The sequence below is a fragment of the Saimiri boliviensis genome, chromosome 18 (assembly GCF_048565385.1).
Source record: "Saimiri boliviensis isolate mSaiBol1 chromosome 18, mSaiBol1.pri, whole genome shotgun sequence".
NCBI lineage: Eukaryota > Metazoa > Chordata > Mammalia > Primates > Cebidae > Saimiri > Saimiri boliviensis.
The window spans coordinates 29,716,590-30,004,947 of NC_133466.1; the positions used below are offsets into that span (position 1 = coordinate 29,716,590).

The window sequence follows — 288,358 nt, forward strand, 5'->3', positions numbered from 1 at the left end:
CTACTACAACCAACATATGAGAAAGCCATTATACAAAGACTCTTTGTAACCAAGGAAATCTTACAATCTTCACTCTTGATACCACAAAAGAACCAAATTAGGCTACAATTAACTATAAACATTGAAGTCTTATCCTTAAGGGGAAAAGTAAATTAAAAACAAGAACAGACAAATCAAAAATAAATTCAAGAATAAATTAGAAGAAATAGTCTCCACAAATGAGAAAGAACCAGAAATTAACTGTGGTAATATGACAAAACAGGGCTCTATAACAAACCCAAAAGATCACACTACCTCTCCAACAATAGATGTAAACCAAGAAGAAATCTGTGAAATAGCAGATAAAGAAATTCAGAAGATTGATTATTAAGTTACTCAAGGAGATATCAGAGAAAGGTGAAGACCATCATAAAGACATTTAAAAAGCATTTCAGGATATGACTAAAAAATTTTTTGAAGATATAGATATCATCAAGAAAAACCAATCATAACTTCTGGAAATAAAAGACATACTTAGAGAATTACAAAATGCAATGGAATGTTTTAACGAGACTAGAACAAAGAGAAGGAATAACTTTAGAGCTCAAAGACAAGGCTTTTGAATTAACCCATCAGAAAAAAATAAAGAAAAAAGAATCAAAAGAAATGTCTCCAATAAATATGAGATTTTTTTAATGGCCAAACCTAAGAATAATTGGTGTCTTTGAGAGAGAAGAAGAAATAGTCTGGAAAACTTACTAAAATAATTGAGGTAAAGTTCCCTGGTGTGGCTAGAGATCTAGATATCCAAATCCAAGAAGCTCAAAGAATGCCTGGGAAATTCATTGCCAAAAAAGATCCTCACCAAGGCATATAGTCATCAGGCTATCTAAAGTCAACAGGAAGGAAAGAGTTCTAAAAGCAGTAAGACAAAAACATCAAGTATTCTACAAAGGAAAACTCAGACTAACAGCAGAATTCTCACCAGAAACCTTACAAGTTAGAAGGGATTGGGTTCCTGTATTCAGCTTCCAAAACAACTGTTACCCAGAAATTTTGCATCCTATAAAACTAAGCTGCATAAATGAAGAATTAAAATCATATGAGACAAACAAATGCTGAGGGAATTTGTTACTACCACTAGCACTACAAGAAATGCTAATAGGAGTTCTAAATCTCGAAACAAAAGCCTGATATGCACCAAAATGGAACCTCTTGAAAGCATACAACTTACAGGGCCTATAAAACAATAACACAACAACAACAACATCTAGGTGACAATGAATACAATGAAAAGAACAGTACCTCACATCTTAATATTCACAGTGAATATATATGGCCTAAACGCTTCACTTAAAAGATAAAGAATGGCAGAACGAATTTAAAAAATCACAACCCAATTACCAGCTGTCTTCGAGAGACTCATTTAACATGGAAGGATTCCTATAAACTCAAGGTTAAAGGATAAAAAAATAGTTCATGCAAATAAAAACCAAAATCGAGCAGGAGTAGCTATTCTTATGTCAGACAAAACAGACCTCAAAGCAACAACAGCAAAAAAAGACAAAGATAATCACTATATAATTATAAAGGCATCAATTCAACAAAGAAATATGATAATGCTAAATTTATATGCATCAAAGACTGGAGCTCCCAGATTCATAGAATTATTACTCCTAGATCTGGGCAGCAACACAGTAACAGTGGGGGATTTCAATACACCATTGAACCACATTAGACAGATCTTCAAGACAGAAAGTCAACAGAGAAACAAACGGACTTAAGTGACATCCAAGAATAAATGAACTTCACAAGGCATTCTACCCAAGAACTGCAGAATACACATTCTTCTTATCAGCACATGGAACATTTTCAAATATCAATCATATGATAGGCCCCAAGACAAGTCTCAATAAATTTTAAAAACTCAAAATTATATCAAGTTTCTTCTCAGAACACAGTGAAATAAAACTAGAAATCAACTCCAAAAGAACCCCTCAAAATTATTCAAATATGTGGAAACTTAATAATTTACTCCTGAGAGATATATGGGTAAAGATGAAATCAAGATGTAAATTTAAAAATTCCTTGAACTGAATGATAATAGTGATACAACCCTTCACTCTGAGATACAGCAAAATTGGTGCTAAGAGGATGTTTATAGCATTACATGCTTACAACAAAAAGTTTAAAAGAGCACAAATAGACGCCCTAAGGTGACATCTCAAGGAATTAGAGAAACAAAAACAAATCAAACCCAAACCCAGAAGAAGAAAAGAAATAACAAAAAATCAGAGAAGAACTAAATAAAATTGAAACAAAAAAATACAAAAGATAAATGAAATTTTAAAAAAAACTGGTTCTTTGAAAAAATAAATAAAATTGATAGACCATTAGAAAGATTAACCAAGAAAAGAAGAGAGAAGATTTCAAATATGCTCGATTAGAAGCAAAACAGGTGCTATTAACAACCAATACCATAGAAATACGAAAGATCATTCAAGGCTACTATGAACACCTTTAGAGGCACAAACTAGAAAATCTAGAAGAAATGGATAAATTCCTGGAAATATACACTACTCCAGTGACAGTTGAAATAAAATATCAGAATTTACTTCTATATAATTCCTCCATTTAACCAAAAACCACTTGTACTTCAAAAGCTATTGAAATAAAAATGTATATATATATGCATGCTCATGATTGATTTTCAGATCTTCCAACAATTAGTTGCCTGTCCTGAGACAAGTCACTTTGAGTCTTTGTTTCTCATTTATAAATACATGTATGATTTTATATTTGTGATGTAAATAAAAGTATAATTATTTAATTAACTATGTGAACTTAGTCAAATAATGTAACCTCACTGAGCCTCAGTTCCCTTCTATGATATGAGCAGAAAGAACCTACAGGATCAGAAGTCACTTCCTTTTTCAAAATTCTGAGTCTATGTTTGAAATATATCATATATTCATAATTACATGGAATGATGTCTTAGTTAGATAGATTACCCTCTAAAGTGTTAAGAACTAAAATTTCTAATGTTAAAAATAAACATTTAATATTGGCATCTAATTAATGTACTGTCTATATATACAAGTGTCTTCAAATACTTTACAGAATACAATATACATGCATCGTCATCTACTTCATAGAAATAACTGGAATTGAAGTGAAAATAATCCATAGATGTTTTATCACATTTCTTGAGCAAAACATATATTCAATATTAGTTACATAGCAATAATATGATTTCAAGATTTCCTTACCTTCTTCAAGTCTACAATAATACAAAATCAAAATATATTTAATAAATTCTGCAAAAGAAGTAAGTGAAAAGAAATCATCCCTTTTTCATTTTACATCAGGCTAAAAGAATCCAGCCCTTCTATTTAAAAACAAAAATTATTACATTGGCCTAAATTATCCAAATTGGCTATTTTTTCTTTAACATTTACCTTCATTGCTTTCTCTATCAAATCCAGTCTTGATTAGCTCTATTATGATTATAGAGTTAATGTGCCTTTTACCAAAATTAACCTTATTGTAAAATAGACAATCATCTTAACAATATTTGCATATCTGTTTAGTATGAGAAGTTGTGAGTTGAAATGTTCATGACTTTTCAAAAAGCAACAAATTCATTATCCAAGCATTATAATTCAGTGTAATATACAAACATTAGCAACTGCCTAAGCTATTAAGCAAATACTCTGATTTGAATTTAATTTCTCTTTGTTTCTTTCATCACAGTGGTTCTCTTCCCATAGTGGTTCTTGCGCATGTAGATTTTTTTCCAAAGTAATTAAATTGTAGTTAATTTTAAGGATGTGATTATAAAATTTCCACAGTGGAATTCCATATATGGTTTTCCTCAACAACTCCATATACTATTTTTTGTTTTGCATTTTCAGGATGTAAAACAAGATAGAATCTATAAATCATCCTGTTTTCTTCTTTTCTCTTTCCCACCCCAATAGCAATTTACTATACTTGTTTGCTTAAATGCTAAAGATTAATAAAAAGAAAAGATGGAAATAACTTCTTCCCATATAGTGTTATGGCTGCCATGAAAACCTGAGAGGTAGAGTTAAGTGACTGAAAAATCCACGTGTGGTGGGCTTCTTCTTGCAACAATTGGACTGTTCCATGAAGCGTTACAGTGAAAGAGTTATTGAGTTTTCATTATTTTTATCCAAATGTATCAGGATAAAAAGCATTTATGTCATACTTTCTTGCAATTGTAATCAGTATGATTTAAAAAAGAGAACGTGGCATCAAAAAGCATGAGGCAAACAAAAAATTTCGAATGATCTGTTTAGTATGGTTTGACATTCTAATGGAATGCCCATTCTTGGCTGTATCTCCAGCTTAGAAGTCAGGATGTTAGCACAAAATGTATAAAACCTGAAAAAAAAATGTAAATACAGCAGTTATTTATTATATTTCCCTTTTGTAAACAATTTTGAAATCTTCCCTGTCCCTGAGAACTCTTCTTTCGAGAATCATAAACTCGTGGGTATATAAGTTAGAGGAGCACATTCATGGGAAGATGTGTTTGAATGCTAGAATTTAATTCTTCAGCGGGCTGCTAGTTCAGGTGTTTTTACAGTTTAGTACCGATTTTCAACTTTCATTTGCCTCACCGCCTTAACTTTAAATCATGTGATTCTTTTTCTTCACCGCTCAGGTGTTAGAGCTACCAATCAGCAACTGAATTTTCCTCTGGAGTTTTTTATTAGCGTTCTCCCAAAAGGATGGAGCAGCTCATGACTTTTCTGCATGCTGACCTTTCCAACCCAGTGTTATCAGTTTCTCAACGTTTCCAGCTCCTGGAGCTTCAACTCCATTTGGTTTTGGCTATCCACCATCAAAGCCACTATCTGATTCTGGTATCATTCTGTACTTCTCCTCCTCCAAAATCTTCAGCCTAAAATTATCCTCAAACCTCTCATATTTTCAGTACCACATCTTACTCTTAGTGAAATTATGTTTTATTAAAAACAAGACATAATTTTGTCAAGATTATACTGAATTTTTTTGAAGGTCAAATAGTTATATACGTTTTATGAATTCAGCCTCTCTAGTTTTCTATTCTCATAACCATTAACACGTTTTAAAATACTTTTTTTTTACCTCTTTTTCTCTAAAAAAATTTGAGTGCATTAGTACCTCTTAATTTTCCACTAGATATTACCTATTGATTTGTTTTGTTTTGTTTTGTTTTGTTTTGTTTTGTTTTGTTTTGTTTTGTTTTGTTTTGAAACGGAGTTTCGCTCTTGTTGTCCAGGCTGGAGTGCAATGGCACCATCTCGGCTCACTGCAACCTTCACCTCCCAGGTTTGTTATTCTCCTGCCTCAGCCTTCCGAGAGGCTGGGACTACAGGCATGTGCCACCACACCTGCATGATTTTTTGTATTTTCAATAGAGACAGGGTGTCTTCATATCGTTCAGGCTGGTCTCAAACTACCGACATCAGGTGATCTTTTCACCTCCATCTCCCAACGTGCTGGGATTACAGGCATAAGCCACCACGCCCGGCATGATTTTATATATAAACATAAATATAAAACCATATATATATGGTGCTCTTAGGATTTAACATTTTCACCATCCCCCTCTTAGGCACAAAATCCTCACCAAATAGTTCTGATTTAATTTTTATTAGATTCCTATTCATTGTTTGGAACCAGTTATTCCATTTAAGACTATTTATAGTTGGATGTGAAGGCGCTCTGGCTGCCACATCTGTCACCCCAGTGATCACCTGGATAGATTTACACTGACCTGGCTGCTAGGCTGGTCTCCTTTTCCCGTTAACCACACTCCACGTTTCCCTCCAGAAGCTCTTTCAAAGTGGAAGCCCTTCCTCCTGAGAGATGAGTCTCTTTCTTCTGTTAAGTCAGGAGTTTGTGAGTAGCTGCGTTCTGCTGCTTGAACCCCCAAGCTCTCTCAGTCTGTCTGTAGGAGAACACAGAGTATTTCAGCTTCCAAGACTCGAGACACAGCAATGAGGTGCTGCACATGATGGTCTGCTTTTCTTGGAAGAAAAAATGTATTTATAGCTGATCCAGGCAAAATATTATACTTTTCTTCTTTTGCTCAACTTTTTGTTTTCTCTTAATTAAATTTATTGTTTTATGCATTTACATTGTTTTCAATTTAACTTCAAATGCTCACCAATTTGAGTACATTCCTTTTTAATATCTTCAAATATATTACTTGCTCTATCATTTTTTTACGAATCTCTCTCATGTTAATCCTCTTTTACAGATGTTCCATCATTTTTAATCCTTCTTACAAATCTCTCACCATTGCTCCCTCTGCCTAAGGTGTGACTATCGTCTTGGGATTTCTCTTCGCCATCATGTTGATATTTCCTAGACTTTTCCTTTGTACAATATCCTTTTTCCTGTCCTTTCAAGTTTACTCTTTGGTATCAGAGGAAGAAACCTTCACTAGCTTTCTAGAAAAGGGCTCATTTAAATCATGTTCTTTGATAGCCTTTATGTCTGAAGTATCCTTTACTACCCTTACTTTTAGTTGATTTCTGAACTAGGTATATAATCTAGTTTTCTGTCCAAATTTTGGAGCAATGTCCCATCGTCTTCTAGCTTCTAGTGTTGGCTACTATTGCAGTTTGATGCTATTCTGTTTCTTGATCCTTTGTATAAAAACTATTTCTTTTTCCAGTTTGGAAATACATAGACTTAAATATTTGTCCACAGGCTTCTGATATTTTACAATGATGTGCCCTATCATGTGTCTAGTTTTAAACATTTTACTGGGTAATCAATGGGCCACCTAATTGGAAAACTCGTATCAGACTTGTGAGAACTTCTTGAATTAGTAATTTGATAATATCCTCCACTTCTTGGTCCTCCCTTTATTTTACTCAAATTATTCAGATATAAGGCCTCTTAGGCTCTAATGTTTTGTTTTTGTTTTGTTTTGTTTTTTGAGACGGAGTTTCGCTCTTGTTACCCAGGTTGGAGTGCAATGGCGCGATCTCGGCTCATCGCAACCTCCGCCTCCTGGGTTCAGGCAATTCTCCTGCCTCAGCCTCCTGAGTAGCTGGGATTACAGGCACGCGCCACCATGCCCAGCTAATTTTTTGTGTTTTTAGTAGAGATGGGGTTTCGCCATGTTGACCAGGATGGTCTCGATCTCCCGACTTCATGATCCACCCGCCTCGACCTCCCAAAGTGCTGGGATTACAGGCGTGAGCCACCGTGTCCGGCCCGACTCTAATTCTTTAATTTTCTTTTTATTTTAGTTTCTCAATCTCTTTTTTAAAAATTTTACTGCTGGTAGATTTCTTCAACTTTATATTCCATTGCTTCTGTAAAGTTATTTTATCTTTGCTCTTATATTTTTATTTGTCAAAAGCTATTTTTTCTGATATTTCATTCATACAGTTTTTCTTTAAATTTTCGAATGCAATATTTTTGTCTCTCAATTGAAAAACAAAAATTTCTTTTATCCTAGTTTCTGATTGCACAGCCACTCTTTCTTGATAATTTTTTTGTTTTGTTTTGTTTTGTTTTGTTTTTGTTGTTTTTGTTTTTTGTTTTTTGTTTGTTTGTTTGTTTTTGTTTGTTTGTTTTCTGCTTGATCACCTTAAAGCTAACTTTCAGGTCAGATTTTCTTCTTAATTTTCTGATGTTTCTTGACAGACTGCTTATATTTATAAATGTAGCACTAAAACAATGTATGGAAACTTCCTTTGTTTTGTGGGGTAGGGGTGCTGACTGATTATGCTTTTTTACTGTATACTGACTTTTCTAATCCGTTTCTATACAGAACCTCTGATTTTAGTTTTAGGGTTTTCACTTGGACAGGTCAGTCCCTAGAAAAGGCTCAATAATATCCTACCTGTGGGGCTTAGACTGGTATTTGCGTGGGTTTTGAAGACTAAGAGCCCAACATTTAGTTTATAGACCTTCACTAAAATCCATCATTTTCAGTATAGTTTCTCTGTGCTCAACTGTGCTTAGTGTCAGTTTAACTCACTCCAGAGAAAGATGAACCCCTGGTGTTCTGCCTCTAACAGAAGGATTTGCTAGACCAGGGAGAGTTGGGGGTGGAGGCAGGGATTCCTAAAAGCTTCTTGGTCTGTTAATACTGCTGAGATTAGACCAATAATTGTGCTTTGGAGGAATCTGTGATATAAATTATAGAATATGTGACATAAATAAAAATTGCTTCTAAACTTTCTTAACCATTGATTCGAGTTCTGCTTTCTCCAGACTGCTTTGCTTATATGAGCATAAGAGAATCAAAGAGAAACAGTTTAAAAATCTGTAGCAAACTAATGTTTTCATATCAAAACTGGCTGCTGATGTTTAGAAAACTGAAATGACAAATTGAAATGTTAATAGAGATTCATGGAAGTAGCAGTTAACCATGAATCAGCTAGTTAAATAACTTTCTTCTTTCTTTAATTGCTTTAATAGAAGCTATTAATTGCAATTTTTTGAATTGCTTTAATACAAGTTACACAGTAATATCTAAATAAAAAGTTTTTTTAAAAACCTGGGGAAACTTTTTGAAAAAAATGTGACTAACAAAGGATTAATAACCTACACACACACACACACACACACACACACACACAGACACACATATACACATACACACACACACACACACACACAGACTTATTTTCATTAAATAAGCAGGAAAAGATTGCTACAATGTTTAATGAAATTGATGGAGATATTTCTGAACTTTATACATGATTAACTATTCACCAAAGACTTATAACTGAAATTCAAATTATAAATGTACATATATTCATAAAAATATTATTTATTATACTTTTGCCTACTAAATAATTGAAACATATAGTTTCATGTATAACATTTAGTTATTGTAACTTGTTTTAAAACTAATAATAAACATTAATTAATTACATTATATAATTACCTTTTGTAATATACTTTATTGGATGTTTTCAATCCTTAATTTAATTTTTTAATAATTTTCCTTTAAAATTTCAATAATGTAATTAAGAAATTATGTGTTTGTTTGCTTGTATACGTTTGTTTTGTCCTGACAGAAAATAAGTCTGATCTGGTTAATTAGTCTGACAATGAAAACCAGCTCTACAAGTATGTTATATTGTAGACATTTTTCCAAAATTGTATTAGGTAAATCTGAAGTTTCAAGACTTTAAAAATACTTTAAAGACATGCAGTAAAAGTAAAAGTATTTTACTTTGAAAATACTTTAAAGACATGCAGTAAAAGTATTTTATTAAAAACAAATATTGCTGGTGCTTTGAAATTAATAACATTTTAATTCTCCCCAAAATGTTCTGATTATGTTAATTTAAACATTGTCTCTAATTTTTTAAAAAATGTAATTATCAGTAATTTCATATATTTCAATATAATATATTTTATATCTCTTCCAGAAAATGAGAATGTGAATGACCCAAATACAATGTCTTCAGTTATTTTTTTAAGGAACACTAAATAAATTTGTCAGCTATTAATTTATAAAATACACTTTTTTATTTTGGACAAACAAATAAAAAGTTTATAGAATTCTCATTGATTTAAAAAATTATTTTCCTATCCTTTAATTTGCTTAAATATGAAATTTCACTTCTTACATTTAAAAACCACAACAAAATCAAAACAAAACAAAAAGAGAAAAATTGACGTTGGACCTACATAGTTTTAAACACTAGCCACTGAAAAGCACATACATTGTAAAATAGTTTCCTTATATTGCATTTCAAATAATTTTAATCTTTTAAAATATTTATTAAAAATTTTAATATCTTTATAGTTTATAATCAATTGCATACAAACATTAATCAAAACTAAAATGATTCAAAATTTATTTTTTAACTTTTTATTCTAAGATCAGTTTAGACATTACAAGTATTGCAAAAATAGTAAAGATAAATGTTGTTTATCCTCTCAGCCTTCTTAATGTTAACCTCATATATAACCACAAATGCAATAATAAAAATCTAGCAATAAGCATTGATTTAACACCAAGCCACAGATATTATTCAAGTAGCTCCCTCTATCCGACTCATTCTTTTTCTGGTCTAGAATCTGAAGTCCTGTTCACACTTCGCATTCAGTACACACATTGCATTCAGTTAGCACATGTTCCTAGTTACCTCTAATTGGTGAAAGGTCCTCATTCTTTCTTTGTCTCCCATTATCTTGACACTGTTAAAGAACATAGATCAGTTATTTTCTAAAGTGTTTTCTAATTGGGGTTTTTACAATATTTCTTGAGGATTAAATTCAGTTTATGCATTTGGGGTAGGAAAATAATAGAACTGATGCTGCATCCTTCTCAAAGTATTGTATCAAGAGGCACATGATGTCAATATGTCTAATTATTGGTGTTTTATTTTAAAACGTTAATATGCAAATATTATGTTATTTGCAAAGTACTTCTTACAATGAAAAAATTAAAGATCAATTGAAACACAAGGGACGGATATATAGTTTTTCAAAATTCTTTTTAAAAATGTTTAAAACATTTTTAATGTTTTAAACATCTTAAAGATCTTAAAGATCTTAAAGATCTTAAAGATCACTGTGTAGACAAATATTTTTAGATATTAATTTATAATGTGAAACAGAGATGTTGGATACAGAAAAGGGTGTAGTCAAGATAGTTTTTAAAAATATTTTAAAGCATGTTTACATATTGTAATTTATATTTATCATTTATTTTTATTATTTTATGTATATTTACATATCTTTATAAATAACTTAAAATATTAACTTCATTAACATGTTTTAAAAACTATTTTTAAAGAGTTACTTTTTACATGAATAAAACCTTTTTGCTATTGGTAACATATTTGTTTGCTAGTGAGAATAATGCAATAAAAGGCAGAAATGCATTATTATTCTAAATCATTACATATAAGAAACAAAATTGTATATTAGTATGGTATATCCACAAAATAGAATGTTATACAACTTTTTAAAAAATGACTATAATTGTTAACATAAGTTGTTTACTATTTACACTTAGTGAAAATGTAAAATTTCAAAATAACACTCAGAATATGAGTATACTTTCTTAGTGTACATGTGTGTTTGCTTAGAATAACTTTTAGAATAATGTTACTCTAAAGTTTAACAATGAATCTCTCTGCACGGTTAACATACATTATTATTATAGTATTTTCAATTCTCAGGTTAAGAATTCAAACTAAGAAGCAAAGTCCTAATACTGGTTAAAAATTAAATATTTAGGCTATACTTTGATACCTATGTATATGTATTAAATGTTCCCAATGAAAATACAAATATTTTTCAAATGGTAAGCTTTCCCTTTCATCTAAAGAACATTAAATATTCAGATACATTATCCAGTTTTATATAGAAACGACAATCAATAGACTAACTTTATATCCACCAGGCATTTTATGTACATTTATTAGACAGCAGTTATGTTTTTAGGTGCTAAGAATACAAAGAAGACTGTTACATAGTTAACAGTAAAAGAAGACCCAAACTTACATTACACAATATGCCTCAATGTGACTGGATACTGTAATAGATTTAACTAGGATTCAAATATTCTGATATGGGCTTCACACGCATTAGCTTACTTATTTTTCTCATGGTGACACTGACAAGTAGATACATAAATAATAAAACCAGAGTTCAGAGAGGTTTAGTGATTTTCTTCACTATGTAGTCTACAAGTGAAAGGCTATAATTTTAACCTAGATCTTCAAATTAAAACATACACACTTATATTTAAATAGCATTTTATCTGTATTCCGGAAAGATGGCTACTGTTCATTTTATGAATGATGACTTTTGGAAGATAAACTATATATGCAATACTCATATTGATGTTGGTAGTCCTTTGTTTCTTCATAAAAGTTTTAAATGAAAACATAAAATAATTGTTTATTGCTTTTAAACATCTTAAATAAATGAAGTCCATTTTTGGACTTTCCACTTGTAATATTTTTTTCTTTGTTTACTTCATTGTGCTATGAATGTACTCCCAGCATGAAACCCATAATATTTTGTTTAATTGATTTTTTTGGTGCATCTATCAGCTCTTTGAGGGTGGGGGCTACTTCATAGCAATCTCTCTTTCTTTTCCTTTAGATTACTCTACTGCATTTATTATATGCTCAAAAGTCATGAAATATTTGAATGGATCCCTAGAACCTAACTACATATCTACATTAGATTAGATTACATTATTACCTACAAAACATTAAAAGCATAGTAAAGTTCACTATGTCTAGTTAAATTTCAAATTACATGCTTTATTAAAAGAAAGCCTAGAATGTGTGTTTCTTGAAAGATTTTCCTTGATTTACTATTGAAATTACTATTTATTATTGTATTTTATAATTATATCCTTTTTTTGTTTCCTTAATTTGAACTTCTTGGGTAGAATCTTAACTGTTACAAGTATTTTAAACATTGGAATTACATGAGAATATAATTCATCATAATGTAGATGTTAGAATATATCAGAAGTCAAATAATGACTCTAATAGGCCAACTACAATTGAAAGTGAATTTACCCTACAAAGCACCCTTCAACACCAAATTTACAAAGGGATTACCTTGTAGATCTGAGCACATTTAAGTGGATTCACATGATATACTCTTCATCTAATTGGCAATTGAAAAATGCAGTTACAAATATAGGTCCTTGGAGATTGCAGTTTTGGAAACTCATTGCAAAATATAAGCCTTAATTACCTTCATTGTTAAAAAAGCAATCCAGTGTAAACTAACACGGTTTTTTTCTCCCCAGGAAAGAAAGCCTAGAAAAAGTAATTTTATTGACCTAAAAGTAGTGTGTGTCCATGAGGCTGGAAAATAATTATTTTTTTCAAGGGTGTATTCAAGGGAACAGAGAAGAGATTAAATTTAAAACTCTTCTTAAATGGTTCATGGGATGGCATTAATAGCAAATCCAAAGAGACTTATGCTAATCTACTTTCTTGGCTAAAACTGAGGATGTAAGAAAAGTGATTTCTATAATGGGTGGGTGAAATAGATTTTATTCTCTCGATGTTGTTTTGTTTTGTTATACAGAGAATATCGCTATTGGTGATATTGCTTAAGATTTTATCCAGCCCTCTAACATTGTATTATCAGGTAGGCATTAAGAAACACATGTACTTGTTTACAGAGTCATAAGGAACTCAGTTTTGGACTCTGCTCCAGAAAAATACTCGGCTAGTTTTGATGCTTCCCTTATTCTCTATTGACACATGATAATTGCAGGTTCCAGGACATTCTCCTCAGGCCTTCGTGAAGCACTTTTCCCTAGATCTAGTAACAAAAGTAGAGTAAAAAATAACTGAAATGAAGGTACCTGTTCATATCTGCTTCAATTTCAAAACCTCTCTTATTTTCCTGATATCAGTTTCAGCTTAGGTGAGATTCTTTTTATTCGTACATCATGCTGTACCCTGCTTTACCTCAGAATTTCAGCACAAGCTGTTCCTTTGGCCTGGAATGTCTTCACCACTTTGCATATTTGATTCCCTTCTCCTTGCATATTTTATTATTCAGGTCTCAGATGAAACATCAGCTCCTCATGTATTTAGTTCACTGTATGTTACTTGTTCTCACATTTTCATTAACTTTATCAAAAATTTTTAAGCATTTTCTTGATTACACTACACTTGCCACTGATTTAATTATTTGTGTTACTGTTTTTTACTCTAATACATCTCCTTTCTGACCACCCAGGGACTGGCACTGTATTTGGCACACAGTTGGGATTGACAAATATTTTTATGGTTAAAACAGATTTCTTAAGTATTATTTCTTTTTCTGTTTTTTCTTCCTCTTTCTCTTCTTTCTTTTCCTCTGCCGACTCCTCCTACTCTTTCTTTTGCAGCAATGTAATTCCAAGGGTAGAATCAAATTATTATTTTTAAAAGTTTGTAGACCAAAATGTTACATATTGGCTTTGCCCAAGAAACCCTGAGGTTTAGCTCATATTCCTACACTGAAGACACATTATGTTTAATATAATAAGAACTAACTCTGATTGGTATAGACTTGATATATCAAAGAACTTTAGATTAAAAAGATGAATTATAATCAGTATACCGTTGTACCTTCTACCTCCCATTTCATAATATGCTTCACATGAACATATTACATTACAATTAACATTAATCTTCTTTGTTGTGAGGCACTTGATACATAATAAATGTTCATTAAATACTTCCTGAATGCATGTGTTGATATATGAGTTGTGGAATTTAAGGCTGGAAAGCAGGCAAATAAGTTTTCAGAAAAAATGTCTAACCACAAGGATTGAAGCAAAAATCATTTCTGATTAACTTAGTTATTTGGAAAACGCATTTCTTCACTTCAGTCTCAAAACATGTTTTAGATAGACCTTGTAATACGATTTTCAGCAATGTCTGACTTATGTTGGCTGTAAATAAAGTGCATTTGTAGCAGAAAATGTAGTGTGATGTCACCAGAAGCAAGTTTCCTCTATGGTTCAGGGGAAGATGTGTTAAGTCCCATTGAGTTGAGTTTGAAACACAGTTATGACCATATTGACACTGTTCCTGGGCAGGTTACTTAGGCTCTAAGCAAGAGTTTACTTGTTTTCAAAATGGAGATAACACCACATCTAGTATTATCTGATTATCTGGAAATAATGTCAAAATCCCAATACTTTCTGGATGGTCTCCTGGAATATTAAAGCATCATGGAGACCTACATGCTAAAGGAAATGCAGTTTAATGAGGTAATTCATAGCAACTGATGAAAAATCATTTATTTTTAAATTAATTTTTCCAAAAATGATATTGAAATAACATTGTATCAAGTATTATTTCGTTTAAAATTTAAGTCTCCAAGTGAACAATAAATAATTATGTATTCCAATTATTTTTTAAAAAATATTTGGGGACCACATATATGACATTTCAAGGAAAAGATAGAGGTCCCTTTGTGTGTAATAAAAAATAACTTTCCTGATGGGAGTTTGAAGCTCCCAATAAAATGTCTCCATTCCCGGCTGGGCGCGGTGGCTCAAGCCTGTAATCCCAGCACTTTGGGAGGCCTAGGCGGGTGGATCACGAGGTCGAGAGATCGAGACCAGCCTGGTCAACATGGTGAAACCCCGTCTCTACTAAAAATACAAAAAATTAGCTGGGCATGGTGGCGCGTGCCTGTAATCCCAGCTGCTTAGGAGGCTGAGGCAGGAGAATTGCTTGAGCCCAGGAGGCGGAGGTTGCGGTGAGCCAAGATCGCGCCATTGCACTCCAGCCTGGGTAACAAGAGCGAAACTCCGTCTAAAAAAAAAAAAAAAAAAGTCTCCATTCCCTAAAATATCTTTGACACTGGCTATCATGGCTAATTCCCCAACACAGTCATGCATTGGAATTCCACTGTATATATGCAAATTTCAAAGTGGTAAGGCTGAACCACATGAAATTGATGTGGTTTGAGCATGAAATTGATGCCCAAATATGGGCAATTTAATATAGCTTAACTTTTATATTTAATCTACAATCAGTCACTAACATCTATGTGAAATTATTTGCAATGGCATCACAAAGCAAACACCAAACAAATAAAAATAAGACAAAGTAACTTGGTTCTGGATGAGTTATACAGAAGTCAGCACCAAAGCTAAGAGATTTTAAGGGAAAAGAGAATCAAGAAAAGAGATTCACAGGTTCCTCATAATTTTTTTTTATTAGACCTTAGCTAGACATGGCATCCATGGTACCATCCATCACATTTTGATAAATTTAGCTTTGAAAAGTTGTGTAAGATAAAAAGCGCTAACAAGAGTTTCATGCCTTCTCCAGCACTGGCATCTAGCACACATACATAAAGCTGGGACCTTAAAAAATAATAATCTACAAACCTGACTCAGAAAGAAAATGTAATCTTTACTTAAAAGAATATATAGTATCTTTAATGATCATTAAAAATATCAAGCTATATATTATCCTAATAATTCACATTTTCATAAAAAAAAGTATGTATGTTGAAGGACTGTTTCTTTCTTGTAATTTCCCAGGGCTTCCCTCTCTGGTATTCAGTACACACACACACACACACACACACACACACACACACACACACAGCCACCTTAACATACATTATTTAAAAAGTGGGTGAAGGTACTGCTGGACCCAATTAACTTAACAAAATCAGAGCAAGTCAAGTTCTGAATAGCCTTCCTCAAAAGTTCCTGAAAGTTTTCCTATTTCAATTCGGCCCATCAAGTCTGAAAAAAAAAAATGCTTGTCATGGTTTCACTTTTCCTGCCTGAGTTATCAGTACCATTCCCTTTCTTCTTTCCATTCAGGTACCAATCCTCTGTCCTTCCATTGCTGGAGGGTATACACACCTGCCCTGGGCAAACACAATCACTGTTTCCTCCACAAAGACAGATTCCCATGACAACCAAACAGAAAAGAGGGGAAAAAATGAGAAGCTGAGGATATTAAATTTCTCTTAGACCCAACACCTGATTCTCATTTGACCCACTCTCTGGGTCTTAGAAGCCCACCTTCATCACTTTTTATTCATGTGGCATTTTTACCAGCTGGGCATATGGAATTTTTCATACTTTTCCAAATTACTGCACAACAACCTTAGCAAGACAAGAGAACATTTAAGAAGTTCTTTCCTTTCCATCTATTTTTTAGGCTGCCGGACTCTTTTGCAGAGGTTATCAACTCCAACTGTGTAAAAACACCTGTCTACCAGAACAGACTTGAGATTATTAATTCATTTCACATGGGTCACCAAACTGATATCAAATAGCAGTAGCTCTTGTTTATTAACAGCTTAGATCAGATTCAAACGGGAGACTCAAAGCTCAAAGGCTTAACCTCCAGCCCCTTAACTCTGGGTCACTCCCAATCTGTCTCTGGGGCACTTTTAATTAATGGCAGAGTGAAAAGGATTATAAATTCCAGAATTCCCATATACAATCCCTTATGAATGTCCAACTCACTAACAACCAAGAAGTCTTCCAATCCACACGTTTGTTCACATGATTATATCTATACAAACCAAATTAAGCGGAGACGTGAGGAGACAATCATCTTGAAATTCAGGCTAAAACATAAATATTTCAACTGAGGTTTGGGGATTTACTTTTTTGAGATTGGAAAATGTGCCAGATGATGTCCCTTCATTAATTTTAACTTTGCATGTGCTAGTGCCAAAGGGCAAAAAAGAAAAAAAGAAAAAAAAAAGGTAGAAAATTCAGGTAATTATCCAGACCATTAAAAAACCTAGCCATCTAATACTGAGAGAAAAATACAGAGAGAGGGGAAAATCTTAAGCAACCCGATTGAGGTAATTCAGCAATTAGCCAAAATGCCGTATTGCCTTATGATATAAATATAGTTAAGACTATTATTGCAGAGTGGACAAACAGGATTGGGAGAAATCAACTTCACCATTTTTCTATATTTTGGTTTTCTAATGGAATACCCCAAGGTAAAAGAAAGCTATAGGACCACCAAATGTTCTTTTGGAGTCATGTGCTTCTCTCGGCCACTTCCATATACTTAGGACGTTGTTTTAAGCTGATTGAGATTTGGTACTTCAGCAGCTGTACAGCTTTTCTGAAGCTCCTCTGGAAATAAGTGTCTGAATTAGTCTACTAACATATACTGTATCTTCATTACACAGTTAAATGTGCCCTATGCTAGCTCTTTCAGAAGATGTTAAATTTCTAACATTTTGAATCTTACGAAGCAAACTTATGAAGGTAGTAGTATTATATCTATTATGTAATGAAGAAACCAAGGCTTATTTGTAAAAGTATCAATTATTTGGTGTATTAAAAAAAAGTAATCATCTGTTATAGGTTGAATTGTGCCCCTCCCAAAAAATATTTTGAAGTTTTCACCCTCCGTCTCTATAAATGGGGCCTTTTTGGAAATAATGCCTGCCTTGTATGTTTAATCAAGTTAAGAGAACATCACTAGGGTGGGTCTTAATCCAATATAATGTATGTCCTTATAAGAAGAGAGAAATTTGGACAGAAATATAGGAAGAACACCATGTGACAATGGAGGCAGAGATTAGAATCATGTGTCTACAGGCCAAGGAATGCCAAGGTTTGCTGGCCATCAACAGGGGCTAAGAGAGAGGCATGGAAGATATTCTCTCACAGAGCACTCAGAAGGAACTAACCTGCCCACACCTTTGCTTGGGACTTTTAGGCACAACAACGGAGACATAATACATTTATATTATTTTGAACTATCCAGTTTGGAGCACTTCTATATGTTGGCCCTAGAACTCAAATACATCATCCAAGGAAGAGATGAAATAACAGAGTGGGGAGTTAATTTTACATATTATGCAAGTTTAGACAATACTAGTATGAATATCTTTTAAATTTCTTTAGGTAAATACAGGTGGAATATTTCCAGCAGGAAAATATAGTCTGGATTACAAAGGGACTCTTACAAAGTTGTATATTGAGTCCCATTTTTAACACTCTATCCATGTAACTACATTACACACACACACACACACACACACACACACACACACACACTCATACATACAGGAATCTCAATAAGGGAGACCTCATTATCTGTGGAATGAATGCCTAGCTTCTCAGTCTAGCAATGTCTTTATGTTTTATTCTCTTAAAAGATGTCTGGGGACTCCATGTTTGGGTCCCCTTCCGCAAACACTCCCTTTGTGGAAGCCATCTTTCTCTCCCTTGGATTTCCCCCTCTGGAGTCCCCTTCCACACTCTCTCGTGGAAGCCTGTCTTCCCTTCTAAATTCCGTCTCTCTCTATTCCCTTCCACTCAGTGTAGAAGCTGCTTTCCTCTCCTGGATTCCATCTTTCTGGATTCTCTCACTCAGTGTGAGAGTTAGCTCTTTCTTTATCTTAAATAAATCACTTTCTACAAACAAACAAACAAAAAAGATGTCTGATAATTAGATCTATGAATTCTCCTTTCCCTGGCTCATCTTGTGCTGCTATGATAAAATACACACTACCCTCCGGCTAAGCTGAATTCCTGGCTATTTGCCCAAACAGGCGTTCTGCTTTTCCACTTTCTTTCTTTCACTCATGCTGTGCCCATTATATTAAAGTACTGCCCTTCTTCCCTCTTCCTCACCTCACTATATTTAAATCCTTCAGACATTAAGACAATTTGATGAGCTATCTCCTGTACTCATCCTTTGCCAATTAGAGAGACTTCGGTTCAGCTTTTATTCTGCCCTGCACCATTTGTGACTCTCCTGTGGCTTCTCCAGTTTTGCGCTTTGCCATATCATCCTGTGTTCATCTTATCGCCATTACTGTATCAGAAATCTCTTGGAGGGGGTCATAACCTTACTTATCTTCTACACTTTGCCACTACCTCCAGCACCTAGTACAATGCCTCCCACGTAGTTGGTCCTCTACAAATATTTGCTGAACTGGTTTTAAGTTTGCACTAAACAGCACAGGATCTCTTGGGCTGAAACATCACATTGCAGATGGCATGCTTGTATTGCTCAGTATTGCTGCACCAATGGAGCAAGGCGTATTGCTGCAAATTCTTCATCTAAACGATGGGAGCTACAGAGGGAAAGGTTTTCTAAAAAAGATCGTCCACAAGCTAAGGTAACAAGAGAAACAGACAAATGCTATAGATTTTTTTTCCCCAGTTTATTCTATCCATCTAGTGGCAATTCATTTGTCTGGCAAGAATACCTCCAAGATTCCAGTGTTAGATTCAAAATGAAGCTAATTTGCATTGGCATCGTGACTTAACTCACTAGTGTATTATTACTATGTAAGCAGGTGTACATGTGACTACAAATAAATGCTTGCTGATGGAATCCCAGCAGGGCGTCTGATGAGTTTTCATTTTGTTGAACCTTACCCAGGAAATTACTGTGTAAAAAGCTTTCTATTAGTTCTTTGCCTGAAATATCATTTAGCTACACCTGGCCAAATTCATGGCAATTATAATAACTATATAAGAGGACATTACAAAAATCTCATCAGTCTCTTATATTCATTTTCTCAAATTTATTACTGAGACTAAAGGAATATACACACATAGATGCATAGTCAAATCCAAAAAGGCATACATTAAGAGAAACTTAGTATTTAAAACATAAAAAGAGGATATCTTTCCTCAATCTGGTATCCACACTAAGAGTTATCAACTCTGAAATTCAAGTTATCGTTACTAGTAGCCATAAAAATATGTACAAAATAAATTTATGCATCTTCATTGTAGCCCTAAACATGCTTACATGGAAACAATATAAACTCTTATACTGTATTATAAGCTACGTGAAAAAGCTGACAATGAAAATTGAGATTCTTAGTGTCATAGCACATAACCATATATATATAAGTTTTTTCCATAACAAGTTCTGTGATTTGATCAAACCCATCTTGTCTCCAGAGCTGAGTAATAATGAATGATGTGACAGCTATTAAAAGACATCAGTAGATCTGGAGTTTAAATTTTAGTCAACAAATATTCATTGAGTGCCTCTTTTAAAAGGGCTTTTCTGTGATAGATTCTGTAACAGAAAATATAAGAAAATCTCTGAGTTTAAAATTTTCACTCCGTTTTGAAATGAGAAATAAGACAAATATTCACATGGAAAAAGCTGTAAGGTGACGTATATAATAGTAAAGGTAAATTAATTATGTCAAATGACAAAATACTTGCTATAGACACTCAGTGCTATAAGAGTCCATGGTGCAGTGAGATTGCCAGTGGTAGAGTCAATGGTGCTGTGGAAGAGATCCGGAAAGTGTCATAGGGAGAGTGACCATGTAAGCTAGTTTGAATAGAAGAGTTCCCATTTATACCCATACTCCTGGTGTAATAATGTGATCTGCTTTCACTCTCAAAGTGTTTTGATCTATGGGATAATTATTTGTGCATTCTACCACAGGAGTAAATGACCAAGCGTGGCCTTGAAAGAAAGGTAGAATTGGAACCAGCAGAAGTGAATTTTTCTGGAAATCTGAGACAGGAAAAATGTTGTATGTAAAGGGACAACAGACTATGAAGCGTAGAAATCAATAGGGTGGATGACAGTAGCTTTTGTGTAATGGGGCCTTGTCTGTATTGTGAACTGCAAATAAAACATGCATTGGAAGCCTAGCCTTCCAGATTCAGTTCTCCTAGCTGTCTCCTGAGAAAACAGGGCTTTTTTTCAGAGCCTGTTTTAAAGACCATTACTATATCCTGAATTTATGACAGAAAGAAGAATTATTTTGGGATGTGCAGTGATTCCACACAATGTTAAGTATCTCCTTCTGCCAAGAGTAACCAGATTTAACCAAAAGCAACAACAACAAAGATCGATCATTCAGTTAAATTTGAACTCCTATAATTGATGAATAATTTTTTAGTATATAAGAATGTCCCAGATATCACGTGAGGCATAATGAAAAAGCATTTTTTTTAGTGTCAGTATGCTCCAATTATATTACACAGGACATAAACTAAAACAAATTCTGCTGCTTGTCTGGAATTCAAATTTGACCGAGTATTCTATATTTTCTCTGGCAACTGTATTTCTGCCTCATCAGCCTTCAGGGATTTTGCTTGGTTACTTTTAGGACTGACAGATCTCTCCAAGCCTTGGCTCAAAACACCATCTTCTTTAGCTTTCAAAGGTAATTGCTGTTTTGAATTTAGGTGTTAAGAGGGACTTTTATAATTATTTATTGATGTTTTTATGAAATCTTTTTAGGTCCATGTTTATTTATTATATGCTAGGGATTCAAACTCAAATCTTTATTTCTAATTTAGATTAACCTCTAAAGTAACTAAAAATAAAGGTATGTAATGATCTAACATGAGTTCAACCGATGCTAATTTTTCATAATTGGGCACTTTAAAATTTGAGGCAAAATCTTCAACCAAATTAAATCATATAATGTTTCCCAAACTCCTGCAGTTCCTCAGTCCTCTTTCCCAATAGTCCTGTGGAGTATTCCACAGAATGTAAGTGATCAAACAGGCTCAGGGGAGCTTGGGATGTACTTTAAAGTCCCCATAACTACCAATAGTATTAACGTTTGTACCTAGGACCCGTGATGGCAAATTTAGTCAATTTATTTACTCTATAACTGTCTCTCAAACAGCAATGAGCATTCCTTGTCATTACTTTCCAATGATCCTCAAAACTTCCTGATATGCAAGTGAAAATGAGTTACTGCTTTCTGATTAACTACATAAATATTTGCTTCATGTCTTTTCTCTTTTGGTTAATAAAATAATAATAAAATGACTGACAATATTATCACTTGTTGCAAGCACTATGCTAAACATATTAACATGTTGTATTTTACTTGATGTTATTAAAATGTCATTGAATGATTGTATTCAATAATCAGGAATTCTTTAAGTCATTGGAAGTCTGAAAAATGACAGCAGTTTACAATCTTCTGACACATGGATATAACCTTTTGACAGGTACTACAGGAGATAAATTTTTACATCTTAATATTCTCTATTTGATGGATAGATAGTACTAGATCAAGAAACAGACTTTGAAGCCTGAAAAAGAACCATTCTCAACAATAGGAAAATCAAAATTTAAAAATATTAAAATGCTCAAGTATCAAGAATTTATGTTGGTGGTTACAGATATTTATAAAATTAAAGAAATTGTTTTAATGCTGGAGTTAATAGAAAGGAATCCTGTAAATTCAATGAACAAATAGCAAATCGCAGCTGATTCCAGAAACTGCTAAAAACTCACAATGATTCCAGAAATTGCTAAAAACTCACAACTTTGTTTTCAAAGCTCTGATCCAACATCAGTTACCCTCTAGCCCTGAAAGTCTGTTACAACATCACAGACACCTTTCTTAGCTTTCTTCCCTTCTGGCGGCCTGCCTACCTGTGGGGAGTGAGAGGTATTTTCTCACCATTCCAAGTTATTCTTTGGTTTCCCTGTATCCTTTGTGACCCACCACCCAATCCAAAAGACCCCTTTCAAGCTCCTGTTGGTTCCAGTCTTTAATCTGAATGGCTGGCCTTAATCAAATGCAAAGGATTGTACAGGCAGTATGATGACCAATAAATTATCTCACTTGTCAGGCAGGACTCACTTCCCATATATGTAACAATATAATAATGAAAATCCAGGGGAGTAGCCTCCTTACCTTTAGCCCAACATACTAATGCATCAGTCACACAACTGTCAGAGTATGTAAGCCAGTTATATGTCCATATAGTAACTGGAAAATAATGTTCTTTCACTGGAGAATAAAAATAAGAAAAAAATATGTTAAGATATTTTCTATTGTAGGTAGCAAAGTCTGAGATTACCTAGAAGTGATATAAAAGGTAATGGCCTTATTTTGATATATTTTTGAATCACTTAATAGGATGGCCCAAATAAATAAAGAGGAAAGCATGGAACAAATAGATAAAGCCAAACATAAATGATTCATCACTGAATTATTTTTGTTTGGAATTTCTAATTTTAAAATTTATGAAATAAAACAGCACTTTATAGAAAGTAAAATTTTAAATGAAAAATTTTTAAGCTGGAACACATTGTTTTACAATATAGCAAAATTTCGTCAAGCAATGTAAAGACCCAAACGAAACAGATCATACAGAGGTAGAGGATTGCCGGAATGGAAAATATGTCTATGATTTGACAGTTGGAAGTGATGCCATTCAATTTCTCCTTGCCTGCTAGTCTCTCTTTGTATGAAATAGTTGCAATGCTGAGATCTTCTATCCACTCCCAATGACTTGCTAGTCTTACTTCCAAGTTCCATGTCGTTGATAGGGATATGTTCAAAGTTATGCTATTCATTTGGAATATTGTTCAAAGAGATGCTTTCTATCAGGAATGTTGTTAAGAGGATTTCTGCACTGGTTTTGAGTTGGATTAGGTATCTTTTAAGTTTCTTTTAAATTTTAGTGGCTTATATCTGTATTACGATTTTCTTCTAAATAATAGATATTTTTGTCAAAATACATTAAGACTGTGGCTATATAATGCAGATTAGTAAACAAATTGTTCTCTCTGCATAATAGTATTATCAAACTTTTTATGAATAATTAATTATGATCTTGATTTCAATTGTTCATGAAACATAAATTTTATATTTCCAAAAGAGAGCATTTAGCCTCTATTTTGAACACCAACATTGTCAGGCAGTTCCATGAGCATGTTAATTTCCTTTCAGGACATATCTTCTTCATGAAACTCTTCTAGACACTCATCAACTCCAGACTAACTGGATTTTTGATCAGTATCAGGCATGATAGCAGATGTGAATCTTGGTTTATAAACTCAAGCTTTTAATTTACATTTATTATATTCTTTATATGTATTTAAAATAAAGGCTAGCATAAAATTCCATCTTAGGCATTACTAAAGTTTCTTCCCCAAATACAAAGCTTATTGAGTCTCATATAGCAAAAAACACTGTCAGCCATCCTACCCTTTCAGTGGGGACTCACCTGTCTACACTGTTATCAGTGCAAGGTTCTTCACCTCCTTTGAACTCTTCTGCTGATTCTGCTGCTTCTATGCCTAATGCAGGAATTTTGGTTATAATGTTGGCAATTCCTATGCCTGGAGTTCTGCCTTCAAATGCACCATATGCCCAACAACACCAGCTATCTGAGGACTTGCCATCTCACCTGGAGACTGTCAAGAGTTGAACATGAATCTCTGCTACATGCAGGGAAAAGATTACCATCAGCTTCTTTACAGTTTCCCAGAATTCTCTCTTCTTACTGTCTACAATTGTATTTTCCTCTGTTTGTGGTTGGTGGTGGTAGTGGTGATGTTATTCCATCTCAGGCCTTTTCTGCCCAGTTACTTGCTTAAACAAGAAAAATAGAGATAGACCAAATGTAAACTAATAAATCAAGAAATAATTCTTCACTAATGCCATTGAGCCATTTACCTGTAATGAACACTTGTTATTTCCCTGAGAATATACTGTAGCATTTCACCTAGTCATCTTTTACCTGATGCTTCTCACTGCTGTCTATGTAACTAATATGGGAACTATCTGTGCCAGGGTTTATATAATAATAAAGCAATCTTGGATGTTCAGACTGTGAGGGTTGTGGGTAGCAAAATTTCTTAATTATTCCCTTTACACAGCATCTAGCACTTACGTCTTGTCTTCTCTAAAGCTGCTAAACCAACAATATTTCCTTAATTTGATGAAGAATTTCTATGATGACAATCTTTTCTATTGAAGCAGGATAAGCACAAAATAAAACGTTGGTCACTATCCTTTTGTGTTTCTCATGTAGGACATAGCATTTCACCAGCAATCTTTATAAGCATTCGTTTTGAATCATCTTTATTTCATATAAAGCCGTATACTTGATGTAACAAAAAATTTATCATTTATGAACTTAAATTCAAAGGACTGATTTTGAAGTAAAAGATAAATATTAGTGGTAAGAATAAATATATACCCAGGACTCTACCCAAAATTATCTAAATAATAGAATGATTGTAAAAAATTGTTCAAAAAATAATCATATGTTTTTTAAAGTACACTGGTATAAAAAAATTGAAGAACAATTTGAAATAATGCACAACAATCCACTGGGTTTGTGAGGGATGAGGCTGTGATCTTTTGGAGTCTGAATCTAGTGATAACAACAGGAGATTTTTATCTTAATGAAGGACACTAATGATGGCATAGTATTCTCACTGATGACATAAGTTTGATAGTTCTTGATAATTTATATATTTTGTCAATACATAAAAATATATTTATAGAGTTGAATTTCTCCTGCATAAACTTATTGGATATATATCTCATTTCTTTTCTTTTCTTTTCTTTTCTTTTCTTTCTTTTTCTTTTTCTTTTTCTTTGAGATGGAGTCCCACTCTGTTGACCAAGCTGGAGTTGCAATAGTGTGATCTTAGCTCACTGCAACCTCTGACTCCCAGGTTCAAGTGATTCTTCTGCTTCAGCATCTCAGGTAGCTGGGACTAAAGGCATCTAACACCACCCCCACTGATTTTTGTATTTTTAATAGAGATTGGATTTTACCATGTTGGCCAGGCTGGTCTCAAACTCCTTACCTCAGGTGATCCACCCACCTCAGCCTCCCAAACTGCTGGGAATACAGGTGTGGGTCACTATGCCTGGTCCCCATTTCTTACTGCATAACATAGAAAGAAAAAAAGGAGAAATCATAGGGGAGAAATCCTGGATGAATGTGATCTTCTGTCTCAATCACTGAATCTTTTGGCGTTATTTCAATTTCATCATTCATCTAAGCAATTCATGTCATAAATATGCCAAAAATAAACATCAGCTACTATATAAAAATGTCATAAATATGTCAAAAATAAACAATCAGCTACTATATAAACATCCATTGTATCTTATCTTGAGAAATATATACTATGAAGTGTACAATATATAACATATATGTAACCCAAATATACACAGTTTATAAAATATTCTGGTTTGCAGATATATTTCTAAAATAAATGAGTATAAACAGGATACCACTGTGGTGCCACTGATGGAATATTCACATTGCTATTTTCTACCTAGTTTCAATATTGTACATGCACTGACTTTGCAAACCTTTTCATCTCACATCCATTAGGAAGACATTCAGAAGAAGAGGGTGAGAATAAAAAACAGTTACTATTGGGTGTGAAAGTATCAGAAGGGACTGAATAGATTAGGTATATTTCAAACAGAAGAGTGAATACAGACACAGTGTGGTAGAGTACAGAATCAGGATTCCCTGTGATACCACCATTTACCGTCAGACGTTATCCAACTCGAAAACTGAAAAGAACATCCGAGGTAATTTCGTCCATCCTTTTCTCTAGGTAATTTATTCAAAGCTCACAGTAACTCACGACAGAATGAAGCCCACAACTATTGTTATACAAATTCCAAGGTTCTGTTGGAATGACAGGAGAGCCTTAATAATATATACCACAGCAATGAAGTATCTTGTGCATAATGGACATTTATATGCATTACATATATGCATTAATTAATTTTCTCAGAACTATTCATAAAATAAAAAAAATTGTCATCATTTACTGAAAATGATAGCATTTTATAGACATAATTTCAGATTAGTGAACACCATGTTAAAATTTCTTTTCAGTCTCCTCCCCCTCAATGTTCATAGCCACAGAACTTTATCTTTTCTATAAACTTAAGTACTTACTTTCTCATTCTTGTCTCTCTTCTTTTTCCATTTACTCAATTAGGAAAACAGGCGGTAATTCAGATTCTTAAGGTGAACATTGTTTCATTTTCCTTTGTTCAAAACCACTTATGCTGACACCTTTCAGAATCTATTTCTCTTATTTAAGACTCCCCTGTGCCAGTTCTTTGTTTTTTATGAGGAAATTTCTAGAGATTTACTCTTTGCTGTGGAACAAAGGCTAAGCAGCTGTGTGTGTGCTCCAGCAATACCGAACAGCCAGTGCTGTTGTTTCTCTTCTCAGTGCCAGGCTCTTGTTTGTTTGTTTGTATTGGAATGGTCTGACGGGAACTAACAGGAGTCTACCTGCAAGGCCAAGTCCTCAGTGTTCTCAACAGGAGCGTAAGAAGCCAGGCTCTGTACGCCACAATGCCAGCAGCCTGCACAAGTCACCCCAGTTCCCGTGGTACAGCTCTGCACAATTTAAAATATTCCTGTTGGGTTGTATTTTACACAACACTACCATGATACGTGGAATAGATTTGGACATTTCTGAGGTGAGGGAAATGAATGAGATGATGAGGAATTAGGAACAGTCAGGCTCACTAGCTGCCTGGAAGAACAACCCTTAGAGAGATCTGAAATCTAAACACACATATATATACACACAGACCCATACACACACACAAACACACACATACACACACACAATTAATAAACCAGTCAGTCGTCCATGCAGATACTTAAGAAAATGAGGCTATTTTGTCAAAATCATAATCATGATTTCCGAGGGCTGTCCTGCTAAAAATATAGCTTCTCCAGAGAAACAGCTACATGTTCTCCCTAAATAGCTCCATTTGGCTTGCATCACTGCTTGTCCTTATCTTAACTGAATAGGAACTGTCTAATATCCTTCTAAATGAAACTAATTTTGGGACTCAGTTGCATTGCACACTTGACAATCCCTTCCAGATGTGATTCTATAGAACTATCTCTCACACTTACAAAATGGTTAAAGGGAATTTGGAGATGTCACATAGAAAATCACCTTTTCTGGCACTTCTAGGATTGAAGAGGAGGGTGGTCCATGTGATATGGAATATAGGTGAGTCACATGCTGGGCTTTGAAAAGAAAAGCATTCTCTTGGGCCGTGAATAGGAGCTCTGTATTCCCCTTTGAGGCTAACTGATACCCTGTGATGAAAAACACTGTATAAACGCAATAAGCTTTTGTTCACAGCACCAGCAGGTGTTGTTAAAGCCTTCTGTCCCAGCTCTGACAATGTTCCAGAAACCTGACCTGCCACAATAGGAAGGCCCTGAACAGAATAGTTAATTGTGCCAGATTGTGCAATTCCATTGTGATACCTAATAGACAAAAAAAAAAAAAGAAAAGATTTTTATGGTTTGATTTTTATATTGACAATCATAGTAGAAAAATGGATGTATTTGGAGACACACACACACACACACACACCCATATATATTTACATACACGTATACACTCTTATACCCATAATAGTACCAGACTCAGACCTATCTCAGAATGCAGTGGCTCTCAAGAAGTTGTCATGCAACTGCAATACAACTGATGAGAATGTTATGAATTAGCTCTGATTGTGATGTGTCCAACTTATTTAAGATCCAGTACTCCTCAGTTTTAATCTTTAGCAATACTTAGAGACATTTTTGTATTATCTGATTAAGCATAATCAACAATGGTATATCCAACTGTTTTGCTCTCATTGTTACCTTCTTGGAACAACGATGTCAAGCTGCTTATCAAGATGGTAGAAAATACCTGTGGTGAAAAAAATAGGTTTTATTAAACAGGCACTGTATAGAGAAATGGAGAATTGGGATAATTACTTGGAAAAATGAAGGGAAATTAAAGACTTACAAAGCAAATATGGAAATAAAATACACAAAAATAACAACTTCATTCATTGTTATCTTCTAAAAAATTCCCTTAGCTATCACCCAGCCTAAAATGTCTTTCTTGAGCTTCACAGTTTAAATATCTGTAGCAAAGAAAGTTTGGCAAAGTTTGAACCTCACTGACCATCTACTTTATGGTTTTATAGCCGAAAACATCTGGGTTCAAATAATTATTCGACTTTTTAATTATGTGTAGATCCAGTAAGTTACTTATCTGGTATAAGCCTTAATTTATGCATCAGATTCTTATAAATTTGTTTGGAAATATATAATTTCACTTAAGTGCTTAACCCAGTGCCTATAGCATAGTTAATGATAAATTGTGACTATTAAACTATTTTCATAGAATTCTGCTATACTAGGGGCTGTAGAGTAGTATAAAATACTTAAAAGACATATCTTAATACATTTTATCACTTTCAGTCATATGATTTTTTATTCTAAGATTAATAAAGTTTGAGCGTTTATCAATAAAAATCTATTTTGCTTTAACAAAGAAAAATATAGCCATAGGTATGGGATGCATAAAAACTAAGGAAGATTTTCTCTTGCCTAAAAGTCTGAGTTGGTTCATGAAGTGAGAGTGGATCTGCTCTATGAGTCCCTCAGGAATCCAGACTCCTTTCTTATTGTGCCTAGAGTCTTACCTTCATTCATACTATGAAAAAAAATGATCTTCTAGGCTGTGCCTGGTGGCTCACACCTATAATCCCAGCATTTTGGGAGGCCAAGGCAGGCAGATCACTTGAGTCAGGAGTTCGAGACCAGCCTGGCCAAGATGGTGAAACCCCGTCTCTACTAAAAATACAAAAATTAGCTGGGCGTGATGACATGTGCCTGTAGTTTCAGGTACTTGAGAGGCTGGGGCAGGAGAATCACTTGAACCCAGAAGGCGGAGATTGCAGTGAGCCAAAATCAGACCTCTGCATTCCAGCCTGGGTGACAGAGTGAGACTCCATCTAAAAAAGAAAAGAAAAAGATCTTCTCCATGTCTGTGCCGTAGCCATTAGTCAGGTAGGGAGAGGAAATGGAAGACAAGCACCTGGAAATTTTTCACTTTAGTTCTTACAATCCATTGGCCAGGTTACATAAGTACAAATAGCAATAAGAGCAGCTGAGAAGCATATTGGCACTACCATGTACCTCATCAAAACTCAGCAAATCAGATTGCTAAAACAAAGGAAAGGGTAGATGTGGAGAGACAATTGTGAATTTATTTCAGAAAATGTATCTATCAGTTATCCATTGCTTCATAACAAACCATCCCACAACTTAGAAGCCTAAAACAACAATCATTTGTTTAGTTCATGACTTTAAATTGGTGATTTAGATTGGGCTCTGCTGAGTGGTTTTAGCTGGCTTTTGTGGGACTCACCCATGTGTCTGTGGTTAGCTGAAGTTTTGCAGGGGGGCAGGTTGGCTGTCAGCTGGAGTGCTTTGAATCTTCCTCCTGTCCTCTAGTAGGCTATTCTTGGCCTGTTCCCCTGGTGGCTGTGCAAAGTCTTTCACTTGTACAGTGTCATTTCTGCTACATTCTGAAGGCCAATGCAATTCACAAGGCCAGCAATGATTTAAAAGGTGGGCAATACGTTATACCCCTTGATGGGAAAAGCCAAAGGTTGCATTGTCAGAGAATGCAGAGCAGAAGAACTTGTCCCAATTTGTGTAATCTATCACAGAGGATAAGCAAATCGGGGTTGCTGTTCATAAATTTGCTGCAGCAGAAATATGAGAGAGCACTCTGTGAAATGTGATGTTAATTAGAGACATACTAAGTTACTCACGAATGGAGATGGATACAAATGTAAGGTCCCTAGGTCATACATAGTTATGAACATGTGCAGATACTCTTGTATAACATTTAAATCTGATCTAGACCTTCACAGTATACACATAAGCCATGTGATAGGGAACAGCCGATCTCTGTTTTGGTGGTTATGAACTCTCCAGTGATCTGGAAGAAAGAAAAGAAAACACTTATATCATCTAATGACCACAGAAGTCCAGAAAATATTGCAAAGTAGTGGCAAAAAGATTGTCCTGGATATCAGAATAGCTGAATTTTAATTCAAGCTAGGCCTCACAATTTAGATGATATTTACGTTTCCTTTGAGCTCACTTTTTATTGTTCATTTTGTAAAGGTTTTACTAAACTAAATGTAATATTCCTTCCTGTTTTGATTAGTGTTTCTGAATCACTAAAAACAGCAAAAAAAAAAAAAAAAAAAAAGAATGACTTGTCTTTTCAGGTGACTACAAAACTATTAATATATGAATGAAAAGAGAAATACAAATGATGAGGGTACCTAGTGTGAAATACTAAGATATATGGAAATGTCTATATGCCTATCTAAATTGTGTATTTAGGAACTAAAGTCCTAAAATATAACTGTCTGTAAGCCAACTACAGAGACAACTTTTCTTCAGAAGAGACCAATGTTATTATTTAAAGTAACAATAAATCATTGATCTATGTATGGTAAATATCCCACAAAAAGTATAATTAGCATTCAAATACATTTATACAATATATTTTATAAAAATGTTTCTAGTGAATTTGTTTTTTAATAAATACATAATAATTGAGTTCCATATATGACCCTCCTATACTTTCATAATTGCAGGATATGTACACCTAGATAAGAACTTATTTATTTCCTCATACCATATGACCTTAAAAATTCAACACTAAGTCATTTTTCTTTTGCAAAACAGACACTAGAATGACAACCAATCTTTCATTCAACAAGAAGTGTTATATAATCCACAAGGATGTGAGCAACACAACATATGGCCGCCTAAAACGTATTCATACCTCCATAGCTAGCTACAGTTTAGGAAATGCCTCAAACTTTAAAAAACTCTATAGATCAAACAGCCTAGTGGTTATCGAACAGTGGTGGCAGAACAATAACCAGTGGCCCAAGTATTTCCTAGGAACTTAATTGAAATGCTAATTATCCCACCATATCCAAACAAAATGAATTGGAAACCATTTGAAAGAATAAAGGTGGCCGGGTGCGGTGGCTCAAGCCTGTAATACCAGCACTTTGGAAGGCCAAGGTGGATGGATCACGAGGTCAAGAGATCAAGACCATCCTGGTCAACATGGTGAAAACCCATCTCTATTAAAAATACAAAAAATTAGCTGGGCATGGTGGCGCGTGCCTGTAATCCCAGCTACTCAGGAGGCTGAGGCAGGAGAATTGCCTGAACCCAGGAGGCGGAGGTTGCGGTGAGCCGAGATCGCGCCATTGCACTGCAGCCTGGGTAAGGAGCAAAAACTCCGACTCAAAAAAAAAAAAAAAAAAAAAAAAAAAAAAAAAAAAAAAGAATAAAGGTACTTTAACAAGTCCTACATGTAATACTGATGCATGCTAAGGTTTGAGAACATTAAACTAGCGAATACTACTTAACAAATCACCTAGGAAGTACATTTGGAAACATCTGAATGGAATGAGCTCATTATGCTGCCACCGAATTATTATTATCTTCTGCTTTAAATAAATCAACAAAAGTTACCCCTGTTCTCCACATGAATAATGTTTCTGTGTATTGTGATTCTCTGAAAAAATTAATGCAGCTTTACCAAGAAGAATGTGGGCCATATGCCTAGTATATAAAATAAAACACATAAATATTCATTGACTTCATTTATTACAATTTCACACAAGACTCAAAGAAAAAATTTTTTAACTGCTGTAGGAAGATAACTTCAATATCTCAATAAAAAAGGGATTCCAAACAGTTACATAGTTTTAAAATCAGAAAGAACCATATGGTTTCACAACTTCTTGTTAAAAAGAAAAAAGTCGCAGCTCACAGTGGGTTAGGTGATTTTTTCAAGGTCAAATCAATTTGTAGTGACAAAGTCTGGACAGGAATTTAGGTTTCCAACACATAGTCTAGTATTCCCTTCTTTAAAATCCAGCTTTCCTGCCGGGCGCGGTGGCTCAAGCCTGTAATCCCAGCACTTTGGGAGGCCGAGGCGGGTAGATCACGAGGTCGAGAGATCGAGACCATCCTGGTCAACATGGTGAAACCCCGTCTCTGCTAAAAATACAAAAAAACTAGCTGGGCATGGTGGCGCGTGCCTGTAATCCCAGCTACTCAGGAGGCTGAGGCAGGAGAATTGCCTGAGCCTGGAGGCGGAGGTTGCGGTGAGCCGAGATCGTGCCATTGCACTCCAGCCTGGGTAACAAGAGCGGAACTCCGTCTCATTAAAATAAATAAATAAATTAAAAAAAATAAAATAAAATCCAGCTTTCCTGATGAATTAGAGCTCCAAAGAAGTACTTCACTGTTTAAAATAATACCACAAAAATCAAATGGAAAAAATAAAGCTTTATGTGAGTAGAGCTTTATTTGCAGAGAATGCAATTAACATTCATTCTCTTTATTTACAGAGAATGCAACTAACATTCATTCTCTTTATTTGCAGAGAATGCAACTAACAATTGCAGAGAATGCAATTAGTCCATACAATATGGGAGAAATAAAATTTTAGATTTTTCCAAAGACTGTTTTTTTCATTATTTTTATTTATTTTTACAAGAGAACCACTTTTTCATTTTAAATTTTAAATAAGACATGACACCCTGGAATGTGGAGGCTTTAACTAAAAGCTCTTTTTTTTTTTTTTTTTTTTTTTATTTCTTAAAAATCCTTTAAGCATAAAGAAATCAAACTCCTTACCTAGAAAAACTCTTTTTATAACATCAAAAGGAGATAAATCTACAAAAGAGAAAAAAAAATAACTGTCAAAGGGGATTGTCATAGCAACCAGATAAGAACAAACTTGGCATAGAAAGCAACCTGATTATTTCTTCTTTTTAATCAAAATTACATATCATTAGGATCTGAAGCAAAACAATTGGAAAACCAGCAAAAGAATTTCAAAGTATATCACATGCACATTAATGATTATTAACTCTCTCAGCACCTGAGATAGTTGTCATTATTAGTTAATATATAAATCATTCATTTTCCTAAGATTTCTAGCTTCATTCATTCCCTCTACTTCATATATTTAAAAATTACCGGTGTTTTTTTCAAAAACATTTAAATTTGTTTATTTTCTATGTTCCTATGAAAAGTCAGTTCATACTGACTCTCAGTGTTTTAAACCTGGTTTTATATAATATTCATATTTGACAATTCATACCTTATGAACAATTAATACTGACTTACATACCTTTCAAAAATGTTCAGGTTTACTTGGTTTCATGAAAACAGTATGTTGTTTATGAGTCTGAGTTTAGGCTCCTACTTGTAGTGACCTCTTTGTAACAAGACATAGAACAGAAATCTGTGAGATAGGCACTTATTCTCCCTTTTCTGCAGTGTTGTATGTCTAGAGGAGTAAGCTGATGAAATGTAAGCTGCAAAGTACAATGACCCTAACAAAATAGGCTCAGCCAATTTCCATGAGGCCAAGACGTGTCAACCGTATTTCTTGGGTTGGTAGATTATTGCTGCCCTCTTCAACTATGGTAAATTGTGAAAGATGTAGGTTATCCTAATGGCCTCTGGATAGATGCTTATAAATCTTTAAAACAAAATGCTACTGTTGCAAAAAAGAACACCAATTCTTCTAAGAAAAAAAATTATAAATTTTCAATGCACAAAAATACTTGTGAATGTGCAAAATAAATTGCCATAAAAACATGCCTTTAACCTCTCCATTTATTCCCATATCCACAACCAGTTGTTCAAGAAAAATAAAAATTCTCAGTTTACCTCAATATCCAATTGAAAGCTGCTGCTACCAATGGGACATAGCTGTCAGAACGAACAGGGAATGCTGTTGCAATTCAGAATAAACATTATCCTATTTCTTAGTGGACACTTGACAGTGCCTTGGAATGAGCATGGAAAGTTTCTTCTTTGAAAATAAAATAGCAGCTACATGATGCTGATCAATCAGATGGTTGCATTAGTGTATCTTACCTCTTGAGTTCTAACTAAATGTCTGAGAACCTGTGTTCCTATTAGAAAGATGAAATAAGAAAGTAAACCTAAATGAGCATTGATTGTATAAAAAATGAGAAGACTTTACAGATATGTTTTAAAAAATTGTGTCTTAGGTCAAATTTTATAGAAGCAGAGTCTGAGTGAAATTCCTTTGGAAGGAATTTATTGCAAAAGACTTTAGTATGCATCTTTCAATAGGTACTGGAACAAATATCAAAAATGATATCAAGAAGGACATGTATCTGAATTTTAAAATTAGTTATGATTAGGATACATGAAAAAAATAAGACCAAAAGAATAAGAAGGGTCAATGAAGTTAAAATGCTCTAAGTCATATGCATTGCCCACTGCCTTGTAAAATAATTAACTTATTAAATCAAATTATTTTTAAATATGTTGAAAATATCTAAAATTATTAATTTATCTAATAGTTGAGAAGGAATATTGTAAACTCCTGGATAACTATTGAGAAGAAAGTAAAAGTTTCAATAATATGTAGCCTCAGAGATTGTCTTAAGTTGGCATCTCTAGAAGTAGCACCTGAGTTGGGAATTCAGTGTAAGTGACTGTTGAGGAAATAAATGCAAGTAAACCTGTGAGGAATGTGGAATGTGGGAAAGTACAGGAGAGAAAACAAAGCAAAGGTGTGTAGTTTCAGGAGTACCTTAGCTTCAAGGTGATCCCACTCAGTATTCCTGAGCATAATAATGACAGTGTTATCCCAACTTTAAGGTAAGGGACTAGGTTTTTGTATGCTGCCATTTCAGCCAGTGATTGGATGCTGTTGACCTAGGGTTAGCTAATATCCCAGGAATTTGGAGTCATGTAGATCCCAACTGGCAGAGAGCACTTCTGAGAAGTATGTAGCTTTAAGACACGAGAAACTATGTTCATAGCAGATAAGAGTTTGGCACACCTGCCCAGAAAAGAATAACTAAGAAGAGAAGTTATTTCCCTTCTGCATCAAATGCAGAAGGGAATAATGAAATAATTGAAATATTTAATTAATGCAAAAAAGCAAAAAATACAGTGAAAAAGTATATAGGTGGGACAAATAAGACATAAAAAATAAGATTAAAACTCAAATTGTTAGTAATTACAATAAATATAAACATTATTTTTTTTCAATTGTAATACATAGATTATCAAACCAGATTAAAATATATATGAACTGCTTATGAGACCCACCTTAATTATAAAGATTAAAGAAAAGTTAAAAGAATACATAGTAAAATCCTGAGAAAATACTCACCAACAAAAACATATATACTCCATTAATATGAGGAAAAGTCAATTTTAAGGAAAGAGAATTATGAGAGAAAAAATTTCTATATTATGATAAGGAATAATTCAAACAACCAGAAGTATATAAAAAGCTAATGACATAAGCTTGAAATTTATAAAGAAAACATTGACAGAACCAAAAACAGGACCAGGCAAATCCATAATACTTCTGTAATTGTAATGAAAAAAATTTAACACGCATTGCTCAATAACTGTTAAAACATGCAGACACAAATATCAATAAGGATATAGATCTGACAATCAACTAACTTGTCTTTATTGACATGTATATAATACTATATTCAACTCACAGAAGAATTCAACTCCCTTACAAACTCACAAACAACATTTACCAAAATTGACCATACGTTGAATCCATAAGCAGAAGATAACCAGGAAATCTACAAATTCTAGACATGAAGTAATAAACTTCTAAATAATCTTGCTCCAGAGAAGAAACTAAAATAAAAGAAGGTATTCTAAACTGAATCATAATAAAAATCAGACATATCAAATACTTATGGGATATACCTAAAACTGTGATTAAAAGAAAATATATACACTTAAATGCATAGGAAATAAGATATGGAAGAGAAAAGGTTTCTAGTATCTATTCCATTAATTTAGAAAAAGAAAACCTGCAAATTAAACTCAAAGACAGAAAGAAAGTACATAATAAACAAGCATAAAGCAGATCGTAATTAAATATAGAAACACAAGAATATAAAGAGTAGTTATTTGTAAAAATATATTACATTTATTATTAAGATCAATCACGGGAATAAATACAGAGGGAGAGAAGAAATCAAACAACCAAAATCAGAAATGAAAAGAAAGACACAACAAATGTAATTACACATCTTAAAATCAGATATTTGAAACATTTTAATATCAATTAATTGACAAACTTTCAATAAACTCTACAAAAAATGTACTATACTAAATAAATAGATAATTTGAATAATATATCTATTTTAAAAATTGATTCTGGTTAGAAGCCTTTCCACAAAGAGATCCTCAGAGTAAGATGAATTTACTTGTGAATTCTACCAAACATTTAAGGAAAAAAAAAATCATATGTAATTCTTAAGCACTATTTTTATGACACCAGCAAGATCTTTATACTAATTCCTGAAAATAACATAGTAAAAAGTAAAATTACATAACAACGTTTATCATAAAAACAGATGTGAAAATTCTCGATAAAATTGGTAAGTCATAGAAGTGAGGTTGTTGTGTTTGTTGCTTGTTATTTTCTTCCTTAAATGTTGCTGGAAACAAAAAAGAATTGTGTACAACCCAGCTATATTTATCTGTAGTAGCAAATTAAATTTTAAACAAAATATAAAAATTACACTATTTAAAAGGCAGCAGCATTCACCAAATGTTTAGAAATAAGTCTAACAAAAGTGCATGAGACTTCTTCCCAGAAAACACTCATTTACACTTCCTCTGAGAAAAATTACAGAAGATTCCATTAAATGCTTTTAAGGTTAACTTAATAAAATGGCAAATTAAATACAATCTGCCCTCTAGGTCCATGAGTTCTGCATTCACAGATTCAGACAATCATGGCTCAAAAGTATTCAACAAACAAAACAACAACAACAACAAAATACAACCCATAAAAATAATACAAATAGAAAACAATACAGTATAACAACTATTAACACATTATTCACACTGTATTAGGTAAACAATACAGAGTAATCTAGAGATGATTTAAGGTATACAGAAGGATTGCAGAAGTTATATGCAAGTTCTGTGCTGTTTCGTACAAGGAACTTGAGCACCTGTGGGGGGGTCGTAGAACCAATCCCCCTCAAACACTGAGGCATAACTAAAATGTTCTTCCTTTGAAACGTGTATTGAATAAAGGTCAATTTCCCCAAAATATATCAATGCAAAATTGCAGCAAGCTTTTTTAAGAAATAAAACTAGAACATTAAGAGCCAAGTTATGTGCTATTTATATGTTGACTGTATCTTGATTTATATATTGATTAGATTTGTGATACTGTCCGTACTTTCTATGTGTTCCTTTACTATTGTTTAATGTGCAATTTATCAAACTTATAAGCCCATAATACAGTTATTATGCCTTCTTTCAACGTCAACCAGTATTTCTCTGGTTGTTTTTTTTTTGTTTTGTTTTGTTTTTTCAGACACGGTCTCACTTTGTCACCCAGGCTGCAGTTGTGCGAACATGGCTCCCTGTAGCCTTAACCTCCCAGGCTCAAGTGATCCTCCCACCTCAGCCTGGAATTTCAGGCATATGCCATCACACCTGGCTAACTTTTGTATTTTTTTTGTAAAGCCGAGATTTCACCATGTTGTTCGGGCAGAATTAATATTTCTCTAAATATGTATACACATCATATTTAACTACTAAAAACAGAATCTAAATGTTCTAAGATATTTAAATATTCATAGCTTTTCCTTAAAACCCCTCTTAAAATCACAAATTTAATACACCAATTTGTCTTAAATGCTTTAGTTATCTTAAGAGAAAAAATTATGTAAAATATTACATACATTACAAACTCATTACTATACACTTGCACATAAACACTGCACTACACATAGAGCATTTAAATGTGTTTCTTTATTGTCACTATATTTATACTTTTACTTTCTTGAGATTGCTTTTCTAGGATTATTACTGACACTTTTCTAGTATAATATAATATATTCATATCTGTCTAGGATTACTACAATCATAAGAATCAAAAATATAAAATCTCAGAACAAGTACTATTCAGATTTTAATTAACAACTGATTTTATTTCCAAGTTTTGGTTCTAGAAATTTTCAAATCTAAAAAATAATTTAAATATTAGTGTGAATGAACCCCTTTATACACTCTCCCTAAATTATTCAATATTTAGCATTTTGCTGCACTTATCTGTGTCTCTTTGTGTGTATTAAAGCAATGTGAAACTATTAAAAATAAATTACAGACATTTTGAAACTTCATTCTTAAATAGTTCAGTGTACATTTCTTATGGACTTTTTAAAAGTAACCATAAAAGAATTATCATAACTAAGAAAATAAAAACAATAAAATTATTTAATATAAGGTTTATAGTTAAATTTTATAATTGTTCTTAAATGTCATATATATCTGTTGAGTTTTAAATCTTGTATTGTTTCTTGTTGTTGGTGGTGGTTTTCTATAATCTGGTATTGAATATGGCTCACCCAATACATTTAATTATTCATGTTTAGTCTATTTCAAGCTAGAAGAGGTATCTTTCCCTTTTGGCTTATTTTTCATAACAGTAATTTATAGATTCCAACCAGTAGTTTTATAGAATGTCACATATTCTAGATATTTTCTTATTGTCTCTTTATGATTATGCTCAAGCAAAATGTTTTCTTTCTTTCCCACAAAAATTCTACATTTAATGTTGTGTACATCTTATTGTATGTGCTAAGATGCAAGTAATCTTTGGAGATACTTTGAGATGAATGATCTGTTCTCCCACATTCACCTAATAGTTTTAGAATTCATTGATGATTATTGTCTCAACACTGGTTTATGAAAGTCTTTTAGTAATTAAAAGATGAACTCATTAAAAATAAAAACTATAGCCAGACATTTTAAAAAGTTTATCTACTGGAAGAAGTAGATAATATATAATTCTGGGCATTTATTTATTTTTTTATTGCTGCTAAAAATTTACATATTGGCTTTTAATGTAAACCAATTTCTAAGTCATTCAAGATTTTAAAATAAAGATTTAAATGATCAAAATGCATAATATCTAAGAATCACTTTCATTTCACTCAAAGCATATTAGTAGATAACTGTTACAAATATATATGAATTCCACATTCTTCTGTGTAATTTGACTAAACTTAATGTTAGTTTCTAAGATTTAAAAAGTATCATATATAAATTCAACCAATTTTTAAAATTTATTTCTTGTGTCTTACTTTAAACTTAAAAAGTACTTTCTACACGTTATCTCAAATATCTTTAATTATGGTTGAAATAAACAAGAACATTTACCTATGTACTTCAAAATAGAGGAAAGTGAGCATGAGAATGACATTTGTCACAAGCAAATAATTACTTTGTGTATTTCAAAACACACTCAATGGACCCAAAATTATTCAAAAACAGGAAAATATTTAAATGTCTGTTTTGGAAAACCTGATCCTGAGAAATAATCTGTCCTGCTCAATAAAAATAGCTATATTTTAATTTCTATAATATTATCAGTTAATAGTTAATCTCAGAATTAGTAACAGTAGATAAGTAAGTGTAAACGAAAGGTAGAAACCTTCTTCCTCTTTCCCTCATCTTCCCTGACCATCTTTTTCTTCCTTACAGATTATCAGTTGAGTACATAATGGAAAATAAAATACCTGTCTTTCAATGAATGGTAACCAACACTTATAAGTAGGTATTACACATCAATTATGGGGATAAGCCCTTTTATTAATTGCATAATCCAATTCAACACTCAAGACAACCTTATGTGGTGAACGCTATATCTCTGCCCATTTTATAAGTAGAGAAACTAAGAACTATAGGATGTAGTGGATTTGATTATTGCAACTACCTACTCATTTCTTCCTAAAGGAGTCACAATTTTCGTCACTTATCCAATCATCCTATGTGAGTTCCTATTCTTAGGATCACATCCACTACCAATTTATTTCAATAGAATTGATACTAATAATTGTACAAGATCCAATTCCCTAATTCTTCAATCATGAAGAGAAATTGTCTAATAAGCTTCTGGGGAAAAAAAATGTACTCATTAATATCAACAGACACTGAAAAAAAAGTTTTAGCTTCTTCCCCTGAATATGATTGCTTTTGGGTAATAACAGGATTACTTGCAGTATGAGCTAGTTTGAAGATGAAACTGACTATGAGTGGTAGATTTGAAAGATGAAATAAATTCTGCTTTCTTGATAACATTTGTTAGCCAGTGAATGAACCAGTCCTGAAAGTTGTGTGGTCTGTCCTTGTTGTGTAATGAAGTTTAAGTCCATCTGACTGAGGGTTGCTTTTGTATGTAGTCCAAAGTGTTCCAACTAAAACAGAGGTTGTATTAGTCAGAGTTCCTTGGAAGAAAATAACCAAATATATATATATATTTGTCTATACAAATATACATTTATATAAATAAATTTGTCTATATTATATGTAATATAATTACATAATTCCACATAATATATAATTATATATAATGAAATATAATATGTAATAAAATATATGTAATAAAAATGTAATAATATGTAATATATGTATATATAATATGTAAAAATATAAACTATATAATTACATATAATTATATGTAATCTAGACAAAAATACATTTTTTATAAGGAATTGGCTCATGTGATTATGGAGGATGGTGCACTCCATTATCTGTAGTGTGATTCCACAACCTGGAGACATAGGAAATCTTATGGTTTAATTCTAGACTGAATCCAAAGGCCTGAGAACTATAGGAGCATAGTAATGAGTATATGTGAGGTGATGAAAATATGAATGGCTTGACTGGTAATCATTTCACAATATATATGTATATCAAGACATTGCATTGTACTCCTTGAATATATACAATTTTTATTTGCCAATTATATCTCAATAAAGGTAGGGGCAGGGAGAAAGACTTAAGGACCATGAGCCACTACCTAGCAAAGCCAATGTTTCCATTTGAGTCTGAAGACAAGAAAAAATCTGTTGTATCAGTCCAAAGTCAGACACACAAAGTAATTTCTCACTTTGGTCAGTTTTTCTCTGTTTGTTTTATTCAATTCTTCGGCTGATTGGTTGAGGCCCACCAAATCCTGGAGAACAATCTCTTTGATGCAGTCTACTCATTTAAATGCTAATGTCCTCCAGAAACACCCTCACTGAAACAGAATAAAGTTTAACTAAATATCTTGGCACTCTGTGGCCCAGTCAAGTTAACACACATAATCATAACCAAGGTTAAGAGTGTGAATAGTAGAGGCAGGATTTGAAATTGGATGCTCTGATTCAAGAACTTTGCCTTACAAACACTAGTAAATATTGATATATCTGCTTCAGAGAAAAAGGAAAGTTATATATTAGGTTAAATATAAATAACCCTGAAAGGAGACTCTGATACAAATTACCATCACCATGGATTTTCCATTTTGCTTAAATTTCCCAACACTGCCATAAGCACCAAAGAAATTTTGTATGACTTGTTTTCTTTTTTGGTAACCAGCTTTTTCTATTTGTAAGTTTGGTGGATGAAGTCAAAGTTTCTTCAAAAACCTTCAAGTCTTCAGGGATTAGAATGTCGAGAATATCAGTTTAAGAATAAGAATTTTGATGGAAGAATTTAAGTGAGATATACATATGGAAATAAACAACAGTGGCCAATCCAGAATTCGATTAAAAGATTAGAACAAGGTATATAAACCTATAATTGTGGGGTCTCCTTTTTCTTTATTATTTTTTAAAATATATATAGGCTATCTTGAGATATATTTCAGATACCATACAAACCATTCTTCTGAAGTGTACAAGTTAATGGTTTTCAGTGTATTCACAGAGTTATGCCATAATCTCCGCAGCTGACTTTAGAATATTTTCATTATCTGAAAAAGAAACCCGGGTCCAACAGCAGTCATTTCCCCTCTTCACCCAACCCATCAGGCATGGGGGACCACCAATCTACTCTGTCTTCAAAGATTTGGTCTACTATGAAGAGAAGATACCATGAAGATAATATCCATAGTGAAAGAAGAGCTGTGAGGAGGGCGTCCAGGAAATAGGGGAGCTTCATATGTCTTTTATGAAAAATCTAAAGAACAAGAAATGCACTCGCTAACTGTATGGAGACGTGCCATTAAATTTGGATCATCCTTTTTGCCAAAAGATGTTAGAACAAGATATGCATAAGTGTTTCTCATGCACCAAATGTGTCCCATGAATAAGACAGTTTGACTGAGGACATCAAGTCTGCTCTAATAGGTCACTTAGGGAGCAGGTGGACCTACAACTACAAAGCCTAGAAGAGACCCCTGTTACTATGGAAGCAGTTGCAAGTAACCAGTAGATATACATCCATTTTTCACTTGAGGTCAGGAGTTCGAGACCAGCCTGGCCAACATGGTGAAACCCCGTCTCTACCAAAAACAGAAAAATTAGCCGGTGTGATGGTGCACGCCTGTAATCCCAGCTACTCATGGGGCCGAAGCAGGAGAATCGCTTGAACCTGGGAGGCGGAGGTTGTAGTGAGCCGATATCGCACCACTATACTTCAGCCTGGGTGACAAAACAGACTTCATCTCCAAACAAAGATATACATCCATTCTTGTTAAAGAAACTACAGAAGACAGAGTCCAGCAAGAGACCTTTAAGGAATCCACAGAAGTTCCTTGCCAAGAAAGTAGTCAAACAGAGCCTCATGACCCATCTGTCTTTTTTTTCTAACAGAGAGAACAATCAGAGCTTTCCAACTTGGTGAAACCCAGAAAGGCCTGCTAGGTGGTACAGAAAATAGGAGTAGCTAAACAATCTCAACATATTCCCAGGGGGAATAAAACCTTCCTAGTACAATACAAGTGGGCATACGACATTTTTACACAAAAGCAGCATAGTTCTCCGACTTTTCTTCCAAGCTGAGCACATCCTAAAGGAAGTTTTGCTCGCTGAAAGAGCAGTTTGGGCATATTCAGGCATCTCCAAAATAATTTTCAAGGATACAATGTCATTCTCTCTAAATTTGCCCTTAGAAGATGTACACTTCACATCATCTCTTTGATGATTTCCTTTTATTTCCCTGTAAGATGGTGATAAAACACATTCCTTAGATAATGATGGGAAGACAAAAATCCATGCGAGTAAAAGCTTTTGCTCTTTATAAGTAAAAATTATGTGTTTGTTTTATTATTTTTGCCATTATTATCTTCTCTATACTACTATAAGAAAAACATAGTGGTGTTAAAAATAGTCTCTTTAATCAGACTGCAGATAGAATCCTGGCTCTATCTTTTAGGAACCATTGCTTGGGGCAATTTTACCTCTCTTAGCCGCTTTTCTTTCATTCATAGAGTAAGAATGATAATACAATATTTCTCAAAGAGTTTTGGTAAAAATTTAGTGAGCTACTATAAAAATGACATTCAGAAAATGTTAACCAGTTATTGAAAAGTTAGTATTCATAGAGGCTGCTGGTACTGCAGCTGTGATTTTCCATTCTGGGTCCATGAAGCCTGGCTGGAGGGGCAAACAGAAAAAGCCGCCAGCCAAGATAATGTGTAACTAGTGCCCTCTTGGGATCAAAGGAAAGAATCAGAATTACTGAGGAATCTAGAAAAGGAAGAGGCATGAAGTGAGAACACTAATCCCACAACAGTTGTTTATCATGGACCCCACCGGGGGACCAGGATGCTATGGCAGCCGGTGAGCTGTTGGATGAAGCTGAAAGTTATTTTTTGGTCTAAGAAAATAAATCATCTGAATGGGGTCTCAATGTGGTTTTCACAGGGGTGGGGAAAGTTGATTTGGGTAAAAGAAAACAAAATTTACAACCACAAAAGAGAGTACAAAGATTCCGAAACTGGTAAGAAAAAAAACAAGAATTTTGTAAATAGTTCATAATTCAGTTTCATTCATATCACTTAATCTAGCAGGATCTACTGTGACTGAGATAAAGTTCCTCACTCTCTCTGTGCTTTTAAATTTACTACTGGTTTTCCCTTTAGATTCATTCATCTTTTAATCTAAATAGAATATCCATGATTGATTAGATTACTACTGGGCACTTCCTGTTTAAGAGCTGATGGGAATTTTCAATGTACTAATAATCTGATATGACGCTAAAGTTATTTTATTCTTACTGCATTTTTTTAAACCAAAGTTTAGTAAACTCTTGTAAATTTGTTTTAAAAAAGAAAGGAAAATAAAAAATAAAAATATTTTATAATACTTTGCTTGTTCAGTGTCCACTATATTAAACTTTCTTCTAAATTGTTTTGCATTTTCCCTATAGGAATTGATTGCTGTCTAATGGATTTATGCAGTGTTTATATAAGGTAAAGAACACTTCAGTAAAAAATTGATCCAATGTATGTACACTGTAATTGTAGTAATGTAACATGACAGGTTGAGTTTTTATTTTTTTAAATGGAGACTTGCTCTGTCACCCAGGCTAGAGTGCAGTGGTGTGATCTCCACTCACTTCAGCCGCTGCCTCCGAGGTTGCAACAATTCTCCCACCTCAGTCTCCTGGGTAGCTAAGATTACAGGCATGTGCCACCACACCCAGCTAATTTTTGTATTTTTAGTAGAAATGGGGTTTCACCATGTTGGCCAAGCTGGAGATCTGCCTGCCTCAGATCTGAGGTCAGTAGTTCAAGACCAGCCTGGCCAACATGGTGAAACCCCGTCTCTAGTAAAAATACAAAAATTAGCTGGGCATGGCGGTGCATACCTGTAATTCCAGCTGCTCAGGAGGCTGAGGCAGGAGAATTGCTCAAACTTAGGAGGTGGAGTTTGCAGTGAGCGAGATCACACCACTGTACTCCAGCCAGGGTGGCAGAGTAAAACTCTGTCTCAAAAAAAAAAAAAAAAAAAAAAAAGAGAGATGGAGCCTTTAGGAGATGATTAAGTCAGGGAGCTTCCACCCTCATAAATAACAGCCACCTGAAAAAAGGGCTGGAAGGAGCTAGCTGGGCCTCCTACGTCCTTGTGCTTCCCATCATACAACATTTGCCCTTTCTGCCACATGAGGATGTATCGTGAAGACCTTCACCAGATGCCAAATGCTAACAGTTTGATCTTAAACTTCCCAGCCTCCAGAACTAAGAAATAAATTTCTGTTGTTTACAAACTTCCCAATTTCAGGTATTTTGTTAAAGCAGCACAAACAGACTAAGACACCACTCCTTCCTATAAACCACTTTTCCTATATGCCTATTATGTGTCAGCCACCTTCATCCAAATTTCAGACTGTTCACTTGGTTTATATCCTGTGGTCTGTGGGGTTTTTTTTTTCCTAATAATTTTACTACTTTTCGCTTTTGAAAAAAATCGTACATACCTATGAGTATACATGTTACCTCAATTTCCAAGAAAAACATCTCAATAGTAAATACACTGAGGAAAGTTCCTCCAAAACTTGGTACACATTTGTCAGGTTTAGATAATCAGGTAAAGAAGTGGGATTAAAAAAAGGATAAATAGCCTTTTTGGATAAAGGAGGTAAAACTAGGAGCAGGTGATACAGTCGGAGACACAAAGCAGGAGTGCTAAGCCAAACTCCTATTCAGAACAAGGAGGAACTATTCAGAACTCTAGACCAGGCCTATAAACTGTATCATAGCAGGGCCTGTGGTGCAAGTAAATTTACAGAATGAATAGCTTTAGAATCTAATAAGCACTGGTGTATATATGGAACTATAACCACCTGACAATGTGGAGACCAAATTACCTTGGGAATCTAGTAACTTTGGGTGTACCCACATGACAATATCCACCTGTCTGCATGCTTCATAGGACTGTTTCCCCATGAATTTCTGACCCTCTCCAAATGGCATTTAATACATAGTCATGTTTTCTGCAATTATCAGAAACTGATGATATTTATTACCTGGAGAGACAGCAGATAACCTTGAAGGTGAAGAAGACTGTGATTCATTTTCTTTAAGAGGCAGTAGAGCAGGATGGTTAACAGCAAGCGTTCAAGTACTGGTGTGCTGAAGTCATTCTCTCTGGTCCCAAGACTAACTACATTGATAAATATTTAAAAATTGTATGACTCACTTATTAATCCCAGTTGATTGCTTGAAATCTGCTATGGTGGGAGTATCTAAACCACGAAAATCAGCAAACACTACAAACAAATACTTATCTTAGAGAGCCCATTTACCAGCACAGGACTAGCCCAGGTATTGGATAATTTGGGACCCATATAAACCACGTGTTATGGGGAAATTATGTAATTAATTGTGAAGAAATTATTTAAGCCATCTGGACCTCAGTTTCCTCAGCTGAAAAATAATGGTAAAACCTGTTTCAGAGTGTTATTGGGGAAATACCCAAATTGAGTGTTTCATCTGTTTCCTGCCAAGAGCTTTTACTAACACACATATTTCTTCAAGTTTCTGCTATTTCTTCAAAATACTTTTATTTTCATTTGGAGGTAATATCCTTTACCTATTGGATTACATTGATAATGACAGTATTTCAAATATGAACAGAACTTTGAGGGGGTAATTATAGCTTCCTAACAACTTTCAGATCACAGTCCATACTGTCTATTTTTACAGGACAAACTTAAATTTGGGTATCATAAAATTGAAAAGGCTAATACATAATTTAATTAAACAGCAATGCCTACAAAAAACAATTTCAGTGGCACTGAACATACTAAACACCAGATTTGAACTGAATATATGGTTATATTTGAAATGAGATAAATATAAGTGGAAATCTGAGTGCTGTCTTCATGACGCCTTGGAAAGTGGAAGGCTTGTGAGATTTGAATCAGAAGATTTCAGGTTTGGCTTTAGCTTACTACTATATATTGTGACTTGTGGATAAATCATTCAGTCTTAATTTTTAAGCGCATATCTGAGGACCAGAAATCCAAATATTTGTTATATGTACATGTAAATTTACCTTGAAGACTGAATTAGATAATATCTCTATAATCATTTTATAAGATGCAAATTAATGTTAAAAAAAAAGGTATGTTATACCTTAGCAATTAGACTACTACTACTAATACGGAGTCTTTCTATTTTTAAAAATGTCAGATCATCCTAAGCTATTTGATATAGTTTGGATGTTTATCCCATCTATATCTCATACTGAAATATGGTTCCCAGTGTTGAAGGTGTGGGAGGTTTTGGATCATGGGGGCAGATCTCTTTAGGTGGCTTAGCACCATCCCCTTGGTGAAAAGTGAGTTCTTGCTCTATCAGTTCACATGAGGGTTGGCTGTTTAAAAGAAGCCTGGCACCCTCTCCCTTCTCTCTCTCGCTCACCCTATCACCATGTGACATGATGTCTCCCCTCTGCTTTCCGCCATAATTTTAAGTTTCCTGAGGTGCCCACCAGAAACATTACACTTCCTGTACAGCCTCCAAAACTGTGAGCCAAATATACCTCTTTAGAAATTACCCACTCTCAGGTATTCCTTCATAGCAGCACAGAACAAACTAACACACCATCTGTAATGTATTGGTTTAGACAGATATCTAACTAAAAGGATGGGAAAAGCAAAATGACCTTTAAGATTCTTCTGATTTAAAACTGTGAAGTCTTAAAATGCCTATCTGAATTACAAAGTGGCAGAGTATCAGAGGAAAGAGTATTAATTTATGAAAAATTGGGATGATATAAATAATTTGAGATTTCCACATAAATCACATAGTGTGTCAAAGAATTAAGAGCGATTAATTTCTTAGGTTTTGCAGGAACCAATCAAAGACCTCAAAATCCCAATGGAAAAAATGTTTATATCCTAAGGGAACATCTTAAGCAGTGATAGTTTGTAGCTCTAATTAATTTTGAAATTCATCTTAATCTACTGACCAAGACACCCACAAGTGTTCAAGAAAGAAGCTATTATTGGTAAATTAATTGTCCTACACTAGTAACAAAGCCACAGTTAGCATATTTAGATAAATATTCTCAAGAAGGAAAACACATTTCTTAACCATTTATGTAGTTATCGTTAATTAAATGATAATACTGCATAGTGGTTCAAAGCACATTATCACAGATTCTGGAGCCAGACTTTTCAGGTTCAAATCATAGATCAGCCTCTTGCCAGATGTATAATTTTGGGTAATGTGTCTAATCTTTCTGTGCGTCAGTTTCCTTACCTATAAAATCAGGAGAGCAATAACAGTACCTTTGTTATGGCTTTAGTACTATAAAGATCAAATGAGCTCAATCATACAAATCACTTTGAATCATGTATGGCATATATTTTATCATTGCTGTTGTAATGAGAGGCTGATGCTGCCCCCTCCTCTAGCATGCTCCCTATTCCTATTCTTCAAAAAAGCACTCACAGAGTCACACATCTGTCTAACATTTCGTATTTCCTACTTTAATCCCTTTTTTGGAGAGGAATGCTGGACTCTATTAGCCTAAAATTAAGACTTTTCTCACTACCTATGTAATATATTCCATCAAACACTCTATTAATAGTTTACATATTTTATATAATTTAATGTTCACTAATACCTGTAATGGAAGCATATTATTACAAAAAAGCAAAAAAAGGAGGTGCAAACACTTCAAGTAACTTGCTCACAGTTGCCTGTGTGGTATGTGTAAGCTAAAACTTCAACCCAGATTTGATCATTGAACAACTCATATTCCTAAACTAAGCTGTGATGACAACGTCAGAACAGCAGTAGCCCGCAGGAGCTAGAGCAAGGAGCAGGGCTGGTTGAAAGTGGTCAAATGTAACTTACCAGGATGCTAAAACATGGTCTGCGTTGTGATTGAGGCAGTACTCATATGACATATACATTTCTCAAAATTACCAAACTATACACTTAACATTTGTGCACTCCTTTTTCACACTTCTTTGTTCACTATGCACTTTATGTGCATTTTGCTATATATAAAATATATGCCTCCAAACCCTTATGTTCTTTATGCCACTATGCTTCCTTACCCCCAAGAAGCCATAGTAGTGACCCGAAGGAATTGTTTTCTGTTGCGGAAAGCAGCAAAAGAGAAAGGACATACAGAGTGCCTACATAAATTGATTATGAGTAACATATAAACAAGGAACAATGAACTGCAGAGGGCCACAGGAGGCCTCTGAGGAGGAAGGCCTCTCCGTGCCTCATGTTCCAGTACAGGGTGACCTAGGTTCTGTTACCATAAGCATTGTGCTCGAGGACATAAAACCCCTTCGTAGCACTATGACATAGCCAGACTTGTAGGCTCCTTGTAAGGCCCGAGTTCCACCAGCTGCACATACATAATAAACTAAAGATAATCACAGGTTCTTGTTTTGTGAAACTCCCAAACCTCCACTGTTATCAGTCCTTAGAATGACGCACCAGTTCCGGCTCACTGATTCACTCCACCATCACTCCACCCCTACCCTATAGATCAAAGTGATTGTAACCAATAAATAATGTGAATAATCAAAGCTCAGGGCCTTCACTGTCACCTCCAGAGTAATAGTGATTGCCCCCTGGTCCCACTGTCTCTCTTAATCTTTTTCTCATTCCTTTGTTGCCACCAAACTTGGGGTACCCACCGGTGATGTAGGGCTGGCTCCCTACATTCTGGTGCCCAACGTGAGGCTCACAGGTCCCTACGTTCTGGCATCTGATGTATGGGGCTCATGGATTCCCTACAGTTTTCCTACTCCTTTATTATTGTGGTTACACCAACTTTGTGCTACATGATTACTTACGTTTTCAAGTTTTTACAATATTTATTGATCTTGCCCTCAGCATGGCTTTCCCAGTAGCATAGACCATAAGTTTTACTTATTTTCTTCAGCAACTGCATCTAGCTATATATAAACTCATCTAGAAAAATGATATGAGGGCAAGGTGCAGTGACTCATGCCTGTAATTGCAGCAATTTGGAAGGCCGAGGATCACCTAAGTTAAGGAGTTCAAGAACAGCCTGACCAGTATGGTGAAACCCTGCCTCTAGTAAAAATACAAAAAATTGGTTGGGTGTGGGGGTGTAAACCTGTAATCCCAGATATTTGGGAGACCTTGGCATGTGAATCTCTTGAAGCTAGGAGGCAGATATTGCAGTGACCTGAGAGCATACCATTGCATTCCAGCCTGGGTGACAGAACAAGACCCTGTATCAGAAAAAAAGCAAAACAAGAAAGGCATGTGAGTATATTTTGGCATGCATCTTTCTATTCAACTCTCTCTATCCCTAAATGGTGAATAAAGCTATCAGAGAGGCTAAGGCAGGAGAATCACTCAAACCCAGGAGGCAGAGGTTGCAGTGAGTGGAGACTGAACCACTGCACTCCAGCCTGGGGACAGAGTGAGACTGTGTCTCAAAGAAACAAAATAAATTGAAGTGTTAATGGTAAATAATTTTGTGCTTTTATAGGACTAATGCCATTAATTTGGGAATAAAATAATTTGCATTAATTTATGAAGGACATTTTAATTTAATTTCTTTCTCACTGTGATAATAACTGAAAATGCAAAACTCTTCCTATACACCCACATATACACAAACACACACACCCATGCATGCACACAGATACACAAGAGAAGGGGTTGCTTCAGTAGGAGAATAATAATTTTTCATATTGTCTCTCATTTCCTTATAAAATAATAATGTAGAGAAGCCCTAATTTTGAATGTTGCCCTGTGCAAAATATAAAAACATGGTCACTGGACTTGTCAGACAATGATCATCAAGAAGCAGACGATCCTACAGCTTGAAAACAAAATGCAGCACTAAGTCGTACTTTAGTGCACCTACAGCTTTCTATGTATGGTTTAGAAGGGTGAGGGGTGTCTCTATCACTTTCTTTAAACATATGTACCAAGCTTTGTCCTTTATGTGGAAGAACTTACGTTGCATTTAGAGAAAGGATTGTTGAATCTGGACCTTTATTTACTGTCTCTGGAATTTGGTATTTATTGTTGGGAAAGGGGTATGTGTGTGTGTTTGTGTGTGTGTGTGTGTCTCAGATGACTAGAAGTAACAAAGAAGAATATACAAAACTCACATTAAATTAACCAAATCAATACTTAGAAGGCTAAATTTCATACTAGATCGACCTATTAAAAAGTACCACAACCTGTTCCACATACTCTAAAAATAATAATTTAGACTTTGGCATATGTAATGCTGATAGCTATTTTATCCTAGAGATTTTGAAAGTGGAAGAAGAAGAACTAAACCTGGAGTAAAAAAAAAGCCCATGAGTATCCCTCTGAAGACTATAGGCTATTTATACTTATGTAGTAGATGTTTGAAGAAAGATACTGTCTCTGAAATGGGGAGACTTGAGCAAAGCTAGGATCTAGAATGTTTTTTATTGACAAGTATTCGTTCTGTTTTGCAAAAGTGTTACCATTTTGTGGGGGAGCATTTTACAAGGGCAACTTGAGCCAGTCAGTTTAAAAGATTGGCAAAAATATGTCTCTCCTTCTTAGGTACTCAATTGATGTTTTTTCCTCACATGGGAAGAAACAGTTGTCTACTTTGGTTACAGTATGGAGCCCAGACATGCAAAGGAGTTATGAAAGATAAGGCTAAAAATGCAGTTTAAAATAGATTTAAAGAACCTTATACCAGAGTGACAAACTTTCCCCATCACGGTCACCTGCTTGCTTGCTCATCTAGATCCATAAATATTTTCAACTTAGCTGTCACCTCCTCTATGAAATTCTGATTCTTTTAACTATAACTAGTCGGTTCCATTTTACAATGTGGCTGAACTCTACAAAGTCGTTGCATTTTACCTAGTTTACATCGTTATGTCCTCATCCTGGATGGTGAATTCTGTACATAGACTATATCTTATTCCTTGCATTTTAATCTATTATGTCCCTATGAAATCTGTCACATAATAGATTCTCAATAAATCCTCCTAAATGTCAGTTGTGCTATTCAACCTGTTTTTGCGTTGAATCTCCCAATCACTTGTTGCTGAACCATTAAGATAGCTTTTTCACTTCCACAAATCTCAGAATTACAGAGGCAGTTTTGGTTCAACATGTAAACTCAGGACACATACGCTTTTCCTGAGATTTCTATAGGGTTGGCCATGCCTGCAAGATTATGCCAAAAATATGTTTTAATGTTATTAAACTCAGTCAAAGGAAAGATCGGTAGTTAAGGAAGTAGTGGATGATAGATTTCAACAAACTTCTGAAAGATTAAGTACAGTTGGACAAGTGGTGATGATAAAAAAAAAAAAAGACTCAGAAGTCCTTACCTAGAATATAGGTTGAGAGAGCAATAGCAGTGCAGGGAGATCACATACCTGTGGGATAACCCTATAAAGAAATGATTCAACAATATCAGGGTATGCCAGAGTTAGAGGTGGGACTGAAAACTTAATGATTGAAGGTCCCTATAGGAAACAATTTTCTCTCATCTTTACCACCCCCCATCCTTCAGATAATAGACGTTCATCTGCTAGCCAAAAAACTTAGTGTTATTATCTAAATAAATTGAACATACTTTTCTGGACAAAATTAGGACAGTTCAAAGCAAAATCTTTATCTTAGCATTTAGGTGTCACTCAAAATGACGTCTGGAACCTTATCAACTCACCCCAAAGCAATTTGACAAGGCCTGCTCTTATATACAAAAACCCAGTCAACCTTTCCACTAAACTTATTCTTAAATATAAATTTAAAAAAGAAGGATAAAAAGACATTAAAACATGCAACGTAATTCTGGAATAAACAACCATTCTTCACTCAGAAGAAACAATCATGTGAGACTTCAGTCTTTCAGGATGCAATAACTTCAAAGACTATGAAGCAATGTCTTCAAAATTGTAAGAGAAAATGTTTTTCAGTCTAAAGTTTTATATACAGATAAGCTATCAATATCGCATAAGACAGAGTAAAGACATTTTCATACTCTGGTTTCAGAAAATTTATCGCATTGCTTAAGAAATAAATAAAGCTACTTAGGCAGATCAAGATAATAAAAAAGACAGACGAAAAATGAGGAAAAAAAAAACCCAGAAAACAGAAAAGCCAGGAAGGAAACCCTGTTTTTACCATCCACTCCACTCCTCCAAATCCATCTTGTCATGCTGACACTAGGCCCTGACTGATATACCAAGCTGACAGCCACTTTCGTCCCTCCCAAGAGGCAGAGACATAACCTTCCATAAACTTCTTCACCAGCTCACCTCTGCAACACTACCTGGAAGCTGAACTTTCATGTGCTTGGCTTTCTAAAAGGCTCTCCAAGTTCCAACTTATTTACCCTTGCCAGTGCTTCAGGGAGGGTTGCTTTTGTGTGACTTTTCTACTTCCTTTTCCAGACCTTACTTCCCTAGTTCCTCCCAAAATTATGTAAATTATAATTTCTGTAAGGAATGACTTATTTCACATTTAATAATATTCATAATGGATCTGCTTCTCTCATTCAAACTGGATTGAAACAAACCCTTTAGGAAGAATATATAAGCCAAACACATTATTTGCTCTTACATTAAACATTATTTGCAGTCGCATACTAAACTAGACACTGCTTACTGTTTTAGAATAAACCTGTGGAAAAATCTTGAAAGATTGAACTATGGTGTTAGAATAGGCATAGCTGTCAGCGTTTAAAGGTAAAACTGGGTGGAGAATATATAATGAGGATTGGATCTACTGACGCCTTTAATTTCCAGAGTAAAGTATGAACTGAAGCATACTGCAGGACATTGCAGAGTGGATTAATGAAGAAACTTGGAATAGAGGTACTTGGAATTATTTGGTAGGAGGAGGAAGCAGGGCAAGGAAAATAGTGTAATTAAACATACTCTTTATTAATCATAACAAAAAATATATACAATAAACCAAAGACTGAGGAATCAGGAAATGGCAGCACAAGCATATTAGAGATGCAGCTTTGATTATTGAAAGACTAAACATAGAAATGGTTATTTCTAAAAGATCAATAATTAGCAGATAACATTAATTCCTTTGGAACAAAATTAGAACACAGGGATCAGAAGGGATTGAAAAAGCTTTTACATTTCCACATATAACTTGCTGTAGGGATTAAATGGTGTATTGTATGTGTATTCATTTGCTAGGGCCTCCATAACAATATACCACAGACTTGGTGGCTTAAACAACGGGAATTGATTTTCTCACAGTTCTGGAGACTGGAAATCAAGTTTGAGGTGGTGATAGGATTGGTTCCTACTGAAGCCTTTCTCCTTGGCTTACAGATATTTTTCTTCTTGCTGTGTCTTCATATGGTCCTTTTTCTTGTCTGCTCATTGCTAGTAGCTTTTCCTCTTCTTTTGCTTTTTTTAAAAAATTATTATACTTTAAGTTCTGGGGTGCATGTGCAGATTGTGCAGGTTTCTTACATAGGTATACACGTGCCATGGTGGTTTGCTGCAGCCATTCCCCTGTCATCTACATCAGGTATTTTTCCTAATGTCATCCCTTCCTAATCCCCTTACCTCTGCTATCCCTCCTCTAGCCCCCAATTCCCTAGCAGGCCTTAGTGTGTGATATTCCCCTCCCTGTGTCTATGTGTTCTCATTGTCCAACACCCACTTATGAGTGAGAACATGTGGTGTTTGGTTTTCCATTCTTGTGTTAGTTTGCTGAGAATGATGGTTTCCAGCTTCATCCATCTCCCTGCAAAGGACATGAATTCTTCCTTTTTATGGCTGCATAGTATTCCATGGTATATATGTGCCACATTTTCTTTACCCAGTCTATCACTGATGGGCATTTGGGTTGGTTCCAAGTCTTTGCTATTGTAAACAGTGCTTCGATGAACATACATGTACATGTGTCTTTATAATAAAATAATTTATAATCCTTTCAGTATATACCCAGTAGTGGGATTGCTGGGTCAAATGGAATTTCTATTTCTAGGCCCTTGAGAAATCGCCACACTGTCTTCCACAATGGTTGAACTAAATTTACACTCCCACCAACAGTATAAAAGTGTTCCTATTTTTCCACATCCTCTCTAGCATTTGTTGTCTCCAGATTTTTTAATGCTCATCATTCTACCTAGTGTGAGATGGTATCTCAATGTGGCTTTGATTTGCATTTCTCTAATGACATGTGATGATGAGCATTTTTTCATATGTTTGTTGACCTCATATATGTCTTCTTTTGAAAAGTATCTGTTTATATTCTTCGCCAGCTTTTTAATGGGGTTGTTTGTGTTTTGTTTTTTTTTTTTTTTCTTGTAAATTTGTTTAAGTTCTTTGTAGATTCTAGATATTAGCCCTTTGTCAGATTGGTAGATTGCAAAATTTTTTTCCCATTCTGTTGACTGCCGTTTCACTCTAATGACAGTTTCTTTGCTGTGCAGAAGCTCTTAAGCGGTTTTTTGTTTGTTTGTTTGTTTGTTTGTTTTTTCTTTTTTCTTTTGATGTGGAGTCTCACTCTGTTGCCCAGGCTGGAATGCAATGGCATGATCTTGGCTCACTGCTACCTCCGCCTTCTAGTTTCAAGTGATTCTCCTGCCTCAGCCTCCTGAATAGCTGGGATTACAGGTGCCTGCCACCATGCTTATCTATTTTTTGTATTTTTAGTAAAGATGGGGCTTCACCATGTTGGCCAGGCTAGTCTCAAACTCCTAACCTCAGGAGATTTGCCCTCCTTGGCCTCTGAAAGTGCCAGGATAACAGGTGTGAGCCACCACACCTGGACCCATTTTCCTCTTTTTAAGAGGACACCAGTTCTGTTGGATTAGGGCCCCACCCTTATGATCTTATTTGACATTAATTACCTTTTTAAAGGTTCCGTCTCCAAACATGGTCACATTGGAGGTTTGGGCCTCAACATATAAATTTTGGGGGGACACAATTCAGTACCTAATGATTCTGTGAGTAGAATTTAGAGTAACTAAATTATTTTAATTTTAAAAATTTTTAAAGAGGTTGCCTCTGGAGTATAAGACTGAGCGTGTAGGTGAGACAGTGAGCTTTCTCATCTCACTTTAAGCCCTTGTATACTATTTGATTCTTTTAATTGGGTACTAACATTTTTATATATTTAAAAAATAAACCAAAAGGAGAGAAAACTCATTAGCACTGTGATGGCCTCCTCGAGTGTGGAACTTCCGAGGCAGCTCCTACTCTTTTATTACCTCCCAAGTATCACATTTCTAAGCTCTAAAGATAGCTAGCAAAGCCTTTCATCTAAATTATTTATTTTTTATTGCTCTTTTCTTTTTGTCAATTACTTTGACAACCATGTATCTTATTTTCTCCCTTCTCTCTCCCTCGGTATTCTTATACTGTGGATTTTATACGAATATTCTCATCTTTCTCAAAACAGCGTAAATTCCTTTAGTACTGGGATGCTACCAGCCAGGAAGAACTGGCATTCTTCATAGATGGCAGTGGTTTGCACTTAGGGGGACCTTCCAAATAAATAGCAAAATAAGGAAGAAATCAAGAGGGAGAAATGACGAGGCTAATGAAAACATTTGCATAGGATATAATCATACTCTCCCATTTCTTCTCTGTGTGCAAAAGAAAGCATATATTATGTTGTTGTATAAAACATAATATATTACTTCATGGCCAGACAACTGACACTATGGAGTGAGTAGAGGAGAATGTTTTGTAAGGATTATCTAGAGAGACACATAATAATAAAGCTAAAGTGTGGAACCCAGAATCAATCATTCAACATTCAGCTGAGACAAATAAATAAGAAGCAGATGTAGACTTGAATCAGAGAAGCAGGATCAATATCGCTAAAATGCAAAATGAAATCAGCAATAAACTCTAGGGTCTAGTTAGAGCCTAAACCAATCTGCTGTACATTTAGCTCCTGGCCAGATGTTTCTGGAAGTAAAGGGAGGATTCTGTGAGTCCTGAGGAGTGGCAGAGAGAGATCAAAGACCTGAACTTTTCAGGCCTGGGGGAGTTGATGTGTTCCATTTGAGGACCTATTTATAATGCAGAAATGTCAAATCCGTGTTGTTAGGCTAAACTGAATGCGTATTTATTGTATTTGCATTCAAGGAATACTGACACTATGGTCTTGGTTGATGTTGGTATCAATTTCATTTTAATCCTAAATTCATAGAAGGCAAAGATAATGCATACTTTATTAAGGGGAGGCTTTATTTCAAATTTAAATATTTATAGTATTTGTCAGTTCAGTGCACATTGAAGACTGATCTGACTTCAAAAGTCTAGCACAGAAACTGAAGTGACTGCTGAGAACACGTTCATCCTTAACAAAACACAAAGAGTAATATCATGCTGCCATTGTTTGATCGTTCTGTGGCTATAAACTGCATTAATTGTATTTGAGCCCATGTCAAAACAATTATTGCATCTTCAAGCTACCAATCAAATATTCAAGGTCATTTCTCAGAGTTTTGCCATTTAATAGGTATTGATCAAGATCTGTAACAGGAGACGTGAGGAAAGCAGCTGCTGCCCTCAAAAAGCTCATGATCTACAGAGGCAAATTTCCCATATATTTTTAAATTATGTCCCAATACCAAGAACCCTGCAATCTACCTTAGAAAAGAATACGGTAATAACCAACTGGCCATCTTGCCTCCATCACCATGCTGACCTTTACTGTAATTTAAGGTGGATTCAGGATTTATGTATCAGAAATAGAAAGGAAAATCAAGAAATTTTAACTTTTTCCTTCAAATATAAAATTCAAGCTTAAAGATGTTGAAAAATGTTTTTCTTAAATTTCTGAAAGATCATTCTTTGCGGTTTCTGTCTGTCTCTCTCTCTCTCTCTCTGTGTGTGTGTGTGTGTGTGTGTGTTTGTGTGTGTGTGTGTGTGTTGGTTATTAGCTAATCATAAACTGGGTACAAATTTTTCTTTACATTTTTGAAAGAAAATTCTTTGTAGTTTCTTTTTCTTTTTTTCTTTCTCTCTCTCTCTCTTTCTCTCTCTCTCTCTGTATATATGTATGTGTGTTGGTTATTAGCTAACCATAAACTGGGTACAAATTTTTCTTTACATTTCTGAAAGTAAATTCTGTGTAGTTTCTTTCAGTCTCTCTCTCTCTCTCTCTCTCTCTCTCTCTCTGTGTGTGTGTGTGTGTGTGTGCGTGCGTGTGTGTTGGTTATTAGCTATCCAAAAACTGGGTACAAATTAGATAATGTGCTCAATCTAAACTAAACTAAACTTTAAAACAACCAGAACAAAACCTGAGTATCCTGAATGTGACATACTAAAATATTGCTATGCCAAAAAACATTTGTATTCTAAGGCTCCAATTTTCTGTAGCCCTGAGAGTCTAAAAGATATGTAATCATCTGAGTTTCACCCCCAGCAGGCAGGCCCCTGGGCTTCCTAAAAACCCACTACTGAGTTGCTTCTCCAACTACCTTGCAGAAGGTAATGGCTCACCTGGAGTCCCAGTCCACTCCACAGTGAATCCTCACTGTCTGGTTTCCTGCACAGTCAGGACCTTCCCGGGCTACGGGATTTTAAAGGAAGATCTTTCCTTCTCCCTCTGGACCAAGGTTGTTGGATATCAAATTTGTCAATTTATATAACTAGAGTCAACTGAGGTCCTGCACACGCAAAAATAAATAAGCACTGTGCTTGGGCAGCTGTATCTGCAAATGCTTCTCCTTGGTGCTTCCAGTGTCAGCCACACACTGTGCCAGAAACATCCTACTTCACTGGCCTTTCAGCCCTTCCTCTGGAACTCTGGTCATCACTGCAGACTCATCCAGCTTTGAAAATTACTTCGTCCAAGTAATTTTATTTCAAAGCTTTCAATGCCTTTTTCTGAAATCCTAGTCCATCTAAGAGGTTTTTAAAATTTGCATCTTATTATAGAGAAAGGGTTGGGATCTTAAACCGTTTATTCTCAGAAAACTCTTATATTCTTACGCAAATGTAATTCACTTCACCACCACCTATGCACGTGCACACATACACACATACACACACACACACACACACACACACACACACACACACACACAGTTTCCTATACCAGGAGACTTCATCAGTGGTGGACTTAAATCACTAACAATTTTTCTGAAAGATACAATAATTATAATTAGAAAGTTAAAAATATTGACTTGGTTATAAATACTAAATTTTATAAGAATTAACCAGTCATAGGAATCGATTCCCCAAGGACCTGATAAACAAGTAGAATTTTAAATTTGGGGGGAAAAAGAACAAAGTTCATCAACTGTCTTTAGTACTGTAATTCTGTTTACCCTACTTATTCAGGTAGACAAATTTAATTGAAGATACCAAATCAAGCTTTCCAATCACAAATCTAACTGCTCTGAGAATTCCTTATGTGTACTTCAGAAATACTGTAATTTTATTCTGTTTTCTCATATTGCGCCCATCTCTTAAGTATAAGTGTGTCTCACGTTCTTCTCCTCGGTACTTGAGGTAGATCAAAGACTACCAGCAGGCCTGCTCTTGAGAGGTGGTGGCCTTCCATTGAGAGGCCATCCATCAAGAGGTGGCATCGGATTCCACTTCCCTTGAATTCAGGACAAACTTAATTACTTTCTTGAACACTAAAATATGGCAGAAGTGTTTTTCTGAAACTTCCAAGATTTGGTCCTAAGAATCTTCTGCCCATTTCTCTTAGAGCATTCACTCTGGGGGAAGCTAGCCACCCCATAAAGCAAGCTTGTCCAACCCATGGCCCAGGATGGCTTTGAATGTGGCCCAACACAATTTTATAAATTTTCTTAAAATGTTATGAGATTATTTTGAAATTTTTTTTAGTTCTTTGGCTATCATTAGTGTTAGTGTATCTTAAGAGGCCCAATACAATTCCCCTTCTTCCAATGTGGCCCAGGGAGGCCAAAATATTGGACACCCTGCAGCATAGGTTCCAACCTTCATGAGACTGGCATGCCCTTAGGAAGCCTAAGCCTGCGAGGCAGAAAGAAGCATGTGGAATGAAAGATCCCCAGCCAGTCCCAGCTTTCAGCCACTGGAGCCAGGAGTCAGACATGCACATAAGAACCAACTTGACCTCCAGCCCCAGGACATCCAACCTGGAGAAAGCCAAGGAGCCCAACTGACAGCCAGAATCAAAGATTCATAATCTTGCCACAAATATCCAGTCTGAATCCATGATGTCCTTGTTTCCTGTGGCTTCAGTAACAAAGTACTCCAAATGTGGAAGCTTATCACAATCGAAATTTATTCTCTCACAGTTCTGGAAGCCCTAAGTTTGAAAGAAGTATCACTGAGTTGAAATTAAGGTGTCAGCACAGCCTCACTCCCTCCTTCTAGAGGCTAAACAGGAGAATCCATTCCTTGCCTCTTCCAGCTTTGGATGGCTACTTGCATTGCCTGACATATGGTCACATCACTCCAATTTCTGCCTCCATCTACATAGCAAATTCTATTCTGTGTGGATCAGTATGAAATCTCCTACATTTTTTTTAAAGGCACCCTCATAATTACATTTATTGCCCATCCATATAATCCAGAATAATCTCTTCGTCTAAAAATTATTCTCTTAATCACTTTTTTTTGCACTATAAATTAACACAGACTCTGGAGATTAGGGCTTGATATATCTTGGGGACATTTTTCAATCTACCACTAAATACATTATATCCTTTATTTTTATTTACATCATCCATAGAAACATTTCTTAGACTTTCAATTCACTCTTCTTTTCTTGTACTCTAACTCATATAAGATGCTGTATCTTCCCCTCACTTTAGTTTTTTTCTTCTATCCTTCACAGCATCTACAACCCTCTCTACTGGCTTCTGGAATCCACAAATCATTATCATCAGTTTCCACCCTATGTATGATCTTTGTTTTCAACAATCCATTTCCTTTTGCTCTGATGAAAACATGACAGTCTTTTAAGAGCATTGTTTCTCTGCGGTCTTCTTAAGTGGTCACTGATTTTTCTCTCTTTCTCATGCCACTGGGCATGGAAGTGCCATAGATATCTTTCTTCTTCTTCTTTACTACTTTTAAATCATTCTTTCTCCTTCCCTAAAATTATTTTTTTTGAATCATCTTACCAGATCACTCACCACTATTCATATTGCTGATATTATAAACTTCAATTTGTTTTTATTTATTTCTCTAATACTATTCTAGTCATAAGTCTTGGCATTTTCCAAGATCATATGTTGATCATACAGATATAATCTTTTCAACACTTTGGATTCTCAACCCTTGTTAGTAAATGACCTTGTCTTCCACTATATATCAGACATATACTTTAATAGTCATAACCTTAATCTTACTGTTACTACAACCTTTTCATAATCTCAATTGCAGGAATTCTGTTCTTTCACTATTATCCCTTCTCTTTCAAGTCATTAAACCACCTTGCTCTCACAATTCTCTCCTCTCTTTTCTCCACATCAATTTTCTTTCTCTAGTGGATTATCTGCCATTATGCAAACATACAGTCAGTTCCCTCATCTTAAACAAATAAATATTCTTTTTCCTTACCTCTCCAGCAGCTGAAGTTCAATTTTTTAAATCAAACATTTCAGAATAATTCTTCTAAGAATTTGCTTAGTTTTACTGTCCCCAAATTCCCTTCTCCCCTTCTGAATCGATTTAAGCCATGTGCATAACCCTGACACCACTCCAATACTGCTTTCATTAACATCATCAGTGAGCCTCATATTGTTGTTAAATTTTAGAGGAACTTCTCAATCCTCTTGTCCTATGGTAACCTAGTGTCTTGGAGAGTCTTGGTTTATACGTTTATACTTTTTTGGTCTAATCAACCATGTACAATTTTATTCTCAAAGCATCCTGATTCAGATATTAATTCTATAGTTACCCTATCTGTTCTCAGTGTTACACAGATTTAACGAATGTTCATCCTTCAACCACTTTCTTCATTTGACTTCCACTTTTCTGGTTTTCTTATTTTCTCACTAGACACTCCTTTCCAGTCTCATTTACTGGTCCCTCCTCTTTTCCACAGCCTCTTAATCAATAAGGAGAATTGGGCTCATTACTTGAATTGCTTCTCTTCCTGTAGGTAACCACTGCTGCTATATTTATTTTAATTACAATGAAAATGAAATGATAAAGTACTTTAGACAATGATTTATCACGTACAGGTATAATTTCTCTATGATGGTTACAAAGTATTTTCACTTTGTAAACGAGACTAAAGCAAAGACAGATTCTAAAAATGTATCAATGGGATTGCTAAACTATTAAGAATTATTCTGCTTTAATTATTTCTTGTCTTCCTCTTGGATTGGCTTTCTACCACTCATAAAAATAAAATATTTCTGACATTATTGTGGTAAAAAAAGATACTTAGTGTTCAATCAAATAGAAATAAAAGATCTAGCCTTAACTTGACCAATCCTCCAAGAATATAATTATTGATAACACATTCCACTGCAAGTTTCTTCTGTATAATCATGGAAAAGCAAAAGGCTTAAAGAAATAAAAAAAAGAATTTATATGTATATATAAAATGTAGCTTGATACTTAGAATATTACATATAATCTGTTACTTCATTCTTTCTACCCAGAACCTTGCATAAAACAAAAACAAAACAAAACAAAACAAAAACAAAAAACTGGTAGAGCTGATTGTTCCAAATGTAAAGCAAATAATTTTCTTTTGTTGATTTTCTTGATGAAAGGATACAGGGCCGTTAAGAAAGAGGCATATTGAAAAGCAATCTTTAAATACGAATGGAAATTACAACATTCCCATAAATTGTAACATACCATTATCTTGCCCATTCTTTAAAGAAAGAAAAACAAGACTAATCATCCAGTTACATATTAGAATAGTTTGGGGATTTTTCATTAGACTATTATGTTCATTCATTTATAAATCAAGATGTTTAGCATCAAGGTGGCCCTTTCTGACCTTTTGGATGCCCTAATGTGAAAGCTGCTTCTCATTATTGCTCAATTCTATTGTAAGTAGGCTACTTTTGTCTACACCTTTTGTGTTGCTGTCTTTCTGTATTTGAATAATATAAATTTTGCTTCATTTCTTCACTTCCTTGAGTCAGTTGTTTTTAGTCAGATGCCAAATAATTCCTCAATATTTCTAATTGAATAGCAAATGGGAAGATGAAGTCTAATGTTCATTTCTTCCATAAAAGTCTTCATCACAGAACAGAATATCATATGGATTGGATGCTTCTTAATTACAACTCTAGTCCATTAGTGCCAGGACTGAAATCTCTTTATATACATTAAATCTTTCCCCTTCAGTTGTATGTGATGTTTAGCTGATCTGTCAAAGTATTTCTTTTATCACATTTTCACTGTCTATTTTTTGTACAAGTTCTCATTGTTAAGCTGCATTTTATTGATGCGAAGAAATCTTACATGCAATTTCCATTCCATTAACTATTCCAAAGGATAATCCACATTCAAATGCTGCTGAACAGTAAACTACAGCCAGTTCTGAGTTGCTGTCTGATGTTTTGTTCAGCTGTCTTTTGACCCTCTCTGACATTTCAGCCATCTTTTGGAGGCATTTATGGGCTTTTACTATTTACCTAAGAAAATATTAAACTAGTTATAACTTGTTTGAATGAAAAAGTAGCTGCTATGTTTCAAAGTGTTTGTTATAAAAAATAATACTTTCAAATAAAGTTTCAGTGGCTAATTCAAATATTGTGAATGTGAAATATCTGTGCTTATTATTAAACTTGTAGATAAATATTTTGTAGATAAATTACATGTTGTTTAATACTAATGTCTCAGCTTTGAATTCACAGAGTCCTGTTTTTAACTTAACACCTCAAAGTTATGTGAAGCCTGGAACACTGTGGGACCATCCAGTGACATTGTATTTATCATCAGTAACTTAAAAAATCTAGGGCATGGGACCCTAATCCTGTCCTTCAGAAGTGCAGTGTGAGCAGCATTTCAATTGCTCCTAGTATTATTCTTGTTATTGTCCTTCCTATTAGACCACTTTTTATGATGGTATTGATTCATCCTGGGATGATTAGTATTGTTAGCATGAGCTTCTAGGCCACACAGGCTGTGATCATGCAATTGCCTTTGTCCAAAAAGGAATTTATTGGTTTCTACTATAATCCCTTCCATATGTACTTCTGCTCATATTTCTGATGAAGAACTACTTGCATACATATGTGGCCAACATTTTTATTATTTAAGGTACATTTCTAATTGCACCATTTTATAATGTCTTAAATATATGTTTGATCATTCAAGTATTTTTTTCCTTGAAAACAAAACTAAAACCTCAAATTGCATGATATTATAGATTTCATCTAGGCAGTGCCAATATTTTGTTGACTTTGCTGCTGCCATGAAATAACTAAATTTAAATGTATATTACTTTTTTTTAACAAAAGGTAAATTACAGGTTAAATAAACTTATTCCTTAGTAAATAGGTTTTATAGTTTTAGATCTCAAATCACTGACCTAAATTTAGTTTAACAATTGCAAATACATTCAAGGTACATTTGAGAATTAGTTCTTTTTTTTATTACTGCCAAAATTTCAGTGTGTAGTTTCTGACATCACCTAAAACTGCGACACATGGAGTGGGGATGTAGCTAGAAAGAACAGAGGCACATTAAGCCACTTACAAAGCAATGCTGAGGTCCATTTACATTTGAAAAATTAAACCCTTTACTAGCACACTTCCAAAATCACTAAATGGCCTTGCAGAGCTCAACCTTTTGAAAGAGAAAATGAATAAGAAGATGGGCAAAGAGAAAGCATAAGAGAAAAAGATGAATTTCCAGGGAAGCGATAAACACAGTAAGAGCCAAGAATAAAATGTCCCTCAAGAACCATTTTGAGATTAAGATTAAGAAATTGCCTATAAACAAAAATGACTTTTCAAAAATATAGAATTTTTGATTCATTTCTTCACCATTTCTAATGTGTCTGGTGCTATAAAGACAAAGCTTACAATCTAAAACAAATTTCAGATCTGAAAAGGAAGTTAACAAAATAACAAGTTCAGATTCTTGAAAAATGAGGAATGTAAGCATTAAGAATCAAAATCACTTACACAGGCTGTGAAAGCTATTGTTTATCAATTCTGTAACATTCTCCCTCCATGGCTTCCCCCCTCCTAACTGTGAATGTTGTCACCTATTCACAGCATTGGCACTGTGATGGTTACTACTGTCAACTTGATTGGATTGAAGGATACAAAATATTGATCCTGGGTGTGTCTGTAAGGGTGTTACCGAAGGAGATTAATATTTGAGTCAGTGGGCTGGGAAAGGCAAACCACCCTTCATCTGGGTGGGAGAAATCTAATCAGCTACCAACACGACAGAAAATAAGCAGGCAGAAAAATGTGAAAGGAGAGACTGGCTTAGCCTCCCAGCTACATCTTTCTCCATGCTGGATCCTTCTTTGTGCTTTCGAACATTAGACTCCAAGTTCTTCCACTGTGGAATTTGGACTGGCTCTCCTTGCTTCTCATTCTGCAGATGTCCTATTGTGGGACCTTGTGATCATGTAATAAACTCCCCTTTGTGTGTGTGTGTGTGTGTGTGTGTGTGTGTGTGTGTAATTAGTTATATCCCTCTAGAGAACCCTGACTGATACAGGCACATTCCCCTGAACAGAGTAATGATCCAGAAATGACCCACAGGTGACCAATCAGGTTCCTTTTTTTGGACTTTCACTTTGAACATCGAGAAAAGAAAGAGGTTGCAATCTAAAAGAACAGAATATGACTTGGAACTATAAATACCTGTAAATCTCCAGTCACAGGAGAAAACCAACCTGCAGTAAAACGATAAGGGTAGCACAATTTATTATTATTATCTTTAGCCCTTGAGTCCTGCTATGTTGGAAGTCAGATCCTGCCATATTTGAAGTCAGATCCAACTCTGGACTTGGCAAGTGAAAAAGTCCCTTATTTCTTCTTTGATTTGTACAAATTGATTTCCATCACTCGCAATCAAAGGTGATCTGATTAATATGTGTGTCTGTATTATAATGTGTATCCTTCAGAAGAAAAGTGTAGCAGCATTTTTGTAGCTATTGTAGGGATGAAAAAGATCTTTCTTTCCTATCACTATGTTCATGGCTAGGGCCTCAAGAGATTAACAAGAGAAAAGCATGCAAATTTATTTAATATGAGTTTTATATGACACAGGAACCTTCAGAAAGGAAGACCCAAAGAAATAGGTAAATTTGTATATTTTCGTGCTTAGGTTTGACAAAGAATGGAAAGGCATAGAGAAATAGAATTGAAGGAGAAAAGGATAGGACCTAATGTTTATAAATTCAGTAGGGGTGGAATTAGCAAGCCCTGTTTATCCAGATTCTTCTGTTTCCCAGTATCTTCAGAGATAAAGATGCCCCTCTCCTCTAGTTCTGGGGAAGGTACTTCTCAGATGAGGGTCTTATGACCCTGCTTCAAAGGAAGAAGGAAGGTGAGAGCAACCTTCCTGATTCTGCTGTTTTCTTAAATGCCAAGGTCCCATGTTTTGAGTTAGTGTGTCCTGAATCTCATAACAATACATATAATTTTTTATTGTGTTTCTTTTGATTCACTTTATAATAGTATTGATCTACCTGGGATAAACATGTGCCCATCTAAGTCCATCCAGAGGCAGTCTCAGAACCTACATCTCCTGAAGTCATCATGCTTTCTCTGTAAATAGTCCCATTTTTTTATATCTTAGATTTAGGAATGTGTTGAGTATTCTTCCTAATCAATCACAAAGCTAAAACAAAGAATTAAAATCTTTGCTATGTGCTAGGTTTTAAGGATAGACAATTTTGAGTTAACATTCACAACAAAGTTATCATATAACTTTATAATATTTACTTTAGAGGCAGAATAGCAGGATTAAACAAGTGAAAAAGTTGGAATTTAAACCTGAAGATGGGGGAATAGGGTTTTCTGGCACTCATTCTATTATGTAAACATCCATTTGAAAAAACTATTCATGCATGAAAATACCTTCATAAGAGTTAGGGAATCCAGGTGAGAAATTACAGTGCCTGAATATAGAAGAGAAATAACAAAAGGCGCATGGAAGAGGGTGGCAAGGACAGATTCACAACACCCACATTAACCCTTTGCCAAACCTGAACAGCACAGCATGAGAGAAAAATGCCCTACCAAGGGGAAGGAGAGTGAAGCAAAAGCAGTTCTGTGATGAACAGCAGCACCAGGCCCATTCAGTGAAACCCTGTCCCAGGCCAGCTTCCACAGCCTCAAGCTCCAGGCTAACCACCATAGACTAAGGCTCCAGACCTGCCAGAGGCTTTAGGCCCACCCAAGTCTCAGGCCAGTTCCAGCGGACTGCAGCTCCATGGTGTCTTCCAAAGTACTTAGCCAGCACCCGTGGAACCAGGCTTCAGGCCGGCATCCAGGCTCCAACAGACACAGGCTCCAGGACCAACCCAGTAGACTCTGGTCCTGTGCTTCCCCCTATAGATCAGTTTTATGGACTCAAGCTTTATGACTGCCCCAGTAGCAGACCATCCCCAGTAGATTCAAACTCCAGGCCTTTCCCCATGGACTGAGGTACTATGTCCATCTGTATATCAAGACTCCCTCCATAGACCCAGGCTCATAGACAAGCCCAGTGCCAGGCTACTCCCCATGCACATAGGCTCCAGGAATTCCCAAAGGACCCAGGCACCAAGCCATTTACCTGTTGACCCAAGTAGTAGGCCAGCCTGCTTGAGGACTCCACCCACTGACCCTGCCAGGGTGCCCACTCAGAATTTCTGGACAAACTGACTGGTGAGGGGCTTTCTTGGCTAAAGCTAGGCTATAAGACTAGAATAGGTATCTGCCTCTTCAAATGCACAAATGCCAATGCAATACCACAAGGATCATGAATAATTATAGAAATATGCCATCATCAAATGAACAATATAAAACACCAGTAACTGACAATAAAGAAACGGAGATCTCTAAACTTCCTGACAAATAATTCATGATAATCACCTAAAAGAAGCTCAATGAACTACAAGAAAGTACAGATCAACAATTAAACAAAAATCAGAAAAATAATATACAAATGAAATGAGATGTTCAACAATAAGACAGAAACATTAAAACAAAAAAAGAAATAAATATCTGGACAAAACTAATGCAATGACTGAATATAAAAAATTTTCTGGAAAAGTTTAACAGTAGACTCAATCCAACAGAAGAAAAAATGAGTCAGTTTGAAGTCAGGTCATTTGAAATTGCTCAGTCTGAGGAACAAAAGGAAAGAAAAATGAAAAAAATGGTTATATGAATTATGGAAGACTGTAAAATGAGCCAAATATGTATTCTGTGGGCATCACTGAAAGAGCAGAGAAAGAAAAGAAAAATGAGGAGGGAAGTTTAATAAAGAAACAGTGAAAGAAAATGACCCAAATCTGAAGAGACAAATAAACATCCCAATTCATGAGGTACAAAGAACCCCAAATAGAGAAACTATAAAGAGATCTTCATGAGACATATTAAATCAAATTCTCAAAAGTCAAAGTGAGAATTTTGAAAGCAATAAGAGAAAAGCAACTGATCACATACAAAGGAAACTCTCATATCACAATTAGCACATTTCTCAGCAGCAATCGGACAGGCCAGGAGAGAGTGAGATGATATATAGACAGTCCCCAACTTAAGATGGTTTGATTTAATCATTTATTTTTATTTACAGTGGTGTGAAAGTGATATGCATTCAGTAGAAACCATACTTTAAGTATCCATATAACCATTCTGTTTTTTACTTTCAGTATAGTATTCAATAAAGTACATGAGATACTAAATACATTACTATACAACAGGCTTTGTGTTAGATAATTTCCTCCTACTGTAGGCTAAAATAAGTATTCTAAGCATTTGTAAGGTAGGTTAAGCTAAGCTATGACATTCAGTAAGTTATGTTAGGCATATTAAATGATTTTTGACTTACAGTATTCTCAATTTATTATGGGTTTATCAAAATGTAACTACATTGTAAGTTGAGTAACATCCATACTAAAACGTTGAAAGAAAAAACTGCAATCAAGAATACTATACCAGGCAAAAATGCCGTTTAGAAATAAAGGAGAGATAAGAACGTCCCCAAACTAAAACAATAGGAGTACAGCAACTCTAGTCCTGCCATATAATAAACGCTGAGGGAGATCTTCAAGTTGAAATAAATGGATACTAACAGCATGAAAACATATAAAAGTATGAACCTCATTGTGCAAGTAAGCATGTAGTCAGATTCTGATTACACTACATGTATTGCTAGTGCATGAATCACTTTTAATCCCCCCACCCTCTACTATCCCTCCCCTAGCCTCCCCCAACCCCCAATAGTCCCTGGTGTATGAGGTTCCCCTCTCTGTTCGATGTGTTCTCATTGTTCAGCACCCACTTATGAATGAGAAGATGCAGTGTTTGGTTTCCTGTTCTTGTGTCAGTTTGCTGAGAATGATGGTTTCTGCTTCATCCATCTCCCTCCAAAGGACATAAACTCATCCTTTTCTATGACTATATAGACACACATAATGTATATGTGCCACATTTTCTTTATCCAGTGTATCATTGATGGGCATTTGGGTTGGTTCCAAGTCTTTGCTATTGTAAATAGTGCCACAATAAACATACATGTGCATGTGTCCTTAGAATTGAATGTTTTATAATCCTTTGGGCATATACCCAGTAATGGGATTGCTGGATCAAATGGAATTTCTAGTTCTAGATCCTTGAGGAACTGAAACACTGTCTTTCACAATGGTTGAACTAATTTACACTCCCACCAACAGTGTAAAAGTGTTCCTATTTCTCCACATCCTCTCTAGCATCTGTCTTTAGATTTTTTAATGATCGCCATTCTAACTGTCGTGAGGTGGTATCTCAAAGTGGTTTTGATTAGCATTTCTCTAATGACTGGTGATGATGAGCTTTTTTTTTTCATGTTTGTTGACTGCATAAATGTCTTCTTTTGAAAAGTTCATATCCTTCTCCCACTTTTTGATGGGGCTTTTTTTTAAATTTATTTAAGTTCTTTGTAGATTTTGGTTATTAGCCCTTTGTCAGATGGGTAGATTGCAAAAATTTTTTACTCATTCTGTTAACTGCCAATTTACTCTAATGATAAATTCTTTTGTTGTGCAGAACCATACTGCCTGAAGTAATTTATAGATTCAATGCTATCACCTATCAGGCTGCCATTGACTTTCTTCATAGAATTGGAGAAAACCACCTTAAACTTCACATGGAGCCAAAAGAGAGCCCACATAACCAAGACAATTCTAAGCAAAAAAAAAAAAAAAAAAAAAAGAATAGCTGGAGGTGTCACATTACCTGACTTCAAAGTATACTAGAAGTCTACAGTAATCAAAACAGCATGGTACTGGTACCAAAACAGAGATATAGACCAATGGAACAGAATAGAGGCCTCGGAAGTAACGCCACACATCTACAACCATCTGATCTTTGACAAACCTGACAAAAACAAGCAATAAGGAAAGGATTCTCTATTTAATGAATGTTGTTGGGAAAACTGCCTAACCATATGCAGAAAGCTGAAACTGGATCCCTTCCTTACACCTTATACAGAAATTAACTCCAGATGGATTAAAGACTTAAATGTAAGACCTAACACTGTGAAAACCACAGAAGAAAACCTAGGCTATACCATTCAGGACATAGGCATAGGTAAAGAATTCATTACTAAAACACTAAAAGCAATGGCAACAAAAACCAAAATAGACAAATGGGATATACTTCAAGACATTTAGTAAGCAAATTCCAATGGTCAAATATAAAGGATTCTAAAAGTAATAAGAGAAAAGAAACAAATAACCACACAATGGAGAGTCAATACATCTGGCAGTACACTTCACAGTGGAAATCCTACAGGACAGGAGAAAGTGGCATGACATATTTGAAGTGCTGAGAGAGAAAAACTTTAATCCTGGAATAGTATATTAAGGGAAAATATTCTTCAAACATAAAGGAATACTTTCCCACACAAGCAAAAGCTGAGGGATTTTATCAACGTTAAACGTGTCTTATATGAAATGCTAAAAGGAATTCTTCAGTTTGAAAGAAAAGGACATTAATGGGCCCCAGGTGCAGTGACTCATGCCTGTAATCTCAGCTCTTTGAGAGACTAAGGTGGGAAGATTCCTTGAGATCAGGAGTTTGAGACCAGCCTGCATGGTAAACCCCATCTCTACTAAAAAAATGCAAAAATAAAAAATTAGCCAGGTGTGGTCGTGCACACCCATAATCCCAGATACTCAGAAGACTGAGGCACAAGAATCACTTGAACCCAGAAGGTAGAGGTTGCAGTGAGCTGAGATTGTGACACTGCTCTCCAGCCTGGGAGAAAAAACAAGAAGAAAGAAAAGGACATTAATGTGTGATAAGATGACTAACATCTGAAGTCACAAAACTCACTGGTAATAATAAATACATAGAAAATCACAGAATATTAAAACAGTGTAATTGAGTCATGTAAGCTACTCATATCTTGAATAGAAAGACTAAATGATAAAACTATTCAAAATGATAACTAAAACTTTTCAAAATTTATAAAATAAAGTAAGACAATAGAAACAACAAAATGTAAAAAAGCAGGGAAATAAAGTTAAAACATTGAATTTTTATTAGTTTTCTATTTGCTTGTTTGCTTATGCAATTAGTGTTATGTTGTCATCAGTTTAAAATAATGAGTTATAAGATAGTATTTGTATGCTTCATGGTAACCAGAAATCAAAAAACATACAAGAGATATACAAAATTAAAAGGCAAGAAATAAAACATACTATAAAAAATCACCTTTACTAAAAGAAAGACAAGAGGGAAGGAAAGAAGGGAGAAAAGATCACAAAACAATGAGAAAACAAATAACAAAATAGCGGGAGTTAGTCCTTACTTATCAATAATATTGAATGTAAATGAACTAAACTCTCCAATCAAAAGGCACAGAATAACTAAATGGATAAAAACAAGACCCAATGATCTATTGCCTATAAGAAACACACTTCACCTCTAAAGACACATGTAGACTGAAAATAAAGGGATGGAAAAAGATACTCCATGAAAATGGAAACCAAAGATAGACTAAGAGTAGCTATACTTGTATCAAACAAAATAGATTTCAAGACAAAAAACATAGAAGGTCATAATGTAATGATAAAGTGGCAATTCGGCAAGAGGATATAACCAGTATAAATATATATGCACCCAATGCTGGAGCACCCAGATATGTAAACCAAATACTATTAGAGATGAAGAGAAGGCTAGACCCCAATACAATAATAGCTGGAGACTTAAACACCTCACTTTCAGCACTGGGCAGATCTTCTAGACAGAAAATCAACAATGACAACAACAACAACAAAACCAGACTTAATCTGTACTATAGACCAAATGTATCTAATAGATATTTACAGAATAATTCATTCTTTTCCTCAGCACGTGAATCATTGCCAAGGATAGATCTAATGTTAGACCATAAAGCAAGTCTTAAAACATTCCCAAAATTGAAATTATATCAAGTATCTTCTTAGGGTACAATAGAATAAAACTAGAAATCAATAACAAGAAAAATTTTGAAAACCATACAAATACATGGAAGTAAAGCAGTATGTTCCTGAATGACCAGTAGTTTAAAGAAGAAATTAAAAAGCAAATTGAAAAATTTCTTGACATTATGTGAATGAAAATGGAAATAGAAAATACCAAAATCTATGGGATTCAGCAAAGCACTATAGCATAGTGCAGGATAGTATTATGCAGTATTGTATAGTATTATATAGTATAGTATAACATAGTATAATGTAGTATAGTACAGTGTAATATAGTATAGTGTAATGCAGTATCGTATAGTGTGATGTAGCATAGTATAGCATAATATTATACAGTATAGTGTAGTGTTGAGAAACAGTAAGTTTACCCTGCCCCCATGGCTCCTTGCTGGAGGATATCTTTTAGTTTGTAATTAGTGGTAGGCAGGTAACAGCTGCCTACTTGGTATATGCTTGAGTTATAAGTAAATGTAGAGCACCTGTGTATTAATAAGAATCACTTGTCTAAGAGCAAATAAATACATGGATTAGAATCTGCTTGGGGCCTTCAGCCTGGAATGCTGCCAGCCCCTAAGGCTCTCAGGCTGTGCTTTCCCTGGATAGATCCACTTCCCCCGGATAGATCCACTCTTTTGTGATAGATCCACTCTTTTGTTCTATCTGGGTGTCTGCCTTTCAATACCTTCAGCGCCGCCTGGGTGGGGGTCTCCCAACCGAGCTGGAACTCACTAGTATAGTGTATTATAGTATAGCACAGTCTATAGCTATAAGTGCCTACATCAAAATAAGAGAAAAACTTCAAATAAACATCTTAAAGAACTAGGAAAGCCAGAGAAAACCAAACCTAAAATTGGTAGAAGAAAAGCAATAGTTAATCTCAGAGCAGAAATAAATAAAAATTGGGGGGAAAAAAAGCAAAAACAAAAAAAAAATCCAGTAATTTGAAACATGAATGAACTGGAGGTCATTACATTACATGAAATAAGTCAGGCACCAAAATACAAACTTTTCAGGTTCTCATTTTGATACAAGTGGAAGTTATTCCAGTTATCATTGGCAAATTCATATAGGTCTGCAGCAACCTCTTGCCAGAAGAATTCAACTGAGGGTCATAAGGCAGAAGAGACCAAAATAAGTTTTAGAGCAAGAGTGAAAGTTTATTTAAAAGCTTTAGAGAAGAAATAAAAAAAAGTAAAGTATACTTTGGAAGAGGGTCATGTGGATATCTTGACATTGGACTTAGGGTTTTACATGTGGACCTACTTCTGGTGTCTTGCATTTCTTTTCCAGTGGAATGCCCATGGAAAGTTATATACCAGTTAAATTCTGCCATTTTGTTTCTTAATGCACATGCTCAAGCCCACACATCCAGTTTCTGAGATCTTACTGGGAAGCTGCCTATCAGCAGTTACAGGTGTTTTTACCTTTAGGGACACTCCCCTTCCCTTGGATCTGGCTGTGACTAATTATTGTTTTAGAGACACAGTTAACAACTGTCTGGCCATCACCTGATGGTCGCCTGATATTATTCCTGGTTGTTGGGAGGAGGCCCTCTCCTGCCCCACTCATGTCTGCCAGGCTACCTATTGTAACAATTTATTTGGGGAGCTAAAAAAATTCAAACAATTGAACTCAAGAAGATAGAGACTACATTGCTGATTACTAAAGGCTGGGAAGGGTAGTTGGCAAGGGAGCACTGGAGATAGTTAATGGGTACAGAAATATAGTTAGATAGTAGAAATATGATTTAGTATTTGATAGCACAGCTGGTGACTATAGTCAACGATAATTTAAAGATTATACTTAGATTTTTTGGTAGGACAAAGTAAGGATAAATGCTTGAAGTGTAAACCGGATACCTCATTTACCCTGCTGTGATTATTGTGCATTGTATGCCTGTATCAAAATATCTCATGCACCATATAAATATGTACACATGCTGTGTAGCTATACAAATTTTTTTAAAAAAAAAGGAAGGAAGGAAGGAGGGAAGGAAGAAAGGAAGGAGAGAGAAAACAGAGAAAAGGAGAAAAAAAGTGTGACAAGAAAGTTTGTCAGTCTTGGCTTAGGCTTATAACAGAAAAGAAAGACTTCTCAACTGGAATTTCACAACCATAAAGCTGTTCATATTAAGCAGTAGAGTTAGAATTTGTGTTCTCTACACAATCCAGGGAGTCCCCTCAAAACATAACATTAAAAATGGTTACAATTTGGTTCTACTTCAAGGATACTTAGCAAAAACAAAAACAAAACTCTTTGAAGGAACATGCCCTTAAACAAAACTTTCATGAATTCCGACAAATAAAATCTTACCTTAGAAGCATGCACATGTATTCATTCCCAGACATTGTACTTGGTATTAGGGATGTAGTGAAGTTGAAATTTTCTTCTGAAGGTTTGAGTCTAATTCTGCTGAAATGAATTGACAATCAACAGATTAACAAGAGAAAAGACATACAAATGTATTCATGTGCACATGGACACAAACGTCCAACAAATATGAAACTCAAAGAAAGGCCAGGTGGTCGATGCTTAAATACCTTCTTCTAGTAATACAGAACAGCTGGGCTCTTTGCTAAGCCCCACCCTCACACCTGGAACCTTGACCCTAAGTGAAAACAGCTGATCCCATTTTTTACCCAAATGATTTCCTTTTGGCCTGCCACGCCCCATCCTGTTCCAGTAAAAAGACTTCAGCTGGCAGAGCCCCACAAGCCGTTGAGCGTCTGAGATACAAGCTGCTGGGCATTGCGGTGTACAAGCGGCTGAGCATCAGAAACTATGGATAAACGTGAGTAACTTCATACAATGAAGCTTCAGGAAAAGATCACCTTCCTCCCACACACACCATCCATCCTCTTTCCAACTTCCATCCCACTGAGAGCCGTCACGCAGTAAAATCTTCTGCATACACTAACCTTCAGTTCGTCCTTGTGACCTGATTCTCCCTGGACACGGAACAAGAACCCAGGCACACAGAGGGCAGGGGCATGGATGTGCTGCAGGGCTCTGTGTGGACAGAGCCTGCCTTTGCACTCACTTGCTCACATGTTCCCACTCTCAAGGAGTGGCCTGTGGTGGGCTAAGTGAAATGAGCCACTCCAGTTCCCACCCATGAAAGGGGTTAAGGTCAAGAGAGCAACCCCATCTCATCGAAAGAGAGGAAAGTTGTAACTGATTTTAGAGGAAAAGTACATGATTTCCAGGGGAATTGAATGAATTTTAAGGCAGACATTATCTGGTAAATGATTGTCTTTGAAATCTAAATGATCCAGAGAGACAGACAAGATCTTGTGACAAAGTCTATCTAGAAGCAGTTACATTCCTTAGTAGTCTACCTGTGATAACGAAATTTCAGGGAGAACATCGAAAGCCATTTCATTGCTTTGGTGAGTATGGTCATAAGGCAGATAAGGAAATTTCAGAGAAAAATTCAGCCCTGAGTAGGGGCAGGGGAGAAAAAGGAGGGATCAGGAAGTCATTGATTCTAAGGCAGCCTCTAAGGTGTTCCTATTTTAGTTCAAAGTTCTCAGCAAGCCAAAGTGCCAGACTTTGGGGATATTGTTTTCAGAGCTCCAACAGAGACATACAGTGCACAAAAGCAGGCATAAATCAGTCCTCATAGAGTAAACTGACCTTTTATTTTAAAATAGTTACTGTAGACTTTGTGTCCAAAGTAGATTGAAGAGAAGTAAGACAAGAAAAGAAATGAATTAGGGACTATTGCAATCATCCAAAAGAGAGAAGACAGTTGCTTGGACAAGGATGGTAAGAGTGGAACTTAAAAAAAAACTTGAAAATAGAGACAATAAGATTACTTCCAGATTGCATGTGGGGCCTAAGAAAAAAAAAATTATCAAAGATAAAATTAAGATTTTTAACTTGAACAAAAAGGCACAAAGGATTGAGTAACCGTTAACTTAAGATGTAAAAGACAGAGAAATAAGTAGATTTAAGGGGAATAAAACTGACTTTTAGAAATATTATGTTTGAGATGATAAGCATTATAAATGTTGTATGTTGAAAATCATTTGGAAATGAAAATTTAGACTTAGAGTCGAAGTCTTGGCTAAAGATAAAAATTTAAAATTTATTGGTACATAAGGAATATTTAAAATGTGAATAAAGCTATCTAGAAAAGAAAAAAATTAAGGCAGGGTAAATAAAAGACTAACTTCCAATGAGTAGCCAGTAAGAAAAAGATCAAGAGAAAGTTATCAACTACAGCCAATCTGCTAATAAGCCAACTTATAATGGTGGCAGATCATTGGATTTAGCAACATGAAGATAATTGATGATCTTCATAAGAGCAGTTTCATTAGATTAAAGGGAGAAAAAATCCTTACTAAGATCTGAAATGATTTGGAGGTGAATGAAAATATTAAATGTAGAAAAACCTTTCAAGCTTTTACTAACCTTATACTGAAAGAGAAACAGAAGCTTTTACTAAACTTTTACTAAAAGAGAAACAGAAATGGGGCAATAGCTGGAGAGAATGTGTATCAAAGTGAAATCATCAGGAATAAAGTTTAAAAAAATCAGTTAGGAAAAAAATTAACCAGGTTCGCAGCACAGTCTGCAGCAATCATTAAATCAACTTGTTCTTTGGGTCACATCCTTGTAGCTAATTGCTGCTTACTGCCCCAGGATAACGTAGCCCTTGTCACAAGAGCTATTCTGTTCCTATTGTTTTAGAGATAAACTCTAAGACACTGTGAGATCATATGGTTTGCATTTGAATTTCTACTTTTGGTTCTACATATCAATAAAACTACTGATGAAGGACTGAGCAAGGAGCTAAATTATGGAAGAATGTAATTTCTGTATCCATCTCCCTTATCCTGACCTCTTGACCACTCCAATTTTCCAGACTCTTGCTTATTATCACTCCCCTTGAAATCTCTTACCAAGAACCCCTTGAGGAGATGTATTTGGGGTTTGAGGATTTCTCCCATGTCCTCACTCAGTGGCCTTGCAATTAATAACTCTTTCTTTCTTGCAAACCTCACTGTCTCATTGTGTTGGTCTGTTGTTGCACAGTGGTCATATGAGCCTGGCAGTCCTATTACAAAAAAAAAAAAAAAAAAGCCTTTTTTTTTTTTTTTGAGACAGAGCTTCATTGTTGTTGCCCAGGCTGGATTGCAGTGGTGTAATTTCAGCTCACCAAAACCTCTGCCTTCCAGGTTCAAGCAATTCTCCTGCTCAGCCTCCCAAGGGATTACAGGCATGTACCACCATGCCCAGCTAATTTTGTATTTTTAGTAGAGATGGGATTTCTTGATGTTAGGTAGGCTGGTCTCAAACTCCAAGCCTCAAGTGATCTGCCCACCTTAGCCTCCCAAAGTGCTGAAAATACAGGGATGAGCCACTGTGCCCAGCTGAGACCCCTTCTTATAACAAGATAAATTATACGATGTTTCTATGTTGGTAGAATGCTCTCATAGGTGAAGGAAAACCAGTTAATCACAATCAAAAGGAACAATTACTAGGGCCATATTGTTGAGTAGGTAAAAAAGGAAGGAGATTCCATTGACCAACTGAAAGGGTTGGTCTTAGTGAGGAGCATGAATCATTAAATTATAATGTGAGGAGGAAAGACCATATTATATTGAAATAAACTAAAATACTTCACCCTAAAATATAATTCCTTGACTTATTTTGAGATGACTGTTCAAACATGCCGACAAACAGAATAGCCCTTCAAAGCTGTCTTTTATGGAAGAGATTTGTGTCTGTAGAGAAAATCTGCATTGATGCAGTAAGGCTTTCTCGGAGGCATTGCCTAGATATGGAATAGATCAACTGGTATTTGTTACCTCAAAAGGCCTGAAAGAAATATTTAGCATTTATTCTCTGAGGGCTGCTACTTGTGAGGTTTTATCTGCATAACAAGACCACCTTTGCCAGCCCACCCTCTTCTTCCCTTCCTATAACCTGTTTTACCACCATATAAACTGTTTTGCTATGATTCAATCCCCTATTTTTTATGTAACCTCAAGACATTATAAAAGCCTCAACTATCCACCCATTTTCTGAGCTCTTTATAAGTTCCCCACGTACATTAGTAAACTTGTATGCTTTTTCTCCTATTAATATACTTTTTCTCAGTTGATTTTTCAGAGAACCTTCAGAGAGTAGAGGGGAAGTTTTCCTTTAGCCCCTGTGAGGGTGATGAGGTTGCAGAAACATGTTACAAACATCTATTTATTTAGGTCTTTATGATGTGGAATGATCGTAGAAGTCAGTATAACAAAACAGGAAGTTGAAAATTTACAGAAATCAGTATAACAAGACAGGAAGTTGAAAATTTACAAAGTGATAGTTTTAGAACAGAGTAATTGAAATCAAGTTTATAGAATTCTTGTAACTTCTATTAATAATGAAATCTGATGTATGTTCATGAGACAAAGTTCGATGGAAGATGAAATCAGTGCAAAAGAGGAAGTCAAGAACTTAGGGTACAGAATATTGGCAGAATCATCAACGAAATAGCAAAATCATGAAGAATAGCAACAGAAAAAGTGATAGAGAAACAAAGAGTTAAGTTATTCAATAAACGCTGAATAATAGCTTCACATAGCAGCAAATGAAAGTACTGGGTTATAGAATTGCCAGATAAAGTACAGGACACAAAATTATCTCATTTATTTGAAATTCAAATTTAACTGTGTGTCCTATGATTTGATTCCCTGAACCTTCCAACCTTTACTGAGTGGTACAATCTGATAATATAAGATTCAAGCTTGGAGTATTTAGATGAGAGAAAATATGAATGATATGTAAGCAGTTTAAGACAGAATATCTCACCACAAAATATGCCTTGTTGGCATAAAAATTATTTTGAGTTGATTATTTTGAGAAACTGCAGACATGGAAGTTCTGAAAACAGATGTCACCCTTTATAAGTTGCCCTTTTATAAGGAAAATCTGCGTCTATAAAGGATATCTCTATTTGTAAGGGCGTCTCCCTCTCCATCTCAGGGATAAAAGTATGACTCTAAGACACTAGATAACTCTTATCAATGGAGAAGGCACCAACTTAAATCTGCAAAACAAACCTCACTGTTGTTTCCTGTGCTTTTTCTGGTCACCTCTTTATTACTGCCCTCTTAATATCCTTTTTTCTTTGTTTCAGTTGAAGACGGTATTTAAGGCTACATTCTTAGTCACCTGTGAGATTTACTCATTTTTCTGAATATCTCCTATGTATATATGAAGTATACACGTTTATAAATTTCTGTTATTTTTTCTCTCTTACTGATCTGTGCCTTGTTACAGGGGTCTGTCCCAACTTAAAACTCAGAAAGGATAGAGGGAAAATTATTTTTCCTCTCCTGTAGCAGCCATAAGAATCAAAGAGGAAAATTCCTTTACTTCTGATTCAGTACTTTATTGAGCAAGAAGGTCAAGATCATCTTCAGAGAAAAATTCCATGAAGTAGAAAATCTGGGGAATGATAAACCATGAGTTCTAGACATTAGAGTTGAAGAGTGTACAGGGTTGAAAAGAGATGGAGGATAAAGTTAGTAACAAAGGGGTTATCTTGAGAAAAAGAGATTTGAATCTAGGGAATTACCTTAGCATACTTGTGAGTTTTGTGGTGACAGATACAAATGAGATTATAGGGCACAATGGTACTTTTCAGGTGGGTCTCCAGAAGCTAGTGAGACTATGATATTTGAGGTGGGAAGGGGGGATTTTTCCAATACTATGTACTGTTCTGGGGTATGTCTTCTCTTCTGCCAGGGAGGATGTGAAAATTGGGTAGAAGATAAAACTCCTGAGCTCTGGCTCTTACCAATAAAGATGTGGAAGTGAAGGAGTGGGTGATCCAGATGAAGTCATGAAATAGAAAACAATATAACCAGGCTGTCCCCAGGAATCAGCTTATTCTGGTAGTAAGAAAGAATTGATATATTTGGAATAAATGGATAATTGTATAGTTTGTTAGTGAGAAATAAAAATGAAATTCTATACCCTGCAACTGACTTAATGGATCCCCTCTTGGCCAAGGGGACTCCAGAGTAACCTTGAAAACTAAGTTATTGGCCGTGACAGCAGGGGAGGTCAGACATGCCTGTAACAACACCCGCTCCCTCACTAAGTGCTATTAGAATTTCTTTCTTAAAAGCTAAACAGAACCCTTTCAAAAGATTCCACACCTGATTGCTGCCCTTCTGATTTGTGATTTCAACAAAACAACAAACCAGCGTTTCTTCATGAGAAATGCCCACCAACCATGGAGTGATTCTGGCCAGTCCACAAAGGAAGTACAGTAAGGGCTTTTGTGTTCTCTGCTTTATCTTTTGACATCAGAGAGCTGAAAATTTTAGCCTCAGATTATGTTAATGCTGCCATTTTTTTAAATGGGATACATGAAGGGGCATGAGGCTAAATTGTGCATGCGCTTCTTCTTTCATAAATACTCATCACTGTTCCTATAGCTTACTCAATATGTACATTTTCCCACCCTGCCCAGCCTAAAATTTCTGTCCCCTTTCCCCTATCCAGCATAAAATTCCTATCCCCCTTTCCCTTCCCTTGATGTGTCTGTTGCCATGTATATTGCACATTTCATCGTTTACAGTATCATATTCAGCTAAAACCAAAATAAAGAATCCTGCTTAAGCATATTTGATTCTGTGAGCAAATTTTGTCTAGAATTATATTACTTGTTGAATTATGCCTTCCAAAATAGATTTTTAATTAAATTTTTATTATTATAGATGATTATACCTAAGCCATTGATAATCTTTGTTACTTATGGAAAGATACATAAAATTATCGGCCATATGAATTATTATTAAATAGATTTGCTGTAAAATTGAAGATGTTTATTGACCTAAAGAGTAATAAATTAAGTGAATTAAAGTTTTCTGGCCTCCAGGGCAGGGGCTGGAAGATGTTTTCTGCAAAGGTTTGGATAGTTAACATTTTTGGCTTTGTGGACCATAAGCTTTCTCTGCCAACTACTCAGCTCTGCTGTTACGGCATGAGAGCAGCAAGAGACAACACTTAAAGAAGGAGGGTGGCCAGATTTGGCTCCATTGTGAGCTGTACTTTTCAGATCCTGCACTTAGGTATGATTTTTATTTACTTAGGTTTATTGTAGGTGCTGCTTGCTTTCATTTTAACACTGAAATCTCCATAGCATTAGGGTAAAGCCCAAAATGGCAGTACCTAATATTGAAATGATTAAGGATTGTAAAATGATTTAATAGATGTCAATTAGACTCTGGTTTTGCCTCTAGGCATGGTGGGTTGTATTTTTGAGAACTATACCTCCTGATGGAAAAGTGTTCTTAGTAACTGAGCTCAGGTATTTTGATCATGGTTAATTTGCAACAGTCCTTAAAATAGCCTGGCAGTCAAAAACCAATTGAAAATCCTCCAAAATAGCTTCTAAAGATACCTTTCCGACTTGTTTCTCTGTTCAAATGTCTCCTCAGTAAGGTCTTCTTCTTGATTTCCCAGTACAAAATTGCAATACCCTCAGGAACTCTTTGACACTCCCTCTTCCCTGATTTATGTTTCCAAACGATTTATTAAACTACATATGTTTTGTTTCACCATCTACCTTTTAGTTTCTGTCTTCTCCTACTTGAATGCAAGTTATACAAAGAGAAGAATTTTCATGTTTTTTTTTTTTTTTTTTGCTCACTGTTGTATTCTCAGTATTGAGAAATGCCCATGAAATACAGTAGACATTCAATAAATGTCTGTTACATAAATGAATGTTTATTGATACATATGTTAATATTAGCCAGATGTAATCATCTTGGAAAGTACTCAAAGAGATTGTACTCTTTGATGTAAAAAAGAAAATAAAGTAATAAATGTATTGCTAGTAATAAATTCAATAAGGCTTGAATTACGGTTTTAGTGTGTGTCTTAGAGTAAGTCAGTGAACCTCTTCTTGGCGGCATCTAACCTTCCGCAACTATGAAATGAAAGTGTTAGACCACAGTGTCTAGTGGTGTGTTCTCACTGGTTTCCATTGCTTTTACTCTTATCACCAGATCGATACCATCCAACTGGTCCCCCAACTGGATAAAAGCTAAGCAGAGATCTTAATACTACATTAGTGGAAGGAAAAAAAAAAGTAGCCTCTACCATTCTGACTGTCAATCACCTCCAAGGCTATGGAAATAATCCCGAGTACCAAGTTCAGTAAGAAACAAATCTAGGACAAATTTGAGACAGACAGATGGGAAGGGCTCCCCGGCAAACCTCGAGCTGGCCTGCACACTGGGAAGAATGCACACCAGAGCGGAGCCACGAAAGTTTGTGCATTTGCAGCAGGGAGGAGCCTGGCCTCTCCTTTTCCTGGGTGGAACCTGAGATTCAAACTGCAAGGCAGGAAGCACACCAGCAGGGATTCTGGCTTTGTGGAAAGTCCCTATTTTCCTTCTTTTCCCTTTCTGCCCAATAAAACCCTTCAAATGGTCTGTGAGCCTTCATTTTCACGGCCATGAGAAAAAGTGCTGCAACATTTTTGGCACCCAACGTGGGGCTTGAGAAGTGGTCAGTGAAATGGGGACTCTCGCCGTGGTTTCTAAGCCTTTTCATCCTCAGACTTTTGAGCTTACAGGAAACTGCACCTCCTCCGCCATTGTTCCCAGGTGTTGGGAAGGTCGATCGGCCTTCACCACCATGGCCTTTTCTTTTCTTTTTCAGGACAGGCCAGTGAGCAGTGGCTCCCCTTACTCTCCCCTCCCTTCCAAGACTGTGATGCATAACCCAAGTGCCCCACATTACTGGTCCCCACTGTGGGCCACAGGAGCCTTTCCCTTCTCCAGCCAAGGGGTTTTACTCCATCAGACTGTAATTAAGCTTTTCGCCTGGTGCAGGAACCAGTTGCATAAGAATAAGAGGTTCTTCCTAGTCATTTTTCAACTGTTTCTTTTATTTCCCCTTCTCTATCCCATCAGCAGGTAACTTTTAAAGTTTGTTTGTTTGTTTGTTTTCCTTTTGGAAAGGAAAGACTAGGAATGGTAAGGAATGGTAGACTAGGAATGGTAAGGATCACTGTTTATATTCTCTGTAAAGTTTTGGTTGTGGAAAAAGGATCTTATGGGGACTGGCTTTTCTTCTGTCTATGTAGTTAAATGTGTGTGTATGTGTCTGTAAAAGAGCATTAATTTGACCACAAGAAAGACAAGCACTTGAATCAAATTTTTTTAAAGGAAAGATAAAAGCTGTGATACCTTTCAGTTCATGTGACTTTAATCTTTAAGAAATAAAAACAGCCCAAAATACTATTGGTAAATTGCAAGTGTCATTAAAGTATAATGTATTTTTTTTTTCCGCTTCAAACCCACATCTCTTTAATCATCCTTTTGAGGACACAGCAATGACCAGAGGGGGCTGGGAAGGGCAAGCACTACTCTGTAGGCACGGGATCCTCGGCGACAGGAGGCCACAGTAACTCCTGGAAGTTTTGGGTGTTCCTGGCCCTGAGGGCCCGCAGCCTCCCGGTCATCTCCCGATGCATCTGCTCCACCTGCTCTCGCAGGGCACGCCGCCGCCCGGCCGCATCCTCCTGGTGGTGCAGAGTGCTGAGCGTCCACGGCTCAGTGGGACCGGAGGGCAGCAACTGGCATATCCGCCCCTCCCGGCCCGCCCGAGTCACTGCCAGAGTGCGGTGCGCGCACTTCAAAGGGACCTGAGCGCGCCAAGCTCGACCCCAGCCCCGCTCAGGCTCCTTGTGGCTGCTTTCTGGGGGTCTTGCCTGTGAAGGGAGTTGAGCCGCGCTGGGCGGGAGCCCCAGGGGATGCACCCGGCAGTGGCGGTTCCTGGCAATGTGGAGGCATTCCAGGACCTGCAGAGGCGGCCGTCAGCGTCCGACCGCCCTTGGTGCCCCGCCCGCCCCAGGCAGGCCCAGATCCCCCGCGTATAATGTCATTAAAGTATAATTCAGGTAAACTAAATTATGCAGGTCAGATGCAAAGTTTGCTAAGTGTTTAAGGTTATAAACTGCTTCTCTGGGTTTTGAGAACTTTTCAATTTTCCAGCTTCACAATTGGTAAGACCTGGGGACATTTGGAACTAACCATGCTCTTAATTATGCAGAAAGAAGGCAAATCTTGGTTTCACCTAGCACACAATTAAAACAACTTACCAAGTTTTACATTAAAGTTAAAAATTTCTAGGTATTATCATTGTAACATGTAATTGAGACTACTGGAAATAGATTTACATACAAGTTGTGTAAGAACAATAAAATGTGTGTGTGTGTATATGTTTTGTAAAAGGTTATAAGAAGGCATGAAAATGTAATTTTTTTCTTTTCTTTTTTTTCTTTTTTTTTTTTTTTGCCTAGGGTTAAAGAACTGTTTTAAGTCAAATAAGATAAAGCTGAAGGTTCAAACAAGTTGTGGCAAGACTGTGAAAATTAATCTTGCAGAAGAGATTCTTTGTGTGGCTATATTGACTAAATTCAAAAAAGCTATTATATGGTTTTTCTGTAAATTGAGCATTGAAACAAAAGCACAGCAAGGTTTTCTCAATGCTCTAATCTGCTCTTTGGCAACATTTGTAAAGGTTATAAAAGGTTTTTGCTTCTTTAAATTTCTGAGTCATCACTTTGGAAAAATAAAATAGTCTGGAATTCTATTTCATAATATCAACTGTTTTAAACTTTGAACATATTTAACAGCCTTCCCAAAATCATACTTCAGCTTCAAAATTCTTTTTCCTGATGTCTGATTTTTTGGATACTTCAGAGGGCCCCTGAAACATCCAGAAAAGAGACTAAAAGGATTATTTAACATGTTCAGGTACATGGAAATGCCAAAATGATGTTCAATCTTCTTTAGGTTATATTTTGGTAAATAACACTAACATATATTCCAAAATTTTATGGGATTTCTAAAATTGTAATGTCTAAGTATATGGTATGAATCATAATTAAGAGTTTTATGTTAAGTTATCGTAAATCAGGGGGATAATCAAACTTCTTTGTCAATGGCATATCTAAGTATAACTACCCTGGAAATTTTGTTATTTGCACACCATTGTTGTCTTCTTTGCATATTTTTCAAAAGATGGTTTCTAGTAAGCTATAGAACTATAACAGGTGCTCTCAAATACAGGCTTCCGATGACTATGGAGACTAACACTGGAATTAAAAAAATGTACTGGACTCATGAAGAGCTGAAATGCTCGTGAATATCAAGCAAAACAAGAGTTAACTAAATGAACTGAACTCAGAAAACTGAAGCAAGCTTTTGACTTTTCCTTGGAATATTGCTGATCCTTGTTTTTTGTTTTTGTTTTTGTTCTTTGTAGAGTCAAGGAACTTACTTTGAACTATTTACAGCCTTTAATAATTGAGTAAGATACACTCCTGTGATCAAGATTTGGAGCATGTTAGTTACTCTCTGCCTGGTTCCTCTAGAATTTGGAAACTATCTGTGAGCATTCTTAACTTATAGCAATATCATTGTTTGCATTAGTGCAATAAGAATTCATTTTTTGTTTGCAACAGGATGCAATTGGGAAAACTGGGTATTTTACCCAGGCTTTGACTGGAAGAGTATACTTCCCTTTAAGGAGTCAGTCTCAACTGCAGAGCTGATAAAAGCCCCATAGAAGACTGACATTATACCCTCATCTACACAGTCCCTGTACAGGGTTTCTGACCTGTGGTCAGTAAAGAATGTCACTTTATAACAGCTTTCACCTTACCATTTGGCTTATGATAAGGAAATCAAGTTTATCTTGGGACCTTAAGAGGAGAGGATCCCCCAACTCATAGGTCAGAGAATACAAACCCATGGCTGGTCTCAGCTTTATGAGGTCTTATCTAGACTGTGATGGTAGATCCATGGACTCACATATGTGATAAAATTACTCACAGAATGAAATAGACAAACACAAGTAAAATTGGAGAAATAAAAAAAAATTGGTAGGTGATATAAATGTTGATATTCTGGCTGTGATATTGTACTATAATTTTGCAAGCTGCTATTAGTGAGGGAAACTGAGTAAGAGGTGCATTGAATCTCTCTAACTGTCTATATAATTACAACTGTATGTGAACTCACAATAATATCCAGGTTTTAAAAAGCACATTTAATGCCATAATTATTTGTTTTTTATAACCCAAAATTGCCAACTTTGGGGACATATTATGGCAAGTATTTGAAATGGTTCAAAATGCTTCCATACCTCACTCACATTTATAGGGTCAAATATGATAATGGTGGAATCATTATGAATGCACACAGTCAAAGAGAACCAGAATTTGACTGTGCTGATAAGATTGAAATAAACTTGAGGGAGAATAATATGGTTGAGAAAATAATCTATGCCAATCCCTGCAATAAAGTATTCAGAATCACATGCGTAACCAGCAACTTTTGAGAGTTAAAGAGAGTTGATGAAAGATATTAGAATTGATGAAATTCTATCTGCTTTCCAAAAGTAAAGACTATTTTATTATTTACAAACAAACCACTGATATCTCTCCTTCTCCATTCCCAATCCACAAAGGAATTAAGGTGGTTTCAAAACCAAAGTTGCTTTTGTGATTACTAGCATTCACTTAAAAAATATCTGTCATTTTTCTTTAAAATTAACAGACATCTTCCAGAGGAAGCCAAGAATAACATATTTATTGATTGTGGTCAACTTTTAGAGATCCAAAAACCACTGCTCAAAGAAATTCTCATATAAACTCTGAGACTGATAAGGGCACAGAGTTTGATTTTATCAAGTGGTGATTTTCAGGTACTCCAAGCCAAGATTTCATGTGCAGTCACAGGCAAGTCAAAATGTCTGCTGTATAGTGATGCCTGTCTTCAGTTAAGCTTGTGAGGAGACACTTACATATAATTGTTTATACGATTTCATGTCAGTGTCTTTAGATCATATCCTGTAGATGAGAACTGAAATTTATAGTGAGCTTGAACTTACAACTGTAACTATTTCACAACAGAAAGCTAAAGTTCGTTTGTAAATGTTTTCTCCATTTTAAAATAGACATTCATTTTAGCTTTAATTATTTATATATAAAATGTTTTATATTTCTATTTTTAACCAAGAACATATCATTATGTTTTATTTTCTTATTAAATCCCTAAGTAATTTTCCAACCAATAGGTCAGAGATTCTTTATTTAAAAATCTATTCTTTTCACCTTTCACATGTACATTTCCAAATAATCAATTTTTACCTTGTTTTAATTGGATGAGAACTAAATATGTAAATCTTTTATTTTAAAAATATCTTTGCTATATTCTGGATATATCACAGGAATGCTTTTTTTCTGAAATCTGAAATCATGCAAATATCCTTCTTTAAAATACCAGAGATTTTACTTCCCTGAAAATTTGCATTGTTAGGAATATATAGCATAAAAAGGACCCAAATGCTATTAAGGTTTTTAAGCTGTCAACTGAATTCTGCACACCACATTTATTCTGTTCCCATTTGCTACCAAGGAAAAGTGCAAAGTCAAACATGTTCTTACAAAAAGCACTATAAGCTGCATGTAAATGAGACCACTTTTCCTGAGGGTCTATCATCAATTTGATAGTGCATTTAAGTGCTTGCTCTCACTTAGAATAGACTGAAATATACAAATAGAAATTGAGAGCAGTGAAAATGACATGTATCCAAGATTTTACCCAGGAATAAAAGAATCAAAACAGATTATTCTGTCTCTCTAAAAGGGCTACTTTATTAAACAATTAATTAAAGTAGCTCTTTTACTTTATTACTTTCTATCAAAAATATAAATACTAAATGTAGAAATAAATATTTCAGGCAATAGTGACCAAAAGGAAATACTAATCTGGTCATTTTATTGAATAATATTGCTGTGATTCAGTGTCTTTCTTTTCTTATTTTCTCTTTCTTGGTCTAAATACCATTTTGCAAACTGTGGACGGTTTGGGTTTATCGCTAGAGCTGTTTACTATACATGTGCCGTTTTCCAGCTTGTAGGAGCTTTGCAGATGTGTAAGCCTGTTCATCTAGATCAAAATACTCCAACCATTTTTTCCTTTTCAATGCATGATTTATAGATCTATCTTAAGATTACAATATTAGTTTTTATGGCCTGTTTTATTAAAAATATTTATATTGTAGTTAGTTTTTTCCGTGGTTTTCCAACTGAAACCCATTTTGAGTGGGTGTGATGCTGACAGGCATAGTTGCATGGTGGTGAAAAATATAGTTTCTGTTGTCAGACACACCTCTGTCTAGATTCTGTCTTTTTCTACCTAGCTATACCATGGAGGGTAAGTCATTAAATCACTCAGAGCTTGTTTCTCTGCTTTTTTACAATAGATATAATAATGCCTAACTCATCAGTGAAATAATACCTATAAATTTCAAAAATAATTATAGAATTTAGAAAAGTTAGTAAATGTTATGATTTTAGCTTGTTTCAAAATCAATGTATGTGACATTGATTAATCTCTGGAAAAGCATCTCTGCCCATAATAAAAACAATTTTTATTTTTTAGAGATGATATGAAATGGAGATCAACTTAGTTTCTGTATCAGATTGCCTATGGCATGTAAAAATTCATTTCTACTCTTTCTCTGGGAGAATACCTCCTCAGGCCCTTGAATTTGGATTTACCACTTTATATTCTTAGGCCACTGTATGTGAGCAGAGATGACTTAAGCTGCTTTCCAGCAGAAGCTTAAATATCAAAGTTACTACCAACGCTCTCAATCTTTTCTTCCGAAAAGAGGGCTCGTATGTCCTGCATAGAGGAGTTTCTACTTCCCAGGTCCTAGATCAGAGCTGGGCAGAGATAACAATCAAAGTAAAGCAGTCAGCATAATTAATGTGACTGAAAAAAAAAATGTTTCAGTGATAAGCCAGTTAGATTTGGGGCTTTGTTGTTCTCTCTGGAAAACTGACAAATGCAAAAAGTGATACCTAAAAATAGGGCACTATCATAATAAAAACTCTCTAAAATATGTGGATTGGGCTTTGAGTCCAAGGCATACAGTGGGAAAACTGAGATAACAGTCTGAAAATATGATAACTCATAACAGGCAATGGCAATTCGTCATATGCAATAGAGAAACAACTTGAATGCCAAATGATGTATGTCATAAATGTGTGGCTTTAGGGAAGGGATTCGCAAAATTCGATGTTGCTAATATGCCTTGGTTGCCATTTGCTGCATTCCACAAGGCGTGGCAAGACAGAGGTATTTTCTGAAGGAATCCACCATTTTTTCTGAAGGAATAAAAGGAAGAGAAAAGAATCTAGGTATTTGAAGATTTGCATTGTTGAGAGATGCAAATATTTATCTCCTGAGCAATTAAGGCTGGTTTATGTTCAGTCTTTGAGCAAAGACCAAATCAAGGATGAAATCTGCACAGCCTTTGTTAAAGCCTCTGTTAAAGCCTCTGATTGAATTAAAGTAGTTCCCTAGGAAATCCTTTTAGTTGGAATAATTGAGCACAAAAAGACAAAGAATTTGGTCACCCAGAAGCATGAAATGTTCAAACACATATAATTACCTTTAGAAAGAGGTAGTCCCAAAGAGGCTATAGATTGGCTATTGGGATGCAGAACTGACTGGAATCAAATAGGTAAAATAAAACACAACAATGAAAGACTGTGACTGTTTGAGATATAAAATGACATTTAGTATTCAGATTTCTTGAGACAAGCATTAGACAACTGCTAAATCTGTAAAACCTTATGGTGCAGCCAAGGAAAATAATATTTAAAACTCCTATGGGGTAAAACCAAGAAATGTAGAGATCCACAGTCAGGAAAAACAGGGTCTCTTTGGAAATACTTTACACTTCCAAGGCAAGGGGCTCATACAAGTTTTCACAGAAGGATATTTTGAATGGCTATGGATTGGTGACTGCTATGTACTTTCTACTCTTTCTCTACAAAAGGGAAGATTTTATATAGTTATCCTCTCTCTGTTCCATCATTAAGTGGAATCATTTTGCCTCCTCCCATTTCTCCCCCTTGGGTCATAAAATCCTTTCTTCTGTTGTCTGTTATAGAAGGTAGCTTTCATGAAATCCCAGAAGAAAAGCTTGATGTGACTGAATGTGGCTTTGGAAATTCCTTTTTGGGGAGGGCGCAGGTGTATGTTAAATGCAGAATGGAGGGAAATAAATACTTGTGACTAAACAGGTTGATTACAGTAGACTTCAAATATTCAGTTTCTTCTTCCCTGTGGGAGGATAATATCCTGACCCTACTGACTTGTGTTTGGACATGTCATGAGCTTCAGCCAATGAAATGTGAGCAGATGTAATGTTTGCCTTATAAAAACTTTTCAAAGAACGAGGTGAGGTTTTAGAAGGAGAAAATATATGGACTGGAATTTAGTCCACTTCTAGCCTGGAGGAGAGGCTTAGCCTTTATATAACATGAGTGCACCAAAAAAAATCCTTTGTTTTCCTCTACCTCCCTGAATACACATATACTAACTATGACATGCATATTCCACTTGTAATACCTTATTCCCTAATATATATTATTTTTTAGAGAGCCTTTCTCTGTTTGTTATTTAGGATGACATGGGTCTGGTATTATACAAATACATTTGGTGCTTTGTATACAATTTTTTAAAATCTTTACAACAATAGGATATAAAGATTATTATCTGCATGAAAAAGCAAATACTCAGATTAGTAAGCAATTTCCTACAACCACAAATTCAGTAATAGGGAGAGCCTGAAGTCCATTCTAGTTGTGTCTCATTTCTGTATAGCCAGTGTTCTTTCCATTACTCTAAAATGATTCAATGCCAGGTTTTCATGTGTCAGCATACTTTAACAAAGATTACAGAAACCATCAATATAAAACTCCTATTTTGACTTATTTATTTAAACCTTGCATAACTGGGCAAGGATTAAAGCTGGTTCAGTTGATGTAATCTTTTCTGTTTTCATTATTGGGTGAGCCCAATTAAAGCTATGTAAATTGGAATGGGTTAGTCATAAAATGTCTCTTGATTGTAAAAACCTTAAAAAACAAACTCCTAATAACAATATTTGACTTTGAAAAAATACTCTGAAATATATGGCTAGTACATGACTAATTGATTCATATAAAATTTCCATCCGTGATAAAAATTCCTTCAAAGGCTCTCCAGTATACCTATAATGAAATTGACACTCCTCACATGATCTAGGATCTGGTATTATTACCTTGCCCTTTTCTCTCTCTCCAGCTTCAAATTTTTTCATTTTCTCAGATTCTTTCTAGGCTAGACAAATTCTCTCTCTCTTTCTCCTTTCTTTCTTTTTCCTCCCTTCCTTCCTTCCTTTCTTCCTTCCTTCGTCCCTCCCTCTCTCTCTCTTTCCTTTCTTTCTTTCTCTTTCTTTCTTTTTCTTTTTCTTTCCTTTTCTTTTTTCTTTTCTTTTTTCTCTTCTCTTCTCTTTTCTTTCTTTTCTTTTTTTTCTTTCTTCTTTCTTTTTTTCCTTGACAGAATTTCACTTTGTTGCCCAACCTAGAGTATAATGGTGTAATCACAGCTCACTGCAGCCTCAACCTCCTGGACTCAAGTGACCTTCCCATCTCAGCCTCCAAATCTATTGGAAATAAAGCATGTGTCACTGAAATTGGCCTTCTTTTGTTTTTCCACTGTATGAAATTCATTGTTACCTCAGGAGAGTTGTACTTCTGGGTATACTGCTTTCTCTCCAAAACTTCACATTGCTCATTCTAGGCCAACACTAAGGTCTTAATTCAAATGTCACCTTCTTAGAAAAGGCTTTTCCAACAGCTTCTCCTGTCATGTTTTACAATCTTATTCTTTATTATCTTCTACATGTAGACAGATATGTGTCTACATGTTTATTATTTTTCCTCCTTCAAGTAAATGTAAGCTCTATGGAGACAGGTCATTATTTGATCACTCCTGTATCTGTAATGACAAATAATAGTGCCTAGCATATGACAGACACTCAAATATTTTACAGGTAAAGTTCCTCCATCATATATGCATTCTGTCTTTAATTTACAAGTGCCCTAAGTGAAAGTAACTAGTAAATTACTAGTAAAGTACCGAGTAATTATAGATTTCTTAATATTTCCTTATTTTTACTAACAAATTTAGAGTTTAGGAAATGACATGATATTGACATAAAACTGACATAGTATTGGTAGCACTGGTGGCTATGAATAGAAATAAAATAGTCAAATAAACTGCTGTGTATGTTAATTTATTTGCTAAAGATATACATTTAAAAACTGGCAATTCTATTGTTTCATTAATATTCACAAAGTATTTCAAGATATGAAAATATACTAGCAATTTTTGTTTCATTTAATTCATTAAAATAGAGCATATATTAGCATGCCATCTTAATCTTTTAATGGAAATTAAAGAAGAATATATATCTTGAAGGAAAGCTATTCAGATAACTCATCAAAAGAAAAATTTAGGGGTAGAACAGGTAACTAGAAACTTTGTAATACATAATTTTCCTGAAACTAAAAATTATATATGGTAAAGAAATAACGATGAAAATATTTTTAATATAAGATTTTATATAACTATTTTTAAATACCATGATACTAGAATTCTGTTAGGGTTAATCTATTGATCTCTATGCCTAAGCAAAAATCAATTTCTTTTTTCTTTAGAACATATATCTTTATTCTATTAATAAATAGAGTACAGACCTCAAACACTCGCATACTTAACAAGGGTTATTTGCAGAAGGTGGCACTGGTTGATTCGAATTCATGCACTTGGTTTACAAAGAGTTCTCTTTACTCCATCTTATTTAATGTGACTTCATTTTTTAAATTGTACTTTAAGTTTTGGGGTACATGTGCAGAATGTGCTGGCTTGTTACATAGGTATACATGTGCCATGGTGATTTGCCGCATCCATCACCCTGTCACATACATTAGGTATTACTCCTAATACTATCCCTCCCCTAACCTCCCTCCCCGTGCTGTCCCTCCCCTAGTCCCCACCCCCCACCAGGCCCCAATGTATGATGTTCCTCTTCCTGTGTCCATGTGTTCTCATTGTTCAACCCTCATTTATGGGTGAGAACATGTGGTGTTTGGTTTTCTGTTCTTGTATCAGTTTGCTGAGAATGATAGTTTCCACCTTTATCTATGTCCCTGCAAAGGACATGAACTCATCCTTTTTTACGACTGCATAGTATTCCATGGTGTGTATGTGCCACATTTTCTTTATCCAGTGTATCACTGATGGACATTTGGGTTGGTTCCAAGTCTTTGCTATTGTGAACCGTGCCACAATAAACATACATGTGCATGTGTCTTTACAATGCAATGATTTATAATCCTTTGAGTATATAGCCAGTAGTGGGATTGCTGGGTCAATGGTATAATGGTATTTCTATTTCTAGATCCTTGAGGAATCGCCATATTGTCTTCTATTATGATTGAACTAATTGACACTCCCACCAACAGTTTAAAAGTGTTCCTATTTCTCCGTATCCTCTCCAGTATCTGCTGTCTCCTAATTTTTTAAAGATCACCATTCTAGCTGGCATGAGATGGTATCTCAATGTGGTTTTGATTTGCATTTCTCTAACGACCAGTGATGATGGGCTATTTTTTATATGTTTGTTGGCTGCATGATTTTTTTTTTTTTTGAGAAGTGTCTGTTCATATCCTTTGCCCACTTTTTGATAGGGATGTTTGTTTTTTCCTTGTAAATTTGTTTATTTGTAGATTCTGGATATTAGCCAGAATCTACAAAATACAAAATATCAATAAAAACACAAAATATCAATTTTTTGCATTTATTGATATAAAATATTTCATTTATTTATAAATAACACATGAGTAATTTTAAACACATAGAATGTATAGTGATCAAGTCAGGGTCATTGTTTAGTAGTTATAATTTCTCTATGTTCCTAACATTACAAATTATCTCTCCTAGCTACTTCAAAACATACAATACATTGTTGCTAACTGTAGCTACCCTTCTCTGCTATGGGATATTGGGGTTTTTTTTTCCTATCTAACTGTAAGTTTGTACCCAATAACCAACCTCACTTTATCTGCTCCCCTCCTCCTACTTAGCACCCTTCTCAGCCTCTGGTTTCTATCATACTATTCTCCATCTGCAGGAGACCAACTTTTTTAGCTCCTGCATATGACCGAGAAAATGTGTTTGTCATTCTGTACCTGGATGATTTCACTAACCATAATGACTTCCAGTTCCATCTATGTTGGTTAAAATGATAATATTTTCTTATTTTGATGGCCAAATAGTATTCTATTGTGTGTATATCACATTTTTTTTTTAATCCACTCACCTATCAATGGACACTTAGGTTGATTCCAAATCTTGGCTATTGTGAATAGTGCTGTGTTGAACATGTGAATTCAGGTATCTCATTGATGTACACCTGTACACATGTTTTTTTCTTTGGATAAATACCCAGCAGTGAGGTTGCTGGTTTGTATTGTAGTTCCATTTTAGTTTTCTGATAAATCACCATACTATTTTCCATAGTGGCTGTACTAATATATATTCCAACCAACAGTGTATAGGAGTTTCCTTTTCTCCAAATCTTCACAAGCATCTGTTTTTTTGTTTTGTTTTGTTTTGTCTTTTTGACTATAGCCATTCTAGCAGGCTAGTCAGAATATCTCATTGTGGTTTTGATTTGCGTTTCCACGATGATTACTGATGCTGAGCATTTTTTCATATAAAGGTTGGCTATTTGTATGTCTTCTTTTCAGCAACATCTATTCATATTCATAGCCCAGTTCTAGCAGGATTATTTGGTTTTTTATTGTTGAGAAGTTTGAGTTCCTTGTATATTTTGGTTATTAGTCCCATGTTGGATGAAGACGTAGCAAATATTTTCTCCCATTCCATAGGTTGACTCTTCATCTGCAGATTGTTTCCTTTGCTGTGTAGAAACTTTTTAGTTTAATAGTCTTACTTGCCTATTTTTCTTATAGTTGTTTGTACTTTTGAGGTCTTAGTACTTCAGTAAAGTTGCGGGATATAAAATCTTTGGTAAATTTCTCATTTATACTTTGAATTGTTTTTCTGTTTTCTCTGTGTTGGTTTTTAGAAATCTCTTGTATCTTGTTTACCTTTTTAAAAATCAATATTTTGAGTTCTGTGAATTTTGTGAAGTTCTTTTTGATTGAGGATATGTTGCTACAGAATTATCTGGTGTTCCTTCGGAGGTATCATACTTCTTTGCTCTTTGTGTATTCTGTGTCTCTACATCTGTATCTATGCATTTAGTGTACCAGTCTCTTCTTTCAGTTTTTAAAATTTTCTTTCATTAGAGAGGATTTTTTCCTAAAGATGTACAGATATTGTTGGGTGGGTAGGACGCTTTGGCTTTTATTTTAGGTGCATGCAGCAGTGTAAAATCCGTATAATATATTTGGCTGGAAACAGTATTAGTGGCATCTGTGATTTCCTCAGTAGTTTAGGGTATAGTTATTAGAGAAGGCTGTGGTGAAGTTTTGCTGGGGACAGAGATGCCAGATGGATCCATCTTCAGGCCTCAGTGGTAGCAGCACTGGGCTGAGCATGCCTGTCCTTGAGCCCCAGGGCAGTATGTGCTGGCTTCCATGTTAGCAGGTATAGGTGGGCCAATTCTCGGGCCTCCAGGTGACTTCCTTGGATGATGGTAGTAGCAGCAGTGAGATGAGTATATGGGCAAGTTCTCATGTCTCTTGGTGTTGGGTGTGATGTGGGTGATGGCAGCAGCAGTGGTGAGACATACTAGAACTGAAGTGGTTTATGCTGGTGTTGGTGGTGGCTGCAACAGGGTTGGACAGGCCAGTCCCCTGACCCACAGGGACGCATGTGAGCGAGTGCCAGCTATGGTAGTATTAGCAAGTTGGTTCAGACTGATCTCAGACCCTGAGAGGTGCTCAAATGCCAACAGTGTAGACTGGGCTAGGTAACCCCAGGTCCCTGGCTGGCGTGATCAAGTACTTGGAGTATGAGATTGGGCTGGTGGACTTGTCCTCAAGCACTTTGGTAGTACAAGCAGACTCTGGTTGTAATAAGTAGAAGCAGGTGGTCCCCAGGCTACTAGCCTAATGCCCAGGTGAGCGGCACAGCAGCTGTGCTGCAGGCTTGCCATCGTGGAGGGCAGGGCTACTCTCATTAGCAACACCATAGGTAGACTGCTCTAGGTGGCATGGCTTGCTTGTGCCTCAGTCCCACAGCAGCCCACAGAAGTGATGCTGGCATTTGTCCTCAGGATGCATGGATGTGCCCAGCATCCCCTCTCTATTACTGGCCCAGTAGTTGCAGTGGCATCATCAGCCCTAGGGAAGGACACAGTTCTTTGAGGGCTAGGTTCTCACAAGGCCACTATTGGCAGGCCTGTCACCCAGGTGGGTGGGGCCACTCTCAGTGGGAGCAGCAGAGGCAGGCAGCCTCAGAAAGCGTGATTTCCTGGCCCCTCAGTGCCACAGCAGCCTGCAGGAGAGGTGATGAAATTTGTCCTCAGTGTGCGTGAAATTGTCCAGCCTTGTCTCTCCCTCTTTGGTCTGGTGGTGGCAGTGACAGTGGCAGCCCTCAAGTAGGATGCAGACCTTTGGGGGCTGAATTCTTAGAGTAAGTGCCAGCTCCAGTGCCAGGCCTGCAATCTGGGGTTGGGACTACTCTCCATGGGAGTAGCATAGGCAGGCAGCTGTGGGGAGCGCTTGTGCCTTAGTTTCACGGCAGCCCACAGCAGCAGTGGTGAGATTTGTCCTTGGAGCACAGGAAAGAGCCTGGCCTCTGCTCTCCCACCTTGGCCTGGGAGTAGCAGCAGCAGCTTCAGCCCCAGAGCAGGATGCAGTCCTCTGGAGCCTGAGCTCTCAGAATGGCACCATGCAGCAAGTGCTCAGGGCTCTGAATCCTATGGGGTCTGTGGGAGTTCCTTCTCTGGAGCAATGTCTCTGTGCAATCTGAAGGCAGCTACCGTTCTGCTAGTCACAAAACCTGCAAGGGTCAAGAGGCTCCCCCTGAAGCTAGGACTGTAAAAGTCTGTGGCAAGAATGTGGAGCCCCGGGGACTCTCACCCTTTTTCAGGAACTTCTCCTGGCTCTTAGACCAAAAAACTGTATTTCATGTATCTTGCATTTCACATCTGAAAAAGGTCCAAGGTCATTTGGTAATTTAGATGAGAAAAACTATGAATAAAATCAATCCTGACTTTCTCAATGCCAAATTTCAAATTGCATGGCATCAAGGACATACTGTCCTTACACATAGTAGCTGCTTAATGAATATTTGGTTAAATGAATGGTTATTGGATAATCTAAAAACCAGTTTTGTTAATTTATTTTCTTTGTCTGTAAAATCTTTGACCTAGATAGTTAAGAAGCAGCAGAAAGGAATTTTTTTTCCTCTCACAGCAAGAAGTAATTTTTTAAATATAGTAAAATCACTTATAGAATCAGGTTCATATCTCATATGAAGTTAGTCTGACACTAAAAAAAAATCTTTATCTTATTCCATGTTTTTCCCTCATGACTTGTGCATAAAACATTTTTCTTACAATGTTTTCAACACCTAGTATATGACATAATTTTTGAGGTTTAGACTCTCCAGACATATCTTTTCTCACCGCTGATAACCAATAAATTTCTATTATCTTATTTTTATTCATTGAAGACTTTGGGGCCAGCTCACAAGCTAATAGGCCGTTTGTACTCTCTCTCCCACAGATTTATTTTTCCATGTATATATAATTTGATAATCTCACTGCTATAGACTCAATTTTTCTGTCACCCCCAAAATTCATACATTGAAATCCTAATCCTTAATGTGATGATATTTGGAAGTGGGAAGTTTAGGGTGGTTAGGTCACAAGGGTAGATCCCTCATGAATGGGACTAGCGTTCTTATAAAAGTGACACTAGAGAGTTTCCTCACCCCTCCTCTATGTGAGGTTATAGGAGATGACTTCCTTTGAAGTTGGACCCTCACCAGATTTTAAATTTGAAAGCACCTTGATCTTGACTTTTCAGCCTCTGCGACTGTGAGAAATAAATGTCGGTTGTTTGCAAGCCACCCAGTTTATGGTTATAACAGCCAAATGAGCTAAAGCATATAATTTCTGAACACATTTAAATTTAGTGGCCATATCTGCCCTCTGCATCTATCATCCAAACAGTGGTCATCATCTAGGGAGCTGCTCTAACTCAAATTCTGAAAACCCCTGACTACTATTTATTTGTCTTCCCTGCTCTCCCAAATTCCATCTAATTTTCTTTACCAAAACTTTGACCACGTGAAGACTTCGGTGCTCTGACCTCTCCATTTTATCCTCCTCTGTGAGCCCTCTGTAATCCTTATGATCCTTCTATTTGATTTTAGCCTCTATTCTTTCCGTGTTCAGCCTCGGCCTCAAAGTTCATTATATGAACTATAAACCAATCTGTAAGCCTCTAAGCATACCTACATAGCCTCGTTTTATTTATTAGTTTTTATGCCTACTCTATCTCCCTTCTCCTCCCCGTCTTCCTCATCCTCCTCTTCATCCTTCTTCTTCTTATTCATCCTCCTAGCCACACTGCAACCAAGCTGGCTAAGGGCTGCTAGAGAAATCACACAGCTAGACGGGGACTTCGATACATTCCTGGACTTCTGTACATTCATTCTATACATTCATGGCCTCTAACTTGAATAGGGTTCTAACAGGGTTTTCTAATTTCTAATCCTAGAAATACTATATAAATCTTACCTTAATGAATCTTCCTGCTTCTTTTAACTACTGATTACTCTTTTTTCTTCAAATATTGTCTTCTTTTGATATTGTACTCATTGAATTGTCTTTGTGCCTTCCAAATCTTCTTTCTTTCCTTGGTAGAATTCTATTATGCTATTCATATCTCTAATGATAATATTTATTTCTCTCTCAGTCCACTGATCTCATTATATATGGTTTCCTAGAGTATTCTCATTCATTTTTTTATGCATTGGTAAGTCATAGATATATATTTCTAACTCAGCTTTTTCCCCTATGTTTATGACTCATATATTCAAGAACATGCTGAATATTTATTTCTACCAAGTAGGTCTGAAATGTTCTAAATTTATCACTCTTTTCCTGATTCCTCCACCAATATTCACCTAATACTTCTACCTGGTAACACTATTTGGCTAATTTTCTCCCTCATTTCCCATATGTAAGAAATCACTAAGTTCTGTCAAATTGTGCCATTAAATAATTCCCTAGGCCGGGTGCAGTGGCTCACGCCTGTAATCCCAGCACTTTGGGAGGCTGAGGTGGGTAAATCATGAGGTCAAGTGATCGAGATTATCCTGGCCAACATAGTGTAACCCTATCTCTACTAAAAATACAAAAATTAGCTGGGCATGGTGGTCCATGCCTGTAGTCCTGGCTGCTCAGCAGGCTAAGGCAGGAGAATCACTTGAACCCAAGAGGCGAAGGTTGCAGTGAGCTGAGATTGCACTACTGCACTCCAGCCTGGTGACAGAGGAAGACTCCATCTCAAAATAAATAAATAAATAAACAAACAAATAAATATCCAGTCTTTATTCTCTTCATTTCTATTGTCTTTGTATTGACTTGGTCCTTTTTTGCCTATGGCTCGGCATCTGTAACTATCTAAATATTATTTTTCTTGTCTTCTCTTTGTTCCGAATTTTCTTTTCTTTTCTTTTCTTTTTTTTTTATTTCTCAGAGATTTTTTCTTTTTCTTTTCTTTCTTTCTTTATTTTTTTAATTGCATTTTAGGTTTTAGGGTACATGTGAAGAACATGCAAGATTGTTGCACAGGTACACACATGGCAGTGTGGTTTTCTGCCTTCCGTCCCCTCGCCTGTATCTGTCCTTTCTCCCCATGCTATCTCTTCCCACCTCCCATCCCCCTGTCCCTCCCCCATTTCCCCCCAACGGACCCCAGTATGTAGTGCTCCCCTCCCTGTGTCCATGTGTTCTCATTGTTCAACACCCATCTATGAGTGAGAACATTTGGTGTTTGATTTTCTGCTCTTGTGTCAGTTTGCTGAGAATAATGGTTTCCAGGTTCATCCATGTCCCTACGAAGGACGTGAACTTATCGTTTTTGATGGCTGCGTAATATTCCATGGTGTATATGTATCACCTTTTCCCTGTCCAGTCTATCATCATTGGGCATTTGGGTTGGTTCCAGGTCTTTGCTATTGTGAACAGTACTGCAATAAATATTCGTGTGCACGTGTCCTTATAGTACAATGATTTATAATCCTTTGGATATATACCCAGTAATGGGATTGCTGGGTCAAGTGGGATTTCTATTTTTAGGTCATTGAGGAATCGCCACACTGTCTTCCACAATGTTTGAATTAATTTACATTCCCACCAACAGTGTAAAAGTGTTCCTATTTCTCCACATCCTCTCCAGCATCTGTTGTTTCCAGATTTTTTAATGATTGCCATTCTAACCGGTGTGAGATGGTATCTCAATGTGGTTTTGATTTGCATTTCTCTAATGACCAATGATGATGAGCATTTTTTCATATGTTTGTTGGCCTCCTGTATGTCTTCTTTTGTAAAGTATCTGTTCATATCCATCGCCCATGTTTGAATGGGCTTGTTTTTTTCTTGTAGATCTGCTTTAGTTATTTGTAAATTCTCGATATCAGCCCCTTGTCAGATGGGTAGACTGCAAAAATTTTTTCCCATTCTGTTGGTTGCCGATTCACTCTACTGACTGTTTCTTTTGCCGTGCAGAAGCTGTGGAGTTTGATTAGGTCGCATTTGTCTATTTTGGCTTTTGTTGCCGTTGCTTTTGGCGTTTTGGTCATGAAGTCCTTGCCTACGCCTATGTCCTGAATGGTTTTGCCTAGATTTTCTTCCAGGGTTTTTATGGTGTTAGGTCTGATGTTTAAGTCTTTAATCCATCTGGAGTTAATGTTGGTGTAAGGTGTCAGGAAGGGGTCCTGTTTCTGCTTTCTGCACATGGCTAGCCAGTTTTCCCAACACCATTTATTAAACAGGGAGTCCTTTCCCCATTGCTTGTTTTTGTCAGGTTTGTCGAAGATGAGATGGTTGTGGGTATGTTGTATTTCCTCTGAGGCCTCTGTTCTGTTCCATTGGTCTATATCTCTGTTTTGGTACCAGTACCATGATGTTTTGATTACTGTAGCCTTGTAGTATAGTTTGAAGTCCGGTAGTGTGAGGCCTCCTGCTTTGTTCTTTCTGCTTAGAATTGACTTGGCTATGCGGGCTCTCTATTGGTTCCATATGAAGTTTAAGGTGTTATTTTTCCAGTTCTGTGAAGAAGGTCATTGGTAGCTTGATGGGAATAGCGTTGAATCTGTAAATTACTTGGGGTAGTATGGCCATTTTCATGATGTTGATTCTTCCTAACCATCAACATGGAATGTTTCTCCATCTGTTTGTGTCCTCTCTTATTTCATTGAGCAATGGCTTCTAGTTCTCCTTGAAGAGGTCCTTTACGTTCCTTGTTGGTTGTATTCCTAGGTATTTTATTCTCTTTGTAGCAATTGTGAATGGCAGTTCGTTCTTGATTTTGCTCTCTTTAAGTCTATTACTGGTGTATAGGAATGCTTGTGATTTTTGCACGTTGATTTTGTATCCTGAAACTGCTGAAGTTGTTTATCAGTTTCAGTAGACTTTGGGCTGAGATGATGGGGTCTTCCAGATATACAATCATGTCATCTGCAAATAGAGACAATTTGATTTCCTCCTTTCCAATTTGGATACCCTTTATTTCTTTTCTTGCCTGATTGCTCTGGCTAGAACTTCCAGTACTATATTGAATAGGAGTGGTGAGAGAGGGCATCCTTGTCTAGTGCCAGATTTCAAAGGGAATGCTTCCAGTTTTTGCCCATTCAGTATGATATTGGCTGTTGGTTTGTCGTAAATAGCTTTTATTGTTTTGAGATACGTTCCGTCAATACCTAGTTTATTGAGGGTTTTTAGCATAAAGGGTTGTTGAATTTTGTCAAAAGCCTTCTCTGCATCAATTGAGATAATCATGTGGTTTTTGTCTTTGGTTCTGTTTACGTGGTGAATTACGTTTATGGACTTGCGTATGATGAACCAGCCTTGCATCCCCAGGGTGAATCCTACTTGATCATGGTGGATGAGCTTTTTGATACGCTGTTGCAATCGGTTTGCCAGTATTTTACTGAAGATTTTTGCATCTATGTTCATCAAGGATGTTAGCCTGAAATTTTCCTTTCTTGTTGAGTCTCTGCCAGGTTTTGGTATCAGGATGATGTTGGTCTCGTAAAACGATTTGGGAAGGATTCCCTCTTTTTGGATTGTCTGGAATAGTTTCAGAAGGAATGGTATCAGCTCCTCTTTGTATGTCTGGTAGAATTCAGCTGTGAACCCATCTGGACCTGGGCTTTTTTTCGGTGGTAGCCTCTTTATTGCTGCCTCAACTTCAGACCATGTTATTGGTCTATTCAGGGTTTCGGCTTCTTCCAGGTTTAGGCTTGGGAGGATGCAGGTGTCCAGGAATTTATCCATTTCTTCCAGGTTTACTAGTTTATGTGCATAGAGTTGTTTGTAATAATCTCTGATGATGGTTTGGATTTCTGTGGAATCTGTGCTGATATCCCCTTTATTGTTTTTTATTGCATCAATTTGGTTACTCTCTCTTTTCTTTTTTATTAATCTGGCTAGTGGTCTATTTTCTTGATCTTTTCAAAAAACTAGCTCCTGGATTTATTGATTTTTTGAAGAGTTTTTTGTGTCTCTATTTCCTTCAGTTCTGCTCTGATCTTAGTTATTTCCTGCCTTCTGCTAGGTTTTGAGTTTTTTTGATCTTGCTCCTCTAGCTCTTTCAATTTTGATGATAGGGTGTCAATTTTAGATCTCTCCTTTCTTCTCATGTGGGCACTCATTGCTATATATTTTCCTCTAGAGACTGCTTTAAATGTGTCCCAGAGATTCTGGTATGTTGTGTCTTCGTTCTCATTGGTTTCGAAGAACATCTTTATTTCTGCCTTCATTTCATTGTTTATCCAGTCAACATTCAAGAGCAAGTTGTTCAGTTTCCATGAAGCTGTGCGGTTCTGAGTTAGTTTCTGCATTCTGAGTTCTAACTCGATTGCACAGTGGTCTGAGAGACTGTTTGTTATGATTTCTGTTCTTTTGCATTTGCTGAGGAGTGATTTATTGCCAATTATGTGGTCAATTTTAGAGTAGGTGTCAATTTTAGAGAAGAATGTATATTCTGTGGATTTGGGGTGGAGAGTTCCGTAAATGTCTATTAGGTTTGCTTGTTCCAGGTCTGAGTTCAGGTGCTGGATATCCTTGTTGATTTTCTGTCTGGTTGATCTGTCTAATATTGACAATGGGGTGTTAAAGTCTCCCACGATTATTGTGTGGGAGTCTAAGTCTCTTTGTAAGTCATTAAGAACTTGCCTTATGTATCTGGGTGCTCCTGTATTGGGTGCGTATATATTTAGGATCGTTAGCTCTTCTTGTTGCAGTGATTCTTTTACCATTATGTAATGTCCTTCTTTGTCTCTTTTGATCTTTGTTGCTTTAAAGTCTATTTTATCAGAGATGAGAATTGCAACTCCTGCTTTTTTTTGCTCTCCATTTCCTTGGTAGATCTTCCTCCATCCCTTTATTTTGAGCCTTTGTGTATCCTTGCATGTAAGATGGGTTTCCTGGATACAGCACACTGATGGGTTTTGGCTTTTTATCCAATTTGCCAGTCTGTGTCTTTTGACTGGGGCATTTAGTCCATTGACATTTAGGGATAGTATTGTTATGTGTGAATTTGATACTGTCATTTTGATGCTACCTGGCTGTTTTGTTGGTTAGTTGATGCAGCTTCTTGATTGTGTTGATGCTCTTTTGCCATTTGGTGTGTTTTTGGAGTGGCTGGTACTGGTTGTTCCTCTATATGTGTAGAGCCTATTTCAGGAGTTCTCGTAGAGCAGGTTTGGTGGTGATGAAATCTCTGAGTGCTTGCTTGTTCACAAAGGATTGTATTTTTCCTTCACTTATGAAGCTTAGTTTGGCTGGATAGGAGATTCTGGGTTGAAAGTTCTTTTCTTTAAGGATGTTGAATATTGGCCCCCAATCTCTTCTGGCTTGTAGGGTTTCTGCTGAGAGATCTGCTGTGAGTCTATTGGGCTTCCCTTTGTGGGTAACCCGACCTTTCTCTCTGGCTGCCCTTAGCATTTTCTCTTTCACTTCAACCCTGGTGAATCTGACGTTTATGTGCCTTGAGGTTGCTCTTCTTGAGGAATATCTTTGTGGTGTTCTCTGTATTTCCTGTATTTGAATATTGGTCTGCCTTGCTAGGTTGGGGAAGTTTTCCTGGATAATATCCTGAAGAGTATTTTCCAGCTTGGATTCATTCTCTTCATCACATTCAGGTACACCTATCAGATGTAGATTGGCTCTTTTCACATAGTCCCACATTTCTTGAAGATTTTGTTCATTCCTTTTTGCGCTTTTTTCTCTGTTCTTGCCTTCTCTTTTTATTTCATTGAGTTGATCTTCGACCTCTGATATCCTTTCTTCTGCTTGGTCAATTCGGCTGTTGAAGCTTGTGCATGCTTCACGAAGTTCTCGTGTTGTGTTTTTCAGCTCCATCAATTCACTTATATTCCTCTCTATGCTGTCCATTCTCGTTAGCAATTCGTCCAATCTTTTTTCAAGGTTCCTATTTTCTTTGCATTGGGTTAGAACATGTTCTTTTAGCTCACTGTAGTTTTTTACTACCCACCTTCTGAAGTCTGATTCTGTCATTTCATCACCCTCCTTCTCCATCCGGTCTGGTTCCCTTGCTGGTGAGGAGTTGTGATCCCTTTTAGGAGGAGAGGTTTTCTGGTTTTGGGAGTTTTCATCCTTTTTGCGCTGGTTTCTTCCCATTTTTGTGGGTTTATCCACGTGTTGTCTTTGTAATTACTGTCTTTCAGATTGGGTCTCTGAGTGAGCTTCTAGTTCGTGGATGCTGAAGTTACTTCTTTTTTCTTCTTCTTTTTTTTTTTTTCTTATTTTAAGCTTTCCTTCTAACAGTCTGGCCCCTTTGCTGTAGGACTGCTGAGGTCCTCTCCAGGCCCTGCTTGCCTGGGTATCACCTGCAGCAGCTGCAGAACAGTAAGGGTTGCTGCCAGTTTCCTCTTCTGCTATCTTTGTCCCAGAAGGATGCTCGCCTACTCTCAGTCCGTTCTCTCCTTTATGAGGTGAGTCTTTGGATCTATGGGAGTCAGGGAGCTACTTGAGGAGACAGTCTATCTTTTATTGGGGCTTAAGTCCTGAGTTGTGTGCTCCGTTGTTCGTTCAGAGCTGCTGGGCAGGTATGTTTAGGTCTGCTGCAGCTGAACTCATAAAGCACTTTGTGTTCCCAGGTGCTCTGTCCTAGGGCGTTGGAGCTTTATGAGTTTCCATTGCACTACTGCCTTTTTTGATTTTCCTTTCAGGTCTGACCCGCCCAGCTAGCAGCACGCCTAGCCACTGCCTGCCCACAGGGGCTTTGCTGAGCTGCTGTGGGCTCCGCCCAGCTGCCCTGAGCTCTTCCCTGCAGTCCTGTTTATATGGGCGTAGTTAGAACTGTCTCCACAACGGTGGCCCTGTCTCTGTTATGGCGGACTCTCTCTGTTGTGGCAGGTTGCCTCGGCAATGGTGGGTTGCCTCAGCAACGGCGGCCTGCCTCCATAGCGGTGGAGAGTCTCGGTAATGGCAGACGCCCCTCCCCCACCGAGCCGGACCGTCCCGGGTTCAGCTGTGCTTGGTTTGAAGGGCTCAACCCAGAGGGTTTCCAATTACTGTTTTTGTTTTCCTTGTTGTTGGGGGTGGAGGGGTGGGACCAACCGAGCCTGATCACCTTGCTCCCTGACTCAGAGTCTTTTCTTTTAAGTTGAACGACCCCACGTTCCGGGTCGCTTGTTGAAAAGGCACCGGGATCTCCCGTGCTGCGACTCACTGAGTCGTCTCGAACTGCGGCACCGGCTCCTGGCGGATATTTTGCCTAGGAATCTCCTGGCCTGGCTCAGCTCGCTATTTCAGATGAATGGGCAACTCTGCCATCTCAGGGCTCTGATCGCCAGCTGAGAGGGCTCCCAGACCAGTGGCTTTTGTATGGAGAGCCGCAGCAACAGGGCGTGGTCACAGCAGCCACGTGGGCGGAATCAGCCCCATGGGGGCCAAAACAGCCGCACCGACTGGGACTGCGACGCTGGCGACCCCTCTGCCTGGGTATCTCCTGGTCTGTGGGCAATAAGAGTTCGTCTGGAAATGCGGCGTCCACTCACCCTCTGCACTTTCACTGGGAGCTGAAGCCCTGAGCTGTTCTTAGGCGGCCATCTTCCCAGCATTCCCAACATTAAGGTCTTAATTCAAATGTCACCTTCTTAGAAAAGACTTTTCCAACAGCTTCTACTGTCATGTTTTACAATATTATTCTTTATTATCTTCTACATGGTGCACAGATATGTGTCTACATGTTTATTATTTTTCATCCTTTAAGTAAATGTAAGCTTTATGGAGACAGGTCATTATTTGATCACTCCTGTATCTGTAATGACTAATAATAGTGCCTAGCATATGACAGACACTCAAATATTTTACAGGTAAAGTTCCTCCATCATATATGCATTCTGTCTTTAATTTACAAGTGCCCTAAGTGAAAGTAACTAGTAAATTACTAGTAAAGTACCGAGTAATTATAGATTTCTTAATATTTCCTTATTTTTACTAACAAATTTAGAGTTTAGGAAATGACATGATATTGACATTAAAACTGACATAGTATTGGTAGCACTGGTGGCTACGAATAGAAATAAAATAGTCAAATAATAAACTGCTGTGTATGTTAATTTATTTGCTAAAGATATACATTTAAAAACTGGCAATTCTATTGTTTCATTAATATTCACAAAGTATTTCAAGATATGAAAATATACTAGCAATTTTTGTTTCATTTAATTCATTAAAATAGAGCACATATTAGCATGCCATCTTAATCTTTTAATGGAAAATAAAGATGAATATATATCTTGAACGAAAGCTATTCAGATAACTCATCAAAAGAAAAATTTAGGGGTAGAGCAGGTAACTAGAAACTTTGTAATACATAATTTTCCTGAAACTGAAAGTTATATATGGTAAAGAAATAACGATGAAAATATTTTTAATATAAGATTTTATATAACAATATTTTTAAATACCATGATACTAGAATTCTGTTAGGGTTAATCTATTGATCTCTATGCCTAAGGAAAAATCAATTTTTTGTTTTTTTTCTTTAGAACATACATCTTTATTCTATTAATAAATCGAGTACAGACCTCAAACACTTGCATACTTAACAAGGGTTATTTGCAGAAGGTGGCACTGGTTGATTCGAATTCATGCACTTGGTTTACAAAGAGTTCTCTTTACTCCATCTTATTTAATGTGACTTCATTTTTTAAATTGCACTTTAAGTTTTGGGGTACATGTGCAGAATGTGCTGGCTTGTTACATAGGTATACATGTGCCATGGTGATTTGCCGCATCCATCACCCTGTCACCTACATTTGGTATTACTCCTAATACTATCCCTCCCCTAACTTCCCACCCCGTCCTGTCCCTCCCCTAGTCCCCCACCCCCCACCAGGCCCCGATGTGTGATGTTCCTCTTCCTGTGTCCATGTGTCCTCATTGTTCAATACTCATTTATGGGTGAGAACATGTGGTGTTTGGTTTTCTGTTCTTGTATCAGTTTGCTGAGAATGATAGTTTCCAGCTTTATCTAGGTCCCTGCAAAGGACATGAACTCATCCTTTTTTATGACTGCATAGTATTCCATGGTGTGTATGTGCCACATTTTCTTTATCCAGTGTATCACTGATGGACATTTGGGTTGGTTCCAAGTCTTTGCTATTGTGAACCGTGCCACAATAAACATACATGTGCATGTGTCTTTACAATGCAATGATTTATAATCCTTTGAGTATATAGCCAGTAGTGGGATTGCTGGGTCAATGGTATAATGGTATTTCTATTTCTAGATCCTTGAGGAATCGCCATATTGTCTTCTACTATGATTGAACTAATTGACACTCCCACCAACAGTTTAAAAGTGTTCCTATTTCTCCATATCCTCTCCAGTATCTGCTGTCTCCTAATTTTTTAATGATCACCATTCTAGCTGGCATGAGATGGTATCTCAATGTGGTTTTGATTTGCATTTCTCTAACGACCAGTGATGATGGGCTATTTTTTAAATATTTGTTGGCTGCATGATTTTTTTTTTTTTTTTTGAGAAGTGTCTGTTCATATCCTTTGCCCACTTTTTGATGGGGATGTTTGTTTTTTCCTTGTAAATTTGTTTATTTGTAGATTCTGGATATTAGCCAGAATCTACAAAATACAAAATATCAATAAAAAACACAAAATATCAATTTTTTGCATTTATTGATATAAAATATTTCATTTATCGATAACACGAGTATTTTTTACACACATAGAATATATAGTGATCAAGTCAGGGTCATTGTTTAGTAGTTATAATTTCTCTATGTTCCTAACATTACAAATTATCTCTCCTGGCTACTTCAAAACATACAATACATTGTTGCTAACTGTAGCTACCCTTCTCTGCTATGGGATTTTGGGGCTTTTTTTTTCCTATCTAACTGTAAGTTTGTACCCAATAACCAACCTCACTTTATCTGCTCCCCTCCTCCTACTTAGCACCCTTCTCAGCCTCTGGTTTCTATCATACTATTCTCCATCTGCATGAGACCAACTTTTTTAGCTCCTGCATATGACCGAGAAAATGTGTTTGTCATTCTGTACCTGGATTATTTCACTAACCATAATGACTTCCAGTTCCATCTATGTTGTTTAAAATGATAATATTTTCTTATTTTGATGGCCAAATAGTATTCTATTGTGTGTATATCACATTTTTTTTTTTAATCCACTCACCTATCAATGGACACTTAGGTTGATTCCAAATCTTGGCTATTGTGAATAGTGCTGTGTTGAACATGTGAATTCAGGTATCTCATTGATGTACACCTGTACACATGTTTTTTTCTTTGGATAAATACCCAGCAGTGAGGTTGCTGGTTTGTATTGTAGTTCCATTTTAGTTTTCTGATAAATCACCATACTATTTTCCATAGTGGCTGTACTAATATATATTCCAACCAACAGTGTATAGGAGTTTCCTTTTCTCCAAATCTTCACAAGCATCTGTTTTTTTGTTTTGTTTTGTTTTGTCTTTTTGACTATAGCCATTCTAGCAGGCTAGTCAGAATATCTCATTGTGGTTTTGATTTGCGTTTCCACGATGATTACTGATGCTGAGCATTTTTTCATATAAAGGTTGGCTATTTGTATGTCTTCTTTTCAGCAACATCTATTCATATTCATAGCCCAGTTCTAGCAGGATTATTTGGTTTTTTATTGTTGAGAAGTTTGAGTTCCTTGTATATTTTGGTTATTAGTCCCATGTTGGATGAAGACGTAGCAAATATTTTCTCCCATTCCATAGGTTGACTCTTCATCTGCAGATTGTTTCCTTTGCTGTGTAGAAACTTTTTAGTTTAATAGTCTTACTTGCCTATTTTTCTTATAGTTGTTTGTACTTTTGAGGTCTTAGTACTTCAGTAAAGTTGCGGGATATAAAATCTTTGGTAAATTTCTCATTTATACTTTGAATTGTTTTTCTGTTTTCTCTGTGTTGGTTTTTAGAAATCTCTTGTATCTTGTTTACCTTTTTAAAAATCAATATTTTGAGTTCTGTGAATTTTGTGAAGTTCTTTTTGATTGAGGATATGTTGCTACAGAATTATCTGGTGTTCCTTCGGAGGTATCATACTTCTTTGCTCTTTGTGTATTCTGTGTCTCTACATCTGTATCTATGCATTTAGTGTACCAGTCTCTTCTTTCAGTTTTTAAAATTTTCTTTCATTAGAGAGGATTTTTTCCTAAAGATGTACAGATATTGTTGGGTGGGTAGGACGCTTTGGCTTTTATTTTAGGTGCATGCAGCAGTGTAAAATCCGTATAATATATTTGGCTGGAAACAGTATTAGTGGCATCTGTGATTTCCTCAGTAGTTTAGGGTATAGTTATTAGAGAAGGCTGTGGTGAAGTTTTGCTGGGGACAGAGATGCCAGATGGATCCATCTTCAGGCCTCAGTGGTAGCAGCACTGGGCTGAGCATGCCTGTCCTTGAGCCCCAGGGCAGTATGTGCTGGCTTCCATGTTAGCAGGTATAGGTGGGCCAATTCTCGGGCCTCCAGGTGACTTCCTTGGATGATGGTAGTAGCAGCAGTGAGATGAGTATATGGGCAAGTTCTCATGTCTCTTGGTGTTGGGTGTGATGTGGGTGATGGCAGCAGCAGTGGTGAGACATACTAGAACTGAAGTGGTTTATGCTGGTGTTGGTGGTGGCTGCAACAGGGTTGGACAGGCCAGTCCCCTGACCCACAGGGACGCATGTGAGCGAGTGCCAGCTATGGTAGTATTAGCAAGTTGGTTCAGACTGATCTCAGACCCTGAGAGGTGCTCAAATGCCAACAGTGTAGACTGGGCTAGGTAACCCCAGGTCCCTGGCTGGCGTGATCAAGTACTTGGAGTATGAGATTGGGCTGGTGGACTTGTCCTCAAGCACTTTGGTAGTACAAGCAGACTCTGGTTGTAATAAGTAGAAGCAGGTGGTCCCCAGGCTACTAGCCTAATGCCCAGGTGAGCGGCACAGCAGCTGTGCTGCAGGCTTGCCATCGTGGAGGGCAGGGCTACTCTCATTAGCAACACCATAGGTAGACTGCTCTAGGTGGCATGGCTTGCTTGTGCCTCAGTCCCACAGCAGCCCACAGAAGTGATGCTGGCATTTGTCCTCAGGATGCATGGATGTGCCCAGCATCCCCTCTCTATTACTGGCCCAGTAGTTGCAGTGGCATCATCAGCCCTAGGGAAGGACACAGTTCTTTGAGGGCTAGGTTCTCACAAGGCCACTATTGGCAGGCCTGTCACCCAGGTGGGTGGGGCCACTCTCAGTGGGAGCAGCAGAGGCAGGCAGCCTCAGAAAGCGTGATTTCCTGGCCCCTCAGTGCCACAGCAGCCTGCAGGAGAGGTGATGAAATTTGTCCTCAGTGTGCGTGAAATTGTCCAGCCTTGTCTCTCCCTCTTTGGTCTGGTGGTGGCAGTGACAGTGGCAGCCCTCAAGTAGGATGCAGACCTTTGGGGGCTGAATTCTTAGAGTAAGTGCCAGCTCCAGTGCCAGGCCTGCAATCTGGGGTTGGGACTACTCTCCATGGGAGTAGCATAGGCAGGCAGCTGTGGGGAGCGCTTGTGCCTTAGTTTCACGGCAGCCCACAGCAGCAGTGGTGAGATTTGTCCTTGGAGCACAGGAAAGAGCCTGGCCTCTGCTCTCCCACCTTGGCCTGGGAGTAGCAGCAGCAGCTTCAGCCCCAGAGCAGGATGCAGTCCTCTGGAGCCTGAGCTCTCAGAATGGCACCATGCAGCAAGTGCTCAGGGCTCTGAATCCTATGGGGTCTGTGGGAGTTCCTTCTCTGGAGCAATGTCTCTGTGCAATCTGAAGGCAGCTACCGTTCTGCTAGTCACAAAACCTGCAAGGGTCAAGAGGCTCCCCCTGAAGCTAGGACTGTAAAAGTCTGTGGCAAGAATGTGGAGCCCCGGGGACTCTCACCCTTTTTCAGGAACTTCTCCTGGCTCTTAGACCAAAAAACTGTATTTCATGTATCTTGCATTTCACATCTGAAAAAGGTCCAAGGTCATTTGGTAATTTAGATGAGAAAAACTATGAATAAAATCAATCCTGACTTTCTCAATGCCAAATTTCAAATTGCATGGCATCAAGGACATACTGTCCTTACACATAGTAGCTGCTTAATGAATATTTGGTTAAATGAATGGTTATTGGATAATCTAAAAACCAGTTTTGTTAATTTATTTTCTTTGTCTGTAAAATCTTTGACCTAGATAGTTAAGAAGCAGCAGAAAGGAATTTTTTTTCCTCTCACAGCAAGAAGTAATTTTTTAAATATAGTAAAATCACTTATAGAATCAGGTTCATATCTCATATGAAGTTAGTCTGACACTAAAAAAAAATCTTTATCTTATTCCATGTTTTTCCCTCATGACTTGTGCATAAAACATTTTTCTTACAATGTTTTCAACACCTAGTATATGACATAATTTTTGAGGTTTAGACTCTCCAGACATATCTTTTCTCACCGCTGATAACCAATAAATTTCTATTATCTTATTTTTATTCATTGAAGACTTTGGGGCCAGCTCACAAGCTAATAGGCCGTTTGTACTCTCTCTCCCACAGATTTATTTTTCCATGTATATATAATTTGATAATCTCACTGCTATAGACTCAATTTTTCTGTCACCCCCAAAATTCATACATTGAAATCCTAATCCTTAATGTGATGATATTTGGAAGTGGGAAGTTTAGGGTGGTTAGGTCACAAGGGTAGATCCCTCATGAATGGGACTAGCGTTCTTATAAAAGTGACACTAGAGAGTTTCCTCACCCCTCCTCTATGTGAGGTTATAGGAGATGACTTCCTTTGAAGTTGGACCCTCACCAGATTTTAAATTTGAAAGCACCTTGATCTTGACTTTTCAGCCTCTGCGACTGTGAGAAATAAATGTCGGTTGTTTGCAAGCCACCCAGTTTATGGTTATAACAGCCAAATGAGCTAAAGCATATAATTTCTGAACACATTTAAATTTAGTGGCCATATCTGCCCTCTGCATCTATCATCCAAACAGTGGTCATCATCTAGGGAGCTGCTCTAACTCAAATTCTGAAAACCCCTGACTACTATTTATTTGTCTTCCCTGCTCTCCCAAATTCCATCTAATTTTCTTTACCAAAACTTTGACCACGTGAAGACTTCGGTGCTCTGACCTCTCCATTTTATCCTCCTCTGTGAGCCCTCTGTAATCCTTATGATCCTTCTATTTGATTTTAGCCTCTATTCTTTCCGTGTTCAGCCTCGGCCTCAAAGTTCATTATATGAACTATAAACCAATCTGTAAGCCTCTAAGCATACCTACATAGCCTCGTTTTATTTATTAGTTTTTATGCCTACTCTATCTCCCTTCTCCTCCCCGTCTTCCTCATCCTCCTCTTCATCCTTCTTCTTCTTATTCATCCTCCTAGCCACACTGCAACCAAGCTGGCTAAGGGCTGCTAGAGAAATCACACAGCTAGACGGGGACTTCGATACATTCCTGGACTTCTGTACATTCATTCTATACATTCATGGCCTCTAACTTGAATAGGGTTCTAACAGGGTTTTCTAATTTCTAATCCTAGAAATACTATATAAATCTTACCTTAATGAATCTTCCTGCTTCTTTTAACTACTGATTACTCTTTTTTCTTCAAATATTGTCTTCTTTTGATATTGTACTCATTGAATTGTCTTTGTGCCTTCCAAATCTTCTTTCTTTCCTTGGTAGAATTCTATTATGCTATTCATATCTCTAATGATAATATTTATTTCTCTCTCAGTCCACTGATCTCATTATATATGGTTTCCTAGAGTATTCTCATTCATTTTTTTATGCATTGGTAAGTCATAGATATATATTTCTAACTCAGCTTTTTCCCCTATGTTTATGACTCATATATTCAAGAACATGCTGAATATTTATTTCTACCAAGTAGGTCTGAAATGTTCTAAATTTATCACTCTTTTCCTGATTCCTCCACCAATATTCACCTAATACTTCTACCTGGTAACACTATTTGGCTAATTTTCTCCCTCATTTCCCATATGTAAGAAATCACTAAGTTCTGTCAAATTGTGCCATTAAATAATTCCCTAGGCCGGGTGCAGTGGCTCACGCCTGTAATCCCAGCACTTTGGGAGGCTGAGGTGGGTAAATCATGAGGTCAAGTGATCGAGATTATCCTGGCCAACATAGTGTAACCCTATCTCTACTAAAAATACAAAAATTAGCTGGGCATGGTGGTCCATGCCTGTAGTCCTGGCTGCTCAGCAGGCTAAGGCAGGAGAATCACTTGAACCCAAGAGGCGAAGGTTGCAGTGAGCTGAGATTGCACTACTGCACTCCAGCCTGGTGACAGAGGAAGACTCCATCTCAAAATAAATAAATAAATAAACAAACAAATAAATATCCAGTCTTTATTCTCTTCATTTCTATTGTCTTTGTATTGACTTGGTCCTTTTTTGCCTATGGCTCGGCATCTGTAACTATCTAAATATTATTTTTCTTGTCTTCTCTTTGTTCCGAATTTTCTTTTCTTTTCTTTTCTTTTTTTTTTATTTCTCAGAGATTTTTTCTTTTTCTTTTCTTTCTTTCTTTATTTTTTTAATTGCATTTTAGGTTTTAGGGTACATGTGAAGAACATGCAAGATTGTTGCACAGGTACACACATGGCAGTGTGGTTTTCTGCCTTCCGTCCCCTCGCCTGTATCTGTCCTTTCTCCCCATGCTATCTCTTCCCACCTCCCATCCCCCTGTCCCTCCCCCATTTCCCCCCAACGGACCCCAGTATGTAGTGCTCCCCTCCCTGTGTCCATGTGTTCTCATTGTTCAACACCCATCTATGAGTGAGAACATTTGGTGTTTGATTTTCTGCTCTTGTGTCAGTTTGCTGAGAATAATGGTTTCCAGGTTCATCCATGTCCCTACGAAGGACGTGAACTTATCGTTTTTGATGGCTGCGTAATATTCCATGGTGTATATGTATCACCTTTTCCCTGTCCAGTCTATCATCATTGGGCATTTGGGTTGGTTCCAGGTCTTTGCTATTGTGAACAGTACTGCAATAAATATTCGTGTGCACGTGTCCTTATAGTACAATGATTTATAATCCTTTGGATATATACCCAGTAATGGGATTGCTGGGTCAAGTGGGATTTCTATTTTTAGGTCATTGAGGAATCGCCACACTGTCTTCCACAATGTTTGAATTAATTTACATTCCCACCAACAGTGTAAAAGTGTTCCTATTTCTCCACATCCTCTCCAGCATCTGTTGTTTCCAGATTTTTTAATGATTGCCATTCTAACCGGTGTGAGATGGTATCTCAATGTGGTTTTGATTTGCATTTCTCTAATGACCAATGATGATGAGCATTTTTTCATATGTTTGTTGGCCTCCTGTATGTCTTCTTTTGTAAAGTATCTGTTCATATCCATCGCCCATGTTTGAATGGGCTTGTTTTTTTCTTGTAGATCTGCTTTAGTTATTTGTAAATTCTCGATATCAGCCCCTTGTCAGATGGGTAGACTGCAAAAATTTTTTCCCATTCTGTTGGTTGCCGATTCACTCTACTGACTGTTTCTTTTGCCGTGCAGAAGCTGTGGAGTTTGATTAGGTCGCATTTGTCTATTTTGGCTTTTGTTGCCGTTGCTTTTGGCGTTTTGGTCATGAAGTCCTTGCCTACGCCTATGTCCTGAATGGTTTTGCCTAGATTTTCTTCCAGGGTTTTTATGGTGTTAGGTCTGATGTTTAAGTCTTTAATCCATCTGGAGTTAATGTTGGTGTAAGGTGTCAGGAAGGGGTCCTGTTTCTGCTTTCTGCACATGGCTAGCCAGTTTTCCCAACACCATTTATTAAACAGGGAGTCCTTTCCCCATTGCTTGTTTTTGTCAGGTTTGTCGAAGATGAGATGGTTGTGGGTATGTTGTATTTCCTCTGAGGCCTCTGTTCTGTTCCATTGGTCTATATCTCTGTTTTGGTACCAGTACCATGATGTTTTGATTACTGTAGCCTTGTAGTATAGTTTGAAGTCCGGTAGTGTGAGGCCTCCTGCTTTGTTCTTTCTGCTTAGAATTGACTTGGCTATGCGGGCTCTCTATTGGTTCCATATGAAGTTTAAGGTGTTATTTTTCCAGTTCTGTGAAGAAGGTCATTGGTAGCTTGATGGGAATAGCGTTGAATCTGTAAATTACTTGGGGTAGTATGGCCATTTTCATGATGTTGATTCTTCCTAACCATCAACATGGAATGTTTCTCCATCTGTTTGTGTCCTCTCTTATTTCATTGAGCAATGGCTTCTAGTTCTCCTTGAAGAGGTCCTTTACGTTCCTTGTTGGTTGTATTCCTAGGTATTTTATTCTCTTTGTAGCAATTGTGAATGGCAGTTCGTTCTTGATTTTGCTCTCTTTAAGTCTATTACTGGTGTATAGGAATGCTTGTGATTTTTGCACGTTGATTTTGTATCCTGAAACTGCTGAAGTTGTTTATCAGTTTCAGTAGACTTTGGGCTGAGATGATGGGGTCTTCCAGATATACAATCATGTCATCTGCAAATAGAGACAATTTGATTTCCTCCTTTCCAATTTGGATACCCTTTATTTCTTTTCTTGCCTGATTGCTCTGGCTAGAACTTCCAGTACTATATTGAATAGGAGTGGTGAGAGAGGGCATCCTTGTCTAGTGCCAGATTTCAAAGGGAATGCTTCCAGTTTTTGCCCATTCAGTATGATATTGGCTGTTGGTTTGTCGTAAATAGCTTTTATTGTTTTGAGATACGTTCCGTCAATACCTAGTTTATTGAGGGTTTTTAGCATAAAGGGTTGTTGAATTTTGTCAAAAGCCTTCTCTGCATCAATTGAGATAATCATGTGGTTTTTGTCTTTGGTTCTGTTTACGTGGTGAATTACGTTTATGGACTTGCGTATGATGAACCAGCCTTGCATCCCCAGGGTGAATCCTACTTGATCATGGTGGATGAGCTTTTTGATACGCTGTTGCAATCGGTTTGCCAGTATTTTACTGAAGATTTTTGCATCTATGTTCATCAAGGATGTTAGCCTGAAATTTTCCTTTCTTGTTGAGTCTCTGCCAGGTTTTGGTATCAGGATGATGTTGGTCTCGTAAAACGATTTGGGAAGGATTCCCTCTTTTTGGATTGTCTGGAATAGTTTCAGAAGGAATGGTATCAGCTCCTCTTTGTATGTCTGGTAGAATTCAGCTGTGAACCCATCTGGACCTGGGCTTTTTTTCGGTGGTAGCCTCTTTATTGCTGCCTCAACTTCAGACCATGTTATTGGTCTATTCAGGGTTTCGGCTTCTTCCAGGTTTAGGCTTGGGAGGATGCAGGTGTCCAGGAATTTATCCATTTCTTCCAGGTTTACTAGTTTATGTGCATAGAGTTGTTTGTAATAATCTCTGATGATGGTTTGGATTTCTGTGGAATCTGTGCTGATATCCCCTTTATTGTTTTTTATTGCATCAATTTGGTTACTCTCTCTTTTCTTTTTTATTAATCTGGCTAGTGGTCTATTTTCTTGATCTTTTCAAAAAACTAGCTCCTGGATTTATTGATTTTTTGAAGAGTTTTTTGTGTCTCTATTTCCTTCAGTTCTGCTCTGATCTTAGTTATTTCCTGCCTTCTGCTAGGTTTTGAGTTTTTTTGATCTTGCTCCTCTAGCTCTTTCAATTTTGATGATAGGGTGTCAATTTTAGATCTCTCCTTTCTTCTCATGTGGGCACTCATTGCTATATATTTTCCTCTAGAGACTGCTTTAAATGTGTCCCAGAGATTCTGGTATGTTGTGTCTTCGTTCTCATTGGTTTCGAAGAACATCTTTATTTCTGCCTTCATTTCATTGTTTATCCAGTCAACATTCAAGAGCAAGTTGTTCAGTTTCCATGAAGCTGTGCGGTTCTGAGTTAGTTTCTGCATTCTGAGTTCTAACTCGATTGCACAGTGGTCTGAGAGACTGTTTGTTATGATTTCTGTTCTTTTGCATTTGCTGAGGAGTGATTTATTGCCAATTATGTGGTCAATTTTAGAGTAGGTGTCAATTTTAGAGAAGAATGTATATTCTGTGGATTTGGGGTGGAGAGTTCCGTAAATGTCTATTAGGTTTGCTTGTTCCAGGTCTGAGTTCAGGTGCTGGATATCCTTGTTGATTTTCTGTCTGGTTGATCTGTCTAATATTGACAATGGGGTGTTAAAGTCTCCCACGATTATTGTGTGGGAGTCTAAGTCTCTTTGTAAGTCATTAAGAACTTGCCTTATGTATCTGGGTGCTCCTGTATTGGGTGCGTATATATTTAGGATCGTTAGCTCTTCTTGTTGCAGTGATTCTTTTACCATTATGTAATGTCCTTCTTTGTCTCTTTTGATCTTTGTTGCTTTAAAGTCTATTTTATCAGAGATGAGAATTGCAACTCCTGCTTTTTTTTGCTCTCCATTTCCTTGGTAGATCTTCCTCCATCCCTTTATTTTGAGCCTTTGTGTATCCTTGCATGTAAGATGGGTTTCCTGGATACAGCACACTGATGGGTTTTGGCTTTTTATCCAATTTGCCAGTCTGTGTCTTTTGACTGGGGCATTTAGTCCATTGACATTTAGGGATAGTATTGTTATGTGTGAATTTGATACTGTCATTTTGATGCTACCTGGCTGTTTTGTTGGTTAGTTGATGCAGCTTCTTGATTGTGTTGATGCTCTTTTGCCATTTGGTGTGTTTTTGGAGTGGCTGGTACTGGTTGTTCCTCTATATGTGTAGAGCCTATTTCAGGAGTTCTCGTAGAGCAGGTTTGGTGGTGATGAAATCTCTGAGTGCTTGCTTGTTCACAAAGGATTGTATTTTTCCTTCACTTATGAAGCTTAGTTTGGCTGGATAGGAGATTCTGGGTTGAAAGTTCTTTTCTTTAAGGATGTTGAATATTGGCCCCCAATCTCTTCTGGCTTGTAGGGTTTCTGCTGAGAGATCTGCTGTGAGTCTATTGGGCTTCCCTTTGTGGGTAACCCGACCTTTCTCTCTGGCTGCCCTTAGCATTTTCTCTTTCACTTCAACCCTGGTGAATCTGACGTTTATGTGCCTTGAGGTTGCTCTTCTTGAGGAATATCTTTGTGGTGTTCTCTGTATTTCCTGTATTTGAATATTGGTCTGCCTTGCTAGGTTGGGGAAGTTTTCCTGGATAATATCCTGAAGAGTATTTTCCAGCTTGGATTCATTCTCTTCATCACATTCAGGTACACCTATCAGATGTAGATTGGCTCTTTTCACATAGTCCCACATTTCTTGAAGATTTTGTTCATTCCTTTTTGCGCTTTTTTCTCTGTTCTTGCCTTCTCTTTTTATTTCATTGAGTTGATCTTCGACCTCTGATATCCTTTCTTCTGCTTGGTCAATTCGGCTGTTGAAGCTTGTGCATGCTTCACGAAGTTCTCGTGTTGTGTTTTTCAGCTCCATCAATTCACTTATATTCCTCTCTATGCTGTCCATTCTCGTTAGCAATTCGTCCAATCTTTTTTCAAGGTTCCTATTTTCTTTGCATTGGGTTAGAACATGTTCTTTTAGCTCACTGTAGTTTTTTACTACCCACCTTCTGAAGTCTGATTCTGTCATTTCATCACCCTCCTTCTCCATCCGGTCTGGTTCCCTTGCTGGTGAGGAGTTGTGATCCCTTTTAGGAGGAGAGGTTTTCTGGTTTTGGGAGTTTTCATCCTTTTTGCGCTGGTTTCTTCCCATTTTTGTGGGTTTATCCACGTGTTGTCTTTGTAATTACTGTCTTTCAGATTGGGTCTCTGAGTGAGCTTCTAGTTCGTGGATGCTGAAGTTACTTCTTTTTTCTTCTTCTTTTTTTTTTTTTCTTATTTTAAGCTTTCCTTCTAACAGTCTGGCCCCTTTGCTGTAGGACTGCTGAGGTCCTCTCCAGGCCCTGCTTGCCTGGGTATCACCTGCAGCAGCTGCAGAACAGTAAGGGTTGCTGCCAGTTTCCTCTTCTGCTATCTTTGTCCCAGAAGGATGCTCGCCTACTCTCAGTCCGTTCTCTCCTTTATGAGGTGAGTCTTTGGATCTATGGGAGTCAGGGAGCTACTTGAGGAGACAGTCTATCTTTTATTGGGGCTTAAGTCCTGAGTTGTGTGCTCCGTTGTTCGTTCAGAGCTGCTGGGCAGGTATGTTTAGGTCTGCTGCAGCTGAACTCATAAAGCACTTTGTGTTCCCAGGTGCTCTGTCCTAGGGCGTTGGAGCTTTATGAGTTTCCATTGCACTACTGCCTTTTTTGATTTTCCTTTCAGGTCTGACCCGCCCAGCTAGCAGCACGCCTAGCCACTGCCTGCCCACAGGGGCTTTGCTGAGCTGCTGTGGGCTCCGCCCAGCTGCCCTGAGCTCTTCCCTGCAGTCCTGTTTATATGGGCGTAGTTAGAACTGTCTCCACAACGGTGGCCCTGTCTCTGTTATGGCGGACTCTCTCTGTTGTGGCAGGTTGCCTCGGCAATGGTGGGTTGCCTCAGCAACGGCGGCCTGCCTCCATAGCGGTGGAGAGTCTCGGTAATGGCAGACGCCCCTCCCCCACCGAGCCGGACCGTCCCGGGTTCAGCTGTGCTTGGTTTGAAGGGCTCAACCCAGAGGGTTTCCAATTACTGTTTTTGTTTTCCTTGTTGTTGGGGGTGGAGGGGTGGGACCAACCGAGCCTGATCACCTTGCTCCCTGACTCAGAGTCTTTTCTTTTAAGTTGAACGACCCCACGTTCCGGGTCGCTTGTTGAAAAGGCACCGGGATCTCCCGTGCTGCGACTCACTGAGTCGTCTCGAACTGCGGCACCGGCTCCTGGCGGATATTTTGCCTAGGAATCTCCTGGCCTGGCTCAGCTCGCTATTTCAGATGAATGGGCAACTCTGCCATCTCAGGGCTCTGATCGCCAGCTGAGAGGGCTCCCAGACCAGTGGCTTTTGTATGGAGAGCCGCAGCAACAGGGCGTGGTCACAGCAGCCACGTGGGCGGAATCAGCCCCATGGGGGCCAAAACAGCCGCACCGACTGGGACTGCGACGCTGGCGACCCCTCTGCCTGGGTATCTCCTGGTCTGTGGGCAATAAGAGTTCGTCTGGAAATGCGGCGTCCACTCACCCTCTGCACTTTCACTGGGAGCTGAAGCCCTGAGCTGTTCTTAGGCGGCCATCTTCCCAGCATTCCCAACATTAAGGTCTTAATTCAAATGTCACCTTCTTAGAAAAGACTTTTCCAACAGCTTCTACTGTCATGTTTTACAATATTATTCTTTATTATCTTCTACATGGTGCACAGATATGTGTCTACATGTTTATTATTTTTCATCCTTTAAGTAAATGTAAGCTTTATGGAGACAGGTCATTATTTGATCACTCCTGTATCTGTAATGACTAATAATAGTGCCTAGCATATGACAGACACTCAAATATTTTACAGGTAAAGTTCCTCCATCATATATGCATTCTGTCTTTAATTTACAAGTGCCCTAAGTGAAAGTAACTAGTAAATTACTAGTAAAGTACCGAGTAATTATAGATTTCTTAATATTTCCTTATTTTTACTAACAAATTTAGAGTTTAGGAAATGACATGATATTGACATTAAAACTGACATAGTATTGGTAGCACTGGTGGCTACGAATAGAAATAAAATAGTCAAATAATAAACTGCTGTGTATGTTAATTTATTTGCTAAAGATATACATTTAAAAACTGGCAATTCTATTGTTTCATTAATATTCACAAAGTATTTCAAGATATGAAAATATACTAGCAATTTTTGTTTCATTTAATTCATTAAAATAGAGCACATATTAGCATGCCATCTTAATCTTTTAATGGAAAATAAAGATGAATATATATCTTGAACGAAAGCTATTCAGATAACTCATCAAAAGAAAAATTTAGGGGTAGAGCAGGTAACTAGAAACTTTGTAATACATAATTTTCCTGAAACTGAAAGTTATATATGGTAAAGAAATAACGATGAAAATATTTTTAATATAAGATTTTATATAACAATATTTTTAAATACCATGATACTAGAATTCTGTTAGGGTTAATCTATTGATCTCTATGCCTAAGGAAAAATCAATTTTTTGTTTTTTTTCTTTAGAACATACATCTTTATTCTATTAATAAATCGAGTACAGACCTCAAACACTTGCATACTTAACAAGGGTTATTTGCAGAAGGTGGCACTGGTTGATTCGAATTCATGCACTTGGTTTACAAAGAGTTCTCTTTACTCCATCTTATTTAATGTGACTTCATTTTTTAAATTGCACTTTAAGTTTTGGGGTACATGTGCAGAATGTGCTGGCTTGTTACATAGGTATACATGTGCCATGGTGATTTGCCGCATCCATCACCCTGTCACCTACATTTGGTATTACTCCTAATACTATCCCTCCCCTAACTTCCCACCCCGTCCTGTCCCTCCCCTAGTCCCCCACCCCCCACCAGGCCCCGATGTGTGATGTTCCTCTTCCTGTGTCCATGTGTCCTCATTGTTCAATACTCATTTATGGGTGAGAACATGTGGTGTTTGGTTTTCTGTTCTTGTATCAGTTTGCTGAGAATGATAGTTTCCAGCTTTATCTAGGTCCCTGCAAAGGACATGAACTCATCCTTTTTTATGACTGCATAGTATTCCATGGTGTGTATGTGCCACATTTTCTTTATCCAGTGTATCACTGATGGACATTTGGGTTGGTTCCAAGTCTTTGCTATTGTGAACCGTGCCACAATAAACATACATGTGCATGTGTCTTTACAATGCAATGATTTATAATCCTTTGAGTATATAGCCAGTAGTGGGATTGCTGGGTCAATGGTATAATGGTATTTCTATTTCTAGATCCTTGAGGAATCGCCATATTGTCTTCTACTATGATTGAACTAATTGACACTCCCACCAACAGTTTAAAAGTGTTCCTATTTCTCCATATCCTCTCCAGTATCTGCTGTCTCCTAATTTTTTAATGATCACCATTCTAGCTGGCATGAGATGGTATCTCAATGTGGTTTTGATTTGCATTTCTCTAACGACCAGTGATGATGGGCTATTTTTTAAATATTTGTTGGCTGCATGATTTTTTTTTTTTTTTTTGAGAAGTGTCTGTTCATATCCTTTGCCCACTTTTTGATGGGGATGTTTGTTTTTTCCTTGTAAATTTGTTTATTTGTAGATTCTGGATATTAGCCAGAATCTACAAAATACAAAATATCAATAAAAAACACAAAATATCAATTTTTTGCATTTATTGATATAAAATATTTCATTTATCGATAACACGAGTATTTTTTACACACATAGAATATATAGTGATCAAGTCAGGGTCATTGTTTAGTAGTTATAATTTCTCTATGTTCCTAACATTACAAATTATCTCTCCTGGCTACTTCAAAACATACAATACATTGTTGCTAACTGTAGCTACCCTTCTCTGCTATGGGATTTTGGGGCTTTTTTTTTCCTATCTAACTGTAAGTTTGTACCCAATAACCAACCTCACTTTATCTGCTCCCCTCCTCCTACTTAGCACCCTTCTCAGCCTCTGGTTTCTATCATACTATTCTCCATCTGCATGAGACCAACTTTTTTAGCTCCTGCATATGACCGAGAAAATGTGTTTGTCATTCTGTACCTGGATTATTTCACTAACCATAATGACTTCCAGTTCCATCTATGTTGTTTAAAATGATAATATTTTCTTATTTTGATGGCCAAATAGTATTCTATTGTGTGTATATCACATTTTTTTTTTTAATCCACTCACCTATCAATGGACACTTAGGTTGATTCCAAATCTTGGCTATTGTGAATAGTGCTGTGTTGAACATGTGAATTCAGGTATCTCATTGATGTACACCTGTACACATGTTTTTTTCTTTGGATAAATACCCAGCAGTGAGGTTGCTGGTTTGTATTGTAGTTCCATTTTAGTTTTCTGATAAATCACCATACTATTTTCCATAGTGGCTGTACTAATATATATTCCAACCAACAGTGTATAGGAGTTTCCTTTTCTCCAAATCTTCACAAGCATCTGTTTTTTTGTTTTGTTTTGTTTTGTCTTTTTGACTATAGCCATTCTAGCAGGCTAGTCAGAATATCTCATTGTGGTTTTGATTTGCGTTTCCACGATGATTACTGATGCTGAGCATTTTTTCATATAAAGGTTGGCTATTTGTATGTCTTCTTTTCAGCAACATCTATTCATATTCATAGCCCAGTTCTAGCAGGATTATTTGGTTTTTTATTGTTGAGAAGTTTGAGTTCCTTGTATATTTTGGTTATTAGTCCCATGTTGGATGAAGACGTAGCAAATATTTTCTCCCATTCCATAGGTTGACTCTTCATCTGCAGATTGTTTCCTTTGCTGTGTAGAAACTTTTTAGTTTAATAGTCTTACTTGCCTATTTTTCTTATAGTTGTTTGTACTTTTGAGGTCTTAGTACTTCAGTAAAGTTGCGGGATATAAAATCTTTGGTAAATTTCTCATTTATACTTTGAATTGTTTTTCTGTTTTCTCTGTGTTGGTTTTTAGAAATCTCTTGTATCTTGTTTACCTTTTTAAAAATCAATATTTTGAGTTCTGTGAATTTTGTGAAGTTCTTTTTGATTGAGGATATGTTGCTACAGAATTATCTGGTGTTCCTTCGGAGGTATCATACTTCTTTGCTCTTTGTGTATTCTGTGTCTCTACATCTGTATCTATGCATTTAGTGTACCAGTCTCTTCTTTCAGTTTTTAAAATTTTCTTTCATTAGAGAGGATTTTTTCCTAAAGATGTACAGATATTGTTGGGTGGGTAGGACGCTTTGGCTTTTATTTTAGGTGCATGCAGCAGTGTAAAATCCGTATAATATATTTGGCTGGAAACAGTATTAGTGGCATCTGTGATTTCCTCAGTAGTTTAGGGTATAGTTATTAGAGAAGGCTGTGGTGAAGTTTTGCTGGGGACAGAGATGCCAGATGGATCCATCTTCAGGCCTCAGTGGTAGCAGCACTGGGCTGAGCATGCCTGTCCTTGAGCCCCAGGGCAGTATGTGCTGGCTTCCATGTTAGCAGGTATAGGTGGGCCAATTCTCGGGCCTCCAGGTGACTTCCTTGGATGATGGTAGTAGCAGCAGTGAGATGAGTATATGGGCAAGTTCTCATGTCTCTTGGTGTTGGGTGTGATGTGGGTGATGGCAGCAGCAGTGGTGAGACATACTAGAACTGAAGTGGTTTATGCTGGTGTTGGTGGTGGCTGCAACAGGGTTGGACAGGCCAGTCCCCTGACCCACAGGGACGCATGTGAGCGAGTGCCAGCTATGGTAGTATTAGCAAGTTGGTTCAGACTGATCTCAGACCCTGAGAGGTGCTCAAATGCCAACAGTGTAGACTGGGCTAGGTAACTCCAGGTCCCTGGCTGGCGTGATCAAGTACTTGGAGTATGAGATTGGGCTGGTGGACTTGTCCTCAAGCACTTTGGTAGTACAAGCAGACTCTGGTTGTAATAAGTAGAAGCAGGTGGTCCCCAGGCTACTAGCCTAATGCCCAGGTGAGCGGCACAGCAGCTGTGCTGCAGGCTTGCCATCGTGGAGGGCAGGGCTACTCTCATTAGCAACACCATAGGTAGACTGCTCTAGGTGGCATGGCTTGCTTGTGCCTCAGTCCCACAGGAGCCCACAGAAGTGATGCTGGCATTTGTCCTCAGGATGCATGGATGTGCCCAGCATCCCCTCTCTATTACTGGCCCAGTAGTTGCAGTGGCATCATCAGCCCTAGGGAAGGACACAGTTCTTTGAGGGCTAGGTTCTCACAAGGCCACTATTGGCAGGCCTGTCACCCAGGTGGGTGGGGCCACTCTCAGTGGGAGCAGCAGAGGCAGGCAGCCTCAGAAAGCGTGATTTCCTGGCCCCTCAGTGCCACAGCAGCCTGCAGGAGAGGTGATGAAATTTGTCCTCAGTGTGCGTGAAATTGTCCAGCCTTGTCTCTCCCTCTTTGGTCTGGTGGTGGCAGTGACAGTGGCAGCCCTCAAGTAGGATGCAGACCTTTGGGGGCTGAATTCTTAGAGTAAGTGCCAGCTCCAGTGCCAGGCCTGCAATCTGGGGTTGGGACTACTCTCCATGGGAGTAGCATAGGCAGGCAGCTGTGGGGAGCGCTTGTGCCTTAGTTTCACGGCAGCCCACAGCAGCAGTGGTGAGATTTGTCCTTGGAGCACAGGAAAGAGCCTGGCCTCTGCTCTCCCACCTTGGCCTGGGAGTAGCAGCAGCAGCTTCAGCCCCAGAGCAGGATGCAGTCCTCTGGAGCCTGAGCTCTCAGAATGGCACCATGCAGCAAGTGCTCAGGGCTCTGAATCCTATGGGGTCTGTGGGAGTTCCTTCTCTGGAGCAATGTCTCTGTGCAATCTGAAGGCAGCTACCGTTCTGCTAGTCACAAAACCTGCAAGGGTCAAGAGGCTCCCCCTGAAGCTAGGACTGTAAAAGTCTGTGGCAAGAATGTGGAGCCCCGGGGACTCTCACCCTTTTTCAGGAACTTCTCCTGGCTCTTAGACCAAAAAACTGTATTTCATGTATCTTGCATTTCACATCTGAAAAAGGTCCAAGGTCATTTAGTAATTTAGATGAGAAAAACTATGAATAAAATCAATCCTGACTTTCTCAATGCCAAATTTCAAATTGCATGGCATCAAGGACATACTTTCCTTACACATAGTAGCTGCTTAATGAATATTTGGTTAAATGAATGGTTATTGGATAATCTAAAAAACAGTTTTAATTTATTTTCTTTGTCTGTAAAATCTTTGACCTATATAGTTAACAGGTAGCAGAAATGAATTTTTTTTTTTTTACTTTCGCAGCAAGAAGTAATTTTTTAAATATAGTAAAATCACTTGTAGAATCAGGTTCATAATATTTCATATGAAGCTAGTCTGACACTTAAAAAAAACCTTTATCCTATTCCATCTTTTTCCCTAATGACTTGTGCATAAAACATTTTTCTTACAATGTTTTCAACACCTAGTATATGACATATTTTTTTGAGGTTTAGACTCTCCAGACATATCTTTTCTCACCGCTGATAACCAATAAACTTCTATTATCTTATTTTAATTCATTGAAGACTTTGGGGCCAGCTCACAAGCTAATAGGCCATTTATACTCTCTCTCCTACAGATTTATTTTTCCATGTATATATAATTTGATAATCTCACTGCTATAGACTGAATTTTTCTGTCGCCCCCAAAATTCATACATTGAAATCCTAATCCTTAATGTGATGGTATTTGGAAGTTGGAACTTTAGGGTGGTTAGGTCACAAGGGTAGATCCCTCATGAATGGGACTAGTGTTCTTATAAAAGTGACACTAGATAGTTTCCTCACCCCTCCTCTATGTGAGGTTATAGGAGATGACTTCCTTTGAAGTTGGACCCTCACCAGATTTTAAATTTGAAAGCACCTTGATCTTGACTTTTCAGCCTCTGCGACTGTGAGAAATAAATGTCGGTTGTTTATAAGCCACCCAGTTTATGGTTATAACAGCCAAATGAGCTAAAGAATATAATTTCTGAACCCATTTAAATTTAGTGGCCATATCTGCCCTCTGCATCTATCATCCAAACAGTGGTCATCATCTAGGGAGCTGCTCTAACTCAAATTCTGAAAACCCCTGACTACTATTTATTTGTCTTCCCTGCTCTCCCAAATTCCATCTAATTTTCTTTACCAAAACTTTGACCACGTGAAGACTTCGGTGCTCTGACCTCTCCATTTTATCCTCCTCTGTGAGCCCTCTGTAATCCTTATGATCCTTCTATTTGATTTTAGCCTCTATTCTTTCCGTGTTCAGCCTCGGCCTCAAAGTTGATTATATGAACTATAAACCAATCTGTAAGCCTATAAGCATACCTACATAGCCTCGTTTTATTTATTAGTTTTTATGCCTACTCTATCTCCCTTCTCCTCCCCATCTTCCTCATCCTCCTCTTCATCCTTCTTCTTCTTATTCATCCTCCTAGCCACACTGCAACCAAGCTGGCTAAGGGCTGCTAGAGAAATCACACAGCTAGACGGGGACTTCGATATATTCCTGGACTTCTGTACATTCATTCTATACATTCATGGCCTCTAACTTGAATAGGGTTCTAACAGGGTTTTCTAATTTCTAATCCTAGAAATACTATATAAATCTTACCTTAATGAATCTTCCTGCTTCTTTTAACTACTGATTACTGTTTTTCCTTTTTTTTTTTTTTTTTTTTTTTTTTTTTTTTTTTTTTGTGCCATCTCCTCTATTGGAAACCAAACCACTGCCATGCTTAGCCAGTCTTCTGTGTGAGCAAAACCCATGTCAGCCAATCTGTCTGACAAGATGGCCAATCTGCAGCCAACCCAATTGGCAGCTATTTGGTTCCCTGGGATATTTTTTCATGGAAACTGAAGTTTATATTCTCCCCTCTCTGTGTCCATGTGTTCTCATTGTTCAACACCCGCCTATGAGTGATAATATATGGTGTTTGATTTTCTGCTCTTGTGTCAGTTTGCTCAGAATGATGGTTTCCAGGTTCATCCATGTCCCTACAAAGGACGTGAACTCATCGTTTTTGATGGCTGCGTAATATTCCATGTTGTATATGTACCACATTTTCCCTATCGAGTCTATTATCGCTGGGCATTTGAGTTGGTTCCAGGTCTTTGCTATTGTAAACAGTGCTGCAATGACCATTCGTGTGCATGTGTCCTTTTAGTAGAATGATTTATAATCCTTTGGATATATACCCAGTAATGGGATTGCTGGGTCAAATGGGATTTCTATTTTTAGGTCCTTGAGGAATCACCACACTGTCTTCCACAATGGTTGAATTAATTTACATTCCCACCAACAGTGTAAAAGTATTCCTGTTTCTGCACATCCTATCCAGCATCTGTTTTTTCCCGATTTTTTAATGATCGCCATTCTAACTGGTGTGAGATGGTATCTCAGTGTGGTTTTGATTTGCATTTCTCTCATGACCAGTGATGACGAGCATTTTTTCATGTTTGTTGGCCTCCTGTATGTCTTCTTTTATAAAGTATCTGTTCATATCCTTCGCCCATTTTTGAATGGGCTTGTTTGTTTTTTTCTTGTAGATCTGCTTTAGTTCTCTGTAAATTCTGGATATCAGCCCCTTGTCAGATGGGTAGGCTGCAAAATTTTTTTCCCATTCTGTTGGTTGCTGGTTCACTCTACTGTTTGTATCCTGAGACTTTGCTGAAGTTGTTTCTCAGTTTCAGGAGATTTTGGGCTGAGATGATGGGGTCTTCCAGATATACAATCCTGTCATCTGCAAATAGAGACAGTTTGATTTCCTCCTTTCCAATTTGGATACCCTTTATTTCTTTTTCTTGCCTGATTGCTCTGGCTAGAACTTCCAGTACTATATTGAATAAGAGTGGAGAGAGTGGGCATCCTTGTCTAGTGCCAGATTTCAAAGGGAATGCTTCCAGTTTTTGCCCATTCAGTATGATATTGGCTGTTGGTTTGTCATAAATAGCTTTTATTTTTTTGAGATACGTTCCGTCAATACCTAGTTTATTGAGGGTTTTTAGCATAAAGGGTTGTTGAATTTTGTCAAAAGCCCTCTCTGCATCAATTAAGATAATCATGTGGTTTTTGTCTTTGGTTCTGTTTATGTGGTGAATTACGTTTATGGACTTGCGTATGTTGAACCAGCCTTGCATCCCCGGGATGAATCCTACTTGATCATGGTGGATGAGCTTTTTGATACACTGTTGCAATCGGTTTGCCAGTATTTTATTGAAGATTTTTGCATCTATGTTCATCATGGATATTGGCCTGAAATTTTCTTTTCTTGTTGAGTCTCTGCCGGGTTTTGGTATCAGGATGATGTTGGTCTCGTAAAATGATTTGGGAAGGATTCCCTCTTTTTGGATTGTCTGGAATAGTTTCAGAAGGAATGGTATCAGCTCCTCTTTGTATGTCTGGTAGAATTCAGCTGTGAACCCATCTGGACCTGGGCTTTTTTTCGGTGGTAGCCTCTTTATTGCTGCCTCGACTTCAGACCATGTTATTGGTCTATTCAGGGTTTCGGCTTCTTCCAGGTTTAGGCTTGGGAGGATGCAGGTGTCCAGGAATTTATCCATTTCTTCCAGGTTTACTAGTTTATGTGCATAGAGTTGTTTGTAATAATCTCTGATGATGGTTTGGATTTCTGTGGAACCTGTGGTGATATCCCCTTTATCGTTTTTTATTGCATCAATTTGGTTACTCTCTCTTTTCTTTTTTATTAATCTGGCTAGTGGTCTATTTTCTTGATCTTTTCAAAAAACTAGCTCCTGGATTTATTGATTTTTTGAAGAGTTTTTTGTGTCTCTATTTCCTTCAGTTCTGCTCTGATCTTAGTTATTTCCTGTCTTCTGCTAGGTTTTGAGTTTTTTTGATCTTGCTCCTCTAGCTCTTTCAATTTTGATGATAGGGTGTCAATTTTAGATCTCTCCTTTCTTCTCATGTGGGCACTCATTGCTATATATTTTTCTCTAGAGACTGCTTTAAATGTGTCCCAGAGATTCTGGTATGTTGTGTCTTCGTTCTCATTGGTTTCGAAGAACATCTTTATTTCTGCCTTCATTTCATTGTTTATCCAGTCAACATTCAAGAGCAAGTTGTTCAGTTTCCATGAAGCTGTGCGATTCTGAGTTAGTTTCTGCATTCTGAGTTCTAACTCGATTGCACAGTGGTCTGAGAGACTGTTTGTTATGATTTCTGTTCTTTTGCATTTGCTGAGGAGTGATTTATTGCCAATTATGTGGTCAATTTTAGAGTAGGTGTCAATTTTAGAGAAGAATGTATATTCTGTGGATTTGGGGTGGAGAGTTCCGTAAATGTCTATTAGGTTTGCTTGTTCCAGGTCTGAGTTCAGGTGCTGGATATCCTTGTTGATTTTCTGTCTGGTTGATCTGTCTAATATTGACAATGGGGTGTTAAAGTCTCCCACGATTATTGTGTGGGAGTCTAAGTCTCTTTGTAAGTCATTAAGAACTTGCCTTATGTATCTGGGTGCTCCTGTATTGGGTGCGTATATATTTAGGATCGTTAGCTCTTCTTGTTGCAGTGATTCTTTTACCATTATGTAATGTCCTTCTTTGTCTCTTTTGATCTTTGTTGCTTTAAAGTCTATTTTATCAGAGATGAGAATTGCAACTCCTGCTTTTTTTTGCTCTCCATTTCCTTGGTAGATCTTCCTCCATCCCTTTATTTTGAGCCTTTGTGTATCCTTGCATGTAAGATGGGTTTCCTGGATACAGCACACTGATGGGTTTTGGCTTTTTATCCAATTTGCCAGTCTGTGTCTTTTGACTGGGGCATTTAGTCCATTGACATTTAGGGATAGTATTGTTATGTGTGAATTTGATACTGTCATTTTGATGCTACCTGGCTGTTTTGTTGGTTAGTTGATGCAGCTTCTTGATTGTGTTGATGCTCTTTTGCCATTTGGTGTGTTTTTGGAGTGGCTGGTACTGGTTGTTCCTCTATATGTGTAGAGCCTCTTTCAGGAGTTCTCGTAGAGCAGGTTTGGTGGTGATGAAATCTCTGAGTGCTTGCTTGTTCACAAAGGATTGTATTTTTCCTTCACTTATGAAGCTTAGTTTGGCTGGATAGGAGATTCTGGGTTGAAAGTTCTTTTCTTTAAGGATGTTGAATATTGGCCCCCAATCTCTTCTGGCTTGTAGGGTTTCTGCTGAGAGATCTGCTGTGAGTCTAATGGGCTTCCTTTTGTGGGTAACCGACCTTTCTCTCTGGCTGCCCTTAGCATTTTCTCTTTCACTTCAACCCTGGTGAATCTGACGTTTATGTGCCTTGGGGTTGCTCTTCTTGAGGAATATCTTTGTGGTGTTCTCTGTATTTCCTGTATTTGAATATTGGTCTGCCTTGCTAGGTTGGGGAAGTTTTCCTGGATAATATCCTGAAGAGTATTTTCCAGCTTGGATTCATTCTCTTCATCACATTCAGGTACACCTATCAGATATAGATTGGCTCCTTTCACATAGTCCCACATTTCTTGAAGATTTTGTTCATTCCTTTTTGCGCTTTTTTCTCTGTTCTTGCCTTCTCTTTTTATTTCATTGAGTTGATCTTCGACCTCTGATATCCTTTCTTCTGCTTGGTCAATTCGGCTGTTGAAGCTTGTGCATGCTTCACGAAGTTCTCGTGTTGTGTTTTTCAGCTCCATCAATTCACTTATATTCCTCTCTATGCTGTCCATTCTCGTTAGCAATTCGTCCAATCTTTTTTCAAGGTTCCTATTTTCTTTGCATTGGGTTAGAACATGTTCTTTTAGCTCACTGTAGTTTTTTACTACCCACCTTCTGAAGTCTGATTCTGTCATTTCATCACCCTCCTTCTCCATCCGGTGTGGTTCCCTTGCTGGTGAGGAGTTGTGATCCCTTTTAGGAGGAGAGGTTTTCTGGTTTTGGGAGTTTTCATCCTTTTTGCGCTGGTTTCTTCCCATTTTTGTGGGTTTATCCACGTGTTGTCTTTGTAATTACTGTCTTTCAGATTGGGTCTCTGAGTGAGCTTCTAGTTCGTGGATGCTGAAGTTACTTCTTTTTTCTTCTTCTTTTTTTTTTTCTTATTTTAAGCTTTCCTTCTAACAGTCTGGCCCCTTTGCTGTAGGACTGCTGAGGTCCTCTCCAGGCCCTGCTTGCCTGGGTATCACCTGCAGCAGCTGCAGAACAGTAAGGGTTGCTGCCAGTTTCCTCTTCTGCTATCTTTGTCCCAGAAGGATGCTCGCCTACTGTCAGTCTGTTCTCTCCTTTATGAGGTGAGTCTTTGGATCTATGGGGTTCAGGGAGCTACTTGAGGAGACAGTCTATCTTTTATTGGGGCTTAAGTCCTGAGTTGTGAGCTCCGTTGTTCGTTCAGAGCTGCTGGGCAGGTATGTTTAGGTCTGCTGCAGCTGAACTCATAAAGCACTTTCTGTTCCCAGGTGCTCTATCCTAGGGCGTTTGAGCTTTATGAGTTTCAGTTGTACTACTGCCTTTTTTTTATTTTTCTTTCTGGTCTGACCCGCCCAACTAGCAGCACGCCTAGCCACTGCCTGCCCACAGGGGCTTTGCTGAGCTGCTGTGGGCTCCACCCAGCTGCCCTGAGCTCTTCCTTGCAGTCCTGTTTATATGGGCGTAGTTAGAACTGTCTCCGCAAAGGTGGCCCTGTCTCTGTTATGGCGGACTCTCTCTGTTGTGGCAGGTTGCCTCGGCAACGGTGGGTTGCCTCAGCAACGGTGTCCTGCCTCCATAGCGGGGGAAAGTCTCAGTAATGGCAGAAGCCCCTTCCCCACCGAGCCGGACCATCCCGGGTTCAGCTGTGCTTGGTTTGAAGGGCTCAACCCAGAGGGTTTCCAATTACTGTTTTTGTTTTCGTTGTTGTTGGTGGTGGAGGGGTGGGACCAACCGAGCCTGATCACCTTGCTCCCTGACTCAGTCTTTTCTTTTAAGTTGAAGGACCCTGTGTTCCAGTCGCTTGTTGAAAAGGCGCCGGGATCTCCCGTGCACCGACTCACTGAGTTGGCTGGAACTGCGGCACTGGCTCCTGGCAGATTTTTTTGCCTAGGAATCTCCTGGCCTGGCTCAGCTCGCTATTTCAGATGAATGGGCAACTCTGCCATCTCAGGGTTCTGATCGCCAGCTAAGAGGGCTCCCAGACCAGTGGCTTTTGTACGGAGAACCGCAGCAACAAGGCGTGGTCAGAGCAGCCGCGTGGGCGGAATCAGCCCCACAGGGGCCAAAACAGCCGCACCGACTGGGACTGTGACGCTGGCGACCCCTCTGCCTGGGTATCTCCTGGTCTGTGGGCAATAAGAGTTCGTCTGGAAAGGCGGCGTCCACTCACCCTCTGCACTTTCACTGGGAGCTGAAGTCCTGAGCTGTTCTTAGGTGGCCATCTTCGCAGCATTCCCAACATTAAGGTCTTAATTCAAATGTCACCTTCTTAGAAAAGACTTTTCCAACAGCTTCTACTGTCATGTTTTACAATATTATTCTTTATTATCTTCTACATGGTGCACAGATATGTGTCTACATGTTTATTATTTTTCCTCCTTCATGTAAATGTAAGCTTTATGGAGACAGGTCATTATTTGATCACTCCTGTATCTGTAATGACTAATAATAGTGCCTAGCATATGACAGACACTCAAATATTTTACAGGTAAAGTTCCTCCATCATATATGCATTCTGTCTTTAATTTACAAGTGCCCTAAGTGAAAGTAACTAGTAAATTACTAGTAAAGTACCGAGTAATTATAGATTTCTTAATATTTCCTTATTTTTACTAACAAATTTAGAGTTTAGGAAATGACATGATATTGACATTAAAACTGACATAGTATTGGTGGCACTGGTGGCTATGAATAGAAATAAAATAGTCAAATAATAAACTGCTGTGTATGTTAATTTATTTGCTAAAGATATACATTTAAAAACTGGCAATTCTATTGTTTCATTAATATTCACAAAGTATTTCAAGATATGAAAATATACTAGCAATTTTTGTTTCATTTAATTCATTAAAATAGAGCACATATTAGCATGCCATCTTAATCTTTTAATGGAAAATAAAGATGAATATATATCTTGAAGGAAAGCTATTCAGATAACTCATCAAAAGAAAAATTTAGGGGTAGAACAGGTAACTAGAAACATTGTAATACATAATTTTCCTGAAACTAAAAATTATATATGGTAAAGAAATAACGATGAAAATATTTTTAATATGAGATTTTATATAACAATATTTTTAAATACCATGATACTAGAATTCTATTAGGGTTAATCTATTGATCTCTATGCCTAAGCAAAAATCAATTTTTTTGTTTTTTTTCTTTAGAACATATATCTTTATTCTATTAATAAATAGAGTACAGACCTCAAACACTTGCATACTTAACAAGGGTTATTTGCAGAAGGTGGCACTGGTTGATTCGAATTCATGCACTTGGTTTACAAAGAGTTCTCTTTACTCCATCTTATTTAATGTGACTTCATTTCTTATATTTTACTTTAAGTTTTGGGGTACATGTGCACAATGTGCTGGCTTGTTACATAGGTATACATGTGCCATGGTGATTTGCCGCATCCATCACCCTGTCACCTACATTAGGTATTACTCCTAATACTATCCCTCCCCTAACATCCCACCCCGTGCTGTCCCTCCCCTAGTCCCCCACCCCCCACCAGGCCCCGATGTGTGATGTTCCTCTTCCTGTGTCCATGGGTTCTCATTGTTCAATACTCATTTATGGGTGAGAACATGTGGTGTTTGGTATTCTGTTCTTGTATCAGTTTGCTGAGAATGATAGTTTCCAGCTTTATCTAGGTCCCTGCAAAGGACATGAACTCATCCTTTTTTACGACTGCATAGTATTCCATGGTGTGTATGTGCCACATTTTCTTTATCCAGTGTATCACTGATGGACATTTGGGTTGGTTCCAAGTCTTTGCTATTGTGAACCGTGCCAAAATAAACATACATGTTCATGGGTCTTTACAATGCAATGATTTATAATCCTTTGAGTATATAGCCAGTAGTGGGATTGCTGGGTCAATGGTATAATGGTATTTCTATTTCTAGATCCTTGAGGAATCGCCATATTGTCTTCTACTATGATTGAACTAATTGACACTCCCACCAACAGTTTAAAAGTGTTCCTATTTCTCCATATCCTCTCCAGTATCTGCTGTCTCCTAATTTTTTAACGATCACCATTCTAGCTGGCATGAGATGGTATCTCAATGTGGTTTTGATTTGCATTTCTCTAACGACCAGTGATGATGGGCTATTTTTTATATGTTTGTTGGCTGCATGATTTTTTTTTTTTTTGAGAAGTGTCTTTTCATATCCTTTGCCCACTTTTTGATGGGGATGTTTGTTTTTTCCTTGTAAATTTGTTTATTTGTAGATTCTGGATATTAGCCAGAATCTACAAAATACAAAATATCAATAAAAAACACAAAATATCAATCTTTTTGTATTTATGGATATAAAATATTTCATTTATAGATAACACGAGTATTTTTTACACACATAGAATATATAGTGATCAAGTCAGGGTCATTGTTTAGTAGTTATAATTTCTCTATGTTCCTAACATTACAAATTATCTCTCCTAGCTACTTCAAAACATACAATACATTGTTGCTAACTGTAGCTACCCTTCTCTGCTATGGGATTTTGGGGCTTTTTTTTTCCTATCTAACTGTAAGTTTGTACCCAATAACCAACCTCACTTTATCTGCTCCCCTCCTCCTACTTAGCACCCTTCTCAGCCTCTGGTTTCTATCATACTATTCTCCATCTGCATGAGACCAACTTTTTTAGCTCCTGCATATGACCGAGAAAATGTGTTTGTCATTCTGTACCTGGATTATTTCACTAACCATAATGACTTCCAGTTCCATCTGTGTTGTTTAAAATGATAAGATTTTCTTATTTTGATGGCCAAATAGTATTCTATTGTGTGTATATCACATTTTTTTTTTAATCCACTCACCTATCAATGGACACTTAGGTTGATTCCAAATCTTGGCTATTGTGAATAGTGCTGTGTTGAACATGTGAATTCAGGTATCTCATTGATGTACACCTGTACACATGTTTTTTTCTTTGGATAAATACCCAGCAGTGAGGTTGCTGGTTTGTATTGTAGTTCCATTTTTAGTTTTCTGATAAATCACCATACTATTTTCCATAGTGGCTTGTACTAATATATATTCCAACCAACAGTGTATAGGAGTTTCCTTTTCTCCAAATCTTCACGAGCATCTGTTTTTCTTTGTTTTGTTTTGTTTTGTCTTTTTGACTATAGCCATTCTAGCAGGCTAGTCAGAATATCTCATTGTGGTTTTGATTTGCGTTTCCACGATGATTACTGATGCTGAGCATTTTTTCATATAAATGTTGGCTATTTGTATGTCTTCTTTTCAGCAACATCTATTCATATTCATAGCCCAGTTCTAGCAGGATTATTTGGTTTTTTATTGTTGAGAAGTTTGAGTTCCTTGTATATTTTGGTTATTAGTCCCATGTTGGATGAAGACGTAGCAAATATTTTCTCCCATTCCATAGGTTGACTCTTCATCTGCAGATTGTTTCCTTTGCTGTGTAGAAACTTTTTAGTTTAATAGTCTTACTTGTCTATTTTTGTTATAGTTATTTGTACTTTTGAGGTCTTAGTACTTTAGTAAAGTTGCAGTATATAAAATCTTTGGTAAATTTCTCATTTATAATTTGAATTGTTTTTCTGTTTTCTCTGTGTTGGTTTTTAGAAATCTCTTGTATCTTGTTTACCTTTTTAAAAATCAATATTTTGAGTTCTGTGAATTTTGTGAAGTTCTTTTTGATTGAGGATATGTTGCTACAGAATTATCTGGTGTTCCTTCGGAGGTATCATACTTCTTTGCTTTTTGTGTATTATGTGTCTCTACATTTGTATCTATGCATTTAGTGTACCAGTCTCTTCTTTCAGTTTTTAAATTTTCTTGCATTAGAGAGGATTTTTTCCCTAAAGATGTACAGATATTGTTGGGTGGGTAGGACGCTTTGGCTTTTATTTTAGGTGCATGCAGTAGTGTAAAATCCGTATAATATATTTGGCTGGAAACAGTATTAGTGGCATCTGTGATTTCCTCAGTAGTTTAGGGTATAGTTATTAGAGAAGGCTGTGGTGAAGTTTTGCTGGGGACAGAGATGCCAGATGGATCCATCTTCAGGCCTCAGTGGTAGCAGCACTGGGCTGAGCATGCCTGTCCTTGAGCCCCAGGGCAGTATGTGCTGGCTTCCATGTTAGCAGGTATAGGTGGGCCAATTCTCGGGCCTCCAGGTGACTTCCTTGGATGATGGTAGTAGCAGCAGTGAGATGAGTGTATGGGCAAGTTCTCATGTCTCTTGGTGTTGGGTGTGATGTGGGTGATGGCAGTAGCATTGGTGAGACATACTAGAACTGAAGTGGTTTATGCTCGTGTTGGTGGTGGCTGCAACAGGTTTGGACAGGCCAGTCCCCTGACCCACAGGGATGCATGTGAGCGAGTGCCAGCTATGGTAGTATTAGCAAGTTGGTTCAGACTGATCTCAGACCCTGAGAGGTGCTCAAATGCCAACAGGGTAGACTGGGCTAGGTAATCCCAAGTCCCTGGCTGGCATGATCAAGTACTTGGAGTATGAGATTGGGCTGGTGGACTTGTCTTCAAGCACTTTGGTAGTACAAGCAGACTCTGGTTGTAATAAGTAGAAGCAGGTGGTCCCCAGGCTATTAGCCTAATGCCCAGGTGAGCGGCACAGCAGCTGTGCTGCAGGCTTGCCATCGTGGAGGGCAGGGCCACTCTCATTGGCAACACCATAGGTAGACTGCTCTAGGAGGCATGGCTTGCTTGTGCCTCAGTCCCACAGCAGCCCACAGAAGTGATGCTGGCATTTGTCCTCAGGGTTCATGGATGTGCCCAGCATCCCCTCTCTATTACTGGCCCAGTAGTTGCAGTGGCATCATCAGCCCTAGGGAAGGACACAGTTCTTTGAGGGCTAGGTTCTCACAAGGCCACTATTGGCAGGCCTGTCACCCAGGTGGGTGGGGCCACTCTCAGTGGGAGCAGCAGAGGCAGGCAGCCTCAGATAGCGTGATTTCCTGGCCCCTCAGTGCCACAGCAGCCTGCAGGAGAGGTGATGAAATTTGTCCTCAGTGTGCGTGAAATTGTCCAGCCTTGTCTCTCCCTCTTTGGTCTGGTGGTGGCAGTGACAGTGGCAGCCCTCAAGTAGGATGCAGACCTCTGGGGACTGAATTCTTACAGTAAGTGCCAGCTCCAGTGCCAGGCCTGCAATCTTGGCTTGGGACTACTCTCCATGGGAGTAGCATAGGCAGGCAGCTGTGGGGAGCGCTTGTGCCTTAGTTTCACGGCAGCCCACAGCAGCAGTGGTGAGATTTGTCCTTGGAGCACAGGAAAGAGCCTGGCCTCTGCTCTCCCACTTTGGCCTGGGAGTAGCAGCAGCAGCTTCAGCCCCAGAGCAGGATGCAGTCCTCTGGGGCCTGAGCTCTCAGAATGGCGCCATGCAGCAAGGGCTCAGGGCTCTGAATACTATGGGGTCTGTGGGAGTTCCTTCTCTGGAGCAATGTCTCTGTGCAATCTGAAGGCAGCTACCGTTCTGCTAGTCACAAAACCTGCAAGGGTCAAGAGGCTCCCCCTGAAACTAGGACTGTAAAAGTCTGTGGCAAGAATGTGGAGCCCCTGGGACTCTCACCCTTTTTCAGGAACTTCTCCTGGCTCTTAGACCAAAAAACTGCATTTCATGTATCTTGCATTTCACATCTGAAAAAGGTCCAAGGTCATTTGGTAATTTACATGAGAAAAACTATGAATAAAATCAATCCTGACTTTCTCAATGCCAAATTTCAAATTGCATGGCATCAAGGACATACTTTCCTTACACATAGTAGCTGCTTAATGAATATTTGGTTAAATGAATGGTTATTGGATAATCTAAAAAACAGTTTTGTTAATTTATTTTCTTTGTCTGTAAAATCTTTGACCTAGATAGTTAACAGGTAGCGGAAAGGAATTTTTTTTTTTACTTTCACAGCAAGAAGTAATTTTTTAAATATAGTAAAATCACTTGTAGAATCAGGTTCATAATATTTCATATGAAGCTAGTCTGACACTAAAAAAAAATCTTTATCCTATTCCATCTTTTTCCCTAATGACTTGTGCATAAAACATTTTTCTTACAATGTTTTCAACACCTAGTATATGACATATTTTTTTGAGGTTTAGACTCTCCAGACATATCTTTTCTCACCGCTGATAACCAATAAACTTCTATTATCTTATTTTAATTCATTGAAGACTTTGGGGCCAGCTCACAAGCTAATAGGCCATTTATACTCTCTCTCCTACAGATTTATTTTTCCATGTATATATAATTTGATAATCTCACTGCTATAGACTGAATTTTTCTGTCGCCCCCAAAATTCATACATTGAAATCCTAATCCTTAATATGATGGTATTTGGAAGTCGGAACTTTAGGGTGGTTAGGTCACAAGGGTAGATCCCTCATGAATGGGACTAGTGTTCTTATAAAAGTGACACTAGAGAGTTTCCTCACCCCTCCTCTATGTGAGGTTATAGGAGATGACTTCCTTTGAAGTTGGACCCTCACCAGATTTTAAATTTGAAAGCACCTTGATCTTGACTTTTCAGCCTCTGCGACTGTGAGAAATAAATGTCGGTTGTTTACAAGCCACCCGGTTTGTGGTTATAACAGCCAAATGAGCTAAAGCATATAATTTCTGAACACATTTAAATTTGGTGGCCATATCTGCCCTCTGCATCTATCATCCAAACAGTGGTCATCATCTAGGGAGCTGCTCTAACTCAAATTCTGAAAACCCCTGACTACTATTTATTTGTCTTCCCTGCTCTCCCAAATTCCATCTAATTTTCTTTACCAAAACTTTGACCACGTGAAGACTTCGGTGCTCTGACCTCTCCATTTTATCCTCCTCTGTGAGCCCTCTGTAATCCTTATGATCCTTCTATTTGATTTTAGCCTCTATTCTTTCCGTGTTCAGCCTCGGCCTCAAAGTTCATTATATGAACTATAAACCAATCTGTAAGCCTCTAAGCATACCTACATAGCCTCGTTTTATTTATTAGTTTTTTTTTTTTTTTTTTTTTTTTTTTTTTGAGACGGAGTTTCGCCCTTGTTACCCAGGCTGGAGTGCAATGGCGCGATCTCGGCTCACCGCAACCTCCGCCTCCTGGGTTCAGGCAATTCTCCTGCCTCAGCCTCCTGAGTAGCTGGGATTACAGGCACGCGCCACCATGCCCAGCTAATTTTTTGCACTTTTAGTAGAGACGGGGTTTCACCATGTTGACCAGGATGGTCTCGATCTCTCGACCTCGTGATCCACCCGCCTCGGCCTCCCAAAGTGCTGGGATTACAGGCTTGAGCCACCGCGCCCGGCTATTTATTAGTTTTTATGCCTACTCTATCTCCCTTCTCCTCCCCATCTTCCTCATCCTCCTCTTCATCCTTCTTCTTCTTATTCATCCTCCTAGCCACACTGCAACCAAGCTGGCTAAGGGCTGCTAGAGAAATCACACAGCTAGACGGGGACTTCGATACATTCCTGGACTTCCGTACATTCATTCTATACATTCATGGCCTCTGACTTGAATAGCGTTCTAACAGGGTTTTCTAATTTCTAATCCTAGAAATACTATATAAATCTTACCTTAATGAATCTTCCTGCTTCTTTTAACTACTGATTACTCTTTTTTCTTCAAATATTGTCTTCTAAGATCTTTTGATATTGTACTCGTTGAATTGTCTTTGTGCCTTCCAACTCTTCTTTCTTTCCTTGGTAGAATTCTATTATGCTATTCATATCTCTAATGATAATATTTATTTCTCCCTCAGTCCACTGATCTCATTATATATGGTTTCCTAGAGTATTCTCATTCATTTTTTTATGCATTGGTAAGTCATAGATCTATATTTCTAACTCAGCTTTTCCCCTAAGTTTATGACTCATATATTCAAGAACATGCTGAATATTTATTTCTACCCAGTAGGTCTGAAATGTTCTAAATTTATCACTCTTTTCCTGATTCCTTTACCAATATTCACCTAATACTTCTACCTGGTAACACTATTTGGCTAATTTTCTCCCTCATTTCCCATATGTAAGAAATCACTAAGTTCTGTCAAATTGTGCCATTAAATAATTCCCTAGGCCGGGTGCAGTGGCTCACGCCTGTAATCCCAGCACTTTGGGAGGCTGAGGTGGGTAAATCATGATGTCAAGAGATCGAGATTATCCTGGCCAACATGGTGTAGCCCTATCTCTACTAAAAATACAAAAATTAGCTGGGCATGGTGGTCCATGCCTGTAGTCCTGGCTGCTCAGCAGGCTAAGGCAGGAGAATCACTTGAACCCAAGAGGCGAAGGTTGCAGTGAGCTGAGATTGCACTACTGCACTCCAACCTGGTGACAGAGGAAGACTCCATCTCAAAATAAATAAATAAATAAATAAATAAACAAACAAATAAATATCCATTCTTTATTCTCTTCATTTCTATTGTCTTTGTATTGACTTGGTCCTTTTTTGCCTATGGCTCGGCATCTGTAACTATCTAAATATTATTTTTCTTGTCTTCTCTTTGTTCCGAATTTTCTTTTCTTTTCTTTTTTTTTTTATTTCTCAGAGATTTTTTCTTTTTCTTTTCTTTCTTTCTTTTTTTTTTAATTGCATTTTAGGTTTTAGGGTACATGTGAAGAACATGCAAGATTGTTGCACAGGTACACACATGGCAGTGTGGTTTTCTGCCTTCCGTCCCCTCGCCTGTATCTGTCTTTCTCCCCATGCTATCTCTTCCCACCTCCCATCCCCCTGTCCCTCCCCCATTTCCCCCCAACGGACCCCAGTGTGTAGTGCTCCCCTCTCTGTGTCCATGTGTTCTCATTGTTCAACACCCGCCTATGAGTGAGAACATTCGGTGTTTGATTTTCTGCTCTTGTGTCAGTTTGCTGAGAATAATGGTTTCCAGGTTTATCCATGTCCCTACAAAGGACGTGAACTTATCATTTTTGATGGCTGCGTAATATTCCATGGTGTATATGTACCACGTTTTCCCTATCCAGTCTATCATCATTGGGCATTTGGGTTGGTTCCAGGTCTTTGCTATTGTGAACAGTGCTGCAATAAACATTCGTGTGCACGTGTCCTTATAGTAGAATGATTTATAATCCTTTGGATATATACCCAGTAATGGGATTGCTGGGTCAAATGGGATTTCTATTTTTAGGTCATTGAGGAATCGCCACACTGTCTTCCACAATGGTTGAATTAATTTACATTCCCACCAACAGTGTAAAAGTGTTCCTATTTCTCCACATCCTCTCCAGCATCTGTTTTTTCCAGATTTTTTAATGATTGCCATTCTAACTGGTGTGAGATGGTATCTCAATGTGGTTTTGATTTGCATTTCTCTAATGACCAATGATGATGAGCATTTTTTCATATGTTTGTTGGCCTCCTGTATGTCTTCTTTTGTAAAGTATCTGTTCATATCCATTGCCCAGGTTTGAATGGGCTTGTTTGTTTTTTTCTTGTAGATCTGCTTTAGTTATTTGTAAATTCTGGATATCAGCCCCTTGTCAGATGGGTAGACTGCAAAAATTTTTTTCCCATTCTTTTGGTGCCGATTCACTCTACTGACTGTTTCTTTTGCCGTGCAGAAGCTGTGGAGTTTGATTAGGTCGCATTTGTCTATTTTGGCTTTTGTTGCCGTTGCTTTTGGCGTTTTGGTCATGAAGTCCTTGCCTACGCCTATGTCCTGAATGGTTTTGCCTAGATTTTCTTCCAGGGTTTTTATGGTGTTAGGTCTGATGTTTAAGTCTTTAATCCATCTGGAGTTAATTTTGGTGTAAGGTGTCAAGAAGGGGTCCTGTTTCTGCTTTCTGCACATGGCTAGCCAGTTTTCCCAACACCATTTATTAAACAGGGAGTCCTTTCCCCATTGCTTGTTTTTGTCAGGTTTGTCGAAGATGAGATGGTTGTGGGTATGTTGTATTTCCTCTGAGGCCTCTGTTCTGTTCCATTGGTCTATATCTCTGTTTTGGTACCAGTACCATGACGTTTTGATTTCTGTAGCCTTGTAGTATAGTTTGAAGTCCGGTAGTGTGATGCCTCCTGCTTTGTTCTTTTTGCTTAGAATTGACTTGGCTATGCGGGCTCTCTATTGGTTCCATATGAAGTTTAAGGTGTTTTTTTCCAGTTCTGTGAAGAAGGTCATTGGTAGCTTGATGGAAGTAGCGTTGAATCTGTAAATCACTTTGGGTAGTATGGCCATTTTCATGATGTTGATTCTTCCTAACCATGAACATGGAATGTTTCTCCATCTATTTGTGTCCTCTCTTATTTCGTTGAGCAGTGGCTTCTAGTTCTCCTTGAAGAGGTCCTTTACGTTCCTTGTTAGTTGTATTCCTAGGTATTTTATTCTCTTTGTAGCAATTGTGAATGGCAGTTCATTCTTAATTTTGCTCTCTTTAAGTCTATTACTGGTGTATAGGAATGCTTGTGATTTTTGCACGTTGATTTTGTATCCTGAGACTGCTGAAGTTGTTTATCAGTTTCAGTAGACTTTGGGCTGAGATGATGGGGTCTTCCAGATATGCGATCATGTCATCTGCAAATAGAGACAATTTGATTTCCTCCTTTCCAATTTGGATACGCTTTATTTCTTTTTCTTGCCTGATTGCTCTGGCTAGAACTTCCAGTACTATATTGAATAGGAGTGGTGAGAGAGGGCATCCTTGTCTAGTGCCAGATTTCAAAGGGAATTCTTCCAGTTTTTGCCCATTCAGTATGATATTGGCTGTTGGTTTGTCGTAAATAGCTTTTATTGTTTTGAGATACGTTCCGTCAATACCTAGTTTATTGAGGGTTTTTAGCATAAAGCGTTGTTGAATTTTGTCAAAAGCCTTCTCTGCATCAATTGAGATAATCATGTGGTTTTTGTCTTTGGTTCTGTTTACGTGGTGAATTATGTTTATGGACTTGCGTATGATGAACCAGCCTTGCATCCCCGGGATGAATCCTACTTGATCATGGTGGATGAGCTTTTTGATACGCTGTTGCAATCGGTTTGCCAGTATTTTATTGAAGATTTTTGCATCTATGTTCATCAAGGATATTAGCCTGAAATTTTCTTTTCTTGTTGAGTCTCTGCCGGGTTTTGGTATCAGGAGATGTTGGTCTCGTAAAATGATTTGGGAAGGATTCCCTCTTTTTGGATTGTCTGGAATAGTTTCAGAAGGAATGGTATCAGCTCCTCTTTGTATGTCTGGTAGAATTCAGCTGTGAACCCATCTGGACCTGGGCTTTTTTTCGGTGGTAGCCTCTTTATTGCTGCCTCGACTTCAGACCATGTTATTGGTCTATTCAGGGTTTCGGCTTCTTCCAGGTTTAGGCTTGGGAGGATGCAGGTGTCCAGGAATTTATCCATTTCTTCCAGGTTTACTAGTTTATGTGCATAGAGTTGTTTGTAATAATCTCTGATGATGGTTTGGATTTCTGTGGAACCTGTGGTGATATCCCCTTTATCGTTTTTTATTGCATCAATTTGGTTACTCTCTCTTTTCTTTTTTATTAATCTGGCTAGTGGTCTATTTTCTTGATCTTTTCAAAAAACTAGCTCCTGGATTTATTGATTTTTTTGAAGAGTTTTTTGTGTCTCTATTTCCTTCAGTTCTGCTCTGATCTTAGTTATTTCCTGTCTTCTGCTAGGTTTTGAGTTTTTTTGATCTTGCTCCTCTAGCTCTTTCAATTTTGATGATAGGGTGTCAATTTTAGATCTCTCCTTTCTTCTCATGTGGGCACTCATTGCTATATATTTTCCTCTAGAGACTGCTTTAAATGTGTCCCAGAGATTCTGGTATGTTGTGTCTTCGTTCTCATTGGTTTCGAAGAACATCTTTATTTCTGCCTTCATTTCATTGTTTATCCAGTCAACATTCAAGAGCAAGTTGTTCAGTTTCCATGAAGCTGTGCGGTTCTGAGTTAGATTCTGCATTCTGAGTTCTAACTCGATTGCACTGTGGTCTGAGAGACTGTTTGTTATGATTTCTGTTCTTTTGCATTTGCTGAGGAGTGATTTATTGCCAATTATGTGGTCAATTTTAGAACAGGTGTGATGTGGTGCTGAGAAGAATGTATATTCTGTGGATTTGGGGTGGAGAGTTCCGTAAATGTCTATTAGGTTTGCTTGTTCCAGGTCTGAGTTCAGGTGCTGGATATCCTTGTTGATTTTCTGTCTGGTTGATCTGTCTAACATTGACAATGGGGTTAAAGTCTCCCACGATTATTGTGTGGGAGTCTAAGTCTCTTTGTAAGTCATTAAGAACTTGCCTTATGTATCTGGGTGCTCCTGTATTGGGTGCATATATATTTAGGATCGTTAGCTCTTCTTGTTGCAGTGATTCTTTTACCATTATGTAATGTCCTTCTTTGTCTCTTTTGATCTTTGTTGCTTTAAAGTCTATTTTACCAGAGATGAGAATTGCAACTCCTGCTTTTTTTTTTGCTCTCCATTTGCTTGGTAGATCTTCCTCCATCCCTTTGTTTTGAGCCTTTGTGTATCCTTGCATGTAAGATGGGTTTCCTGGATACAGCACACTGATGGGTTTTGGCTTTTTATCCAATTTGCCAGTCTGTGTCTTTTGATTGGGGCATTTAGTCCATTGACATTTAGGGATAGTATTGTTATGTGTGAATTTGATACTGTCATTTTGATGCTACCTGGCTGTTTTGTTGGTTAGTTGATGCAGCTTCTTGATTGTGTTGATGCTCTTTTACTATTTGGTGTGTTTTTGGAGTGGCTGGTACTGGTTGTTCCTTTATGTTTGTAGAGCCTCTTTCAGGAGTTCTTGTAGAGCAGGTTTGGTGGTGATGAAATCTCTGAGTGCTTGCTTGTTCACAAAGGATTGTATTTTTCCTTCACTTATGAAGCTTAGTTTGGCTGGATAGGAGATTCTGGGTTGAAAGTTTTTTTCTTTAAGGATGTTGAATATTGGCCCCCAATCTCTTCTGGCTTGTAGGGTTTCTGCTGAGAGATCTGCTGTGAGTCTAATGGGCTTCCTTTTGTGGGTAACCGACCTTTCTCTCTGGCTGCCCTTAGCATTTTCTCTTTCATTTCAACCCTGGTGAATCTGACGTTTATGTGCCTTGAGGTTGCTCTTCTTGAGGAATATCTTTGTGGTGTTCTCTGTATTTCCTGTATTTGAATATTGGCCTGCCTTGCTAGGTTGGGGAAGTTTTCCTGGATAATATCCTGAAGAGTATTTTCCAGCTCGGATTCATTCTCTTCATCACATTCAGGTACACCTATCAGACGTAGATTGGCTCTTTTCACATAGTCCCACATTTCTTGTAGATTTTGTTCATTCCTTTTTGCGCTTTTTTCTCTGTTCTTGCCTTCTCTTTTTATTTCATTGAGTTGATCTTCGACCTCTGATATCCTTTCTTCTGCTTGGTCAATTCGGCTGTTGAAGCTTGTACATGCTTCACGAAGTTCTCATGTTGTGTTTTTCAGCTCCATCAATTCACTTATATTCCTCTCTATGCTGTCCATTCTCGTTAGCAATTCGTCCAATCTTTTTTCAAGGTTCCTATTTTCTTTGCATTGGGTTAGAACATGTTCTTTTAGCTCACTGTAGTTTCTTACTACCCACCTTCTGAAGTCTGATTCTGTCATTTCATCACCCTCCTTCTCCATCCGGTCTGGTTCCCTTGCTGGTGAGGAGTTGTGATCCCTTTTAGGAGGAGAGGTGTTCTGGTTTCGGGAGTTTTCATCCTTTTTGCACTGGTTTCTTCCCATTTTTGTGGGTTTATCCACCTGTTGTCTTTGTAATTACTGTCTTTCAGATTGGGTCTCTGAGTGAGCTTCTAGTTCGTGGATGCCGAAGTTACTTCTTTTTTTTTTTTTTTTTCTTTTTTTAAGCTTTCCTTCTAACAGTCTGGCCCCTTTGCTGTAGGACTGCTGAGGTCCTCTCCAGGCCCTGCTTGCCTAGGTATCACCTGCAGCAGCTGCAGAACAGTAAGGGTTGCTGCCAGTTTCCTCTTCTGCTATCTTTGTCCCAGAAGGATGCTCGCCTGCTGTCAGTCCGTTCTCTCCTTTATGAGGTGAGTCTTTGGATCTATGGGAGTCAGGGAGCTACTTGAGGAGACAGTCTATCTTTTATTGGGGCTTAAGTCCTGAGTTGTGTGCTCCGTTGTTCATTCAGAGCTGCTGGGCAGGTATGTTTAGGTCTGCTGCAGCTGAACTCATAAAGCACTTTTTGTTCCCAGGTGCTCTGTCCTAGGGAGTTGCAGCTTTATGAGTTTCCATTGCACTACTGCCTTTTTTGATTTTCCTTTCAGGTCTGACCCGCACAGCTAGCAGCACGACTAGCCACTGCCTGCCCGCAGGGGCTTTGCTAAGCTGCTGTGGGCTCCGCCCAGCTGCCCTGAGCTCTTCCCTTCAGTCCTGTTTATATGGGCATAGTTAGAACTGTCTCCTCAAAGGTGGCCCCACCTCTGTTTTGGCGGACTCTCTCTGTTGTGGCAGGTTGCCTTGGCAACGGTGGGTTGCCTCAGCAACGGCGGCCTGCCTCCATAGCGGTGGAGAGTCTCGGTAATGGCAGACGCCCCTCCCCCACGGAGCCGGACCGTCCCGGGTTCAGCTGTGCTTGGTTTGAAGGGCTCAACCCAGAGGGTTTCCAATTACTGTTTTTGTTTTCCTTGTTGTTGGGTGTGGAGGGGTGGGACCAAACGAGCCTGATCACCTTGCTCCCTGACTCAGAGTCTTTTCTTTTAAGTTGAACGACCCCACTTTCCGGGTCGCTTGTTGAAAAGGCACCGGGATCTCCCGTGCTGCGACTCACTGAGTCGGCTCAAACTGTGGCACCGGCTCCTGGCAGATTTTTTGCCTAGGAATCTCCTGGCCTGGCTCAGCTCGCTATTTCAGATGAATGGGCAACTCTGCCATCTCAGGGCTCTGATCGCCAGCTGAGAGGGCTCCCAAACCTGTGGCTTTTGTATGGAGAACCGCAGTAACGGGGCGTGGTCACAGCAGCCGCGTGGGCGGAATCAGCCCCACGGGGGCCAAAACAGCAGCACCGGCTGGGACTGCGACGCTGGAGACCCCTCTGCCTGGGTATCTCCTGGTCTGTGGGCAATAAGAGTTCGTCTGGAAATGCGGCATCCACTCACCCTCTGCACTTTCACTGGGAGCTGTAGTCCTGAGCTGTTTTAGGCGGCCATCTTCCCAGCATTCCCAACATTAAGGTCTTAATTCAAATATCACCTTCTTAGAAAAGGCTTTTCCAACAGCTTCTCTTGTCATGTTTTACAATATTATTCTTTATTGTCTTCTACATGGTGCACAGATATGTGTCTACATGTTTATTATTTTTCCTCCTTCAAGTAAATGTAAGCTTTATGGAGACAGGTCATTATTTGATCACTCCTGTATCTATAATGACTAATAATAGTGCCTAGCATATGACAGACACTCAAATATTTTACAGGTAAAGTTCCTCCATCATATATGCATTCTGTCTTTAATTTACAAGTGCCCTAAGTGAAAGTACTGGTAAATTACTAGTAAAGTACCGAGTAATTATAGATTTCTTAATATTTCTTTATTTTTACTAACAAATTTAGAGTTTAGGAAATGACATGATATTGACATTAAAACTGACATAGTATTGGTAGCACTGGTGGCTATGAATAGAAATAAAATAGTCAAATAATAAACTGCTGTGTATGTTAATTTATTTGCTAAAGATATACATTTAAAAACTGGCAATTCTATTGTTTCATTAATATTCACAAAGTATTTCAAGATATGAAAATATACTAGCAATTTTTGTTTCATTTAATTCATTAAAATAGAGCACATATTAGCATGCCATCTTAATCTTTTAATGGAAAATAAAGATGAATATATATCTTGAACGAAAGCTATTCAAATAACTCATCAAAAGAAAAATTTAGGGGTAGAGCAGGTAACTAAAAACTTTGTAATACATAATTTTCCTGAAACTAAAAATTATATATGGTAAAGAAATAACGATGAAAATATTTTTAATATAAGATTTTATATAACAATATTTTTAAATACCATGATACTAGAATTCTGTTAGGGTTAATCTATTGATCTCTATGCCTAAGCAAAAATCAATTTTTTCTTTCTTTAGAACATATATCTTTATTCTATTAATAAATTGAGTACAGACCTCAAACACTTGCATACTTAACAAGGGTTATTTGCAGAAGGTGGCACTGGTTGATTCGAATTCATGCACTTGGTTTACAAAGAGTTCTCTTTACTCCATCTTATTTAATGTGACTTCATTTTTTAAATTGCACTTTAAGTTTTGGGGTACATGTGCAGAATGTGCTGGCTTGTTACATAGGTATACATGTGCCATGGTGATTTGCCACATCTATCACCCTGTCACCTACATTAGGTATTACTCCTAATACTATCCCTCCCCTAACCTCCCACACCGTCCTGTCCCTCCCCTAGTCCCCCACCCCCCACCAGGCCCCGATGTGTGATGTTCCTCTTCCTGTGTCCATGTGTCCTCATTGTTCAACACTCATTTATGAGTGAGAACATGTGGTGTTTTGTTTTCTGTTCTTGTATCAGTTTGCTGAGAATGATAGTTTCCAGCTTTATCTAGGTCCCTGCAAAGGACATGAACTCATCCTTTTTTACGACTGCATAGTATTCCATGGTGTGTATGTGCCACATTTTCTTTATCCAGTGTATCACTGATGGACATTTGGGTTGGTTCCAAGTCTTTGCTATTGTGAACCGTGCCACAATAAACATACATGTGCATGTGTCTTTACAATGCAATGATTTATAATCCTTTGAGTATATAGCCAGTAGTGGGATTGCTGGGTCAATGGTATAATGGTATTTCTATTTCTAGATCCTTGAGGAATCGCCATATTGTCTTCTATTATGATTGAACTAATTGACACTCCCACCAACAGTTTAAAAGTGTTCCTATTTCTCCGTATCCTCTCCAGTATCTGCTGTCTCCTAATTTTTTAATGATCACCATTCTAGCTGGCATGAGATGGTATCTCAATGTGGTTTTGATTTGCATTTCTCTAACGACCAGTGATGATGGGCTATTTTATATATGTTTGTTGGCTGCATGATTTTTTTTTTTTTTTTTTGAGAAGTGTCTGTTCATATCCTTTGCCCACTTTTTGATGGGGATGTTTGTTTTTTCCTTGTAAATTTGTTTATTTGTAGATTCTGGATATTAGCCAGAATCTACAAAATACAAAATATCAAAAAAAACACAAAATATCAATTTTTTTGTATTTATTAATATAAAATATTTCATTTATAGATAACACGAATATTTTTTACACACATAGAATATATAGTGATCAAGTCAGGGTCGAATATTTTTTACACACATAGAATATATAGTGATCAAGTCAGGGTCATTGTTTAGTAGTTATAATTTCTCTATGTTCCTAACATTACAAATTATCTCTCCTGGCTACTTCAAAACATACAATACATTGTTGCTAACTGTAGCTACCCTTCTCTGCTATGGGATTTTGGGGCTTTTTTTTTCCTATCTAACTGTAAGTTTGTACCCAATAACCAACCTCACTTTATCTGCCCCCCTCCTCCTACTTAGCACACTTCTCAGCCTCTGGTTTCTATCATACTATTCTCCATCTGCACGAGACCAACTTTTTTAGCTCCTGCATATGACCGAGAAAATGTGTTTGTCATTCTGTACCTGGATTATTTCACTAACCATAATGACTTCCAGTTCCATCTATGTTGTTTAAAATGATAAGATTTTCTTATTTTGATGGCCAAATAGTATTCTATTGTGTGTATATCACATTTTTTTTTAATCCACTCACCCATCAATGGAGACTTAGGTTGATTCCAAATCTTGGCTATTGTGAATAGTGCTGTGTTGAACATGTGAATTCAGGTATCTCATTGATGTACACCTGTACACATGTTTTTTTCTTTGGATAAATACCCAGCAGTGAGGTTGCTGGTTTGTATTGTAGTTCCATTTTTAGTTTTCTGATAAATCACCATACTATTTTCCATAGTGGCTGTACTAATATATATTCCAACCAACAGTGTATAGGAGTTTCCTTTTCTCCAAATCTTCACAAGCATCTGTTTTTCTTTGTTTTGTTTTGTTTTGTCTTTTTGACTATAGCCATTCTAGCAGGCTAGTCAGAATATCTCATTGTGGTTTTGATTTGCGTTTCCACGATGATTACTGATGCTGAGCATTTTTTCATATAAATGTTGGCTATTTGTATGTCTTCTTTTCAGCAACATCTATTCATATTCATAGCCCAGTTCTAGCAGGATTATTTGGTTTTTTATTGTTGAGAAGTTTGAGTTCCTTGTATATTTTGGTTATTAGTCCCATGTTGGATGAAGACGTAGCAAATATTTTCTCCCATTCCATAGGTTGACTCTTCATCTGCAGATTGTTTCCTTTGCTGTGTAGAAACTTTTTAGTTTAATAGTCTTACTTGTCTATTTTTGTTATAGTTATTTGTACTGTTGAGGTCTTAGTACTTCAGTAAATTTGCGGGATATAAAATCTTTGGTAAATTTCTCATTTATAATTTGAATTGTTTTTCTGTTTTCTCTGTGTTGGTTTTTAGAAATCTCTTGTATCTTGTTTACCTTTTTAAAAATCAATATTTTGAGTTCTGTGAATTTTGTGAAGTTCTTTTTGATTGAGGATATGTTGCTACAGAATTATCTGGTGTTCCTTCGGAGGTATCATACTTCTTCTTTGCTTTTTGTGTATTCTTTGTCTCTGCATTTGTATCTATGCATTTAGTGTACCAGTCTCTTCTTTCAGTTTTTAAAATTTTCTTGCATTAGAGAGGATTTTTCCCTAAAGATGTACAGATATTGTTGGGTGGGTAGGAAGCTTTGGCTTTTATTTTAGGTGCATGCAGTAGTGTAAAATCCGTATAATATATTTGGCTGGAAACAGTATTAGTGGCATCTGTGATTTCCTCAGTAGTTTAGGGTATAGTTATTAGAGAAGGCTGTGGTGAAGTTTTGCTGGGGACAGAGATGCCAGATGGATCCATCTTCAGGCCTCAGTGGTAGCAGCACTGGGCTGAGCATGCCTGTCCTTGAGCCCCAGGGCAGTAGGTGCTGGCTTCCATGTTAGCAGGTATAGGTGGGCCAATTCTCGGGCCTCCAGGTGACTTCCTTGGATGATGGTAGTAGCAGCAGTGAGATGAGTATATGGGCAAGTTCTCATGTCTCTTGGTGTTGGGTGTGATGTGGGTGATGGCAGCAGCAGTGGTGAGACATACTAGAACTGAAGTGGTTTATGCTGGTGTTGGTGGTGGCTGCAACAGGGTTGGACAGGCCAGTCCCCTGACTCACAGGGACGCATGTGAGCGAGTGCCAGCTATGGTAGTATTAGCAAGTTGGTTCAGACTGATCTCAGACCCTGAGAGGTGCTCAAATGCCACCAGGGTAGACTGGGCTAAGTAATCCCAGGTCCCTGGCTGGCATGATCAAGTACTTGGAGTATGAGATTGGGCTGGTGGACTTGTCCTCAAGCACTTTGGTAGTACAAGCAGACTCTGGTTGTAATAAGTAGAAGCAGGTGGTCCCCAGGCTACTAGCCTAATGCCCAGGTGAGCGGCACAGCAGCTGTGCTGCAGGCTTGCCATCGTGGAGGGCAGGGCCACTCTCATTGGCAACACCATAGGTAGACTGCTCTAGGAGCCATGGCTTGCTTGTGCCTCAGTCCCACAGCAGCCCACAGAAGTGATGCTGGCATTTGTCCTCAGGATGCATGGATGTGCCCAGCATCCCCTCTCTATTACTGGCCCAGTAGTTGCAGTGGCATCATCAGCCCTAGGGAAGGACACAGTTCTTTGAGGGCTAGGTTCTCACAAGGCCACTATTGGCAGGCCTGTCACCCAGGTGGGTGGGGCCACTCTCAGTGGGAGCAGCAGAGGCAGGCAGCCTCAGAAAGCGTGATTTCCTGGCCCCTCAGTGCCACAGCAGCCTGCAGGAGAGGTGATGAAATTTGTCCTCAGTGTGCGTGAAATTGCCCAGCCTTGTCTCTCCCTCTTTGGTCTGGTCGTGGCAGTGACAGTGGCAGCCCTCAAGTAGGACGCAGACCTTTGGGGCCTGAATTCTTAGAGTAAGTGCCAGCTGCAGTGTCAGGCCTGCAATCTGGGTTTGGGACTACTCTCCATGGGAGTAGCATAGGCAGGCAGCTGTGGGGAGCGCTTGTGCCTTAGTTTCACGGCAGCCCACAGCAGCAGTGGTGAGATTTGTCCTTGGAGCACAGGAAAGAGCCTGGCCTCTGCTCTCCCACCTTGGCCTGGGAGTAGCAGCAGCAGCTTCAGCCCCAGAGCAGGATGCAGTCCTCTGGAGCCTGAGCTCTCAGAATGGCGCCATGCAGCAAGTGCTCAGGGCTCTGAATCCTATGGGGTCTGTGGGAGTTCCTTCTCTGGAGCAATGTCTCTGTGCAATCTGAAGGCAGCTACCGTTCTGCTAGTCACAAAACCTGCAAGGGTCAAGAGGCTCCCCTGAAGCTAGGACTGTAAAAGTCTGTGGCAAGAATGTGGAGCCCCGGGGACTCTCACCCTTTTTCAGGAACTTCTCCTGGCTCTTAGACCAAAAAACTGTATTTCATGTATCTTGCATTTCACATCTGAAAAAGGTCCAAGGTCATTTGGTAATTTAGATGAGAAAAACTATGAATAAAATCAATCCTGACTTTCTCAATGCCAAATTTCAATTTGCATGGCATCAAGGACATACTTTCCTTACACATAGTAGCTGCTTAATGAATATTTGGTTAAATGAATGGTTATTGGATAATCTAAAAACCAGTTTTGTTAATTTGTTTCATATTCTTTGTCTGTAAAATCTTTGACCTAGATAGTTAACAAGCAGCAGAAAGGAATTTTTTTTTCTTTTCACAGCAAGAAGTAATTTTTTAAATATAGTAAAATCACTTGTAGAATCAGGTTCATAATATCTCATATGAAGTTAGTCTGACACTAAAAAAAATCTTTATCCTATTCCATCTTTTTCCCTAATGACTTGTGCATAAATCATTTTTCTTACAATGTTTTCAACACCTAGTATATGACATATTTTTTTGAGGTTTAGACTCTCCAGACATATCTTTTCTCACCGCTGATAACCAATAAATTTCTATTATCTTATTTTTATTCATTGAAGACTTTGGGGCCATTTATACTCTCTCTCCTACAGATTTATTTTTCCATGTATATATAATTTGATAATCTCACTGCTATAGACTGAATTTTTCTGTCACCCCCAAAATTCATACATTGAATTCCTAATCCTTAATGTGATGGTATTTGGAAGTGGGAACTTTAGGGTGGTTAGGTCACAAGGGTAGATCCCTCATGAATGGGACTACTGTTCTTATAAAAGTGACACTAGAGAGTTTCCTCACCCCTCCTCTATGTGAGGTTATAGGAGATGACTTCCTTTGAAGTTGGACCCTCACCAGATTTTAAATTTGAAAGCACCTTGATCTTGACTTTTCAGCCTCTGCGACTGTGAGAAATAAATGTCGGTTGTTTATAAGCCACCCAGTTTATGGTTATAACAGCCAAATGAGCTAAAGAATATAATTTCTGAACCCATTTAAATTTAGTGGCCATATCTGCCCTCTGCATCTATCATCCAAACAGTGGTCATCATCTAGGGAGCTGCTCTAACTCAAATTCTGAAAACCCCTGACTACTATTTATTTGTCTTCCCTGCTCTCCCAAATTCCATCTAATTTTCTTTACCAAAACTTTGACCACGTGAAGACTTCGGTGCTCTGACCTCTCCATTTTATCCTCCTCTGTGAGCCCTCTGTAATCCTTATGATCCTTCTATTTGATTTTAGCCTCTATTCTTTCCGTGTTCAGCCTCGGCCTCAAAGTTCATTATATGAACTATAAACCAATCTGTAAGCCTCTAAGCATACCTACATAGCCTCGTTTTATTTATTAGTTTTTATGCCTACTCTATCTCCCTTCTCCTCCCCGTCTTCCTCATCCTCCTCTTCATCCTTCTTCTTCTTATTCATCCTCCTAGCCACACTGCAACCAAGCTGGCTAAGGGCTGCTAGAGAAATCACACAGCTAGACGGGGACTTCGATACATTCCTGGACTTCTGTACATTCATTCTATACATTCATGGCCTCTAACTTGAATAGGGTTCTAACAGGGTTTTCTAATTTCTAATCCTAGAAATACTATATAAATCTTACCTTAATGAATCTTCCTGCTTCTTTTAACTACTGATTACTGTTTTTCCTTTTTTTTTTTTTTTTTTTTTTTTTTTTGGTGCCGTCTCCTCTAGGGGAAACCAAACCACTGCCATGCTTAGCCAGCCTTCTGTGTGAGCAAAACCCATGTCAGCCAATCTGTCTGACAAGATGGTCAATCTGCAGCCAACCCAATTGGCAACTATTTGGTTCCCTGGGATATTTTTTCATGGAAACTGAAGTTTATATTCTATTTTTTTTATTGCATTTCAGGTTTTGGGGTACATGTGATGAACATGCAAGATTGTTGCATAGGACACACATGGCAGTGTGGTTTGCTGCCTTCCGTCCCCTCACCTGTATCTGTCATTTCTCCCCATGCTATCTCTTCCCACCTCCCCACCCCCCCACCCCTCCCCCATTTACCCCCAAGGGACCCCAGTGTTTAGTGCTCCCATCCCTGTGTCCATGTGTTCTCATTGTTCAACACCCGCCTATGAGTGATAATATATGGTGTTTGATTTTCTGCTCTTGTGTCAGTTTGCTCAGAATGATGGTTTCCAGGTTCATCCATGTCCCTACAAAGGACGTGAACTCATCGTTTTTGATGGCTGCGTAATATTCCATGGTGTATATGTACCACATTTTCCCTATCGAGTCTATTATCGTTGGGCATTTGGGTTGGTTCCAGGTCTTTGCTATTGTAAACAGTGCTGCAATGACCATTCGTGTGCATGTGTCCTTGTAGTAGAATGATTTATAATCCTTAGATATATACCCAGTAATGGGATTGCTGGGTCAAATGGGATTTCTATTTTTAGGTCCTTGAGGAATTGCCACACTGTCTTCCACAATGGTTGAATTAATTTACATTCCCACCAACAGTGTAAAAGTGTTCCTGTTTCTCCACATCCTATCCAGCATCTGTTGTTTCCCGATTTTTTAATGATCGCCATTCTAACTGGTGTGAGATGGTATCTCAATGTGGTTTTGATTTGCATTTCTCTCATGACCAGTGATGATGAGCATTTTTTCATGTTTGTTGGCCTCCTGTATGTCTTCTTTTGTAAAGTATCTGTTCATATCCTTCGCCCATTTTTGAATGGGCTTGTTTGTTTTTTTCTTGTAGATCTGCTTTAGTTCTTTGTAAATTCTGGATATCAGCCCCTTGTCAGATGGGTAGGCTGCAAAATTTTTTTCCCATTCTGTTGGTTGCCATTTCACTCTACTGTTTGTATCCTGAGACTTTGCTGAAGTTGTTTCTCAGTTTCAGGAGATTTTGGGCTGAGATAATGGGGTCTTCCAGATATACAATCCTGTCATCTGCAAATAGAGACAGTTTGATTTCCTCCTTTCCAATTTGGATACCCTTTATTTCTTTTTCTTGCCTGATTGCTCTGGCTAGAACTTCCAGTACTATATTGAATACGAGTGGTGAGAGAGGGCATCCTTGTCTAGTGCCAGATTTCAAAGGGAATGCTTCCAGTTTTTGCCCATTCAGTATGATATTGGCTGTTGGTTTGTCGTAAATAGCTTTTATTGTTTTGAGATATGTTCCGTCAATACCTAGTTTATTGAGGGTTTTTAGCATAAAGCGTTGTTGAATTTTGTCAAAAGCCTTCTCTGCATCAATTGAGATAATCATGTGGTTTTTGTCTTTGGTTCTGTTTATGTGGTGAATTACGTTTATGGACTTGCGTATGTTGAACCAGCCTTGCATCCCCGGGATGAATCCTACTTGATCATGGTGGATGAGGTTTTTGATATGCTGTTGCAATCGATTTGCCAGTATTTTATTGAAGATTTTTGCATCTATGTTCATCATGGATATTGGCTTGAAATTTTCTTTTCTTGTTGAGTCTCTGCCGGGTTTTGGTATCAGGATGATGTTGGTCTCGTAAAATGATTTGGGAAGGATTCCCTCTTTTTGGATTGTCTGGAATAGTTTCAGAAGGAATGGTATCAGCTCCTCTTTGTATGTCTGGTAGAATTCAGCTGTGAACCCATCTGGACCTGGGCTTTTTTTCGGTGGTAGCCTCTTTATTGCTGCCTCAACTTCAGACCATGTTATTGGTCTATTCAGGGTTTCGGCTTCTTCCGGGTTTAGGCTTGGGAGGATGCAGGTGTCCAGGAATTTATCCATTTCTTCCAGGTTTACTAGTTTATGTGCATAGAGTTGTTTGTAATAATCTCTGATGATGGTTTGGATTTCTGTGGAATCTGTGCTGATATACCCTTTATCGTTTTTTTATTGCATCAATTTGGTTATTCTCTCTTTTCTTTTTTATTAATCTGGCTAGTGGTCTGTCTATTTTCTTGATCTTTTCAAAAAACCATCTCCTGGATTTATTGATTTTTTTGAAGAGTTTTTTGTGTCTCTATTTCCTTCAGTTCTGATCTGATCTTAGTTATTTCCTGTCTTCTGCTAGCTTTTGAGTTTTTTTGATCTTGCTCCTCTAGCTCTTTCAATTTTGATGATAGGGTGTTAATTTTAGATCTCTCCTTTCTTCTCATGTGGGCACTCATTGCTATATATTTTCCTCTAGAGACTGCTTTAAATGTGTCCCATAGATACTGGTATGTTGTTTCTTCGTTCTCATTGGTTTCGAAGAACATCTTTATTTCTGCCTTCATTTCATTGTTTATGCGGTCAACGTTCAAGAGCAAGTTGTTCAGTTTCCATGAAGCTGTGCGGTTCTGAGTTAGTTTCTGCATTCTGAGTTCTAACTCGATTGCACTGTGGTCTGAGAGACTGTTTGTTATGATTTCTGTTCTTTTGCATTTGCTGAGGAGTGATTTATTGCCAATTATGTGGTCAATTTTAGAGTAGGTGTGATGTGGTGCTGAGAAGAATGTATATTCTGTGGATTTGGGGTGGAGAGTTCTGTAAATGTCTATTAGGTTTGCTTGTTCCAGGTCTGTATTCAGGTTCTGGATATCCTTGTTGATTTTCTGTCTGGTTGATCTGTCTAATATTGACAATGGGGTGTTAAAGTCTCCCACTATTATTGTGTGGGTGTCTAAGTCTCTTTGTAAGTCATTAAGAACTTGCCTTATGTATCTGGGTGCTCCTGTATTGGGTGCATATATATTTAGGATCGTTAGCTCTTCTTGTTGCAGTGATTCTTTTACCATTATGTAATGTCCTTCTTTGTCTCTTTTGATCTTTGTTGCTTTAAAGTCTATTTTATCAGAGATGAGAATTGCAACTCCTGCTTTTTTTTGCTCTCCATTTGCTTGGTAGATCTTCCTCCATCCCTTTATTTTGAGCCTTTGTGTATCCTTGCATGTAAGATGGGTTTCCTGGATACAGCACACTGATGGGTTTTGGCTTTTTATCCAATTTGCCAGTCTGTGTCTTTTGATTGGGACATTTAGTCCATTGACATTTAGGGATAGTATTGTTATGTGTGAATTTGATACTGTCATTTTGATGCTACCTGGCTGTTTTGTTGGTTAGTTGATGCAGCTTCTTGATTGTGTTGATGCTCTTTTACCATTTGGTGTGTTTTTGGAGTGGCTGGTACTGGTTGTTCCTTTATATGTGTAGAGCCTCTTTCAGGAGTTCTTGTAGAGCAGGTTTGGTGGTGATTAAATCTCTGAGTGCATGCTTGTTCACAAAGGATTGTATTTTTCCTTCACTTATGAAGCTTAGTTTGGCTGGATAGGAGATTCTGGGTTGAAAGTTCTTTTCTTTAAGGATGTTGAATGTTGGCCCCAATCTCTTCTGGCTTGTAGGGTTTCTGCTGAGAGATCTGCTGTGAGTATAATGGGTTTCTCTTTGTGGGTAACCCGACCTTTCTCTCTGGCTGCCCTTAGCATTTTCTCTTTCATTTCAACCCTTGTGAATCTGACGATTATGTGCCTTGGGGTTGCTCTTCTTGAGGAATATCTTTGTGGTGTTCTCTGTATTTCCTGTATTTGAATATTGGCCTGCTTTGCTAGGTTGGGGAAGTTTTCTTGGATGATATCCTGAAGAGTATTTTCCAGCTTGGATTTATTCTCTTCATCACATTCAGGTACACCTATCAGACGTAGATTAGGTCTTTTCACATAGTCCCACATTTCTTGAAGGTTTTGTTCATTCCTTTTTGCACTTTTTTCTCTGTTCTTGCCTTCTCTTTTTATTTCATTGAGTTGATCTTCGACCTCTGATATCCTTTCTTCTGCTTGGTCAATGCGGCTGTTGAAGCTTGTGCAGGCTTCACGAAGTTCTCGTGTTGCGTTTTTCAGCTCCATCAATTCACTTATACTCCTCTCTATGCTGTCCATTCTCGTCAGCATTTCGTCCAATCTTTTTTCAAGGTTCCTATGTTCTTTGCATTGGGTTAGAACATGTTCTTTTAGCTCACTGTAGTTTCTTACTACCCACCTTTTGAAGTCTGATTCTGTCATTTCATCACCCTCTTCTCCATCCGGTCTGGTACCCTTGCTGGTGAGGAGTTATGATCCCTTTTAGGAGGAGAGGTGTTCTGGTTTCAGGAGTTTTCCTCCTTTTTGTGCTGTTTTCTTCCCATTTTTGTGGGTTTATCCACCTGTTGTCTGTCTCTGTGCCAGGGAGTTGGAGCTTTATGAGTTTCCGTTGCACTACTGCCTTTTTTGATTTTTATTTCAGGTCTGACCCGCCCAGCTAGCCGATTACTCTTTTTTCTTCAAATATTGTCTTCTAAGATCTTTTGATATTGTACTCGTTGAATTGTCTTTGTGCCTTCCAACTCTTCTTTCTTTCCTTGGTAGAATTCTCTTATGCTATTCATATCTCTAATGATAATATTTATTTCTCCCTCAGTCCACTGATCTCATTATATATGGTTTCCTAGGGTATTCTCATTCATTTTTTTTATGCATTGGTAAGTCATAGATCTATATTTCTGACTCAGCTTTTCCCCTAAGTTTATGACTCATATATTCAAGAACATGCTGAATATATATTTCTACCAAGTAGGTCTGAAATGTTCTAAATTTATCACTCTTTTCCTTATTCCTCCACCAATATTCACCTAATACTTCTACCTGGTGACACTATTTGGCTAATTTTTTCCCTCTTTTCCCATATGCAAGAAATCACTAAGTTCTGTCAAATTGTGCCATTAAATAATTCTCTAGGCCGGGTGCAGTGGCTCACGCCTGTAATCCCAGCACTTTGGGAGGCTGAGGTGGGTAAATCATGAGGTCAAGAGATCGAGATTATCCTGGCCAACATGGTGAAACCCTATCTCTACTAAAAATACAAAAATTAGCTGGGCATGATGGTCCATGCCTGTAGTCCTGGCTGCTCAGCAGGCTAAGGCAGGAGAATCACTTGAACCCAGGAGGCGAAGGTTGCAGTGAGCTGAGATTGCACTACTGCACTCCAGCCTGGTGACAGAGGAAGACTCCATCTCAAAATAAATTAATAAACAAATAAATAAATATCCAGTCTTTATTCTCTTCATTTCTATTGTCTTTGTATTGACTTCGGCCTTTTTTGCCTATGGCTCGGCATCTGTAACTATCTAAATATTATTTTTCTTGTCTTCTCTTTGTTCCGAATTTTCTTTTTCTTTCTTTTTTTTTTTTTTATTATTTCTCAGAGCTTTTTTCTTTTCCTTTTCTTTATTTCTTTTTTTTTTTTAATTGCATTTTAGGTTTTAGGGTACATGTGAAGAACATGCAAGATTGTTGCCCAGGTACACACATGGCAGTGTGGTTTTCTGCCTTCCGTTCCCTCACCTGTATCTGTCCTTTCTCCCCATGCTATCTCTTCCCACCTCCCCACCCTGCTGTCCCTCCGCCATTTCCCCCCAACGGACCGCAGTTTGTAGTGCTCCCCTCCCTGTGTCCATGTGTTCTCATTGTTCAACACCCGCCTATGAGTGAGAACATCCAGTGTTTGATTTTCTGCTCTTGTGTCAGTTTGCTGAGAATAATCGTTTCCAGGTTCATCCATGTCCCTACAAAGGACGTGAACCCATCCTTTTTAATATTCCATGTGTAATATTCCATGGTGTATATGTATCACATTTTCCCTGTCCAGTCTATCATCGTTGGGCATTTGGGTTGGTTCCAGGTCTTTGCTATTGTGAACAGTGCTGCAATAAACATTCGTGTGCATGTGTCCTTATAGTAGAATGATTTATAATCCTTTGGATATATACCCAGTAATGGGATTGCTGGGTCAAATGGGATTTCTATTTTTAGGTCATTGAGGAATCGCCACACTGTCTTCCACAATGGTTGAATTAATTTACATTCCCACCAACAGTGTAAAAGTGTTCCTATTTCTCCACATCCTCTCCAGCATCTGTTGTTTCCAGATTTTTTAATGATCGCCATTCTAACGTGTGAGATGGTTTCTCAATGTAGTTTTGATTTGCATTTCTCTAATGACCAATGATGATGTGCATTTTTTCATATGTTTGTTGGCCTCCTGTATGTCTTCTTTTGTAAAGTATCTGTTCATATCCTTTGCCCATTTTTGAATGGGCTTGTTTGTTTTTTTCTTGTAGATCTGTTTTAGTTCTTTGTAAATTCTGGATATCAGCCCCTTGTCAGATGGGTAGAATGCAAAAACTTTTTCCCATTCTGTTGGTTGCCGATTCACTCTACTGACTATTTCTTTTGCCGTACAGAAGCTGTGGAGTTTGATTAGGTTGCATTTGTCTATTTTGGCTTTTGTTGCCATTGCTTTTGGTGTTTTGGTCATGAAGTCCTTGCTTACGCCTATGTCCTGAATGGTTTTGCCTACATTTTCTTCTAGGGTTTTTATGGTGTTAGGTCTTATGTTTAAGTCTTTAATCTATCTGGAGTTAATTTTGGTGTAATGTGTCAGGAAGGGGTCTGTTCCTGCTTTCTGCACATGGCTAGCCAGTTTTCCCACCACCATTTATTTAACAGGGAATCCTTTCCCCATTGCTTGTTTTTGTCAGGTTTGTCAAAGATCAGATGGTTATGGGTATGTTGTATTTCCTCTGAGGCCTCTGTTCTGTTCCGTTGGTCTATATCTCTGTTTTGGTCCCAGTACCATGCTGTTTTGATTACTGTAGCCTTGTAGTATAGTTTGAAGTCCGGTAGTGCGATGCCTCCTGCTTTGTTCTTTCTACTTAGAATTGACTTGGCTATGCGGGCTCTCTTTTGGTTCCATATGAAGTTTAAGGTGTTTTTTTCCAGTTCTGTGAAGAAGGTCATTGGTAGCTTGATGGGAATAGCGTTGAATATGTAAATTACTTTGGGTAGTATGGCCTTTTTCACGATGTTGATTCTTCCTAACCATGAACATGGAATGTTTCTCCATCTATTTGTGTCCTCTCTTATTTCGTTGAGCAGTGGCTTGTTGTTCTCCTTGAAGAGGTCATTTACGTACCTTGTTAGTTGTATTCCTAGGTATTTTATTCTCTTTTTAGTTATTGTTAATGGCAGTTCATTCTTGATTTGGCTCTCTTTAAGTCTGTTACTGGTGTATAGGAATGCTTGTGATTTTTGCACGTTGATTTTGTATCCTGAGACTTTGCTGAAGTTGTTTCTCAGTTTCAGGAGATTTTGGGCTGAGATGATGGGGTCTTCTAGATATACAATCATGTCATCTGCAAATAGAGACAATTTGATTTCCTCCTTTCCAATTTGGATACCCTTTATTTCTTTTTCTTGCCTGATTGCTCTGGCTAGAACTTCCAGTACTATATTGAATAGGAGTGGTGAGAGAGGGCATCCTTGTCTAGTGCCAGATTTCAAAGGGAATGCTCCCAATTTTTGCCCATTCAGTATGATATTGGCTGTTGATTTGTCATAATAGCTTTTATTGTTTTGAGATATGTTCCATCAATGCCTAGTTTATTGAGGGTTTTTAGCATAAAGTACTGTTGAATTTTGTCAAAGGCCTTCTCTGCATCAATTGAGATAATCATGTGGTTTTTGTCTTTTGTTCTGTTTATGTGGTGAATTACGTTTACGGACTTGTGTATGTTGAACCAGCCTTGCATCCCCAGGATGAATCCTACTTGATCATGGTGGATGAGCTTTTTGATATGCTGTTGCAATCAGTTTGCCAGTATTTTATTGAAGATTTGTGCATCTATATTCATCATGGATATTGGCCTGAAATTTTCTTTTCTTGTTGAGTCTCTGTCGGGTTTTGGTATCAGGATGATGATTGTCTCATAAAATGATTCGGGAAGGATTCCCTCTTTTTGGATTGTCTGGAATAGTTTCAGAAGGAATGGTATCAGCTCCTCTTTGTATGTCTGGTAGATTGTTCCAAATTTTCAAAGGAGATTGTGACCTACTGACTTTTCCTCCTCATACACTCCCTATGGGATATATGATCTGACACCATGATTTCCCTTCTAAGCCTCAAGACTTCTTTCTCTCTTACTCTTGTCTTGTGCACTTAACAGGAATATACCAGAAGCATAATTATGTACAACCACATACACTCTTATCTCCCGTCCTTCTAGCAAATTCTGATTCAGCCTTTCTAATTAATAACAGAAATCACCTTCTTTAGGAAGTCTTACAGGACTTCTCTATATGTCCTTTTCTCAGCCACATGAAATAGGTGCCAAATTTGGTACCTGATACTGTTTCAGTGTTATGTCCTCTCCAAATCTTATGTTGAAATGTGACCTCCAATGTTGGATGTTTACCTGGTGGGAGATGTTTAGCTCATGAAGTTGGATCCCTCATGAATGGCCTGGTGTCTTCCCTGTGGTAATGAGTGAGTAGTCACTCTGTGAATCTACATGAAATCAGGTTGTGTAAAAGACCCTGGCATCTCTCTCTTGCTCCCTCTCTCGCCATGTGACATGCTTCACCTTTCACCATAACTGTAAGCTTCCAAGTCTTCACCAGAAGCAGATGCTGGTGTCATGTTTCCTGTATGGCTTGTAGTACCTTGACCCAAAATAGATCTTTATTTTTCTTTATAAGTTATCTAGTCTCATATAAATTACCTATTCCTTTATAGCAATACACGCAGACTAACACAATCCCCCAAGATCCTGGATCTGGCTGCATTTGTATAAACACTATTTATGTCTATATCACCAAGTAAAAAATTTTTCATTTGAAAGTAAGTTCTGGTTTTTATTCATCTTTGTAGCTTCAGCACTTAGCTAAAATATTATTTATTGAAACAGTACTCTCTACATGCCAGTACTCTATCTGGACAGTTTATTCAACTCTTCTCTCTGTGTGTATATCTTACATATTTTGGTAAGCTGTGTTACTTACTGTTTTGGGCTGCCTGAAACATTTTACTTTCCATCATAAATCTTTTATTCCCAAGATTAGATGTGATTCAGGCCTGGCTAGTCATGATGCTCCATGGTCCTGGACACAGTGGTTGATTCAGAGATGGATGCTTAACTAAAGCAGAGCTCATCTGACTTTTTTTCCTTGACTTGAGAAATCAGTGAGGCATTCTTTTCCAAGTGTATTGCTAAGTTGGGGAAATCTGAATTTGTGGCTGATGATAGCCATCTCCACCAGTCACACAGAGGAAATCTGTTTGCAGGAAAGATGAAACCCAGAAGCAGAGGGAAGTGGGGCTGAGAAATTATGAGAGCAAACCCTGATGATCTTGTATGAGTGTAAAGTCAGCTGTGTCTGAAATCACTCCCCTTCATACTTCTCTGCTATATAAGCCAGCAAAATACCTTATGATACTTGAATTTTATTATTGATACTTTAGTGAGACTGGTTTTTAGAGCATAATTTGAAATGTACCTTGACCTATAGCCCTTCTCTAAACTCACTGGCCCACAATATATATAATCCACTTTGGGCTGCATAGATCTATTTTATCTATTTTCTTTTGGTGTCTTATACATAACCAAGTCTCTCTCTCTCTCTCTCTCTCTCTCTCTCTCTCTCTCCCCCTCCCTCCCTCCCTCCCTCTCTCTCTCTCCCTCTCTCCCTCTCTCCCTCTGTCTTTTTTGTTCCCTTAATATACACTCATATTACCAACTATACATATATCTTTATATACCTCCTTAACTTGATTACGGTCTCTTCTACTCAGTCTATGTTTTATTTTCTTGGCATGTCCCAAAGTCACAGGATATGTGATTTTAAAAAAACTGTTTACCTTTTATTGAAATAGTAACATTTATTGAATGTCTGCTATATTTAAGTCAGTGCTGTAGGTGTTAAAATTGGGGGTGGATTTGATGTATTTATGTCTGTCCAATGTTCCTGTCATTGAGGAACTACATATCTCCTGTTTCACTTTCCAGAGTCCATCCTCTCACAGCACGTGATTCAAGCCTAGCTCAAAAGATAGGCTCTATAGAAAATAAGCCGTTCTTATTGCAGATAGAGACATGAATAGTCATAGCCAATTGTGAAGATTATGTAAGTCTGGCTGTTCTCTTACAATTCAAAACTAAGCTAACCATCTTCCACCTCATATCTCAAATCTTTTTCTGTATTCCCTATCTCAGAAAATAGCATCATGGCATATGAAGCACTAGAGCTGGAATCCTGAAAGCTATGTTCTAGCCTTCCATCTCTTTTTAGCTCCATTTCTGCTTGCTGACTGTGCTTTGCTCATTTCAACACATCATCCTGAAAGCAGCCTCTTTTTCACCATTCACTTCTTTCAACCCATACTTCTACGGTCTAAATTCTGACATTGTCACCTCTCTTCTTTGTCTAACTCTACTTCCAAAGAAAGAGACTTGCAGAAACAAAGATGGTTATTTGTGAGCTAGGCTAGAGAACAACAACAACAACAACAACAAAAATCACAAAAACAAAAATACCTATCCAGAAAGAAAACACCCCTGTCAAATTGAAAAAATAAATAAATAAAAGAAAGATGTGGGGAATGAGGACACTATGCTTTTGGGGGGTAAATATGGAGGAGAATTATAAAGATGTGGGATTGAAAAGTAGGAAGAAGGAAACATACAGTGAGCATCCCATGGAGAAGGCATATGTGAAGTGACATGAGCAGTTCTGAGGCAGCCTGGCAATCCTGTGGTGTTCGTTTTGTGGTTCATGTGTACAACCATGAGTGAGCCACATTTATTATGGTGGCCTGGATAGAGCAGACATTCAGAACTTTTGCAACAATCTCCCTGCCAGCATCAAATTTTCCACACTTACCACATTTTCCCTCAGTTATCTGTTCGTATTTTTCTTTTACTTGAGACCTTTCAGTGAATTTTTAATGGATGTTCCGGGCATGAACGTATAGGAGAAAATATTTTTTTCTTCAACTTACAGGTTCTAGTTGAAATGAAACCCAGTACAAAAGATAAATCAACCAGAGGGAAACAAAAACATTATATATATATATATATATATATATATATATATATATATATATATATATAGAGAGAGAGAGAGAGAGAGAGAGAGAGAGAGAGAGAGAGAGAGAGATGGCCAGGGAATGGATAATTCCCAAAAAGGTAGCTTTGAATTTCAGCTTACATAATATCTTCAACAAAGAACAATAAATGTCTGCAAAACAGACAAGACCAAAAAAGAAGGATTTTCACTCTTCAGGGGTGGTAACTTAAAAAAGGCAAATAATTGGCAGACCAAAGCTAATTAGTAAAGGTTTTTTCACAAGGCCAAAAAGAGTCAAAAGTTGCCTTCAGTGGTTAACCTTTGTTCTCCTTGTAGAGGGGTGAGACAGGATATATTCTGTCTTTGTAAATCTATGACCTGCTTTTAGGAAAAGAGAGGAAGGGCAGAGAGCTTTCCTGCCTCTGCTCCTTCTTAATTGTCCTCAGATCAACAGTCTTCCATATTTGGAGTAACATATTCTTGTTTTCCACTAAAGCCATGCTGATGACTGTCAATAATTGATCTTAGGCCAGGCACCATGGCTCACACCTGTAATTCCAACACTTTAGGAGACAAGGTAAGAGGATCACTTGAGGTCAGGAATTCAACACTGGCCTGGGCAGTATAATGAGACCCCATATCTACATTGTATAAATATATTAAAAATAATTTTTCTTGATCCCTTAGTGCCAGTGGAATAGAAAAGAAGGCATTTTTTTTGTACATCAATCAAAACTGCATGTGTAATTTTACATCAATCAAAACTGCATGCGAAATTTTGAACAACTTTCTAGTAGCCAAACACCAAAAAAAAAAAAAAAAGAAAAAGAAAAAAGGTTAAATGATTCTAGTATTTTGTTGTTGTTGCTGTTCTGTGCCTTTTACTTTCTAGTCTCCTCGTTGAGAAGTCTAAAGGCATTCTTTGTATATAAGCTTTACTTCTTTTTCTCTTTTCTTTCTGGGAACTCTTAGGATCTTATTTTATGTGCCATTTTCCTGAAATTTCACGATGTACATGGTTCTATTTTTGTCTACTATTTTGTCTATGTGTAATGAACTTTTTTTTTTTTAAAGACAGAAAATAACAAGTGATGGCAAGGATGTGGGATTGGAACTCTTGTTCACTGTTGATGGGAATATAAAATGGTATAGCCCCTACGGAAAACAGTATGGTGGTTTCTGAAAAATTGAAAGTAGAATTACTATGTGATCCAGACATTCCCTTTTTGGCTATGTATCCAAAAGAATCGAAAGCAGGATCTTGAACAGATATCTGCACATTCATGTTCACTGTGTCATTTTTCTTTTATTATTTTTAATTTTTTTATAAGAAAAAGAAGAAGAGGAAGAAAGAGAAAGAGGAAGAGGGAGAGAGAATGGGGGTATTGCTTTATTGCCCGGGCTAGAATGCAATCTAAATATGGGTATGCCTATAATTGTCCTTAATAATGGAGATATAAAAGAAAATGAGGGAAGAGAATAACAAACAAGGAGCCAAGGAACATTTCATTTAAACTTCTAAGTTGATATGATGTGGTACTGATCTACGTATTCCTGTATTGGGTGCATATATAATTAGGATCTTTAGCTCTTCTTGCTGTTGCATTGATCCTTTTATCATTATATAATGTCCTTCTTTGCTTCTTTTGATCTTTGTTGCTTAATTTTAACTTCTTCAAAGTATTTATTTTAGCTCTCTGTTTGGTTGGTAAATCTTTCTCCATCCCTTGTTTTAAGTCTTTATGTATCCTTGAATGTGAGATGGGTCTGGATGCAGCATACTGATGGGTTTTAGTTTTTTATTCAAATTGCCTGTCTGTCTTTGGATTGGGGGATTTAGTCAATTTAAATTTAGAATCAATAATAATATATGTGAGTTTAATACTGCCATTTAGTATTAGCTGGCTATTTTGCCCATTAGTTGATGTAAATTCTTCATTATATTGATGCTCTTTTTGGTATTTTTTTAGAAAGGCTGATACTGTTTGTTCCTTTCTATGTGTACTGGTTCTTTCAGAAGCTCTTGTAAAGCAGGCCTGGTGGTGATGAAATCTCTGAGTGCTTGCTTGTTCACAAAAAAACTTTATTTTTCCTTCACTTGTGAAGCTTAGTTTGGCTGGATGTGAAATTCTGGGTTGAAAGTTCTTTTCTTTAAGGATATTGAATATTGGTCCCCACTCTCTTCTGGATTGTAAGGTTTCTGCTGAGAGATCTGCTGTAAGTCTGATAGGCTTCCCTTTGTGGGTAACCTGACCTTTCTCTCTGGCTGCCCTTAGTATTTTCTCCTTCATTTCAACCCTGGTGAATCTGACGATTATGTGCCTTGGAGTTGCTCTTCTTAAGGAATATCTCTGTGGTGTTCTCTGTATTACCTGGAGTTGAATATTATCCTGCCTTACTAGGTTGGGAAAATTTTCCTGAATAATGTCCTGAAAAGAAGGCATTATTAGGATTGAAGACAGTATACCAAATAGCATCAGCCTGTGATAGAGTCAGTTATAATTGTTACATCCAGAACACTAAAACAGGTAGGTCTATAGGAAAAACAACTGAATTCAATTGACCATAATCTGCCAGCTCACTTTTACTGGTCATGCAGGGCTTTTGTTTTAATGTACTATATCTCTTACTACACTTGCTACTTTTATTTCCTTCATCAAAGCCCTAATTTTTCTTTCTTCTCTCAGGAGTCTAAATAGTTTTGGTTGCACTACTCAGGAAAAGACCAAGGGATGGTTTGGTGACAGATTTATAAGTTTATCACTTTCTACATGTGGCTCTTTAAGATTCAGAGAATCACTATACATTCAGCAGTGGAATCTACAATATTAATATAACAAATAGGCCAAAATGACCCTACATAGGTCTCTTTCCCCATCATTTGAAAGCAGGTGCCCCCGTTATGGGCATCTATAGCCAAAGGAACTATTAATGTTTCCCTCCTCTCCTGCTGGAACTTTTTAGTGTGTACACTTTATTCCTCCTTGGGGACGGGGGGCCTCAGTCTCACCCTAGTCGTCTTTCTGCTTAAAGCAGCTAAAGTATTAGAGAACAAGGGAGTGAGAACGTGACTTGGTGCCACTAAATAAATAAATAATTAATTAAGGTACCTTTACTTGTGGTTCAAGCTGTGCTAAGACTGGTCATGGCTGAATCAAAAACACTTCACCCAAAGCCCTGCATGAGGCAGTAAGGTCATCATTATTGCTACCATCTATGTCAACTGTGAGGAGCTCCTGACTCAACAGCTATAGACACACTGCTTTCTGCTGGAGCTGTAGTTTTTGCCCCTTTTTTTGCTGGCTCAAGCTTGCCTTACACTTTTTGCTAAAGAACCCACCTCAGAGAGGCTATTTCCTGCCATGTTGTCAAGATAACATCTCTTAAATCTCACCTGTTTTTAATGTAACACCTGGGAGAGTTTTTCAGGGCAGCAGGGTAGACCACAAGAAATTCTTTATATTTAATTTTAGTCATTTCTCATTCTTTAGTGGGTGGCATTTATTAACATCATAAACCCAATTCTCTGCAGTATCCTGAGAATACTATCAGTCTGTCAATTATGGATGGAACCTAATTTATCCATCTTAAGGAATTCTCCCTAAAAAGGCCAAAGCTTTCTTAGAGGACAGGAGCCTCTGCCCAGGACCCTGAGAACATTATTTTAGATAGAGAGATCAAGGAAGGTCTCACTGAAAAGGTGGTATTTTAGAAGGATATGTTTAAAACGTGAAAATGAACTGTGGGCGTTTGGTGGAAGAGTGGTCCAGAAAGTGGAAACAGCAAGCTCAAGGATCCTGAAGCAGGAATCTCAGGAGTACCACAGAGGAACACCAGAGAAGCTAGTGTGACTGAAACGGTGTGAAGGAAGAGAAATGTGTGGTAGGAAGTTGTTTCCAATAAAATATTTAAAGGAAGACTACTGAAATATTATAACCAAATAATTTATGATTTTACCTCATTAGTATTGATTCATGTTCAAAAATACTTTTTTTTTTTTTTAATCAAGTCTCACTCTGTCACCCACGCTGGAGTGCAGTGGTGTGATCTCAGCTCACTGCAACCTCTGCCTCGCAGGCTCGGGCGATTCTTCTGCCTTAGCCTCCCGAGTAGCTGGGATCACAGATGTGAACCACAGCTCCTGACAAAAGAAAAAAAAACAGTCTGAATACATTTTCTCATACTTTCTTACATATAATCTCTCATATTTATGTGTTCTGCCCTCCCTATCTCCTCCTCCTCTTCTTTGGTCTTACCTGTTATCTGTCTTCTAAATTATATTGATAGTAAATTACGCTTTATAAAGTTTAATATTTCTGGAGAACTCAGTGCCACATTAATTCTGAGTGCTAAATAAACTTTGTTCTAATGTTGAAACCAGAAGTAAAGTGCCCACTTCCTTTTGGGGATGTGGAAGAAGACTTCAGGTTATGCAAGGGTTAACCCTGTATGTGAAATTGTGGATAATTATATTGGCCACTGAGTAAACAAAGAAAAGGAGAACGTTCTGCTCTCTTATTGTAATTGCAAATTTATTTTTTATAGTTTCTATTTTCCTTTAAACTGCCTTAATCTGTCTTCCTGCTGTGACCTATTTCCAGTAATGCATATTCAGTATAAAAATAGTAGATCAAATCATATCAGAACTCGAGTTACTCCTTGTAGAGCAGAAACATGTACTTTTATACAACAGTGAAATCAATTCCCCTCATACTAATTATTTAATTTCCATAATACACTGACAGTATTCTGCCATTAAGTATTCATATCTAAAACTTGTTTTGTATTATTTTAATAGCTCTTCCTTTAAACAACACTGTGAGGAAATACAGTTACTATTTTATAGATCAAGCAATTGAGCAGTTGGAAAGTTTAATTATTGATCCAAAGCCATACAATGAGGCTCTGCTTATGCTTGTAACCAGGGTGTCATTTGGCTTAACTGATCTTTTTGTTCAAATGAGTTGATTGAATGAAAAATTAATCAGTCAAACTGACATATGACCAAATTGATCAGCTACTAACATTGATCATTTCAGGCTGGTGCTTCTCGAACTGTGGCCCACAAGCCATTTCAAATTGCATGCTTGTTTTAAAACATCTTATGTACTCCATGAATATATACACCTACTATGTACCCACAAAAAAATTAAAATTAAAAACTATGAATTCTGTTTCCCACCCCAAATATACAAATAAAAATTTCTTGGACTAGGGTCCAGGACTCTGCCTTTTAAACAAGTATCCCAAATGATTCTTATGTATGCAAAGTTTGAAAATATGAAATTTGGTGGGCAATATTAGCAAAGGTACAACTGAATAATTTCCTAGAGTGTATCTATCATTTAAGTAAGTAGAAATCCTTGATGTTTACTAAGGCAGGAAGGAGTAGAGTGGAGCTGGCTGAAACTCTGATGATTCTAGATGCTCTTTCAGATATTAAAGGCAGCCCCTCAGTCTATGTGAAGGACATTTAAAATATTCTATTTTGATTTTACATCTAAGATATATCCCCCAGTGGTCAAACTGTGGTTGGTATATGTATATGGCCAGGTAAGAAAAAATAAAAATTTTAAAAATATTCAATTTATTGTGATTCAATGATTTGATAACACCACAGAATGTTTAAGACAGATAAATTTCTTTCTTTCTTTTTTTAGTAATTGGCCATGCAATACACAATTCTTTCTCTTTCCGTGATATTCATGATTCCCTACCTTGAATGAATGCTACCATCTTCCTTTTAACAGAGGTAAGTAACCAATGCCAATCTAAAATTCTACTGCATGATGCAAAAATAGCTCCAGTTATCATTTACCATAAAAATTCCCTTTATTCACTGATTTAATGGATCCCTACTAAGTACCTACTGTGCTTGATGTATATATACATCTATATATTCTCAGATGTTCCTTTCTATCACTTTCATTTTCAGAAGATGAGCTTGATTCCTTTGCAATAAATATTGATGATAGCAAGAATGTCTGTTAATTTTTTTTTTTTTTTTTTTTTTGCATTTTAGGTTTTGGGGTACATGTGAAGAACATGCAAGATTGTTACATAGGTACACACATGGCAGTGTGGTTTGCTGTCTTCCGTCCCCTCACCTGTATCGGTCATTTCTCCCCATGCTATCTCTTCCAAACTCCCCACCCCCCATCCCTCCCTCATTTCCCCCCAACGGACCCCAGTGTGTAGTGTTCCCCTCCCTGTGTCCATGTGTTCTCATTGTTCAACACCCGCCTATGAGTGATAATATATGGTGTTTGATTTTCTGCTCTTGTGTCAGTTTGCTCAGAATGATGGTTTCCAGGTTCATCCATGTCCCTACAAAGGACATTAACTCATCGTTTTTGATGGCTGTGTAATATTCCATGGTGTATATGTACCACATTTTCCCTATCCAGTCTATCATCGTTGGGCATTTGGGTTGGTTCCAGGTCTTTGCTATTGTAAACAGTGCTGCAATGAACATTCGTGTGCACGTGTCCTTATAGTACAACGATTTATAATCCTTTGGATATATACCCAGTAATGGGATTGCTGGGTCAAATGGGATTTCTATTTTTAGGTCATTGAGGAATCGCCACACTGTCTTCCACAATGGTTGAATTAATTTACATTCCCACCAACAGTGTAAAAGTGTTCCTATTTCTCCACATCCTCTCCAGCATCTGTTGTTTCCAGATTTTTTAATGATTGCCATTCTAACCGGTGTGAGATGGTATCTCAATGTGGTTTTGATTTGCATTTCTCTAATGACCAATGATGATGAGCATTTTTTCATATGTTTGTTGGCCTCCTGTATGTCTTCTTTTGTAAAGTATCTGTTCATATCCATCGCCCATTTTTGAATGGACTTGTTTGTTTTTTTCTTGTAGATCTGCTTTAGTTCTTTGTAAATTCTGGATATCAGCCCCTTGTCAGATGGGTAGACTGCAAAAATTTTTTCCCATTCTGTTGGTTGCCGATTCACTCTACTGATGGTTTCTTTTGCCCTGCAGAAGCTGTGGAGTTTGATTAGGTTGCATTTGTCTATTTTGGCTTTTGTTGCCATTGCTTATGGTGTTTTGGTCATGAATTCCTTGCCTACGCCTATGTCCTGAATGGTTTTGCCTAGATTTTCTTCCAGGGTTTTTATGGTGTTAGGTCTGATGTTTAAGTCTTTAATCCATCTGGAGTTAATTTTGGTGTAAGGTGTCAGGAAGGGGTCCTGTTTCTGCTTTCTGCACATGGCTAGCCAGTTTTCCCAACACCATTTATTAAACAGGGAGTCCTTTCCCCATTGCTTGTTTTTGTCAGGTTTGTCGAAGATCAGATGGTTGTGGGTATGTTGTATTTCCTGGGAGGCCTCTGTTCTGTTCCATTGGTCTATATCTCTGTTTTAGTACCAGTACCATGCTGTTTTGATTACTATAGCCTTGTAGTATAGTTTGAAGTCCGGTAGTGTGATGCCTCCTGCTTTGTTGTTTTTGCTTAGAATTGACTTGGCTATGCGGGCTCTCTTTTGGTTCCATATGAAGTTTAAGGTGTTTTTTTCCAGTTCTGTGAAGAAGGTCATTGGTAGCTTGATGGGAAGAGTGTTGAATCTGTAAATTACTTTGGGCAGTATGGCCATTTTCACGATGTTGATTCTTCCTAACCATGAACATGGAATGTTTCTCCATCTGTTTGTGTCCTCTCTTATTTCATTGAGCAATGGCTTCTAGTTCTCCTTGAAGAGGTCCTTTATGTTCCTTGTTAGTTGTATTCCTAGGTATTTTATTCTCTTTGTAGCAATTGTGAATGGCATTTCGTTCTTGATTTGGCTCTCTTTAAGTCTATTACTGGTGTATAGGAATGCTTGTGATTTTTGCACATTGATTTTGTATCCTGAGACTTTGCTGAAGTTGTTTATCAGTTTCAGTAGACTTTGAGCTGAGATGATGGGGTCTTCCAGATATACAATCATGTCATCTGCAAATAGAGACAATTTGATTTCCTCCTTTCCAATTTGGATACCCTTTATTTCTTTTTCTTGCCTGATTGCTCTGTCTAGAACCTCCAGGACTATATTGAATAGGAGTGGTGAGAGAGGGCATCCTTGTCTAGTGCCAGATTTCAAAGGGAATGCTTCCAGTTTCTGCACATTCAGTACATTGGCTGTTGGTTTGTCGTAAATAGCTTTTCTTGTTTTGAGATGCGTTCCGTCAATACATAGTTTATTGAGGGTTTTCAGCATAAAGGGTTGTTGAATTTTGTCAAAAGCCTTCTCTGCATCAATTGAGATAATCATGTGGTTTTTGTCTTTTGTTCTGTTTATGTGGTGAATTACGTTTATGGACTTGCGTATGTTGAACCAGCCTTGCATCCCCGGGATGAATCCTACTTGATCATGGTGGATGAGCTTTTTGATACGCTGTTGCAATCGGTTTGCCAGTATTTTATTGAAGATTTTTGCATCTATGTTCATCATGGATATTGGTCTGAAATTTTCTTTTCTTGTTGAGTCTCTGCCGGGTTTTGGTATCAGGATGATGTTGGTCTCGTAAAATGATTTGGGAAGGATTCCCTCTTTTTGGATTGTCTGGAATAGTTTCAGAAGGAATGGTATCAGCTCCTCCTTGTATATCTCGTAGAATTTGGCTATGAACCCATCTGGACCTGGGCTTTTTTTTGGGTGGTAGGCTCTTTATTGCTGCCTCAACTTCAGACCATGTTATTGGTCTATTCAGGGTTTCGGCTTCTTCCAGGTTTAGGCTTGGGAGGATGCAGGTGTCCAGGAGTTTATCCATTTCTTCCAGGTTTACTAGTTTATGTGCAAAGAGTTGTTTGTAATAATCTCTGATGATGGTTTGGATTTCTGTGGAATCTGTGGTGATATCCCCTTTATCGTTTTTTATTGCATCAATTTGGTTATTCTCTCTTTTCTTTTTTATTAATCTGGCTAGTGGTCTATTTTGTTGATCTTTTCAAAAAACCAGCTCTTGGATTTATTGATTTTTTTGAAGAGTTTTTTGTGTCTCTATTTCCTTCAGTTCTGCTCTGATCTTAGTTATTTCCTATCTTCTGCTACGTTTTGAGTTTTTTTGATCTTGCTCCTCTAGCTCTTTCAATTTTGATGATAGGGTGTCAATTTTAGATCTCTCCTTTCTTCTCATGTGGGCAATCATTGCTATATATTTTCCTCTAGAGACTGCTTTAAATGTGTCCCAGAGATTCTGGTATGTTGTGTCTTCGTTCTCATTGGTTTCGAAGAACATCTTTATTTCTGCCTTCATTTCATTGTTTATCCAGTCAACATTCAAGAGCAAGTTGTTCAGTTTCCATGAAGCTGTGCGGTTCTGAGTTAGTTGCTGCATTTTGAGTTCTAACTCGATTGCACTGTGGTCTGAGAGACTGTTTGTTATGATTTCTGTTTTTTTGCATTTGTTGAGGAGTGATTTATTGCCAATTATGTGGTCAATTTTAGAGTAGGTGTGATGTGGTGCTGAGAAGAATGTATATTTTGTGGATTTGGGGTGGAGAGTTCTGTAAATGTCTATTAGGTTTGCTTGTTCCAGGTCTGAGTTCAAGTCCTGGATATCCTTGTTGATTTTCTTTCTGGTTGATCTGTCTAATATTGACAATGGGGTGTTAAAGTCTCCCACTATTATTGTGTGGGTGTCTAAGTCTCTTTGTAAGTCATTAAGAATTTGCCTTATGTATCTGGGTGCTCCTGTATTGGGTGCATATATATTTAGGATCGTTAGCTCTTCTTGTTGCAGTGATCCTTTTACCATTATGTAATGTCCTTCTTTGTCTCTTTTGATCTTTGTTGCTTTAAAGTCTATTTTATCAGAGATGAGAATTGCAACTCCTGCTTTTTTTTGCTCTCCATTTGCTTGGTAGATCTTCCTCCATCCCTTTATTTTGAGCCTTTGTGTATCCTTGCATGTAAGATGGGTTTCCTGGATACAGCACACTGATGGGTTTTGGCTTTTTATCCAATTTGCCAGTCTGTGTCTTTTGATTGGGACATTTAGTCCATTGACATTTAGGGATAGTATTGTTATGTGTGAATTTGATACTGTCATTTTGATGCTACCTGGCTGTTTTGTTGGTTAGTTGATGCAGCTTCTTGATTGTGTTGATGCTCTTTTACCATTTGGTGTGTTTTTGGAGTGGCTGGTACTGATTGTTCCTTTATATGTGTAGAGCCTCTTTCAGGAGTTCTTGTAGAGCAGGTTTGGTGGTGATGAAATCTCTGAGTGCTCGCTTGTTCACAAAGGATTTTATTTTTCCATCACTTATGAAGCTTAGTTTGGCTGGATAGGAGATTCTGGGTTGAAAGTTCTTTTCTTTAAGGATGTTGAATGTTGGCCCCAATCTCTTCTGGCTTGTAGGGTTTCTGCTGAGAGATCTGCTGTGAGTCTAATGGGCTTCCCTTTGTGGGTAACCTGACCTTTCTCTCTGGCTGCCCTTAGCATTTTCTCTTTCATTTCAACCCTGGTGAATCTGACGATTATGTGCCTTGGGGTTGCTCTTCTTGAGGAATATCTTTGTGGTGTTCTCTGTATTTCCTGTATTTGAATATTGGTCTGCCTTGCTAGGTTGGGGAAGTTTTCCTGGATAATATCCTGAAGAGTATTTTCCAGCTTGGATTCATTCTCTTCATCACATTCATGTACACCTATCAGACGTAGATTGGCTCTTTTCACATAGTCCACATTTCTTGAAGATTTTGTTCATTCCTTTTTGCGCTTTTTTATCTGTTCTTGCCTTCTCTTTTTATTTCATTGAGTTGATCTTCGACCTCTGATATCCTTTCTTCTGCTTGGTCAATTCGGCTGTTGAAGCTTGTACATGCTTCATGAAGTTCTCGTGTTGTTTTTCAGCTCCATCAATTCACTTATAATCCTGTCTATGCTGTCCATTCTCATTCGCAGTTCGTCCAATCTTTTTGCAAGGTTCCTATTTTCTTTACGTTGGGCTAGAACATGTTCTTTTAGCTCACTGTAGTTTGTTACTACCCACCTTCTGATGTCTGATTCTGTCATTTCATCACCCTCCTTCTCCATCCAGTCTGGTTCCCTTGCTGGTGAGCAGTTGTGATCCCTTTTAGGAGGAGAGGTGTTCTGGTTTCAGGAGTTCTCATCCTTTTTGCACTGATTTCTTCCCATTTTTGTGGGTTTATGCACCTGTTGTCTTTGTAATTACTGTCTTTCAGATTGGGTCTCTGAGTGAGCTTCTAGTTCGTGGATGCTGAAGGTACCTCTTCTTTTTTTTTTTTTTTTTTGAGCTTTCCTTCTAACCATCTGGCCCCTCTGCTCTAGGACTGCTGAGGTCCTCTCCAGGCCCGCTTGCCTGGGTGTCACCTGCAGCAGCTGCAGAACAGTAAGGGTTGCTGCCAGTTTCCTCTTCTGCTATCTTTGTCCCAGAAGGATGCTCGCCTACTGTCAGTCCGTTTTCTCCTTTATGAGGTGCGTCTTTGGATCTATGGGGGTCAGGGAGCTACTTGAGGAGACAGTCTAACTTTTATTGGGGCTTAAGTCCTGAGATGTGAGCTCAGTTGTTCGTTCGGAGCTGCTAGGCAGGTATTTTTAGGTCTGCTGCAGCTGAACTCATAAAGCACTTTCTGTTCCCAGGTGCTCTGTCCTAGGGCGTTTGAGCTTTATGAGTTTCAGTTGTACTACTGCCTTTTTTTTATTTTTCTTTCTGGTCTGACCCACCCAGCTAGCAGCACGCCTAGCCACTGCCTGCCCACAGGGGCTTTGCTGAGCTGCTGTGGGCTCTGCCCAGCTGCCCTGAGCTCTTTCCTGCAGTCCTGTTTATATGGGCATACTTAGAACTCTCTCTGCAATGGTGGCCCCGCCTCTGTTATGGTGTACTCTCTCTGTTGTGGCAGGTTGCCTCGGCAACAGTGGGTTGCCTGGGCAATGGGGGCCTGCCTCCTTAGTGGTGAGGAGTCTCAGTAATGGCGGAAGCCCCTCTCCCGTGGAGCCCGACCGTTTTGGTTCAGCTGTGCTTGGTTTGAAGGGCTCAACCCAGAGCGTTTCCAATTACTGTTTTTGTTTTCGTTGTTGTTGGCGGTGGAGGGGTGGGACCAACCGAGCCTGATCACCTGGCTCCCTGACTCAGAGTCTTTTCTTTTAAGTTGAAGGACCCCGTGTTCCAGTCGCTTGTTGAAAAGGCGCCGGGATCTCCCGTGCTGCGACTCACTGAATCGGCTCGAACTGCAGCACCGGCTCCTGGCGGATTTTTTGCCTAGGAATCTCCTGGCCTGGCTCGCTATTTCAGATGAATGGGCAACTCTCAGGGCTCTGATCGCCAGCTAAGAGGGCTCCCAGACCAGTGGCTTTTGTACTGAGAACCGCAGCAACAGGGCATGGTCACAGCAGCCGCGTGGGCGGAATCAGCCCCACAGGGGCCAAAACAGCCCCACCGGCTGGGACTGCAACGCTGGCGACCCCTCTGCCTGGGTATCTCCTGGTCTGTGGGCAATAAGAATTCGTCTGGAAATGCGGCGTCCACTCACCGTCTGCACTTTCACTGGGAGCTGAAGTCCTGAGCTGTTCTTAGGCGGCCATCTTCCCAGCATTCCCTGTCTGTTAATTTTTAATCAACATCCTACCATAAATTTTGGTACAATTATTTCTGATTTCAAAATGTGAAATTTTTCTAATACAATTCATATATCCAGGAACATTTTAAGCATAACCCAAATTTGACACTTGCTGATACATCATTTTATTCATGATAAATTCTGGGAGAACACAGAAAGCTGTGCCAAGTTAAGCTGAACTGCCTAGAAATAAACAAAATACACTTAAACACACATCTCAAACACTGACCAGGGGTGGGGCCAAGATAGCCGACTAGAAGCTGAGCCATTCCGAGGCTCCCACTGGAAAAAAACCTAATAAGCATGTGAATCCTTCGCCAGCAACCAAGGTATCCATGTTTTCTCATCAAAATTAACTAGAAGGCCAGCGTGACCCATGAGGAGAAGGAAGAGAAGTGTGGTGTGGCGGCCCAACTGACAGCCACATGGGGCAAGGGAACTCCTTACCATCAGCCGAAAGAAGCATTGAGTGACCACACTACCCACAGGGGAAACTGTGCTTGTTCCACAGAACTGTGCAACCCACAGTTCAGAAGATCCTACTTGTGAACCCATGACACCAGGCTATAGCATCCCAACTCCCGAATGTGCAGATCCTTACAGCCTCTCAGCCGGAATCTGCTTAAGCCTACTGAACTCCCTAGCTGGGAGGGGTGACCTGCACCAGCTGCCCCTGCCTGCCATCTAAGCCATTTGAGCTCCTTGGGGAAGAGACAGCTACTATCACTGGGATTCAAAACTGCCTAACAAACTAAGCTCCCTGGGCACGGAAGAGGTGGCACCCATTTCCATAGCTCCAGGCTATGCTTTTCCCCTGCTGGAGCCAGGGGGACTAGACAACTTGGTCTTAAGACTTGTCCCCACAATCCCACACACTAGCTGTGGCAGTCTGTGGCCAGAATGCCTCTTCAGGTCTAATCCTGACCCATCCTTCCTCAGTGGGTGGTGTGTCCCTGCAGGATCTCCAGTAACTCCAGCCAGTGGCTCAGGGAAAGAATTTGGATCTCCCTGGGCCTCAGCCCATAGGGAGAGGGGTGGCTGCAGTCTCTGCAGACCAGCAGACTTAGTCTCTCCTCCTGTTAATTCTGAGGAATCTGGACAGTACCGATGAGTGGGTTTTCCCCTAGCAAAACACTCTCTCTCTACCAAAGAACAAAGTGGGTCCTGCTCCCTGTGCCACTCAACTGGGTAAGACCCTGCAACAGAAGTTATCAGACACCCAGTACAGGAATGTTCCTCCTGGCATCAGGTTGGTGCCCTTCAAGGTCAGAGTTCCCAGAAGAAAGAGCAGGCATACCCATCTTATGAGGCTCTTCAGCCTCCTTGAGTGACATCCACAGGCATAGGAGCAAATCAGATGAATGAGTTCTGAAGTGAACCCCCAGCAAATGACAGCAGCCCTATAGAAGAGGGACCTGACTATTTGAAAGAAAAACAAGCAAGCAGAAACTAACAACAACAGCATCAACAAAAGCAACAACAAAAAGACCCCCACAAAAACCCCATCCAAGGGTCAGCAGCCTCAAAGACCAAAACTAGACAAACTCATGAAGATGAGAAAAAATTAATGAAAAAAATGCTGAAAAGTCAAAAGGTCAAAGTGCCTCTTCTTCTCCAAATGATCACAATGCCTTTTTATGAAGAGTGCAGAACTGGATGGAGAATCAGGTAGGTGAATCGACAGAAGTAGGCTTCAGAAGATGGGTAATAAAAAACTATGATGATCTAAAGGAGCATGTTCTAACCCAATGCAAAGAAGTCAAGAACCTTGATAAAAGATTAGAAGAATTGCTAACTCGAATATCCAGTTTAGAGAGAAACATAAATGACCTGATGGAGCTGAAAAACACAGCACAAGAACTTCATGAAGTATATACAAGTGTCAACAGCCAAATCAACCAAGCACAAGAAATGATATCAGAGTTTGAAGACCACTTTGATGAAATAAGATATGGAGACAAGAATAGAGAAAAAAAGAATGAAAAGGAATGAACAAAGCCTCCAAGAAATACAGGACTTCCAGAAAGACTGAACCTACAATTGATTGGAGTACCAGAAAAAGATGAGGAAAATGGAAACAAGCTGGAAAACACACTTCAGAATATTATCCAGGAGAACTTCTACAACCTAGCATGACAGATCAACATGCAAATTCAGGAAATGCAGAGAATACCATTAAGATATTCCATAGGAAGATCAAACTCAAGACACATAATCATCAGATTTTCCAAGATTGAAATGAATGAAAAACTTAATGGCAGACAGAGAGAAAAGCCAGTTCACCTACAAAGGCCAGTTCCTCCCCATCAGACTAAGAGCAGACCCCTCAGCAGGAACTCTACCAGCCAGAAGAGACTGGTGGCCAATATTCAACATTTTAAAAGGGAAGAATTTTTAACCCAGAATTGCATATCCAGCCAAACAAAGTTTTATAAGTGAAGGAGAAATAAAATAATCCTTTCCTGACAAGCAAATGCTGAAGGATTTTGTTACCACCTGGCCTTCCCTACAAGTGCTCCTAAAAGCACCACTAAATATGGAAAGGAAAAACTGGTCCAGCCAATGCAAAAACCCACCAAAATTTAAAGACCAATGACACTATGAAGAAACTGCATAAACTAGTGTGCAAAATAACCAAATAGCATCATGATGGCAGTATCAAATTTACACATAATAATACTAACCTTAAATGTAAAGGGGCTAAATGCCCCAATTAAGACGAAAACTTACAAATTTGATAAGGAGTCAAGAACCATCAGTGTGCTGTATTTGGGAGACCTATCTCATGTGCAAAGACACACACAGGCTTAAAATAAAGGGATGGAGGAAAATTTACCAAGCAAATGGAAAAAAAAAGAGAGGTTGTAGTCCCAGCCTTAGGCAAAACAGACTTTAAACTTATAAAAATCAAAAAAATAAAGAAGGACATTACATAACGGTAAGGGTAACAATTCAACAAGAAGAGCTACCTGTTCTAAATATATATGCACCCGATGCAGGAGCACCCAAATTCATAAAACAAGTTCTTAGAGACCTACAAAGAGATTTAGACTCACACACAATAATAGTCGGAGACTTTAAAACCCCACTGTCAGTATTAGACAGATCAACAAGACATAAATTAACAAGAATATTCAGGCCTTGAACTCAGATCTGGAGGAAGAGGACCTAGTAGACATATATAGACCTCTCTACCCCAAAACAACAGAATATACATTCTTCTCATTGCCACATGGCACTTAGTTTAAAATCAGCCACATAATTGGAAGTAAAACACTCCTCAGTAAATGCAAAAGAAGTGAAACAACAGAACAAACAGTCTCTAAGACAGCAGTGTAATCTAATTAAAACTCAGAATTAAGAGATTCACTCAAAACCATGCAATTTCATGGAAATTGAACAATCTGCTCCTGAATGACTCCTGGGTAAATAACGAAATTAAGGCAGAAATCAAGAAGTTCTTTGAAACCAATGAGAACAAAGAGACAATGTACCAGAATCTCTGGGACACAAGTAAACAAATGTGAAGAGGGAAATTTATAGGTCTAAATGCCCACATCAGAAAGCCACAAAGATCTCAAATCAACACCCTAACATCACAATTAAAAGAACTAGAGAGGTAAGAGCAAACTAATCCAGAAGCTAGCAGAAGACAAGAAATAACTAAGATCAGAGAAGAATTGAAGGAGATAGAGACACAGAAAACTCTCCAAATAAATCAATGAATCCAAGAGCTGGTTTTTTGAAAAAAAATTAACAAAATAGATATACCACTAACTAGACTAATAAAGAAGAGAGAAGAATCAAATAGATATGATAAAAAATGATAAAGGGGGTATCACCACTGACCCCACAGAAATACAAACTACCATCAGAGAATACTATTAACACCTCTATACAAATAAACTAGGAAATCTAGGAGAATTGAATAAATTCTTGGATGCATGCATACACCCTACCAAGACTAAACCAGGAAGAGGCCGAATCCCTGAATAGACCACTAACAAGTACTGAAATTGACGCAGTAATTAACAGCTTACCAACCAAAAAAAAAGCCCAGGACTAGATGGATTCACAGCTGAATTCTACCAGAAATACAAGATGAGATGGTAACATTTCTTCTGAAACTATTCCAAACAATCGAAAAGGAGAGACACCTTCCGAACTCATTTTATGAAGCCAGCATCATCCTGATACCAAAACTGGGAAGAGACATGACAAAAAAAGAAAATTTCAGGCCAAGGTCCCTGATGAACATTGATACGAAAATCCTCAATCAAATACTGACAAAACTAATCCACCAGCACATCAAAAAGCTAATCCACCACAATCAAGTCTGCTTCATCCCTGAGATGCAAGGCTGGTTCAACATAAGCAAATCAATAAATGTAATCCATCACATAAACAAGACCAATGACAAAAACCACATGATTATCTCAATAGATACAGAAAAGGCCTTTGATAAAATTCAACATCTGTTCATGTTTAAAAAACTCTCAATAAACTATGTGTCAATGGAACATATCTCAAAATAATAAGAGCTATTTATGATAAATCCACAGCCAATATCATATTGAATGGGCAAAACCTGGAAGTATTCCCTTTGAAAACCAGTATAAGACAATAGTTCCCTCTCTCACCACTCCTATTCAACATAGTATTAGAAGTTCTGGCTAGGGCAATCAGGCAAGATAAATTTTTAAAAAAAATGGGTATTCAAATAAGAAGAGAGAAAGTCAAGTTGTCTCTGTTTGCAGATTACATGACTTTATATTTAGAAAAACCAATCATCTCAGCCCAAAAACTTCTTGAACTGATAAGTAACTGCAGCAAAGTCTCAGGATGAAAAATAAATGTGCAAAAAATGACAAGTATTCTTTTGTACTGATAACAGGCAAGCAGAGAGCCAAATCATGAATGAACTCCCATTCACAATTGCTACAAAAAGAATTAAATACCTAGGAATGCGGCTAACAAAGGATGTAAAGGATCTCTTCAAGGAGAACTACATACCACTGCTCAAGGAATTAAGAGAAGACACAAACAAATAGAAAAACTTTCCATCCTCATGGAGAGGAAGAATCGATATCATGAAAATGGCCATACTAACCAAAGTAATTTATAGATTCAATGCTATTCCCATAAAACTGCCATTGACATTCTTCATAGAATTAGAGAAAATTATTTTAAATTTCATATGGAATCAAAGAAGACCCCAAATAGCCAAGACAATCCTAAGCAAAAAGAACAAAGTTGGAGGCATGGCACTACCTGACTTCAAACTGTACTATGAGGCTACTCTAACCAAAACAGAATGGTACTGGAACCAAAGCTAACATACAGACCAATGGAGGAGAACAGAGACGTCAGAAGTAACATCACACATCTACAACCATCTGACCTTTGGCAAAACCGGCAAAAACAAGCAATGGGGAAAGGATCTCCTATTCAGTAAATGGGGCTGGGAAAGCTGGCTAACCATAAGCAGAAATTGAAACTGGACCCCTTTCTTCTACCTTATACAAAACTTAACTCGAGATGGATTAAAGAATTAAATGTATAACCCAAAACCATACAATCCCTAGAAGAAAACCTAGGCAGTATCATTCAGGACATAGGCATGGGCGAAGACTTCATGACAAAAATGTCAAAAGCAATTGCAACAAAGCCAGAACTGACAAATGTGATCTAATTGAACTAAAGAGCTTCTACACAGCAAAAGAAACTAGCATCAGAGTGAACAGGCAACCTGCAGGATAGGAGAAAATTTTTGCAATCTACTCATCTGAAAAAAGTCTAATATCCAGAATATGCAAGGAACTTAAACATATTTTCAAGAAAAAAACAAACAGCCCTATCAAAAACTGTGCAAATGATATGAACAGACATTTCTCAAAAGACTTTTATGCAGCTAACAAACATATGAGAAAAAGCTCAACATCATTGATCATCAGAGTAATGCAAATCAAAACCACAATGCGATACTAACTCATGCCTGTCTGAATGGTGTAAGTATTAAAAAGTCAGGAAACAATCGATGCTGGAAAGGCTGTGGAGAAATAGGAAAGCTTTTACACTTTTGGTGGAAATGTAAATTAGTTCAACCATTGTGAAAAATAGTATGGTGATTCCTCAAGGATCTAGAACCAGAAATACCATTTGACCCAGCAATCCCATGACTGTATATACCCAAAGGACTCGAAATCATTCTACTATAAAGATACATGCTCATGTATATTTATTGCAGCACTATTTACATTAGCAAAGACATGGAACCAACCCAAATGCCCATCAATGATAGACTGACTAAAGAAAATGTGGTACATACACACCGTGGAATACTGTGCAGCCATAAAAAGGGGAGATGGTGACTTTTGCAGGACATGGATGAAGCTGGAAGCCATCATCCTCAGCAAACTAACACAGGAACAGAAAACCAAACACTGCATATTCTTACTCATGAGTGAGAGTGAAACATGGAGAATACATGGACATAGAGCAACAACACGTGCAAGGGCCAGTAAGGGGGTGGGGGGGGGGAGGGAGCTCTGAGGATGGGTCAATACGTGCAGCAAACTACCATGGCACATGTATACATATGTAACAAGCTTGCATGTTCTGCACATGTATCCCATTCTTTTGAGAATAAAGGAAAATAATTTAAAAACATCGACCAAGCACATGAGTTCTCCACATACGTTATGAGCCACATGCACCCACATCTGGCATTGCAACTATCTGGCCAAATTTAGCTAACCTCCTTCTAGCATGTATTAGTCCATTCTCACATTGAGATAAAGAACTACCTGAGACAGAGTGATTTATAAAGGAAAGTAGTTTAATTAACTCACAGTTCTGCAGATGCTACAGAATGCATGGCTGAGGAGACCTCAAGAAACTGACAATCATGGCAGAAGGCGATAATGAAGGAGGTATGTCTGACATGGCCAGAGCAGGAGTAACAGAGAGAAGTAGGAGATGCTATACACTTTTAAATGACCAGATCTCATGAGAACTCATTCATTTACATAACAGCAAGGGGGAAGTCCACCCCCATGATCCAATCACCTACCACCAGGCCCCTTCCCCAACACTAGGGATTACTATTCAACATGAGGTTTGGGCAAAGACACAAATCCAAATCATATCATACCAAATAGCTTGTAAGCTGCAACCTTTGTAACCTGCAACCTTTTTAACAGTCATTTCTGCAAGTGAACTTCAGGATTTTTAAGGTAAAGTGTTTTACTTACGGGAGCACGTATGCATTCCTTAATTACTTAACATATATAAAATAGTGCTACCATTTTTATTATTGCATCACTGATGAAATTGAATGTTGTCTTTCCAAGTCTATTTTCTCTACAACCTCTACAATTTTGATTACATGGTATAGCATAGCTTGGTGTGATAATTATTTTTATGTGTCAACTTCACTAGGCTATAGACCCAGATATTTGGTCAAACATTTCTCTACATGTTACTGTGAATATATATTTTCTAGATGAGATCAATGTTTATGGGTAAACTTTGAGTAAAACAAATTGCCTTCCATAATGTGTGGGCCTCTTCCAATCAACTGAAGGCCTTAAGGGAAAGCAGGCTGAAGCCCCTGAAGAAAAGGAAATTCTGCTTCCAGACTGTCTTCAAAATCACACTGCAACATCAACACTTCCTACAGTCCCTAGGCTGTCAATTACTCCATAGATTTCAGACTTGTCAACCTCCAAATCAGGCAGAACCAATTTCATAAGACAATTCATTCTCTCTCTCTCTCCCTTTCTCTCTCACTCCCTTTCTACACACACACACACACACACACACACACACACACACACACACACCCCTCATTTGTTCTATTTCTCTGAAGAACCCTGACTAATACATCTGGTGAATTTTGGTATCATACATGAGCCATTGTGAACTGGCTGCACCTCTGAACTCCTTATTGTTTTCCCAGCCATTTCTAAACTCATTCTTATGAGTTCTGACAGCTATTTCAGAGAGCAAGGCACTTCTACACAAGGCAAATTTCTCCATCTTTGTTCTATACTCCATCTGGAATCTTAGGACTTCACATTTTCTCCCTGTTTCTTGCCCTGTCACTCTTTCCTGACTAGCTCTTTTTTCATCACGTAAATGTAAATCACAAGAAGAAAAACTGGAGAAGAATGGAGAACTGTTCAGATCATTTCATTCATAGAAAAAGATAATTATAAAATCATGCCTTATAACAATGAAGATTGAAGTAAATTTTGAAAAATATGCTGGCAATTGGTCGATGGCCAATTTGGAGTGAGGACAAAAGTCTCCATTTTTCTCCCTAATCATCTGAGTCAATAATAGTGATCATTTTACAATAAAAGGGGAAGAAAGTTTATTTTTAAAATAATTTTAGTGTTTTGACATGGTCTTCAAAGGTCTTTTGAGTTTATTCTCACTTACCTTCCTGACTTTATTTCCCATCACTTCTCTAAGCCCTTTGAAATTCCCTTAATGAGTCAAGCCTCTTTATAACTCTTTAAACTCGGGGTGCCCCCAACCCTGCCGCTACTAGTCTGACTTGTTTATGGAATAATGCCTAGGTCATATTTAGGTTGCAAATCAAATGCCACATCTTCAGTGGAACAACTCCTGACTCTGAAATGACTTTACTATACTAGGTCTGTCACTTTTAACCTGTTTTCCATTGAGACTATAGTCTCCTTGAGGAGACCTATGCTTAATTTGTCCCTGTATTCCTAGCAAACTCCACAGTGCTTGGCACCTTTAAATGACTTAATGAATGTTTATTAAATGACAGTTTTCAGCCCGCTAATATGACTGTGTTCTGCCTTCTTGTCCCCACTATGTCTGACTCTAGAGTTAAACTCCAGCTTGATTGGAAGAGACCTGTTGGTCGACCTCATTTTTAAAAGGTTCTTTAACTATAAAATAATGTTTCCTCTGAAAATTTTAAAACATTGTAAACCAAATGTCATTGAGACAACCTTTTTCCAAACAGTAAGATGGAAAGGTTAACTTTCTCGATACATTTATCACCTCGACTTCGGCAGCAGCTGCATTGTTGATTAGGATACCATCCAGGCACCATGTGAAGTGCAGCAGATTCTGATAATGTCGAGGAATTCTTCATAAATTCTTAACATGGTCCATTGAGTTTATGTGGAATTGGTGAATAAGAAAAGTTCTCTAATGTTTAGTTGCATTAATTCCCTAAGGAGTTAATTCAATGATTCCATGGGATATATCCCAAGATGAGATTCCCATGCAGCACAGTGAAGAATTAAAATCAACAGAATAAACCAGATCCCATATAATTTACCCTAGACCTTAAATGTCCTTAAATTGATTACTTTCTCAGTCATGTGACTTTTCTATAATGTAAACAATAAATACAAGATAGCAATGAAATCTATACAATATATCTTTCATTTCTAGTTGAGGGCATGTTTTTCAAGGAGTGGATGTAATAGTGAACAGCAACAACCACAAAAACTTTATTTGAACCCTAGTTCCACTATTTTCTCACTGAGTGACTTAGGACAAATTACTTAAATGCTCTCTATTTCTTTATCAATAAAATGAGAATTGAATAGTTATTTATAAGGTGGCTTACAGAATAAAATATAATTGTGTATTTTAAGTATCTACTACAGAGACTGTTATTTATTATATATACACAATAAAATGAATGTCTTTATAATTTGCTCAAAATGTAAGTACATACTACATTTATACTACCAAAATCATTTTGAAAAAAATCAATGTATATAATCCAATTTATTTTTCAAATGTAAAAACTGTTATTTCCTATATGAACATGTATATTATAAAAAGTTTCCATAATTCAGAAGTATGAGCAATAAGAGAAAGTCCCTTTGTATCATCCTCAGAATGATAGCCACTATTAACTGTTTGCTGTAAATGCTGTCATATATTTTCTGAGTATATTTTTGTATAAAATGGAATGAATAAACCTATACATATATTTATTTCTTTAGCTTCTTTTTATTTGATATGGCATAGAAATTTTTCCTTGTCATCTATACCACCCTTTGAAAATAACAAGAGTACTTATTTGTGTTTGCAACCTAGCTTTAGTCTGTTGCACTGCTGTAACAGGATACATGAGAAGAGGCAACTTATTAAGAAGAGAATTTTACTTCTCATAGTACCAGAGGCTGGGAGGCTCAAGCTCAAGGTGCTAGCAGTTTCAGTTGTCTGGTGAGGGTTGCTCTCTGTTTTTAAGATAGCACCTTTTATTGCATCCTGGAGAGAAAACCAGTGCCATGTCCTCACATAGCAGAAGGTAGAAAAGGAAGAGAACCCAGTGTTGCCTGAAGCCTTTTTATGAGAATCTTAATCCCATTAATGAGGGAGGAACCCTCATAGCGTCATCATCTCTTAAAGGCCCACCAACACCTGCATTTTAGAGGGAACACATTTAAACCATAGAAAACCTAATTTAAAAAAAAAAAAAAAGGCCTTTTTGTCAGCAGTGCAAGAATTTCTAGGAAGAGGGAGAAGGCAGCCTGTGTTAAGAAAATGCTATGACAATCCCACTGTAAGACGGAGGGTAGTGTCTAGGACTCAGCATCAGACTAGCAACAAGAAGGTCTGAAGAAAGGCATCTCCTCTCCCTGAAAAGGGAGAAGGATGTGGATACTTTTGGAGAGGTAGAGGGGAAAGGCCAGAAGCAAAGAAGAAAGAACTAGCAGGGTTAAGCTCTGTGTGTGTGTGTGTGTGTGTGTGTGTGTGTGTGTGTGTGTGTGTTTTGAAAGCTGGGAGGTGTGAGAGGGTTGGGAGAGAGAGACAGAGAGGGAAAGAGAGGAAGGGAGAAAGCAAGAAAAAAGAAAGAGAGAGAGAAAGAAAGAAAAAGAAAAGAGAAGAAACGAAGAAAGAAGAAAGGAAGGAAGGAAGAAAAAAAAGAGGAAGGAAGTAAAAAGGTTTGTAGGGAGGGTATTGTAATTACATATTTTTGCATTTACTTATGTCATTGTTTTATTAGGAGTTATATTTTCATTTAGCTATTATACCTAACTGACACTCTGCTGTCTAATATGCTGTTGTACTCCTTTCCTAGCATCCAAGAACTTCTGAAGACCTTTGACCTCTTCTTTTCTATAAGAACTCTGTTCCAAATGAAAAGTTCAATATTTGTTTCCCAAATACATGGTAAAAATCTCATCTTAGAAATTCTTACCTACATTTAACCACGCACTTGTAAATTTAAATTTTACGTACTTCAATGAAATTCACTGAATTTAAATTCTGCCTTCTCTTAAAAGCCAAGTTAGAGGGTTACCATCTCTATGAGGCCATAATGGGTTATTTTCTCTCAAGCTGTTTGTCATTTATCAATCACCCTCAAACTTGCAAAGAAAAGCTAACTTCAACCTATTATTTTATTAAAATGAATTAATCTAAAAAATTATTTGAAGAGTGAATCAACAAAAGCTGTTCAAGAAGTGCAATTCAATTTCAGCATTAATTGGGAATCTGGAGCAGTGGCTTAAAGCCACTGCTATTGTTTGAGGATGCTTGCTGTCATCATCTATGCATTCCTTACCTGAGGAACTGGATCGTAAGTGTCTGAAGTTAGGAGCCTCACCTTATGAACAGCACTTATCCCGAAACTCACTCTGTAAAAGTCTACCATAAATATCTTTAAATGTTCATGTTTTGAATATTTTAAAGAATTTCACAAAGAAATCATATCCCCAAATTCTAAACCATTATGATTACCCTAAGAGAAAAATTCTGAATTAAATACTAGTTTATATATTTCCTGTTATAAAGCACAGGTACTGAAAATAATGATTAAGAAGTAGTTAATAATAACCGTATATTTAGTGACTATTGGGTGCCAGAGACTGTTGTAAATCTTTATTTCATCAGTGTACTTAATCCTTATAACAATTGGAAGATAAGTAGTATCATTTACTGAAATGTAATGTTCAGTATACAAATAACTAAAAGAGCATAAATAACATACCTAAGGACATACAGCTAGTAAGTAGTAAAGTTGGGAATTAAATTCAGAATTGTTTTACTACAGCTTTAAGCCACTACTCCAGACCTTCAATTAATGCTTAAATTGAACAACACTTCTTGAAGAGCTTGTGTTGATTCACTCTTCAAATAAATTTTTAGATGAATTCATTTTAATAAAATAAAAGGCTGAAGTTAGCTTTGCTTTACAAGTTAGTTTAATGAAGCAATGGCCTCTTGAAAATCCTCTAGGATTTTAAATAAACTCTAGGTCAAAACAGACAAATTAGCATAACATTCATATTAATGCCTCTGAAAGTGTGTTACAGAAGAAGTCAATGCTTTGGAATCTATGCAATGCCAGACATATAATTTTCAAAGGGGCTTTGGTTACTCATTATAGTGATGGATGACTGTGATGAAAATATCAACGTATGTCCAAGTCTCTCCTTCAGTGTTTTTCCCATAAGCATAACACAGTGACACACAATGAGGATTATTTAATGAGACTGGCAATGGGATTATTTGCTAAAAGTGTAAGTAAATTTGATTTTCAAATCACACAGTCTGACATTCCTTGTGACATTATCTACTGATTTTATTTGACCTTGCCATTGTGATAATTAAGAAATGTCTGAATAGACAATAACCAGTTCAACAATTTTCAATATATTGACTGTACTTCATTATAAGATAAATTCAAACACCCAAGGGAGACATTTTTGTTTAAGAAGTATAAGACTAATGGAATATATATAGATGGTCCTTAATATACTATATACAGTGTAGAATTTGTGATCACAGTTATTAAAATTATACTTAAGCAGCAAACAAACATCTCAAATTTGAGAAAATGTGTACACAGAAATCCAATTAATTTAAGAATGTCATAAAAAATGGAGTAGGTATGTTTTTTGCCTTTGCTCTGGTCCAGCTTGCCCAAACATCACAGAGAACAGGTTGATAAATATATTTCCTATTTTTTCTTATAAAAAGAATTATTCTCTCTAGGATTATGATTCTGTGACATTAATTTTTTGGACAAAGGAACTTAACAAGGGGTATACTTGCTTCTTTAAGTGCAAGGAGATAATAACTAATTTAATTAATTGGCTTGAGCTTGCAGTGCTCAAGAGAGTAAGTCAAGATATCCCTCCTTGCAGTTAGTAATGTTGTGCATATTTTGCATAAATAACTATATTTTCTGAGTAATATCTAACAAGATTTTGTTCAAAAGGAGACTAAGTAGGAACTAGAAGATAGCAGAACCAGCATTAGAAGTGGACTTCAGATTTAATGCTCGTGACTCCTCTGCGATGCTCCCTCTTCTGAATAAAATTTAGCTAATTACTGTTTTCAGAACAAGAACATCCTATATGTTCAAATAATTCAGCAATCTATTCATCGGTCAGTATTCTACATTTCTGGACTCTGTTAGCAAATTCCTAATTGAAATATTATTTTCAAGCTCTTGTTTTTGCACAGCAAATATTCTGAAATACTGAGTTGTGAGAAAAGGCCAACTATCTCCCAATGGAGCTCTTGACTGCAACCCTAGTCAGGCAGGACACTGGTCATAAAGTCTCTTGAAACCACAAGTTAATATTGGAGTAATCAGTTAGAATATGAGGCATGCTTGTTAAGAGCTGTCTAATGCTTGAGTTGTAATTACTGCCTTTCTACCTTATAACTGTGTGATCTTGGAGAACTTAGATTTTCTTTCCTGGCCTCAATATATGCTTTGCATATGGCTCAGTACTTGAAATGGATAAAAATGATATGAATAAAAAGTCTTCTGTTTCTGAAAGAATCTCAGTGCTAACAAGGCTAATCATGCTAACAAGGAACCAAATTGAGACAGCCCGAATCCTTGTTATAGTTGCACATCTAATAATTGCAGGACGAGTGGACAAATATATTTCTTATTTTTTCTTATGAAAAGAAAAGAATTATTCTCCATAGGATTATGATCCTATGACATTAATTTTTTGGACAAAGGAACTAACAAAGGGTATGCTTGCTTCTTTAAGCACAAGGAGATAATAACTAATTTAAATCTGTGAAATAAATAAATTAGTTGAGAAATTATTACTGAGAGCAGTTCTCCCTGATATTTTGAATCCATGATAAAATGCCATTTCTATCTCTAAACAGGAAGCAGTTGTTTACCCAGGTTTTTTACAATGTGTATATTCACAAAATGCTGCGGAAATAGAAACAGTCTCTCCCTTTGGAGAAAAATGTTAAATATAATTACAGTGATGAGAGCTAGATCAATACATCAATATGGTTCAGGTTTTCTGATTTCCAGAGAGTCGTGAACCCTAAAGCAAACAATACATAAGTGAAGTCAGAAAAAGAACCATTATTAGTTATGGGCATTTTCATCAGGAAAATATTTGTCAGTCCTTTACAAACCATGCCTGTTTTGTGAATAGCAGTTCTTTTTCTGAGAATTGTGTTGATCAATTTACCACTAAAGATTATTTCTCACTCTTCATTCCTATTAGTAAGTGTGATGGTTAATTTTATCTGTCAAGTGGCCTAGGCCACAAGGAGCCCAGATATTTGGTCAAACGTATTCTAGATATGTGTCTGTAAGGGTATCTTTGGATGAGATTAACGTTTGAATCAATAAACCTAGAAAAACAGATTGCCCTCCTTAATGTGGGTGGACCTTATACGATCTGTTGAAGGCCTGTAGAGCACAAGAAGGATGACATTTTCATGAATAAGAGGGAACTCCTCCTGCCTGACTGTTGAGCTGAGACATGGATCTTTTTCTGCCTTTGGACTGGAACTGAAACATCAACACTTGGATCTCATGTGTTCTGGCTTTCAGACTGAAGCTATATCATCAGCTTTCCTGGGTTGCCTCTTCATCTTGCCATTTGAAGATTTTAGAACTTAGCCTCCATAATCACATTAGCTGATTCTCTAATATAAATAAACAGTCAGAAAACCCGACTAGAAGAGTAAATTTTACATACATTTAAACGAATGTGACCACACAATAGAATTTCCTTTCATCAAATAACTTGAGGTAAAATAATATCTTGTTCCCAAATGTGAGCTTAATTCATTTGGATTTGTATCTAATAATAAGATCTTTATTTCAGAATAAATGTCATAGTTTAGAAAACATTAATCTACAGCTAACTCTATTTACCTCTATGTAGAAATATTTATTGAAAAATTGGCTTCTTGCCACCTACTTTTAGCAGACTTTCTCTATCCTATCAAACCCAAGGCTTTTCAAGACTTGAAAAAATAGTTTTTCTTATTAACAAGAGAAAAATATAGTAACTGTTTAGCTTTAATATAATTAAGAGTTTTTGAGCTATTGTCTATTTTATTAATTTTTTGCCCCACTCTCATTATTGTAGATTGATAACTACAGTTCAATAAATAGTTACTGAGCTCTCCTTACATGCTGCATTCTATGCTAGGAAATGGAAAAATAGAAATAAGACAACATCTCTACATTTGTGGGGCTTAAATACAGCTAGAGACTGAACAACAATGTTTAGTTCAATAATGGATAACATGTAATGAAAATGGTTCCATAAGATAAAATATTGTACTTTACTGTACCTTTTCTGTTTTTAGGTGTATTGAGATACACAAACACTTACCATTGTTTTATAATTGTCTACATTAGTTGCTACAGTAGCTTGCTATACAGGTTTATAGCCTAAGAGCTCTAGGCTATAGCATAGAGCCTAGGTGTTCAGTAGGCTGCCCCATCTAGGTTTATTTAAGTACACTCCATGATGTTCACGCTAGAAACTTGCCTAATGACAAAATTCCCATCCTTAAGTGAGGCACAATTATAATTTATTCCATACTCTCTCCCCCTTTCCTGTTCTTTATTAATGCATTTGCTTGATTTTTTTTTTTTTTTTTTTTTTAGACAGAGTTTCGCTCTTGTTACCCAGGCTGGAGTGCAATGGCGTGATCTCGGCTCACCGCAACCTCCGCTTCCTTGGTTCAGGCAATTCGCCTGCCTCAGCCTCCTGAGTGGCTGGGATTACAGGCACGCACCACTATGCCCAGCTAATTTTTTGTATTTTTTTTTTTTTTTAGTAGAGACAGGGTTTCACCATGTTGACCAGGATGGTCTCGATCTCTTGACCTCATGATCCACCCGCCTCGGCCTCCCAAAGTACTGGGATTACAGGCTTGAGCCACCGCGCCCGGCCTGCATTTGCTTACTCTATTGTGAGAAGTGTAGTCAGTGAATTTACCAACGTCCAAATCCACAAGTAGAGAGAAATGTCTCTGACACTATCTCCAAAGAGGATTTATTTATTTAGTCAGAGAGTCTAGACTTTGTTCCAGAATTGACCTTGGCACCTGCTAGTTGTAGAATATTCCTACGGCGGCCTGAGAAAAATGCAGGCCCACATGAATAATAATCTTCCTATTCAGCTCATGCTGCCAGGGGTAGCCTAAACTTCTCCCAGTAGTCTCTTTGTCAGTGAATATGGACCAGTGAAAGAGAAAAACCACAGAGGAGAATTTGAGCTGAATTTTTCTTTCAGCTATCAAGATTTACATTTACCTTTTCTTTTCTCTTTTTTTAACCTTGCTTTTCATTTCTTTATTCTTTGCTCTATAGTGTGTGAGTGCCTGCCACAACATTTATGTTTTTTGTCTAAATGTAAAACAAAAAAAGGATTTCAAAAGATGAATGTGAGCTTTACAATGGAGTGGTTAAATACTGGTGCTTTCTAGTCAAATGGACATGGATTGAGAGGTGATTCTTACGATTTTATAGGCAAATTTCTTAACCTCTCCATGGTCAGGTTTCTAAAGGTAAAATGGGAATTTAAAAAATGCTAATCTGTTTGTATTGTGCCACACACTGTGTGCAATGATATTTTAAAGGGTAACTACAGACTGATCATTCTCAGGTGGTAGAAGGAGTGGGATATGGTCCTGAAGTAAAGTGTTCAGAAGATGGGGAGGAAGACTGAGAGACTTAGTAACTTAGTAACTTGCCTTTTCTCCCTTTAAGATTTCGTATCTTAGAGTCTGATTGCTACATTATACTAAGACAAAGTTTATGATGTCAGATAACATCATAAACAAATGACAGTCACTTTCTGGATATTATGATAAGTGAATTTATGTAAGAAAATTAATGCTTGAAAACACAATTTTTTAAGTTTTAAATATATTATTGTAAAATAATCTCAGAGGTAAGTCACATTTTTATAAACCACAATTGTTTCCAAAACCACTGTTTTTATTTAGAGTGTAAAAATAAAATATGTCTTAATCTAGTTTAACAGGATAGTAAGTCCTTACCTAATGTTATTGATAGGTTTTGGAAACTGCAACTTTAAGTAAACCTATGTATAAAGAAACAAATTTTACCATAGGTTAATTGACATACATGAGAGTTAAGTTCCTATGGCATATTTCCAGTTACAAAAACATCACCAAATTTCTAAATGAAGGCCAAAACACTTCCAATATTAAACATAGAAATAAATAAGAACTATGCATATAGTTAATAAACATGAATGAAAATAAGTAAGATAATCATATTAGTCCATTTTCATCCTGCTGATAAAGACATACCTGAGACTGGGTAGTTTATAAGGAAAAAGAGGTTTAATGGACTCACAGTTCCATGTGGCTGGGGAGGCCTCACAATCAAAGGCGTGCCTTACATGGCAGCAGGCAAGAGAGAGAATGAGAACCAAGAAAAAGGGGTTTCCCTTTATAAAACCATGAGCTCTTGTGAGACTCATTCACTACCATGAGAAAGTATGGGGGCAACTGCCCTCATGATTCAACTAATTCCCTCCGGGTCCCTCCGACAACATGTGGGACTTATGGGAGCTACAATTCAAGATGAGATTTGGGTGCGGACACAGCCAAAACCTATCAATGATTATTTACCCAATTATTCTATTTCAGGTCTTAGATGCTGCATCCCACCCCCACAGCCCAGGGAGCAAGGGAGGAACCCACCCTGGACAGAGCACCATCCAATTGCAGGGCACACTCACACACATCCATGCTCACTCAGACTGGGACCACTCAGCCATATGTCCACACAATTCATTTGGCATGGCCTTTTGGGGATATAGGACACTATAAAACAGGAAAAACGCAGTGAACCCAGAGAAAGAAAACCCCTGCAGACATGGTCCAAATGTATAAACATCACTTATAGATTGGCCTCAAGCAGGAATCAATGTTTTTTTTTCTCATCAAGGTTATAAGGTAGAGTCAACTACCAAAAAGAGCACAAAGAGACAGTTCTGAATACAGCCTCATACCCTCTCTACCCATATCACAGAGCACCAGAAGATATAGGGATTCACTGGAAAGCTGGGGAGAAGCCACGCAAGAAAATGAATGGAAAGATTTTTACTCAGATGTAAAATCTGACACATTTGGGGAATTTGGGGTTTGCAGAATGGGAGAGAAATCACTTCAGAGGGAAGATTTTGTTCTCTAAGCAGATGATATTGAGCTGTGCACATATTGTATTGTAAATTAAATAAAGCGTTTTTAGACTACTTGGCTCCCACCTTTGGGTGGGCTGCAGAGGGGAAACTAGAGGAGCATTCTATAGAGAAGCCATACAAGAGAATTTTAAAAAGGCACGAGGCATATGACAAATGAGGTAGTTCAGTGAAGACCAAATAAGATAGACACATACCAAAGACAGAGACTATTTTAAAATTTTGCATAATTGGTCTTTTAGCTACAATTATTATGTAAGTGTAACTAAAATAATTTAACACAAGAATCTTCATTCCTTCTTCACTTGCACTATACATTCATTTAGTCTAATACTATGGATGTTTCATCATAGGAGTTGGAAACAAATAGACACAAATGTCACTCCATACAAACGGAACCTGTGCTGAAACATTTCTACCACTGGATTTTTCAGGTGTATTCTTCACCATAAAAGAAATTAATTAGCAAACAAAAGCAAGACTTACATGATTGATGATCTAATGACTTTTTAAACACTGACAATTTGCTCTTTTCTGGGTATTTCCAAGGGCACTATCATTATTAGTACCCTATTAGAGTCATGTTTTATATTTTGTTCCTAGACTTTGTACCTGACATATTTCTCTTTAATTTCTAACCTAGAGAAGGCCCATAAAGAATGTCATGAGAAAGGCAGCTCTCCTCTGAGACTTGGTATTAGGCAAAAAAAAAAAAAAAAAAAAAAAAGGTCTGTTTTCAGATCAGCTGCTCAGGTGGGATTACTCTCCAAGGGCAGCCTCGTTTCTCTGAGGTGAAGTAGATCTTCTCCCTTGTTGTCCTTCAGGGACTAATGAGATATACAGGTCTTCAACACCAGTCACCTCGTGGACTCACTGCGTACTTTATTAAGGAGAAGTCGACACTGGAAGCAACTGCAAAAGTGGAGCTACTCTGATTTAGATGACACAGAAGCACGGGCGAGGGTTTCTCCCTCCCGTCTCATTTGATCATTTTTCATGTTTTACCTGTGCTTCTAGGAGCCGACTTAATCTTTTATTTTTTTGCCTTCTCTGCCTGAAATGTTCGCATTTCTGGCTGGAACTTGTCTTTGAACAAAAGAAAAAGATTTACTTCTCTCTTGGTTCTTTTCTTCCCTCATTTTTGTTTATTCTCTCCCTGGCTCTTAGAGCTTTTCTCTTGATATTGTGAATGGTGCGTCTGTTCCCTTCGTCTCTTACCTCCCACACATGATCTTCTTTATGAGGAAAAGTGTAAGGTAATAAAAAGGACAACAATTTGCCCTAAAGGGCCGTAGCTGTGTGATCTTAGGCATGTCAGTTAACTCCCTTAAAACAGGTTTCTTTTCTCTAAAATGAGGACATTAGATTCTACTATCTCAGTAGTTCATCTCAGCACTAATTTTCTATGGTTTCTTTTCTCACAGAACTGTCTACTTTGCAGCCCAGGAGATGTATATTAGTTCCCTATTGCTGCTGTAACAAATTACCACCAACTTAATGGTTTAAAGCAAGGCAAGTTTATTATTTTATATTTCTGAAGATCAAACATCTGACATGATCTCCTTGTGCTAAAATCAGAGTGTTGACAAGACTCTATTTCTTTCTGGAGACTTCAGGGAAGAAGCGGTTATCTGCATTTCCCAGGTTTTGAGAGCACCTGCATTCCTTGGGTTATGTGTTGCTCCATTTTCAAAGTCCAAAACAGGACATCAAGTCCTTCTCTCTTTGCATTTCTTTGAACAACTGTAGCTAAAAAAGATTCTCCATTCTAAGGACCCATGTGATTTGATTGGGTGCCTCTACATTATTCAGCATAATCCTCTGATCTCAAGTTCTGTAACCTGAATCACATCATTAAGTAATATATTCACAGGTTATGAGGATTAGCATGTGGGTATCTTGGCAGGCAATTATTCTGCATTCCACAATGATACAGAAGAGCTGAGCCATCTAAACCCCACCCATAAGCCTGGGACAGTGGCCCTAAGTGAAAACATCTGACCCCATTTTTCTGCCTAAATGTTGCCTTTTTGCCCCACTCTTCCCATATCCTGTGCACATAACAGACTTCAGTCGGCAGAGCAACACAAGCAGCTGAACGTCAAAAGGAGAAGCAACTGAGCTTCCGAGACTATGGATAGATGTGGCTTAACTTCAGATGGCACAGCTTCAGAGAGGAGCCCAGATGGAGAAGCCAGGCTTCGGAGAAAGATCACCTTCTTATCACACCATCCCCTTTCCAGCTCCCCTTCCACCGAGAGTCACTTCCACTGCTTAATAAAACCCTCTGCATGCATCACCTTTCAAACCATTCAGGCAATCTGATTCTTCCTAGATGCTGAACAAGAACCTGGGTACCAAGAGGGCAGAGTGTAAAAGGCTGTCACCCGGACTATCCACTGAGCTTGTTAACACTTAGATGTACACAGACAGCAACTGCTAAAAGAGCATTAATTGTATCATACCCCTAAATGCTGCTGTGGGGCTGGAGCCCAAAAGCGTTTACCACAGCTCCAGCACCCACTTGCCTGAGAGCTTCCTTTCATGAGCAGTTGAGCCCAGTGGGTTTGAGTGAGTGACGTTCATCCCTATTGGCATCAAAGTGGCCAGCTGGACCCAGAGCCAGTGCACTTCAGTTCCCATTCACAAAAGGGTCAAAGGAACTCTCCTGTCTCAACAACATGTCACTAACACAAGCATCTTATGCCTAGTAGCACCTATTAAGCAAAGGTAATCAAGTACTTGAGCCTTTTTCCCACTTTTCTTGTTTCAGATGACATCATAAAATGACCCTGCTCAGCCTTAAACTATCACCATCTAGAACACACTCTTCTGAGGCCATCCCCACACTGTCCCTCAGATTAGATCTCTCAGAAACCTATCCTACATTCCTACCTGTAACTGTTCTGTCTACTGTCCCTGCTTGACTCAGTTTGCTGTTAAGCGAATTTCAAAGGTTTCCCTTTCTATGCTAGCTTCTCAACATCCAACTTTAGCTTTCCATTATTGTTCTCCTCTTTTTTAATCTTTGGTCATTCTAAGTGACTACTGTTCTCTGGGTTTACACTCTACATTCCCAATGGGGATAAACTGTTACACTAAACCTTTGGCTTCCTGCTGTGGTTTCAAAACTCCTGAATATAAAAAACAAATCTTTTGGACCTCTCAAGAATCTCTTGAGATTCTTGCACCAGCTATGAAGTCACCTCTTTAATTCCTTCCAGTTATCATAATCATTCTACAGAACCAACTCACAGGTAATTGACCAATGCAATCACACAAGGCTCTGTGCTCAGAAGAGCGCCCCATGCTTGGGGTTCAATGCTGTGTCATCACAATCTTGAATTTTTTAGTAATTCTATCTTTGAATTTATGTTCGGTTAGTGCAGTCGGACAGCACAATTGAAGAATGTACCAGAGACTTGGAGCCTCAGCTCACTGCCATTTCACTACCATACGTCTTTCCTGGGAAATCCTAAATGTAGGAAAAGGGAGCATCAGGGATGGTGCTGAATTGAAGGCAGAACCCAGGGTGCCCGTGAAGCTCTGAAGTTGCCCAACCTAATGACATGGTTCCTTGGGCACAGGATTGCCTTTTTCCCACTTTTCTGGTTTCAGACGGCATCATAAAATGACCCTGCTCAGCCTCAAACTATCATCATCCACATTCTTGGGCACAAGATTGCTCAAGGAAACATGACATTAATTAACAAATAAATGACATCATGAAGGGGAGACAAAGAGAAAAAAATTTTACTGCTTCTTGAACATGTAGTTCTGAATTTTTATTTTGTACTGGCCCCACAAATTATGTAGTTGGTCCTGTCAATTTCATTTGAGTGTTATCAACTTCAGCACTTTTGACATTTTGGTCCAGTAATTCTCTGTTTGAGATGCTGTCCTCTGAACTGTAGGGTATATAAAAGCATCCCTGGCCTCTGGCCTCTGGATGCCAATAGCACTTCTCAAAACTGTGACAATTAAAAATGTCTTTAGACATTGCCAATATTCCCTAGAAGAGGGATAAAATCATCCTAGTTGAAAATATGATCCGTATTCTTGACCTTCCTGTTTGATGAAGGTACTTATTTCTACCCTGAATTCTAAGTCCAATTACTCTAATTGTCTCATATTGAGTAAATCACAGGGGCTAGAATCAATCTTAAGATTTGAAACTAAGCTTTGATCTTTATTGGTAATATTAGTGTGAGCGAGAACATCTTACAATCTAGTTCTCCCAGAATAGGGGAGAAAAATTATCTTTTCCTTCTGCTCTCCTAAGTTCATGGCCTTTTTTACAAAAGACAGATTAACAAGGGAAAAGTATACAAATTCATTTAATATAGGTTTCGCAGGAAATAAAGACCTTCATATGAAAATGAACATCTAAAGGAGCATTTAAGCATCAATGGGTATTTTTTTGTACTAGGTTTGATGAACAATGAGAAGTTCTGGAGAAATGTAATAGGACAAAGAGTATAATTTAATGCTAATAAAACCTTAGCAAAGCCTATTTGTTCCAGTTACTCTCTGTGTTCCTGTGTCTTTGGAAAAAAGGATGTACCTTTCTTCCCACTGTAGAGAAGGAACATCTCACATGAGGACCTTCTGACCTGCTTCAGGGAAAGGTCAGACGTTTCTTCCTAGGTTTTATGACCTGCTTCAGTGGAGAAGGTAAAGAGGAAGGTCAGAGTGAACTTCCTGCTTCTGTGATCTCAAATTATTCCTTCACCTTAAAATGTTTAATATGCCAAGGTGCAGCATTTTGGGGTGGTATCACCTGAACCCCGTCACTACCTTTAACTGAAAATAATAATTATAGCAACATACACAATAAAATGTTATTGTGAATATTAAATGGTGCAACATACGAAAAGTTCTCAGCACAGTTCCTTGGTCTGGCACATAATGGATAATCATATTACTACATAATATTACTATTATGATTATATTGGTATTATTAGAGCCAACGTCATCACTCCTAGAAAACTATATGGTGCTGTTTCCTTTGCAGTGTTAACTTCTTCTTTGTACTGAAATAACATCTTCATTGTAACATAACCACCAGTATTTTTGTGCTTTATGCTGGTCTTCCTTGTCTATTGATTTAAGTTAACATCAGAGTCCTTTCTAGAAGTCATGGGGCTTTGATAACAGAAGCTAACATAGTTGTATCTTCTCTTTCCTGTAGGGTAGCCCAAATGCCATCTCTTCATATTTTATTCCACTTGGATCTCCCATAGAATTGCTGTTTACCATGGAAGGGCTGATTCCAATTCTCAGGTCAGTCACTTACAAGGCAGAAACTAGCTAGCCTAGACTGGTAAAGGGCTTTCCGGTTCATTCAACAGCCTCCTCTGATTCTCTCAGAGCTCATTCAGATGTTCCCAATCCTAAGAGAGGGCTCTTTCAGAAGATAACAATTTAACACATATGAAAGCACAAAAAAGTGCTGATTTCCTCCCATAAATAATAAATAATTACTAATAAAGATAATGGTGGCAGAGACAATGGGACTTAAGAAAGAACCTATGAGGATGTATCAAAAGAAAAACCTATTTAAAAAATTAAACTATTTGCAGACATGCAGAAAGTCAAAACTAACAATTAAAGAAGCATTTCTCAGATATGGCTGTAATAACATAGCATTCCTATAAAAATCAGCATTTGGATTAAATACAAATATATCTTTACACACACATGCACTTGCACCCACATGTACACACAATCTATTTTGAGATCTACTGCATAAAGCATTGTTATTAGAGTGAAGCAATAAAAGTTTCAACTTCTTTTTTTCTTTTTTAAGTCAAGTATTAGCCTGGAAGTTACTCAACCTGACCAAAGCACTAAGTTATTTAAGGAAATACCTTGAATTAATTGCTCATTTTAAAATTCCTTGCATATTCATTCAACAAATTGAGTTTTGTTTTTTACTTTTAATTCTCGATTCAATTAAACAAACTGATTAATCACCAAATCTACTGAACGATTTACTATTATATTTATAGAAAAAGCAGAGGTTGTGTTAAATATGTTGGCAGTTTCATTCAGCTAAAATGTGTTTGTGTACCCATGGTTCTCCGTACATGATTCATCATCACACTAACTGGTTTGTACTCTATGTAATATCTGTCTGTCTGCTGCACTGAACTGACAGCTCCTTATGCCAAAGTTCCTGCCAAAAGTTAGGCCCCAAAACATATTCACTAACTTGTGAATTTTCTATGTTTTGACAATTTCCACTAGGTTGAATAATTTTTTAAGAAAAATTTCTAATGCAAATCAAAACTACATTGAGATACCATCTCATGCCAGGTAGAATGGTGACCATTAAAAAATGTAGAGACAACAGATGCTGGAGAGGATGTGAAGAAATAGGAACACTTTTACACTGTTGGTGGGAGTGTAAATTAGTTCCACCATTGTGGAAGACAGTGTGTGATTCCTCAAGGACCTAGAAATAGAAATTTCATTTGACCCAGCAATCCCATTACTGGGTATATATCCAAAGGATTATAAATCCTTCTATTATAAGGACACATGCACACATATGTTCACTGCAGCACTGTTTACAATAGCAAAGACCTGGAACCAACCCAAATGCCCATCGATAATAGATTGGACAGGGAAAATGTGGCACATATACACCATGGAATTCTATGTAGCCATAAAAATTAATGAGTCTGTATCCTTTGTAGGGACATGGATGAACCTGGAAATCATCATTCTCAGCAAACTGACACAAGAACAGAAAATCAAACATCGCATGTTCTCACTTACAGGCGGGTGTTGAACAATGAGAACAAATGGACACAGGGAGGGGAGCATCACACACTGAGGTATGTGGGGGACTATGGGGACTAGGGGAGGGACAGTGAGGGGTAAGGAGTTGGGGAGGGATAACATGGGAAGAAATGCCAGATATAGGTGATAGGGATGGAGGCAGCAAACCACGTTGCCATGTATGTACCTATGAAACAATCCTGCATGTTCTTTACATGTACCCCAGAACCTGAAATGCAAAAAAATACATGTACATGAAAGAAAAATTTCTAAATAAACATAGTAAAATAAATGGAAAAAATCAAAAGACAGTATATATAGATGTCTTTTTTAAAAAAAATTATAAACTCATTTGAAATGAGGATATGTGGTTTCTATGATTTAAAAAACATATACTAAAATTCAGAAATCTTTTTTCATGAAACAGATGAATTTTTTTATTCATAAACCTAATAAAACTTAAAAGGAACTGAAATATACTATTTACCTGATGTTAAAGAATGAAACTAAATCTTACAAATTAGAATTTAAAATTAGAAACCTCTTATTATTGAAGAAATATATACCAATCTCCGTTGTATTTTGGATAAGAACTTTTTGAAAACGGATGATGTACTCTTCATAACCTAAAATGTTTCATGCATATTCATTTAAATTCCAAAGAGGATCTCATTATCTCATCCAAAAAAGAATTAATGATCCTTAATGGTTTCCGATGACACTTGTCTTTGTCCATTTCTCAAACGTGCAGATGACTTTAAGCATACAAATGTTTCTGCTCATGCTTTGACCTCTAAAGTTTCCTGTATGGTTACAGAACTGAAAAGAAATCATTCTTTGTATACTTCATTAGGAATTTCGAATTCCTCTTTTATATATGTCAAAAAGCTATACTTGGGTTTACTTTATATGTTTGTACCAAGTGTTCAGAATTTTAAAAATTAGCAAAATAAGAAAGTGGCCTTTGTTGTATCATAGAGGGAAACAAAGTACTGATGGCAAAGGTCCCCGTGTGCCCTCATAGGGGCTTGGGATCTACTCCTAAATGCAACAGGAAATCACAGTAATGTCTTTAGAGAAGAGCAAGTCGAACAGACCTGGGTTCAAATACAGCTTTACTGTCTACTCAATGTCCTCAGCTATTCAACAGATGCAAAAATAGTAACCGCCTCATTCAATTATGACAACAATTATATGAATGTGAATGACTTAGCATGGTACTGAACACCTAACAAAAACACACATGTATTAACATATTCAATTCAACAGTTCACTGAGAATCTCACCCTAGATATAAACATGAACTAGTTTGTTGTTTTTTCAATAACCACCTTCAAATTGTATTGCCAATTCTTCCTTGTCTACCTTCTAACAGTGTCTTGGACAAATTTTGTAACTCTCTAGTTACTTTAGATACATTTTGAAAATCTAGTATAATACAATATTTTAAATTCTGACCACAGCTACTCTGATGGTTGAAGAGGACTTGAAGGGACAGAGGGACTGATCTGCTTTCATTCTTCTCCCTGCTCCTTTACTTTACAGTAGAGAGTCTAGCCTGGTCTCATTTTGAGATAAAGACAATCTCTTTCTGGGGCTTCTGTCCTTTATTGTTAGATGGTGCCATGGTCTGAATGTCCTATAATTTATATTTTAAAACCTGATTCATATGTTGAACCTAAAATTTATATATTGAAACCTAATTCATATGTTGAACGTAAAATGCATACATCAAAACCTAATGGAGGTGGAACATTTGGAAGGTCATAAGGTCATAAGGACCAAGCTATCATAAATGAGATTAGTACCCTTATGAAACAGGTTCCAAAGAGATTCCTCACCTTTTCCACCACGTGAAAACAAACAAAAAGATGGCCACCTATGAAGAGGGTCCTCAACCAACAGAAAATTGGCAGGAGCCTTGATCTTGTACTTCTGTGCTTCAATAAGCCATCCTGTCTATGGTATTTTTGTTATAACAGCTTGAAGAGACTAAGACAGACGGTGCTTAGGAAGAGCAGAGTGCAGCTAATTGTCTGCTTACATTGCTGGACACCTGTCTGGATTGGAGTAATCTCACATGGTATTATTATTTACATACAGTGGTTCTACCAATATGGTAGTCTCAGGTGGACTGCACGTGGTTTTCTAGCAATGAATTCATCTTCACTCCACTGCCATTCAAAGTTGGTAACTCCCTTAGAGAACAAAAGCTACATTTCCGAATGGCCTCACAATGTGCCCAACCCCAATCCCTATGGATATTGTGTTGCTTTGTTAAACTGCCATTAAACTAGTCCAAAAGCTCCTCCTCCTTCTTTATCTACTGTGCTTCTTCCTGTAGAAAGATATTGTCTGCTAAATATTTTTAAGAAATCTGTTGTGGGAAAGGTGCCTTTTTCTTCCTGGGCACCCGATAGTTACAAACAACTGGGGGAAAATTTTTCCTGAAACGTCACCTTTGAAATCTCCGTTTGAAAAGTGTGAACCATACTCTTATTTCATAAACATCCCTAAACTCAAGCTGCTCAAGAACTTCTCCCTGTTTTTCACTGATATAACCCAGGCTGCTTGAAGACTGTAACCCAGAAAGCAGCCAGACTTAGGCCAAGGGTCCAGTCTCTCCTTCTTGCAGGACTTTCTAATCTTTCTAGTGATTCTCTCTAAGCATAACTTCCTCTGACTAGTAAAAGTATAGGAGTTGGTGAGGTTAGATATGTTTATTATAAACAGTTCATCCCCTCAAAATAGATGATCCCAGACTCTGATTCTTCTCTCCTTATCCCTATCCCCAGATGCCTTCTTGTATGAAGTAGGAGGGTTAGATGATAAAAACGGTAGACACAGTTCTACCACTTTCTGATGAAAATATAAGGGATTTCTCCTAGTAATTTTGGAGATAATTGGGCCACTTCCTTATGGAGGAATGAAATCGTCTAGTGTGCAGAGCAAAGATCAAACACCTGTGATTTTGGAAGTGTAAAAGAACACAAAGGAGCAGGTTGAATGCTTTGAGCTAAAGCAAAGTCGCACATCCTAAGTAGGATAACAAAAAGTTACCAAACATGGGGGAGCAAGGATACCACCTTGATCATCTGTACCTAGATTTGGCTGGCAATGTGTAATTTTTTCCTAAGGTTGCATTATTCTGTATACAGTTCAGCTAACAAAGACATTTTAGGAGTTCAGAAATATCACCAAGATCCACAGGTAATATTTTATTCCCTGAAGATATGGATTCCATATCACAGATGAGCTTTTCTCCATCACTTCATTGGCTTTGTTTGGAAAATTCTGCTGGTTATTCATTTAACTGTTGATGTGGCTCCTGCTGAATGCCAGCATTGTGGTGATGAGTTATACAAGATTCTTCTGTGAGAATTGCTTTATTGTTAGGAATGCAGGCAAAAATATATCTAATAAATTTAAAAACATATATATGTATAGATATGTAATTGTACTCCAATTTCTTCTTTTTCGCCACCTGTATTAGGAGGTTTTATTACTTAACTTATTAATTAATATCTCAATTTGATAATTTGAAACCATTACTGGCAAACCACTTATTTCCAGTTGCAAGTAGTTAGGGAAAGTTACATTTTTGCCTTGTCCTTAGGCACTACAAATTCCTGAGTGTTATGCAAAGCATTACTAGAATGATTTGCACAACAGGGGGTTCGGTTTTTAATAAAAGTGACTCTTATTTTTAATTATAGCAATTAAGATCTTTTTATTGGCAGGCAGACTACTGCTTTGCAGTCATGAGACTTTGCTTCTGCCATTCCACAGGGCTTAGAATATATCCTACTCATTCGGTTATGAGTCTCAAGATTATTTAACATACATAAGTAATATACAGAAGGCAGAATTCTTGAAAACAAGTCTGAGGAACTGCTTTTATCTCGGTAGGCTCAGATTCTCCTCATATTTTAGGAAAAGGAAAGAAAAGAGGCAATGCATCAAAAATGAATATGTATCTTTGCAGAAATAATCTGGTTGCCGTTACAGAGTTTGAAATATTTTGTCATTGTAACATATTGTGAATGAATATTACACTTCAGCTTGGTACATACTTGAACAATATGTTTTAAACAAATGACATGTTCATTTTCTCACTCTCTATGTGTGATCCTCATAAAGAAGAATACCCATACAGGAATTAAAACTGCCAAAATGCTAAACCTTGTGACAGTTCTATTTCTGTGGTAGACCTAATTAAACCTGAAAATTTCCAATATTTTCACTGTCGTCATTTATGTTGTAATTAACACTTTTTACTAGTAAAGACAGTTGTTTTCAGATGAAGTCTTTCATCTTGTTGTGGTTATAACTACAAAACTGAAATAATAAAGCCATAATTATGAGAATTTCGTAGCCACAAGTTTGCACATGAGACTGCTCTATGTCTGAGCAACAACAAAAGGTAATTAAATGCAGACGGGAACAGGATTGCAGAATCAGAGCCCTGCCTAGTGTTTCTATCTTTCTGATACATTTTAACAATATTTGTAATTTGGCAAGCTATGTAGATGATAGTATTATTATAAACCTAGAAAAATGTATATTTTGAGCAGATGGAGCAGCTAACTACAACAGTGTGGATGAGGAAGAGTCAGAGAACTAGATATAAATATTATGATGACACCTGGAAGTCTGTACAACTTATGTAAACTAGCAGAACAGTTGGTAACATACGAATCTGTAGTCTGACATACATACACAAACACATATATGTATATCTTCTTGGATATAAAGTGTTAGGCTAGATAGTAATATAAGTATCCTGTAGATAATTGATCAAATTCACTTCTTAATATTACCATAAACTCCTCAACATGTATGTGTCTAAATTTCCATATTTTACCCCAATTCATTTCAATAAAAAATATTATAGAGAAATAGAGCTCCAATTATAGTAGTTTTCATTTAAGTGGAACAAGGTTGAAATAAATGGAGAAAATTGACATTCTACCTTATTGGTCATCATAAAAAATGAAGAGAAAAAAAATGTTGCTGTTACAGAGTGATTTGATCAATTGTATTGATGGGCTGAGATAAAAGTGCTGAGAACTGTACCTCAGGTTGGCACAGCTCACTGAAAGCAAATTTGCTGTGAATGATGATAATTTGTACTGAAAGAAATTAGTGCCAATTTGATTAGGAATTGCCCTTCTGTTCAGATTGCAGTCACTAATATATCCTGTCATGGTTACAGCTTTATCTAGAACAGAGGAGTAAAACAAAAATGGTCCAGAGAGGAAAAAGAATTATTACAGGGATGCTCTCCTCCTTTTATTTGTAATTTTTTTAGGGCCAGGAAAGCTATACAAAAGAGACGATATAATCATATGTTACATTTCATGAAAAGCTATGCATTTTCCCACCTGAGGACATTATGATAATTTATCTTAAGCTTGAATGAGGCATGAAATGAAAATGTCTCTAGCTCCTGTTTCCCCTTCATTTTATGAGTGAGAATAATAGATATTCAATTAAAAAACTAACCTTTATACAGAGCACATTATCATTTGTAAAGCGCTTTCACAACTTTAATGTTACTTAATTTTTACAGCAACTAAAAGTCATAGGAAGACTAAGATTCACAAAATACAGGTGCTCAAAGAGAGCACACTTTACTGTACTGAGCTACTAGGCGTGTCCCTCATAGGGGAACTGAATTGTGTCTCCAGCTTTAATTCGCTGTCCTTCTATCCAGTAAGTCTGTGCAATTCTTTAAAACTTTTGGAGAGGTTCTACAAACTGGTCTTAGTCAATACATTTCTGAAATTTGATATGTCAGGGATAATAAGAAAGGTATTGGCTGGCCTTCCTTATTACTAGATGGCAAAGTTCACATCTCTTCTCTTGAACATTCAAATATAATTGGTGCATACTTGAATAAAGCCTTTATTGAAGCATTAATGTAAATCAACTGAGAAATCAAATAATCATCAAATTTTATATATATAATATACAAATACATAGTATATGAAACATTGTATAGTATATTATATATTTGTATATATAATATACTATACATGAAACATTTTATAGTATATTTTATACAAATATATAATAGATTATAAAATGTTTCATATATTATATAATGCAAGGAGTCTGGGGAATGGGTCATGGGGAGAAATAGCAAAATGATATGCTTGCCTGAACATTTATAAGCCAGAATTTCCTCATTCATGTCTCTTTTCAAATGTCTTCTTTTGGAGAAGCTTTCAGTCCTCACTCTACAGAAATTACAACCCTTCACCCACATCTCCCTGCCATACACACATAGTATACCTTGTCTCTGTTTTATTTTTCTATAGAGCAATTATTACCACCTCTGTTTTACTAGTACAATCATGCTCCACAGAATACCATTTGTCAACAATGGACTACATACAGTGTTCCCATATGAACACCGAACTGAAAAATTCCTGTCACCTAGTGACATCATAGCCATTCTAATATTGTAGCACAACACTACATCTTTTCTGTTTAGATAAACAAATACTTATCATTTCATTACAGTTGCCAACAGTATTCACTACCATACCATGCTGTACAGGTTTGTGGTCTAGGGACCATAAGCCGCACCATATAGCTTAGTTGGGTAGGTAGCTAGACTGTCTAGATTTATATAAATACATGGTATGATGTTCACACAATGACGAGATTGCCCAACGACACATTTCTCAAAACATATTCCTGTCATGAAGCAAAGCATGACTGTATTTGTTGATCTGTTCATTATATCTCAACATATAAGTTCTATAAAATCAATCATTTTGCCCCAGATCTAAATAATGCTTGACACATATTAGCAATAAAAACTAACACTAAAGCACTTTTATCACATATTCATTTATTTACTTAATTTCCCTATTAAATAGATAATCCAGCTTCTCCACTTCAGATATGAGAAATCTGAAGCATAGCAGGTTTAATAACTAGTCCAAAGTCACACAACCAGGAAATGATACAGCTGAAATATGATCCCAAAGACTCTGGCTTAACCACTATGTTATAGACTCCTAAGATATACACATGAAGTAATAAGTGGATTAGTCAAAGAATGTTGTTATTTGATATGGTTTGGGTCTGTGACCCTACCCAAACTCATGTCAAACTGTAATCCCCAATGTCGGAAGAGGAGCCTGGAGAGAAGTGACTGGATAATGGGAGCAGATTTCCTGCTTGCTCTTCTTGTGATAGTGAGTGAGTTCTCACGAGATCTGGTTGTTTATAAAAGTGTGTAGCACTTCCCTTTTCTCTCTTTCTTCCTCCTACTCCAGCCATGTAAGACATGACTCCTTCCTTTTCGACTTTCACCACGATTATAGTTTCCTGAGGCTTCCCAAGCCATACTTCCTATGTAGCCTGTGGAACCATCAGCCAATTTAACCTATTTCTTTATAAATTACCCAGTCTTAGGTAGTTCTTTATGGAAGAATGGACTAATACAGAAAATTAGTACTAACAGTAGGGCATTAGCATAAAGATACCTAAAAATGTGAAAGTGGCTTTGGAACTGGGTAGATGTTGGAACACTTTGGAGGGTTGAGAAGAAGACATAAATATGAGGAAATGTTTGGAACTTCCTAAAGACGTATTTAATGGTTGTGAGCAAAAAAGCTGACAGTAATATGGACAGTGAAATCCAGACTGAGAAGGTCTCAGATGGAGATGAGGAATTTATTGGGAACAGGAAAAAAGGTCACTTTTGCTATATGTTAGCAAAGAAGTTGAAGGCATTGTGCCTCTGTCTTAGAGATCTGTGGAACTTTAAATTTAAGAATGCTGATATAGGGTATCTGGCAGAAGACATTTCTAAGCAGCAAAACATTCTAGATGTGGCCTGGCTACTGCTATTAGATCACCTATATGCTTAAGCAAAGAAAAACCTATTTTCAGGGGAGGAATTCAAGCTGACTGCAGAAATTTCCATAAGCAAAGAGAAGCCAAATGTTAGTAGCCAAGACAATGGGATAAATGTCCTGAAGGCATTTCAGAGACCTTTGCGGCAACCTTCCCATCACAGGCCTGAAGTCCTAGGAGGTAATAATGGTTTCTTGGGCCAGGCCCAGGGCTCTGATGCCTTGTGCTACCTCAGGACACTGTTCCCTGTGTCCCAGACCCTCCAGCTTTAGCCATGGCTCAAAGGGCCCAACATATGTCTCAGGCCATTGCTCTAGAGGGTACAATCCATAAGCCTTGGCAGCTTCTGTGTTGTGTTTAGCCTGCGTGTGTGCAGAGGGCAAGTGCTGAGGCTTGGGAGCCTCAACCTAGATTTCAAAGGATGCATGCAAACTCCTAGATTCCTGGCAGCCATCTGCTCTAGGGGTGGAGACCTGATGGGAAACATCCATAAGGCCAGTATCGAGGGGAAATATGGGATTGAAACGTCCACACAGAGTCCTCACTGAGGCACTGCCAAGTGGAGCTGTGAGAAGATATCCACTGTCTTCCAGATCTCAGAATGCCAGATCCTCTGACAGCTTGCACTGGGTACCTGAAAAATGTTCAAGGACTGGATGTCAGCCCGTGAAGACAGCTGAGAGGGCTGTGATCTGCAAAGCCACAAGAGAATAGCTGCAAAGCCTTGGGAGCCCACCATTGTATCAGTATAACTTAAATGTCAGGCATAGAGTCAAAGGATACTATTTTGGAGCTTTAAGATTTAATGATTGTCTTGCTGGGTTATGGACTTGCATGGGGCCTATAGCCTCTTTGTTTTGACTGATTTTCCCCTTTTGGAATGAGTGCATTTACCCAACACCAGTATACCCATTATATCTTAAAAGTAACTAACTTCTTTTTTTTTTTTTTATTTTATAAGCACATAAGCAGAAGGAACTGGCCTTGTCTTAGATGAGACTTTGGACTTCGGATTTCTGAGTTAATGCTGAGATGGATTATGACTTTGGGGGACTGTTGAGAAGGCATGATTGTATTTTGAAATGTGAGACAAACATGATATTTGGGAAGCACCAGTGGAAAAACTATGATTTGAGTCTGTGTCCTCACCCAAATCTCATGCCCAACTGTAATCCCTAATGTTGGAAGAGGGGCGTAGTGGGAGGTGATTGGATTGTGGGTGTGGATTTCTCTCTTGCTGTTCTTATAACAGTAAGTGAGTCCTCATGAAATCTGGTTGTTTGTAAATGTGTGTAGCACTTCTCTCTTTCTTCCTCCTGCTCTGGCCATGTAAGATGTGACTCCTTCTTCTTCACCTTCTACTATGATTGTAAGTATCCTGAGGCCTCCTCAGCCATGCTTCCTGTACAGCTTACAGAATCATCAGCCAGCTAAACCTCTTTTCTTTGTAAATTATCCAGTCTTCAGGTAGTTCTTCATAGCAATATAAGGATAGACTAAGCATTATTAGTTAAGACTTGAGTAGTAAACAAATAGAATTTATTGAAAAACATTTCTGACTATAGTCTACTTTTGGAGTTTTGAACCATTCATGCATGGTCTTTGCCAAAAATAAATACTATTAATTAACTTGAAATCTGAAAATAGATGGGAGTTTACTCAGGATGCTTTGTTTAAAATTCTCCTAAACTACCTGGTCAAGAAATTTTATAAATAGTGTTGTTTGGTTTTATTTCTCCCCCTTTATAGACTAATCTTTTGTAAAATGAGAACTGCTATTAGCCAATTTGCTAATCAGGGTCATGTTTACTCTAGTGGAACAACAAAGCATCCACTTGATCATTTATTACTTCCCATAATAAGAGTTCAAGCACTTGAATTTCAAAACCAGGCAAATTATCAGTTAGGTCTCAGTTAACATTCTGTTCCCAGTTAGGGTGGAAGTTAAGAGTTTGTATTAAGTTACTAGGCTTTTCTTTAGCTGAAATAATGAATTTATGATAATATTACAATCAGCATCCATTAATTTGTTGATGAGTTCTTCCGTCAGCCTGGAATTCAAAGTTTAGTAATAGCAAGTACATGATAGATATATGGGTAAGTATATTGAGGTTTACAATTAAAAATATCTTGTTGTAAGTATTTATAATAAAAATGACCAGCCAGGTACGGTGGCTCACACCTGTAATCCCAGCATTTTGGGGGTCTGAGACAAATGAATCACAAGGTCAGGCATTCGAGACCAGCCTGGACAACATAGTGAAACCCTGTCTCTACTAAAAATACAAAAAATCAGCCAAGAATGGCGGCAGGTACATATAGTCCCAGCTATTTGGGCAGGAGAATCACTTGAACCTGGGAGGTGGAGGTTGCAGTGAACCAAGAATCCTACCACTGCACTCCAGCCCTGGCAACAGTGCGAGACTCGGTCTCAAAAAAAAAAAAAAAAAAAAAAAGATCATTAAGTTCTCTTCTAACAATATATAGTTTTTACACATACTCAGTTTTCCTGTCTATAACCTATGATTCAAGATGAATCTAAGATTTCAAGGGAATCTCATTTAGGGAAGTCACTTGTGTTTTGTTGTTCTGCCTGAGCTCCATGAAGCTGGTGTCTGTAGGATGTACTTTTCTAGGCTTCAACTCTGATCTGCTCTGCAGCCCAAAACAAGATGAAAAATGTGCTGCAAAATCTTTGAGAGTCAAGACTACCTGGAGTTTTATTTATTCAATTTATAGCTCTAACTCAAAAGGAAGCCTGAAGGATTGGAGTAATAAATAACATTTATTTTTAATAAATTATAGAATATGCCATTCTTTTCACCAAAATTCTTACCCTATCTATCACCTTAATAACAAGGGTTAGTAACATGGATGTTTTGCTCTTTGGAGTGTACAGCCTATACAAACGCTTATATATTAGAAAAGTAAAAATAATGATTTAACATTGAATATGGGATTATTTACTTATTTTATACAATAAACTCCATGTCTCTGGATAAAGGGAAACTGGTATATTTATTTTCGTTATATATAAATTGTATAGACTCAATTTGTATGACATCTTACCAGTAACAATAAGCATGTTTCAAGCTACATTCAAGGTAGGGAAGCAAACAGTTTGCCAAGTTATAAGCATACTGTTTTCACCCAAACCAATTCTTCAATGTAATGTTTAATAAAAAGGCTGAATAGCATGTGGTTCAGTGCTTGACAATTCATAGGATCCAAATACATATTTTGAATTGAATTGAATTGGCTGAAAACCCCACATACAGAGAGACTTTTTTGAATGATGTTAATTTATTGTCTCTGAAGGAAAGAACACTTAATCTCAGCAAACATCCTCCAGTGAATTCTTCTTTTGATTTATACAAAGGGCATCTATTACAGTAGTATAAACATGTACAACACTCTCCAAGGGAAAAAAAAAGGAAGAGAAAAATATGAAAGAGTGAACAGTGAATCATCTAAAAATCCTTTTTGTGCATTTGTCTTACTTTGTTTTTTGTATTAAACATAGCTCAGTTGAGCTAAAATAGTGCTTAGTGTAAATTATTCCTGAGCTGATCCAAAGTTTAATAAATAGGTGATTACTTAGCTGCAGGGCTTCAGAAATCCAAACTGCCTTCTTGAAACAAAGCCCTGCCCTACTGTTCTGATCCCAGTAAAATATGTCATAAAGGCAGTGGCTGTGGATTCAGAAATCTCATCTTCAATATTAAAAACCTAGTTATTATCTTAGTACAAATAGAGAATATACTCCCTAAAACCTCTTCTGTAAATTATTAAACTTTTCTATTTTTTCATGCTACTTGTGATTTGTTTGCCCATAGTAATTAGTAGAAAACCCTTAATATTTATTAATAGTTAACATTTGTAAGCATTCACTAAATGATGGGTTCTGTTCTAAGGGACATATATTAGCTTTAATCATACAAAAATTGTATAAGAAAATTTAATACAACAAGCTAATTTCCACAAAGGAGAAATTAGAAAAGAAATCACTGGCTCCTATTCAGAGTTGGGTATCCTTCCTTGAAACACCTTTGACTCCCCAACTCCATACATTCCTCCTTGGATATTGTTAACATATTCCTAATGCCCACACATTTGTTCTTTCCTTACCACAAGTATAAGCATAGCTGCCTTGTCCAGAGATGCAGCATCTCACATGGGTATCAACACTATGTCCTATAAAGCAACTAAACTCTTTGCCATAGGACCTGAGGTTGTGTATACAGATAGAAAAAGAGAGAACTCTTCCACTTTATAATACATGTGGCACCATGTGGGCAATATTCTCATCTAATCTCAATGCTAGATGTCCAGCTCCCTTTCAACCTTTATCACATCTAAATCCTTTACCCAGTAAATCCAAACCAACCTCCTCCTGTCTCTGGCCTCAGCCAAAGCTGTTCCCATTAGGATATCACCCCTATTTTCCCTGTTAAGAAAGAAGTCAGGGCCAGGTACGGTGGCTCATGACTGTTATCCCAGTACTTTGGGAGGCCAAGAGAAAATAATCACTAGAGGCCAGAAGTTTAAGAACCAGCCTAGGCAACATAGTGAGAGTCCGTGTCTACAAAAGACAGAAGAAATTAACTGGGCATGGCTGTAGATGGAGCTACCCAGAAGGCTGAGGCAGGAGGATTGCTTGAGCCCAGTAGATTGAGCCTGCAGTGAGCTAAGATCATGCTACTGCAACAGGGTGAGGAAGGAAAAAAAAAAAGGGCAGGGGGAGAGAGACAGAGAGAAGAAAGAAAGCAAGACAGAAAGGAAAGAGAGAAAGAAAGAGAAAGAGAGAGAAAGAAAGAAAGAGAAGGGAGGGAGGGAGGGAGGGAAAGGAGGAAAGGAAGGGAAGAGAATGAAAAGGAAGGGAACAAATAAAAGGAAAAGGATGGAAAGGAAGGGAGGGAGGGAGGGAGGGAAGGAGGGAGCGGAAAGAAAGAAAGAAGTCAGAACATTGCGTGAGAGAGACAACTCAAAGAAAGAAATTAAGAAAGTTGCTTGTGAGCCTCTGTAAGGAACAGAGTAGTTTCAGTGATGGTTAAAGAAGCCACAGTTGGGGGGAGTCACCTGCCAAGCCGGAGGCCCCTGCTGCTGCTCCAGCCTTGTTCCCAGCTGGGTCATCCGGCATGACTGCACTTGCTATTACTATGCCGTATGCAGGAGCCCAGTAAGAGAACACAGGCTGTCAGCAAGAAAATGGTAGCCAAGAAGGAGAAAATAGGAGGAAGAGAAACAAACTCAACAGACAACAGAGAAAAGCTGGCTCAAAAGGTGGCCGAAGAGAAGACTCACAGTGAGGAAGACTGCTGAAAGTTAGGAGCTGGACACGCCAGAAGGAAAGGAGAGCAACTGTAAAGGCGAGCAGAAGGGAGAATGAAGTGACAGGAGGAGACAAAATACATTCAGCAATAAAAAGAAGTCCAAGTTCCTAAAGAAGAGGAAGTCCCACAGGGTGAAAGAAGCATTTTCAAGGACAAGAGCAGGAATGCTGTAGACAAAGAAGTGACTTGAGCAGATTATGAAAGAACCAGCAGAATGGAAGCTACAGAGAGGAAAACTGTTGACCTAGGAAATGGTGCTATCAGTATCTACACTTCCATGTGAGGCAAACTCTCCAGGAAACAGAATCCTAGCAACTAGCTCATCTGTCCGGAGCTCAGATTAGTTGAGACTGATGATAGAGAGCCCTGTCCATTTGGAAAAACAGCCAAGTGAAGATACAGAGTCTATTCTGAATGAAACGCTTAGAGAAATTATAAACTCGCCCATTGCTTGGGCCCAATAGTCAAGGCTGCAGGGAGCCGAGATCACACCACTGCTCTCCAGCCTGGGTGACAAAGTGAGACTCTGCTTTAAAAAAAGAAAAATAATACTCTTCTAAAATCTGAGATTTTAGAATGTGCATAGATATAATAGCGGGTATGTCAATGTTCTCATTCCCTTCAGATTGAGAGGCAAGGCCATCTGCTGAGGAAGGGGTGGACAAGAGTTGAGAAAGCCAGAAAATGTTGGGAATCATTGCTGAGAGAACAAGATAGGAGATGGCAGGACAAGTAAAACAATGGCCAGCAGTATAAAGTTCTAGTGAATATTGTTGGATAAGATCATTCCATAATTAACATAGATATGGCCCCTGTATTATTAGATATTAGGTATTAGGTAGCATATTTGGTGATATTGAATAGAATATTTAGAAATACACTGACTTTGATTTAATACAAATAAACCAGTAGTTTACCCCTTTGAGGTGATATGTCAATAGGTGATATGTCTAAAATGCTTTACTGGCTACCTGGAATTCCTCTAGTAAAAAATCACTCATCTGACTATGAAAAGCTTTTCAAGGCTGGCGTGGTGACTCATGCCTGTAATCCCAACACTCTGGAAGGCTGAGGCCGGAGGATCACTTGAGGCCAGAAGTTCATGACCAGGCTAGCCAATGTGGCGAAACCCCATCTCTACTAAAAATACACAAATTATCTAGGGGTCATGGTGCACACCTATAATTCCAGCTACTTGGAAGGGTGAGGCATGAGTATCACTTGAACCTAGGAGGTGGAGGTTGCAGTAGGCCAAGATTGCACCACTGTATTCCAGCCTAGGTGAGGGAGTAAGACTCTGTCTCAAAAAAAAAAAAAAAAAAGCTTCTTAATTCCAATAATTTTCTTCTAAGTTCTTCTAAAACTCTGAGCGTTACTAGCTGAGGACAAAGCCATGGAGTAATGGGAACCTATTTTTTTAAATAGAGGGTTGCTTCCTAGGGATAGATACCGCAGAAGCTTTGAAACAGGACTTAGAGATGTCGACCCTGAAAATGAGCAAATTAAACCTACATTGATTTTTAAATTTTTACTGCTGTAAAAATATCACTATTCATCTCAAGAACTTCTTGATAAATAGTTACCTAGAAATGTTTCTTTCCACAAAAGATCAAAATTATTTTTCCCCAGAGTTCCTTTTATGCTCCATCTCTATTGAAGTGACAGGTGTTATTTGTCCTTGGGTTTCTTCTATTACATAAAAGCTGCTAAATGCCATCTATTTGTGTGTGTGTGTGTGTGTGTGTGTGTGTGTGTGTGTGTGTGTGTGTGTGTTTTCCTCACTGAAGCTGCAATGCAGGAAGCATTGATTTTGTTGACTGAAAGGTACCATGCTCTCAACAGAAATGATAACTTGCCATTTATTATGAAATTTGACCTTGGTGGCACAGCAATGAAACTATTGAAGGGGATCACTGTGATATCTTCGGGGAAGATACCATTTAAAGTTAAAGTTGATGAAGGTCATTCTGTCTTATAATTCTCTCCTATACCATTTGCAGTCAGCAGAGAAAACGGGAGAAAGAAAGAAGACCAATATTTTTTTCTATGAAAAACTTTGACCTTGGAGGAGACCTATTAGTTTAGTAGAACACAACGAGTCTCCATAGTGGGTGGAGAACAAAAGTGTTTTGCATAATTAAATTGGGGTAGCTCCCAGAAAGGAAGCATAAGAGATTTAAGGATGAGACCAAGTACTTGGGCAGAAAGCAAAGCAAAGCTGATGAATCACACTGCATTCATGCAGAGCAAAGAGGTGAGAATGAGATGAAAGTCGAATCTCATCCTGGAGGATGAGATAAAAGTCAAAAGGGTGAACTAAAAGTTGAAAACTGGAGTTGGAGGGGGGGCCATGCCAATGTAAATTCTAAAAATCACATATTATTTGGTGAGTACCTTCCCATGGTACTGAAGTAGTATGTTCACCTCATTTTATTCAGGTGTCACAACAACATGATTTCCTTTGATATCTAGGTTACCACTCTAAGTTATAAACTTCATGAAGATTTACAACATTTTAGAAAGTGTTAACTTCATTGAAATATAAATGCCTTATTCACATTGTATTCTACACATTTTATGCTAATTTTTGGTTTTAATGTGCTGCTTTTTTCAGTCTCTATACTACATGTAAAAAAAAATGCAAGTGACTGGTTATTGATGTACTTCATTTCACTTATCTCTTCAATTTAAGTTTAACCAATATGTTCTGTATTGTGGGTCTCATTGCAATATATACTAAGCAAACTGAAGTATTTTATGAAATATGGTTAGTATAAATACAGACACCTATATACTATACCTGATACAGATTGTTCGATAAACATTATCCATTGATGAATAAGTGAAATACATGAAATAAATAAATCCCAAACTAGTTCATATTACACTAAATGTTCATTACATCTGTAGTAGATATTTTTAAGTGAATATTAAATGTGAATTTCAGCAGATTTGGCATTGGCATTGTACTTCCAAGAGAAAAAAAGGGAATAAAACTTCTAGGTAACTCAAAACATGAACAAAATCATACACTAATATGTTTACTAAAAGGCACTTAATGGTCAAAACATTTTTAATTGTCTAGTCAACATTTTGAAATAACAAAACATTACAGACGAATTGTCTTATTACTTTCCTAAATATTTTTTTACCATGCACTCACACCACATATGATTCTTTTAAACTGATAAAATGCATATGGATTTATCCTTAGTGTTAAATGTAAAAATGTGAATTAAGTCTGAAATCATAGGCTTGGTACTTGTGAGGTTAAAAAAGAATTAATTTCAGCCTGGTGTGGTGGCTCACATCTGTAATCCCAGCATTTGGGAGGCTGAGGCAGATGGATCACGAGATCAGGAGTTTGAGACCAGCCTGGCCAACGTGGTGAAACCCCATCTCTACTAAAAATACAAAAATTAGCTGGGTGTGGTGGCACACGCATGTATTCCCAGCTACTCATGAGGCTGAGGCAGGAGAATAACTTGAACCCAGGAGGTGTAGGTTTCAGTGAGCCAAGATGAAGCTACTGCACTCCAGCCTGGGTGACAAAGTGAGATTCTGTCTCAAAAATAATAATAATAATAATTTTTAAATTAAAACAATAACTTGTGTTTTCTTGATCTAATTTCTCTGGGGGTTGAAACTTCATTTTACTTCACAGTTAAATTAGGTAATAACTGAAATCTCCTCTTTTATCAAGTTGTGAATTTTATATGAAAACGCTGCTTAGAAGCTCTCAGTAAATAGCTCGACTCCCCATGCCTAAATTAAGCATTTGAGGTAATGCACCATTGTTTTAAGATCATAGTTGTATTTAATGTTTATAACTTCAACGTGGCAAGTGGTACCCTGGGGTTTCCCCATTTTTCTGTAGCACATGCATTCACATCAAAACATGCACAAAAGAGACAAAGTAAAATCATCACATAACTATTTAAAGTAAAATAATCACATAATTCATTTTTTGAAGTGAAAATGAAGTCTTACGCTGATAAAGACGGAAAAGCATTAAGTCAATATTTGAAGAGGGAGGGTGAATACCAACTGCCAATTTGCTAATCAGCTCTCATCAATGTCCAAGATGACTGTCTTTCATCGAGAATGCATTTCAGTCTCTGTTTATTAAATTTCAGATGGTTTACTAAAACTGCCAACAAGAGCACTAATTGATGCCAATTACAGGGTCTTTCTCAGAGGAATTGGAATGAGTCCACATGATCATTTCATATACATGACTCAACTTCACTCAATGTAATAATGATGATTAGCCACCTTGATATCATTGTAGATAAAAATACAATCTCTGAATTGTATTATATTTTATCAGAAGTTAAATCAAGATAATTTATTATTAGATATTTATTAATAGACCAAATTTCCCAGAATTTGGATTTAATTTTTAGTTTTCTCTGTATTACCTTCTCTGCAGAAATGCAATATCCAGTTTCATAAGAAATAGGAATATATTTTTAAAATATTGTGAAAATGCTACTCTTGGAAAGTCTTTTTTTAGAAAATGCAAAAATAACACAAGCTGTGCTACTATAACACGTGTTTGACTTAACACAAAAAGCATTTTAGTCTAATTCTGAATGGCAGTTGCCGTTTATGCGCATGCTTTTTCTAAAGTAACTGATTGTATCTCCAGAAGTTAATGTCCTGCCTCCCTAAACCCCATTGAAATACTCTCTTCTATTTAAAAGCTATTACACAACTCTACAGCAGCATATTGTATTTATTCTTGTAGGTAAATAAATGGGATGGGCATAATGACTCACACCTGTAATCCCAGTACATTGGAAGGCTAAGGTGAGAGGATTACTTGAGGCCCAGAGTTTGAGACCAGCCTGGACAACAAAATAAGATGGTCTCCTTTAAAAGAAAAATAAAATTCTTACATGGCAAAAAGAAAATCCCTTCTTTACATATTCTTAATTTAAAAAAATGGCAGGATTATGCCTTAAAATGAATGAGGAGAACAGAGGATAAAATCTATCATTTATTGATTCTAGGATATACTTGCACTAAGTGTTTTATAAATATTGTCTAATTTAATCCTCAGAGTGTCTTTGGGTTGTTGATATAATGATTCTTTCTCAAGAATGAAGTGGAAACTAATTCTCTTTTAGCACCATTATGCCAAAAAGAATACTGAATGGAAATTAAAGGAGATCTGGAAGGTATGACTCATGGCCACTATGGAGTTCAAATGGTGAATGACTTTGTTCTGAGTATAAATGTTTTTCATATGAGTCAAAAATATTATATATATGCTTAAGTTCATATAGTAAGTAAATAGGGTTCTTTGTTTTTACTTAAAATATATAAAGAAATTGAACCTATTTATTTTGTTCTAGATAAAAGTATAACATTTTGGTTCAAAGACTGGCAGAGTTTCTCAGCTAAGTAAAATTATTATTTTTTAAATCTGTTAGCCAACCAGACCCAAATGTCATCTTGAGAACACAATATACATATCCACCTCTGGTTTAAAAAAAAAAAAAGAGCCAAAACCTAAATTTCCAAATATTTAGAAGGAAAGAAAATCCTGGAAAAGTAAAGAGTATTACTGGAAAAGAGACTATCGAAAATCACCGACAACATGATAGAATTGGCCTACATATTATAACTATCATTCCTTCTACCTCAAGTCAACTGAAACTTTTTCCTTTTCCTATAGGTTTCAGATGAATTTGGAGCACTGAAATGCCTTGTTTCTCTCTAGACTAACATGTATACTTTATTCTATAGATAATAACACTGTATGAATTCTCTTACTATGATCAGCATCACAGAATCTATAACTTCTGTAGTAGCAAACTTTAATTCATCATTTTTAAAGGTACACTAAAGTTTAATGGTTAATATTTACTTAAAAAGTAACTCGTTTATTGCATATTAATAAACTCTCTGATAGGGTATTAGTCCATTTTCATTCTGCTATGAAGAAATACCCTGGACTAGGTAATTTTTAAAGATAAAGAGGTTTAATGTACTCGCAGTTCTACATGGCTGGGGATACCTCACAATCTTGGAGAAAAACAAAGGAGGAGCAAAGGAATGTCTTACATGGTGGCAAGTAAGAGAGCATGTGCCAGGCTAACTGTCCTTTATAAAACCATCAGATCTCGTGAGACTTATTCACTATCCTGAGACTAGCATGGGGAAAACTCACATCCATGATTCAATTACCTTCTACTGAGTCCCTCCCATGACATGTGGGGATTATGGGAGCTACAATTCAAAATGAGATTTGGGTGGGGACATAGTCAAACCATATCAGATAGATATTATGCTTTTTCATCTCCCTAAAATAGGTTTTAATTTTTTGTTTTTAATTTGAGAATGTTAAGAATATACTTGAAGTCCTAAGGGTTTGCTTTTGAGGAACTCAAATAAATCCCAGTTTATAATTACCCACCTTCCTCATCCTTTTGAAGTAGTTTTAAAATATCTTAATGAAACAAATACATCCATATCATCTACTCAGTTCCTAAAAGGAAAATAGTGGACAAGCAAATGGGCAAAAAAAGCAAAAGTTTAAGAAAGTTAATTGCATACAGTTCCAATTACCTAGTCCCAAGACATCGCAAAGTCACATTCAGTGAAAAGGGATAAACTATACTTTTGAAAACCTGTATCAGCTATTGTCTTTGAAAATTAAGCCACTGCATCAGTTTCACAGATTTAAATTTGTCACAAGAGCAACAAAAATCAAAAACAACAAAATAGAAATATGTATCTTTAATTCTGATATTACTAAATGTATTCACAGAAACGTTCTACCTATTCTGCTCTTTGCTTGTTTCTGGCAGGTTTGTGAGTCCCAATTTTCTATTAATTTCAAGCTTAAAATCAAGCAATTTCTTCGGTCTGAGAACACTGGCACAAGTGGACTAAAGGAAAACGGTGCAGGAATACAAAAGGATTTACTTAACAAGAGGCTAATGAAGTCTGATAAACCTTCCTAGGAATTTCAGGATAATTTTCTCATTAATTAAGATCAAATATAGAAACACATGCCAAGGGATTTCAAAACATGTTAATAAAAGCATGGAATTTTCTCATGTCCCCATAGATAAGAAAAATAAGGTTATGGTGTAGAGATTTTTTTTTTCTTTAAATGCCATCACCTGGAACCTAGGCACATGAATGAATGAATGAAAGGCATAAACAATTGACTGAAGTTTACACTTAGCACAAAAAAAGAGTTTAATTATTTTTAAATGCTTTTTAAAATATCAAACATCATATCAGAGCTGAATAAAATTATTTTCTCCTAAGCCTATTTTCTGAAAGATATGCATCAGACATTGTATACTGTATCTAAAAGCTTTTTTTAATAAAAATGTTAAAAAATGTCTGTAGAGAATGGAGCCCTAACATATTGGTGATCTCACTTTTAACTGTATAATTTATACATTGGGAATTTGACATGAAGAAAAATATCTTGTAGTAGGACAACATTTTGAATGTCAAAAAATTCTCAGAGGACATGATAACAAGAGCCATTCAGTACAAAATATTCCATGTACTGTAACATACTGAGAACTGTTCACTAATGAGAAGCAGAAAATAGTAAGAAATAAATTTAGGTGCTTAAACATTTGCTGGTATTGCCAGAGGAATACAGGGAAGCTCTGATCTATATGCTATGGAAATAAAAAAGAAGACACTTGTCTAGGACATTTCTATCAGAATTAACTTAAAATACTCACATACTCTGGTATTACTACCTTACATCTAGATGTTTCAACAGAATCTTTCATTTCTAAACAACCTCAGCCAGAGATGAACATTTATGCCAATAAACATCAAAGGTCTGAAATAATCACTGGTAGCTGTCTAAATCAATACAATACAGAGAATTATTAGTTCAAACGAGGGAAGGAAATACAGGTATTATCTGATATACTTTAGGAATTTATAAGCTATTAGTAATCTAAATGTCATAAATAAGGATAAACCAAGTGAATTATTATTGAACTCATTTATTACAAAATGGGCAGCTTAGTCCTAGACAATACTTCAATAATCAATACACAGCCTATGCAAATCTTAGGTCTTATTTATAAATAAATACATGGTATAAATATATTTTTCTCTGAAATACTTTAATGAGAATTCACATTTTCTTCTCATTAAAAAAAGTTATTAAAATACATCTTACGTACGTGACCTATTTGGTAATGCTTTATGTAGAAGTAACTGAGCTCCACCTTGCTTTTCTCATAATTTAGAGGAGAAAGTTAAAAATTAACAGCGGATATTTTTGATTGAATGAAAATAAAGAACATTTAAGTATAGAATGATGAAACTTGAGAACAAAAATTAGTGGATAATATAAAATGAAAGATAAGTAATAAAATGTTCTTTCTTATAATAGGAAATAAGATTTTAAAAGATAAAATGATATGAAAGAAACAAGAACTTTTTACTTAAAATGGAAAGTGCTTATAAGATAAACAATAGAAAATTCTTATGAACAATAAGATCATTATTTACTCCCTCTTTGCATCATTATGATGGTATATAAAATACGTTTAATTCATTTAGCATTAATGCTGTAGAAGAGATAAAATATCTTTTCTTGGGCTGGGCTTGGTAGCTCACATCTGTAATCCTAGCACTTTGGGAGGCCCAAGTGGGAGGATCACTTGAGCCCAGCAGTTCTAGGCCAGCCTGGGCAACATCTTTGTCTCCACCAAAAATTAAAAAATTAACTGGGCATGGTGGCACGTGACTGTGGTCCCAGCTACTCAGGAGACTGAGGTGGGAAAATCACTTGAGTCCAGGAGGTTAAGGCTACAATGAGCCATGATCATGCCACTGCACTCTAGCCTGGGCAACAGAGTGAGATTCTGCCTCAAATATATATATAATCTAAAAGCCTTTTTTAAATAAAAATGTATATTTTACTTCATGGCTGATTCTCTTATAATAAAAGACAGATTAATGAGAGAAAAAACATAAAAATGTATTTAACATAAGTGGTACACAGTGCAGGAGCCTTCATAAGGAAATGAAGACCCAAAGAAAGAGTTAAATCTGCTAAACAGTGAACAGATTTTTGGAGTGTGTTTCACAAAGAGTGAATAGTCATAGAGAAATATGGTATGACAAACGGGATATGAGCTAAATGTAATAAACTCAAGAGACAGAGCAAGGCCTGCTTGTTTAGATTCCTGTCTGTGTTCTGTGTCTTTGAGAAAAGGATGCTCCTTTCCCCCAGGTAGAGGGAAAGCACTTCTCATATCAGAGTGTGTTGAGCTGGTTGAGAAGAAGTTCAGAAATTTCTTCCTACGTTCTACGACCTGCTTCAGTGGAAAAAGTTTGGGGAAGGTGAGAGAGATTTTCCTGCACATGTTGACTTTGATATTTTTTCAGTTTAAATATTCAATATTCCAAGGTGCCACATTTTGAGGTAGGATGTCCTGAATAGCATCACTGTCTACTAAATTCATTATTATGATAACTAAAATTTAGTATCTACTACAGAAAGTACAATATGCTAAGCATTTTAAATATACTTTAATCCTCACAATATATTAAGCCTATTATAGAGACATACAGAGCAAGTTGCTCAAGTGATAAAACAACATTTTATGTTAGTTAAACAGAAAGCATTGAAGCAGGGGTTTTAACCAACACTCCAAATCCCATGTTCTCTACACACTATACTGCTTCTCACAATTACTTATCCCACAAATATTTATGGCTTCTCTAGTGTGAATCCACCATTGTGTTAGGTGCCAGGTACTATGCTGGATGCTAAAAGCTTGCTAGGGTCTGGTTCTGTGTCCCCACTCAAATCTCATATTGAATTGTAATCTGAATTTTAATCCCCAAGTGTAGGGAAAGAGATGTCATGGGAGGTGATTAGATCATAGAGACAGTTCCCCCATGCTGTTCTCATAATAGTGAGTTCTCACGAGATTACACTGTTTTATAAAGGACTTTTTCCCACTTCACTCTGCATTTCTCTCTCCTGCTACCTTGTGAAGAAGGATGTGCTTGCTTCCCCTTCTGCCATGACTGTAAGTTTCCTGAGGCCTCCCCAGCCATGTGGATCTGTGAGTCAATTAAACATATTTTTTTTTATAAGTTACCCAGTCTCAGGTATTTCTTCATAACAGCATGAGAATGGACTAATACAAAGCTGAAGAGGCAGAATGTATGCAAAATAGTGTACACTTTTTCATGAATTTAAATCCAGTTTCTGCTTTTTGCCCACTTACTATGTGAGCATGGGCTGATTATGTACTTCTTGGATTCTTGATTTCTTCTCTATAAAATGGCAATGGCAGCAGGCTCTTCCTCATTTGTTGTTATGAAGATTAAGCATTTATGAGCATTAAATACCTAGCACAGTGCCAGGCACATGATATACAGACACAAAGTAATATCTGTTATTATTGGTACTTCTTAGAATTTTTCCGAAGATTAAATGAGTTAACATCAATTTCTTAGCAGATCAAATGTATTACTTTTAATCTTTACCATTGTACTAGAGAAAGACATAGTGCATACCTCTTGGGCCAAATAATTCTGGTTTTCTATGATGGTGAAACCCATAGACAATTAACAGAAAATTATAGACTTAATCTAGTGAAAACAGTTACTATTAACTAAACTGCTTATAAATCCAGTCTGGGTTTTGCAGGTTATATGACAATAAATAAACAGAAAATCATCATTAACAAGAGGTCCTTCTGCTCAAGAAAAAAAAAAAGTTCTTGCTTTTTTGTTTTATATCTCTAAACCAGAAAGACTACATTTGCTATCTTTGGATTTTGCAAACAATAAATATTTATTGAATGCATGTATGATTCTTCTTTCAAGATCTCTCTCTCCCCCCTCCCCGCCTACCGACCCTCTGTGTGTGTGTTTCCAAACTAGTCTAACTCAAGAAGAATACACATATAAGAGAAAAGAGCAGATAAGGAAAAAGAATTGTGAAGGATATCAAAATATGCTATCCCAAAATACGCCTCTTTGGCATCTGGAGTATTTTGAACTAAAGGCAATTGAAAAGCAGCAAACTTAGGAAAAGCTCTAAAAACAGGGCACAAGTTTTCTATCTATAAAGAAAAGTCTTATTTGGCAAAGGTATCTCTCTCTCCTAGATCAGAAGTGGTAAGACTCTTAATAATTCTTATCAAAGGAGAAAGCACCAATGAAAATCTGCATAAGAATCTGATTAAACGGCTCTTATTTAACATACTTTTTTAGTCACCTTTCTATAACTTGTCTCTTCCATCTGAAGATGAACACCTCTTTTTCTTTGTTTAGCCTAAGGTGGTATACAAGCCCAAGTTATAACTACCCCTTTGGGTTTCTCCTCATTGAGTGTTCCCATGTGTACGTACAATGCACATCTTACAAACTTTGCTTTATTTTCCTCTTGTTAATCTGTCTTTGATCAGTCTTATTTTCAGAGTTCCAGCCAGAGAACCTAACATGGATAAAGAAAAAAAAGAAATGTTTTTTTCTTCCTTAGAGTTGGGTAGAAAAAAGCAAGTTTGACCTTGGGAAATTTCTTGCCTCTTTTCTTGTTGCAATCAATAAAAGTTGTCTGGTTCTCAATGGTTGTGACCCCAGAGTAATGGAAAAATCTCTGGCAAAGTGTTGGAAAAACAGAGTCTGAATCTGCCTTTGCTGTATCGCTTCATTTCTGTGAGCCAATTCTGTAAGAATAATAATGATGTCTAGAAAGTACTGAGCAATTACCATGTCAATTTATTTATATCTATGTAATAATTTAATCCTACAAACAATGAGATGGATATAGATGAGGGGCCATTGGTACTGGAAATTTTTTTCAAACATTTTCATTTCAAAGCTAGTATGCACTAGAATCTGCATTATAACCCAGAGATTCTAGCAGCAGAGATTCATCCTGAGCTCTAGGGGAGGAAATATTACTTCTTTCTGTAATGCTGGGTTCTTTGACTGGTCTAAAAATTAAATTGGCATAAGACAGATTAACAGGAGAAAAATAATTTTAATTACTTATATATGCATAGAATCCCACAAAAAGATGAGACTCAAAGAAGCTGGATGATTCAGGCTTATGTATTTTTCTGAGCTACAGAAAGTAATAAAGGTTTGAGGGAGTTGGGATGGAGGCAAATTACGAGTGAATAAGGAAGAAGGCCCAGTTAAGACAAGATGGTGAGTAACAGCACCATAAAATAAACATAAGGTTTGTTATGGAAGTTTAAGTCCATGATTAAGGGTCCATTCATTAAGAGTCTCTAGTGATTTTGTCATCTTCTATTCCTGAAGCAGAGGCAGACACAGTTACAATAGGAGATTTCCTTTATAAATGTAAATTTCTCTTACAAATCGGCAACTTCTCACAGATATTTCTGTATCAGGAGTTTCTCAAAATAACCAACTTAGAATAATATGCAAAAGAGGCATATTTTTGGTGGGTGTGTCCTGAGTCTCTATACAACAAACATGCTATGTGTAAAAATGAAAGAATGACTCTAGGTGGGCTCAAGAACTCCCTTCCAACACCAGCATTCTTTGTGCTTATGTGGGTATGAAAAAGATGACTTAACAATATTGACTACCTACAAGTGTGGGAATTCTTTTAGCTCGCAAACATGATGCTTCACAAAAAAACAAATTCTGTTTTTCAGATGTAACAGGTAGAGATAGAACGTTTAATTCTTAATAACAATTTTCATAGGATAGTTTTGTTTTACTTTCAAAGCATAACTCAAACTCTTCTCCTAAGGAATGTTTTTACCCTTCTAAAAGAATTACATTGGTAAATGGTTTCTCTTCCTACAGACCTTTTTTCTTTAATGTTAATATGATTTCTTTTTTACACATTTAAAATATCGTGTTGTATTTTTGTTTGTTTGTTCATTGTTTGTTAGCTCCTGGCAATATTTACAAAATTGAGAAAAAATACAGTCCCTAGCAGTGTGGCTTAACATCTTAAAGAAAATACTAACACAGGCATATTTCACACACACACACACACACACACACACACACACACACACACATATACACACACCTTCCTCATAAATAAATCAATTCAGAGTTTCAGATGCTAAAGTCCGACAGTTGCCACTATTGAGTTTTAGCTATGGAGGGGAGAGGGTGTCATTCTGTCTTTATTCATTTTCACTTCTATTCTGTAACTGTATAATGTGAGTGAAACCTGTATTTTAAAAGGAAAGAAAGGGGTAGGCTATTCACTCTTTGGGTGTATGCAAACCACTTGAAACCAATTAGGTGTCAACAGAATTGTTAATTATCCTGGGGTCACCACCTTTTGTGAAGCCTTTCAGAGTGAAAGGGAGGTGTAGCTTATCACACAGCAGGTTCAAACAACCCTTTAATTGATAATTTTATACTCAGCAGTTGGGTTGGCTGGGGCGGTTAAATCACATTTACTCTCCCACACAGGAGAAAACAGATAAACCATTATGTTTGTTATTCATTCATTTATGAAACAAACATTTATTGATTCTCTGGTTTTAACTTTAGGATTTGGCTACCAGTGGCTAATAAGAGAAGCAGTCACTGCCCTATGAATATTACATTACTTCTTTATGAGAGGATACTCTCACTTCCCAGTATGAAAATAATTAAGAGAAACTGATTGTATGATACATCAGAAAACTCTAAATCTAGAGGCTTCTAGAGCCTAGGCTGCTTTGTCTCCTAATTTTGGACCAGAAAAGTCAAGGTGCCATACCTTTACTTAGGCTAAAGAATTAACGAAGTCTTCATAAGCACAGCCCTACACCAATAAAACATCAGCTTTTTCCATCTACATTTTTAATTCCAAGATGATCATTCTCCTTTGAAGAAGCCACCATCACTACCTTCCTTTTACCACTATCTCAAAATGTAATATTGATTACATTGAAACCTACACTTTCATGCAGAATCAGTTAAGAATTATAGTTAAATTGATTTTCAGTATCCTTAGTAGTTTTAATATGCTGTGTGAAAAATATCTACATCAGAAGCAAAAAAACCTGAGTTCTAATTTCTGCTCTTACACTTAGCAGCCAACCAATATTCGGCAAGTTTTAACTTCTCTAACCTTCACTGCCCTCATCTGTAAACTGGGTCTAAAATGATCTCTTATCCATTTAACAGTGTTAGTATAAAGCTTTCAAAATGCTATATACAAAATTAATTTGAAAATTCATCAATAGAATGTATAGAGCATATAAAATTGTTATAACTGTATTTTACAAACTGGAAATAATAATACCTATAATCCACCCTGCATAATTTTTCAGTTAAAACAGTAGTTTACAGGGTCAAATCTGAGAACCTCTCATGGTTCCTTATACTATTTAGGAGATACATGAGGTCAGAACTAAGTTGATAATACTATTGTGAGCCCCAAAATCTGAGACAGTTTTCAGTTAATTCAGAAAGTTTATTGTTGCCAAGGTTGAAGATGTGTGTCCTTGACACAGCCTCAGGAGGTCCTGCCGACACGTGCCCAAGTTGGTCAGGACACAGCTGGGTTTTGTACATTTTAGGGAGACATGAGACACCAATAAAAATGTGTAAGATGTGCACTGATTTAGTCTGGACAGGTGGGACAGCTCAAGGCTAAGGCAAGACAAACAAAAGCAGAGAGGAGCTTCCAGGTCTTGGGTAGATAAGAGACAAATGGTTACATTATTTGGAGTTTCTGACTAGCCCCCAAATGAGAAAATCAGATATTCATTTATCTCAGTAAGCAGGGGTAACTTTGGATAGAATGGGAGGCAGGTTTGCCCTAAGCAGATCCCAACTTGACTTTTCCCTTTAGCTTAGTGATTTGGGGGGTCCCAAGATTTATTTTCTCTTCACTATTAAGATATTATTTGCCTTTTTCACTTGTACTCTCTCAGGAGCATATAGTGGGTTTTTCCAGAACCTACATGACACGTGATGCTACAACAGATTAAATGAAGAAGGAGATACGAAAATCTAGAAAAGTGTATTTTTTAAGCCAGATACTAAAGAGCTTTTCCAAAATATTTTAAAATGCAACTCTTCTCAGGAATTATTTTCTATTTTGGAAAATGATTCAAAATGTTCTTAAAATATGCTATTTATATTAACATAATACATTTATTGTATATTTTAAATAAAACAATAAACATTTTTAAATTTTTCCAATTCTAATTTCTAACATAATGAATATTGATATATTATCTATGTATATATAACAGCTCTATAGGACCATATAATGTAATAATTGCTATTATATTTTCTACAGAGCAAAAATTAATTGCATATCATCCAGACAAAATTTACTTGCATTGATACAGACAAGAATCACTTTCATTACTGTCGGTTTTCTATCATTTGACTTGTATTTCTGTAAGATCTACCACATAGAAAGCCAATTAGAGGTTCATGACCCTATAGAATCGGATCATCTCTGAAAGTTTGCATGACAAGACTCAGCATTTCACCAAAAGGACTCCTGATAATATTTTTTGCCCATTTCCAACCTTGAACATTTATATTTCAAACAAGTGCTGCTTATGAATACTGCCCTTTCAATGAGAAGTTATTTACTCTATGACAATTTTACAATACATATTAGATAGTCCCCTCCGCTCTGTCTATATCACTGTGTGCATATGTTTATAGACTTTTAAAAAGTTTGCCAACTTCTTTTTCCAGTTGTATTTATTTATTGGTATATAAAAAGACTGCACCTAATTAATGCATACAATTTGGTGAGTTTGACGCACATGTGTATTACCATCACCAAAAGTCAGGTAATTAAATGTTCTTGTTATAATCAGTGAAACTAATTAACACATTGTATCACCTAAAGTACATAGTTTACATTAGGGCTCACTATGTTATACATTCTATAAATTCTGGCAACATATATTCACTATCATAGTATCATGCAGAGTAGTTTCACTTTCCTAAAAATCCTCTGTTCTCTATTTGTGCTTCTCTCCCTCCAACCCCTGGCAATCACTGATCTTTTTACTGTTTTCATAGGTTTGTCTTCTCTAAAATGTCTTATATTTGGAATCATAAAGTATGTAGTGTTTTTGTATTAGCTTATTTCACTTAGTAATATGCATTTACGTTTTCTCCATGTCTTCTTGTTATGGCTTGACAGCTCTTTTCTTTTTAGCACTGAATAATATTCCATTGTCTGGATGTACCACAGTTTGTTTACTGGTTCATCTATTGATGGTCATCTTGGTTGTTTCCAAGTTTTGACAATTATGAATAACATTGCTATAAATATTGGTGTCCAGGTTTTTATGTAGACATAGGTTTTCAGTTCCTTTGGGTAAATACTAAGAACTGTGATTACTTTGTCATATGGTAAATGTGTGTTTAGTTTTGTTAGGATCTGGAAACTGTCTCTCAAAGTGGCTGTACCATTTTATAACCCTACCAGCAATGAATGAGAGTTCCTGTTGCTCCACACCATCTATAGCACTTAATGTTGTCAGTGTTTTGAAATCTGATCATTCGAATAGGTGTGTAATGATATGTCATTGTTGCTTTAATTTGTAATTTCCTAGGGACACATGATGTTGCACACATTTTCATAGTTTTCATCTACCAATTTTCTGCTCATGTATTTTGTCAGTTCCTTTAATAAAGTTGTTCATTTTCTTTTATTAAGATTTAAGGTTCTTTGTATATTTTAAATAACAGTCCTTTTTCAGATGAATATTTCATAAAGATTTTCTCCCAGTCATTAGCTTTTCTTCCTATTTTCTGGATCATATTTTTTGCAGAACAGAAGTCATTAATTTTAACATCTCCAAGCCTATCAGTTATTTTTTCATGGAACATGCCTTTGGTGTTTTACCTAAAAGTTATCTACACAAGGACATCTAGATTTTCCCCTATAAGTTTTACAGCTTTATGTTTCACATTTAGGTCTATGATTTATATTAACTTGTGTGAAGGTTGTAAAGTCTGCATGTAGATTCATTTCTTTGCACATGAATGTTCATTTGTTCCAGCAGAATTTGTTGAAAAGACAATCTTCGCTCCATTGAATTGCCTTTGTTCCTTTTTCAAAGATCAGTTGACTATATTTATGTGAGTCTATTTCTAGGCTCTCTGTTCTGTTCTATTTATCCTGCTTAGAGCTCTCTGAGCTTTCTGGATGTGCAGTTTGGTATCTGATCTTAATTTGGAGTAAATTCTCAGTTATTATTGCTTCAAATATTTCTTCTTTTCCTTTTTCTCTTTCTTCTTATTCTGGTATTCCCATAAGACATACGTTACACCTTTTATAGTTGCCCCACAGGTCTTGGATGGTCTGTTAGAGTTTTTGGTTTTTTTCCCTGTGCCCTTCCATTTTGGAAGCTTCTAATGACATATCCTCAAGCTCACAGATTCTTTTCCTCAGCTATCTCCAGTCTACTAATAAGTTCATCAAAAGTATTCTTCACTGTCTGCTACAGTGTTTTTGATCTCTAGCATTTCTATTTTTTTCTCTTAGAATTTCCATTACTCATCTGTCTTTGTAGATTGCCTACTTTATCCATTAGTGCTCTTAGCATAATACTCATCATTGTTTTATATTCTCCCTCTGATAATGCCAGCATCCCTGCTATCTCCATGCCTGGTTCATCCACGCCTGATGTTTGCTCTGTTCCTTCAAAGTTCCTTCAAACTGTTTTTTTGTTTGGTTTGGTCTTTAATCTTTTCTTAACAGTCAGACATGACATACCAGGTAAGGGGATGTGTTGTAAATAGGATTTTTGTCATGTAGTGGTAAGGTGTGGGGAGTGAAAAAATTTTTCTGTCCTGTGATTAGGTCTCAGTCTTTTAGTGAGCTTGTGCCACTGAACTGTGAAGTGCACAAGTGTTTCTCTCACTTTAGGGGGGATACGATGACCAACGGAGACTGAGGTTGAGTATGTTCCTCCAACCAGGTCAGTTAGTTTGGTAAAACCCAGCAGGTTAGGCTCTGGTAAAATATATTCTCCCGGCCGGGCGCGGTGGCTCAAGCCTGTAATCCCAGCACTTTGGGAGGCCGAGGCGGGTGGATCATGAGGTCGAGAGATCGAGACCATCCTGGTCAACATGGTGAAACCCCGTCTCTACTAAAAATACAAAAAAAATTAGCTGGGCATGGTTGCATGTGCCTGTAATCCCAGCTACTCAGGAGGCTGAGGCAGGAGAATTTCCTGAACCCAGGAGGCGGAGGTTGCAGTGAGCCGAGATCGCGCCATTGCACTCCAGCCTGGGTAACAAGAGTGAAACTCCGTCTAAAAAAAAAAAAAAAAAAAATATATATATATATATATATATATATATATATATATATATATATTCTCCCGAGTATGAGTCTTGTTAAGAAAAACAGAATGCCCTGGCATATATCAAAATGGTTCCTTTCCCCCATCCCTTGCCAGAAGCAAAAAGGATTTTTTCTCCAATACTCACTATGAGAACCTGGTTGAGCTCCTGGAGGTAAAACTCACCAAAATGTCCCCCTCCCACAATACCCTGGAATTTTTAATCCTCAGACTTGTCCGTGCTGAGCCTCCAGGATTTGTCAATTACAGTTTTTTGCTTTGTTTTGATTCCCTAGTAAATACTTGTTATGGAGAAGTTTGCTTGTGGGTTTCTGACTGACTGTTGCTCCAGTTTGGGGGGTAGTGGTTTGCCCTGTAACCCCATTCTCTAACAAATCTATGAAGAGTTGCTGAGTTTTCAGTTTCTGTGCTTTGTAGTTACTGTCAGGACAGAGTGAAAACTTCCAAACTCCCAGATGCCAGAGAGAAAATCCTCCTATTGCTTTTGCTGTGGTTTAACCTGCAGATTTGATGTCATACATTCCCACTTGTATGTATCCCACACACATTTTTTTTCCAAATTAGCCTAGAATTGCCATTGCCACTTCCAGAATTTGACCAAAAAATAAAATTATCTAAATATGCTGTCCTTCTGGTTATAGTAAATGTCATGGGAATGCTATGACTAATAGGAAAATGCTTCAGATGTGGCATTTATTTTGTTAACAGAAGGTTATCAATGTGAGGGGGAAAAAGCAATGAATTTAAAAATAGTTTCTGCTTGTTAATAGGTACTAAATACTGTCCATCTCTTTAAACATTTTACCTGCCTATGGGCCCCATGGTAAAGTGATTTATACTCTTAAGTATTTTGGAAAGCAGTTTGTTAAGCAGAGAAACACTGAGCTGTGAATTAAAACTTCTAATGTGACACTGGAGGCACATAGAATTTTATCCAGATATTATAGAATATTAATGTATTTAAATTTTATTAAGCATGTCAATGGGAGTCATTTCATGGTGATGTGATATCTAATTTCACTGCCTCCATTGGCCCAGCTTTGTCTCATGTTTTGTCCATTTTTTGCAGGTTTATAGTTTGACTGTTCTACACACAGACATCATCTTCTCTATTTAAAAATATTCGGACACCTGCAATAACACATAGTCATAAACCTCTTTTATATCACGTTATTCATCCTTCAGCTTGTTTTCATTATAGGTCTATTGGAAGATTTCCACCCTCAGCCCTGTTCTCCTAGCGGTTAATTAAAATATTCTTGCTAATCAAATGTACTGTATAGTGCCTATAAATTAAGGGATTTCAAATATTGTGGTTTTCTTAGAGTAGCTAGGATTCTTCCTTTTTAAAAATTCCCACTATTTCATACGTGCAGCAATTTAGAAAAATTGCCAATGCATCAATTAACGCAAATTGTCTAAAGACTTCTATAATTTGAGCTTAAAATGCCAGCTCCAACCAAGGAGCTTTGTATTTTCCTGAACTGCGACTTAAAATACTGGGTTCAATGTTCATTTACCTAACGTTCCCTGGTAATAAAGACATGTCTATTAAGGACATCTGTTACAATCTGGTAACCTCTAATTTTAATGGAGAATAATGGAGTTCATGTCTGTAAGATTAGAGGTTATGGACTAGGTCTTTATACTGGTTTGGCGTCCTGGATATAACGTTCTGCCAGCCAACCTAATACATTCGCAAAAGGCCCAAAGTCTTGGTTCTGCAGGCCAATAAGAAAGACATTAAAAAAAAAAAATTTCTATCTTGTCACTTTGATCATTGCCTTGCTGAAAATCTGTCACCACCTGCTAGAAATACTATTTTGTTTCTCTTTTTAAAAATCACATGAGGAGACAAAAAAAAAAATGAATAATTACACAGTAAAATGTACTCTGCCAACTAACTACAAGAGGGAAGAAAAAGGCAGAAGAGAGAAGAGAAGCAGTGAAAAAGGTAGAGATGAAAGTCTCTGAAATTCCATATAGTACCCAAAGCCCCCCATAGAATTCATGGACTCTCACTGATGTTTAGGTTTCCCATATTTTTCTCTGTGTAGGTGATGGGGGACGGGGGTGAGGGAGAGACAAAACCTTTGCCTCTTGAATTGACAACCTACAGATAGAAAAAAAAATGCATCTGAGAAAACAATTATGTCTGCCAACTTCAGCAACTGTAACAATGAAATCGTGGTTGCTTTTAAATTCAAGCCAAACTTTAGCATTCCTTTTGAATCAAAGTCCTTAATGGCATTTATGACTCTCACGGGTATTTATTTTAGCTGAATATCTTGCATTTGCTATGCCAAGAGCAATCCAGAGTAAAAAAGATTCCTGTCACTTTATTCAGCCTTCAACAAAAAGCACCCAAGCCAGTAAATCACTAAATGGAACTACCAACTTCCTATGACATGCATGAATAATGCCTTAGCAGTCAGCTCACAGGAAAAATTAGAATGGGAGTGAGTAAAACCCTGTAAAAGTATGCCTACACAAGCTGAGCCCAGAACTATCAAAATCGATTTCTTTCATTTGACATCTGAGTATGTTGAAATGTTCTAACAGAAAGTAACAGAATCAAATTTCTTTTCAACTTGCTTTCTGCATAAAGAAAGAATTATGATAACCAAGTTCACCAGCCTTTGGATATTACTCAAAGTCTAATGTTAACTTGAGGCCACCTTGAGAGAGGAAAAACAAAGACAAAGGCACAAATTTGGTGTTGAACACCTAGACTGACAAAAACTGAGCAAGTCAAGTTTTCACAACTATGTTTTTTCTTTAGTAGGGGAAAGTTGGAAAGGTCCTTGGTCCAGTTTTACACTGGAGAATCAAAGAGAAAGGTAAATTGTAGAAGAGAGTAACAAGATTATGGAATATGTGTAGAAAGTTAAATATATTTTACTATTATCAGTCCTCTACATAACAGTCCTTACAAGCTCTTTCATCAAAACCATGAGAGCCCCTTACAGTGAAACTGAGTATGTGTTTAATATCTCTATTGAAGGAAATGGAAAGTCATTTAAATGCATTTGAATGTCTTCCTTTTGCTTTTTAGTCAGACTATGCTTGCAGTTCCCTTTGCTTTCTAAATATCATAAACCCAGAGTTGAGTCATTACATGCTGTCACTCAATGTATAAATGGCCACCTTTCATATTTCTAAAGGAATATCTCATTTTACATATTTTGCCTTCAAAAATATTTATCTTAAATTAATTACCCATTACCAAAATGACAAAGAAACTTTTAAATCCTAGGAAAGAAACAAGGTTTTCATGGCATAGCTAATGAAACACATTTCTGTTGATTTTTCTAGTATATTAATTAATTTCAAAGTATTTCTAAATGTACTAAAATTCGTATGATTTTCTGAGTTTTAACAAAATGCTTTAAGAGTAATACAAAGTAGAGTTTTCATACTATACTAATTAATATTCTTATCTTGAAAGATCTGATCTGTCATTTTTTATTAGTAATAATACAGTATTTTTGAATTAAAAATAAATAAGAAAGCTAAGGCATCATTTTTGGGGGGCTTATGTGGCTCTTTTGGTGATTTATAGATTAATCAATCATTAATAGAATTAAAGGCCATTTATGCTAAATAAATTGCTATGGCTGCAGCAAATTGTGTTTTGAGATTTACTGGTAAAGACTATAAATTGCCAGTCATGTTATTAGACATATAAATCAGAGACTTACTCAAAATTGATTATCTGACTTCAATTTTTCTGAGCATATTGTTACTCTTGCTTATTATTTTTCTAACCTAGGTCAGAGAAGTTCAATTCTACACTGAGTGAAGAAATGTGCTTTTCTAGTATCTAAGTATCTAATACTTAAGGGTTTTTGTTGGTGGTGGTGTTTTCTTGTTTTGTTTTTATTTCAATGGACATTCTTTGAGATGAAAAAAGTAAGATTTCTGCTTGTATGTAAATATTGCAGTGTTGTTTTTGTTTTTTCTATTTACTGTCTGCTATGGTTTGAATATTTGTGCCACTCTCAAACTCATATATTAAAATCCTAACCTCCCAATGTGATAGTATCAGGGCCCTGGGGGATGATTAATTAGGTCATGAGAAGAAGAAACTCCCAAATACGTTAGGTGCCTTAAGAAAAAAAAGGGCTCCCTTCTACCATGGCAGATTGCAGTGAAAAAACCATCTAGAAAGAAGGCTCTCACCAGAACCAGACTGTGCTGACAGCCTAATCTTGGCTTTCTGATGCAGAGGACTGTATGGAATAAATTTCTATTGTTCATAAGTCATCCAGTCTATGGTATTTTATGATACTAGCCCAAATAGACTAAGACACTACCTCAGTCTAATTATCCCAGGTATGAAAACTAATATATATTTTAAAAATCATTGTAAAATGTATCTTGAGTTTTATGATGGAAAAATACTATAACAAACCCATAATAAACATAGCTTCTTCCTCCTCCTTTGGCATTTTGCTAAGATCCCCAATAAATAATCTGCTTCTAAGAATAGAGAAATCACAAAATGTTAAGGCATGAACTGTGAATATTTATGGTGTTTTGATGCCCTATATGATAATATGCCATTATTTGAGAGATAAGGATGCCCTCTCTCACCACTACTGTTCAATATAGTATTGGAAGTTCTAATCAGAGCAATCAGGCAATAAAAAGAAATAAAGAGTATTCAATAAGGAAAGAAGGGAGGCAAATTGTCTCTATTTGCAGATGACATGATGGTATATTTAGAAGACCCCATCATCTCAGCCCCAAATCTCCTGAAACTGATAAGCAATTTTAGTAAAGTCTCGGTATACAAAATCAATGTGCAGAAATGACAAGCATGCCTATACACAAATAACAGACTAACAGAGAGCCAAATCATTAGTGAACTCCCATTCACAACTGTTCAAAGAGAATAAAACACCTAGGAATACAACTAACAAAGAATGTAAAGGACCTCTTCAGGAGAACTACAAACCACTGCTCAAGGAAATAAGAGAGGACACAAACAGATGGAAAAACATTCCATGCTCATGGTTAGGAAAAATCAACATCAGAAAAATGGCCATACTGCCCAAAGTAATTAATAGATTCAATGCTATCCCCATCAAGCTACCAATGACCCTCTTCATACAACTGGAAAAAAAAAAAAAAAAACATTAAGCTTCATAAGGAACCAAAAGTGAGCCCACATAGTGAAGACAATCTTAAGCCAAAAGAACAAAGCTGGAGGCATCACATTACCTGACTTAAAACTATACTACAAGGCTACAGTAATTAAAACAGCATGGTACTCATACCAAAACAGAGATATAGATCAATGGAACAGAATAGAGGCCTTGGAGGCAACGTTGCACATGTACAAACATTTGACTTTTGACAAACCTGACAAAAACAAGCAATGGGGAAAGGATTCCCTGTTTAGTAAATGGTGTTGGGAAAACTGGCTAGCCATGTGCAGAAAACAGAAATTGGACCCCTTCCTGACACCTTACACTAAAAATAACTCCAGACAGATTAAAGACTTAAACATAAGACCTAACACCATAAAAATCTTAGAAGAAAGCCTAGGCAAAACCATTCAGGACATAGGCATAGGCAAGGACTTCAGGACTAAAACACCAAAAGCATTGGCTACAAAAGCCAAAATAGACAAGTGGGATCTAATTAAACTCCACAGCTTCTGTACATCAAAAGAAACAATTATTAGAGTGAACTGGCAACCAATAGAATGGGAAAAAATTTTTGCAATCTACCCATCTGACAAAGGGCTAATAACCAGAATCTACAAAGAACTAAAACCGATTTACAAGAAAAAAACAAACCCATTCAAAAGTGGGCAAAGCACACGAGCAGACACTTTTCAAAAGAAGACATATATGAGGCCAACGAACATATGAAAAAATGCTCATCATCACTAGTCATTAGAGAAATGCAAATCAAAACCACATTGAGATACCATCTCATGCCAGTTAGAATGGCGATCATTAAAAAAATCTGGAGACAATAGATGCTGAAGAGGATGTGGAGAAATAGGAACACTCTTAAACTGTTGGTGAGAGTATAAATTAGTTCAACCATTGTGGAAGACAGTGTGGTGATTCCTCAAGGACCTAGAAATACAAATTCCATTAGACCCAGTAATCCCATTACTGGGCATATACCCAAAGGATTATAAATCGTTCTATTACAAAGACACATGTACACATATGTTCATTAAGGCACTGTTCACAATAGAAAAGACTTGGAACCAACCCAAATGCCCACTGATGATAGACTGGACAAGGAAAATGTGGGACATATACACTATGGAATACTATGCAGTCATAAAATAATTCAATGAGTTCATGTCCTTTGTAGGGACATTAATAAATCTGGAAACCATCATTCTCAGCAAACTGACACAAGAACAAAAAGTCAAACACTGCATGTTCTTACTTATAGGCAGGTGTGAGAACACATGGACACAAAGGGGGAAGCATCACACACTAGGGTCTGTTGGTGGGGGCTCGAGGAGGGACAGTGCGGGCTGGGGAGGTTGGAGAGGGGTAATATGGGGAGAAATGCCAGATACAGGTGACGGGGGATGGAGGTAGCAAACCACATTGCCATGCATATACCTATGCAATAATCCTGAACAATCTGCACATGTATTCCAGAACCTAAAGTACGATTAAAAAAAATCCTAATTAGTATTTTTACATTCCCCTTCCACATAGCATTGTATTTCCCTATGTGCCATAGACTTTGTTTTATTTAATGCAATACCACTAACCTAATATCAAATGAATCTGTAGATGTATTTAACAAACAATAAGTGAAGTGCAGAAAAGGCAATAATCTGAAGAATCTATGCCTTCGTTCCATTTGTGCCATGTCTATATTTCCAAGGAAAGTACTTTTTTATCAAGGTACCCACAATATTGTTTCAGTTTTTTAATGTGCTTCTCTCTGCTTAGATGACCTATTCTTAAAATGTCCTGTCGGCTTCATCTACAAAAAGAGTCAAACTCAGTGAAATATTTGAAAAGATTTATTCTGAGTCAAATATGAGTGACCATGGCTTGTGACACAGCCCTCAGTATGTCAGGAATCATCTGCCTAAGGTGGTCAGGGTGCAGCTTGGTTTTACACATTTTTAGGAAGGCATGAGACAGCAATGAAATATATTTGAGAAACACATTGGTTTGGTCCAGAAAGGCAGGACAATTTAAAACTTGGGGAGGAGGCTTTTAAGCTTCAGGTAAATTTAAACATTTTCTGATTGACAATTGGTTGAGTTTTTCTAAAGACCTCGGATCAACAGAAAGGAAATATTCAGGTTAAGATAAAAGATTGTAGAGACCAACATTCTTTTGAAGTATCATAGTGGCTGCCCTCAGAGACAAGAGATGACAATTGTTTCCTATTCAGACTGTTAAAAGGTGCTGGACTCTCAGTTAATCCCTTTAGAATTGGGAAGGGCTGGAAGAAAAAATTCTAGCTACGTTAACAGAGATTCTTCGCAGACGCAAGTTTTCTCTCACGAGAGATGGCTTTGTAGGGCCATTTCAGAATAAGGCAAAGACACATGCTTTAGGGTAAAATATTCTTATTTTCTTCTTTGGCACGTAATGTTATGCCAGAGTCAGATTGGAAAGGAAGTCACAAGGAAGCAGGAAAACAGGGTCTGGAGTCAGGGAACATAGGCCAGTTCACACTGCAGCTATAGCAGGCAACATCCTCTCCATAGGGCCTATGCCACAAATGACTTTGTAACTACTTCATCCTCTCCATTTACCTAGGGCATACCCAAAGTACCCAGTGGAATCCTCCAGGGGGTATTTGAACTCTCAAAAATTCTGTAACTTTGAGCCACTATGCTCAGGCCCGCTCCCACACTGCAGAGTGTACTTTGATTTTCAATAAAACCCTTTATTCCTTCCATGCGTTGTGTGTGCGTTTTGTCCAGTTCTTTGTTCGAGACACCAATCATCTGGACACCCTCCCTTTTTAACAATATATAAAGTGTGTGATGATAATTTATGGTTTGTAGGGTATGATTCCCCAGACCCCTTAGATTAGGAATTTGGGCAAGAGGAGAAAAAAATCAGAGCTTCGTCCTCAACTACAAGGCCTCAAAACACATACGGAAAACTGAATGATAAATAAAATCTTAAATTTTCTTTTTTTTTTTCTTTTTTAAGTGTTTAAAAATGTTTCACATTAAATTGAAATATGGCTTTTGATTAGTTAAATGAGTATGAGTTAGTTATTTTCACAAGAAACTTGTCTCGTTTACGTTATCTTCTACCAAAACCAAGTTCATTAATGGATGCCTGTGTTTTTAATTTAAATCCCTGAACACAAGTGAGGGAAACGTGAATTTCTAAATTGAAAAAAATGTGTATGTGCTGATGCCATTGGCTACATGTTCAATCCTATCACCTTAATATAATCTGCAGTATCTGTAATTTCTCCTAAAATAGAGTTTGTCAGTTAAAAGAGAAATATTTTCTTTCCTTTTGTACTTTGTGATTCCAATACTTTATTAATCTGTTTAAAAAAGACATTCTAGCTTTCTTTAGGTTCTCTACTTGGTGGCATTGCCACCACTGAGTTTTTATTATGTAAATTATTGCAATCTGGTTAGCTCCTTCTGTCTTTTTTCTTAACAAAAGGGGTCTGCAAGTGCTAATCAAAATGTTGCAATTTACATATTAATGAAGTTTTTATAATGACATTTCCTTCATACACAGGGTGAGCAAAAGGGAGACTTTTCATCTTTTCTTCAGAAAGCAACCACAAAATTTTGACCTTAGGAAGTATCTTTGAAACTTTCCAAAGCTGATTGGGATAGCGTTGATGTATTTAATCAGAGGCAGAAAGACTCTCAAAGTGTGAGCTGCACACATGCTGTTGTAATGCTTATAAGCACTCAATTTTTGTATACATTCATGTATTTGTAATTGCACAAAATGCTAAGGATACATTTGGCGGTGAGGATGCTGTGCACAATCAAGTCCTAATCATTTTCAGGAAAGGATAAACATTCCACTAAAAATGAGGAAAGACAAGAAGTGTTCAAAAGCTATGTCAAAAGGGTCCAGCTGTTTTCATAGAATATAGGTGATTTCCTGGTGCTAGCAAAATCCAGAAGAAATGTTATAATAACTAGAAATGTCTACAACTGTGAAGAAGCCCAAGTATGAAAATTCACAAAAATAGCACAAGTGGATGAAATCAGCTAAAACAATCTTCTTAGTAATGAGGTCCTCTGATTATAAAAGTACTTTGACTCTTTAGAATGTGTCACTGAACACCAAGTTGGAAAAACAAATTAACAGTCTGTCACTAGAATGTGGTTTCCCACAGACAATACACTCATAAATGAAAAGACAGAGATTCTAATATTCATTATTATTCAGTCAATGACATTATTAGGAAATTCAGGCAAAGAACAACTTGTGTCATATTTTCTTTATCAAATAAGCGTATATAAGCACAACATTTGTAATGAGAATTATCTTTCAATCAACAGCATTCTGAAAGACAATCTACATATAAAAATATGTATATTTAGTGTAGATATATACATATATATACATATATATACACACACACAAATGTATGCTAAAAGAAAAAAAGGTAAAAGTGACCCAAATATTTTTGTCTGAATTCTTAATTGTACCATACAAAGTATTTTATGTGAAAAATTTATTGTCACTAACAAGTCTGAAAAATTGCACTATTTTTCCAAATTCAACTCCTTCCCCTCTCCCCAGAAAATTAGGGTGAAAATTAGTAATTTGTTAGCTATTCCTAAGAGTAGCAATGTAATATTTGATTTCTTTCCTCTAAAATAATTATAAGAGACAACTTAGTATCTAAGATTAGAAAAATTTTTAGAATGTTGAACCCTTAACATACTACTATTCAAAATTATCTAATGTATCATAAAATAGTTCCTAAATCTGAAAAATAAACATATATGTAGGTCAACTTAGCTTGGATTAAATATAAGCTACATATTTATTTTTTAAATGGCAGTTATTGAGAACAGACAATTTCTGTTTTGGATTCACAGAAAGACACCCCAACAAGTGATATACTAGACAGGTCTTACTTCTTTTCATAACAGGACAAGGACACCCATTCAATTGGATTAGATGACATCATGCCAAGAGCCATTAATCCAATCATTGACTTGTGCCTGCAAGTGCTACCATTTAGACATATGGAACCACTTCCAGTCACATCTGGCCACTTGGGCATATGAGCTGGCACAAGCATGCTGTCGAAAGGATAAGTGCCCCTGCCCAAGCTACCCTAAATCATCTAATATTTTGAGGTCATTTCTCTTCACAAAGAAGAATCCTTAAAACTATAAAACTCTCAGCTGTGTATTTATGATCCATAGAAAGTTTATTTTTCTTTGTCTTCTTCACTTGAGCGGTTTGGCTACTGAATAGCTTCAATCTAGCTCCAGGCTTTTGAACCGCTGATTGCTCATGTTCAGGCATTGATTTCAGATTTTGCCAATTCTTTGAGATTGTACTTAATTTCAAAGGACTTTCATCACTTGCTAGAAGACCAGTTTGTGTAGCAGTGAACAAATGACTTCCCTCTGGGGAAACTGACCTTTACCAACCATAGGTGTATAAAGGCTTCTCAATGACAGAGAGTAATGGTTCTAATCTTCTGCTGATTATCTCACAGGTCTCACAACTATTTCAGTCTCCAAAGGGGAAAAATATTTTGCTTAATTTTGTTTGCTATTGTGTATCCCCATTCCCATGTATAATTAGTAATGCTAAACATGACTGAATTTGTAACTTGAACTGTTTAAAATACATTAAACTATAAACTCTGAAAAACTGAATTATATATAATTGTCAGTTATCCATCTTTTTTATGGTACATTGTTATCCAAAATTAAAACCACACATACAAACTTATACATATATACAACTCTCTCTCTCTCTCTCTCTCTCTCTCTCTTCTTTCTCCCTCCCTCCCTCCCTTCCCCCAACCCCCTCCAGTAACTCAGCAAGCATCCTATAAGGCTGAGAATTCAACATGTACTATAATTCAGCCACTCAGAAGATGAGATTTTAGGTTATTTTTCCAGCAATCTCAGTCCTGCAGCTATAAGGAAATAAGTATTAGGCACACAGAAAAGCTTTCAGTTCTTTCATATGGCACCTGAGCTGGGAATTCAGATCCATAACCTTATCTTTTTCTTTCCCTGCTTTGTCCAGTAACATTAGACCAACCAGCCAACCCATTCTACACCTTAGTTGGACAAAAGTATTGAGGGTATCATATACATAGTCACCCAGACCTTTGCTTCTTACACATATTTGGTTAGGAATATTCAGTGTTGACACTTTGCAAATCTCCCTTGCCAGATCATGCCATGGATTATCGGTGCTTTGCTACTAGAAATGGATGATTTAAATCTGTAACAGATTAGAGAACTAATTCCAAAAACCACAGAACCAATTCAGAAAACTTATCCTTAAAATGTTGTTCCTCTAGCTTCACTCATGGTACCAAAATCTGTCAGCAATTAGCACACACTGTTATGGAGGAAGAGAAGTGTCGAGATGTGCAGCTGGCAAGCTGGAGATCCAGGAGAACTGATACAGTTCTAGTCTGAGTCCAAATGTCAGAGAACCAGGAGAGCAGATGATGTAGATTTCAGTTCAAAAGCTGGCAGGCCATAGACCTAGAAATAACTAATGTTTCAGTCTGAGTCCAAAGACCAGAAAGGGCAATGTCTCAAGTTATATAATCAGGGAGAAAAAGTTCCCTCTTACTCAGCCTTTTGTTTTACTCAGGTTTTCAGTTGATAGGATGAAGCCCACTCACATGAAGGAGGCAAACCTGCTTTTCTGTCTACCGGTTCAAATGTTCACCTCATCTGCAAACACCCTCACAGACAAAACCAGAATCATTTTTGGCCAAATGTTTGGTGAAACCCTGTGGCCCAGTCAAGATGACATATATAATTTATCATCACAGTCAGTTTTATAGAGGAGCTGAATGGTAATGAAAGAAACATAAAAAAATAAAGTAAATTAACAAAGTACTATTTTAAATTTGAAAAAAAACCACTTAATAAACATTTAGCTACTTGAAACTTTACCTAAGATGAGTTGATCTCATTTATGAGAAATCTCTATTAGTAGTTTTTGCTTTTCCTGAAATATTAATGATATCTAATTGATCTTATTTTTAAATATCTAAATTCTGGCTACAGTTGGTAAAAATTTTTGTACAATATTATGTATTTGTTTATTGCTTGAGTTTCTATGAACATTTTCAAATATCAGCTTTTTACACATTCTCCACAGCAAAAGAAACTCAAATGCAGCCATAAGAGCTAAAGGTTGTTAGGAGCACACAGTGGGTGGCATGTGCCTGGTAAAATTCCAGATTGCATTCCTAGACTAAACACTTGAACATAAACTGTGTTGTATTAATTCATTGCACAGAACTTCTCTCTGCAAGACATGACTTAAAGGGGTGTGTGTGTGTGTGTGTGTGTGTATGTGTGTGTGTGCGCGCGCGCACGTATTTATTGGCTGAATATCCTTCTGAAGTTCATGGGGACAGAGGTCTTGTTTCTTTTGTTCATTATCATATATCAAGCACCTGGCACCATGGCTGGCAGGGAAAAGGAACTCTGCAAATATTTGTTGAATGACCGAATGAATAAAGATGAATTATGCATTTTCTAGGTGTTCTTTTATTTTCTTCCCAAGAGCAAAAATTGTAGGCCAGTTGCAGCACATCCAACTGTAATTCTTTTTTACCATGTAGAAAAATAAAGGACATGCTCAAAGCCTTTTGATTTAGAATTTAGGCTGGTTTGCCCCTTGTTGTATAGGTCCCAAACCAATTAAAAAATCTATGAGTAATGTTTTGCATATAAATTAATATAATAGAAGATATAAGAACAAGAGTAATAAAAAGATATAAACATGGAAAGGACAGAGTTAGTAGATTCTGACCATGTCTCCAAAATTTTATTATGATTATTTTACATGTCCTAAGGAGTGACTTGTTTTATAATCTCACTGAATACAGGGTAGAGCTACCATCATTTTTGTTGGTTTGTTTATTTTGAGACAGGTTCTCACTCCTGCCACCCTGGCTGAAGTATAGTACGAACAGGACTCACTGCAGCTTTGAACTCCCCAGCCCAAGCAATGCTCCCATCACAGTCACCTGAGTAGCTGGGACTACAGACAGGCCTGTGCCACCATACCCACCTAACAAGGAAAAAAAAAATTCTAGAGATGAGGTTTCTTTATGTTGGCCAGGGTGGCCTTGAACTCATCAGCTCAAGTGATCCTCCTGCCTCAGTCTCCTAAAATGCTGAGATTAGAAGTGTGAGCCACTGCACCCAGCCTACCAACATTTATATTTACTTTTCTGTTATTTAGGAACAAATATGCTACAGCATAAATTGACTACCAATAAAATTCTTCTCATTTTCTAATAACTAGTTGCACTTTTATTTTTAATAGTGCATATAAACTAACACTAAAAATTTCAAAAGTCGTTTACAGAATCTTATGAGATGAACTGTCTTACATAAATTACGAGGTCAAGAGATCGAGACCATCCTGGTCAACATGGTGAAACCCCGTCTCTACTAAAAATACAAAAAATTAGCTGGGCATGGTGGCACGTGCCTGTAATCCCAGCTACTCAGGAGGCTGAGGCAGGAGAATTGCCTGAACCCATGAGGCGGAGGTTGCGGTGAGCAGAGATCACGCCATTACACTCCAGCCTGGGTAACAAGAGCGAAACTCCGTTTCAAAAAAAAAAAAAAATTATACAAGGAGAAAGCCAACCGTAACCAAACATAGCACTAGTATTTAGATAATCTGTATTAAAAACCCTTTTCAGCTGTATGAGCATAGTCAATTTTCTTGTATTACCCGGATTTCTCCATTTTAATGTGAAGTAATAAAAGCACTTTGTAAACTGAAAAATGTATATAAATGAAAATTATAATTACTCATCATAGATACTAATTACTGTATAAAATTTTAATTTGGAAACATTCATTTTCTAAATAAAGCAGTAGGATGGAGAAAAATTTCAGAGAGCAATGTAGCAAAATTTATCTTAAAAATTTTATATTTATAGGAAATTCAGGCCAGGCATGGTGGCTCATGCCTGTAATCCCAGCACTTTGGGAAGCCAAGCCAAAAAGATCACTTGAGATCAGGAGTTTGAGACTAGCCCGGTCCCAGCCTGGCCAACAAGGTGAAACCTCTTTTCCATTAAAACTATGAAAGTTAGCTGGGTGTGGTGGCACACGCCTGTACTCCAGCTACTCGGGAGGCTGAGGCAGAAGAATCACTTGAACCTGGGACGTAGAGGTTGAAGTGAGCAGAGATCCACCATTACACTCCAGCCCAGATGACAGAGCAGGACTCAGTCTCAAAAAAAAAAAAAAGAAAGAAAGAAAGAAAAGAAAAGAAAAGAAAAAAAAGAAAATTCAATTTGGATAAAGCAATGAAACCTCTTACCTTCTCCCAAACCCCAAAAACATGTAGTTAATTGATGGAGTGTTTCTCATCTTTAACAGAAATGCAAATAATGGTGGCAATACTACCGTAATAAACTAGATTACAAAACAAGGTTTAATCATATATAGATAGCACAGGAATGATACAACATAGACAGCAAAGTCACACCTTCTCTGCATTTTTCTAAAGCATTGCTTAGCTCTCTAATTGCTCTGAAAATGTGTCCTTTTTTCAGTGTATGCAATTATTACGAGAACTAATCTTTTACTATATGCGTTAGCAACTGGAGTTAGGCAAGTATCTGAAAATAATGTGGAAAAATTTAAGAATACCTTCAGAATTAACCAGAAAATGAGAAGTGGTTATCCTTATCAAAACGTCAATCAAGGGGTATTATGTTCCTGGTACATTATATCTCCAGTGCACAAAATAACAACAGTTACTCTTTAGTGCCCATACATAATTAGTTATTTCCTTTCCTGATATGCCTGGCAAGGTGACTTAGCTTGAAGTCACCTTTCATTCAAAAGCCATCTTGGCTACATGTTTGCTAAAGCTATTAACTTATAACAAACAAAGGCTCTGCTTTTGTAAAAGTGTACAAAGCCTTGAAAAGCTTTCAGTTTTGGAAAGTCACAATTGAGTTATTTGTAGAGGTATAAACATTCATCAAAGACCACCCATCTCTATCATAGCACAAGGCCAACCAGTTTAATGGTTGTTAAATCTGGGTAGCAAGAATGTGATTAGCGGCCCTTGTGATAGCACATCTTTATTGTTTGCCAAATATGTGCTCAGAATTAAACAGGATAATAATTTAGACATGAGATTCCGATAAACAGAATGTGATTAAGGCACTTTCCACAGGAGAAAGTGTATAGACATTTGGCAAAAGCTAAAGAGGGGCCATATTTTTAAAAATCTCAAGCACTGCTTAATATATTTATGCCACCTTGAATTTTGCTTTGGAAACGTCAGTCACTAATGAGAAATCCTTCACTTTTCCACAATCAAACAACAAATACACCTACGTTTACCTTCTTCTTTCGCACTATCATTACAATAGAGGAATTGAGCTTCCCTCCGTCAAAGGCCAGCTTTTCTACAGCTACTCTTGATCTCATCTCTCCTAGCCATCCTTAACTACCCCGTCTAAAGTATACCTTATTATAATTGTTTCCATAGCCCTTATCAAACCTGGTACTACTTTGCTTAAATGTCCATATTTTTCTACCCATCTAGAATGAAGCTATATAGAGACAGATACCTTAGCCTGTATTATGTCATTGACACATTGTAGGTGTTAAATTTTTAACTGAAGAACAAAAGACTATATGAGATGGTTACTGTGCTTGAAGATACGACAAATTGGCTTGCCAATGAATTCTAAAGTTATTACCAGGATTTAATAAATTAATGTTCACGGGTATAACATATTTAAAACAGCTCTATCAAAATAAGCTATACTTTCCTAGTAATAACACTATTTTCATGATAAAATGAGCTAGACTTTAAGAAACTAGATATGAGGCAGCATGCTGGCAATTAATTTGTAAAAAAAAAAAAAACGACTATCTATTACTGTCTCACTATATGACTTGGAAATACGAACACATACATGGGTTGGACCAATGGATATCTTACTTTCTTTTCAACTAAAAAGTTCAGCAGCTTTGCAATTTGAGTCATTACAAAACTGATAACATTATTATGGCTAGATTCAATAACAACGCTTACAAGAGGATCTGTGATATTAAATAGGCTTTTTAAAGCAACCAATATTAGTTATAACTTTCCAGATCTAAGGCCTAGTATGTAATGCACAGATGGAGGTGGTTCTCTTCCCACTTGCTGGAGCTCTGCATCTGATGAGCCTGTTATTTAAACTAATAATCAGAACACAGTGTGATCAATGCTAGCCTATGTGTGTAGGAGTTGCTGTTAAAATCCAGTGGAAGAAGAAATTAATTTAGCTTCAAAAGTCTGGAAAGGTTTTATGTACAAACCAGGAAAAGAGAGTAGGAATTTCCTCAACAAGTAAAACAGTGAATGTTAATCATAGGGGATAGAATAAATAGATAGACAAAACCATACAAGTACTTGGAATGTTTTAGAAATGGCAGTAGTCTAGAGCATACACTGTTTCAGAAGAGGAAATAAACAGCAATTGTAAAAGATAAGGCAGGAAAGTGAGGTTGGAAGAGGCATATTTATTTGAATCAGTCAAGAATCTGTATTGACTATTTTCTAGGAAAGGGAAAAAGCACTCCACAAAACAAAAGAAAACAACAACAAAAAACCTCTAGCAATTATAAACAGGTTTAAGAGCTTACGAAATTGAATGGAATGTTCTACTGCAATGGTAAATACGAAGTTTGAACTTTATTTTGTTTGAAACACAAAAGATTTAAGTGGGAGACCAGGCACAGTGGCTCATGCCTGTAATCCGAGTACCTTAGAAGGCTGAGGCAGGCTGACTGCTTTGAGCTCAGGAGTTTGAGACCAGCCTGGCCAACCTGGTGAAACCCAGTCTCTACTAAAAATACAAAAATTACCCAGGCATGGTGGCACGTGCTTGTAGTCCCAGCTACTCAGGAGATTGAGTCAGGAGAATTGCTTGAATCCAAGATGTGGAGGTTGTGGTGAGCTGTTCTTAGGCCACTCCACTCCAGCCTTGTTGACAGAGCAGAAAACTCTGTCTCAAAAATAAATAAATAAATAATAAATGTGAAGAGTTTCCAGGACCGATTTGAGAAAAGAGTGCAGGTAAATTAATGGTATAGTGAGAAGGGCATGTCTATAGGAAAGTAAGAATAACTAGCTGAATAAAAAGCAGTTAAGAAAAATAAAACAGAATAATCTACAAATTTGGGAGCATCTTAAAATATAGGTGTTGTACATGGACTATGATGTAGATGATAAGAGGGAATTGTTATCACTTTTGAGTGAAGAAGATTCAAGATGTTAAAAGTGCTTTAGGAAAACGATGACTAAGTGAGTGGATGATTTGAAGGAGAAACTTGGAGTTGGTTGGAATCAGCTATATATGTCTGGGAATGTCACAAAAAGTTTAGATCTTTCCGTAGGAGATTAATCATGTATTACACAGCGGTTCACAGAAACATAAACTTCAATGTCTTGTTCATTTGGGGCAAATTTGGAATGCTAACTATGCTTTACATTTAGTAAATAGATATTTCTTATTATTCTCATTTTATTGATGAGGAAATTGGGACACTGAGAGTTTAAGTAACCTGTTCATGGCCACACCATGAGGAAGTAGTGCAGCTAATTCAATAAAGATGAATAACGTGTCTTTTTTCACTAGTGTGCTAGTCATGCTTCAAATATACAGTATTTCACTATAATAGCACAGCTGAACGTGGTTTTGTGTCATTACAAATTCTGACATGATATATACATCTTTTCTTTCAACCAAGAAAAAATAGACTTTTTGTATTCTGGGGGAATACTTGTTTATCAGTCTAAAGCAACAGTGAGAAATATTTTAACATAAGATATAAAAGCACTCTGTAAGGGCTACCATGTCTTAGTCTTAATTTGAGGCTCCCTACAGTTTTCCTTTATGCCTATAAGTATTATTTTGTCAGAAGCCAATGCCTGAACCTCCTTGCTGCCTAAAGACCATGCAACAGTTGACTTCACTATCCCTTTCTTTCCAGCTAGTTATTGGAAGAATAATTGCATTACAATCTCAGACTGACAAATGAATAAGTGGCCAATGTCATTGTGAGTGTCAATTTTTCTCTAAAAATTACAAAACCAGAACAAGATAAATACGGCTTTCACAATACAAAACTACAAACCTCATCAATGAAAAAAAATAAATTAGAGTCTTCCAGATTAAATACTATAGATCCGAAGAAGATGATATAGATCTGAATGTCACTTCATTTTCAAACCGTCAGCTTGGAAATTCTCCTTCTTAGCTGCATTGCAGTGTCTGGGACCCGGGTCCTTGTCAACTACAAGGCAATGGAAAACAAGTGGGGAAGAAGGAGTCCTGACGGTCTGTCAAAACCAATGAGATTAGGAATGAGTACAGACTCTACTGTTATAAACTGCCTGGGTTACCTGGATTCGAATCTTAGGTCTGCCACTTTTTAGCACACGACCTTGGACAAATTGTGTGAATACTCCATGCCTCAGCTTTCTTACCTCAAATGGGAACAATCAATATATCACTCTAGTAGTATCGAAGTAAAGATAAAATGAGTTAACACATGTAAACAGAATTAGAACAGTACCTACATATAAGTGAGCTCTGTCAGCTTTAGCTATGGATGTGATTGTCCCCACTCAAAAAAACTTCTTGAAAGAGTGGTCATAGTTGTCTCCATTTTCTTTCCTCCTTTCTATCTTCAACCGAGTTCAATTTGTTTTCAATGATTACCAAGCCATTGGAAGCACTTTTTAAAATATTATTAGTAAAATTCATGTTTTCAAATTCAAAAGCCATTTGTTGTTTTTTATATTTCCTAACATCTCAGTGACATTCAGTATTGCTAAGCACTGCTTTCTTAACAAAACATTTTGTTTTCTTGGCCTCCATGAGATCACCTTTTCCTGATCTCCACCTTATTCAGTGACATTCCCAACAATTCTAATTCCCCCTTTACTATAAATAGATATTTGAATGCCACAGTGCTATTAATGAATTGTAGATTCTTTTCACATATACTGTCTTGTTCCAGGTAATCTCATAAAACTTTATGGCTTTAAATAGCAATTTTATGTGGAGACTGAATTTATCATTTTAGTTCAGACTTCTCTACAGGCCTCCAGATTCATACTGGAATCATGCAATCACTCAAGTGGTATCTCCACTTGCAAATACGATAAAAATCATGAACTTAAACTGTCCAAAACAAAATACACCCAACCGGGCATTTCAGATCTCCTCAGAAAGAAGATAGTCACTTCATCTTCCTATAAATCAATTGTTACAGACTTTGTTACAACTTGTTTGGGATACACATCAAAGAAAAAATTGTGATATGTATTTAGATTACTCTTGTGTTACAAGTTTCTGAGAGTTTAAAAAAAAAAAAAAACAATTAAAAACACCTTGTTTTACTAATCTTGGCATCAACTGAAAATTCAGGAGATTTTACTACCGAAAGGAAGGAGAGAATAAATAATGGAAAATAGCAGTTTCTACAACACAGGTGATTGATAAATATTTTGCTAAATAGCAGAAACTGATGTCTTCAGTTTAGAAAATAATTATTAAATTAATCAAAATTACCATGGCCCTGAATTTATTTTATTTTATTAATAGAATATTAATAGTGTGAAATTTGTCTTTTAGTCCATGATACATATCAAAAATAATTCACATCATTGTAGTATATAATGCTAGAAAATCCCTATTTCTTATTTATAAATAGGAAAAGGAAAAGGCCAAAGCTACATCTGTTGATTGATCATATTAGTAATAGCTATAAAGTATTCGTTGACAATTTTTCAGATTAAAATATCTCAGAATCTATTGGTCAAAAATAATATTTCTATCTTACAATATAGCTACATGAAGAACGTGCTTGGTCTTTCTCCTCAGTGACTTTGCAAAGCTACCCATCATCTCCATCTTCGGTTCCACAAGGAAACAAAACAACAAAGAAACAGAGAGGTATCACTAGAACTCTTAATGTCTAGACTTGATTTATAAGGTCCAAATGCTCTGGATTTAGAACCAACTTATTTTTCCTTAATTCAAATTAAATTACTAATGTATTTGGCCCTGATATTGGTTCACTCAGGCTTATGGGTTATTATTTCTACATTTGGAGTTGAAAAATGTATAAATATAATAGAAGCAATAATAACCGAGGAATCCAGCCTTAGGGGTCAAATACCAGTTTGGAGTTAGCCTTGACTTGAGGCCCTCTGGCTGGCATTTCCATTGCTAGAGTTAACCCAAGTCATTTTAAGATCCAACTAAATTTTGTTTTGCCTTATCTGCAGGTTATCATTCTTACAAGAATCATCTCACCCTGGCAGGATCTTGATTTAAGTCTCTACAATTTAGTGTGGCTCAAAGAAATTTTGCAAGGTCATAAAAAAATGTAGTTTTGTTTTGCTAATACAAAACCTGAAGATGGAATGCCAGCTCTTGAAAACTCTGGGCAATAGTTAGACGTGTCACATACTATATTCTCATTTACAATCAGGATCACTTTTAAAGTGAGTGATTCACAGTTTACTCTTATGAGCCGATTTCAATATTTCTTTCTGGTATATTCTTATAAGTCTTTGTTTCTCATTCACCTCTAGGGAGAATGTCAGGAAAGATACTAGTATCAGTGAACACTGTAACAATACACTCTAAAGGAATATTAATTTATCTCATTTTTACTCAAAAAGATAGGTTTTCCTCCTGTGGAAAGTTGCTTTTAGTCCTGTAAGTCATATATCACATAGAAGCTACTATAGATATATAAACATCTATGAATATTCAGTTGACATTTGAACACAAGTTTGAAATGCACAGGTGCACTAACACATGGATTTTCTTTTACCCCTGCCTTCTCAGAGATAGCAAGACCAACTCCACCTCTTCTTCCTCCTCCTCAGCCTTCTCAATATGAAAACCATGAGGATGAAGACCTTTATAATGACCCATTTCCACTTGTTGACAGCAAGGGTCCAACTGCAAAATCTTTGAAGAGATTGATTCTGAGCCAAACATGAGTGACCATGGCCTGTGACACACCCCTCAGGAGATCCAGAGAACATGTGCCCAAGGTGGCTGGAGCACAGCCTGGTTTTATATATCTTTGGGAGACATGAGACATCAATCAAATACATTTAAATATTTAAATGTATTTGGTTCGTGACAACTGAAAGCAGGTGGGGACAGGTGGGGAAAAGGAGGGTCCCAGGCTATACGTAAATTTAAAAAATTTCTGGTTGACAATTGGTTGAGTTCATCTAAAGATCTGGGATTAATAGAAAGGAAATGTTTAGTTTAAGATAAAAGGTTGTGGAGACCAATGTTCTTAAGTCTCATAGTGACTGCCCTTAGAGGCAATAGATGACAAATGTTTCCTATACAGACCTTTAAAAGACGCTAGACTTTCAGTTAATCTCTTCATGATTGGGAGGACCTGGAATGAATAAGATCTAGCTATGTTAGTAGAGATTCTTTAGAGATGCAAATCTTCCCCAACAAAGGATGGCTTTGCAAGGCCATTTCAAAATATGGCAGAGAAACATGTTTTGGGATAAAGCATTTTGATTTTCTTCTTTATCTGTCATGTAATGTTATGCCAGAGTCAGGTTGAAAAGTCAGTCATGATATATAGGGATAAGTAAAACCCATCTGATGAGAATTTATGATTTGTAGGACATGACTCCCAGACTCCTTAGACAGGAATTTGGGAAAAATAAGAAAAAAAAAAATCAGAGTTTAGTCATCACACTTAATGAGTAGTAAATATATTTTCTCTTCCTTATGATTTTTAAAGAACATTTTCCTTTCTCTAGCTTACTTGATTGTGAGAATACAGTATAAAACATACAAAATACGTTTTGACTGTTTATGTTATCCATAGGGCTTCCAGTCAACTGTAAGCTATTAGTATTTAATTTTTTGGGAGTGAAAAGCTATACACCAATTTTCAGCTGTGCAAGAAGTTGGTGACCCAGCTCCCCCACTTTTCAAGGGTCAACTATACACATAGAAGCATCTATGGACATACAACTAGATACGAGTCAAGAAAGTTTGTTAGAGTGTTGTCACTCTATAATGATATGTTGTTACCAGTAGTAAGATGGGTAGTTATTTGCTATTAATATTAGCAAAATTTCTGAAGTTTAAAAATATGAAGAGTGATATAAAGGGGAGAAAGAAGGCTAAGAAGGCATTTAGAAGCCTCACTGAACTATATAATTGAGAGTATTCACCTGAAAGTGGCAAATAGGCTGAGGTTTATAGGCAACCAAATTTTTTGCATGCATGTGGATATGTCACAACTATTTTTGCTATAATTTTGTATTATGCATCTGTGGAACAATGATGTCATCTTTCAAGTTCAAGATGGATAATATGGCATTTTACGTTATCTTGTAATTTATATCCATATTGAAGATTTAAGGACTGTTTAATTAAACTGTGTCAGTATGTTATATAACACAAAAAAGAGTTTATTGTATACATATGCATATGTACGTTAAGGCGTTAATAAGCCATCGTACTTCTCTTGTTGCTTAGCATAAGCAAGATAGCAGGGTGAGGAAGAGCACACGTTTGGAGTCAGGTTGACTTTGATTTCCAATCAGATCTAGCATTTGCACTTAGCGTGATCTTAGTCTGATTCCATAAGCACTCTAGGCTGCAGATTCTTCATCTACTAAATAGGGATGCTAAAACTTATCTCAGAAGATTATTGTAAAGTGAAATAAGTTAGCATTTATGTAAATCACTAGGCACTTAATGAATGTTCATAAATGCAGGATTTTTTAAAAATTTCTTTTTGAGACAAGGTCTCCCTCTGTCACCCAGGGAGGGCAGAGTTATGACCTCAGCTCACTACAACCTCTGCCTCCTGGGCTCAAGAAATCTTCCCGCCTCAACCTCCCAAATAGCCGGAACCACAGAACTCACCACCATGCCCAGCTAATTTGGTGTGAGCCACCAGGTCCAACAATAAATACAAATATTGTTAAGTTTCTGATAAAGCTTGGTAATTTTGGAGGGTATAGATTAAGAGTGCTATCATCCAGTAAGGTATATGGTGATCACTAGTGGGATGGGTAACAAGTCATTTGTTATTAATGTTCGCAAGAGTTCTGAAGTATGTAAATGCGGAGAGTGATATAAGGGAGACAAAGAAGGCCACGAGCCCAGCACACACACTTCACCATCAGGAGTCCATGGGCCATTAAGAAATAAGAGTTATTGTTATTAAATTATGGTGTATATTGGTCAAGTCATGTTGATCCAGTGTTCATTTCTTTGCTACCATTATTGCTCCATGACCACAAATTAACTATTTGTAATCTGTCTATATATCTTACAAGTGTGTATTTAGCTTTAAGGACCATCATGTAGGAGAGCATGGTAGAAGCTACATAAGCTGTCTATTATGCTGGAAAAAAAGCTCAGTGAACCTCTTCATTGTATGACTTAGACATTTTCTGTCATGCTGCTTAAAAATATTTTAGAGGAAGGTGTTTAAGGAGATCAGCCTTTCCCTTAAAATTTAAGTCTTCTCTTACATTTTTAGAACTGAAACCAAGCAATAAAAGAGCCCCAGACTCATCATACCTATGCAACAACAAAATGGTGGAGTTTGTGGGGCAGAAGGGAAGAGAGAGAACGGAGGTAGACAGGCATAGAGGAATAGCTAACAGATAGAGGGTCTTGATGATGTTTGATTTACTCTCTCCAATTATTCCTGTGGTTCAGACTTATTCTCCACATTCCAGAATCTCTTAAGAATACCTCAGATGCTTATCCTCCCAAATTATTTTCTTGCATACTCTAATTTGAATCAGATTTCTGTCTTGTGTTAACAGAAGAATTTGTGCAACAGAAGCAAGAAGCATGCTATCTGCATGCCATTCTGTATACACACCTTTCTCCTAAGCAATCCATTTTGCTCTATTACTTTAAGTTGTCCAGAGGAACCATTTCAAGCCAACTATTATCTAAATAGCTTCGTATCATATTCCTTCTGCTTCCTCAAAAATTCTCTTTTGCCTGTACTACTATTTTAGGACAATTCCTGTTTGCTCATTCTCCTCAGCCAGAATCAGGAATATTCTCAATAGTTCCTTCTGTTTTCTGAGACAAATAATATTTATTACAATTTAAAAAATCAAAACTAATGCAAAAATATCCATGATGAATAAAATATCACATTACAGACGAAGACAATTTACTAGTATGCTGTGTGGAGCCATCCTTTTCTTTCTGAGCCTCACTTTATCTCCTCACTCTTCTTACCTACACTTAACTTTTTAAAGCTATTATCAGTATTTTCCTGGCTATTAAAATAGCTTTCTAACTGTTCTCCCCACCTAGCCTAAAAGCCTTTCAATTTGTCCTTAACTTAGCTAACAAAGTCATTTTTAAGCATGCAGATCTGATTATATCTCTTCAAGGCTTAAAACCTTTATAATGGTCTCCATTTTCACGTTACTGAATGTGCTATATAAAGCATTTTATGATCAGGTCCCTAAATCTCCAGCCTCATCACCTACTACTTTCCCTAGCAATATGGAACTTTACCCTTCCACAATACTAAACTTCATTTTGTTCGTTAAGTGCATTGGGGCACCTCACTCATCTCTGCCTTTGTTCCATGCTATGCCTTTGACCTAGACTGTGTTTTACCACTTACCCCCAATCTGTCTATTAAGCACTTTTATCTTTCAAACCCAGTCCAGATTTACTTAATCCAGGAAGATGGGTATCAAATATTATTGCTCTATAATTCTGTTTTACTTTTTATCCTGTTCTTTATAACTAATACACTTTCTCCTTGGATTTCTCAACCACTTCTCATATCTTCAATTATTGATGACTCCCAAAGTTGGGATATGACCCCACTTTCTGAACTTTACACACATATATCCAATTCCAACTTATATATAAAACAGACAGCTCAAGATCAATATGTACAAAAATAAAAGTTTATTTCACCTTGAATTGCTTCTTATCTAAGATCTCTGCTTCAGAAAATTGCATGACACATTATTTAAGGAAAATAAAATTACTGGAAGTCTTCTTTGACCCTTCCTTCACCTTCGTGACTAGTGTTATCCGATATGCAGAACCCTGAAGACATGCGAGCCAACATGTTGGCATTGCTAAGGTTTACATCTTTCCCAATGCCATGGTCATCATGCTGCTGCCAATACCATTGCTGGCATTTACATAGTAATCTCTGCCAATGCCATGCCCCAATAGTGCTGCTAACACCATCAGCACCAGTGCTGCCAATGCCTCACACTCTTTGAGTCCCACAGCAATTACAGAGCAATAGCTCTTTTTAACTGGAGCTTCTTAGTTTATGTTTCAGCCCTCTTGTCCAAGGATTTGTGTGTAAGATAATGAGATCTGGGCTAGGTAACAATCTCAGAAACACAAACCCTGCTCAGAATCATCCCTTCCTTCTGTGTACAGTAAGTGGCTACAATCCTTCAACAAAACCTACCCACCTTGACCCTCTTTTCCCCTAGAATGATTTTTTTTATTTTTCTAGGAGGTTTTTTGATTCTCCATGTAAACTCACCCCTGGAAGCTATTCACCAGTTCTACAAATTATACCTGAACATGCATGAATCTGACAGTAAACAGAGCTTAGGCTCATGAAATGACCATTGCCACATAGAACAAATATTTATTAGTTAATGAATTGTTGTTGAAAACATAGTGAATATCTATTCATTTTACACTTACGTTTTTTGGAGGGTTTTTTGTTAGACCTTTATTCCTATGTTTGATTTCCTTTTTCTAAAATATTAATCATGTTCCTAATGGATTAAGTTTTTTTTTTTTTTTTTTTTTTTTTTTTTTTTTTTTTTTTTGCTCTAAAGGATCATCTTAAGGAGCTAGGAGCATGCATATTACAACTGTCATTTCAGCTGCACACAAATTGAAAATACAGGTAAGTATTATTATTCTAGTAATTTTAGAAACATATTTCTTTCTTCGTATTGTAGCTAACCTGTTAAAAGATATAAAAGGTAAAAAACAAGATAGCCAATCCTCTTGAGGGCAAGCTTTTTGTATGTCAAGTCCTTGTTTCATTATCCGGCATATTTAGGTCCTCAATATGTATTTGTGAAGGGAAGGGTGTCAGTCCATTTTCTGTTGCTGTAACAAAATACCACTACATGGGTAATTTACAAAGAAAACAGATTTATGTGTCTCAGAGTTCTGGAGGTGGGGAAGTTTAAGAGCAGAGCACTAGCATCTAATAAGTGTCATTTCATGGTGGAAGGGCCAAACACAGAAGCAAGAGCACTTGAGACAAAAAAACGGGGGGCTGAAATTCCACAATAACTAACCCACTCCCCAAATCTATTAGCATTAATCTATTCATGAGAGTGGAACCCTCATGGCCTAGTCACCTCTCAGAGGCCCCACCTCCCAACACTGCCACACTGGCAATTAGGTTTCAACATGAGTTTCAAGGAGGGGCATTCAAACCATAGCAGAGTGTTAAGTTCCTGATGCTTGACTTCTCTATCAGCCTGGAATCATTTGGACAAGGAAACCATGAGCTATGTTCTGAATGTTCCCCAAAATTTATGTGTTAAAACTTAATTGCCCATGTGATAGCATTAAGAAGTAGGGTCTTTATGAGGTGAGTAGTGGGTTTGAGGGAGTCTTCACCCCTTTTTCCTACTGTCCCTTCAGCTATGTGAGGACACAGCATTCAGGACATCTTCTTGAACGCAGAGTCCGGGCCCACACCAGACACTGAAACTGCCATTGTCTTGATCTTGAGTTTCTCAGTCTCCAGAACAATAAGAAATAAATATCTTTTATTTATAAATTATATAGTCTGGGGTCTTTTGTGATAACAGCACAAACAGACTAAGACACCGAGTCTCCATCTTTCTAATGGGGCTAGGAGCATATGATGGTGTTCACTTCATTGTGTTTCTTCGATAGGCTTGTGAGAAAATAATTTGAGAGTCATATGATATCATAATGATTACCTACAAAAGAGCCCTAAAACCAGGTAAGTTCTAGTTAATGTGAGAAAATGCATCATTTGAGTCAGAAATGCCAAAACATCAAAAAACATCCCCTCCCTTCTGTTGATTTCTTTTTTAAAAAGTCATGTAGTTCCAACAATAGATCATCCAGATGTCACAACAAATCACAGATAAATTAAATTCACTGGCATGAACAGATATAATACTATTTAATTAATGCCGTTTATTTGAAGTAATGTGGTCCTATCTACACACCGATTACCTGGAGTGCTTGTTAAACATACAGATCCTCTGGAGCACTGGGGTCCAGGAATCTGGGTTTTAACAATACTCCAGGTAATCTGATGCACACATAGTTTAAAAGCTACTGATTGAAGGAATTTATAATAACAACATGCTGGTGAAACTGGTACATATCTAATTAATTTATATTGGAAAAAGTAGTATATATTTAAATTAGCATTGAATAAAATAAAAAGCATGAGAATCGACAAGAATTTTGCTTGGTGATATTGCTGCCTTGGTACCTGCTTCTGCCCAATGTCAAGATTTTACTGTATGTGCTAGCTAAAACTTTTTATGACTTTAATCATTTTCTAGAGATAATACCAGTCAAAATGTTAAAGTCAACTCTTGGTCAAAATTGTGTGATGCAACCCAGATGAGATAAAATTGATATTTATGATTTAGGTACATAATAGATGCAATAAGGTTGAAAGACTAGTTTGCTAATGACTACTACCTTTTGTGATTTAGAAAATTTGTTGGTATACAATGCAGAATGGTGGTTTTCCTTTTCTATGAAAGAAAACTAAATATTTTACACAATATAAACAATCTTCATTAGTATTTCTTTTCAGTCAGATATCCTTTGCCCTAGCTTCCTGTTTTGTACTCTGAGAAACTTGAACATTTTTAAAATCTCCTTCCTTGTTGGAATGGAGAACACATACCTGACTCACACTTAGAAAGTCTATGAATTGCATGTCCAAAAAGGGAACTAGCCCAGCTAAGCAACTCTTTCCATTCCTTGTTGGATATTAATGTAGGTTCTAATGAGCTCAGTCTCCTGGGGAGCATTTTAATGGTTTTTTCACCTCCCCTGATGGCCATGTTTATGCTGAGTTTTGATACAGTATATAGGACTTGTGTAGTAATTAGCATTCAAATGGACCAGTGATTTCCCTTTCAGTAAGTGAGTTGTACATTTCCAAGCTTGGAAATGGAATCTGATGAGTTAGAGCTTGTAATAATCAAGATACATTAACAATTCAAATCCTAAATTAAACATCCAAGAAAGAAGATGTGAAAAGGAAGCATCATCCATGTCATGGACTGCCTAAAAATCCAAAAGGGAATAAAATCATAAAGAGGGCAAACTATCAGGGTTAATGTTTATTAGCAAAAGTGAGTAGCTCTCTCTCGCTCTCTCTCTCTCTCTCTCTCTCTCTCTCTCTCTCTCTCTATATATATATATATATATATATATATATATATAAAACATACAATTCCAAAGCAATATTAAATGATGAAATATGTCACTTTTAAGGTTTAAAATATTCTTATCTTCAACTACTGCAACTACTGTTTTAAATGTTTTTAATAGAGTCATTGATAAAATTTAGGCAAAAAATAACAAAATAAAAATTCCATATACCTGGCTAATAGGCATTTTAGGACATTTGAGGTAATTACCTATAGCCTTAATAAAGATCTGGCACTTATTCCAGATAAAACTTGAGTATCATAATAATTTTGCAGTTTTCTCAAAGCCTGTTATAGTATCTGAAAACGTTTAGCTTTTAATTTCATAATATTTTGAGACATAGATCTGTCAAATCTAATGAAATTCTTGTACATTTTCCTTAGAAAAATGTACATTCATTCATACAAAAGCTTATTAACACTGTTAACACTGTTTTTTTTTTATCATTATAGTAAAGGAGTAGAGAAATAAAAGTAAAATGACTTTATACTTCATGTCTTTAGTAAATAATAGTCAAATAATTTATATACATATTATTGATTTAATTTTGATTTTCTTTTTATCCTAAGTCTATGCCTATAATGAATGGTTAAAAAATAAAACAATAGCAATAAAAAATCTTGAATAAAAACATAGATAAAGATAATTTTACTAAATAAATATCTCTCAAACACAAAATAATAAAAGGATTATAGCTTGTTGAGCAAAACCTATCAGGTTTGCAAAACATCAAAATAGTCACTATTATTCGCATCTACAAATGAAAGGGAAAGCATAAGAAATCCAACCATAACTACCCATATTTTATTAGGAAAAGACTTTTGCTACATTTATGCCCTCCACAAAAAGTATGAAGATATCTTTAGCACAATTAACCAAATACCCTTGAGCCTACTTTCCTGTTCATGGCTTTAGGTTGGTTAACGTGAAATTTAATTTGTGCTAATCTTCTCAAGGTCAGTAAAGTGTGAAATACACTGTACACTGGATTTACTCAACTTACAGTAGCAATGCAATTATAAAATTTTAGAAAATAAGATGTTAGAATTTTCTGATTAAAAAAGAAACGTTGAGGCTTCACTACTGGGGTTGAAACTATGCTAAAATTACAAAGGAGAGGGAGTGTTCCAGGTAGGCCAATACAGACTGCAAATAAGATTTTAAAATGAATATATGAATTATGGAAGGACTCTACTTAAAGCTATGGTTACAAATTATTTTTTTACAAGCTGAATTTTAAGAGGTAGGGAGATGTCACCTGAATGTTACTCAATCTAAGAAACTATATCCTCTAATAATATTTAATAATGCAATTGTCTAGGATCAATTTGTCTAGTAGTGAAAATGTGAAATTTCTCTTGTATAGGAACTAACTGTACTGATTCCAGTAAGTTATAAAAATATGTGTCTTATATTTGGGGGAGTCTCTGAAATCATTTAGGTGGCCAATCTAGTTACATACTTAATTCATCTAAAAGGCATTAGTCGGTGGTACATATAAATAACTTTTAAATGCACAGTAGGTGGCAAAGAAAATGGGTGTGGTATACAATTTGTATTCTAAATGCACAAAGCTATTACACTGGAAGAAAATCCTACGAAATATTTAATGGATTAAACCTGAAAAGGAGTAATGATGTGAAAAAATATACAGAAAAAGAAGGAAATTGCATGCAATAAGGCAGAAAATAAAATTCAGTGAGATTTAGGTTTGTACAAACAGCCTTCTCAAAGAGGTTTCCATTTTCTGGGAACTCATAACAGAGCTATAAAAATGCAATAAGGGTTGAATAACTTAATTCTACAAAATTAAAATACATGTGTGTGCATATGCATGTATATCTATACCATTTAGATAAATAGTATTGAAAGCCATATAGTAACCATATACTAGCATTTAAAGGAAACACAAAGCAAATAAAGTAGAAATTTATTCAAAATAATTCACAGCAACTCTATTACGGTATTCCATGATGAGCTGAGTAAGGTCAGACAAAATACCAAAAAATCATTGAAATCTAATAAATGTGTTATTGTTTCTATCCGATGACAATTACATAATACCACTTTTAACATTATGAACACTTTGAGTTATTCATTAATAAAACTAATCTGTAAATAAAAAGATAAACAGAAGAAAATTCAGAGTCATATTTAGAATGGCTCTATTTAAAGGAAATAATAGGAAAAGAGAGGAATGTGTTTTAAAAATAAACTTTACTTTCTGATTTCAAAGATTTTAGATTTATTTTGTGATAGATGCAAAAAATTATTTGTAACCCGTCCAGTCTAAACTGTCCAGAGAAGATGTTGAAATATATACCACCAGAACCTTTTAAACTACACTAGAAAGCACAACCAATAATATACCTGGAAGAACTTTGTATATTAATCAGCTGACTGAGATGATGGGAATAATTATCTTTATTGATAAGAATTAGAAAAATAATGTAGTATCTCAAACAATGTGCTATCTCAAGGTATTCAACACTTAGCTATGGCTCTATTTTTCTTATCATCATAATTATTTATATCTATTACAAAATGGTTGAAATCTTATTTATATATAACTTTATGTTAATATAATTCTCTAGCTTAATGAGGGATTTGAATATTTAAATAATAAGAACATAAGATTTCAGTCATGAGGCTCTGCAAGACAACATAATGTATGTGCATTCCTTAGGCAAGTTAAAAAGAAAATAGTTGTAACTTTTCTCTACCCATTAACATTCTTTTCATCCTTCAAAGATCAGTTTTGGGTTTTACCTTCTCTATGAGGCATTGTCAATATTTTCAGCCAACACTTATTATTTTCATTTCTGATAATCTAGATGGCCTTCATTTAAAATTTTCAAGACTTATTAATAAATTAGAAATACTAGGGGAGTATCTAGGGTCTAGGCAGAGGTTTCTAAACCTCAGTTCTTGATTTCTCTGTACCCACAGACTCAACACCACGTGGAGGCTGCCAAAGTTTGGGGCTTGCACTATCTGAAGCCACGGTCTGAGCTCTATGTTGGCCTTTTTTGGCCATAGCTTGAGTGGCTAGGACACAGAGCACCACGTCCTTAGGCTGAACACAGCACAGGACCCTGAGCCTGGCCCACAAAACCAGTTTTTCCTCATAGGCCTCTGTGCTTATGATGGGAGGGGCTTCCATGAAGACCTCTAACTTGCCCTGGAAACATTACCCCCATTATCCTGGGGACTAACATAACTAACTCCTCATTACTGATGCACATTTCTGCAGCTGGCTTGAATTTCTCCTCAGAAAATGAGTTTTTCTTTTCTATGACATTGTCAGGCTGTAAATTTGTCAAATTTTTATGCTGTTTCTCTTTTAAAATTGAATGCTTTCAACAGCACCCAAGCCGCCTCTTGAATGCTTTGCTGCTTAGAAATTCATTCAGCCAGATACCCTAAATCATCTCTCTCAAGTTCAAAGCTCCACAAATCTCTAGGGTAGGGCCAAAATGCTGCCAGTCTCTTTGTAAAAACATAACAAGTGTCACCTTTGCTCTAGTTCCCAACACGTTTCTCATCTCCATCTGATACCACCTCATCCTGAGCCTTATTGTCCATATCACTATCAGCATTTTGGGCAAAGACCATTCAACAAATCTCTAGGAAGTTCCAAACTTTCCCACATTTTCCTGTCTTCTGCACCCTCCAAACTCTTTCAACCTCTGCTTGTTACCCAGTTCCAAAATCACTTCCACATTTTCAGGTATCTTTACAGCTACACCCCACTCTACTGGCACCAATTTACTGTATTAGTCCATTTTCACCCTGCTAATAAAGACATACCCAACAGTGGGCAATTAACAAAAGAATGAGGTTTAATGGAGAATTCACAGTTTTACATGACTAGGGAAGCCTCACAATCACGGTAGAAGGCAAGGAGGAACAAGTCACATCTTATGTGGATGGCAGAAGGCAAAAAGAGGGCTTGTGCAGGGAACCTTCATCTCATAAAGCCACCAGATCTTGTACTTATTCATTATCACAAGAACAGCACAGGAAAGACCTGCCCCAGTGATTGAATTACCTTCCACTGGATCCCTCTACAACATGTAGGAATTCAGATGAGAATTGTGTGGAGATACAGCCAAACCATGTCATCAATGTTTTGGAACTTTATACAAAAAGAAAAACAAGTCAAGTGTCTCCTTACTACCACAGTGCAATTAAATCATCCTATGTTCTTTAGGTTTCTTCACTTTCAAGAGGTAACAATTGTTCATCTGACCAAGTAAGCCATGCTAATACTTGCTATGCTTTGGCTGGGTTCCCACCCAAATCTTGTCTTGAATTGTAGTTTCTATCCCCGCATGCTATGGCAGGGACCCGGTGGAAGGTAATTGAGTCACGGGAATGATTACCCTCATGCTGTTCTCATGATAATGAGTGAGTTCTCACGAGATCTGATGGTTTTATAAGGAGTTTTTCCCCTTCTGCTTGGCAATTCTCATTCCTGCCTTCATGTGAAGAATGTGTTTGCTTTCCCTTCTGCCATGATTTTAGGTTTCCTGAGGCCTCTCTAGCCATGTTGAATTGTGAGTCAATTAAACCTCTTTTCTTTATAAATTATCCAACCTCAGGTATCTCTTTATTAGCAGTATAAGAATGAACTAATACAGTATATTGATACTGGGTAGTGGGGTGCTTCTGTAAAGATACCTGAAAATGTGGAACCCACATTGGAACTGAGTAACAGGCAGAGATTGGAACAGCAGTTTGGAGGGCTCAGAAGAAGACAGGAAAAGGTGGTATAGTTCAGAACTTTCTAGAGACTTGGAAGTCTCAGAACATAGGAAGTTGTGGAAAAGTTTAGAACTTCTTAGAGGCTTGTTGAATGGCTTTGACCAAAATGCGGATCGCTATATGGACAATAAAGTCCAGGCTGAGGTGGTCTCAGATGGAGATGAGGAACTTGTTGGGAACTGGAGTAAAGGTCACTCTTGCTATACAAAGTGACGGGCAGCATTTTGCCCCTGCCCTAGAGATTTGTGGAACTTTGAACTTGAGAGAGATGATTTAGGGTATATGGTGAAAGAAATTTCTAAGAAGCAAAGTATTCAAAAGGAAGCAGAGCATAACATTTTGGAAAATTTGTAGACTGACAATGTGAAAGAAACCAAAAATTGCACTTTCTGGGGAAAAATTCAACCTGGCTGCAGAAATTTGCATAAGCAGGGAGAACCCAAATGTCAATCAACAAAACAATGGGGAAAATGTCTCCGAGGCATGTCAGAGACCTTCACAGTAATCCCTGCATTACAGACTTGGAGGCCTAGGCAGGAAAAATGGTTTTGTGGGCCATACCTAGGGCCCCCCTGCTGTATGCAACCTTGGGATACGGTGTCCTGCATCCTAGCTGCTTCAAATTCAGCTGTGGATATAGGGGCTAATGTCCAGCTCAGGCTGTTACTTCAGAGGGTGCAAGCCCTAAGCCTTGGCAGCTTCCAGGTGGTATTGAGCCTGTAGGTGTACATAAGTCAAGAACTGAGGTTTAGGAACCTCTGCCTACATTTGAGAGGATGCATGGAGATGCCTGGATGTCCAGGCTGAAGTTTGCTGCAGGGGTGGAGCCCTCATGGAGAACCTCTGCTAGGGCAATGAAGAAGAAAAATGTAGGATCAGCACCCCCACACAGAGTCCCTTCTGGGGTACTGCCTAGTAGAGTTGTGAGGAGAGGGCCACCATTCTCCAGATCCCAGAATGGAAACCAACAGCTTGCATCCTGCACTTGGAAAGCTACAGACACTGAACACCAGGACATGAAGGCAGCTGGGAGTGGGGCTGTACCCTGCAGAGTCACAGGAGTGATGCCACTAAAGGATGTGGGAGCCCACACCTGCATCGGCATGACCTGGATGTGAGATATGGAGTCAATGGAGATATTTTCAGAGCTTCAAGATTTGACTGCTCCGCTGGATTTCAGCCTTGCACGGGGCCTGTAGCCACTTTGTTTTGGCCAATTTATCCCATTTGGAATGGGTGTATTTACTCAATGCCTGTACCCCCATTATATCTAGGAAGTAACTATCTTGTGTTTGATTTTACAGGCTCATAAGCAGAAGAGACTTGCCTTGTCTCAGACAGGACTTTGGACTTGGACTTTAGGGATAATGATAGAATTAGCTAAGATTTTGGTAAACTGTTAGAAAGGCATGATTGTGTTTTTAAATGTGACGATATGAGATTTGGGAAGGGCCAGGGGCAGTGTGATATGGTTTGGCTGTGTCCCCATCCTAATTTCATCTTATAGTTCCCATAATCTCCATGTGTCATGGGAGGGACTCAGTAGCAGGTAACTGATAATAGGGCAGTTACTTACATGCTGTTCTTGTGACAGTGAGTGAATTCTCATGAGATCTGATGGTTTTACAAGGCATTTTCCACCTTTTGCTTGGCACTTCTCCTAACTGCCATCATGTGGAGAAGACATGTTTGCTTCCCCTTCCACCATAATTGTGCATTTCCTGAGGCCTCTCCTCGCCATGCTGAACTGTGAGTCAATACAATATTTTTTCTTTATTAATTATCCAGTCTCAGGTATGTCTTAATTAGCAGTGTGAGAACAGACTAATACACTATTTAATGAAGACCAAAAGCTACTAAATATTCTTTTGGAACAAGGAAGAGTGCAGTTTGTTGTTGTTGTTGTTGTTGTTGTTGTTAACCAATACTAAATATAAAAAATATAGATCAGCCACCTAATCTTCTGTCCTCTCTTCTCTGGTAACATGCTTGCCTATGGCAAAGTATTTTAATTCCATCTATAATCTCGGTTGAGCATGCTTGAACTCAGCCTAGTAGGAAAGGATATTTTTCTTCCTCTCAAAGCCTACCTTATGTCAAGGAGCTCAAGAGAATGCAGGATAATGAATATATCAAGAACAATGTAGCTGGAACAGATATCACACTCCCAAGTCACAACTAGAGTTCTTCTTGAAATGAGTTAGTGTATATAAGTAAAGTCTTTCATATGAAAGAAGTCCAATAAATTTGTTTGTAATTCTAAAAAAAAAAAGCATGCCTCTTCATGTTTCAAGATTCTATGCTAAAATCTGATAAGAAAAAAAACATAATTTAGAGGAGAGTGTGTGTGTGTGTGTGTGTGTGTGTGTGTGTGTGTGTGTGACTTTATTCAACTTAAAGCAAACATTGAAAATTTGTCCTTTCAGTTTATGTGGGTGAAGTCAATATCAACTCCCAAATTCAATATTTCAAGCTGAGATGTCATAAATTGGTTTCACTACTTTTTGTATAACAAGTGGCATTAACCCAGGTGGGCATGGCTGTGTAAACATATGAGCAGTTTTTAACGAAGAAAAGTGTCTATGTTTTTGAAGAAGATGAATACATTAGGTACAATTATGAACTTGAGTTAAATCTTTCTTCATTATTCATTCCCAAGAGAATTTGAGATCATATTTTGTTTCCCTCCTGAATTCTCTTGGTATAATAGGGACTTAAGTAATTCATTTTGATTTTTGATGTTTTTTTCTCAGTTCAATGGCAACAAATAAGCATTTTTAAATTTTCAACTTTAAGAATTTTTGGTCATCAATACTATTTTTATTTGAAGTTTAAAAATGTTGCAAGTATAGATTTTCTTTTGAAGCATGGCTTTGAGTGAAAGGAAGGTCACCTAATCCACATATAGCATTATCTTATGCTCTGTCTTCTATTTCAAGACTTCCCAAGAATTAATTAAAAGTTGATAGGATTGACCCTAAAACCAATTATCCTTTGGTCTGAAATGCTGAGCATACATTATTGAGTTTTCAAATAAATTGGAAGAAATTTTAGTCAAGCAACAGCATTATTTTAATTTATACACATTAACACAAGAAAACATCAGATTTGTTTTAAGTAATTACTCCACACTGCATTACCAGTATTATCACTTTCTGCTGTTTAGATGTATACCAGAATACATTTTCAATCTATAACAATGAACAATCATGATTAATTTTTCTGATATTGAATAAAGTGTTCTAGCTGAGGTGTTTCTGGAATTTAGCAACAGAGCATTTCGCCAGATTTGTATTGCATTTCAATTTCTCAGTTGATGAAGCCCTCTGACCTGTTTGTCTTTTCAGTCCTGCAATATGGAAGACTGATGGCTTCAGGGACTTTCGCCCTCTAACCTTTAAATCTGTATTCTTGTCATTGTAATATGACTGTCCAATTTTCCATAAATACATTTAATTTTTCTTCTTCCACATGTATGCATATACACACATACACACACAATGTGAGATATATAAAAATTACAGGCAGAGACTGAGTTAACCTGTACTGTTTTTTTAATATTATCTAAAAAATGTTAATGAAAGAAAAAAAAGTGACAGTAAACTCCTTGAAAAAAATAGCTAATATTTCGATATCCTTATCATGCCAGGAGACTGTGTTTAAAGCCTAAACATAATCCATTAATTTAAAGAAGAGGAGCTAAGGCTAAGAGGTGTTGCATAAGTTGTCATGGTCTCCCGGGAGAATAAGTTTTCAGACCAGGATCTATACTGAGGAAGTTTGATTCTACAGTCTTTCATTATGCTACCATTGTTAGTTATTTAACAAGAACACTCTCTATCCAACACAGAGCTGAAGAAAGAGCTGTAAAAAAGAATGACATGATACCCTGTCTTTAAGACCCCCAAAAAGTAACCATTCTTAGTTTCTACAATAACTTGCAAATAGTTCAGCTCAATAAAGTTTGCTGAATCAATAAATAATTGAAGAAAGAAACAAGATCTGCACAGACAATTCCCATTTTAGGAACAGAGTCAATTTTTACTATTCAGTAATAACACTGTTATTTGAACTTTAAATTAATTTACATTTAAAGGCTTTATCTCAGGGTAGGGGGGTTGGAGTATGGTTTCAGCAACATTGCGAGATAGTTCTCAATTTGTGATTTAAATATTGACTTCAATGACATTGAGAGAGAGTTCTCAACTTAATTGATATTTTAGGATATTCTGTACTCACTCTGTGACCTTATATTACATACTTCTTGCACACTCTCACATATTCTTGGTGATATGCTTATTTTCATTTGACAATCAAATGATAGACAATGAGCAGCCAAAGAAGCAAGGATGTAACACAATAAAATCTCAGTAAAGTCCTTTCTTTTTCTAATCTTCATGTAGTAATATATATTAGTATTATGCAATTGCTTGAACGTGATTTATCCAGTTAATTCTAGTCCCCTCCCCCTTTTTTTTTTGTAGTTGATGGGGAAGAACTTAAAAGAATTTATTATTACCTCCAAAAACCACTGTAAGAAAGTAAATAAAATTGCCACAATATGTGACTAAACTTCCACATTTCGTGTGCAATACAGCTATAATTCTAATTTCTAATAAATCTCCAAAATTTTCCCAACAGAATGGTTGATTTCCACAAACACATTGTTGCCTCCCAAAGAACAGGAAAAAAGTGAAAGAAATATTGTCTAGCTTTTTCTATTGATGCATCCTAAAATTTCTTCACATATATCTCCATTTTTATACATAGCAGGATCTTCTGAATTATTCAGTCGTTTCTGGTATGTTTAGCACTTTTCTCTTTGAGCCACCTGAGAATTGCATCAATGTGCTATTTCTGCTCACTAATGAAAATGTCAAAGATCAGGTTTAAAAATGTTAAATAAAACTGAGCCAATCAGTCCCCTACCGTTGTTCATTTTGAAGCTGACTTTATTCAAAGACTGCTTTACTCCCTGTTGATACTTCTTAGCTAAGCCTGTAATTGTCAGTAAACATTATCAAACAGGTTTGACATTGTCCCTGTGAAATAGATGCTCTTGATTATGATTAAAAGTAACCATTCAAAACCAGGATTAAGCAAGTATCATTAATTCAGACTGCTCTCTCAAACTTGCTAACATGTTCTCAAGGATTCATTTTATAAAGAATATTTCTGTGGAAAGCATCAGGAATAGAGTGAAAATTTTTAAAATATATTTTTAACTATAAAAAACAAGAAATAGTTCTTTTTTTTTTTTTTTTTTTTTTTTTTTTGAGACAGAGTTTCACTCTTGTTACCCAGGCTGGAGTGCAATGACACGATCTCGGCTCACCGCAACCTCTGCCTCCTGGGTTCAGGCAATTCTCCTGCCTCAGCCTCCTGAGTAGCTGGGATTACAGGCATGTGCCACCATGCCCAGCTAATTTTTGTATTTTTTGTAGAGACGGGGTTTCACCATGTTGACCAGGATGGTCTCAATCTCTTGACCTCATGATCTACCCGCCTCGGCCTCCCAAAGTGCTGGGATTACAGGCTTGAGCCACCGCGCCCGGCAAGAAATAGTTCTTTTAAAAACTTTATAAAATTCAGGAAATAATACTAGTAGATATAACCACAATTAACATATCATATTTCCTTCCAAATATATTCATAAATTTGAGATAGTAACATACATAAAATTGTATGTTTATATCCTGATTCTTTTTTACTTAACATATATTCCACGAGCTTTTTTATATTCTTAAAAATGTGTAATATATAATCTCTTTATAACACAGGATATCCATAAAGTTGAGAAACCTAGAATAAACTTATTTTAAAACAATATGCCAGTTACATTTTCAAAAAATGCTCAACATGTTTTCAGGTGAAGTACCTCTAAATTTACAGTAATGGGTCCAATTATTAATCTGAAAGGAATATAATAAATATAACACAGAATGTCAAAAGTGTCTACATAGAAAAAGATGGGTGTATTTATTGCACTCTCTTCAGATTGACACATGTACAGACCACTTTAAATTTAGAGATGCTTCATCTGAAAAGTGTCTGGAGGCAAAGGAAAATAATTTGTGTATATTACTTAAAATCCCAGCCAATATATAATGTAGAAATAAGTTTATCTTACATCTCTCACAAATAGTTTATCTAGTTAAAATAACATATCCACAGTTAATATTTTTGGTATCTCTACTTTTTACTGGTAAAATGCATCATCGGCCATTTTACTTTAACAACAATAAGACTCACAAACTTTCATCACATCAGTACAAACTCCCAATTCTTTTCTCTGTAATCTCTTTCTCAAATCAGATCTATAAAACATAATGTCACATTTACACCACTTTCTCTGAACTCTCATGGCTAACATGTTGAACTTTTCTCATCATCATTTATTAACCTCTTATCAATAGGAAGACAAGATTATCATAAATAATAATTTATGTTTGTTTGACCATCTCATAGATTTTAACATCAGACCATCAAATATAAATACTGAATCAAGAGAGAATTGTTTAATTTGACCTTAAGACCCTTATGAGATCACACAAGGCGATTGCTTTCACTATTATAATAACAGCATCCTTTTTACTTTTCTGCAAAGGCCCTCTTCTATTAGCCTGGTTAAACGTGGAATAGGTACCCACAATGGGGTTAAACACTTCACCTTAGGAATGAGGAGTGATGGGAGAAATCCACAACTCACGAAATTTTATTCAAAAGATGATGCCTGTTATGCAGTAGGCACCTGCGAGGTCATAAGGATATGAAGTTAATCAAGCCATAGTCTCTGTCCTCAAGAAACCCATAGTCTGATGTGTGATATAGACAAGTAGGTCACTGATTATAAAGTATCATGTTAGCAAATGGACAAGTCACAAGAGTGGATGATACCTAATTCAGAGGGTAAAATTAGAAATGCATTCCTGAAGGTGACATTTGAAAGCAAATAGGAAATGCATAAGTCTTGCAGTGGTGGGGTGGCGGGCAGCAGAGGCGGTGGCTGTATTGCATGGGTAGCAATGACACAGAACATTCCAAACAGAGAGTGAAGATGAATTTAAGGAAACCATTATTATAAGTTTACGAAACTAGAGGAGGAGAAGAAAGTTAAGCAGGTACACAGACTCTAGAAGAAAAAATGGCTTAATATTCTAGGCTAAGATGTCTACCTTTATGCTGAAAGTTCTGAACAAAAACTTAACAGTTTTTAAAAAGAGAATTATTTAATTAAATTGACATTTTAGCTGCAATATGAAGAAATGAATTAAACAGAGGGACTCTCATGGAAGTGGTAGACCATTATGAAAAGTACATTATCCTCAAATCAGACCTAAGATTGTGTGGGTGGCAATTGAGGACAAGGTTGGTTAAGGGAGGAATTAAGATGCTGAATCTGCGGTGCTGGAGGACTGAGTGGTTTAGTGGGGACAGCAAAAGAAAATGGGTATCAAGAATGACTGCCATGAATCTAGCTAGCTAGGCCCTCTGAGAAGCTAAGTAGGGAATACAGGACTAAATTTGAGGGGAAACATAATGAGTCCAGACTTAGAAACACTGAGTTTGAAGTGCTTGTGAAACTGCTAAGTAGATGTTTCTTAGCCAAATCTATGCATTTGAGATACAGATTTGAGATCCATAAGAATATAAACAGTAATTAAAGTCATAAGCAAGAAGAGAATGCTTAGAAGGAAAAACAAAAGCAAGATCAACATTAAAGGAACATTCATTAATAAAGTACGGGTGGAGAAAAAGATCTTGTGAAAGAAATTTTGGAGGAAGTAGCCAGAAAAAATAGAAGGGAAGGAAGCAAATTAGAAAAGTAAGATTTGCTATCAAAAACAATTTTCTTTAGATTTAATATTAAAAAGGGCATTGATGATTCAAATAAAATTGTCAAAAAAGAAAAATGAAGATCTAGAAAAGAGAGGTGATATTCAATAGAGAAAGGGACCAAAAGCAGTCAGGAGGGGATTGGACCCAAAGCCCAGGTAGAGGGGTTGCTTTTGGTTTGGGGACACGGCTTTTACTATATGTGAAAGGAGAAAAACACTGTCCTTTATATTTGTGGCTAATTTGCAAATTGCCCTAAGTAATAACCTGGAAATTATAAAGCTAACCCAATCTAGAGAGAGTGAAGAACTACATAGAAGAAATGTGAGGGCTGATTAGTTATTGACACTTACACCACACTTATGCTAGATTTGTTTACAGGCATCCCTCCTTTTACTGTGTATTGCTTTATTGTTTTTCACCAGTTGAAGGTTTGTGGCAGGTCTGCACTGAGCAAGTCTATTGGCACTATTTTTCCAACACCATGTGCTCACTTTGTGTCTCTGTGTCTGACTATGGTAAGTGTTCAAACTTCCACACTTTCCCATCATTATTTAATCTGTGATTTGTGATCTTTGATGTTACCACTGTAATTTTCCCGAGCACCACATTAGAGGTCAGACTTAATCCATAAATGTTGTGTGTGTTCTGACTGCTCCAATCACCGGTCATATCCCATCTCTCTCCCTCTCACAATATGGAAATTAGGTCAATGAATAACCCTATGGTGGCCTGTACTATTCAAGTAAAAGGAAGATTCCCATGTTTCTCACTTAAATCAAAAGCTAGAAATGATTAATCTTAGCGAGAAATACATGCCAAAAGTCAAGATAGTCTGAAAGTTGGACCTCTTGCACCAAATAGCCAAGCTATAAGGGCAAAGGTAAAGCTCTCAAAGGAAATTAAAAATGCTATTCCAGGGACAATCTTCAAAAATTAACTCACAATCGTGTACCTCAAAAAAACAGGGCATACCATGGTTAACTTGAACAAAAATAGAAGCAGATGTTATTAAGCAAAGCCTACACAGAGCCACACTTTAGCCCGGGTATGGTGGCTTGTGTCTGGAATCACAGCATTTTGTGAGGCAAAGGCATGAGGACTGCTTGAGCCCAGGAGTTAAAGACCAGCCTGGGCAGCATAGTGATACCGCATCTCTACAAAAGACTGAAAAATTAGCTGGTTGTGGTGACACATGTCTATAGTCCTAGCTAATTGGGAGGCTGGGGTGGGAGGATTGCTTGAGCCCAGGAGGTCAAGGTTACAGTGAGTCATGATCACGCCACTGCACTCCAGCCTGGGCTATAGAGCAAGATTCTATCTCTAAATAAATAATAAATAAATATGCATACTTGGTTGGATACTCAGAATAGGCTTCACCTGATTTGGTTTCTCAATGTACCTTGAGCTGGGAGATAATCATAGAGAGAAACAGAATTTTTGTGAAGGATTTTGGGTCCTAAACACTCCCCTCTTCCAGACCCATAATGTAAAATTCTGAATCCCCAGGGAAAATAACAGTACACAAGATGCCTTGTCAAGAATGCATCATGGTCTGGTTATTGTTCCTGTCATGTTTTGTCATATTATATTTTAGCTCATCTTTCAGGTAGCGAGTTCAGAAAGACAGAACAACCCACAGAAGCTCTTTGTTCATTTCATTTGTTCAGACCTTTGTGTGAGCATTTACACACACACACACACACACACACACACACACACACACACACACAGAGGCACTTCAAACCTCAAAGGGAAATACACCTCTACTGTTGCTATTCATTTATATTAAGAGCACAGTCAAAATTTACCCAAGCATTTCAGACATTCTTCCAATTAAGATTTTGTGTATTTCTTTCTGTAATGATCTTGTTTCTTTCCTGACCTCTCAAGAGTATTTTTAAGTGAAGGTTATTGTGATTACAGTGTGAGATAGCAACTTTCTTCTATTTCAGCCTTATTTATCTTACTCAGAGCCATTTCTAGGCTATCGTCCAAAATAGCCTCTAACCACCTAAGTTGTTCACTGAAGTGTATCGGAAAGCAATCCTTGAAATAGCTCTCGAAATATGTTCTCTTCCTTCATTTCAACATAGTTGCATGCCAATCAACGGCAAAGCAATTAAAATCCTGCCAGGATCAAAGAACATGCCTTTGCCAATCTATAAAAACATTTCCCCCTTTCCTTTTGTTAAAACCCTGGTGATCTACACTAAAGCAATATCCAAAAATCTACTTATGCTCGTTATAGTTCTTGTTTCCAAATATATGTCAACAATTTTCTTGTTGCAAAATACATTCTATCCATTTCCAGTTTTTCCCACCTTATGTTTCTCTATTTCATAACCCCATTTTTAAAGCACCTGTCTTAACAATGTCAATATTCCCCTTTTAATCTTAGATACACATATATTTTAATACTTTCCTTAAGAATACACTGTTTGGGGACTTGTCATGTACTCTTAGCTATCGTGTATATCAATTTGTTTTATGTGTTCTCCCTCTGCTAATAAAATAATCTCTTTGCAGATTTTTCTGGCAAAATCCATTGAATCCAAGTACATTCTAATATCAGCATCCTTGAGTTAATCAGAGAATACATTGCTGTGGGAAGTAGACAGTCCCTTTCTGAATTATTCTGCTTCTCATCAATAATCAAAAGCATCAGTTAAGCAATTTTCCATACTGTCTCCTAATCCTTTTGCTCTCCCATGAGTGCAGTTGATATATAACTTGCTTATACCATTATACTCAAGAGTTTTGAAGTTTTAGGATGCTCAGAACATAGCTCTCTGACAGAATGTCAAGGAGCAAACAAAACTATTTCTATGAATCCAAAGCTGTCAATAAATGTACAGAGACGTGGAGAATTGCTGCAATTAATATGAATAACTCAAGTCAAAAGTATGTCAACTAAAAACAGGCAATTGAGGCAAATTTATGCTCTGGTTTAAATTAGATGAATGATTGCCTATATTTCCCACTTCGCTTTGTATATAGTTAAATGCTATATTACTAGAATTTTCTGATTCCTACAAATTCTAGGGACTGTTAAACTCCACTTTAAAGCTCTTTGCAAAATAGACATTAGCTTAACTTTATCATGCTAGCATTGTATCAGGTTTCTAGTGTATTTCTAATAATTGCTTCCAATTAGCTATTTGCCCAAAACATAGCTTTTCTGAGTCATAATCAAATATGACACCACAAAATGTGCTTAATCCTTCAGTCTTTTCATCAGATTAGCCACATACTACTTAGCTTTAAGGAAAAAAAATGACCTTTAATATTTAAAATTTTTTTGAAAATAAAATATTTTGTGTTTTATCAATTTATTTCAGTTCTGCAACTCTGATACACTATGCCTTTTGGCATAATGGTATTTACTTTTGTCTACATACAAAAACCTCATTGATTCTTTCTCTTCTTCATCATTACCTGCATGTGCCAAGTTCTCATCCTGTTACTCTGCTTTTCTCTAAGAATTGAAAAAGCGGAATAAACCTGGTCATTCTGGTCTAGCATTTCTCAACTGCGGATGGCACTGGCCCACAGAGAGGCATTTGGAAATGGAATGGAGCATTTTGCTCATTAAATTGACTGTGGGGGACTGACCACTTATTGGGCAGGGTCACACAAACTGAAAAATAATCTCTAATTATTATGGTGTTTCTGTTTTAAATGTAATAAAAAACATGCTTGAAAAAATTTAAACAACTCCTAGTTGAAAAATGGGGAATTCAGTTCTTATATTTGATCTCTTCACTTTTCCCTACACATATAGTCTCACTTACAGAAGTGCCAAATCCTAATATTTTATTCTTTTCCACTTGTCTCTCAAATACTGGTTTTTTTTTTTTTTTTTTTTAGTATAAGGTCAATACTTAAAAAAATTATGTTTCTCCAGAGCAGTTCCTTTGTCAAATCCATCTTGAACTTGTGACATTAGAAATTATCCTCAGCTGCTGTCATTTCTTTAGAGGCTGAAAGTAGTTACATGTCATGTCATCTATGACCCTTCCATGTCCATTGGTTTTCCTGAAAACATCAAGTGACCTCAATAAGCAAGTGCCACCACCTAAAATGCTCATACAATTTTTAGAAAAACTTAGATTTTCTTTTTTAAAAAAATCAGCTGTATCCAGCATATATCTTTTTTTAAAAAAAATTGTATGCCATATTATCTTACTCTATGTATTATCAATCTTTTTAAATCCTGTGTTGAGAAAATCCAAAATAATTTTTTTCTCTGCAGCTTAAAAATAAATATGGCAATGAACTATTTTGTTCTTCATAAATTCCATTTAAGACTCATATTTTTTAATATGAGTTAATAAAAAAGTAGAAATAATTATGAATATTACCTTTAGATTTAAATTTTCAGATTCTTCCAATAAAACAAAATTTATGCTATAAAAATTATAATGATTGACAGGCAGATACCATCAATACACTAATACATAGAATAGCAGGAATTGAAATAATGTCTTTATACAATGATATCTCAATCTAACACAAAAGACTTGGTGATAAACAAAAAGATAATTTCTTAATATTTTTACTAGGTAATGTCATGCTTGATCTATATGATACCTGATACTATAATCATCTATTTCCTCCTACCCCCTCACTTTAAAGGTAGAAATCTTCAAGATTATTTCATCACATTATTTCCATGTTTAAGAAACTGTTAGTAATTCTCCTTGTTTACAGGGTTAACTTCAAGTTAGATAGTGTTATAATCACGGCTTTCCATAATCTGAAACTACACTGCCCCATTCTTGGCAAGTCCTAGCCCAGAGCCAGATTACTTAACTCCAAGGCAGAGTTTATGACCATATTGCTCTCTGATCTCCTGCATTATTTAATAATTTATTTATCCAGTCAACAAGGTGTAGACCAACCACTATATGCTTCACGTTGTTCTCTAAGGCATTAATATATAAACTGAGACCTGAAGAGCAAAGCAGTTCAGTTATGTTGAGACTTGAAGTGGGGTGGAGACTATAATAGGCAAAGCAAACATCTTGTGCAAGAGCCTTAAGCCAGGAAAGAGTTAGCATGTTTGAAAAACAGAAGCCAAGCAAGTGCAGTAGAAGCATAAGATTTCTGAAGACATCACGTGATAAGAAGACAGAGACTACACCATCCTTGTAGTCAATAGTAAGAAGTTCAGAGGAATTACACAGTCTGAAAGCTAGGCAGGGAATGAGGAAACAACCATTGTAGCAATGTCAATCAAAATACATTTAGATATGTTTTGTTCCAGCAATGTCTATCTCTAAGATATAGTAGTACATGTGTCAGTTAAGTGTGAATGAGGTTATTTATTATAGTATATTAACAAATTATGATAAACAACTCAAATACCTGTCAATAGGGGCCTGGCCAAATAAATTAAGATATGTCATCCAGTGAAGTATTATGCAGCTGTAGATAAGAATGCAAAAGTCTCTATGTACTATTATGTAAACCTCTCCAAACCATGAGTTTGACTGGAAACAGGCTAATGCAAATAGTGTAATAGCATGATTCTCTTTGTGCTGAAAGAAAAATAAGATTGCATTTATTTTTTATTTCTGCCATAAAAGTTACCACAAATTCAGCAGTGTAGAAAAAAAATTTATTTATTTATTTTATTGATTTTTTTTTTGAGACAGAGTCTTGCTCCATTGTCCAGGGTGGAGTGTAATGGTGCAATCTCTGCTCACTGCAACCTTCACCTCCTGGGTTCAAGCTATTCTCCTGCCTTAGCCTCCTGAGTAGCTGGGACTACCACCAAGCCTGGCTAATTATTATATTTTCAGTAGAGATGGGATTTCATCATGTTGGTCAGTCTGGTCTCGATCTCCTGACCTCAAGTGATCATCCTACCTAAGAACATAGATTTATTATCTTGTGGCTTCTGTAGTTCAGAAATCTGTGTTGCCAAGGCTGGTTACTCTTGTTAAGGTCCCTCAAGAATGAAACCAAAGTGTTGGCTGGCCTGACCTCTTACCTGGAGATTCCAGAGGAAAAATACATTTGCAAGCTCATTTACATGGCTGGCAGAATTCAGTTCCATGTGCTTACAGCACTGAAGTCTCCATTTCCTTGATGGCTTTTGGCTGGGTGTTGTTCTCAACTCTGGAAGCTACACAGATTTTTTTTAGCTTGTGGAACCCTCTGTCTTCAAACCAGAAATGGCAAGTTGGATCCTTCTTACTTTCCAAATCTCTCTGGTTTCATCTTCTGCCTCTTGTTCCTACCTCGTTTTCTCTATTAGACTTTTCTGCCTTCCTTTTCTGTCTTTATAAAGGGCTTTTTGACCTTGCATCCAGGATAATTAAAGATAATCTCCTTATTTTCAGGTTAGCTGATTAGTAACATTAATTATATGTGCAAAGTACCCACAGTGGTATCTAGATTAGTATTGGATTGAATAATTAGGGAGGAAAAATCTTGGTAGGACACCTTGAGAATTCAGCCCACAACAAATATATTATGTGCTTTATTATAAGAAAGAAAATTCTGAAAAACTATATGACAATGTAGTAATACTGGCTACCTGGATGTGTATGTTTATAGTAGTACAGAGAAGGGGATAATATGCAAATGAAATGGTAGAAAATAAGTTTTTTAAAATCATATTTGAACCATGTAGCAACATGAGTAATTCAACATATTAGATTTTTTAAAGCATCACAAACTAATAAAATTATTTTTAAAACATTTCATTTTGCTGATTAGAAGTTTACAGTGGCAACATGGATATGATACCGAGAGACACAGTTTAGTTTTATTCAAGTTTGGTATCATTTATTAATCAATATTATGTGATATGTCATTGATCTACAAATTTGCCACATTTAAACTCCTGTGAAACATTCTTAGAATCTACAGTAATATTATTTGCTTTTAATTTGGGGTAAACATTTGTTTTCATCAACATTGGCCCTCTTCTTTCCTCTTTGGCATGGAAGAACTAAAGTAATAGCATCCGAGACGTCTATGATAATTAAACATGCAAATTCAGAAATAAAATAACTATATGAGATGGTCATACAAGTAATTCAGCATATACTCACCTTATCTTTTCTAGAATACTTCAAAATTGATCTACAATATTAAAATGTTATAGATACCTGTCAAACCTAGGATATGTACCAAAACACGAGAAGTCAGCAAACGCCAGTTTGTGGAACATTTACTCAAATGGCACCAAACAAGAAACATGTTCACTCTGAAGGATTACCAAAATGATCCTCTAATGGCCAAGTCCATGAGCTGCTTTCCAGAGCCACCCTACCTTCTTGCATCAGGTGATATGCTGGATATACCTTCCCTGAAAGTTTCTATTGGGAGAGCCTTCCATGGGTTTGTCATTCTTTTTGTTCAGTTTACCCAAGAATGCAAGGACCTGACCACTCTCCCGGTGCCATTCCTCAGGTTTCTGTTTGCAACCTTAAGGGGATGAGGTAATGTCTCCCCCTGGGACAAAAACCAGACTTATTTATAGGCTATAAACAGGTAAGTGTCCCAGGGCCAGTGTCCCTCTCCTTTAATGCAGCCTACTGTGTGTGCAGACATCAATCTATGTCCACTTGCATCACCTCTGTGGGAACCAAAGATCAGAGAACCGACATGACCATGCAGACAATCTGGCTACTGCTTTGATGTGAGTAATAAAATCTCTCAACTCTGACCTAGGGGTCTTGTGGCTTCTGTCAGCATCCAGAAAATAGCAAAAGGCTAACTTGTTACCTTCTAAGTAAGATAAAAATGTAAGGCCCTTTGCAATTCTTGCCACTCTCTCAATATATTTTGTGAAAATATGCTCTCATTTTTATCTCTCTGCTCCCTCACCACCCCCGCCTCCTTCTTTCATCTGATCATCTCAGCCATTTCTGAAAAGTTGATGCTACACAGAGCTCTGTCCATGGTCCTGCTTCATTTTTGTTTAATATGCTCACCTTGACCATCTTCCTTTTATCATTTCTACTCTTATATTTGTACCCAAATGTTTTTAAGCACATATTCCAACAAATTTATCACTTTCTTGATCTTCAGACTTTTCAACTTCTTAATATGTGCTTTTAGTATAATATGCTCTAGACCTATCACATTTAATTTCATTTAATGTAATCTCAACTCTTGTTCTTAAGTGGAAAATATTGGAGGCATCTTCAACCTCCCTGAGTATTTTATCAATCACACAGCTGAATTTCTTTGCCTCATATTTTCTTTCACAGCCATTTCTCCCTCACCTGACATGATACGTGATAATATTAACTCTTGATCAAGCTTCCTCATTTTTTGACTCTCTTATATATTTCACACTCCAAGCTCAAGTTTCTTTCTTAAACACAGATTTGAACACAGTACTGTAAATCTCTCTTTTGCTTTAGGTTAAATAGAAATGGTCATGGAATGACAGCCCAGGTGCTTCACACCACTCCTCATTATACTTTTCCCATTTCATTTCAAATTGCTTTGACATTATTACCATGCCAACTACAGCACATGAATCCACAAGTGTGTGCACACACATATGCACCCAGTTTTTACTTACACCACACCCTCACAAGTCACAAAAGCCATCTCACTATTCTTACTGTAGTCTATTCTGTCTTCTTTGTACATGCTTCTTCTTGCAGAATTATAGCAGCCTTTTGAATGATTGCTACTCCTCCTTTAAATAATAGTGGGAGAAGCATTTCCTCTCTCCCTTAGCCTCCTTACTTGCTTCCTCTATTATTATCTCACAATACCATATTCTCATTTTCATTGTTTTCTACATTTCCTTTCTTTTCACCAAATCTCTTACTGTTGCCTTTCAAATGTTTCCACTACTCCCATGAAATAACAAACAGAAAAATGTCTCCTCTTAATCTATTTTAAATGGTTTCTACACCAGATGTTTACTAAACTCTAGCTCTCCCCCACATCATATAGGTTCTATCCATGCCTCCAAAGGTAGCCTATTCATTATCTCACACACTGTCTACCTTTAGGTGGGAGATATATTCTTTCAGCTTTCCAGGACTGCTTCCATGTATCTATGCAAAAAAAAAAAAAAAAAAAATCCTTATTTTCTGTTCTATCTGTACTTATCTTTGTTGCTTATTTACAATCTATTCACATCACCACATTAACTGAATTCTTTAATCCCTATACCACAATCCTCTTCTCCATCTCAAGTCCAGCTGTCATCTAGGTGGCTTCAAAATCCATGGGGACAATTTTATCCAAAATTTTAGGACCATGGTTGAGTGATGTTCTTACCCATATTTGAGCCATCCACTCCCATGGCCATAACACATAAAATATTTTGCCCGTAACTGTGTTACTTCTGAAATTCTGCACTGAACTGTGCACTGATCAAAACCTCCTGTACCTTCTAATCTGTATTATTTCATAATCACACTTCATCTGTTCTTTAACTTTATACTTAATAATTCCTTAATCTCTCAATTTTCTTTCTTCAAAAC

At 37.1% G+C, this 288,358-nt stretch overlaps 3 long non-coding RNA genes across 6 annotated transcripts; 1 reads left to right on the top strand and 2 right to left on the bottom strand.

The window, feature by feature from the left end:
- Nucleotides 1-2,887: 2,887 nt before the first annotated feature.
- LOC120368460 (uncharacterized) lies at nucleotides 2,888-26,322 on the bottom strand. Of its 3 annotated transcripts, XR_012514863.1 has the most exons (7): nucleotides 26,049-26,322; nucleotides 24,617-24,801; nucleotides 24,434-24,506; nucleotides 23,116-23,211; nucleotides 10,122-10,173; nucleotides 5,768-5,941; nucleotides 2,888-4,386 (listed from the first exon to the last, which is right to left on the bottom strand). It is a non-coding gene; the product is annotated as an uncharacterized LOC120368460 (long non-coding RNA). The 3 variants fall into 3 exon arrangements; XR_012514862.1 differs by having other exon boundaries at nucleotides 24,617-26,322; XR_005582585.2 differs by lacking the exon at nucleotides 24,434-24,506 and having other exon boundaries at nucleotides 24,617-26,322.
- A 101-nt stretch (nucleotides 26,323-26,423) lies between these two features.
- Nucleotides 26,424-76,474, bottom strand: LOC141582025 (uncharacterized). Of its 2 annotated transcripts, XR_012514865.1 has the most exons (5): nucleotides 76,361-76,474; nucleotides 75,756-75,851; nucleotides 33,761-33,799; nucleotides 30,441-31,019; nucleotides 26,424-28,928 (listed from the first exon to the last, which is right to left on the bottom strand). It is a non-coding gene; the product is annotated as an uncharacterized LOC141582025 (long non-coding RNA). The 2 variants fall into 2 exon arrangements; XR_012514864.1 differs by lacking the exon at nucleotides 76,361-76,474 and having other exon boundaries at nucleotides 75,756-75,931.
- LOC141582026 (uncharacterized) lies at nucleotides 76,167-200,803 on the top strand. The gene is made up of 3 exons (XR_012514866.1): nucleotides 76,167-76,233; nucleotides 173,890-173,981; nucleotides 200,716-200,803. It is a non-coding gene; the product is annotated as an uncharacterized LOC141582026 (long non-coding RNA).
- Nucleotides 200,804-288,358: the final 87,555 nt, after the last annotated feature.